We start from the raw sequence: 261,094 nt of genomic DNA on the forward strand, positions 1-261,094 counted from the left end.
GTACAATTAATGCAATATTTAATTATACAATCAGGATTTATTTATCCCTATCAGTGTTGGATCATTTTGGATCGATAAATTAGTTACTTAGCCACTAGGTAACTGTAGAAACGATTCAATTTGGTACCCGTATTGAATAATTATCCAAACTGGCCTTTTTATAAAATACTTCATACAAAAATAATGTATTAACATCCCGTCTTTCGAGAGTACGGGTTTTGTTGATTCACCGAAATGATTATCGTATCGAAAATCTTGCGCCGGGCCGCGCACGGGTCAAACCGTAATCAGGATTGAAAAAGTTAAAACACGGAAAATGTCCGGAATTACACGATTAGGTTAGGAAGAAGTTTTCGAAAGAGTTTCGGGTTGTAAAAATGTAAAAACGGTTGAAGTCGGACGATTCCCGGCTTTATAAAATAATTTTGTAATTATTCTAAAAATAATTAATAAATTCATAAATCAATATAAAATCTGATAATACTCCAAAAATTACCAAAAAAATACCTTAATTATCTATATTTTATTCTGGACATAATAAAATTAATATACTTATACTTTACCACATATCAACATCCACATAACAACACCAATCGTCAAATAATTCACCAAAAATCACATAATAATCATATAATAATCATTAATCGATAAAAATAATTACACGCTATGTCCCAGATATTACAAGTAGGGTATATGTATATCAAAAAATAGTGTATGCTAATTTCGTGTTATCAGATTAGTTATCATCACCATCGCATGCTATTGATAAAGGCATAAACATTGAATGAAGTATTTAATGAAGTTAGAATCCCATGTTTTATTCTCATATAAGTAATTCACTTTTAATCTCTTAGTTAATGAATGCTAGTATAATCTCTTAAGTAGTTAATCAAATCAAACTTGTTACTTGTCTTAGCTGTGAACGATAATCATAAATTATTGCATAAGTGCATAATCTGAACTTAACCTAAACCAATCTTTGTGGTAACGAACTTGACTTAAATCTTATACTACTTGTCATCATGTACGTTTGCGTGTATTTTCGTGTGTGTTTTAGTGTAAACACTAGAGTGTGATGTTGATTTTAGCAGTTTAGCTTTTAATTCTTGTAGTCTAGCTTCTATCTCCCCCTTAGTCTTGGTAGCAGGAAAGATTAGAGGACAAGGAATTTATGGCCTAACTGCTTCTGGTATGGCAGGGATGTTCAAAGCCCCCATAATAGCTCCCAGGGATACAGAATTTTGCTAATGAAGATTTTTATGGGAGTCTACTAGTGACTTGTTATCATTCTATTGACTCTCCCCCAAAGTTGTTAGTTGGGAAACTTGAGCTGTCAAAGGAGCATTTGAATATTGGAGGGATGCGATTTGATCTTGCAAATTTTGGATTTGTAGGGGTGTTGATGTAGACAAGGATTGTTGTAGGCCTGATGCTGCCAAAGAACCAACAGAATTTTGCACAACGTTCTTCACCTCCTCAATGACCAAAGCTGAAGGTTCAAACCTAGCTTGGTAAAGTTTATCCAGCTTGACCTTTGAGTCTCTAAGTTGAGTTATTTGCTTCTGAATAACTTCATGTAAAGCTATGAAAGATTTGTTGAGCTTGGACATATTTTCTTCTACAAGAGTGAGAGAGAGAGAGAGAGAGAGAGAGAGCTTGAAGTCTGTCTGTGACTCCATTGAACTTGGTCTTGATGTCTTGGAAAGTTGGCATCAGCTCATCAATCCTGTTATTCATCAATTTCTTTACTTCATTTTGAAGCTTGACCAGAGTGCTTTACATGGCTCTTCCAATATGATGAAAGGCCTTCAATTGAGCTTTATACACCTCTGTCACAGCACCATACACCTCCCGAGGAGTGAGAACCTTAGAATTAATACTCAAAATTGTGACACATTCCTCTCTGAATTTTGCTAAGGCCTCCTCCATTGTTATTGTGAAATCCTTAGAGAGCCATGCATCCATATTACCATCTGCTTCATCTGTAATTTTCTCATGTTGCTCCTCAACATCCTCCTTGTATGAAAGTAGTATAGCTCGATAGTCTTGGTTTCATATATTTGTAGTAAGTAGTTGTTCGGAAATATTGGCTAGGCCTGCAAGTTGCTCAGCCAAAAGATCATCAACTGTAGTATGTTGGACTTGAGCATCCTGCAGCCATTGAGCTAGAAGGTGAGAGGTTGTGGTGTAGTGTTTGAGGTGGATGGGATGTTTGTTTGGTTTGAGGTGAAGGGTGTGGAGGTAGTAGGTAACCCTGTGACTGGAGTCACAGTTGAACTCACAGTTGGAACTATGGTTGTGACAGTGTGTTGTTCACAAATTATAGGAACCTTCATTTGAATTGGAGGGAATTTGACCAGGTTACTGTCATGTACCATGGCCTCAAACCCTTTTTCTTCTTGCAAGGAACTGGCACTTGAATGTGCTATACTTGCCCCCCCCCAATAGTTGGATCAATGGAAATTTGGCTCCCAGCTTCTATTGACAATGCAATTTCATCTCGGGCTGTTCAAATTGATTTGCACATGAAGGTGCATTTGGTACTACCACAGGGTCTTTAGTGAAAACTAATGAAACCCTTGTGTTTTTGTTGGTGTCATCAAGGTCTACCCCAACATGTAGCCTCTCACCAACTAAATGTTGTTCCTGGATGGTGAGCATAGTTTCATGAACTGTGTTACTTGATTTTGGCAACACTTGAGAAGTGGATTCAGGTGTTTCACTATAAGAAGAAGAAATTTGAGATATAAGATTTGTGATATTTTGATTGAGTGTTAGAAACTCCCCCTGAGTGAAAGAGGGAGTTTCAAATGATGTGCCTTCAATGTGTGTGCCATTTATACTTCTTCTTTCACCAACTTGAGAGTGCTCAAGTTGGGGTGCAGACTCTTTACAAAGTGCACTAGGGAGAGTGCTTTGTTCAATAGAAATACCCTGTTGAGAGCATGCCTCTCGAGTCTGTTTAATTCCCTTTTTTTCAACTACATCCTTTTGGGAGGATACAGAGGTGGCTAATTGAGTGGGCAACTAAGCTTTCTTAGTCTTCTTTGGTTTTCTGACCACGTTAGACTCAGTTTCTGTTTGTTTCTCACCACTCTCAGTAACTACTGTTAAGGGTGCATTCTTTCTCTTCTTTTTACTCACTCCACGCTGTTGAGAGGATCAAATGGTTGGTTTCCTAGCTTTTAGTGGTAGAGAAGGAAGGGTCTCAGTTGTGGAAGGCCCCTGTTGGTGTTCATGTGTTTGTACTTCTACAGGAACATAAGACATAACTGTACTAGATGTTACATTAGACCTCATATCAGGCATAGGGTATGGGTAAGTCCTGAATCTTTCTAACATAAAGTTAGTGATTCTCATACTTACAAGTACTTTATTATTTATAATTAGTCAACCAAATAATATTTTGGACACTTGTTTACAGTTGCCTATTTTGGTTCTATCAATACCATTAAGTAAATGTATGTGTTAGGAAATTGTTGTATACTTGATGATAAGTTAAATAAAACACCTTAGTAAATTTAATTTAGTGATTTTGTAGCTCTCAACGGATGATCACTTTAACATCCGTTGAGAGAGTAGCTTATGTATCAATAAGTCTTGTAACACATTTCTACATTCTTCAATACCTTAAAGATCTAGAAGTTGTAAGATATTCAAAGTCATGTTGACTACTAGTTTGATATGCAAAATAGGTTGGCTAATTGTAAATATTAGATGCCTTGTAATTTTGCATAAGTGAAATAGAGTTAACTGTTATGGAAGACTTTTAATAGATGATTCTACAAGGTTTCGACGGATGACCTAAGTCACATTCAACGGATGATCGTATGAAGCTTCGATGGATGATTCAACACAGTTTCAACGGATGATCCAATAAATTTTCAACAGATGTTTAAATTCAAATTATAGGTTATAGTGACTTGATATTCACATGGGTTGATTAAATGCAAATGGAATGTGGCAGCCTATTTACAGGTTTTAGAGAACAAAGAAGCATTTCCATTTTCATGCCAACTTGAAGATATTCAAAGATGCTGGATAGAGAAATGAAGAAGCATGTGATTAGACTAAGAAACATTTTGTCTTATTTGTTTGTCTTTTTATCATGTAACTTGGTCATATATAAACCAAGTGTAGCAAGTAGAAAAATAGTGATTCAATCAAGTAAGCAAGCATTCAACAAGAGAAATAGATAAAGCAAAATCTGTAAAGAATTTCTCTGTAGTTTGTAGTTCTACTTGTAAGCAACTGTGTACAATCTTTGTATCATAGAGTTCTCGATTTAATATATATCTCTAGTGGAAAAGTTCAATCCACCAGAAATTTGTTAAATACTTGTGTTTAATCACTTTGTGTTTAATTTCTTCAATATTATCATTCCGCACTTTAGCCAAATCAAACACATTTATATATTTAAGAAAGAACCGTCCTTAAAATAAAAAAGAAACCAGAATTACATTCAACCCCCCTTCTGTAATTCTTTGTTAGATTTTTTTGGGAATAACAATTGTTACCAGAGCAAGCTCTTGAAGAACAAAGAGTTAAAGATCACAACAACTAACAAGATGAGCAGAAAAGATTTTGGAGTAAAAATTCCATTTCTGGACAAAGACAACTATCACCACTGGAAGGTGAAAATGCACCTTCATCTCATCTCTCAAGATGAAGAATATATGGACGGTATTGAGAAAGGTCCTCATGTCCCTATGAGAGCTGCTACAGGGAATGAGTAATCTATCCCAAAGCCTAGAGCAGAATGGTTTGATCCAGATATTGAGCAAGTTCATAAGGATAAGAAGGCCATGAACATTTTGTTTAATGGTGTTGATGGTGACATGTTTGACAACATCATCAATTTCAAAACTGCTAAGGATGTCTGGGATACAATTCAAGTTATATGTGATTGTTATGGATAAAAAGATAAGGTTACTACTTGCTGTATTTAATACTAAGATTCGGGAGCTCAAGGCCTTTAATGGCTGCTCTCGTACTTCGTAGCTTAATTCTGCCTTTACGAGATGCCTACGTATCTCTGTGAATTAGAGAATCAAGCCAAAAAATGTAGTTCTGATTTGTGGGGTGAGACCCCTTATATAGATGTTGGTGGTCCTTGAATTGGACTTAGTATAGGAGACTTGGTGGGCAAGTCTCATAATTAGAATGGACTTTGGAGTCCTAGATAGTAGGAAACTGATTCCTTATCCTTTTAGGTCCCCTTGAGGCTTATCTATAAGGATTTATATCCTTATCAGGACTCTTCTCAACAGCTGATTTTTCCCTTATTAATTAATTACGAAATTAATTAATAATCAGGGCTTTTGGGCCATTTTTATTCGACCAGACCTGATCTGATCCATCAGGCTTAACCTTTCTGGTCTGAATATCATACATTTTCTTATTGGGCCTAGCAGTCCATTAATTATAAAATCAGGACTTATTTATCCCTATCATTTGCCCCCCAACTTTTGGGAAACATTGATCAGGTTTCGCAGAAGTTAAATCTATTCGTTCCCTTTCAGGGTTTCGTTTTTGCGTAAAGTGTGGAGCGACCTACACATTTACAATGAATCTTCCTTTTATTCAGAAATTATCTTAATTTCCAGGAATTTTTCCCTTAATTTCTGGGATTTATCCCAATTTTCTGGGATTTTTCCCTAATTTCTGGATTTTTCCCTTAATTTCTGGGATTTATCCTAATTTTCTGGGATTTTTCCCTAATTTTCTGGATTTTTCCTTAATTTTCTGGGATTTATCCTAAATTTCTGGATTTTTCCCTAATTTTCTGGATTTTTCCTTAATTTCTGGATTTTTCCCTAATTTTCTGGATTTTTCCTTAATTTCTGTATTTTTCCCTAATTTTCTGGGATTTATCCTAAATTTTTTGGATTTTTCCCTTAATTTCTGGGATTTATCCTAATTTTCTGGATTTTTCCCTTAATTTCTGGGATTTATCCTAATTTTTCTGGATTTTTCCCTTAATTTCTGGGATTTATCCTAATTTTCTGGATTTATTCCTTATTTCTGAAAATATTTTTCAGAAATTATTTAAGGAATTTCCTTATTTTTTTTTTTTTTTTGTGATTTTCCAGGATTTTTCTTCCTTTTCTTTTTTTTTTTTTTCTATATAATTTTCGACCAGGAATCCATTCGACCAGGATCCTGGTCGAATTAACCCCCATATTGCCCTGGTCGACAGCTTTTCGAGCAGGAGTGTTTCGAGCAGAAGTCCTGGTCGAATTTCGGCCAGGATTTTTTCTCTTTTTTTTTTTTTTTTTTTTTTTGAACAGAAATCTTCGACTAGGATTTTCGGTCAGAATACATTTTTTGACCGATTTAGCCTTTCTTTTAAGCCCAGATCGACAAAAATTCGGGCAGGTTCTATTCGACCAGGTTTTTACCTTGCTTCCTGGTCGACAGGGTCAGGAAAAAAGGTCAGAAATCATTCAGGCATTCTGGTCGAATGAAACAAAATATTCTTTTCTTCCTTTTTCGATCAGGAATTTTTGGTCAGGATTCTTTTCTTGACCGAATTAACCTCCATATTGTGCCTTGATCGAAGCTTTTTTGAGCAGGATTGATTCGACCAGGGTTTTCATTTGATTTCTAGTCGAATGAGTAAGAAATGATCATTTTCATATCCTTTTATCTTGAAGTTGGGCCATATGTTTGGGCTGGACTCTCTCTTTTTTTATTTGGGCCTAGATTCTTTTGGGCCAACCATTCAGTGGGTTTTTCCTTTTTGGGCCTTTGATTTTCAACTATTTGGGCCCTTTTCTGGGCTGGTTTTATTGGGCTAATCTTTGGGCCCACTCAAAAAGATATTAGGGCCTCAAACAGGGCTTTTATACCTGGGCCTTAGCTCTGGGCCTTTTTAGCCCTACACACTTGGATTTTCCAAGATTCTTTTCCAAGATTCTTATAAAATTGGGCCTTATCTCTAAGTCCAAATTCCAGGTTCTTTCTTCTAAGGTTTTTCTGGATTCTTCTAGAATCTTTGAAAAATTAAAATTCTTTACTTGGTCTTTCCAGGAATTTCCAGGATTTTCCAGAACCTTCTCTTTGTTGGGCCCAAATGGGCTTTTTGAGGCCCAAACCACCTCTTCTTTGGCTATATAAAGGTGGGTGGGGGGAGTGTTCCTACTCACACTCTTCACTCCTCATTCCTTCCAACTTCCTACTCTCTCAACCTTCCTTCCCTAGCTTTCAGCCTCCTTCCTTCCACAGTTTCCAGGCTTTTCCCAGCTTTACTAATGGCTGACAAGAGTTCTGAGAGGGCGGCCAAGATAGCCTCGGCTTCAAAACGAGGTAAGGATATCGAGATCCGCTCTTCATATATGTCTTTAATTGATATGATTAACACTAGGGGGGATGAATATCCCTCCACTGCACATCTCGACTCTTTTAATCATTGTAATACTTGGCACAACATAGATTTCAATAAACTAAATGCTCGTTATAACGTTCTTCCTCCTCTTAGATTAGTTCCAGTCTCTGGTGGTGATCGTACTTGCCACTGGAGACCCGATACTCTCTTCATTTACACAGATGCCCTCAATGCTGGGCTTAGGTTTCCTTTTCACCCCTTCATTCCTCATCTTTTGGCTGATTTACAAATCAACCCGTGTCAGCTTCCTCCAAACGCCTGGAGGAACATTCTATGTTTTATGGTCTGCTGTCTTAGGGAGGGCTTTCCTCTTTCTGTAGCTGTTTTTAGGAAAGTCTTTCAGTGTTACAGTAGTTCTTCCAATAACTGCGGTTGGGTCTATGTCAAGCAAAGGCCCAAAAGCAAACATATTTTTAACAGTGCCTCTATTCCTGATAATAATCAAAATTGGAGGAATAGTTTTGTCGGGTTACGTTGGGAGAATGGTGACTGGGGCACACTTTTTCGATCTTCCTTTGGGAAGGTCAGTGATGGTAGCCTCAAATCCATTCACTTAACTCCTGAAGAAACTATTATTTATAATGGGCTTACTCAGGATGATGGCACGACCACCAGCTGGACTCTCTTAGAGGAGTTTTCCCTGATTCATGTGGGACTATCCTCTGTTTCTCAACAGGGTATTTTTCTTTCCTTCTCAATTTTACTTCATTTCATGCATTATTAACTTCACTTATTTTTTCCTTTGCTTTGTTTCAGCTGCTAAGGAGATTAACGAGGACAATGTTCCTTTGGTTGAGGAAACAGCTAGGATGAAGAAAGCTCGGCTCGCAGGCCTAGACACCCGGGGAAAGGCCACGGAGCCTATCTTTTTGAAGAAGCACAAAGATCCTATAGGGGAGGCCTCAACTGAAGGAGCTGGAGGCCATGGTACTCCTATCACTGCTGCTGCCCCTACTGCTGCTGCCACAGGTGCCTTTCAGCCTCTCTGGGGATTCCGCCGAGGGGACACCGTAGTTGGTTCCATGAAACATGCTTGGGATTGGTCTTACCATAGCGTGACCCCCAAGGATTTTACTGATGTGGTGGCCACCCCTGATCTTGAGAGGATCAAGCTCATGGGAGCTCAGTCTCTGGCTTCAGTATGCCTTCTCTTTTTTTGAACTTATTTTTCGTTCTTGTAGCATTGCCTTATACTTTGTTAATTGCTTTGTTTCAGTCTAACGCCTATTTTCAAGGCGCTGTGAGGCAAGCCGAATCATGGAAGCGGGCTTCTGATAAGGCCGATAATGCCCTCAGGAGGCAACAGAAGAAGTATGCTACCCTGGAGAAGAAGCTCAAGCGCAAGGAGGAAGAACTCGGAGAGTCTAACGCCGAGCTGGTGGTACTTCGGGCGGAGAAGGATAAAGCTATAGACAACTATCTGGACTCGGAGGAGTTTGCCCAATCCATGAGGATTAGGGATGATTCAGTCTTTCCCGAGTTTTTTAGGACTGGTTGGGACACGGCCCTTGGGACCGTGAACGAGGCTTGTCCTGATATTAACCCGGCGGACTACATCTGCCCTGATGACGAGGCTTTGCTACAGAGGTTTCGTACCCGAGTAGTTGTCTCGGACCATGTTCCTCAGGATCCACTCCTTCCTCCTCCCGAGTCTTCTTCCAGACCTGCTGAGGACGACAGCTCTTCCTCCTCCTCCGAGACGACAGAGACATCCAGCGAGAGTGGAGAGGACGATGATATGGATGCCGAGGGTACTTCAGCTCCTTAGAGCTTTTTCAGTCCTGCGTGGCTTTTTTTATTTTCGAGACTTTATTTATCAAACTTTTGTAACATCTATCAGATCTATTTCATTTATCACCTTTTATGCTTACATCCATGTATTTGATTTTTATTTGTTAGGCCACAAGCATACTTTGAAGAACTTATGAATTTCATAAAATTGTCTGGGATTCGTCCCTTACACAAGTCTTAATAAATTTCGTAATAAAGCTAAAACATATAAATCCTAAGCAAGCAAAGCTTCAAGGTGCTTTTCAACCTACTCGCCATCCTGACGAGTGAGAATCGTATCCGGCTTCCCTACACATAGTAAACCTTCAGGTTTTGTGCATGCCAAGTTCTCGGGACTTCAAAACCATCCATAGTCTCTAGCTTGTAGGTTCCTCTACCTTGAACACTCTTGACTCTGTACGGCCCTTCCCAATTCGGGGCAAGCTTCCCTTTTTGTCCTACACCAGATGCTTCTATCTTCCTCAAGATTAGATCGCCTTGTTTAAAAAACCTTTCTTTAACCCTTAGGTTGTAGTAGAATGAAGCTTTTTTCTGATATTCTACTATCTTTGCATGTGCTTTGTCTCGCACTTCATCAATTAAATCCAGGGCTAATCTCTGCCCTTCCTCATTTTCTTTCTCATCGAAAGCCTGAATCCTTGGAGAGGAATGTGATATCTCCACGGGAACTACTGCTTCCGCCCCATATGCCAACATAAAAGGAGTTGCATCTGTCGTGACTCTACAAGTAGTCCTGTAGGCCCATAATATTGGAAGTATCTCATCTACCCAATTATTTCTTGACTTCTCGATCCTCTTCTTTAGTCCATCCAGGATTATCCGATTTGCTACCTCTGCTTGTCCATTGGCTTGCGGGTGAGCCACAGAGGTGAATCGTAACTCGATTTCATTTTCTTCACAATACTTCTTGAATTCCTCATTGTTGAATTGTGTTCCATTGTCAGTGACAAGGATACGGGGAATTCCATATCGGCACATAATGTTTTCCCACAGGAATTGTGCAACCTGCTTAGTAGTGATTTTGGCCAAGGGTTTGGCTTCAATCCACTTGGTGAAATAATCAATGGCTACAATCAGAAATTTCCTTTGTGTCGTGGCCATAGGAAAAGGCCCTAGAATATCCATCCCCCACATGGCAAAGGGAATAGGCGAGTTGATAGAGGTCATCATCTCAGGGGGTTGTCTAACAATTGGTGCATGCTTCTGACAGCGGTCATACTTCTTTACATATTCTTTGGCATCAGCCATCATTTCTGGCCAATAGAAGCCTAAACGAGTTATCTTATGAGCCAAGGCCCTGCCCCCCAAGTGTTGCCCACAAATACCTCCATGCACTTCCTCAAGAGCTAAGCGTGCCTCATCGGGCCTGAGACACCTCAAGTAAGGAACCACGAAAGATCTTTTATATAGAATCCCATCTATCAAAGAGTACCTTAGTGCTCGAACAGTTAACTTCCGTGCCTCAATTGCATCGCTTGGCAACCAACCGGTCTGAATGTGAGCCTTGATGGGATCAATCCATGATGTCCCCAAGCCTACGGGAGCCACAAGCTTAACATCTATGCTTCGTGTCTTCAAAACACGGAAGTACACACTTCCTGAACTTTCTTCAATCTCAGATGAAGCAAACTTTGATAGCGCATCTGCTTTAGCATTTTCTTCCCTTGGAATGTGTTCAACATGGCATTCATTAAATTGGGTCATCACAGCCCTTACTAGGCGAACATACTTAGCCATCGTATCATCCCTTGCTTCAAATTCTCCCTTTACCTGGGATATGATCAACTTCGAGTCTCCACGGACCTTTAAGTTTTTGACTCTAAGTGTCCCAGCTAGACCAAGGCCAGCAATCAGGGCTTCATACTCTGCCTCATTGTTTGTGGTTGGGAAGTCTAGCTTCATGGCATACTCAATTAAGAATCCATCAGGGCTTTGCAAAACCAACCCTGCTCCACTGGAATTTGTTTTTGATGCTCCATCAAAATAGAGAACCCAATATTCTTTCTCCTTGTCCCTATTGTCGACTCCCTTGTCTTGAGGTATGGTATCTTCCTGCCCCCCGACTTCTTGGTTGGGTATGGTACATTCCACCACGAAGTCAGCTAGTGCCTGGGCTTTTATGGCCATACGTGGCTTATACTTGAGATCGAACTCTCCCAACTCTATTGCCCACTTAATCAGTCTCCCACTTGCCTTGGGACTGTGAATGATATTTCTCAGTGGCTGATTTGTTAGCACTTCAATTTGGTGAGCTTGAAAATAAGGACGCAGCTTTCTTGAAGCCATTACCAAGGCTAAAGCGAATTTCTCAATGGCTGAATAATTCAACTCAGCACCATGCAAAATTTTGCTGACATAGTATACGGGTTTCTGGACTTTCAGTTCCTCCTTAACCAACACCGCGCTCAAGGCGCTTTCTGAAACAGCCAAGTACAAGAATAAAACTTCACCCAGAACTGGCTTGGCCAACAACGGGGCCTGGCCCATATACTTCTTTAACTCTTCAAATGCCTTCTGATTTTCCTCACTCCATACAAAGTCTTTAATGTTCTTTAATGACTTGAAGAATGACAAGCACTTATCTCCTGACTTGGAGATGAATCGTCCTAGCGCAGCAATCCTTCCTGTGAGTTTCTGAACATCCTTGACAGTTTTTGGGGGTTCCATGTCCAGGATTGCCTTTATTTTATCGGGGTTAGCCTCAATTCCCCTCTTTGAGACCATCAATCCCAAGAATTTTCCAGATCCTACTCCGAAAGCACACTTCGTAGGATTCAACATCATCTTGTGGTACCTCAGGACCTCAAAAGCTTCCCTCAAATGGGTTATATGATCAGTCTTTACTAGACTCTTGACTAGCATGTCATCAACATAGACTTCCATAGTCTTCCCAATAAGATCCTTAAAAATTTTATTCACCAACCTTTGATAGGTGGCTCCTGCATTCTTGAGACCAAACGCCATAACAAGATAACAATAAACACCAAAGTCAGTGATAAATGATACCTTTAGAATGTCATCCTTATGCATTTTGATCTGGTTGTATCCGCTAAACCCATCCATGAAACTCAGCATTTCATGTACAGCGGTGGCATCAATCAAAGTATCAATTCTAGGCAGCGGAAAACAGTCTTTGGGGCATGCATCATTCAGATCGGTGAAGTCTATACACATCCTCCACTTTCCATTAGCCTTCTTCACCATTACAGGGTTTGCTAACCACTCCGGAAATTGAATCTCCTCAATGAAACCAGCCTCTAAGAGCTTTTCCACTTCCTACTTTATAGCCTCTTGTCTTTCCGGGGCAAAATTTCTTTTCTTTTGTTTCACTGTCTTCCGGCTTGGATCCACGTTTAACTTGTGAGTAATTAACTCCGGGTCTATGCCTGGCATATCAGCTGCTGACCATGCAAACACATCACTATTTTCTTGCAAAAATTTCACTAACTTCCCTCTAAGGGGCTCCTCTAATGTAGCTCCAATGAAAGTCATCCTCTCAGGATTCTTGGGATCTAAAGGAACCGAAACCAATTCTTCTGCTGGCCTTCCTCTATTCTCATCATTTTCTCGAACATCCATATCTTCAATAGGAAGAACCTGCCCCCCGACTCCATCTGCCCTCAAAGAGGCCACATAACAGCTTCTAGCCATTTTTTGATCCCCTCTCTCTTCTCCAATCCCGTTTCGGGTGGGAAACTTCATGACTGAATGGTAGGAAGAGGGGACTGCCTTGAAGGCATGTATCCCTGTTCTCCCCATGATAGCATTATAGGTTGAACTAGCCTTTACCACTACGAAATCCAGCATCTGCGTTGCTTGCCTTGGCTCCGTACCTATGGTGGTTGGCAACTTGATTATCCCTTCCACAGGACATTCTACTCCAGCAAATCCATATATCAGCATGTCGGTTGGTGTTAACTGGGAGTCGTTATACCCCATCCTTAGAAAGGTGTCGTGGAGCAAGATATCCACAGAAGCACCATTATCCACAAGGACCCTCTTAACCGGGCTATTTCCTATTATCGGCGTTATGACCAGCGGGTCGTCATGGGGAAACTTCACACCCTCTAGGTCGGAATCATCAAAAGCCAATGTTACTTCTGTCCTGGCCCTCTTCGGGGCTTCTCCAACAATATGCATAACCTCTCTAGTATATGCCTTTCTGGAATTTTTGGACAATCCAGCAGCAGTTGGACCTCCAAACATCGTGTTTATCACAGGCCCTCGAGGTCTCGGCCCTCCATAAATGGTGTTTATAACTGGTCCTCTAGGTTGGGGATTCCGCCCCTGATCATCTTGGTCCCTCCTACGATCTTCAAAGTTCTTCCTTCTATTATTATTTCTGTCTCCTCCATCTCCAGTATACTTGTTCAATCTTCCTTTTCGAATCAAAAACTCAATTTCATCTTTCAACTGTCTACACTCATCGGTGTCATGGCCAACATCTTTGTGAAACCTGCAATACTTGCCCTTATCTAGCTTGGCAGGATCAGCCTTCAAGGGCTTAGGCCAGCGAATATCTCTGTCTTTCTCAATCTCCATCAAAATCTGACTTCTGGGAGCATTCAGCTTAGCGTATTCAGTGAACTTTTGCCCAGGTCCTCCCTTCTTGGGGGTTGAATCAGGGTTTTGTTCAGTTCTAGGATATTTATCCTTAGCGATATACTCCAAATCAGTTTTTCGTTTCTTGCCTCCAGTGGGCTCATTACTTACTACGGTCTTCCTCATACTTTCTTCAACCTTGATATACTTCCCTGCCCTCTCTTGGAGCTGCAACATGCTCTCAGGGGGTCGTTTGGCCAAAGACATCTTGAAAAACTCATCCCTAGTTCCTTGTTGCAGTGCTATCATGGCTACCTTATCATCAAGGTCTGGGACTTTTAAAGCTTCCTTTGTAAAACGATTCAGGTAATCTCTTAAGGATTCCTTAGCTCCCTGCACAAGACTCATAAGAGATGCTGAACTTTTCTCATGGACTCTTCCACTGATGAATTGCTTAATAAAAGCCTGACTTAATTCTCTGAATGATCCAATAGAATTTGGGGGTAGGCGACTGTACCATCTTTGAGCCATACCCGACAGGGTTTGAGGGAAGGCCCGACATTTTATAGCATCATTCACGGGTTGTAGCAGCAGTGCATTAGAGAATGTCCTAACATGATTAGCGGGGTCTCCCATGCCATCATAGGCTTTGATAGTGGGCATCTTGAATTTTCTTGAGATATGGGCATTCATTATCTCTTCTGTGAAGGGTGGAGTTGGATCATCAGGATCTCCAAGGGGAAGGAGATTGCTTGGATCAGTTCTTGGGACAGCAGCCCTTCTTCTTACCGGACCATCCAGGTCTATGATAGGAGGAGGATTTCTCCCCCTAGGAGGTATGTGGGGTCTGGTGGCTTGGTGAGCCTCCAAATCATGCCTCAGCCTTTGGATTTCAGCCTCATGAGCCCTGATCTTTTCCTGCACTTCTTGGGGATTCGCCCCTGGGGTGCTTTGGGGGCGTTGCCTTCCATCGGCCATTGGCTCTTTTCCAGGACGCCTCCTTCTCGGGGCCACTTCATCATCCGAAGATTCGGAGTCTCTCTCAGTGTATGGACCAGAAAATTCCCGATCCTCAGGAATAGGATCCAAACCTCGTATATAGGGGGGCGACCGCCCTCGTGCTTCGCTTCGCCCAGCATATCCACTTCCTCCAACCTCAGGGTGAAGGGGCATCCCATAAGGGGGGTTAGTAGTAACAATAGTTGAATATTCATACCCGACGGGTCGAGAATTCACAGGTATATGTATTTGTTGAACTTGAGGATTCGTACCTTGAATAGTCGGGGGAGTTGTCCCTTGTGGCTGAGGATGAGTTGCCCCTGTCTGGGCTTCCCCCTGAGTAGATGCATAAGTTGAATGGGGAGGAACCTCCACGGTTGATGAAATCACCTGGGTTGTCCCTGATGGTGTTCCCTCCTCCAGAGTGCTGGTTGTTCTCCGTGTTCTCGCCATGGTTGTTGTTCCGTTTTCCCCACAGTCGGCGCCAAATGTTATGGATAAAAAGCTAAGGTTACTACTTGCTGTATTTAATACTAAGATTCGGGAGCTCAAGGCCTTTAATGGCTGCTCTCGTACTTCGTAGCTTAATTCTGCCTTTACGAGATGCCTACGTATCTCTGTGAATTACAGAATCAAGCCAAAAAACGTAGTTCTGATTTGTGGGGTGAGACCCCTTATATAGATGTTGGTGGTCCTTGAATTGGACTTAGTATAGGAGACTTGGTGGGCAAGTCTCATAATTAGAATGGACTTTGGAGTCCTAGATAGTATGAAACTGATTCCTTATCCTTTTAGGTCCCCTTGAGGCTTATCTATAAGGATTTATATCCTTATCAGGACTCTTCTCAACAGCTGATTTTTCCCTTATTAATTAATTACGAAATTAATTAATAATCAGGGCTTTTGGGCCATTTTTATTCGACCAGACCTGATCTGATCCATCAGGCTTAACCTTTCTGGTCTGAATATCATACATTTTCTTATTGGGCCTAGCAGTCCATTAATTATAAAATCAGGACTTATTTATCCCTATCAGTGATAGAACTGAGCTAGTAAGGGAAAATAATATGCAACTATTGATTCAACAATGTGAGCATTTTCATAGTGAAGAAAGTGAGGCACTCACTGACATTTTTAGTAGGTTTCAAAAACTGCTAAATGCTCTAAAGCTGCATGGAAGAGTCTATCAGACAAAGGACTCAAACCTCAAGTTCCTTAGATCTCTACCAAAGAAATGGAAGCCTGTGACAGTCTCTCTAAAAAACTCTCAAGATTACAAGGAATTTACCTTGGACAGACTGTATGGGATTCTAAAGACCTATGAGCTTGAAATAGAGCTAGTTGAAAAGATGGGGAAAGGAAGGAAGAAGGGAGGACCATTGCATTGGTTGCTGAGAAAGAGAAAGAGAAAGAGATAATGGTAGAAGCTATGGAATCTGCACCAAACCCTAGAGTTTGTGAAGGCAAAGAAAAAGGGCTAGTAGCTGAAAATGAAAACCATCTTAGTCAAGATGATATGGATGACATAGATGAGCATCTGGCTTTTCTATCCAGAAGATTTTCCAATCTCAAATTCAAGAAGAATTTTGGAGCATCCAAGCCAAACAGAAACATGGTTGACAAGTCAAAATTTAAATGTTTAAAGTGTGGCTTAAGTGGTCATTTTGAAAATGAATGCAGAAAGCCTGATTCTGATAGAAAGAAGTTTGAGCCTGTGGATTATAAAAGAAATATTTTGAGTTGCTCAAACAAAAGGAAAGGGCCTTTCTAACTCAGTAAAATTACTGGGCAACTAATGGATTAGAGGAGGATGAGGATACAAGCTATGCCAATCTAGCTTTTATGGCCAAATCAGATGAAACAGAGGTATGTTCATCGAGTAATCAGGTAATCACTACAAATCTAGCACACTTATCTAAAGTTGAGTGTAATGATGTTATAAATGACATGTCTACCTAATTATATCATTTGTGTGTTACACTCAAATCTCTCACTAAAATAAACATTAAAATTAAAGAGAACTATTTGTTTTTTAGTGAAAGAAATTGTGTGTTAGAAACTTAATTTGTTGAGTTTGAGAAACTGAAGATGGAGTACAAGATTGCAAAAGATGAACTGACTGAATCCTTAAAGAAAGAGGAGATTTTAAGAAAGTAACTTGAACGTGAACAGGAAGTAATTAAGGCTTGGAAATCATCTAGAGATGTCCATGCTCAAATTACTAAAGTTCAAGGTATAGAATCTTTCGGTGATGAATCCTGGAAAAGGGCAAGGAGAAACTGAATCCTAACTTGGAAGAAGGACTCTTAACAGATGTGGATTTGATGGATAATGAAGGTTATTCGTTGAATGATTAAATGAATTATCCATCGAAAGACAAGGAACCACATTCGTCGAGTGAAAGAATTCCAGTTAGCAAATCCCAGCTAGCTTAGTTAAATGAGAAATATGGATCAGTTTTCAAGAACTTTATTCCAGGAGAAACAAGTCAAGTGAAAAAGAACAAGAGAGTCAATATAGGGCATCTATCAATCAAGCAATTGAATGACAGATTGGAGAAAATTGAAGTTAAAGCAGAATCTAAAAGGAAAAACAATAGAAATGTGAAAGTAGGTATTAACAAACATAACAACTACACACCTGATAAATATGCACCTAGAAAAATATGTGTGAAGTGTGGTAGTGTTAATCATTTGTCTGTTAATTGTAAACTTTCTATACCCGCACCAATGTCTGCACCTCCTTCATTTCCTAACATGCCTATAATGCCTGTAAATGTTATGCCTGCACATAATTTATATGCATAATTTACTAATATGCCATTTGCAAAAAATCCTTACTATGCTGCATTTATTATGCCACAAATGCCATTTAGCAGGCCTTACTAGAATAACATGTTTGCACAGAATATGCCCTTCCATGTTAACCATCCTGTGCATGATAATTCTGTAATGATGAATGATTTTAAAGGTTCTACTCAAATGACTAAGGATGAATCTCAGATACCTAAGTTCAAATGAAGACAAGCCTAAAAAATCTAAGAAAAAGGCTAACAAAGTAGGAACCAAGGAAGCATGGGTACCAAAATCAACTTGATTTGAATTTGTTGTATGCAGGGGAATAGAAAGAATCTTTGGTATTTGGATAGTGGGTGCTCAAGGCACATGACTGGAGATTCTACCCTGCTCATTGAGTTCAAGGAGAGAGCGGGCCCAAGTATTACTTTTGGAGATGACAACAAGGGTTATACTATGGGATATGGCTTGATTTCTAATGACAATATCATCATTGAGGAAGTTGCCCTAGTGGATGGACTCAAGCATAATATGTTGAGTATCAGCCAACTTTATGACAAGGGCAACTCAGTTACATTCAACTCTGAAGCATGTGTTGTGACCAAGAAAAAAAATAATAAAGTGGTTCTCACTGGAGTGAGAAAACGAAATGTGTATTTAGCCGACTTCAACTCATCAAATGCAGAATCTGTCACTTGTCTCTTCAGCAAGGAAAGTCAAGATGATAGTTGGCTATGGCACAAGAAGCTGTCCCATATTAACTTTAAGACAATGAATAAACTAGTCAGGAAAGATTTGGTAAGAGGCATTCCTCAAGTGGAATTCTCAAAGGATGGATTGTGTGATGCCTGTCAGAAAGGAAAACAGATCAAGGCATCATTCAAAAAAAAGCTTGATTCAACAATTGAAGAAACTTTATAATTACTACACATGGATTTATTTGGACCATTCAATGTGTTGTCCATCTCAAGGAAAAGATATTGCCTAGTAATTGTGGATGATTTCTCAAAGTTCTCTTGGACATATTTTCTCAAATCCAAATATGAAGCTAGTGATATCATCATCAATCACATAAGGCAAGTCAACAATCATCCTGATCTCAAAGTTAGAAGAATCAGGAGTGACAATGGAACTGAGTTCAAGAATTCTGTGATGAGATTGTTTTGTGAAGAAAATGGGATCATGCATGATTTTTCAGCAGCAAGAACCCCACAACAAAATGGAGTGGTGGAAAGGAAGAACAGATATCTTATTAAAGCTGCAAGAACAATGCTAGAAGAATCAAAGTTACCAACATACTTTTGGGCAGAAGCTGTAAATACTGCATGCTACACTCAAATTATTTCTTTGGTTGATCAAGAAAAATGCATGACACCCTACCAATTGTTCAAGAATAGGAAGCCAACATTAAACTTTCTTCATGTCTTTGGATGTAAATGCTATATCTTAAGGAATTAAACAGATCATAATGGAAAATTTGATGCCAAAGCATATGAAGGCATTTTTGTTAGGTATGCGGTTGGAAAAGCATACAGAGTCTACAATCTCAAAACCAACATTGTTTTGAAATATGTACATGTTGTGTTTGATGATAAGATGATTGAAGGACTGCAAGATGGAGATTTCCATGAAAGCCTAAAATTTGACAATGTTGAGATGATTTGTGATGATAGTGACGATGAAAATGATCAAGAAACAATATCTAAGGATAATGCAGAAAAATCTACATCAAATGAAGCACATAATTCAACATCCGTCGAAAGACCAAGTGTACCATCCTTTAAGAGACAACCTGCATCATCCGTCGAGAGGAAAAGATCAACATCCGTTGAGCCATCAATTGGAGTTGAAAGCCAATACAAATCACAATCAGAAAGAACCTCATCTTCAATTCATAGATCCACAAACTCAGGGGGAGTTTCTTCTAATCAAAACTCAATCACACATCAAGACAACCATGAGGCCTCTTCATCTAGAGCTAATCTACCTCAACAGAGAAAATGGACTAGAGATCACCCATTTAGATTAATTATTGGTGATGCATCTTTAAGAGTGCAAACAAGGAAAATAACTCAAGAAGAATGTCTATATATCATCTTTCTGTCTAAGGAAGAGTATAAAAAGGTAGAAGAAGCTTTGCTGGATCCTGATTGGATTTTAGCTATGCAGGAGGAGCTAAACCAATTTGAAAGAAATAAAGTTTGGAAGCCAGTACCCAAGCCTAAAGGAAAGAATCATATTGACACCAAGTGGGTATTTAGAAACAAGATGGATAAAAATGGCACAGTAGTTAGGAACAAAGCTCGATTGGTTGCTAAGGGCTACTGTCAAGAAGAAGGAATAGATTTTGATGAGACCTTTGCTCCTGTTACAAGACTTGAAGCCATCAAAATCTTTCTAGTCTATGCAGCCCATGTCAATTTAAAAGTCTATCAAATGGATGTTAAAAGTGCATTTCTGAATGGAGATTTGGAGGAGGAGGTCTCTGTCAGTCAGCCTTCTGGTTTTGAAGACCCCAAATTTCCAGAATATGTCTATTATCTTTTGAAAGCACTTTATGGACTGAAGCAAGCACCTAGAGCCTTGTATGACAATTTGTCAAAGTTTTTCTTAGAAAATCATTTCACAAGAGGTACTGTTGGTAAAACTTTATTCTTTAGAAATGTTAATGGCTCTAGTATACTTGTTCAAATTTATGTAGATGATATTATATTTGGCTCTACAGATGAGAAACTTTGTAAAAAGTTTGCCAAATTAATGCAAATTAAATATGAAATGAGCATGACGGGAGAACTAACTTAATTTCTTGGTTTACAAGTTAAGCAAGTTAGTGATGGAATATTCATTAGTCAAACTTAATATATTTATGATCTTTTAAAGAAGTTTGACTTTATGGATTGCACATCTGCAAAACTCCCATGGCCACTGCCACTAAACTTGAATTAAACACTACTGAAAAGTCTGTGGATATTTCAAGCTATAGAGGCATGGTTGTCTTACTTTTATATTTAACAGCCAATAGGCCTGATATAATGTTTGTTACTTGTCTTTGAGCTAGATTTCAGGCTGATCCTAGAGGATCTCATTTAGTAGCTATTAAGAGAATTTTCAGATATCTCAAAGGAACACCAAAACTTGGCATTTGGTATCCTAGAGATTCTGGCTTTGATCTAACTGGTTATTTAGATACAGATTATGCAGGTTGTAAAATTCGTAGAAAAGGTACTACAGGAACCTGTCAATTTCTAAGAAATAAGCTAGTATCCTGGTTCAGTAAAAAGCAAAATCCAGTTTCTACTTCTACAACTGAGGCTGAATATATTGTTGCTGGTAGTTGTTGTGCACCAATTTTATGGATGAAAAATCAACTGTTGGACTATGGTCTACAGGTGGATAAGATTCATATTTTATGTGATAACACGAGATCCATTGCAATTACTGAAAATCCAGTACAACATTCAAGGACCAAGCATATTGACATAAAGTACCATTTCATTAAAGAACATGTCATGAATGGTACCGTGGAACTTCATTTTGTTCCAAGTGAGAAGCAACTTACAGACATCTTCACCAAATCACTTGATATAACGACTCGTGTATTTTTATTTTATTTCTAAGATTTGGAAGTGTAATAAAAGTTTAAGTAAATAAATAAAAGGTGTGTATTGATTTTGGCAGCGGTTACTGATTGTTATTTAATTATTTATGATTTGTTGATATGTGGGATTGAAATTATGTGATTTATTGGTGAGTTATATGATTTTATTTCGCTTGTAAAAGTGATTTTATTGTAATTTTAATTCCATAAATATTTGGGTTGTCTTTAAAATTGGTTTTCTAATTTTATAATTTCAATAATTATTTTTAGGACTTTATAAAATTGAGAAATCAATATTTCGTTAATTATTCATTTTTAAATGATTTTCTAAGTGTGTTAAATGCTAAAATCCATATTTAATTATGGGAATCTTTAAAAATTGTGAAACTTATATTTTATTAAGCTCATATTATTCTGAGAATTTTAAAATTACTTTGGGAATTTTCGGGAATCGTTTCAACCGCGCGTCGTCTCATTATTTGTTAAAAAAGCGGGTACAAACTGTATTTCAGAAATTGTTTTAAAATTACAAAAGTTACGTTTTTACGTACTCCGAGATATTTCTGACATTTTAAGATTAACATGGATTTATTTTGATATTTCTTAACCGCACCTTGTTTCGTTCGATCGCTAAGTCCGGGTATTTATTACATTTCAAAAATTCGATTTAAAATTTGGAAATTTATATTTTACTAAACTTGGGATGTTCATAATATTTTATGATTATTTTGACAATATTTTGATTAAAATTTATTCTTGAGTTATATCATTAGCGATAGATTAAAGCGGTGGGAAGGGCTTACAGTCGGTCGGAATAAAAATAAAATGACACGTATCCAATAAGTTGGACATGTGCCGTGTGGTTAAGTTGGGTGCTGCCTTTCTCTTTTACTTCTGATAAACATCAAATCTTTGGTCTCTCATCTCTCGGCCTCTCTCGAATTCTCTCTGTTTTTCCCTCATAAAAATCTTTTCCTGTCCTCTCTCCTTTACTCTCCTGTTCGTGTCTCTTTCCCTCTTCCTCTCGGTGCTTTCGGTCTCCGTCGTTCTTGTTTCTCCGGCTTGTTTCCTCCGGTGAGCCGCCGCTTATTTGGCTTGCCTGGTTCAATTTATATATGTATATCCATGTAAATATGTATATGATTATGTGTTGTGTGTGTGCGTTTGTTGTGTGAGTGTGTTGGCCGTGATGGTGGCGCTGTGCTTCTCTGTTCCGTTTGGTCTGTACTATTGGGCTCTTTGTGGTTTGGGCTTGCAGTTTGGGCAGAATTATTCGGGCCTTTACTGTTGGGCCTGTTTACGCAGTTGGGCTTGGTTATTATAAATTGATTTTTATTTAATTTTCTGCAGGGAAATAAATGAGTGATATTCGTGAAATAAAATTTTTCATTGCGGGGAAATAATATTAATCGGTATAATTTATTCAGGAACCCATATTATATCTGGCGCCAATAAATTGTGCCGCCGTTGACGATGAACTTCGGTGAGTCGACGGTGGACGGTGATGACGATGTTCTGAGTCCTAAATATTTTAATAAATAAAATTTTTATAAAGTATGTTCAGGACTAAAATTTAGTTATGTGACGATTCAAATTGATTTTGTTGGGATTTGACGTCGATTGATGTTTCGACGGGTAGACCTATAAACAGAGGAGTCACTGTCCAATTTTTCTAAAGAATTACCCTAAATTATAAATCGAGTACATATATCTCATTTAATACAAATTAAACTCTGATTATTATGTGCACCATTATTAAGTATATGTTATTGCTATTAATATACTTGCGAGTCGAAAAATTATAGCGTTGGGTAATTAGTTAGTGAGGAAAAGTCAAACATAATCGGTTGTCTAACCTAGGATGTTTCCCCTGAACTAATCTTTTACAGTTCAGTATATATGAATAGTTGTTTATTTAAAATATGTATTGGAACATAACGTTTTAAGTTACGTATTCCTTGTATTTAAATATGTTTTGTTAACTGAGGTTTTGGGGAAAAGTAACTTTTGAAAATGCCTATCTCTAGATTATGATTAAAATTAAAAAGGGATTTTAGAATGTGTGTTGTAATGGTTTAAAAAGAGATAGGTGTAAATGGTTTTGGAAACTGGATAAACATAAATCAGATATTGGATGGTCAGTTGGGGTAAGAGGTCCGTTATTAGGTAACGGCCCAGTGTGTTTGCGTAAGAGGCTAAGTCGGATGCGCGCACTAGTAGTCCGCTTAGTCCAGCATGACAGAGACCTAGCTAGTCTCTGAGTTCCGGAGTGAAATTTGTGGTGGGATAGACTGATCAGTTGTCCCTAGAATTCATCCTCTTTTATATATCTGATAAAGGTTGAATAGTTTATAGTCCCCGTAACGGGACCGGTGATTTATTGGTCCAGCAATGGACAGTGGTTTTGGAACGGAAATAGCATGCTAAAAATTGAACTCTGGTAATTTTACACAGCACACTACAAATGATGTTATTTTGCAAAGCATGCTAGTTTTGATATCCAGTTTATACCTATTTTACGGATTTCTCGTATATCAGTTTAATATTTGTTCCTATATTATTTTATACAACCTGTTGCTGGTTATTCATATAGAGGTACTGTAGAGCAATGGATTGCTCACCCTTGCAGTTTGTTTTGTATTTATTTGTTGCAGATGTCTAGAAGACTAGGTCAGCGTAGAGTGTCAGCCTCTGGTCCCGGCTCCTCTGAGGTAGTTTGTATCAGGCCCTGAGGTCTAATGAGTTGTTGTAATAAGTGAGAGTGTCTGGTTTTGAATAAGTTAGTGTGTGTGTGTTGTAACCTAAATAATACTTGAACCTGTTTCGGCTCCTGGTTGGGGTCGTATATTATAATAAAGTTTATTTAGCAGTTTTTATTATAATTTAGCATATTTTTTGGTGACGTCAGCCCCTGACCCCGGGGTTGAGGTCGTCACAGTAGACTGATCAGCTGTCCCTAGAATTCATCCTCTTTTATATATCTGATAAAGGTTGAATAGTTTATAGTCCCCGTAACGGGACCGGTGATTTATTGGTCCAGCAATGGACAGTGGTTTTCGAACGGAAATAGCATGCTAAAATTGAACTCTGGTATTTTTACACAGCACACTACAGATGATGTTATTTTGCAAAGCATGCTAGTTTTGATATCCAGTTTATACCTGTTTTACGGATTTCTCGTATATCAGTTTAATATATATTCCTATATTGTTTTATACAACCTGTTGCTGGTTATTCATATAGAGGTACTGTTGAGCAATGGATTACTCACCCTTGCAGTTTGTTTTGTATTTATTTATTGCAGATGTCTAGAAGACCAGGTCAACGTAGAGTGTCAGCCTCCGATCTCGGCTCCTCTGAGGTAGTTTGTATCAGGCCCTGAGGTCTGATGAGTTGCTGTAATAAGTGAGAGTGTCTAGTTTTGAATAAGTTAGTGTGTGTGTTGTAACCTAAATAATACTTGAACCTGTTTCGGCTCCTGGTTGGGGTCGTATATTATAATAAAGTTTGTTTAGCAGTTTTTGTTATAATTTAGCATATTTTTTGGTGACATCATCCTCTGACCCCGGGGTTGAGACCGTCACAGTTGGTATCAGAGCCACAGGTTCAAGTCCCTAATTTAGGTTAAGAGATGAGTTAGTAAGGTGTATGAAGTATGTCCTATAGTGTGAGTCAGCAACTCATGTCGAGGAGCAACCTTAAGTGTAAGTCGAGGGTTCCGACAGCGTTACCCTGGCATTTATTAATATTTTAATAGACTTACCCTAACCTTGTTTTGTCTTTCCTGTATATCGTTATGATTGACAGTGGCCTATAGTGATCTCCAGTTCTCCTTCTCGGGGAAACCCGTCAGACACAGATGATTCAGATTCTAAGCGGACCTTGGATGTTGTAGCCGAGGAGACTCCCATGCCTCCTCCACCTGTTCCTCCAGTTGTATCAGGAGGTGTGTCAGGACCTAGTATCCGTCCTCGCTGGATACGAAGGTCAGTGTCGGCTGTTAGGGATTTCCCTCCAGGATGTGGTCCTAGTTCTTCCACCTCGAGACCACCTATTCCTCCCTCTGTTCCTTCAGGTGCATCCTCCCCGATCCCTTACCATGTTCCCCGAGCGGTGAACCAGTCTTTGATCAGAGAGCAGAGCCCAAGGTTAGCAGCTCAGCTTGACCAGATTCCGGTCGGGCCTTTTCAGGGTATTCCTGCCCCTTCCCCAGTTGTGCAGGAGAGAGTTCGATCCTTGACTCATGCTACAGTAGAGAGACCTCGGACCATTGACCGTTTCATTAGCTCCGAGTTTAGAGCTGTTCTCTACCAGGATCTTGTGAACTGGTTGGTATTTGAGTTAGGATCCAGTGGTGGCAGTGGCAGTGGCTAGATTAGACTTACTGCAGTGAGATACAGAGCCCGGAGTTAGTTACAGGAGTTCTGTAGATGCTTTTCTTATGTATGTTTTCTTTGTATTGTAGTTTGTATTAGGCGGGGCTGTTATGACAACCAATTTTGTTGTGTACTTAGTATGCTATGAGTGTTGTACTGTAGTTATTAAATGGATTTGTACTGTTGTTGTATTATTATTTTTTGATGTTACGGTTGTCGGTTTTATATTATTGTACTTTTGTTATTGCTGTTATTGTTATTGTTGTAATTGTTGCTGGATTGTTAAATGTGGTTATGCATTATGGGTGGACCCCAAATAAACAGGGAAGGGGATATTTAATTGTGACCGCATTCTCCTGATGCATAAAACTGTTGCTACCCGGGGGCACAATTTTCATATAAAACCTTTTTGTTGTGTTTCAGGAGAATGCCTCCCAAGAAAAATTTCCCGTCCAATTCCTCCAGTAGGAACTCTGAAGGGGGGCCAGTCATGGATGGATTACTAGATTTGCTGCGCCAACAGTCTAATCAGATGGCTCAGCAGCAAGAACAATTCCAGCAGCAGCAACAGCAATTCCTACAATAGCAGCAACAACAGCAGCAATTTATACAACAACAACATCAACAAATCCAACAATAGTTACATCTTCAACATCAACCCCAGCCAAGAGAACCGAACCAGACTGTTAGTTTCAAGTCTTTTCAGTCAGTTAAACCCCCAGAGTTTAAGGGCGAGGTAGACCCGATTGCTGCTAGAATTTGGCTTAAAGAAATGGAGAAAGCCTTCACCCTTACTCAGGTGAGTGATGATTCTAAATCAGATTATGCTAGTTATTTTCTGATAGGTGAAACAAGTTTTTGGTGGGAATCTGCGTGTGCCTTAGAAGGAGAAGGCCCTGTTTCATGGGCTAGATTCACGGAGCTGTTCCTAGAAAAGTATTTTCCGGATTGTCTGCAAAGTCAGTTGGAAGTAGAGTTTTTGGAATTGAAGCAGGGAGAAAGGAGCGTGGCTGAGTATGAGGCCAAGTTTACGGAGTTGGCTCGACTAGCCCCTGGATATGTAAACACTGAGATTCAGAAAGTTAGGAGATTTCAGCAAGGACTAAAGCCGGAAATTCATAGCGGAGTGGTAGCCCTGCAACTTAAGACGTATACCTCTGTAGTTCAAGCCGCCCTGGTGATAGAGAGTGATCAGAAGTTGGCCTCCAAGGAAAGGGGTGATCGGAAAAGAAAGTTTGAAAGTGGTACAGCTAATGCAGACCAGGAGGAGTCTAGTCAGAAGTTCTCAAGGAATTTTGACCAAAATAAGAATCGGAGATTTAGAAGGCAAGGCATGGCTCAAACAAATTCCGGTGTTACTTCAGTTGCCTCCGCCCCAGTCCAGTCAACTAGACCAGTTATGGATTGTAAGTTATGTGATAAAAAGCATAATGGTCTGTGTCGGAAGGATGTCCAGCGTTTTAAATGCGATAAAAAGGGTCATTATGCGTCAGAATGTAACCCAGGAAATGTCGGAGTCACTTGCTTCAAGTATGGTAAGGTTGGGCACATCTCCAGAAACTGCAAGACGGCTACTCAGGGTAATGTAGGAGGTAATGAATCTCAAGGACCAGCAACTAGTACAGCGAGAGCCAGAACCTTTAAAATGACCAAGAAATCTAATGCTCAAGATTCAGATGTGGTTGCAGGTACGCTTTCTCTAAATTCAGTGCCTGTTAAGGTTTTATTTGATTTGGGAGCATCTAAGTCCTTTATATCTAAAGAATGTGTAAGTAAAATGAATTTGATGTTGGAAAATTTAGATGAGCCTTTATCGATAGAGGTAGCTAATCAGGATAAAGTCTCAGTAAACCAGTTTTGCCCTAGATGTCGAATAGAAATTTGCAGGCATCTCTTTTTGGTGGATCTAATACCTTTTCAGTTAGGAGAGTTCGATATAATTTTAGGAATGGATTGGTTGTCTCGGCATAAGGCAAATATTGATTGTAAGAAAAAGAAAGTTTTGTTATACTGAGAAGACAATAAAAGGATGGTTTATCAAGGACAAAAACAGGACAAGCAATTTCTTTCTATCTTGGAAGCGAAGAAGTTATTTAGACAAGGTTGTGAAACATACTTAGCCCATGTTGTGGACATTGAGAAGAGAATACCCGAATTGGAGAAGATTTCGGTAGTTAATGAATTTCCAGATGTGTTTCCAGACGAGTTACCAGGATTACCACCAGATCGGGAGATTGAGTTTTCTATTGATTTGATTTCGGGAGCAGAACCAGTTTCAAAGGCACCTTACCGTATGGCCCCAGTAGAAATGAAAGAACTAGCTAAACAACTTCAAGAACTTTTGGATAAAGGGGTTATCAGACCAAGTGTATCCCCGTGGGGTGCGCCAGTGTTGTTTGTGAAAAAGAAAGATGGAAGCATGAGATTGTGTATTGACTACCGAGAATTGAATAAGTTAACCATCAAGAATAAGTACCCCCTACCCAGGATTGATGATTTATTTGATCAACTGAAAGGAGCATGTTGTTTTTCCAAGATCGACTTAAGATCGGGCTATCATCAGTTGAAGATCAAGCCTGAAGATATACCAAAGACTGCTTTTCGAACCAAATATGGCCATTACGAGTTTCTAGTGATGTCATTCGGGTTGACTAATGCGCTAGCAGCTTTTATGGTTTAATGAACCGGGTGTATAGGGAGTACTTAGATAAGTTTGTTATTGTATTTATTGATGACATCCTCATCTATTCAAAGACCAAAGACGACCATGTCGGACATCTGAGGATTGCATTACAAAGGTTGAGAGAAAAACGATTATATGCTAAGTTCTCAAAGTGTGAATTTTGGTTGGAGGAAGTCTAGTTTTTAGGTCATATAGTTGGTAAGGATGGAATTAAGGTAGACCCTGCAAAGATTGAAGTGGTATCCAGATGGGAACAACCAAAGACCCCAACGGAAATTAGAAGTTTTCTTGGATTAGCAGGCTACTACCGAAGATTTGTGAAGGACTTTGCCAAGATCGCAACCTCGTTAACCAAGCTGACCCGGAAGATTGAGAGATTTGTTTGGACGGAGAAATGTGAAGAAAGTTTCCAAGAGTTAAAGAAGAGACTAGTGACCGCACCAATGTTAGCATTACCCGATGAAACCGGGAATTTTGTAATTTATAGTGATGTTTTTCTTAAAGGATTAGGCTGTGTGCTCATGCAACATGATAAGTTATTGCGTATGCGTCTAGGCAGTTAAAGCCCCACGAGCAGAAATATCCAGTTCATGATCTTGAGTTGGCGGCTATAGTGTTTGCTTTGAAGTTATGGCGTCATTACTTGTACGGAGAGAAATGTGATATCTACACGGATCATAAAAGTTTAAAGTATATATTCACCCAAAAGGACTTAAACATGAGACAAAGGAGATGGTTGGAGTTGATTAAGGACTATGACTGTTTAATTAACTATCACCCAGGTAAGGCTAACGTGGTAGCCGATGCCCTTAGTAGAAAAGAAAAATTTAACATGGCCCGTATCGCGAATGAATTAGCACAGGACTTGGGAAAGATGGAAATCGAAATTCGAGTATCAGGTGAAAACCGGGAATTGTTATACGAGATAGCTTTACCCCCACAATGGCAGCATATCCATAATGTATTTCATGTGTCTATGTTGAAGCCGTACATTCCTGCTTCGAATCAAGTAATTGAATATGAACTGATCGAGCTTCAATCGGATTTATCCTATGTGGAGCAGCCAATCCAGATATTAGATCGTAAGGAGCGTGTACTTAGAAATAATTCTATTCCTATAGTTAAAGTACTTTGGAGAAACCCTAGGGTAGAAGAGTCTACCTGGGAACTAGAATCAGATATGCTTGATAAATATCCTCACTTATTTAATTAGTAAAGATTCCGAGGGCAGAATCTTTTTAAGGGGGGAAGGATATAACGACTCGTGTATTTTTATTTTATTTCTAATATTTAGAAGTGTAATAAAAGTTTAAGTAAATAAATAAAAGGTGTGTATTGATTTTGGCAGCGGTTACTGATTGTTATTTAATTATTTGTGATTTGTTGATATATGAGATTGGAATTATGTGATTTATTGGTGAGTTATATGATTTTATTTCGCTTGTAAAAGTGATTTTATTTTAATTTTAATTCCAAAAATATTTGGGTTGTCTTTAAAATTGGTTTTCTAATTTTATAATTTCAATAATTATTTTTAGGACTTTATAAAATTGAGAAATCAATATTTCGTTAATTATTCATTTTAAAATGATTTTTTGAGTGTGTTAAATGCTAAAATCCATATTTAATTATGGGAATATTTAAAAATTGTGAAACTTATATTTTATTAAGCTCATATTATTCTGAGAATTTTAAAATTACTTTGGGAATTTTCGGGAATGGTTTCAACCGCGCGTCGTCTCGTTATTTGTTAAAAAAACGGGTACAAACTGTATTTCAGAAATTGTTTTAAAATTACGAAAGTTACGTTTTTACGTACTCCGGGATATTTCTGACATTTTAAGATTAACATGGATTTATTTTGATTTTTTTTAACCGCACATTATTTCGTTCGATCGCTAAGTCCGGGTATTTATTACATTTCAAAAATTCGTTTTAAAATATTGAAATTTATATTTTACTAAACTTGGGATGTTTACAATATTTTATGATTATTTTGACAATGTTTTGATTAAAATTTATTCTTGAGTTATATCATTAGCGATAGATTAAAGCGGTGGGAAGGGCTTATAGTCCGTCGGAATAAAAATAAAATGACACGTATCCAATAAGTTGGACACGTGCCGTGTGGTTAAGTTGGGTGTTGACTTTCTCTTTTACTCCTGATAAACATCAAATCTTTGGTTTCTCATCTCTCGGCCTCTCTCGAATTCTCTCTGTTTTTCCCTCATAAAATCTTTTCATGTCCTCTCTCCTCTACTCTCCTGTTCGTGTCTCTTTCCCTCTTCCTCTTGGTGCTTTCGGTCTCCGCCGTTCTTGTTTCTCCGGCTTGTTTCCTCCGGTGAGCCGCCGCTTATTTGGCCTTGGCTGGTTCAATTTATATTTGTATATGCATGTAAATGTGTATATGATTATGTGTTGTGTGTGTGCGTTTGTGTTGTGTGTGTGTGTCTGTGTTGTGTGTGTGTGTCTTTGTTGTGTATGTGTTGGCCGTGATGGTGGCACTGTGCTTCTCTGTTCCGTTTGGTCTGTGCTGTTGTGCTCTTTGTGGTTTGGGCTTGCAGTTTGGGCCGGATTATTTGGGCCTTTACTGTTGGGCCTGTTTACGTAGTTGTGCCTGGTTATTATAAATTGATTTTTATTTAATTTTCTGCAGGTAAATAAATGAGTGATATTCGTGAAATAAAATTTTTCATTGCGGGCAAATAATATTAATCGGTATAATTTATTCGGGAACCCGTATTATATCGGGCGCCAATAAATTGTGCCGCCGTTGACGATGAACTTCGGTGAGTCGACGGTGGACGGTGATGACGATGTTCTGAGTCCTAAATATTTTAATAAATAAAAGTTGTATAAAGTATGTTCAGGACTAAAATTTAGTTATGTGACGATTCAAATTGATTTTGTTGGGATTTGACGTCGATTGATGTTTCGACGGGTAGACCTATAAACAGAGGGGTCGCTGTCCAATTTTTCTAAAGAATTACCCTAAATTATAAATCGAGTACATATATCTCGTTTAATACAAATTAAACTCTTGTTATTATGTGCACCATTATTAAGTATATGTTATTGATATTAATATACTTGCGAGTCGAAAAATTATAGAGTTGGGTAATTAGTTAGTGAGGAAAAGTCAAACATAATCGGTTGTCTAACCTAGGATGTTTCAATTTTGTAGGTTCGAGTCAAAGGACCCGGTAGTTCAAGTCAATTAGAGTTAAGCCAAAGTTAGTGCAAAGCTTCGCAAGGCAAGTACCCCTGAACTAATCTTTTACAGTTCAGTATATATGAATAGTTGTTTATTTAAAATATGTATTGGAACAGAACGTTTTAAGTTACGTATTCCCCATATTTAAATATGTTTTGTTAACTGAGATTTTGGGGAAAAAGTAACTTCTGAAAATGCCTATCTTTAGATTATGATTAAAATTAAAAAGGGATTTTAGAATGTATGTTGTAATGGTTTAAAAAGAGATAGGTGTAAATGGTTTTGGAAACTGGATAAACATAAATCAGATATTGGATGGTCAGTTGGCGTAAGAGGTCCGTTATTAGGTAACTGCCCAACGTGTTTGCATAAGAGGCTAAGTCGGATGCGCGCACTGGTTGTCCGCTTAGTCCAGCATGACAGAGACCTAGCTAGTCTCTGAGTTTTGGAACGAAATTTATGGTGGGATAGACTGATCAGCTGTCCCTAGAATTCATCCTCTTTTATATATTTGATAAAGGTTTAGTATAGTTTATAGTCCCCGTAACGGGACCGGTGATTTATTGGTCCAGCAATGGACAGTGGTTTTGGAACGGAAATAGCATGCTAAAATTGAACTCTGGTATTTTACACAGCTCACTACAGATGATATTATTTTGCAAAGCATGCTAGTTTTGATATTCAGTTTACACCTCTTTTACGGATTTCTCGTATATCAGTTTAATATATGTTCCTATATTGTTTTATACAACCTGTTGCTGGTTATTCATATAGAGGTACTGTTGAGCAATGGATTGCTCACCCTTGCAGTTTGTTTTGTATTTATTTATTGCAGATATCTAGAAGACCAGGTCAGCGTATAGTGTCAGCCTCCGGTCCCGGCTCCTCTGAGGTAGTTTGTATCAGGCCCTGAGGTCTGATGAGTTGCTGTAATAAGTGAGAGTGTCTGGTTTTGAATAAGTTAGTGCGTGTGTTGTAACCTAAATAATACTTGAACCTGTTTCGGCTCCTGGTTGGGGTCGTATATTATAATAAAGTTTATTTAGCAGTTTTTGTTATAATTTAGCATATTTTTTGGTGACGTCAGCCCCTGACCCCCGGGTTGAGGCCGTCATAGTTGATGAATCAACCTTTACTAGGTTGGTAAGTGAGTTGGGTATGCTTAATTATTTTTAATTTGTTTTGATGTCTAAGCAATTTGAAATGCAGCCAGAATAAAATTTGATATTTCTCTTCAACAATGAAATTTTGGCCAAGTTAAAATCTCGACGGATGTTCATTATCCGTTGAAAATGAATATCCGTTGAATTTTATCATCCGTTGAAATATCAAATATTATTGTGGGTACTTTTATCTCGATGGATCATTGATTATTCCTTATCCGTCGAATTGCTCTCAATCTTAGCCGTTAACTCTAAGCATTATCCGTCGAATTTACTTACATCCTGTAAGTATATTTCGATGGATAATCATTAGAATTTTTACAGTTTACTTTATTTTTAAATGGCTATTTTGGGATAATTCTCATTGGTTACTTTATTTTAAAAAAAGCATTGCTTTTATTTTTAACCATTTATTTCTGAGAAAGTATAAAAGCCTATTTCATTTTCATTTTTACTTTTATCTTTCTCAAGCAATTTATCTAACTCTCTTCATCTCCAAATCAAAAACCTTCTTCTCTGCAATTACTTTCACTCACAGCAATGGCACCAGTAGTCAAGATTATGTCTCAAACTGGGTTTGTTTCTGAAAAGAATAACTTCGTCGCACTGGTGAATAAGGAGATTATTGCTTCTGAAGATTACCACAAAATGATGGATTTTATTCGAAGTTGCAAATTGAAATATGCTATGTTGGAGTCTCTGATCATCTACTGTGAAGTGGTTGAGGAGATATGGACTACCGCTGTTTACAACTCAAAGGACAAAACTATTACCTTCACTCTTAAAGGTAATAATTATTGCATAAACAGTGATATAATTCATACCTGTTTTCATTTGCCTGAGAATAATACACTAGTTCCACACACAGATACCGATGTAAGCTCTATGCTTATTTCCTATGGGTTATTCTCTTGACCCTGCCAAGCTAGGTAAGGTCAGGACAAAAGGGCTTAGAAAGAAATGGAGCTTTCTCTATGACTCTTTTATTAAAGTCTTTTCTGGAAAAATTAGCAATTTTGATGGTGTGACTTGCTCACTTGTTAAAATGTTGTACATGCTGCTTCATGATAAGTATAATAGTTTTAGTGAGTATGTCTTGTATGAGCTAGGTTACAAACTAGGAGATATTAAGAAAAGGTCTAAAAATATATATTATGTTAGATTCTTTATGTTGCTAGCTAATTTTGTTTTTGAAGATCTTACTATTGAGATCCCAACCAACAAGCTTGATTGTTGGGTTCAAGAAAGGAGAGTTATTGCTGACTTGAACAGGGCAGACAACCTCAGTGAGGTTCCTCTAGTCTATTTGCCAATCATGGAGGGGCCTCAGGTAAATGAGGTAAACACTTTTGTCTCTGCTATTTTTGTACCACAAGTTTCTTTGCAGACAACTGTGGCTATGGCATCTATGAGTTTGCCCCAACAGATGCCTACCCAAGCCACTAAAACCAAAGTTTCTAAATCCAAGTCTCAAAGACCCCACTCTAGTTCCTCTCAGAAGGCACTAGTTTCAAAAACTACTAAAACTAAATAGGGGAGTGTGAAGGGAAGTAAGCTTGGTGAGGGACAGGGTGAACATCAAAGAAACCCTAAGGATAAGGAGGGAGAGGTGTGTGTAACCTAGCCTATCCATACTGTAGTTTCCCAAAAAACTATAGTGATTAATAAGGAATCTAGATCATTAATAGTTGCATCCTCCCAAAAGGATGTGGCTATTGAACAAAGCTCTCAGCCAAGAGCACAGGCCAAAAGGGTTAGGGACACAGACTTACCTCAAACTTACACAAGAAAGAAGAATTCTAAAACACATGGGGATACACAGGGTGCACATACTGTGCAAACTGCAGTCAAAGACTCAGTTATAGCACCTTCTCAAAGTCAGATTGATGTGGCTCCAATAAATGTGGAGTCACAACCAAAATCTCTTTTAATAGAAGCACCTTACACACAAAACTCACCCACTAATTATCTGGATGTGGACATGATTCACACATCAATTCCTGATTCTCCATCTTTAAGTCTCATGGAGAAGCCAAAATCTCAAGCGAGCATCATCTTTTAGATGATTTGTTGGCTCACTTGCCATTTCTTTCTGATTATACTGAGAAATCCGTGTAAAATCTCAAATCAATCACCACAGATTCTACAGTAGTTTCCACTATAAACTCTATCATTTCTACTACCTCGACGGATATCCTTCATCCGTTGACTAGTGACTGTCTCTCGACGGATGTGCTTCATAGCAATCATCCGTTGAAACTCTCAACTACTATCTCGATGGATGTCTCTCATCCATTGAATATCACTATACCACTTGAAATTTCAACTATTGTTCCAAGTGCAGATGATCTAATAGTGGTACAATCACTCTTAGGATTGAGGGAAGGGAGTGAACAAAGTGAAGGCTGAGTTGCTCTCAGGCAAAAGGAGAGGAAATGAGTGAACAAATACAAGTTATTTCTTCCATCTTGGCAAAAGAGAGTGAGAGGAGTCCCACCTTGGAAGGTGAGGGTGAGGATGTGAGGGTGGGAAGCCAAGGGGAGCCCTGGATACAAGAACAGGGAGAACAAGAGAGAAAAGTAGGTACAGAAGATTGGGAAGAGCCCATTATTAGTGAGTTAAGGGATGTCAATGAGGTTGAAAAGAAACAGCTATTTCAGTAAGAATATCAAGTTGTCTTAGACTTTGTTTCTTATGATGCTGAGGCATTTACTCACCCTATTCTAGCTTATCAAACTTTGGATGAACAGGACAATGAGGCTGCTGAGAGAATACTAAACTTGGTGCACACAACAGCTTCAATGCTAAGGGCTAAGGATGCAATCAACTCACTTCCACCTGCAACTGGTGATGATTTTGAGTTAGATTCTAGTGGCACATTTGGGGATGCTTCTAATGATGAAGAGGATTTGACGGACATAGGGGGAGATGTAGGTCCTAGCTCATGCACAAACACTCCAGCATGGATATTTAGCAAAGACTGAAGTGAACATCACTTCAAATCAACTATATTCCACATTATCCATCAGACTTAGACAGCCCTTCAAGCTACTACATGTTGGTGAGACTGCGTAGCTGTATGAACAGTTACGTGATAACTCAACACGAGAACAACACTAGAATTGGACAGGTTAACAATACTACAACTACACAAGAAATCAGAAAGAAACGAAGATGAGGCAAATACAAAGAATCAAAAGATTAGAAGAAAGCTTGAAGTCTGTTTAAAGGTCACTGAAAGAAGGTCATTAATATGTTCATGCCCCAGTGAAGAATAAAGGTTAGAGACTTTTAGGGTTTCAGAAATGATGACGATTCAGTGTATAAGTGCTACCAGATGATTTTAGTGTATTGGCATTGATTGAAGATAAACAGTGTTCGAAGCATAGGAATCTGAAGAATTGAAGACATTGTATAGACAGAGGTTAGAGAAGACAACTACAGTCTTGAAGTTAGACTCACTGACAGGAGTTCATTTATATGTTCAAGCGTCGGTGAAGAACAGTGAATGAAGTATTCAAGATTGTAGTAGCAATAAAGACGTTGTCTAAAGTATTAGAAAGGATTCCAGTGAAAGTACAGTTGTTTATTGACAGTCAGTGTCTGAAGCGATAAAGTTGTTGCAAGCTTAACAATGTAATCAAGGCTATAATACGAAGACCTAAATCGAAGTTAGTCGTCTATGAACCAGACCAGTTGTACTAGGCGTCAATAGCTCGTGAAAGGAATATGGATATTATTTATAGAAGAATTGTTAAGTTGAGGAACGTACTTGGATTGAACGTTTATCTGTTAAAGTACGAGAAGAGGTGCACAGGGTATACAGCTAAAACAGCTAGAGGGATTGGCCAAGTTTAAAGTTTAATTATTAACGTAAATAAATTTATTTAAAGGACTTTAATATAATTTATTTAATAAACTTAAAATTATTTATTTTATAAACTTAAAATAAGTTTATTTTATAAATCTAAATTAGTTTATTTATATAAGTTATATTTAAGTTATTTTATAAATTAATTTAGTTACAATTTAAACTTAAATAAAAAGAAAAAGAAAACAAAATGAAAAAGAAAAAGAAAATAGAAAAAGAAAACAAAACAAAAAAAAGAGAAAACAAAAGAAAAAGAAAAAAATAAAATAAAGAAACCAAAACCAGGTTTTGGTCGCAGGTTACATTCATGCAAAAGAATACTAAGTACAAGTCCTTGTACTTGTTAAAGAAGGTCGTAGGTTAGTGTTCAGTAAAAAGAAACTAAAGTTTCCCCCTGTGGTCGCAGCTTGAGAGATGATAATAAAACTAAGTAAAAGGCACATCCCTCTGGTCGCAGGTTAAAAGAATACACCCTGGTCGCAGCTTACTCCTCAACCATAACTTTGTTGAACATTCAATTTATTTGTGTGGTTAATTTTCAGCCACATATTTCAATTGAATATAAAGTCTACACAAAGCAGCAGAAGCATTCAGCAGTTGTAGTTGTTCTATTTGTTACGTGCTGATTCTCAATGATCAGGAGGAGTTCAGGATCTGACTGTTTTAGATGTCATCAGGATTTGATGCTGTTAGTGTTTGTTCCCTAGAGACAACACTATGATATTTTAGTTTAAGAATTAGGATTATTAATGTTTATATTTTATCTATTATTCCCTTGATAATTTATTAATTCTTAATTTACCGCGATATAAATGTTAGATTAATAAATGTCCTTGGAATTTGATATACAATTCTATATCTCTAAGTACGTGACTTAGAAATGAGATTATGAGAATAATATCAATATTCCTAAAGGTCCCTAGTCGAGTATTATTATTAAAGGACAATAATAATGCATTAAGACTGGTGTGTTTATTGACTGATGATCATATCTCATTGATCATAGGTATGATGATACTAAAGTCAAAAACACAGGAAGATGTATATGTACATGGTGTTGGACAAACCCAATGTGAGATTCTACTTGTCTCTTGTGTCATCAGTAATTCTCACAGTGATAATGATGTAATGGTACTTAGACCTGAAGTCATTATATTTCTATACGAGAATTATTATACATTGATTCCATTAAAACTTATCTTTGACTGGGTAATGATAAAAGTGGACATTGGGTATATTATGAATCGTATGAGAAATATGAATGATCTAGATGGGATTTAACCCTCCTATTTTAGGAGTGATATTATTGGCCTCTTGTGTGAGCTAGACTATGAAATGCGTGGCCACGCTCAAATGTTCATTTGATATGATAGTCTACTCATTGATCAAGAAAACTTGGATTAAACTATGATGAGGATGACACATTACATGCCTCTAGTTTAATCTATAATATTTGGTTAAAGGGATTATATTACATTGTACATTATTCACGAAAGGTTTAATCGATCACCGATTCAATTATTATTACTTGGGTAGCAATGATGTATTAATAGATGCCGCTCATTGTTTATGATTATAAATTAGATTTAAAATTCGTTGCCAACGTAATAATAACCTATAGGGTCACACACTAAGAATGCTTGAAGGATTATTTAATTTAAATTGGATTTAAATTATATTAAAGTAATTCGAATTATTTATAATATTAATTAAGTATGACTTAATTAATTAGATAAATATTGATATTCGAATTTACTAATATTAATTATAAAATTCATTTGTTAGATAATTAAGTGTGACTTAATTATTATACAAATAGGAATTTCAAATTAATAATAACTCCTAATTAGTTAAGAGTCATAATTCTTATTATACTCTCTATATTATATCTCTTGTGTGGCTGATTTTGTATGCAAGACTTTAACTAAAACCCTAGCCACCAAGGGAGATGATGGAGAGAGCAAGAAGAAACGAGTTTGTGCTAGTACACATTCAATCCTTGCGTTCAAGCATTCGTGCGGATACCGATAGAGCGTAGATCGCGAGAGCGGGATGCGTGGTGATTGAACAAGTTTTGGATCTCCATTAGTCAACCAATTTGTAAAGCTTCTTGAGGTAAACAATCTGACCTATGAATTAAATATCTATTTAACGCATGGATCCTGCGGTGGGTATAAAAAATTCTAATTTTTCATGTTTTTAATTACTGTTTCCATTGCGTTTATGTGCTCGAAATCCTTTTGATGCATCATCAGTATTTGCATAACAACAGCATCTGAAGGGAGTCTGTTGTGAAGATTGATTTTGTTCCTTATTTTGAGTGATGGATATATGTTCGTTCTGAGTGATAGGACTTTGTATATTCAGTTAAAGATATGTATCATTTTCTGTTAGTAATTGATAATGCATATCCTAGACTGATTTGTAGCAGCTGCGTATTATATAAACACAGTTTATGTAATATCCCATATTTTCAGATATTATTATTATTATTATTTGAAGTTGTTTATGTGATTTTTATGTAAATTTTAGTGAATTATATGATAATTGGAGTTGATGTTTTGGATGTTTATATATGATATTCTTTGAGTATACTAATTTTTATATGTCGAGAATAAAATATAGATAATTATGATATTTTTCTGGTAATTTTTAGACTGTTATATAATTTTATAATGATTTATGGATTTATTAATTATTTTCTGAACAATTACAAAACTATTTTGTAAAGCCAGGAATCGTCCAACTTCAACCGTTTTTGCATTTTTATAAACCGAAACTCTTCGGAAAACTCCTTCCTAACCTAATCTGGATATTCTGAACATTTTCCGTGTTTTAACTTTTTCGATCCAGATTACGGTTTGACCCGTACGCGTCCCAGCACAAAATTTTTGATACGATAATTGTTTTGATAAAACAACAAAACCCGTATTATCGAAAAACGGGATATTATTACATTATCTTCGTATAAAGTGTTTTATAAGAAGCTCGACTTTGATAATTATCCAAATCTGATACTAAATTGTATCGTTTCTATGGTTACTTAGTGGCTAATTAATCTATTTTCGGATCCGATAGGATCCAATGAGATACTCGTTACATGTTTAAGATGCATTTATATGAATCGATCCATAATTTGAACGTGTGTTTATTAGCGTTTTTATCGAGGTACTCGTTTTATCTCGATTTATGTGCATTTGAATGCATTTTATGTGTTTTCGGGTTTTTCTGTTAATTTAAGAATCGTTTCGGTTTTCAAAAAAATCAACGGACCGGGACCCCACCGGGACGTCAAAGCCCACAAAATTCGTGTTTTTATTTTTATAGAATCATTCGCATTTCAAATATCTAGTATTTATTTTTGTATTTTTGAATTATTCGCAGTTTTTGGGGAATTTGATATAAATTTTATATTTTATAACTTTTAAAATTATTCTCCATAATTATTATTTTTTAGCCCAATTATTTTGGGGGTATAATTTTCTGATTAATATAAATAGCCGAATAATTTTTTAGTATTTTATTTTTATCAAAATTGTAGAAAATAGAAAAAGGGATTTTGGGGGTATAATTTGTTCTTGAACAAAGATTCATTGATTTTGGGAGTTCTAGGAATCGGTTGTTGATGCTCAAGTAACCAATTTGAAGCTTGAATCATCCTCTTTTTGTTGGTACGACTTTCACCAATTGAGGGTAATTATTTATAAAATTGAATTTTGTGTTCTTGAGCTTGAAATCGATTTGTGATTTCCATTGATTGTTGATTGTTTTTGAGATTGCAGATAGCTTTAGAATGATTTATAGAGTTGATTTGTATGTTTAGTTGATTTGTTTGAGTTCAGAATTAGAATGGGCGAGTTCTTATTTTACTTGATTTTTATTTCATTTTTATGAGTTATTTGTTGATGATTTAAAGTTATGGTGGATTGTATGGGATTGTAGATCACCTGAGCTTCGATTTGGTATGTGAATTGTTGATTTTGGTTTCGATTTGAGGGAAATAGGAATTCTCGCCGGAAATTGCGAGTTCTTGAGTGGGTAGAGATCGGAATCGGTACTAAACCGATTGTTGGTGTTTGTTGATGAAAGAAACAAGTTTCTGGTAGCGTTTAGAATTGTTTTGAACCAAAAAAAAGAGGGAATCGTGTTGTTTTGGTTGTTATCGGAGACCGCCGGAAAACGTCGAAGCTCGCCGGTTTCTGGTATGAACCCAGATTCCGTCCGAGGTCCGGCGGAAATCCAGCCACCCCCTGCCAGCCAACCCCGCCCTTTGATCCAGTGAAGAAGAAGACAGGAATGCAGAACTTGTTTCTGTATTTTTGTTTTCTTTTTAAATCAAAATTCTATTTTAAAAATTCCTAAAATCCTTTTTAAATTCCAAAAATATTTTGGTTAATTATTTAATAATTAATTGAATTACTTTAAATTCCAAAAAATTTGTTTCTTTTATTATTTTAAAAAATCTAATTTGATTTAATTATTTATAATTTATTTTAGTTAATTATTAATGGATTTAATTGATTGATTAATTTATTTAATCATTTTTATTTATAAATAGTTAAATAAAATATAATTATTTATAATTAATCCAAAAATCTCCTAAAAAAAATTATTTTTGAGCGTATAAAAAAATTATATTTTGGTATTCAAAAAAATCAATTAATATTATTATTAATTGATTTATTCTCATTTATTCTTATTTTATTCGTAATAAATAAACCGTTCGTCGGTTTAATACGAAACGAACGCGTATAGACTCAGAAAAACATTCTGCTTCCAATAAAAATACTTTTGAGACCTAATTATTTTTGCAATGAAAGGCCGTTTGATTTGTGAATCTTTCTGAGTCGGTATCTGATCGATAAATACTGTTATTGGCCCAATTTCAATTCAAAAAGCACCGAGTTCTATGTTTTGACGAACCAAGGCATGTGTTATATGAATTATGTGATATGTGAGTTATGTGTTTACGTGCTATGTGAATTACATGTGTACGTGGGTTAAGAGTCCTGTGTTTGACTGTCTTCTTTATGTATGGGCTATCGTATGGGTAGATGATAGCATTTTGATGCGCAGTTCATCGAGTAATTATCATTTAGAGGATTAAAATTATATTTTTTAATTATAGATGTGGATCGCTCAAATTGATCGGGATAAGACATTGAATAAAGAGTGAGATGGAATGGTATTGGATATCTGGATTCTAGCAATCGCAGGAGCTGAATATCAGTAAAGTGTTGAGAAGAAAGACGGTGATGTTTTGAGACAGAATGTCAGAATAGATGCGTCTTTGCGAGTGTGACTAAATGCTAAAAACCAAAGGCAAGTATTCCTATTATCACTTATTGTTCAAGTGATATTTATTTTGAATCCTATTATGCAAGTATTGCTTTCCCTATTATCAGTTCAGAATAGATAAATTTTTACATATCGCTGAATTCAATGCTTATTATGCAAGAACTCTCTACTATTCTATGTTCAGAATAGTTAAGTGTTTTTACTCATCCAAATATCGGATTTATGAATGTGTATACCTTGAGGAAAATGATTTGGTTGTGAATATTCCTGTCCAAGTGAATGGGGGAATAAAATTAATTCGAGTGTCGAGTATTATGACCCCTTTTCAATTAAAAGGTTTTAAGATTGGACTGGTAACTGGTTATAGCATAGGTGATCGAGATATCGGTCCAGCTGTAATATCTTACAAGGTGAATATATGCCTTTTCTGGCGCCCTATAGGTATTGTATGGTTGCGGGATACGGGTAGTACCTATATTTACGGTATGGCTGCGGAATATCGGTGCTGTTTCGTGGCTGATCATCAAGAACATCATGAAATATTATTGGTTCCAATCTAAATTGTTGTTTTCTAAATTATTTTGATAATCATAGAATAAATGAATTATCAATTGTTTATGTTTTGGATTAAAGATGAAATGAATTTTTGATTCAGTTTCTGATTTATGTTGATACTTACTTTGTTGTTAAATATCAAAGGTGGTATTAGTATAGATGATTGATGGCGACTTCAGTATGGGTTGTTGTGAGCATCAAAGTTCGTATTGATATCTAATGGCTGAAAAGGCACAAAAACAGTTACTAGATTCATTCTCTCAACAGGGTGCGTCTATTGAATTTTGCCTATCGGCCAAGGCATCCGATGTAGTGTCACCACTTCAAACATAAACAATTCTTGATGCACAAGGAAAGGTTACACACACAAAGGATGAGTTAACGGAAACAAGAGTTTCGACCATTTTAAGGTCAGATTCGATTGTTCAAGGTTCGTTAGTGGACCAATTGCCTTTACAGGTGTTAGGAGAGGATACTGATCCAAAATCCATATGTCAGTGGTTAGTATCTACCTCCCCAGGCTTAAATCCCCTGGATGCATCTGCGGATAGTGGATCTGACATAGGTGCAGATCGGCAACTTGTTGACAATGATTCAGATATTACCTGATGAGTCACAAGGAAATGTCTTCACAGACATTAGAAGGGAACTTTGATCTTTATGCTAAATTCGTTGGATCATTGTTTACCTTCCCAGAATTCAAATCTGGAACCCTAAAAGGGAAACTAGCAACTTGTAGATTATGACTCAGATTCATCTGACGAGTTTAACAAGGATGGGGATTTGTGAACTCCCATTGCACCACCTGTGACCTCCTTAAGGATGGCTAAGGTGATTTTCCTTGCAGGTACAACTGATTTTTAGAGCTATGAGTGGAGTGATACACTTGTGAGAATGAGTGTAAACACGAGTGGAGAGAAGAGTGAAACACATGTGAGGTACACTAAAACACAATCACACACTCACAGTGAGGATGAAAGAGAAACTACTTGTTATTTCTTTTCCAACCAAGTGAAATATGAGAACTCCTTCAGACGACGGCATACATTCCTTCTTTAAGGGGGAGATAAAAGCTTAAGTAATAGTTTGGAGGATTCCTCAACTAAGGGGGAGAAATAGCAGGGAGGAAGAAAAAGATCCTAAAAATGTACACTACACCACACCATTGTTATTTCTAACTACGGATCTTATTGTACAGGAGAGGTGGTAAACACAAGGTGATTTCCTAGTAAGGGAAGAAGCTGTTAGGGGAGTACCATTGGTTTTTATCTGCGGATCCTATTGTACGGGAGAGGTGGTAAACGAAGGTGATCTTCTTTAATCAGTTGATTCTCATAGGGGGAGAAGCAAGAGAAATAGGCTTCTCAACAGGAAATGTGGTTGTATAAATGAAGATGGAACTACTTGAAGATATGTTCAGTCTAGAGGAACATCTACTTGGAATCTGGAAAATGTTAAATCTAGTCCAGAACTTTTCTACTATTCACTTTGCATTTCTGTTTATATCTTTTTCTTATTTGTTAGTTGAGTTATCCTCTAGGTATTTGTGTGTTATTGTCTAACAAACAAATAGGGGGAGATTGTAAGTCATATGTCATAGGCCTATTTGTATATTCGAGGATTTAACTCAACTCAAATAAGAATATAATAAGTAAATAGTGGATCGACCGTCAGAGAGATCTCGCAAAGTAATATCTGTCAAAGGATTCAGAAACAAGGTTATCTACAGACTCGAGGAGTTAATTCATTGGAAGAAGTTCAAGAAGTTGATCATGCCTCAGTGATATAAATCAAGATCGTGGATTTAATCAAGTGACAGAGATCTCGCCAGGGTATCAATTAATTACAAGGATTTAATCTGAAGAAAATCAAAGTGTCAAAGTCAAGACATGAAGAAACGTCACGGAAGTTAGTCACTCATGAACCAGACAGTACATCGAGTGTCAACATTGAAGTGGTGGAATTGATTCATAATTTTCAGTGATTTTCAGAAGATCTGCAGAAGGATGGGTGCTGTTGAAGACTAGAATTAATTCTCTATTAATTAATTAAGTCATCTAATTTAATTAAGAAAATAAATTATATCTGCGAAGAATAATTTATTTATTAATTGAATTAATTGATTAATTAATTCTGAATTAATTTTAGGAATTTTCAGAATTTAAATTGGATTAAAATCTGCATTAAATCAGCAAGACAATTGAAAATGAACTAGCATGACAATCAGGATTGTCATACCGATTGTCATGCTAGGCCATTTTCAATAGTCTCACCGAAAGTTACACTAGGAGGATGATTGTCTTGCTAGTTCATTCTGATTGTCATGCTAGTTCATTCAGATTGTCTTGCTAGTTCAATCCATTGTCCTACCGAAAGTCTTGCCAGCTATAGGATTGTCATGCCAATTCAATTCTATTCGACTGTTGATTAAAAAGAAGCAGAGAAGCAGCAACTCAATAATCCAGAACACAGAAGTCAAGAAAAAAGCAGAAAAGAAAAACAAGAAAAAATATTTCATCTTTTCATCTGCATACTTCAAGATTAAATTTCTAGATTGTAAAGTTAAATCCAATCCACTAGAAATCTTTATCTTGCTCTTGTGTAACAATCTAGCGGATTAAAATCCCTAGAACTTAATCTCAAATCGCGTTTAGCATTTGATTCTAATTATTGCAAAAATAGAAAAAGTTCATGTCGAATTTATTCTAAATTTGTGATAATTAATTTGAGATTAATTCCTTGTAATCGATACAGTTGTTGTAACACCTTTCAAGTTTAATAATATTCTTATTTAACTTGAATTTTGTTTCACATTTTTTATTCCGCATTTAATTCGATTATTCGGTACTGTTTGTTTCAACCCCCTCTTCTACAAACACATTGGGACCTAACAATTGGTATCAGAGCCTTCTGATTAACGAACAAATCAAGATCCTAGACTTTTGTGATTTTTCAACTCCTTGAATTTTTATTTATTCAAAAATTCATAATGACTTCACATAAAGTTGGAACCGTTAAAATTCCACAATTTGATAAAGAGAATTATATCATGTGGAAGAAGAAGATGCTATTATTTTTACAAGTTGCAAATCCCAAATATTCAAACTTGTTAAAGAAGGGTATAAAAACTCCGATGGTTATTGAACCGGAGGTAATAATAGATGGTGTGGTGACTACTAAAGCTAGAACCTATCCAAAAGAGCCCGAAGATTTTACTCCTGCTGAGAAGGAAGAAGCCTCCTTGGATGCCAGCCTTCAATTAATATTAATTGATTCCCTTGATCCCTTGATGAAAAGACATGTGATGAACTGTAAAAATTCTAAACACATGTGGGAAACTATTGAGGTAATTAATGAAGGCACAGAGGAAGTTAGGGAGAACAAGTTGGAGATCCTAACCTCTGAGTATGAATATTTTAAATCAAATCCAGGAGAAGGAATTACTGAAGTGTTTGAGAGGTACAATGCGTTGATCAACAACCTGAACATCAATGGAAAGTATTATTCAATCAGGGAGGTCAACAAAGCTCATCTTGAACATAGAATCACTGCCATTAGAGAAGCTAGAGATCTGAGTGAGATTTCTTTGGACAGGCTCTATGGAGTGTTAAAAACTTATGAGTTGGAGCAGATTCAACAGAAGGAAGTCTACGGGAAGGATAGAATGGTCAGCACATCTAATGCACTTGTAGCTGAAGGTCAACAACAACAGCAATCTCAACAATTGGAAAGAATGGTACAGTGTTCCAACGCTGAGGAAAATATGTTAGTAGCAGAATATGATCCTCCTACTACAAATCAATCAAGTGATGATTTTTATTCCTTGGAAGAGCTGGAGCAATTGGAAGACGAGTCAATGGCCCAAATTGTCAAGAGATTCTCCCATGTTAGATTCAAGAGGAATCCCAAGCTTAAGTACAAGTCCAACTACAACAAATTTCAGAAAGGTGGATCTTCATCCTCTAACACCAGCAGTGGTGGATATAAAACAGGGATGGTTGATCGGAGCACCATCAGATGCTATAACTGCAATGAGTTGGGACACTTTGCCACAGAATGTAGAAAGCCAAAGCAAGTAAGAAAGAACTCTGAAAGGGCTTATCTGGCAAAGGGAAGAAGCTGGGATGATACTGACAGTGAAGATGAAGATGAAGGAAATCTTGCTCTTATGGCTATTGATGGAAAAGCTTCATCGTCAAGAATAGAGGTAAAACTTTCTGATGCTGAAATGGTTTATCATCTAAGAGGTAACTTAGATTGTGCACGTCGTGATAATGAACTGTTAAGTTTACAGATCACAGACCTTGAGAAAGAGGTCAATGAATTAAGACTTGTGCACATTAATCAAGACAAATTAAAAGAACAAGTATCTTTTCTAGAGAATAGAGTTGACTGTTATAGAAAACTCGAAACTATTCTCAAAGACAAGATCACCGGTCTTGAGACTAAGGTTAGAGCCTACTTCAATTCTTGTTTGAAGGCTAAAGAGTTCTACAATAAGCAATCTGTTAATCAAACATCTGGAATAGGTTATGATTACAATGTTGCTATTGGAGAATTAGGCATAAACTCCCCTCCTCATGTATGTGCTAAAGGGAGGGAAGTACCACATGTGCTTAAGGGTGTTGATGAACCCCTCTATAAAGCATCAATTGCTGAACCATTTGATGCGACCTCTTCTGTTATTCAAGAAGAAATACGTGCTGAAGATCTTGCTAATGAGAAGGTTGTTTCCAAGTCAAGTGTGTTGAAAGTTCCAGTCAAAGTTGTGAAAGCAACTGAGACTAACTCAGACACACATGAGTTGGATAACAATAATGCCATGTCTACCATGCATAAATTACCTGCTGTTAATCACTCTCATAAAGCATGTGGTGTTGCTAATTGTATGTCTTGTGCTTTTAATATGATGTATGCTTATTTTAATGGTAAGCATATTTCTAATAATAAGACTACTCCTCGTCAGCATGTGAATAACAAGAAGCATGATAGGTATAAGACTGCTAGTCCTTCTAAGGCTAGAAAGGAGACATTTGTGCCTAAGCTTAAACAGAAATTTGTTAAGGCTGTTTACAAGGTCAAATGTTCAGTCATTGAAAAAGTTGAGACAATTAAAATTAAAAATATTGTTTTGCCTGACAAAGGTCAGTTCTACAAGTATGTCGGGCCCAACCAAGTTTGGGTTCCGAAGAAGGGTTAATCCATTTGTGTTGCAGGGTATTAAAACAGGTGAAACCGGAAGTGTGGATTCTTGACAGTGGATCATCAAGACATATTACCGGAGATAGAGCCCTGCTATCAAATGTGGATTGAGAAAGCTACCCCCCTGGTTACCTTTGGAGATAACAGCAAAGGTTTATCTGAGGGATATGGCTGTTTGCAAGCCTGGAATGTTATCATTGAAAATTTTGTATAGTGTGCTAGGTTATTATCAGGAAGCATCATCTAACATATAGCACCAGTGACGAGACTTGAGAATATTATGACATATCAGGCACCTGCCGCACATTACACTTGGAATTGGACTCTAGTAAGATGTGTACAAGTGTACTCCTGGTTGGTGAGTCAAAAGAGGAAGTCAATGCACCACGGTTCATGGACTTTGCAGCTGCAGATCTATTGGACTATGCAATCTCTTCTTCACAATCTCACTTTAGGTTGGTATGAACTAGTATACTGCTCAAGCAATCGTCAAGGACATGGTATGGCACTCTAACAGAAGTTGTAATTTTATATGAACTAGTAGAGTCGTCATATTTATAACTATTTTATCACTAGACACAATCATATTGTTTTATATGTGCAGTGGTATATTGATTATGCAACATAATAATTAGTATCTAAAGTACTTGACAAGTATCGGTCAATGACATCTTGTTAACATTATGTTGCAGATATTTGTAAGCTTTTGACATGAATGAGAATTACTTAGACTTTACCCTAAGTGATCAATGTTTTATCAAAAACTCATTCATATTGAAAAACAAAATCAAACTTCTTTCTACATTAGTGATTTCTTATTTCATGTAAAATCTTTTCAAATCACTATTGTAAATCATTTTCTCTCTATTACCATATATTCTGTGTTACAGGTTCAGTCTCCAATGACTTTCTTTCATTGACAGTCATGAGGTTGAAAACCCACAACGTCTATCCCAGACTGTAAAGACAAACACAAAAACAGAACCAACCAACACTCTCTTACCACAAAATGTAGTATGAATGAGCGTGAGGAAGATAGTGCCTTAGTGCACCAAATAAGGAAGGTTCTGTAGTCAACACAGTAGCTCTGTCTCCTACATAGATGAGTAGTATTTAAACCGAGACAACTGCTAGCCCCCATACATCTTCTCAAAAAGATGTAATGGCTGAAAAGGCACAAAAATAGTTACTAGATTCATTCTCTCAACAGGGTGCGTCTATTGAATTTTGCCTATCGGCCAAGGCATCCGATGTAGTGTCACCACTTCAAACATAAACAATTCTTGATGCACAAGGAAAGGTTACACACACAAAGGATGAGTTAACGGAAACAAGAGTTTCGACCATTTTAAGGTCAGATTCGATTGTTCAAGGTTCGTTAGTGGACCAATTGCCTTTACAGGTGTTAGGAGAGGATACTGATCCAAAAGCCATATGTCAGTGGTTAGTATCTACCTCCCCAGGCTTAAATCCCCTGGATGCATCTGCGGATAGTGGATCTGACATAGGTGCAGATCGGCAACTTGTTGACAATGATTCAGATATTACCTGATGAGTCACAAGGAAATGTCTTCACAGACATTAGAAGGGAACTTTGATCTTTATGCTAAATTCGTTGGATCATTGTTTACCTTCCCAGAATTCAAATCTGGAACCCTAAAAGGGAAACTAGCAACTTGTAGATTATGACTCAGATTCATCTTATGAGTTTAACAAGGATGGGGATTTGTGAACTCCCATTGCACCACCTGTGACCTCCTTAAGGATGGCTAAGGTGATTTTCCTTGCAGGTACAACTGATTTTTGGAGCTATGAGTGGAGTGATACACTTGTGAGAATGAGTGTAAACACGAGTGGAGAGAAGAGTGAAACACATGTGAGGTACACTAAAACACAATCGCACACTCACAGTGATGAAGAAAGAGAAACTACTTGTTATTTCTTTTCCAACCAAGTGAAATATGAGAACTCCTTCAAACGACGGCATACATTCCTTCTTTAAGGGGGAGATAAAAGCTTAAGTAATAGTTTGGAGGATTCCTCAACTAAGGGGGAGAAATAGCAGGGAGGAAGAAAAAGATCCTAAAAATGTACACTACACCACACCATTGTTGTTTCTAACTACGGATCCTATTGTACGGGAGAGGTGGTAAACACAAGGTGATTTCCTAGTAAGGGAAGAAGCTGTTAGGGGAGTACCATTGGTTTTTATCTGCGGATCCTATTGTACGGGAGAGGTGGTAAACGAAGGTGATCTTCTTTAATCAGTTGATTCTCATAGGGGGAGAAGCAAGAGAAATAGGCTTCTCAACAGGAAATGTGGTTGTATAAATGAAGATGGAACTACTTGAATATATGTTCAGTCTAGAGGAACATCTACTTGGAATCTGGAAAATGTTAAATCTAGTCCAGAACTTTTCTACTATTCACTTTGCATTTCTGTTTATATCTTTTTCTTATTTGTTAGTTGAGTTATCCTCTAGGTATTTGTGTGTTATTGTCTAACAAACAAATAGGGGGAGACTGTAAGTCATATGTCATAGGCCTATTTGTATATTCGAGGATTCAACTCAACTCAAATAAGAATATAATAAGTAAATAGTGGATCGACCGTCAGAGAGATCTCGCAAAGTAATATCTGTCAAAGAATTCAGAAACAAGGTTCATCTACAGACTCGAGGAGTTAATTCACTGGAAGAAGTTCAAGAAGTTGATCATGCCTCAGTGATATAAATCAAGATCGTGGATTTAATCAAGTGACAGAGATCTCGCCAGGGTATCAATTAATTACAAGGATTTAATCTGAAGAAAATCAAAGTGTCAAAGTCAAGACATGAAGAAACGTCGCGGAAGTTAGTCACTCATGAACCAGACAGTACATCGAGTGTCAACATTGAAGTGGTGGAATTGATTCATAATTTTCAGTGATTTTCAGAAGATCTGCAGAAGGATGGGTGCTGTTGAAGACTAGAATTAATTCTCTATTAATTAATTAAGTCATCTAATTTAATTAAGAAAATAAATTATATCTGCGAAGAATAATTTATTTATTAATTGAATTAATTGATTAATTAATTCTGAATTAATTTTAGGAATTTTCAGAATTTAAATTGGATTAAAATCTGCATTAAATCAGCAAGACAATTGAAAATGAACTAGCATGACAATCAGGATTGTCATACCGATTGTCATGCTAGGCCATTTTCAATAGTCTCACCGAAAGTTACACTAGGAGGATGATTGTCTTGCTAGTTCATTCTGATTGTCATGCTAGTTCATTCAGATTGTCTTGCTAGTTCAATCCATTGTCCTACCGAAAGTCTTGCCAGCTATAGGATTGTCATGCCAATTCAATTCTATTCGACTGTTGATTAAAAAGAAGCAGAGAAGCAGCAACTCAATAATCCAGAACACAGAAGTCAAGAAAAAAGCAGAAAAGAAAAACAAGAAGAAATATTTCATCTTTTCATCTGCATACTTCAAGATTAAATTTCTAGATTGTAAAGTTAAATCCAATCCACTAGAAATCTTTATCTTGCTCTTGTGTAACAATCTAGCGGATTAAAATCCCTAGAACTTAATCTCAAATCGCGTTTAGCATTTGATTCTAATTATTGCAAAAATAGAAAAAGTTCATGTCGAATTTATTCTAAATTTGTGATAATTAATTTGAGATTAATTCCTTGTAATCGATACAGTTGTTGTAACACCTTTCAAGTTTAATAATATTCTTATTTAACTTGAATTTTGTTTCACATTTTTTATTCCGCTTTTAATTCGATTATTCGGTACTGTTTGTATTCAACCCCCCCTTCTACAAACACATTGGGACCTAACAAAAGTATTGCTGAAGTATTTCGCTCAAAAATATCAAAAGGATTTTGAATACTGAGGAGGAATCAATTCTGGGATTCCTTAACTAAATTTTCTGATTCAGCAATTATTATTTTTAAATGTTCTGCTCTGATGCAGATGTCAACTTTACATCAAAAGACCCTATATATGCTATAATGAACTTGCTGAGCATTTCTTCCGCTCATACTTGCCTGTTTTCTAATTTAACCTCCAATGAGGATTAGCTTGCGCTGTTTAGCTGCGTAATTCAAGGAAGCAAAGAAGAAACTGTTGGAAGGTGGTTGGTCCAGGGTTTGCGGGCTAGTGTAAGTTCTATTATGTAAAGTTATTTATATTATATTATATTATAATTGTGTATTGAATAATTGAGCCTAGTATACTTCCTTTCGAAGTTAAACTCGCGGGTTTAGTTTTGAGTTTTGAAAAGAGTTTTGAAAGAAAGAGAAAAATTATTTTTGGAATTTGGAATTCTTGTTTCTAGAACTGTAACCTGAAAATATCTTGGATTAGTTTGGGGTCGTAAATGCTAAATATCTTCCGCTGGCATTTGTCTATTGATTAAACAGGTTATTTTGAATTGAGGTTTCATAGTGACGACCAAATCCTCTGACCCCGGATTTGGGTACGTTACAGGTTGGTATCAGAGCTGAGGTTATAGTAAACTAGAAATGAGAGTGGGTAGGAGTGTGTATAGCTATTTAAGGATGCCTGAGCTCGTATTGAGTTCCTGTTGGACTATTGGATATAGTACCAATGATTAAGTTAAGATAAGGCGTATTCGGTTAAGTTGATTGTGCTGAGCTGTATAGAATTCCGAGAAACTGCAAACTTCTATTGAGGAATCTTATGAGGCTACTATAATTTGATGACGATGAAGATTATCAATATCCTCAAAACATAAAGAAGTGTCCAGAATCGGATGACGAGTCAACAGAAGAGTTCAAATAGAAGATAAGTACTAAGACCTTGGCAATACCTTTTCTTTCTATACCTTCTTTTGACTTCTCTCAAAAAGGGATATCTGTTAGAGGATATATTCTCTAACACTCGTTTAGTCATTTTATGCCAGAATCTTGTTTTCTGGATTTCATTTTTCTCCAAAAATATCAGCTTTGAAACTTTTTCAATTTTGATCCAAGGATTGCATTAACAAGTCATTTCTCAAAACCCCTTGATTATTCACTTGATTTTGAATTCCTTTCATATTTTTTACTCCGACTGAGATGAACAACCCTAACTATAGGGGACACAAGGTATACATGTCTGTGTGATAGGAGTTGGATGGGACGCCATCACTTGTGTGTGTTGTGACTACAAGAAGGTTAAAAACCTATAGTAGTGTCTTAATTTGGACACACAATAGCAAGTTCATTTGATCATATTGATCACTCAGTTATTCTTTTATTACAACAATATTTTTTCACAAATTCAGATTTTGGTCATGTTATGCTATAAAATTCTTTTCTCTTTGAAATTCTATGATTTTATCATCTGAAATATTCGAAGGTATGCCAATCAAGTTGGGCTGAGTTATCTTGGTCAAGCCAAAATAAGGCTATGTGATGGGATTACCACTAGCAACAGTGGATTGCAATGCAATTAGAATATCATTAGCGTACAACAAAGTCATTCTATTTTTTATTTCTCTCTCTATTTAACTCTACTCTCTTTCTTTTTCTTCCTCTCTATTCTTCTTTCTCACAATCAGTAAAAGTGATTCTATTGAGAAATTGGTCAAAGGATATGGATGGAACAATGTTGCAGAGTGAAGCTCCTGTGATAACTATGTGGTATAAGGAATTGCAGTGTTATTGAAAATTTTGAGAAAAGTTACATATGCAAGATTGGGAAGTTGGTAACAAGACCCTTAGTGCTTTCTTCTGCTTATTCCGAGGACGGAATCCTTATAAGAGGGGTAGATTGTAATATCCCATATTTTCAGATATTATTATTATTATTATTTGAAGTTATTTATGTGATTTTTATGTGAATTATATGATAATTGGAGTTGATGTTTTGGATGTTTATATATGATATTCTTTGAGTATACTAACTTTTATATGTCCAGAATAAAATATAGATAATTGTGATATTTTTCTGGTAATTTTTAGACTGTTATATGATTTTATAATGATTTATGGATTTATTAATTATTTTCTGAATAATTACAAAACTATTTGTAAAGCCGAGAATCGTCCAACTTCAACCATTTTTGCAATTTTATAACCCGAAACTCTTCGGAAAACTCCATCTTAACCTAATCTGGATATTCTGAATATTTTCCGTGTTTTAACTTTTTTAATCCGGATTACAGTTTGACCCGTACGCGTCCCGACGCAAAATTTTGGATACAATAATTGTTTTGATAAAACAACAAAACTCGTATTATCGAAAGAAGGGATTTTATTACATTATCTTCGTATAAAGTGTTTTATAAGAAGCCCGTCTTTGATAATTATCCAAATATAATACTAAATTGTATCGTTTCTATAGTTACTTAGCGGCTAAGTAATCTATTTTTGGATCCGGTAGGATCCAATGGGATACTCGTTACATGTTTAAGATGCATTTATATGAATCGATCCGTAATTTAGGCGCGTGTTTATTAGCGTCTTTATCGAGGTACTCGTTTTATCTCGATTTATGTGCGTTTGAATGCATTTTATGTATTTTCGGGTTTTTCTGTTAATTTAGGAATCGTTTCGGTTTTCAAAAAAATCAACGGACCGGGACCCCACCGGGACGTCAAAGCCCACAAAATTCGTGTTTTTATTTTTATAGAATCATTGGTATTTGAAATATCCAGTATATGTTTTTGTATGTTTGAATTATTCATAATTTTTGGAAATTTTGATATAAATTTTATTATTTATTACTTTTAAAATTATTCCCCATAATTATTATTTTTTAGCCCAATTATTTTAATAAGAGGATAAAAACACCCTTCATTAATTTTGGGGTTATAATTTTCTAATTAATATAAATAGCCAAATAATTGTTTAGTATTTTATTTTTATCAAAATTGTAGAAAATAGAAAAAGGGATTTTGGGGGTATAATTTGTTCTTAAACAAAGATTCATTGATTTTGGGAGTTATAGGAATCAGTTGTTGATGCTTAAGTAACCAATTTGAAGCTTGAATCATCCTCTTTCTATTGGTACCACTGTAATATCCCATATATTTTGAAATATTATTATTATTATTCAGAATTGTTTATGTGAATTTATGTGAATTTTGGTGAATTATCTAAAGTGGAATTGATGTCTGAATATTTATATGTGACATTATTTGAAAATTTAAATTTTTATATGTCCAAAATAAAATATAGATAATTGTGGTATTTTTCTGGTAATTTTTGGAGTGTTATATGATTTAATAATGATTTATGAATTATTAATTATTTTCAGAATAATTATAAAATTATTTTATAAAGCCGGGAATCTTCCAACTTCAACCGTTTTTGCGTTTTTGCAACCCGAAACTCTTCCGAAAACTCCTTTCTAACATAATCTGGTAATTCCGGACAATTTCCGTGTTTTGACTTTTTCGATCCGGATTACGGTTTGACCCGTGCGCGGCCCGGCGCAATATTTTTCAATACGATAATCATTTTGGTAATCAACAAAACCCGTATTCTTAAAAGACGGGATATTTTTACGTTATTTTCGTATATGGTGTTTTATAAAAAGCCCGGTTTTGATAATTATCCAATTCTGGTATTGAATTATATCGTTTTTACAGTTACTTAGCGGCTAAGCAACTAATTTAACGATCCAAAACGATCGAGAACGATCCAATATTTCATAAATATAAATAGTCTATTTCTTATTTCGTTTATTCCGTTTATTCATTTGCAACCACTTAAAATACCGTAAATATAGAGAAAAACCCGAGAAACCGATACGTTCCCTAGAATCAAACACACGAACGAAGGCGTTATCGAACTCCGATTCGGGCGTGCAGCATATCAAAACGAAGCTCTCGAAATCTTCTTTCTGAATCAATCATCAGTTTCTGCCCAGAAATCACGGTAATTTTCTTATTTAATTATTTATATTCGAATTATTTAATAATTAAATCATGAAAATTTGTTCTTGATGTTGTTTATGTGATTTGATGCTTCCATGTTATAGAACATGTTTTTCTGGTCAATTTGGTATATAATAAGTCAGATTTTGAGCTCTCCATCATGTAGAAAAGTTGGTTTGATTTTCGAGTTTGAGTGTTCTTGGTGTTCTTGAATGAACTCACCGGAAAACTTATGTTTTGGCCGGATTTTGGATTCATGAATTTTTGGGATATGTAGTATAGATCACTGTGTTCCTCTCATCACCAGGAATTGATTGGTGTAATCGAAATCACCACCAGATGTCGGAATTGGGCAGCACCGTCAATCGAAGTTCTCGCCGCCGACGAGTTTCTTCGCGATTTTCCAGCCAACCTACGATATCTTTGGCAATTTGGATTGCAGATCCGTGATCGTCTCATCTCAGGGAATAAAACTGGAGCCTCTGGTCGAGTTCTGGGCAGTCGACGGTGGCCGGCGACGGCGCCACCGTCATTTGCCGGAGAAGACGACCAGAGGTGGGGGAATTACATTTTAGCCCCTAAACTTTTTAGATTTCTCATATTTAGTATCGACGTTCAGTTTATTTACAAAAATGCCATTACAGATTAATTTGTTTTAAAATGGTATATTACTTATTTTAAAAATCAGAAAATTGTTTAGTTAATTATTTTAAAAATAGAAACATTATTTTAATTATTTATCTATTCAAAAATAAATCTGATTTATTTTATTAATTAATTTTAATTAGTTTTTAATTATTTTAATTAATTGATTAATTTAATATTAATTGATTAATTAACTTAATTAATTATTAATTAATTTTAATTGATTATTTAATTAGATTTAATTATTTATTTTTGATTTAAAAATTTTGAAAAATAGCTTCGAACTTTAAAATATTATTTTAAATTATTTTCCAGACTCGATAATTTTTATAAAATTATTTTCGAGTGTTCGAGCCCTATTATTTAATTATAAAATAATTCGGAGATCGTTTTAATTCCGAAAAATGATCAAAAATTCATAATAAATCAACCGTTTGTCCGTTTAATACGAAACGAACGCGTACAGACTCAGAAAAATGTTGCGCTTCCAATAAAAATACTTTTAAGACCTAATTTCTTTTGTATTGCAATGTCATTTGATTTATGAATCAGTTTGAGTCGGTATTTGATCGATAAATGCTAATATTGACCTGATTTTAATTCTGAACGCCTTAGAATGTATCTTTTAATGATCTGACTTATGTGTTACATGAAATATGTGATTATGTGTTATATGAATGCCATGACTAGGTGTTGAATGATATGCATGCTATCTGTTTACAGTTTTAAAATGCCATGCTAGTTATAAACGATCGGATAGATGTCCAGACGTATAGTTACGTCGATTGAGTTTGGTTCTGTCAATTAAGATAGTTCTTTTGTTTATAGAATCGAGTAGCAAGGAGTGCAGCCAAGTGTTAGACGGAGATAATAGCCAGCAGCTATAAGCAGAGTTATAGTAAGAGGTTATTGAGCATACCAGGCAAGTGCCCTTAACTTCACTTATTATTCAAGTGACGTTTATTTCGAATCATATTATGCAAGTACCTATATCTTTATTCATCATTCAATTGATATTGACTCTGAACTTTATTCTTTCAATTTCTATACTATTCTAAGTTCAGAATAGTTAAACGTTTTATATTTCGCTATAAATTACTCTATACAGTAGAACATTGAATTGAGATTAGCGAATAACTAATTGTTCTAGTTATTTCGCCATCGATTGTTGAGATAACTCTGGACCATGAGAAATGGAGAGTTATATGGTTAAGGATGTCCTTTGATTCGACTCCTTTGATCAAAATGTTTTATGGATTGGATGAATGCGTAAGTGACCGGGAAGGACGGTCCAGCGGAGGGCTATTTCTATGTGTTGTATGAAATATTATGACACCATTTTTGCCACAGGCAGGTATATTGCCTTTTTATTTGAGTACTCGTATTTTGGGGACATGTTTCTATGAATCATGACCTTGTGCTATCACACGGGCTGATCAGCATATGATAGTACGTCCGTCGGAGTTAGATTCCAATCTAAAAATTATCGTTTATTGTTGATAGCTTATGAAGCTTTTATTATTAATCAAATATTACTGATTTTATTCTGTTGTTCAATTATTATCAGAATGTGGTTTATCATTTCAAGTACATCTTATACTGCTTGCTGAGCATTTCTTTCGCTCATACTTGTTTATCAATCTAATCTTTCAGCTAAGCCAGAGCAGGCTTGAGATCCAGGTTTGGTCAGAAGTCGAGTGCTTGTAAATAGTGGTGTGTATTCCAGGTAGACTGTTTTGGGATGCTTGGATAGTCTAGAGGTTTGTAATAAAATTTGAATAATCTGTAAAACCAATTAGACTATGGTTTGTAATAACAGTTGGTTTGTATTAGTGCCTATTCCATACTATAACCTGTGATCGATCCAGTGCACGTAAAGGGGTCGTATTTATTATATTATTCCGCTGTGATTATTTTATTACAGTTTAGTGGCAAGTGACCCCCAAATCTAGACCCCGGGTTTGGAGGGTGTCTCAGGTTGGTATCAGAGCTATAGGTTATGGTCACTGAAACAGGCTTAGGATTGTCATAAATGAGTCATAGGAAGATTACATAAGATAGGCGCGTGTAGTTTAGCTTTTATAGGATTAAATTTAGGTTATTGGGTTAGGTTATAGTTAAGTTATCTAAGTTCCCTGTTATGCGTTTAGCTTTAGGACTTGTGTTATTGCCCTGTTATTTTGTTAGATTAGTTAAGATTTCAAGCAAGAATTTAAAAGGTTTGGATAATTCGGAGTAAATTTTCTTTGTGTTATTATTCTCGAGATAATAAGCAGGATTATGTGATAATTATGTCGCTTGTGTTAATATGGTAGCAAGTTTATAATATTTTGAAAGGAGATAATTTTTGAGAATTTTGATATGCTAAGGAATTGCTACATATTTGACACAATGCTTGACATATTATTATATATGTTGCTTGTTCTCTTACCAGAATAATGGCACCAAAGAGAAGGAATAATTCAGGAGAGAATAGTACCGAGAGCCGTACAGATCCAGCGATTATCCAGATGTTGGGACTGATGTAGCAGCAGATGTTACATCTTATGCAGCAGCAACAACAACAGCAACAGCAGCAGCAGCAAGCAGCAGCACCACCTACAGTGACTTTTAAGCAGTTTTAAGCTGTGAAGCCACTTGAGTTCAAGGGAAGTGCTGATCCTGTGGAAGCCAATGCATGGCTCAAGGAGATGGAAAAGGCTTTTGAATTAGTCGGAGCAGGAGCTGAGCAGAAGACCAAGTTTGCAAGCTACTTTATAAAGGGTGAGGCAAACTATTGGTGGGAATCTACGCGAGCATTGGAAGGAGGTGAGTTCATAACTTGGGAGCGATTCACAGAGCTGTTTCTGGAAAAATATTTCCCGAGGTATATGAAGAACCAAATGGAGATCAAATTTTTGAATCTGACCCAGGGTGATCTTACTGTGGCTGAGTACGAGGCTAAGTTTACTGAATTGGCAAGGTTTGTGCCAGACCAGGTTGATACAGATGAAAAGAAAGCAAGAAGGTTTGAGCAGGGATTGAAGTTTTGGATTCAGAACAGAGTGGCCATGTTTGAATTAACTTCATATGTGGCAGTGGTTCAGAAAGCAATGGTGATCGAAAGTAGGAGTGACATGTCTCAGAAAGGAAAGGATGGGAAGAAAAGGAAGATAGAAACCTCAGAAGGAGGTCAACAGCAAGGTAATTTTCAGGGCCGCTTCAACAAAAGGTCAGAATTTCAGGGTAATAGGAATGTGGGATTCAGAAGACCACAATCAAGAAATGGAGGACAAGGCAACCGTTTTCAGAATTCAAATCAGCAGAGGCCCAATCGTCCACCAATACCAGATTGCCAGTTTTGTGGTAGGAAGCACTTTGGGAATTATAATGCTAATGTGACGTGTTTCAAGTGCGGCAGGAAGGGACACTTTGCTAATATATGTCAGAATCAGACTCAAGGTCAAAATGTGGGAACTGGATGTTATAAGTGTGGAAAGCCAGGACATATCTCCAGGAATTGCCCAACACAAGGTACGACGAGCAACACCCCAAGGCTTACAGGTGCACCATCTCAGAATGTGCCAAGGATTGAAGGACCACTAGCAAAGGACCAGCCAAAGGCCAGGACATTCAACATGACTATGAAAGATGTTGTTCAAAGTTCAGACGTGGTTGCAGGTACGCTTCCAGTCAACTCCATAGATGCTAAAGTTTTATTTGATTCTGGAGCTACAAGATCATTTTTTTCTCAAGATTTTGCCAATAACTTGAATTGCAAAGTTAAGTTGTTATAACAAGCATTAATAATATAATTAGCTAACAAGGATCAAGTTTCCGTCGACCGAGTGTGCCCGAGGTGTGATATTGAGGTAGGAGGACATCATTTCTATGCCAACTTGATACCTTTTAAGTTGGGAGAATTTGATGTTATTTTAGGAATGGATTGGTTGTCAGAAAATAACGCTCAGATTGATTGTAAGAATAGGAAAGTAAGACTTCAGACCTTGGATAGTAAGAAGAAGGTGATATTTCGAGGAATAGGCAAGAGAAGAAGTTCTTAACAATAGCTCAAGTGAAAAAGTTATTGCGTCAGAATTGCGAAGCATATTTGGCCCATGTGGTAGACACCAGCAAAGAAGTTCCAGCACTAGAAGCGATTCCAGTTGTCAACGAATTTTCAGATGTCTTTCCAGAAGATCTACCAGGATTACCTCCCGATAGAGAAATTGAATTTGCAATTGATCTAGCACCCGGAACAGAACCAGTTTCTAAAGCTCCGTACCGAATGGCACCAGTGGAGATGAAGGAATTGGCAACTCAGCTGCAAGATCTTTTAGAGAAAGGAGTTATAAGACCCAGTGTATCTCCATGGGGCGCACCAGTACTGTTTGTCAAGAAAAAGGACGGGAGTATGCGACTGTGTATCGACTATCGAGAACTAAATAAGCTGACTAGTAAGAACAAGTATCCGTTGCCGAGGATCGATGATTTGTTTGACCAATTGCGAGGCGCTGTATGGTTTTCTAAAATAGATTTAAGATCCGGATATCATCAACTGAAGATCAAGCCTGAAGACATTCCGAAGACCGCATTTAGAACCAGATATGGGCATTATGAGTTTCTAGTAATGGCATTTGGATTAACCAACACACCAGCAGCTTTCATGGATCTGATGAATCGAGTATTTAAGAAGTATTTGGATAAATTCATGATCGTGTTCATAGACGATATTCTGATCTATTCTAAAACAGAAGAGGAGCATGCAGAGCATTTGAAGATAGTTTTGGAGATACTACGACAAGAGAAATTGTACGCAAAGTTTTCTAAGTGTGAATTTTGGTTAAAAGAAGTACGATTTCTTGGGCACGTGATTAGCAATAAAGGAGTGGAAGTGGATCCAGCAAAGATTGAAGCCATAATCAACTGGGAGAGGCCAAAAACACCAACGGAAGTAAGAAGTTTCATGGGATTGGCAGGTTACTACAGAAGATTTGTACAAGATTTTGCAAAGATAGCTACGCCATTGACAAAGCTTATCAGGAAGAACCAGAAATTTGAATGGGATGAGAAATGCGAAGAGAGTTTCCAGGAATTAAAGAATAGATTAGTATCTTCTCCAGTGTTAGTCTTGCCAGATGATCAAGGAAATTTTGTGATTTATAGTGACGCGTCGTACAAAGGATTGGGATGTGTTTTGATGCAGCATGACAAGGTGATAGCCTACGCTTCAAGACAGTTGAAACCACATGAAGAGAAGTATCCAACTCATGATCTTGAATTGGCAGCTATAGTGTTTGCATTGAAGATTTGGAGGCATTATCTTTATGGGGAAAAGTGCGAGATCTACACAGACCACAAGAGTTTGAAATATATTTTTACCCAGAAGGAATTAAACATGAGACAACGAAGATGGTTAGAACTAATCAAGGATTACGACTGTACTATTAACTATCATCCAGGTAAAGCAAATGTAGTGGCCGACGCTCTGAGCAGAAAAGAAAGGTTAAATATGATAACTTCATCAGAGGAGTTGATCAAGGAATTTGAGAAGCTAGAAATAGAGGTTAGTATCCCAAGTTTGTCTACAGAGGTATTGTGTGCAATGTCTTTTCAACCAGAATTATTGGAGAAGATAAGAAGATGTCAGGAGGAAGTAATGAGCCATGAACGAGACGGTTTGACAGGAGAAGAGATAGGGAGTCAAAAGGATGATAAAGGGATATTAAGATTTTCTTCCAGAATATGGATACCCAATGTAGCTGAGCTGAAAGATGAAATTCTTCGAGACGCTCACAATTCTAGATATTCAATTCATCCCGGGAGTACAAAGATGTATAGAGACTTAAGAGAAAATTTTTGGTGGCCAAGCATAAAGAAGGAAATTGCAGAATGGGTAAGTAAGTGTTACACTTGCCAGCGAGTCAAAGCGGAACATCAAAGGTCCAGTGGACTAATACAACCATTGGACATTCCAGAATGGAAGTGGGAACATATAGCGATGGATTTCGTAGTTGGATTACTGAGGACAAGGGCGAATCATGATGCTATTTGGGTTATTATCGACAGATTGATGAAGTCAGCGCATTTTCTTCCTATCAACGAAAGATTCTCAATGGATAAATTGGTACGGTTATATCTTAAAGAAATTGTGACACGACATGGAGTTCCAGTATCCATAGTTTCAGACAGAGATCCTCGATTTAATTCAAGATTTTGGAGAAGTTTCCAAGATTGTCTCGGAACGAAGCTAAACATGAGTACCGCGTATCATCCGCAGACAGACGGTCAAAGTGAAAGGACGATTCAGACTATTGAAGATATGTTAAGGGTATGTGCGCTAGATTTTGAAGGAAGTTGGGATGAGCATTTTCCATTAGTTGAATTCTCCTACAACAACAGTTATCATGCCAGTATTGGAATGCCGCCTTATGAAGCTTTGTACGGGAGAAGATGCAGATCTCCAATATGTTGGGAGGAAGTTGGTGAGAGAAAGATTTTGGGTCCAGAATTGATCCAGCAGATGAAGGAGAAGATAAAACTCATTCGGAAAAGATTAACAGCAGCTCAAGACCGTCAACGTAAATATGCAGATCCTACCAGAAAAGATATGGAATTTGAAATTGGAGAAGCAGTGTTATTGAAGGTTTTACCTTGGAAGGGTTTATCAAGATTTGGAAAGAAAGGAAAGCTGAGTCCGCGTTATGTTGGCCCTTTTGAGATTTTGAGGCATGTGGGAAAAGTTGCGTACGAATTAGCGTTACCACCTCACATGCAGCATATTCACAATGTGTTCTATGTATCAATGTTGAAGCGTTATTTGCCTGATTCGAACCATGTGATAGAATACGAGCCAATCGAGATCCAGCCAGATTTATCTTTTGTAGAGCAACCAGTGCAGATTTTAGATAAGAAAGAAAGAGTACTTAGGAATAAATCTGTATCTTTAGTACGAGTCTTGTGGAAGAATCCCAAGGTTGAAGAGTCGACCTGGGAGTTGGAAAGCGAAATGCGATCCAAGTATCCTCATTTATTTTCCTAGGCTGATTCTGAGGACAGAATCCTGTTAAGGGGGTAGATTGTAATATCCCATATATTTTAAAATATTATTATTATTATTCAGAATTGTTTATGTGAATTTATGTGAATTTTGGTGAATTATCTAAAGTGGAATTGATGTCTGAATGTTTATATGTGACATTATTTGAATATTTGAATTTTTATATGTCCAGAATAAAATATTGATAATTGTGGTATTTTTCTGGTAATTTTTGGAGTGTTATCTAATTTTATAATGATTTATGAATTATTAATTATTTTCAGAATAATTATAAAATTATTTTATAAAGCCCGGAATCTTCCAACATCAACCATTTTTGCGTTTTTGCAACCCGAAACTCTTCCAAAAACTCCTTTCTAACCTAATCTGGTAATTCCGGACAATTTCCGTGTTTTGACTTTTTCGATCCGGATTACGGTTTGACCCGTGCGCGGCCCGGCGCAATATTTTTCGATACGATAATCATTTTAATAATCAACAAAACCCGTATTCTTAAAAGACAGGATATTTTTACGTTATTTTCGTATATGGTGTTTTATAAAAAGCCCGGTTTTGATAATTATCCAATTCTGGTATTGAATTGTATCGTTTTTACAGTTACTTAGCGGCTAAGCAACTAATTTAACGATCCAAAATGATTGAGAACGATCCAATATTTCATAAATATAAATAGTCTATTTCTTATTTCGTTTATTCCGTTTATTCATTTGCAACCAGTTAAAATACCGTAAATTCAGAGAAAAACCCGAGAAACCGATACGTTCCCGAGAATCAAACACACGAACGAAGGCGTTATCGAACTCCGATTCGGGCGTGCAGCATATCAAAACGAAGCTCTCGAAATCTTCTTTCTGAATCAATCATCAGTTTCTGCCCAGAAATCACGGTATTTTTCTTATTTAATTATTTATATTCGAATTATTTAATAATTAAATCATGCAAATTTGTTCTTGATGTTGTTGATGTGATTTGATGCTTCCATGTTATAGAACATGTTTTTCTGGTCAATTTGGTATATAATATGTCAGATTTTGAGCTCTGCATCATGTAGAAAAGTTGGTTTGATTCTCGAGTTTGAGTGTTCTTGGTGTTCTTGAATGAACTCACCGGAAAACTTATGTTTTTGGCCGGATTTTGGATTCGTGAATTTTTGGGATATGTAGTATAGATCACTGTGTTCCTCTCATCACCAGGAATTGATTGGTGTAATCGAAATCACCATCAGATGCCGGAATTGGGCTGCACCGTCAATCGAAGTTCTCGCCGCCGGCGAGTTTCTTCGCGATTTTCCAGCCAACCTACGATATCTTTGGCAATTTGGATTGCAGATCCGTGATCGTCTCATCTCAGGGAATAAAACTGGAGTCTCTGGTCGAGTTCTGGGCAGTCGACGGTGGCCGGCGACGGCGCCGCCGTCATTTGCCGGAGAAGACGACCGGAGGTGGGGGAATTACATTTTAGCCCCTAAACTTTTTAGATTTCTCATATTTAGTATCGACGTTCAGTTTATTTACAAAAATGCCATTACAGTTTAATTTGTTTTAAAATGGTATATTACTTATTTTAAAAATCAGAAAATTGTTTAGTTAATTATTTTAAAAATAAAAACATTATTTTAATTATTTATCTATTCAAAAATAAATCTGATTTATTTTATTAATTAATTTTAATTAGTTTTAAATTATTTTAATTAATTGATTAATTTAATATTAATTGATTAATTAACTTAATTAATTATTAATTAATTTTAATTGATTATTTAATTAGATTTAATTATTTATTTTTGATTTAAAAATTTTGAAAAATAGCTTCGAACTTTAAAATATTATTTTAAATTATTTTCCAGACTCGATAATTTTTATAAAATTATTTTCGAGTGTTCGAGCCCTATTATTTAATTATAAAATAATTCGGAGATCGTTTTAATTCCGAAAATGATCAAAAATTCATAATAAATCAACCGTTTGTCCGTTTAATACGAAACGAACGCGTACAGACTCAGAAAAATGTTGCGCTTCCAATAAAAATACTTTTAAGACCTAATTTCTTTTATATTGCAATGTCATTTGATTTGTGCATCAGTTTGAGTCGGTATTTGATCGATAAATGCTAATATTGACCTGATTTTAATTCTGAACGCCTTAGAATGTATCTTTTAATGATCTGACTTTTGTTTATAGAATCGAGTAGCAAGGAGTGCAGTCAAGTGTTAGATGGAGATAATAGCCAGCAGCTATAAGCAGAGTTATAGTAAGAGGTTATTGAGCATACCAGGCAAGTACCCCTAACTTCACTTATTGTTCAAGTGACGTTTATTTCGAATCATATTATGCAAGTACCTATATCTTTATTCATCATTCAATTGATATTGACTCTGAACTTTATTCTTTCAATTTCTATACTATTCTAAGTTCAGAATAGTTAAACGTTTTATATTTCGCTATAAATTACTCTATACAGTAGAACATTGAATTGAGATTAGCGAATAACTAATTGTTCTAGTTATTTCGCCATCGATTATTGAGATAACTCTGGACCATGAGAAATGGAGAGTTATATGGTTAAGGATGTCCTTTGATTCGGCTCCTTTGATCAAAATGTTTTATGGATTGGATGAATGCGTAAGTGACCGGGAAGGACGGTCCAGCGGAGGGCTATTTCTATGTGTTGTATGAAATATTATGACACCATTTTTGCCACAGGCAGGTATATTGCCTTTTTATTTGAGTACTCGTATTTTGGGGACATGTTTCTATGAATCATGACCTTGTGCTATCACACGGGCTGATCAGCATATGATAGTACGTCCGTCGGAGTTAGATTCCAATCTAAAAATTATCGTTTATTGTTGATAGCTTATGAACCTTTTATTATTAATCAAATATTACTGATTTTATTCTGTTGTTCAATTATTATCAGAATGTGGTTTATCATTTCAAGTACATCTTATACTGCTTGCTGAGCATTTCTTTCGCTCATACTTGTTTATCAACATAATCTTTCAGCTAAGCCAGAGCAGGCTTGAGATCCAGGTTTGGTCAGAAGTCGAGTGCTTGTAAATAGTGGTGTGTATTCCAGGTAGACTGTTTTGGGACGCTTGGATAGTCTAGAGGTTTGTAATAAAATTTGAATAATCTGTAAAACCAATTAGACTATGGTTTGTAAAAACAGTTGGTTTGTATTAGTGCCTGTTCCATACTATAACCTGTGATCGATCCAGTGCCGGTAAAGGGGTCGTATTTATTATATTATTCCGCTGTAATTATTTTATTACAGTTTAGTGGCAAGTGACCCCCAAATCTAGACCCCGGGTTTGGAGGGCGTCTCAACCACTTTCATCAATTGAGGGTAATTATTTTAGAAAATCAAATTTTGTGTTCTTGAGCTTGAAATCGATTTGTGATTTCCATTGATTGTTGATTGTTTTTTAGATTGCAGATAGCTTTAGAATGATTTATAGAGTTGATTTGTATATTAGTTGATTTATTTGAGTTCAGAATTAGAATGGGCGAGTTCTTTTTTTACTTGATTTTTATTTCGTTTTTATGAGTTATTTGTTGATGATTTAAAGTTATTGTGGATTTTTATGGATTGTAGATCACCTGAGCTTCAATTTGGTATATGAATTGTTGATATTGGTTTCGATTTGAGGGAAATCGGAGTTCTCGCCGGAAATTGCGAGTTCTTGAGTGGGTTGTGATCGGAATCGGTACTAAACCGATTATTGGTGTTTGTTGATGAAAGAAAAAAGTTTCTGGTAGCGTTTAAAATAGTTTTGAACCAAAAAAGAGGGAATCGTGTTGTTTTGGCTGTTATCGGAGGCTACCGAAAAATGGCGAAGCTCGTCGGTTTTTGGGATGAACCCAGATTCCGGCCGAGGTCCGGCGGAAATCCGGCCACCCCCTGCCAGCCAACCCCGCCCTTTGATCCAGTGAAGAAGAAGATAGGAATGCAGAACTTGTTTCGGTATTTTTGTTTTCTTTTTAAATCAAAATTCTATTTTAAAAATTCCTAAAATCCTTTTTAAATTCCAAAAATATTTTGGTTAATTATTTAATAATTAACTGAATTACTTTAAATTCCAAAAATTTGTTTTTTTTTATTATTTTCAAAAATCCAATTTGATTTAATAATTATAATTTATTTTATTTAATTATTTATGGATTTAATTGATTGATTAATTCATTTAATCAATTAATTTTATTTATACTTAGTTAAATAAAATATAATTATTTATAATTAATCCAAAAAATTCCTAAAAAATTGTTTTTAAGCTTTAAAAAAAATTATATTTTGGTATTCAAAAAATCAATTAATATTATTATTAATTGATTTATTCCCATTTATTCTTATTTTATTTGTAATAAATAAACCGTTCGTCCGTTTAATACGAAACGAACGCATATAGACTCAGAAAAATATTCCACTTCTAATAAAAATACTTTTGAGACCTAATTTCTTTTGCATTGAAAGGCTGTTTGATTTGTGAATCTTTCTGAGTCGGTATCTGATCGATAAATACTGTTATTGGCCCAATTTCAATTCAAAAAACATTGAGCTATATGTTTTGACGAACCAACGCATGTGTTATATAAATTATGTGATATGTGAGTTATGTGTTTACGTGCTATATGAATTACATGTGTATGTGGGTCAAGAGTCATGTGTTTGACTGTCTTCTTTATGTATGGGCTATCGTATGGGCAGACGATAGGATTTTGACGCGCGGTTCGTCGAGTAATTATCATTTAGACGATTAAAATTGTATATTTTAATTATAGATGTGGATCGCTCGAATTGATAGGGACAAGACATTGGATAAAGAATGAGATGGAATGGTATTGGATATCTGGATTCTAGAAATCGCAGGAGCAGCATATCAGTAAAGTGTTGAGAAGAAAGACGGTGATGTTTTGAGACAGAATGACAGAATAGATGTTTCTTTGCGAGTGTAACTAACTGCTAAAAACCAAAGACAAGTATTTCTATTATCACTTATTGTTCAAGTGATAAAATTAATTCGGGTGTCGAGTATTATGACCCCTTTTCAATTAAAAAGTTTTAAGATTGGACTGGTTACTGGTTACAGCGTAGGTGATCGAGATGTCGGTCCAGCTGTAATATCTTACAAGGTGAATATATGCCTTTTCTGGAGCCTTATAGGTACCGTATGGTTGCGGGATACGGGTAGTACCTATATTTACGGTATGGCTGCGGGATGCCGATGTTGTTTCAAGACTGATCATCAGGAACATCATGAAATATTATTGGTTCCAATCTAAACTGTTGTTTTCTAAATTGTTTTGATAATCATAGAATAAATGATTTATCAACTGTTTATGTTTTGGATTATAGGTGAAATGCAGTTTTAATTCAGTTTCTGATTTATGCTGATACTTACTTTGTTGTTAAATATCAAAGGTTGTATTTGTATATATGATTGATGTTGACTTCATTATGGGATGTTGTGAGCATCAAAGTTCGTATTGATATTTAATTTGACATGACAACAAAATAAGTATTAATTTCAAAAGTTCAGTTTTGAATAAAGTTTATGATCCAGTCCATAATCATTGTTTCATGTTATTGTTGTTTACGATAATTCCGTAAACACAGTTTTACTAGTTTTATTCTTGTCAAGATTCAAAGTATTTCTGAAGCATTGCGCTAAAAAATATCAAAAGGATTTCGAATACTGAGGAGGAATCAATTCTGGGATTCCTTTACTAAATTTTCAGATTCAACAATTATGATTTTTAAATGTTCTGCTCTGATGCAGATGACGACTTTATATCAAAAGACCCTATATATGCTATAATGAACATGCTGAACATTTCTTCCGCTCATACTTGCGTGTTTTCAAATTTAACCTCTAGTGAGGATTATCTTACGCTGTTTAGCTGCGTAATTCAAGGAAGCAAAGAAGAAGCTTTTGAAAGGTGGTTGGTACAGGGTTTGCAGGCTAGTGTAAGTTCTATTGTGTAAAGTTATTTATATTATATTATATTATAATTGTGTATTGTATAATTGGGCCTAGTATACTTCCTTTCGAAGTTATACTAGCGGGTTTAGTTTTGAGTTTTGAAAAGAGTTTTAAAAGAAAGAGGAAAATTATTTGTGGAATTTGGAATTCTTGTTTCTAGAACTGTAACCTTTAAAGATCTTGGATTAGTTTGGGGTCACAGATGCTAAATATCTTCCGCTAGCATTTGTTTATTGATTAAACAGGTTATTTTGGATTGAGGTTTCATAGTGACGACCAAATCCTCTGACCCCAGATTTGGGTGCGTTACAGTTTCGGTCATCACATAGTGATTAACTCGAGCATTGTATGACCTAGCAGCTCTCAAGAACATCAGTCTTTCTTGAGAGAGTTTGTAACAGTTTTTATCAAAAATATAAAGAACTTTTATATTTTTATACTTGTTCGAAACGTTTATACAATTGTATCCAACCCCCCTTAAATAATTATATTATTACTGGGCAACAATTGGTATAAGAGCTAACTGATAAATTTACAATCAGAAGCGATCTAAACATGTCTCTGAACAAGTATGAAAGTATTAAAATCCCCATCCGGAAAAAGGCTGAATATCCTATATGGAAGGTGAACATGCTCATGCACCTGGAAGCTACAGAGCCAGACTATCTCGACGTAATCAATGATGGACCCTACATGCCAACAAAATTGGTGCCTGCAACTCCTACTGTTGCTGAACACTATCAGTTGAAGGAGAAGAGTGAGTGGACACCAGAAGAGAAAGTTGTTGTGCTGAAAGATGCAAAGGTAAGAAACATTTTGTATAACAGTCTTGATTCTATGATGTCAAACAGGGTTATAGCCTACAAGACTACCAAGGAGATCTGGGATGCTCTTGAAACTCAATGTCAAGGAACCATGGCTATCAAGAAGAACAGAATGGCTGTTCTTTCAAGAATATGAACATTTTGAGGCCAACCTTGATGAAAGTCTCATCGACATCTATGACAGGTTTCTCACCCTTCTCAACAATCTATATCCTTAGTGTGAAAAATGTATGATCGGGAGGATTCAAACACTAAGTTTCTGAGAGCCTTGAATGAGGAATGGGTAATAACCCCAAATTTTGGAATTTTTGAAACCCTTATGAATAGTGTTTTGCTGATTATGCTGAATAAGAAAACTTTTCATGCCACACTATGTAGGGGTTCTTTTATTGATCTTCTGGGATATTATTAGTACTCTATGTGTTATATAAGTGTATGTAAAGATCGTCAGAATCCAAATCCGAACACTTTGATTTTTCCCGAAAATCCACCAGATACCGAAGGAATTTAGTATAAGGTAACATGATAAAAAGGATTTAAATTCAAGGATTTTAAGAGAGGATCATAAAAGGAATATAATGTATTGAGAAAGGTTAAGGGAACCCAAGGAATAAGATCCCGGGTATGATCCCTCAAACGATAAACGAGAACGAAAGTTAAGCGAACCGTATAACAGATCAGCGGTCATTAGGCAAGCAATTAAAAGCTAATCAAAGAGATTAGTGGGGATGATGTCATCAAACCAATAAGAAGAGGACAAAGGTGTGAGGGTGACATCACATGGTGACATAAGCATGACCAAGCAAAGTGTGTTGTTGGTTGATTTAGAACCACACAAAAGTTACCATGGTAAAAGGTAATAAAACAAAACAAATCAAAAAACAACCAACCAAGCCAAAACATTTCATTCTCACCAAAAACACAAAATTATTTCACCTTCTTCATCCTAAAAGCTCTCGGCTTTATCTTCTTCTTCAAAGCAAGAAATTCAAAATCCTAGTTCCAAGCTTTGTTAATTAGCAAGGTAATTATCTAAGACTCCTTATGCATAGATATAGCTATCCTACAAGTTTGAGCTCCTAAATCATTCACAATCTCTTCCTAAAAATCATGGAAGAAGATGGTGAATAATGTTTTTCAAGAACTAAAATTTTTGTTCTTGAGTGTTTGTTTAGATTAAGCTTGGGTAAGGACTTTTAAGGGTGATTCCAAGCTAATTACTTGATTCTCCACTCTCCAAGTAATGTATAACCCCTACAAACCCTAACTTTATTTGAGTAATTAGATTTAGTTTTATTGTTATAATTCATGAGAGGCTTGTTTGTTGTGAATGTAGAGATTGGTTGGTTTTGTGAAGTTTTTGGAGTGGTAATTCTTGGATTGTTGATTAATGAACTTAAGTGTAGTTTAAATTCATGTTTAAGAATAGTATAAATTGATAATGTTGAGTTTTTTGGGCTGTTATGGTGAAGTATGGATGGAGTTTTGATGGGGTTGTGATTGTGGGTTGATTTAGAGTGGTTTAAATTTGGGTAATCGCGTAAACATAGCCGTCGTAATGTCCGATTTACTTTAGACTGTTTTTGTTCTTAACATTAGGACCCGTGAACTCACTGCTAGGTTTTGACCATTGCCATGATTAGATAGTTCATGTTACGAGCTTCGTTTTGATATATGGTTCGTTTGAATCCGATGTACGTTTAGGAGAAACGACCATTTTAAGTAACGGCATTTCGCGAACGAACCATTACACCTCGCCTTAATTTAAAACATAGATTAAAGACCTTAAAAGACTAATTGGAGTATGAAACATTTATGTAAAGTGTATTAGGCAGTTGGTAAGGCACTCGCGAAAAAATCGCCTTAAAACCCTTAATGGTTAATTTATTAAAAATGGTGGAGCCGAGGGTACTCGAGCGACTTAAGTGAATCGTTAAGCGCAAAAGCGAACGTTAGGGTCTAATTGGTCAAAGTATAGATTCATTAGCGACTTTGGTTTAATTCCAACTTATATGTTGTTTATAGGTTTCCAGACTCATCCCAAGCCATTTGTAACCCCCAGTCGCTCAGGCAAGTTTTCTATCCGTTATACTGTTGTTGTGATGTATACATTTGTACATGCATTATCTTGTGATAGATGCATAATGGTTATTTAGCAAATTCTTGCGATATATTGTAGCATGTGATATGGTATATATGCATGCCTGTTTCGTATTCTTGATACATATATCTGTTGATTCAGTTGATAATACCTATGCTAGAGATAAGCGGTAATTTGCATATACCCTTAGTATAGGGGACCCAAAGGTGAACATTTTTCTAAAACCGGGAGTCGATGCTTCCGAGTATAATATATATATATATATTTATATATATATATATATATATATATAGTTTTTAAAAACTATGAATCAAATAAGGTTTATTCAATAACCTCATTTTATTATTGAATATTATTTTGAATATTCATTCGAGGGCTTATGACTCCGCTTAATTTATTAATGAATATTATCAGTTGAATATTCATTCGAGGACTTATGACTCCTATTATTTACTAATTATTATTCTTAATTTTATTAAAGAATAATGTATCGATAATCAAACTCACTTTTGATTATTCAAATAAAGATAGTACTTTTGTATAAGTATATCTTTGGTCATTTAATATTCATTGCAAGTATAAGTTTTAAAACTTCTACTTCAATTATTTTTATAAAGATTATTCTTTATGAGAATATTATTTAAATAATAATATTCGGATATTTTCTAATAAAATGGGACTGATTTATTTCATTAAATCAGCACTACTCCAAACATTCTTAAAAATGTTTGTGAGCCTTCAAAATGATTTTAAAAGTTAGAGCGGACCCCAAAAATCATTTTTTATATATTTAAGATCTTCCTTTCAAAGGGGATTTAAATATTCGCTCAAAACCTGAGGGATCTGGCTCTGTGGTGTGTTTTATATTCACAACCAGGTTGCTATTTTGAGAAAAGAGTTTTGATTACTTACCCAATACTCGGGAAGTAAAATTCTTGGAACAAGTTAATCCATTAACAGGCATCGCCTGGAAAATATCGGTGAGTTTTCCTTTCCAACTAGATACGACTTCTTGTGGAGCCGTATCAACCAGTTTCTACTTGGGGAAAGTGGGGACGAGCTTTACATTTCAAAGTCATGGATTTCATCTGAACTAGGAGTGGCATAAGTGGTCGAGTGGCACCGGCCCAGCCTTATTATATTGGCCCAAATGGCCTGGAAGTTCCGCAAGATGGTACATTCCATAGGAGTCCAGTGTTCGGTTGACAAGTAAATCCGACAGGTTCTCCTCTACATGTAGAAAATGGTGGGGTTGTACTACTGCGACTGATCATCGTAAGTGGTCTTCCTGGCGCGGCAAACTCCCGTAATGAGTTCATCATCCAATTGGATATTTCTGCAATACTACCCAGAGCACTTCGATAGGAAGGCTACGGTTGGGCGATTGTTGAGTGTTGGCAGGGAACAGTTTTCAAAATGATGTTTGCATCAAATGAAGTATCTCGTAACTTCATTTTATTTTGATGATATTTTAAAGATTGATTCTATACAAGTTTTGTCTTGTAGCTTAATCTATGGGATGAACTATTTATACATTGAACGGTGGTAGTTCAAGTAGTATTCGGAAAAGATATAAGTATATTGGAGTATCTTGTAACTTCATCTTTTAAACTTATATCTAGTTAATGAATGTCTTATGAATGACAAAGGTTTCAGGAAAACGTTGAGACAAGGTCAGATATATTAGATCACCTTGCAACGATATTTTTATACAGTTATAAACTGGAACTCTGTGTATATTATACATGTCAGAGGATTTCAAAGATTGTGAAAAGTATATATGTATATATATACTGAATATTTTGTGACTTGGTCGCGTTAAGATATCAGCTTGGTTCATTTCTTCTTGACCAAGACTTTCATGAGTACTATGAGAATGCTCATATATTATTAATCATTATACATATTATTTTGGTGGGCTTGTTGCTCACCCTTGCTTTCTTCTTTCATCACACAACAACAGTTAGGAAAGATGGCCAGACTCAAGCAGACCCAGCGCAAGCACGTGGGAAGCGTCACGCGTCTTCCCGTTGATGTTGTAGCTGCTATAGCTGCAGAGGTAGATCTATTGGTAGATCAGACATTCTACTTTTGGGAACCAAATATTGTATAATTATAACTTGTGGCAGATAATGGCAATTAACTGTAAATTTATCAAGTAATCATTTTGGGTTGTAATAACTTTTAAATTGTGGATTCAAGGACTTGTACTTATTTCAATTTCATCTCTGAGACTATAATGGGTTGTGGTGTGTGTTAGTGTGGGGTCACAGCATAAGGTTATTTATTATTAATTAGGTGAAGTCATATTGTGGAAAGAAAGACCGTGACGACCCGGATCCCTGACCCGGATCTGGGGGTGTTACAGAATGGGAGACTCAGACTTTAATCATATGACATCAGTATGATTTGGAAATAATCACCCTGGATGAAGTCTATGGCATGTTGAGAACTCATGATCAGGAAGTTCAGCAAAGGACAGAGAGGAAAAGTAACAAGGGAAAATTAATTGCTTTGAAAGTGAATGCTAAAGCTTCAAAAGAAAGGTCTATTGAAGCTGCAAGGAAAAAGAACAATCTGCCAGAATCAGATACTGATGATTCATCATCAAATCCTGATGATGATACTGATTCTGAAACTGATGAGAACATGACAAATTCTGATGCCATGCAAATGGCTGCATTACTAGTTAAGGGCATCAAAAGAATTCAATTAAGGAAGTCTCAGAAGAATAGAAGTTTCAGAAAAAAGTTCACTGGAGGAGAAAGGAAGTCATCTGGAAGAAGAGAAGGGAAGGACTCTAAAGTTGGAAAAGTCGATAGGTCGAAAATTAAGTGCTATAACTGTAATGAACCTGGTCACTTTGCTATAAAGTGCAAAAAGACAAAACATGAAAAAGGGAAGAACAAAGCCTTGCTTACATCAAGCAAGGATTGGATGGACTCCACTGATTTTGAAAATGAAGAAACATGATATGCATTGATGGCTAGCTTTGATGTTCCTGCTTCCTCTGATTCTAAGGTATCAACTTCCTTCTTCTCTTTTGATATTGAAGATATATCTGAACTCAAATCTATTCTTAAGTCTCTTCATGGAAATTTTAAAAATAAGATTCTGGAGAATAATAGGCTGTTAACTGAAAATGAAATCTTAAAGTCTAGGAATGATCAGTTGGAGTCTAACTTAGTAAATCAGATTGAAATTCAGAAAGAATGTGAGAAAGCTAAACATACAGTAAAGATACTAGAAGCTAAGTATGATATGTTGAAGAATGAATTAGAAAATGAGAGTAAAACTCTTAAAGCCTGGACTGTTTCAGGCAAAAAGGTTCATGAGATGATCTCTAAGAAAAACTGGAAATAATGTCTTGGTTATGTAGATGGAATTAAGGATGTTGACACTGAAAATAAAACTACCCTTAAGACCCCTGTCAAGTTTATCTCTTCAGAAGCTAATGAACCCAAATCTATCTTTGAAAAGGGTTCAACATCAGCATCCTAAAAAAAGTCAATAAGTGATAAATCTCAAAGAAAGAAAAACAAGGAAACCATTAAGACTGTTAAGAAAGAAAAGAATATAGGACTTTTGTCTAAAAGACAATTGAAAAAGAAATTATATGAGGTTACTCACAAACCTCAAGTTAAAAGTCCTAAAAGAAACAGGAATGGTAAGAAAGGTATTTCTAAGGATTCTAATTATAAATTTATTCCCAATGCTCCTAGAAAAACTTGTTTTAACTGTGGTAATACTAATCATCTTTCTATTGATTGCAGGAGGAGTAAGAAAATGAAAACTTCTATTCTTGAGTCTGATGCTAGGGGTAGATCAGTATTTTATAAACCATAAAATCCTTGTTTTCATTGTGGTAGTAGTTGGCATTCAATGTACACTTGTAGTTCCTATCATAAGCTGTATCACAACTATTATAAACCTTTGCATGAATTCAATAAAACTGCTTATGTACTCAATTATTCCAGTTCTACTAAATCTACTTCTGATAAGACAAATCCTAATAAAGGAAAAACTGTCAGAAGTATTTCTGAATCACGAAGGCTTAAGTTATCCAAAAAGTGGGCCCAACAAGTGTGGGTCCTTAAAAATCCTTCTAATTAATTACTCTTCTGATTGCAGGGTAACAGGAAAAACATTCTTGTCTTGGATAGTGGATGTTCAGGACAAATGACTGGAAATAAATCCCTGCTGTCAGATTTTGAGAAGAAGGCTGACCCAGATGTATCTTATGGAGATGGAAATGTAGGACACACTCTGGGATATGGCAACTTGATAATTGAAAAGGTAGCAATAGAGAATGTAGCTCTAGTGGAAGGACTGAAGCATAATCTTCTAAGCATCAGTCAAATCACTGACAGAGGTTATCATGTGGTGTTCTATGACTCTCACTGTGAAGTGGTTCACAACAAGTCGAAGAAGATAGTCTTGATGGGATATAGATATGGCAATATGCATGAAGCAAGGCTACATGAAAGTCTTTAGCAAGAAGCTATTTGCCTTATCTAAAAGGCATCAGTAGATGAGAGCTAAAATTGGCACAACAAGCTCTCACATCTCAACTTCAATTCAATCAATGAACTTGCCAAGAAGGAGATAGTAAGCTAGTAAGAGGATTACCAAATATGCTATACTCATCTGATGGTCTTTTTGATGCTTGTCAAAAGTCTAAGCAAATAAGAGTATCTTTCAAAAGTAAAACAAAATTCTCTATTACTGAGCCATATCATATGTTACACTTGGATCTCTTTGGACCAGTAAACATAATCTCTATCAACAAAAAAAGGTACACACTTGTAATTGTTGATGATTTCACTAGATACACTTGGGTTTATTTTCTACACAGGAAGGATGAAACTCCAGAAATTCTTCTGGATCATATAAGGCAAATTGAGAATGGATCCACCCACAAGGTGAAATTACTGAGAAGTGATAATGGCACTGAGTTCAAGAACTCAAAAATGGAGGAAGTTTGCAAGTACAAATGCATATAACAATAATTCTCAGCTCTTGGCACACCCCAACAAAATGGTGTTGCTGTGCACAGATTTTGTGGATGAAAAATCAATTGCTAGATTATGGTTTGCAAGTTGAAAGGATTCCTATTTTCTGTGATAACACAAATGCAATTGCCATCACTGAAAATCCAGTGCAACATTCAAGGACAAAGCACATAGACATCAAGTACCATTTCATAAGGGAACATGTAATGAATGGTACTGTGGAGTTACATTTTGTTCCAAGTGAGAAGCAACTTGTAGATATCTTTACCAAGCCACTGGATGAATCCACCTTTTCAAGGTTGGTAAGTGAGTTACGTATGCTTAATTACTCTTAAATTTATCTGAGTTATTTTGCAAGTTGTAATGTAGCCAGAAATTTAGTTGATTTTTAAGTCTTGGATGAGATTTTGGCTAAGTCAAAATTTGCATCTCGATGGATGACCCTTATCCATCGAGTTTAGTCATCCGTCGATATACTACTTGCTAATAAAAGTCAATCACTTTTCTAGAATACTTTATGACTCGACGGATATCAGTTTATCCTCATCCATCGAATTGTCTAAATCTCAGCCGTTAATTCCCTGAACATTATCCATCGAGTATACTTACAGTTTGTAAGCATTACATGACGGATAATGGGTGGAATTTTTACAGTTTATTTTTTAAAGGACTATTTTGGGCAATTTCTATTGGTTAATGTACTCTTCTTTATTATTTTTATCCGTTGTTTTTGAGATAGTATAAAAGCTTATTTCATTCCAATTATTTTCTTTTATCATTCTCAAATTCAACTGTTTTTATTTCATTCTCTCTCAAGCAAATATTCTCTTTCTCTTCAAGCTTTCATTCTCTAACAATGGCACTTGTAGTAAAGATTATGTCTCATATTGGGTTCATTTATGAGAAGTACAATTTCACTGCATTGGTCAATAAGGGTATTCAGCAATCAGAGGACTATCACAAGATGATGGACTTTGTGAAGAACTGCAAGCTAAATTACGCCATGCTGGAATCACCCACAATCTTCTATAAAGTTGTTGAAGAGATGTGGACCACTGCAATCTACGACTCTACTGACAAGACCATCACTCTAACCATCAAAGGTAATGAATTCTGTATCAATAGTGATGTGATAAAAGCATATTTCAAAATTCCTGATAATAATGTGACTTCACCACACAATGACACTGATATTATCAATATGCTTAATTCCATGCATTATGCACTTCCTCCTACTAAACTAAATGATATTAGGAGATTGGGTCTTAGGAAGGAGTGAAGTTTCTTGTGTGATGTTGTGACTAAAGTTTTCTCTGGAAAAATTAGAAATTTTGATTCTGTGAACATTTCCATGCTATACATGCTAGTTACAGATAAATTTTATAACTTTAGTGACCTTGTCTTGATTGAGTTAGGCTTTAAACTAGATAAGTTAGCTAAAAGAGGAAAGAATGTGTATTATGCTAGATTTTTCATGCTATTGGCTAACCATCTTTGTCAAGAGATTGTGCTTGAGAAGCCAAACAACAAATTGGATTGTTGGGTTCAAGAGAGAAGACTCATTGCAGATTTGAACAGAGCTAACCATCATAGGGATGTGCCAATGTTCTACTTTCCTGTAATGCAGACACCTCAGGTAAGTGAGGTAAGTTCATCCATCCCTTCAACTATTCCAACCTCCTCAATTTCTTTGAGTTCAGGAGTAGCTATGGCAACTATGACAATGACCAAACAGTTGCCTACCAAAGCTGCCAAAACTACTGTTATTTCTAAATCCAAATCAAAGAAAACCCCCTCTGGTATTTCTCAAAAGGTACCAGTTGCAAAATCCACCAAAACTAAAGAGGGGAGTATGAAGGAGGGTCAGTTAGGTGAAGGAAGGGGTGAACATCAAAGAAACCCCAAGGATAAGGTTGGAGAGTTGAGTGAATTCCAGCCTAGCCACACTGCAGTTTCCCAACAAACTACAGTGCTTAAAAAGGACAAAAGCTCACTTCTAGCTGCATCCTCCCAAAAGGATGTAGTTATTGAACAAAGCTCACATCCAAGAGCACAGGCCAAAAGGGTTAGGGATACAAGCTCACCCCAAACTTACACAAGAAAGAAGAAATCCAAAACCTCTGGGGATGCACAGGGCACACAGGCAGTGCAAACTGGTGCTAAAGACACAGTCCCTGCACTTTCTCAAATTTAGTTTGATGTGGCTCCAATAAATATGGAGTCACAGCCAAAATCTCTAATAATAGAAGCATCTGAAACACCATACTCACCAACAAACTCTCTGGAAGTGGATATGATAAACACTTCAATTCCTGATTCTCCTTCTTTAACTCTGTTGGGGAAGCTAAAATCTAGTGCTAGTGAGCATCATCTTTTAGATGATTTGTTGGCTCACTTGCCAATTCTTTCATATACTATTATGACATCTGTGCCTCAAATAACTTCAATAAACACAGAGTCAACAATAGTTTCTCTTCCCACCTCATTCATTTCTACTCTCTCGATGGATATTGCTCATCCGTCGAGTAGTGATTGTATCCTGACGGATAAGCCTAACAGCAGTTATCCGTCGGATAGCATTACCACTCACTCGATGGATGTCACTTATCCGTCGAGTATCTCTGCACAACTTCAAACTTCAGTTATTTCAAGTGCAGAAGATTTAGTGGTTGTACAGTCACTCTTAGGACTGAGAGAGGAGAGTGTATTGAGGGACAGGTTGGGTTGCTCCCAGGCAAAAGGAGAGGAAAAGAGTGAAAATCAGCAATCCACTTATTCAGGATTGGAAAAAATGAGTGAGAGGAGTCTCACCGTAGTAGGTAAAGGTGAGGGTGCGACGGTGGGGAGCCAGGGTGAGACCCTGATGCAACAAAAGAGAGATTATGAGAGAAAGGCAGGTACAGGAGAAATAAGGGTGGATCCATCCATTGCTAGTGAGTCAATGATTGTGGATGATGTTGAAAAGGAAAGACAATTTCAGCAACATTACAAAGCTGTAATTGATAACATTTCCTTGGATGCTAACACTTTTACTCATCCTGTGTCAGCCTATCAATTGTTGGCTGCTTAGGGCAATGTGGAGGAAGAACAGACTTTGAACTCAGTACACACCTCAGAATCTCTTCAAAGAGATAAAGTTGCTGTCAGTAGGATGTCTTCTCAAGCTGGTGAGCCATCTGAAGAATTTGGAATAAATTCTAATGATGATGACTCTATTTCTTTGGATGGAAGCATGAACTTAGGGGGAGATGAAGGCCCAAGTTCTGTTTCAAATTTACCTGAATGGGCATGGACAAAGGAATCTACACCAGGGCAATTTGGTGTATCTTTGGTCAAGCAAATGATGGCTATACAAAAGGCCCTTCAGGAAACTTCAGATGCTGGTACCAAGGCTATTCTTCAAGCTCACCTAGACTCTCTACATCTCATGAAGATCCAGCAATTAAGACAGAATATGAGTGTGGATGAACTAAAAAGAGATATAGATGACTTGAAGACCTACAATTCTGCGAAGCTGGATTCTGTAATGCCATATGGTACCATGCAAGATCTATTACTAAGATTGAGGAGAGAATCAGATTCTGAAAAGAAGCTGGCCAAGCTGGAAGACAGAGTTCAAGTTATTGAGAATTCAGTGGCTATCCTTCTTCAAAATCAACAGACTCAGACAAATCTTCTTATGCAACTGGCTAAAGCACAAGGCCTAACTCCTCAACTTGATGATAACAAAAAGGGGGAGAGAGAATCAAGTAAGGGGGAGAAAGGACCAACTGAGGGGGAGAAACTTCAAGTACAAATCAGCAAAGTAATTATACCTTCAATTACTGTCTCCAAGCCAACAGTTGCAGATGGTAGAGATCTAATTGAAGCAGCAGCAGCAAATTTGAAAGTTGCTGAAAAAGGAAAGTTGAGTTTGATCAACTGGAATAAGATTGATGTGGAGATACAGAAAAAGTTTGAACTTGTTAAGGAGCCAGTTAAGTCATCCATACATCACTCTCAAGTCAAGCCAATCAGTGTGAATGAGATGAGCATGAATTATCTGGAAAGAGGACAATCTTCCTGCATCAAGTCTCCAAAGGCTGAAACAATTCTTAAACCAAGGGCAAATTATCCAAAATCATCTTTGAAGAACCCTTTGGACACTGCGTATGAGACACCCAAGCCTGTAACACCCCCAGATCCGGGGTCAGGGATCCGGGTCGTCACGGTCTTTCTTTCCACAATATCACTTCACTTAATTAATAATAAATAACCTTATGTTGTGACCCCACACTAACACACCACAACCCGTTATAGTCTCAGAGATGAAATTGAAATAAGTACAAGTCCTTGAATCCACAATTAAAAGTTATTACAACCCAAAATGATTACTTGATAAATTTACAGTTAATTGCCATTATCTGCCACAAGTTATAATTATACATAATTGATTCTCAAAAGTAGAATGCCGGATCTATCAATAGATCTACCTCTGCAGCTATAGCAGCTACAACATCAACGGGAAGACGCGGGACGCTTCCCACGCGCTTGCGCTGGGTCTGCTGGAGTCTGGCCATCTTTCCTAACTGTTGTTGTGTGATGAAGAAATAAAGCAAGAGTGAGCCTTACAGCTCGCAAGATAATATATAGTGGTAACAATAATACAAGTATCTAAATGGATACTTACTAGAATCTTTTATCATGTGTAAGGTAATTACTTACTGGGTATAAGTTTTAAAAGAAGATGAAGTTACCAATTACTTCGCTACACTTATACCATTTTAGAATCTACTAGAACTACTACTGTTCCAAGTATAATAAGATTCAAGAGGTCATCCCATAGATGAGACCACAAAAAAAACTTGAAAATATTTGATCTTTGAAATATTTTGAAAAGAAATGAAGTTACGAGATACTTCATTCAATGGATACACCAATAAAACTTTTTGACCCTGTCAATGCTTCGGCAACCACCCATTAGTAGCCTTTCGATCGAAATTCTATGGGTAGTGTTGCAGAATTATCCAAATGGATGATGAACTCATTACGGGAGTTTGCCGCGCCAGGAAGACCACTTACGATGATCAGTCGTAGTAGTACAACCCCACCATTTTCTACATGTAGAGGAGAACCTGTCGGATTTACTTGTCAACCGAACACTGAACTCCTAAGGAATGGACCGCCTTAGCGGAACTTCCAGGCCATTTGGGCCAATATAATAAGGCTGGGCCGGTGCTACTCGACCACTTACGCCACTCCTAGTTCAGATGAAATCCATGACTCTGAAACGTAAAGCTCGTCCCCACTTTCCCCAAGTAGAAACTTGTTGATACGGCTCCACCAAGAAGTCGTATCTAGTTGGAAAGGAAAACTCACCGATATTTCCCAGGCGATGCCTGTTAATGGATTAACTTGTTCCAAGAATTTTACTTCCCGAGTGTTGGGTAAGTAATCAAAAACTCTTTTATCAAGACAACAACCTTGTTGCGAATATAAAATACACCACAGAGCCGGATCCCTCCGGTTTTGAGCGAGTATTTAAATCCCCTTTTTAAAAGGAAGATCTTAAATATAAAAATGAGTTTTGGGATCCGCTCTAACTTTTGAAAATCATTTTAAAGACTTGAAAACACTTCAAAGAGTGTTTGGAATAATGCTGATTTAATAAAGTAAATTAGTCTCAATATAAAGAAATATCTGAATATTATTATTTAAATAATATTCCCATAAAGAGTAATTGAGGTAGAAGTTGGAAAACTTATACTTGAAATGAATAGTAAATAATCAAAGATATACTTATACGAAAGTAATATCTTTATTTGAATATCAAAAGTAAGTTTGATTATCGAACATTATTCTTTAATAAATAAAGAATATTAATAAATAATAAGCGGAGTCATAATATCTCGAATGAATATTATAAATAATATTCATTAAATAAAATAAAGGAGTCATACATCCTCAAATGAATATCCAAGTAATATTCAATAAATAATATAAAGGAGTCATAAGTCCTCGAATGAATATTCAAGATAATATTCATTAATAAAATAAAGTTATCGAATAAACCTTATTCGATTAATAGTTTTGAAAACTATTACCATATATATATAATATATATATATATATATATAAAATCTACTCGGGATCCTCGACTCCCGGTTTTAAAAAATGCTTTCACCTTTGGGTCCCTATACTAAGGGTATATGCAAATTACCGCTATTCTTTAGCATAGGTATTATCAACTGAACCAACAGATATATATGGCCAGAATACGAAACAGGCATGCATATGTACCATATCACATGCTACAATATATCGCAAGAATTTGCTAATATAACCATCATGCATCTATTACAAGATAATGCATATACAAGTGTATACATCACAACAACAGTATAACGGGTAGAAAACTTGCCTGAGCGATTGGGGGTGATAAAAGGCTCGGGACGAGTCTGGTAACCTATAAAAAACAAGTAAGTTGGAATTAAACCAAAGTCACTTGTAAATCTATACTTTAACTAACTTAGACTCTAACGCTTGTTTTGCGCTTACTGATTCTCTTAAGTCACTCGAGTACCCTCGGCTCCACCATTTTTAATAATTTAACCATTACGAGTTTTAAGGAGATTCCTTCGCGAGTGTCTTACCAACTGCCTAACACTCTTACCATAATTGTTTCATACACTAATTAACCCTTTTTGGTCTTTAACCTATGTTTCAAAGTAAGGCGAGGGGAAAAGTTTCGTTCGCGAAATGCCGTTACTTAAAACGGTCGTTTCTCCTAAACCGTACATCGGAATCAAACGAACTACATATCAAAACGAAGCTCGTAACATGAACTATATAAACATGGTAATGGTCATAATCTAGCAGGGAGTTCTCGGGTCCAAATGTTATGAACAAAAGCAGTCTAAAGTAAATCGGACATTACGACGGCTATGTTTACGCGATTTCCCAAATTTAAACCAATTCAAAACAACCACAATTCAACCCCAATTCACAATCCAATCAAAACTCCATCCATATTAATTTACAACAGCCCCAAATCAACTCATTATAATCAATTTAATTAATCCTAAAACTTGAATTTAAACTATACTACACTCTTTAATCAAATCATAAGATTTCAACATTCCAATCTCCACCATTCCAACCCAAACTATTAAACAAACAAGTTTCAAGCTACTCTTTACTCTAACAACCAAAATCAACCTAATATACAAATTAAAGCTAGGGTTTGGAGATGATATACCTTCCTTGAAGTGGTATGAGTAGCTAGGAAGCCTTAGGAAGCCTTGAGGAGTCTTAGGAAAGCTTGGATCTTAAAGGAAAAGCAAGAAAAATCAAGTTAAAAACCTTGAAATCACTATTCATTGTCTTCTTCATTGATTTATTGGAGAAGATAGAGAATGAATGGGATGCTTAAACTCATAATATAGCCATATCTATGCATAAGGAACACTAGGGAATTATCTTACCAATTTAGGAGGCTTGGATCTTGGATTTTGAAAATTCTTTCCTTTGAAATTGTAAAAAGCCGAGAGCAAGCTTTTGTTGAAGAGAAATAGATTTCTTTTGTTTTGATGAAATGATTTGTTTGGCTTGGTTGATGTAATTTTGTTTTTGTTTTGGTTAATTACCTTTTTAGCCTTAACTTTGTGTGGTTCTACTTCAACCACATCTCCTTCCTTCCCATGTCATGCTTATGTCATGCTATGATGTCATCTTCCCCTCCTTGTCCTCTTCTCATTGGTTGGGTGACATCATCCTCTCTAATCCCTTTGATTAACTTCCTAATTGTTTGCCTAATGACCGCTGATCTGTTATACGGTTCGCTTAACTTTCGTTTTCGTTTATCGTTTGAGGGATCATACCCGGGATCTTATTACTTAGGTTCCCTTAACCTTTCTCAATATATTATATTCCTTTTATGATCCTCTCTTATAATCCTTTAATTTAAATCTTTTTTATCCTGTTACCTTATACTCAATTCTTTCCGTATCTAATGGATTTCCGGGAAAAATCAAAGTGTTCGGTATTGGATTCTAACGATCTTTACATACACTTGTATACCATGTAGAGTACTAATAAAATCTCAAAATATCCATAACAGAACCCCTACATAGTGTGGCATGAAAAGTTTTCTCATTCAGCTAAAACAATATTCATAAGGGTTACAAAAAGTAGAAAATTTTGGGGGTTATTACAGTCTCCCCTCCTTAAAAGGATTCCGTCCCGGAATCAAAGGCCCAACCCAAATGACTAAGGAAGAATCTGAAATTCCTAAGTCAAATGAGTTAAGACCTAAGAAACAGAAGAAGAAAGCTAACAAGGCAGGACCCAAGGAAACTTGGGTACCAAAATCAACTTGATTTGATTTTGATGTGTGCAGGGAAACAGAAAGAATCTTTGGTACTTGGATAGTGGCTGCTCAAGACACATGACTGGTGATTCTACTCTGCTCACAGAGTTTAAGGAGAGAGCTGGCCCAAGTATTACTTTTAGAGATGACAACAAAGGTTATACTGTGGGATATGGCTTGATTTTAAAGGACAATGTCATCATTGAAGATGTTGCCTTAGTGGATGGTCTCAAACACAATCTGTTGAGTATCAGCCAGCTTTGTGACAAAGGCAACTCAGTAACCTTCAACAAAGAAGCATGTGTTGTGACTAACAATCAAAACAACAAAGTGGTTCTCACTTGTGTGAGAAGAGGAAATGTGTACCTAGCTGACTTCAACTCAACTAAAGCAGAATCTGTAACTTGTCTTCTCAGTAAAGCAAGTCAAGATGAAAGTTGGCTATGGCGTAAGAAGCTATCCCATTTAAACTTCAAGACCATGAATGAGCTGGTAAAGAAAGAACTAGTAAGAGGCATTCCTCTAGTGGAGTTTACAAAGGATGGACTGTGTGATGCCTGCCAAAAAGGGAAGCAGATCAAAGCATCATTCAGGAAGAAACTCGATTCAGCAATTGAAGAGCCTCTGCAACTGCTTCACATGGATTTGTTTGGACCAGTCAATGTATTGTCAATTTCAAAGAAAAGATTTTGCCTAATAATTGTAGATGATTTCTCAAAGTTCTCTTGGACATATTTCCTAAAGCCTAAAGATGAGGCTAGTGAAATCATCATCAATCACATAAGGCAAGTTAACAATCATCCTGATTTCAAAGTTAGAAGAATCAGGAGTGACAATGGAACTGAGTTCAAGAACTATGTCATGAGAGCATTTTGTGAGGAAAATGGGATCTTGCATGAGTTTTCAGCAGCAAGGACTCCACAACAGAATGGAGTAGTGGAAAGAAAGAACAGATCTCTTATTGAAGCTGCAAGGACAATGCTTGAAGAATCAAAATTACCAACATTTTTCTAGGCTGAAGCTGTAAACACTACATGCTACACTCAGAACATCTCTCTAATTAATCAAGCAAGATGGATGACTCCTTATCAATTGTTCAAGAACAAGAAACCAACTCTAAACTTTCTTCATGTCTTTGGCTGTAAATGCTATATTCTGAGAAATTAAACTGATCAAAATGGGAAGTTTGATGCTAAAGCAGATGAAAGAATTTTTGTTGGATATGCTGTTTGTAAAGCATATAAAGTCTACAATCTAAGAACCAACATTGTTGTAGAATCTATACATGTTGTGTATGATGATAAAAAGATTGAAGGACTGAAAGATGGAGATTACCATGAGAGCCTCAAATTCGACAATGTTGAGATGGTCAGTGATGGAAGTGATGATGAGAGTGATCAAGAAACAGTGTCTAAGGATAATGCAGACAAATCTACCACCAATGAAGCACAAAACTCAACATCCGTCGATCTGCAAAATGCTTCATCCGTCGGAAGGCAATCTGTGTTATCCGTCGGTAGAAAACCTGCCTCATCCGTCGGTACTCAAAATTCACCATCAGTCGGGTTATCAAAAGGAGTAGGAAGTCAAGGCAGATCACCCATAGAAAGTACACCTTTCTCAAATCAAAGATCCACAAACTCAGGGGGAGTTTCTAGCAATCAAAACTCAGGGGGAGTTTCTAGCAATCAAAATGCAATCACACATCAAGACAACATTGAGGTCTCTTCATCTAGAGCTAATCTACCTCAACCAAGGAAATGGACAAAAGATCACCCCTTTGAACTGATTATTGGTGATGTTTCTTCTAGAGTTCAAACAAGAAGAGCAACTCAGGAAGAATATCTATACATCATCTTTCTGTCAAAGGAAGAACCAAAGAAGGTAGAAGAAGCTTTGTTAGATCCTGATTGGATTTTAGCTATGCAGGAGGAGCTAAACCAATTTCAAAGGAATAAAGTATGGAAGCTGGTACCCAAGCCTAAAGGAAAGAATTCAATAGACACCAAATGGGTATTCAGAAACAAGATGGATGAAAATGGCATAATAGTAAGGAACAAAGCAAGATTGGTTACTAAAGGCTATTGCCAGCAAGAAGGAATAGATTTTGATGAAACATTTGCTCCTGTTGCAAGACTTGAAGCCATCAGAATCTTCTTAGCCTATGCAGCCCATGCCAATTTCAAGGTCTATCAAATGGATGTCAAAAGTGCCTTTCTGAATGGAGATTTGGAGAAAGAAGTGTATGTTAGTCAACCTCCTGGCTTTGAAGATCCAAATTTTCCAGAGTATGTCTACTATCTACTGAAAGCACTTTATGGACTGAAGCAAGCACCTAGAACCTGGTATGACACTTTATCAAAGTTCTTTTTGGAAAATCACTTCACAAGAGGTACTGTAGATAAAACTTTATTTTTCAGAAATTTTAATGGCTCTAGCATACTTGTTCAAATTTATGTAGATGATATTATTTTTGGCTCTACAGATGAGAGACTTTGTAAAAAGTTTGCCAAACTGATGCAAAGTAAGTATAAAACGAGTATGATGGGAGAACTAACTTACTTTCTTGGTTTACAAGTTAAGCAAGTTAGTGATGGAATATTCATTAGTCAAACTAAATATATTTTTGATCTTTTAAAGAAGTTTGATCTAATGGATTACACATCTGCAAAAACTCCCATGACCACTGCAACTAAGCTTGAACTAAACACTACTGAAAAGTCTGTGGATATTTCAAGCTATAGAGGCATGGTTGGCTCACTTCTGTACTTAACAGCTATTAGGCCAGATATAATGTTTGCTACATGTTTATGTGCTAGATTTCAGGCTGATCCTAGAGAGTCTCACTTGATAGCTATTAAGAGAATTTTTAGATATCTCAAGGGAACACCAAAACTTGGCATTTGGTATCCTAGAGATTCTGGTTTTGATCTAACTGGTTATTCAGATGCAGATTATGCAGGTTGCAGAATTGACAGAAAAAGCACAACAGGAACTTGTCAATTTCTAGGAAACAAGCTTGTGTCCTGGTTCAGTAAAAAGCAAAATTCAGTTTCCACTTCTACAGCTGAAGCTGAATATATTGCTGCTGGCAGTTGTTGTGCACAGATTTTATGGATGAAAAATCAATTGCTAGACTATGGTTTGCAAGTTGAGAGGATTCCAATTTTCTGTGATAACACAAGTGCAATTTCCATCACTGAAAATCCAGTGCAACATTCAAGGACAAAGCACATAGACATAAAGTACCATTTCATAAGGGAACATGTAATTAATGGTACTGTAGAGTTACATTTTGTTCCAAGTGAGAAGCAACTTGCAGATATCTTTACCAAGCCACTGGATAAATCCACCTTTTCAAGGTTGGTAAGTGAGTTAGGTATGCTTAATTACTCTTGAATTTATCTGAGTTATTTTGCAAGTAGAAATGTAGCCAGAAATTTAACTAATTTTTAGTCATGGATGAAATTTTTGTTGAATCGAAATTTGTATCTCGACGGATGACCATTATCCATCGAGTTGAGTCATCCGTCGATATACTATTTACAAATAAAAATCAATTATTTTTCTGGAATCTTTTGAAACTCGACGGATAACAGTTTATCCTCATCCGTCGAATTGTCTAAATCTTAACCGTTAATTCCCTGAACATTATCCATCGAGTATACTTACAGTTTGTAAGTATTACACGACGTATAATGGGTGGAATTTTTACAGTTTATTTTTAAACGGCTATTTTAGGCAATTTCTATTGGGTAATTTACTTTTCTTTATTATTTTCATCCGTTGTTTTTGAGATAGTATAAAAGCTTATTTCATTCCAATTATTTTCTTTTATCATTCTCAAATTCAACTACTTTTATTTTGTACTCTCTCAAGCAAATATCCTCTTTCTCTTCAAGCTTTCATTCTCTAACAATGGCACCTGTAGTAAAGATTATGTCTCAGACTGGGTTCATTTATGAGAAGAACAACTTCACTGCTTTGGTTAATAAGGGTATTCAGCAATCAGAAGTCTACCACAAGATGATGGACTTTGTGAAGAACTGCAAGTTAAGCCATGCCATACTTGAATCACCCACAATTTTCTGTGAAGTTGTTGAAGAGATGTGGACCACTGCAATCTACAACTCTACTGACAAAACCATCACTCTAACTATCAAAGGTAATGAGTTCTGTATCAATAGTGATGTGATAAAAGCATGTTTCAAAATTACTGATGATAATGTAACTTCACCACACAATGACACTGATATTATCTATATGCTTAACTCCATGCATTATGCACTTCCTACTACTAAGCTAAGTGATATTAGAAGATTAGGTCTTAGGAAGAAATGGAGTTTCATGTGTGATGTTGTGACTAAAGTTTTCTCTGGTAAAATCAGTAATTTTGATTCTGTGAACATTTCCATGCTTAACATGCTATACATGCTAGTTACAGATAAATTTTACAACTTCAGTGACTTTGTCTTGTATGAGTTAGGTTTTAAACTAGGTGAGTTAGCCAAAAGGGGAAAGAATGTATATTATGCTAGATTTTTTATGCTATTGGCTAACCATCTTTGTCAAGAGATTGTACTTGAGAACCCAAACAACAAATTAGCTTGTTGGGTTCAAGAGAGAAGAATCATTACAGATTTGAACAGAGCCCGCAATCATAGGGATGTACCAATGTTCTACTTCCCTGTAATGCAGACACCTCAGGTAAGTGAGGTAAGTTCATCCATACCCTCAACTATTCCAATCTCCTCAATTTCTTTGAGTTCAGGAGTATCTATGGCAACTGTGACAATGACCAAACAGTTGCCTACAAAAGCTTCCAAAACAACTGTAATTTCCAAATCCAAGTCAAAGAAAACCCCCTCTGGTATCTCTCAAAAGGTACCAGTTGAAAAATCTACCAAAGCCAAAGAGGGGAGTGTGAAGGAGGGTCAGTTAGGTGAGGGAAGGGGTGAACATCAAAGAAACCCCAAAAATAAGGTTGGAGAGTTGAGTGAATCCCAGCCTAGCCACACTGAAGTTTCCCAACAAACTGCAGTGCTTAAAAAGGACAAAAGCTCACTTCTAGTTGCATCCTCCCAAAAGGATGTGGCTATTGAACAAAGCTCTCAGCCAAGAACACAGGCCAAAAGGGTTAGGGACACAAGCTCACCCCAAACTTACACAAGAAAGAAGAAATCCAAAACAACTGGAGATGCGCAGGGCACACACACAGTGCAAACTGGTGCTAAAGACACAGTCCCTGCACCTTCTCAAATTCAGTTTGATGTGGCTCCAATAAATGTGGAGTCACAGCCAAAATCTCTTATAATAGAAGCCTCTGAAACACCATACTCACCAACAAACTCTCTGGAAGTGGATATGATAAACACTTCAATTCCTGATTCCCCTTCTTTAACTCTGTTGGGGAAGCCAAAATCTAGTACAAGTGAGCATCATCTTTTAGATGATTTGTTGGCTCACTTGCCAATTCTTTCAGATACTATTATGACACCTGTGCCTCAAATAACTTCAATCAACACAGAGTCAACAATAGTTTCTCTTCCCACCTCATTCATTTCTACTCTCTCGATGGATATTGCTCATCCATCGAGTAGTGATTGTATCCCGACGGATAAGCTTAACAGCAGTTATCCGTCGGATAGCTTTACCACTCACCCGATGGATATCACTTATCTGTCTAGTGACTCTGCACAACTTCAAACTTCAATTATTTCAAGTGCAGAAGATTTAGTGGTAATACAGTCACTCTTAGGACTGAGAGAGGAGAGTGCATTGAGTGAGAGGCTGGGTTGCTCCCAGGAAAAAGGAGAGAAAAAGAGTGAATCTCAGCAATCCATTTATTCAGGATTGGCAAAAGTGAGTGAGAGGAGTCCCACCTTAGTAGGTGAAGGTGAGGGTGTGAGGGTGGGGAGCCAGGGTGAGACCCTGATGCAATAAAAGAGAGATTATGAGAGAAAGGCAGGTACAGGAGAAATAAGGGTGGATCCAGCCATTGCTAGTGAGTCAATGATTGTGGATGATGCTGAAAAGGGAAGACAATTTCAGCAACATTACAAAGCTGAAATTGATAACATTTCCTTGGATGCTGACACTTTTACTCATCTGGTGTCAGCCTATCAATTGTTGGCTGCTCAGGGCAATGTGGAGGAAGAAAAGACTTTGAATTTAATACACACCTCGGAATCTCTTCAAAGAGATAAAGCTGCTGTCAATAGGATGCCTTCTCAAGCTGGTGAGCCATCTGAAGAATTTTGAGTAAATTCTAATGATGATGACTTTGTTTCTTTGGATGGAAGCATGAACTTAGGGGGAGATGAAGGCCCAAGTTCTGTTTTAAATTTACCTGGATGGGCATGGACAAAGGAATTTACACCAGGACAATTTGATGTGTCTTTGGTCAAGCAAGTGATGGCTATTCAAAAGGCCCTTCAGGAAACTTCAGATGCTGGTACCAAGGCTATTCATCAAGCTCACCTAGACTCTCTACATCTCATGAAGATCCAGCACTTAAGACAAAATATGAGTGTGGATGAACTAAAAAGAGATATAGCTGACTTGAAGACATACAATTCTGAGATGCTGGATTCAGTAATGCCATATAGTACCATGCAAGATCTATTACTAAGATTGAGGAGAGAATCAGATTCTGAAAAGAAGCTAGCCAAGCTGGAAAACAAAGTTCAAGTTATTGAGAATTCAGTGGCTATCCTTCTTCAAAATCAACAGACTCAGACAAATCTTCTCATGCAACTGGCTAAAGCACAAGGCCTAACTCCTCAACTTGATGATAACAAAAAGGGGGAGAGAGAATCAAGTAAGGGGGAGAAAGGACCAACTGAGGGGGAGAAACTTCAAGAACAAATCAGCAAAGTAATTGTACCTTCAATTACAGTCTCCAAGCCAACAGTTGCAGATAGTATAAATCTAATTAAAGCAGCAGCAGCAAATTTGAAAGTTGCTGAAAAAGGAAAGTTGAGTTTGATCAACTGGAATAAGATTGATGAGGAGATACAGAAAAAGTTTGAACTAGTCAAGGAGCCAGTTCAGTCAGCCATCAATCACTTTCATGTCAAGCCAATCAGTGTGAATGAGATGAGCATGAACTATCTGGAAAAAGGACAATCTTCCTGCATCAAGTCTACAAAAGCTGAAATAATTCTTAAACCAAGGGCAAATTATCCAAAATCATCTTGGAAGAACCCTATGGACACTATGTATGAGACACCCAAGCCTGATGAAAAGAAGCTTCTGTCAAGATCTATTGTCTTCTATAAAGATCCAGCTGATTCAGCTTCAAAAAGGAGAATTGCTAAGATACTCAGAAATGGAAAGGAAATTTGTGTGGTAGCTGGACATCCACAATTTGCTCAAGCAAAGAAAGAAGAAAAAGCCAGATTAAAGCAGGAAAAGAGGCAAGCTACTCTAGATGCAAAGAAGTCTAAACAAAAGAAAGAACAGATTGTTATCTTGGCCAAGCTACAGGCTGTAAACTCTTCTCAACAAATTCCCTCTCAACCATCAGAAGCTGCTGAATCAAGGAAGAAAATTGAAGAACAGAAGAAATCCCCAAGGAAGAAAGAATTGGCTAGAAGAACAAAAAAGAAACTGGATGTTGTTGACAAGGAATTGGAAGATCAATTTTCTAAGGAATCCACTCCAGCTACAACTCAAGCATCAAAGCCCTCTGTGGTATTTGAAGACATAAGGGTGGTGGATCCCTACAGGAACATACATGGTGAACCTATTGTGCCAAAGGATGAGCCAATAGAGTGGGATAAAATACCAATTCCTAACTTCAGCTTACCAATCCTTCGCAAGCCAAAAAGGACAAAGTTAAGGGCAGTCAAGAAAATGAAGTTGTCACCTCTCAAATCCAAGTCAGTAATTAAAGCTCAACCCAAGGTCAACAGGGGAGACTACTTGTACTTGTGTAACATTAAAGAATTTTCAGATCTAAATCTTTATCTGGATGAATTGGATGAAGTAAGGGCAATTGATGCATACAGAAACGTACCTGAAAGGTTGGTGTTCAAGTACAAAGGAGGAAGGGAGATTCAGTGGCCACTTCACAAGATTCTTCAAGAAATCCAAGCTGTGCTGATTAAAGTCTATTCATCCTTCAAGAAAAACTTTGGGTTCAATGTAACTGCAAGAAGACTAGTATTGAAGAAGATTGAAGAGCTGAGGAGTGTTAGAGCTAAAGATACACTCCCAAAGACTCTAATCATCCCATACACAGGGAGAAGAGTGCATCTAAGGCCCTACTGGCTGATGGAATTCATGGATGACAAGGGTGTAAGAAGATTCTTCAGATTAGAAGACCAATTGAGTATCTCTAGCAATGAGACTCTCTTGGAAATGCAAGAAAAGCTAGATCTCTCAGAATCTGATGAACTAGAATTCCACAGGCAGCTCCAGAATCAAATTGAAGAAAATAACAGAAAGCTTGTAAGAAGATCAAGACCTTCAAGGAACTAGAAAAATCTGTTCAGGCTAGAGGAGCATCTTGAATTGACTGTGAGCCAAACCTTGTTCATTTTAATTAACTGAAGCACTTTCAGTTTTATCTACTTATCTTTAAAGATATATGTTCATGATGTTTTATTATCATCAAGTATCTCTTAATTTATGGCTACAATTCCAATAGACATAAATTGGGGGAGATTGTTGTGCATATGTTATGTACTTGATGATTTCATAAACAAAACATCTAAGTAGATTTTACTTAGTGATATTATGTAGCACTCGATGGATAAAAATTATAGTCCCGACGGATAACTCATTATAGTCCCGACGGATGATTAACTTATTATCCATCGAGTGAGTAGCTTATGTAATAATAAGTTTGTAGCACAGTTATGTATGCACCTTTGTATAGAATCTGTTGTAGCACATAAGTCATGTTGACTTTAACTAGATATGCAGAATAGGTTGATTAATTGTACTTAAATGATGTCTTGTAATTCTGCATAAGTGATATAGAGTCAAGTGCCAAAATAGCTACCGACGGATGATTAACAAAGCCATCGACGGATGATCAAATGACTATCAACGAATTTTTAATATAACAGTCGATGGATGATAAATTAAATCATCAACGGATGTTCTGAAAGTCGACGGATGATCATATGAAGAATTCAAACAGCAGTTGAACAGTGAAAGCTGACACACAGCCGTCGAGATGTATACAAACACACCGTGGAAGCTCATTAACTGGTTAATAGAGGACGAAAAGCAGCAAAGCTTAAGACTGTTAGATTTTATATTTGTTCAGTCTTTTTGACTTTATAATTTTGGTATTATATAAACCAAGAGAGTAGCAAATAGAAAAATAACTGAGATAGCTGAGAAACACAAAAACAGAGAAATCTTTGTAAGCAGAATCCTTAGCATTTCCTGTATTCTCAGTAGTTCCATTTGTAAGTAGCTGTGAGCATTTCTGCACACAGAGTCCTCTCGATATATTATATATATCTCTAGTGGAATTGTTTAAATTCACCAGAAAGTTTTTAAAGACTCTTGTTTTTAATTACTTATGTTTTGATTCAATTAAGTTTACATTCCGCATTGTGCTAATGAAAACAAATATATCTATAATCGAGTTGAACATTTTTATTTCAAGAAAAAGGTTCAAGAATTCCATTCAACCCCCCTTCTGTAATTCTTGCTATATTGTTAAGGGACTAACAGAATCATCAGTTGCAATTCCTGATGACTTTGTCGACACAGCTGGAACTAAGGAGCCAACTACTGATGCTAGTGCTCTGATCAAAAAGTTTTCAATGAACAAAAAAACCGCTGAGCCCAAGAAAACTGACAAGAGCAAGTTGAAAAGAAAATATGATGATGTGGTTAGATACATCAGAAAGAAGAAAAAGGCTCAGTTCTCTGCTATGGATGTCAGTCCACAAGAACCTAAGTCTCAAAGGGATTTAGAAACTGCGACACATCCAGTTACACAAGAACCATCTTCTTAAAGTGAAGATGCATACAAAGAGGTTGCACAAATAATTTTTGATTTTGCTCAAGGTGATCTTCTTGCTGACTCTGAACAACTGCTACAAGAAAAGAAGGCTCATCAGGATGTATTGTCAAAGGTGGATGCAGTTATTAATGATCTGATGTTTGAGGAGAGTACACAAGAACCTTCACCGATTCTTGCTGAAGCAGCTCATATTCCTCAGGCCCCACAAGAACCATCAGTTCAAAGTACTGATGTTGGCCTAGTTCATCCTTCTGAAGAATCAAATCCTGATGCTACAATAAATCCTGATGTTGATCAACTATCCATTCAAGCAGCTTCTACAGTTGATTTTTTGCTGCTAACTAGCTTGTTAAAGCATCCTGATGTGTTGTTTGTTCCTCCACTATCATCACTTCCACTTGAGGATTCACCTTCAGGTATTGCTTATTTTTCTCTGTTGTTTTCCATGTTTGTATGATTATAAATAGTCTCTTGTTTGAGGTTACCTCTATTTATATCACAAGCATACTACTCCTCTCAGCCACCTCTTATTTCTTTACAATATGTGTGATTGTGCTTTTTTGTGAGACTGTGTGACATTATTATGCGAGAAAATTAAACCTTGAGTGGCAGTCTCCTGTACTGGAAAAAGGAGAGGTAGTTTTGAGAAAAGAATTTTATAAGTTTTTTCTTTGCTTATAAACTTTCTTCTGTGAGAAATATATTACTCTTAAAAGTAATATATTGTGTGAGAAGTGATGGGATCACTTGAAAAGATAAGAGAGATTTAGGTGTTACTTTGTTTTATATTTCAGGATCTCATCAGAAACAGACACTTATAGCTAAGGATCCTCTTAAAGGTAAAGCAATTCTGCCTAGCTCTGCGAACTCTTCTGAGGGCCTGTCTAGCTCTGATTCTGATGAAGATAGTGATCATGATGATTCTAACACAGCTCAGCTTAAAACTGCTATTGATGCATCTAAGAAGTCCAATGTTGGTTCTTCTTCACATTTCAATGCTGATCCTTCTTATTACAATGCTGATGCTTAGCATTTTCAAAAGACTGAATGAGATTTTGCATGGAGAGATGCACATACTTCTATCTCCTCAACTATTGGTATGCAACATGTTCACAGGGCCTATGATGGACTTCAAAACCCTGAACTTAAATTACATCTGAAGGCCTCTACGATCTCTGTAAAAGGAATTCTCTCTGAACTTGCTGATATGAAGACATCTCATGCTAGTTTACAAGACAAGATTGATGCATTTATGATTAATCCACGTACTTCAACTGAACTCATAAGTGTGAAAAAGGTTGTTAAAGCCGTGGTTCAATCTTAACAAAGCATGGATACTCAATTTTCTTCCTTGGAAGATAAAGTGTCTTTAATGGCTGATCAGCTGGATGCTATGTTTTCTCTTCTTTCAAATACTGATGCCAAAAAGGGGGAGAAGATAGCTGTCAAAAAAGTACACCTGGCTCTATTCAGTTGAAAGATAAAGATACTGATGATGATGGTGATGGTGATAAAAATCCGGTTCTAAATTTTCAAATTGCTCCTATTGCTCACCAACCTCAACATTCTAAAATATCTGGTTCTTCAGGACAAGGAAAGTCCATGGGTGCTCATGAAGTTAAGCACAAGACTAATGTTGATGCTCCTGAAACTGGTGATGTTACAATCTCTAACTTAGCATATGCTAAAGGGTAATTCTTTCCTTACAGACACAAGGAAATAGGTGAAGAGATTGCTATGTACTACAAAGATAAAAGGTTTGAGAAAAAGAATGCCATGAGTGCTCTTGGATTGAAAACTGAAGAATTTCCTGATCTAACAATTGAAGAAGCAGTTATGCAACAGAAAGAGTAAATGAATCAAATTGAAGCTGAAGCAAACACCTCTAAAGGAAGAGGAAAAAGTTGTGGAAGAGCTACAAGAGCTAGAGGAAAAAGAGGAAGAGGAAGAATTTCTAATTCAAGTCAAGGTTCTGCAATTGATTTAGCATTTCTGAATGTTCTATTCAGAGAAGGTTTTGTTCCTTAGAAAGGACATGATTTAAAAGAAGAAGCTGAGGATACTGAAGAGATGATTATCCTAAGGAAGAAGAAATCAACCGCTGACATTGCTCAAGTTGATATAACTAATGCAAATGTGTCTCTTGAAGCAGACATAAAACCTGAGGGAAAAGCAGATCCTGATGTTGTGAGTCTGATAGCTGATTTTGACACTAATGAAAAGGTGATCAAAGTATAGGATGAATCAATTTTTGATGAACAAGAAAGAATTGACAGATGGAGAGATGGTCAAGCATGCAGTGACTATGAGCAAAGAATTATAAATTCAAGAAGAGAGCTGTGGCAAAAAACAAGAGGGAAGATTCATGATGTATCCACTGGGTATGCTCCCCTCAGCAAAAAGGATAAAAGATGGAAAGATGTTTATTTATTTAGTTATCCTAAAGGATTCAAGCATATTGAATTTGTGTCAGCAGGACAAAGGGATTCTATTTCAGAACAGGAGAATATTGATAAGTCCATCAAGAAACCTTCTTGGGTGGAACATAATGAAAAGCTAAAGCTTATCAAAACTCATACTAGAGGAGGTATTGGTCATTCTGGAATGGAAACTCTGAGGTCTGATTTACTGGACACTTATATTCTGACTGACAATCTTGGTGAAAGAGTTACTCCACCACATCTTGAGAAGGTTGAAGATGTAAAGATTGTATATAGGAAAATAAATCTTGGTGATGTCATAGAAGAGATTATGTACTTCTTGAGAGATGGTAAAGTGAAAAGCTTTACATTGCAGCAACTCTTGATGAAGACTGTGACTGAGTTGAAATATATTCACTATCTTCTTAGAGTTGAGGACAATGTCACTAGAAACTGGTCTTCTATGATACTTGAGAGTATCATAAGAACATTCATGAACAAAGAAGACAAATATAATGGTGATTATGTTCCTATATACAGAACTTATACTGGTCAAGAAATGAAGATGGAAAAGGGAGCTGCAGTTGTGAAAGTTTTTCTCAACAATCCTCAGTTATCTTTCAGTTCTGATCGTGAAGATGTCAGCTTAAGCTTTATGTTGAATGGTGATCTTGAAATAACTAAGAGTTCGATTTCTAAATTAAGATCAACCATTTATCAGCTTGGAGAAGATACTGGAGAGAAGAAAGAGTTGAAGAAAAAGCTTGTCAAAGTCCTTCAAGACAAGGAGGAAGAAAGGTTGAACAAATTTCTAGAAACAACTGTCAGTTATCTTAGGATACTGAAGTAAGCCTTATTCCTTGTACATTTTGTAATTGATTTTGGCATCATTGAGAATGCAATTTGTGCTGCATAAATTAGGGGAGATTGTTACGTGTTGATTCTCAATGATCAGGAGGAGCTTAGGATCTGACTGTTTTAGATGTCATCAGGATTTGATGTTCCAACAGGATTTCATGCATCATCAGTATCTGCAGAACATTAACATCTGAAGGAAGTCTGTTGTAAAGATTGATTATGTTCCTTATTTTAAGGGATGGATATCTATTTGTTCTGAGTGATAGGACTTTGTATATTCAGTTAAAGATATGTATCATTTTCTGTTAGTAATTAATAACGCATATCCTAGACTAATTTGTAGCAGCTGTGTATTATATAAACACAGTTTAGATCATCACATAGTGATTAACTCGAGCATTGTACGACCTAAAAGCTCTCAAGAACATCAGTATTTCTTGAGAGAGTTTGTAACAGTTTTGATCATAAATATAAAGAACTGTTATATTTTTATACTTGTTCGAAATGTTTATACAATTGTATCCAATCCCCCTTATACAGTTGTATTATTACTGGGCAACACTATTCATCATCTTCTCCCACGAGAGCTGGTGAAATAAGCAGCAAAGAAAATACAGAGAATCTCAAGCTCCTTGAATATCCATTTAACTTCTCACCGGAGTAACGCTATAATGCCCGATTTAACTCTTGTATATTCATAGGGGCATTATAATCGTTATCCGGTAATTAAATCCTTGGAAAAACAAAAGCTAGATCATCGTATAGGATTTGATTTGTAAATCTTTGTAGAAGTTAGGAACTTTATTGTTCTTAGATTGTAGCCAGTTAATTTATTTACCGGAATGTAGCAACACCCCTCGCGGATTTATATATGAATATATATTTTTCCGAATATCTTGTGTTCCTCATTTTAATATTCCAAACACTATTCACCTCAAGAACACTGAACCACTAACCCAACACTAAATTTTATATCCTCAAAAGATTCGATTTTTTTAATTTAGTGAGTATCGTATTCAACCCCCCTTCTACGATACTTCGGGACCTAACACTACAGATGCCAACACCGAGAGTCTTCTCCAAGCACACCTTGAGTCTCTTCACTTGCACAAAATCCAATCTCTAATCAAAGTCAAGATGTGACTGAGATCAAGACAGAAATTGGACAAGTCAAGAAGGACATATATGACGCCCTCCAAACCTGAGTCAGAAGTTTGGGGTTCACAACACACACACACACACTCTCTCAATATATATACCTGCTTATGAAAGTAATATATGTAAAGACCCTACTTACTATAACCATGGATCACAAAAGGTTAAAGTATAAAAATAAGCCGCAACCTTAATTTTTATTACATCGTACCAAATCCCAACAAATTCCGCTTACAACTGATAATGATATCATTCTTACAATCTTACATAACTCATCTATATTATAAAGCTACTGCTAACTCAGTCCATCTTATCCTGGAATCTTAGCTTGCACACTGGACTGGGAATCCTTGTTACCAACAATTTCCTTTTCAACTGTAAAATAATATAAACAGATTTGCAAGAGTGAGCTAACTAGCTCAACAAGTCATAATAGCAATAACTAAGGTTCAACAATAATCAGTTGAAATGATTCAGAAGAATCAAGTTTCTGGATAAACAATGAATATAATTGGATATTCTTTTTTCATTTTTAAAAACCAAGATTAGTCTGCTGATCAGTCACGCACTAACCCCGAGCAAGACTCCCAGCTTTGCTCTATATACTGGATCCAAGGCACGCATTGGCTTAATATGACCACGAATCTGGTCTGACCACGAATCTGGTCTGACCACGAATCTGGTCCACATTTATAAAACCATCCAATTCTAAACAATTCAATATGATAACCATTACAATTCAATATGATAATCATTGCAATTCAATAAAAACAGAATCATGATTAACATTGATAAAGCATTTATCTCAGAGCATAAACATTTCACAGGTATCACCAGGGTGAATTAAGGTGTAAATATGAAGAACGGATTCAAGCCTGATGAAGAATCAAGTATCTGAAGAACAATGGTTCAATGATAATACAGGGATTGATCTTTGATGTGATAGGGTATTCCAGGTTGTATAAGTTTATGTATGCTCAAGAAATTATGTTGAAATACTTGGTTTATGGTGTGGATGTATTTGTGGAGTAGTATTGTATTTGTATAGTTTAATATCTGGGAAATCAACCGTTGGTGGTTTACAAGAAATAAAGCTTACAGCTCAAGTTCAATGATAAGATCAGGGTTCAAGGTTGAATAATTTAAAGTGCTTGCAATATAAAAAAAGATTTATTTTGAATACTAGCAACATGTTATGAGAAGTTCAGGAATATTTGCAATATATCTCGAAGAAAGATTCAGAAGTACTTGCCTTATCACAGATGATTTCCAACTTTAATTATACTCATCTAACAATTTTACTTTTCCAACTGAATGTTGTTCCTGAGTGGTGAGCATAGTTTCATGAACCATGTCACTTGATTTTGGCAACATTTTAGAAATGGATTGAAGTGTTTCATTTTTAAGAAGAAATTTGAGATATAAGATTTATGATATGTAGATTGAGTGTTGACAACTTCCATTGATAGAAAAATAGAGTTTCAAGAAATTCGCCCTATTCCATGTTATCATACTTTTGAAATATATATATGGTTAGACATTTTGATAGACAAGAACACTCAAATATCATAAGTCTCATGATATTAGAAACAAACCTTTCATCAATTTCTTCTGTGATATCAGTTGCTCCGTTATAATTTGTATATGTTCTTCCACTTGCAAACAGCTTCAAACATGTAATTATAATACTGATTAAAAGAATATTTAAATAAATTCAAAAATTATCATCATAATATAATAGTCAATCAGAGTCTGACCATTATCAGTATTTAATCAACAAATATCAGGATTTATCAGTCAACACAAGTTTGACCAATATCAGAATTGAACAACTATTGTCAGGATTTATCAATCAAAACAAGTTTGTCCAAAATCAGAATTTATACACATAATCAGAGTTAAACATGCAGCTACTTGATGAGATTAATAGAAGTTAATTGCATGCTTTCATGGCATCATAATTTAACATTATAATCAGTATTTAGTAAGTACTGATACATAATAAAAATATACCATACTCTAACTATCAGTAGTTATTCCTTAATTATCAGAGTTTGAGAAATGTCCTAATATCATTCCTAATTCATTCACCAATCTTGTGAAGGTGGCTTCACAGAGAGGCTTGGTGAATACATCTGCTAATTATTGATCTGTTGGAACAAAGACCAATTTCATTGTACCTTCTTACACATGCTCCATTATGAAATGGTACCTAATGCTGATGTGTTTGGTCATCGAATGTTGTACTGGATTTCCTGTCATTGCAATAGCACTTTGATTATCACAATATATAGGAATAGCATAATAGTCTAACCCATAATCCAGTAACTGATTCTTCATCCATATAATTTGAGCACAACAGCTTCCTGCAGCAATATATTTAGCTTCTGCAGTTGATGTGGAAATAGACTTTTGTTTCTTGCTAAACCAAGAAACCAATCTGCCACCAAGAAATTGGAAGCTTCCAGAAGTGCTTTCCCTGTCTATTTTGCATCCTGCAAAATCAACATCTGAATATCCAATTAGCTTAAAATCTAAATCTCTAGGATACCATAATCCAAGATTTATGGTGCCTTTGAGATATTTAAAAATTCTTTTAACGTCTAATAGATGAGGTTCCCTTGGATCAGCTTGGAACCTTGCACAGAGACAGGTAGCATACATGATATCAGGTCTACTAGCAGTCAAATATAGGAGTGACCCAATCATACCTCTGCAGTTAGTTATATCTACTGATGAACCAGTATTTAAATCTAACTTGGTTACAGTGGCCATGGGAGTTGATGCAGTTGAACTGTCTTGCATTCTAAATCTTTTGAGAAAATTCCTGGTGTATTTTGATTGATTTATGAAGATCCCTTCATTAGTCTGTTTTACTTGTAACCCCAAAAAGTAACTCAATTCTCCCATTATACTCGTTTGATATCTAGACTGCATTAACTTTGCAAATTTCTCACAAATTTTATTATTAGTAAAACTAAAAATGATATCATCTACATATATTTATACTAATAACAAGTCTTTACCATGGTATTTATAAAAGAGAGTTTTGTCAATTGTCCCTCATGTGAAACCACTTTCTAACAGAAATAGAGCAAGTGTTTCATACCAAGCCCTTGGAGCTTGTTTTAGTCAATAGAGTGATTTATCGAGTAAGTAGACATGATCTGGATATTTTGGATTATTGAACCCTGAAGGCTGTTCAACATAAACTTTCTCTTCGATTTCTCCTTAGAAATGCACTCTTTACATCCATTTGGAACACTTTAAACTTCTTGTGAGCAACATAGGCTAGAAAAATTCTGATTGCCTCAAGGCTTGCAACTGAAGCAAAAGTCTCATCATAATCAATGCCTTCTTGCTGTGAATAGCCCTTTGCAACCATTCTTGATTTATTTCTTGTAACAATGCCCTCACTATTAGTTTTGTTACTGAACACCCACTTTGTACTAACAACTGATCTGTTCTTTGGTCTTGGCACAAGAGTCCAGACTTTGTTCCTTTCAAATTCATTAAGCTCCTCTTGCATTGCTGTTATCCATTCAACATCTTGAAGAGCTTATTCCACTTTCTTGGGTTTAGTTTGAGATAGAAAATAATGGTAGAGACATTCATTTTGAGTGGTTTTCCTGGTTCTTACACCACTATCAGTATTTCCAATGATTAAGTCAGGCGTGTATGACTTAGACCATTTTCTTGCAGATGGAAGTTGACTTCTTGAAGAAGAACCTCCCCCTTGATCCATGAACTCTCTATTATTTCTTTGACTTATACCACTATCATGTCCTGATGCTCCCCCTGAATCAGTATTCCCACTGCTATCAGTATTTGACTCATCATAATTTGAGGAATGAGAGTTTGATGACTTATTTACTGATATTTCTTGAGTTGAATCACTTGTGGAAGACTCTGGATTTGAATCATGTTGCTCTCCCTCAACATATGCTTCAGTATTTGAAGATTTTCCACTATCATGTGGATCATCAGAGCTTTGAGTGATTTCAAGATTTACTGTATCAGGATTTGTTAGTGAATCAGGATTTAACTGTTTAACGTATGGTACTTCATTTTCAAATCTCAACTTATCATGGTCATCTGCATCTTCTAGACCTGTAATCTTCTTGTCATCAAAAGATACATGTATAGATTCCATGACTGTCCTTGTTCTCAGGTTGTAAACTCTGAAGGCTTTTCTTGACAATGGATATCCAACAAAAATGTCTTGATCAACTTTTAGATCAAATTTGGTAAGCTGTTCAGGATGAGTTTTGTGAACAAAACACTTGCAACCAAAATTGTGAAAGTACTTCAAATTTGGATTATTTCCCTTCACCAACTTAAATGATGTTTTTCCATGCATGTTGATCAAAGTTGCATTTTACGTGAAGCAAGCTGTTTGCACAGCCTCAGCCCAGAAGTAGGAAGGCAATCTTGCTTCCTCTAATATGGTTCTTGCAGCTTCCATGAGAGTTCTATTCTTTCTTTCAACAACTCCATTTTGTTGTGGAGTTCCAGGAGCAGAAAATTCTTGTTTTATTCCCTTGTATTTGCAGAACTCTTCCATAGAACTGTTCCTGAATTCAGTTCCATTATCACTTCTAATGATCTTCACTTTGTATGTTGATCCTTTTTCCAGCTTTAGCACATAATCAAGAAGAATGGATGGAGATTGATCCTTGGTGTGCAGAAACTACACCCATGTGTATCTTGTATATTCATAAACAATTAAAAGTGCATACCTCTTCTTGGAAATTGACATAACATTGACTGGACCAAAGAGATCAATATGAAGTAGATGATATGGTTCAAGAATGGCGGATTCAGTTTTACTCTTGAAAGGTGTTTTCCTTTTTTAGCTTTCTGGCATGAGTCACATAAGCCATCATGAGTAAATACTGCATTGGGCAATCCTCTCACAAGATCTTTTCTCACAAGTTCGTTGATATTGTTGAAATTGAGGTGAGAAAGTCTTTTATGCCAGTTCCGGCTGTCTTCCACAGATGCACTACTAAGTAGACAAACTTCTGAATCATCAGTATTTGTGGAAACCCTGATTTCATATAAACTACCATGTCTTATACCAGTCATTGCAATATTGCCATCAAACTTACTAACATGTTCATAATGTTCTTCATAGAAATTCACATGGTAACCTCTGTCATATATTTGACTCACACTGATCAAATTATGCTTGAGTCCTGTAACCAGAGTTACATTTTCAATAATGACATTCCCAATTTTGATTTTTCCATATCCCAAGATTTTTCCTAAGTTGCCATCTCCATAAGAAATAAATGGGCCATATTTCTCCTTAAGATCTGATAGCAGGGATTTATAACCAGTCATATATCCTGAGCATTCATTATCCAAGACTAGAGAATTTTTCCTATTACTCTGCAGTAAAATCAATTAGTGTTTTAAAGGACCCAGACTTGCTTGGATCCATTGGCCTTTTTAAGTTTGTTAACATATGCAGCAGAAGACTTCATATCATAGTTTATGTTAACATTCTTACTATCAGTATTTACACATGCAGAAACAGATTTTGCTTTATTTAAAGAGGGTTTCAGTTTATAATAATCATATTATAAACTGTGATACTCCTTACATGTATAAATAGAGTGCCACACACTACCACAATGAAAAAAAGGACTTTGTGGTTTATATCTAACTGTTCTATTCATAAACTCTGGTTTGGGAGGAACATTATTTATCTCTTTATTCTTCCTGCAAGAATTAGCAAGATGATTAGTATTACCACAGTTCAAGCATGTCTTTCTAGGTGCATTGGGAGTAGTTACATAACTACCATTCTTATTAACCCCTACCTTGCCATTCATGTTTTTCCTAGGATTTTTCTCCTTATTTTTCATGTGTAATTCCTTCAGCTTTTGCTTAAGCTGTTTCTGAGTCATTAAACCAATATTTACTGATTTTGTATGAACTTGTTCACTCTTATCAGTATTTAAGTTTGATCTAGGTGCTGAGGTTGAACCTACCTCGTTAACTGACTTAACAGCATCAACACTTGGATTAAACTTAATTGGCTTCAACTGAATCTTGTTCAGTTTGACCTTAGTATCAGTATTCACTGGTTTAGTTTTCTTAGTTTCTTTTCCAATTTTCTTATCAGAATTAGATCTATTAGCATATCCTAATCCTGATCCCAATAGCCAATCTCTAAAATTTCCTGAGTTGTTTTTCCTGAGTTAGTCCAAAGCTTAATAACCTCTCTTTCTTTAGCTAACTCCTTTTCTAGATAATCATGCTTTTCTAACATTTTTTCTTTAATATAAACAGCATTATCTTTTTCTTTCTAAATTTCTAGCATGGAAAGCAACTCAATTTCTAGGTGATTATTCATTTTCCTTAACTCAGAGTTTTCACTCTTGATTATATTATTCTCTAAGTTTTGGTCCTTATAACTAACATGCAAAGATTTAAGAAATAATCTTAACTCATGGATATCATCAGTATCAAAACCAAGGGTGGTCTGAGGTACCTTTAATTCAACATTGTCAGCCTCGGTATCAGCATTTGCCATGAGAGCATAGTTGACACCATCATCTGAATCTGATGAATCATCCTAGTTTTTCTTCTTTGTGATCAAGGCTTGTTTTTCATCGGCTTTTGGTTTTTTGCAGTTAGCTGCAAAATATCCAACTCCATCACAATTGTAGCATCTTTCCTTTGACTTGTCAGATTTTCCAAACTTTGATTCCTTCATATTAGTATTTTTTCTGTCATTCCTCTTATCAGAGTTTGAGGAACTGGAACCTATTCTGAAAAACCTATTCTTTATTGAAGTTCTTGTAGACCATCTTCTTGAAGATTTAACCAATAGAGCAACCATTTGTTCCATATTTTCTATTATCATGATCATTGTCAGTATCTGATTCATTATCAGTATTTGAGTCATCAACAGAGTTTGATGATTTAGTATCAGACTTTGCAATTATATATAGCTTTTCCTTTGGAGTAACCTTTTCTCCTAGCTTTCTCCTTTGATTTCTCTTCAACCTTAAGTGCAATTGGTATAGACTTGGATCATTTTCTCTTGCTTCTTTGCTTCATCTCTAGTTCATGAGTTTTCAGTATGCCATTGGTCTCATCTAGAGGTGTTTCATCAAGTTCATAATAATCCCTTATTTATGTGACTTTATAGTCCCATTTTTCAGGGAGTGCAAGTAGAAACTTCAAGTTTGAGTCATCTAAATCATATTCCTTGTCGACAAGAGATAAGGCATTCAGTAGCTTTTAAAATATGTCATAGATCTCAGTTAATGACTCATTATCTCTTGAGTCAAAGTGCTCACAAACCCGGGTCAGAAGTTTGGGGCTCGAAACACACACACACACACAATATATGAACCTGTACATAAAATATTATATGCATTGACCCTTCTTTTCACAACCATGGATCACAACAGGTTCAAGTATGAAAATAAGCCACAACCTTATCTTTTATTACATCGTACCAAATCCCAACTAGTTCAACTTACAACTGATAATGATATCGCTCTTACAATCTTGCATAACTCCTCTACAATATAAAGCTCCTGCTAGCTCGATCCGACTTAATCTGGAATCCTAGCTCGCATACTGGACTAGGAATCCTTGTTACCGACAATTTCCTTTTTAACTATTAAAAACATAACAAGATTTGCAAGAGTGAGCTAACTAGCTCAGCAAGTCATAATAGCAACAGCTGAGGTTAAACAATAACCAATTGAAATGATTCAGAAGAATCAAGTTTCTGAATAAGCAATGATTAGAAATGGATATTCACTTTTCATTTTAAAAACAACCAAGGTTAGGCTGCTGATCAGTCACACACTAACCCCGAGCAAGGCTCCCAGCTTCGCTCTATATACTGGATCCAAGGCACGCATTGGCCTATTATGACCACGAATCTGGTCCGCATTTATAAAACCATCCAATTATAACATAATTCAATATGATAGCCAAAGTAATTCAATAAGCTGAATCATAAACAACATTTATTTTGAAGCATAGAGTGTTTCACAATACTATGAAGGTATAACAATGAATTCAAAAAGATTGGCTTTCAATCAAGGAAAGAATCAGAAAGTAGAAGACCAAGGGTTCAAGGGTTCCAAGGATGGGTCTTCTGTTAATCAAGGAATAAAGGTTGATATGTCAAGCAAATCAATATCAGAAATCAGTATGTGGTATATATATATTTGTGGAGTAGTTTCGTATGTGTCTGGCTTGTATCAGGGAATTCAACAATCAATAGTTTGTGAAGAGTAAGGCTTATGGCTCAAGATCAACAAGAATCAGGGTTCAAGGTTAAATATTTTAAAGCGCTTGCAATATAAAACATGAGTTATTTTGAATAATAGCGACATGTCATGAGACAGTTCGAAAATATTTGCAATATATTTTGAAGACGGTTCAGAAGTACTTGCCTTATCACCGATGATTTCCACTTTACTTGTACTCATCTAACAGTTTTACTCAACAACCACTTTTCTTCTCTTTCTATGCCTTGCTTCTATTTATCAATCACTTGCCTTCTCTTTCTATGCTTCGATTCCGTTTATGGATCACCGGTTTCCTTTTCTATGCCTCGCTGACTCTGCTAGGCATCACAAGTATCTATCAATTATTCATGCTTATATTATTCTAATCGTCACATAGACGTCATAAGCTTTTATCTACCCCTCGTTTCACCCAAATCCGATATACGGATTGAAAGTTATGACTAAAACAGTCAAACCATAACCTCATAGGCATATAACGCATCAATCAGTTAGCATGTAGCACATAACACGTAAGGTATTCGATCAAAATAATTTTTCAAAGAAGATTCGGGGTTAAAATGATCTTCAAGGTATTTAATACGAATTTTTGAACATTTCGGAATTAAAATTGGACTCCGAATCATTTTATAATTAAATAATAGGGTTCGAATACCCGAATCCGACTTTAAAATAATTTTATAATAATTATCGAGCCTTGAAAGTAATTTAAAATAATATTATAAAGCTCAAAACTATTTTTCAAAATTTTTAAATCAGTTTTAAATAATTAAATATAATTATTAAATCAATTAAAATTAATTAATAATTAATTAAATTAATTAATCAATTAATTATAAATTAATCGATTAATTAAAATAATTAAAAACTAATTAAAATTAAATAATAAAATAATTTTGATTTATTTTTGAATAAATAAATAATTAAAATAATTTTCTGAATTTAAAATAATTAAATAAACATTTTTATGATTTTTTAAAAATAATAAACAAATCATTTTTAAAAATAATTTAAAAAGCAGGGGTCAATTTGCAAAATTTTAAAAATGAGATACTAAAAATGCAAAGTTTGCAAAGACTCGGGGCTAAACTATAATTGTTACAGCTGTCTTCCCCGGTCGCCGGAGAAGCCATGGCCGCCGTCCAGAAGATTTTCCGGCGATGACCACAAACTTCCAGAAATACACCAGTTTAACAGGGTGTGTTCTTCTTGCTGCCAGGAATCGTTCTGTAGAGTCCAAATAGTCGAAAAATTAACGAGTTGAACGGAATATTAATCTGAAAATTTTGCCGCCGCTTCAACCCGTTTTCCGATCATCCCCTTCCAGTAATCGTTTGTTTACCACATATATATCATTCGAATCATCTTTTGATGATCTACAACTCTGTGTAATCAATTTCATGTAATAACCCTTAATAAAGAAATACCCAAAATTCAATTAAGAACATTCAAAGCTATGAACCCTAGTTTTTAATTTCGAGAATTAAACTCAATTTTCTATATGTTACTGAACTCTATTTTTGACATATAATATACCAAATTGACCAGAAAAATATTATCTACACGATGGAATCATCAAATCATATCAACAATATCAAGAACAAAAATTCATATATTAATCCTTAATTAATTCGAATTAAAGTAAATAAATAAGAAGAAAACCTTGATTTCTGCACTTGAATAGATGGTGCATTCAGAAAGAGTATTTCGAGAGCTTCGTTTTGATATATTGCAAGCTCGAATCGGAGTTCGATAACGCCTTTGTTTGAGCGTTTGATTATGAAGAACACAACATTTTTAGGGTTTTTCTCTGTATTTTCTATATTTTTACTGATCGATTATGTTTATACGAATAAAATGAAACAATAAAAGGGCTATATATAATTTTTGGAATATTGGCTCGTTTTGGATCGTCTTGGATCGTTAAATTAGTTACTTAGCCGCTAAGGAACTGCAAAAATGATCTGATTCGATACCCGTATTGGATAATTATCCAAACCGGGATTCTTATAAAACACTATATATGAAAATAACGTAATAATATCCCGTCTTTCGAAAATACGGGTTTTGTTAGTTCACCGAAATGATTATCGTATCGAAAATTTTGCGCCGGGCCGCGCACGGGTCAAACCGTAATCCGGATTGAAAAAGTCAAAACACGGAAAATGTCCGGAATTACCAGATTAGGTTAGGAAGGAGTTTTTGGAAGAGTTTTGGGTTGTAAAAACGTAAAAACAATTGAAGTCGGACGATTCCCGGCTTTATAAAATAATTTTGTAATTATTCAAAAAATAATTAATAAATTAATAAATCAATATAAAATCATATAACAGCCCAAAAATTACCAGAAAAATATCTTAATTATCTATATTTTATTCTGATCATAATAAAATTAACATACTTATATTGTATCACATATAAGCATTCACATATTCACACCAATCATCAGATAATTCACCAAAAATCACATAATAATCATATAAAAATTATTTATTGATAAAAATAATTACACACGATATCCCAGATGTTACATCCTTCCCCCCTTAAAAGGATTTTGTCCTCAGAATCACTCTAAGGATCAGATAGTGATACATTCAAGTATCTCACTTTCATTTTCTCGGGTTGATCCCTCACCCTTACAACTCTTCATAAACTTTTACTCACCGCATCACTCATTGCTTAACAGCCTCTTGCTGACATCATATTCTATCAGTTGCTCATATAACTCAACTCAAGTCTCCATTTTATATATAATTGAGCTAACTTACTTTTCCTGAATATACACATATAAATACCCTACGAATCTGCTAAACGTGTGGCGGTGAAGCCAACTTACTTACACTTATCCTGACTATTTTACTGTCTGAAAAGGACCAGCATAATGCTTACTAATTATCTTTTCTTTGTAATTCTAGTAATTTGTGGCAAAGGTGCACTGCCTGCTATTCTCTTTCACTTCCAATCGCTTTCGAAGCACTTTAATCGTTCTTTTAATCTTCTCGTCCATCTACAATTGATATACTGGATCCATGGCGTATTCGATTTCTAACATTTTCGAGATTATTTCAGAGTTAAGAATTAACGAGAAAATTTTGACTGAATATGACTGACGCGCAAACTTATCACCAAATCTTATTTTCCTTTAATCACAATCGAGTATATTTATCGAGCGAAGATCTCTTACCATTTTGAAGAAAGTACATTAACCTGGAGGCATCACCGGTATATTTTTAACCCATATTATCATTTATTTTGATTCTAAGGAGTTCCCATACGAAACCGACTGCAATGCTTTCCTTGACATCTAATCACATATAACGTTTATTCTTTCTTTAAGCCATCTTATCAGAGTCTCTTCTTTGACATCTATGTCTCGTATCATTCCTTCGGAGGAAGTTGAATCTCTTGAGTTATCATCGTTCAACTAAATTTTATCTTTTTAGTTCCGCCTTACTTAATGCCCGTTCATCTAGGAGTGGTATATACCATTCTAGTTCGACATAATTCATCGTATTTTGAATACTCCTGTCAAATTTCAAATCACACAATATTGATCATCTACGATTAGTTTCTGAATCTGATGATGTACCACCATTTCTTCAAGCAAAAACTATTACACTTATGGGATAAGCCGTTTATTACTAAATGAGAATGATTAGGTTTAAATAACCTATCAATAATAATGTAATTAACGCTTTCCTCGCCTTTGGTTCTCAGGTGACCTCACCATGACGTTTCTTGGCGAAATATATCCATCTAGTCTTTGTTGTCACGCCTTAACTCCTTGATACATGTAACATTTGCTAATCTATCCCACCATTTCTTTCTTCATATCTGGTCACCAATAATTTTCCTCTAAATCTCTATATATATTAGTACTCCATGGATGGATTGCATATCTTGAGTTGTGAGCTTCTTGTAAAATTCCATTCTTCAATTCTTGTCATTGCTGGAATTCCAAATTCTGAAATAAAATCTGGGAATGCCTTGATCATCCTTTTGAGTATATATATATATCCTTTTCTTCTAACGATTAATATCTTGATCTATTATTTCCCCTTGACATTTATTTACCTTCTCTAGCAATTCTTACTGAAAAGTCATACTATACATCTTTGCATTGTTAGGTTTGCAAATTCTGGCTTCCAATTTCAACTTTTAAAATTCCTTGTATAATTCTTCTGACACTGTCAGCACGTTCGGTCTTCCCTTTCTGTTTAATGCATCTGTTACTACGTTTGCTTTTCCTGGCATCTTATGAAGTTTCTTTATCACCCTTTTGATTCCACTTCCTTTTCTATCTCTGTACTTCATTCTCATAGCTTATTCAAAACCGAACTCTTGACATTAATACTCATTTTATTGTCATATCAAATTAGATATTAATACGAACTTTGATGCTCACAACATCCCATTCTGAAGTAAACATCAATCATCTGTATTAATACCACCTTCGATATTTAACAACAACCTAAGTATCAACATCAATCGTAAACTGAATTAAGACTGTATCTCACACTTTATCCAAAACATAAATACTTGAAAAATCATTTATTGTATGATTATCACAACAATTTAGAAACAAGACGTCATTTGATAAAACTTTGTTGCAGATGATAATATTTCCTTGACTGCCTAATGAAATCCATATTAGTGTAGTTACTAATCTCTGCTTTATTCCATCTCCCTTCTTCCTTTCTTCTCGATGCTTCATCTTAAATCTTTAGCTCTTGAAAACATTCTTCTCACTTGTCCATACACATGACTTTTTATTTCTCTTGTCCATTATGAAGGGCATATTCATCCAAGTAAAAACTCACACATTTGCAACAATTTCTGAATTCTACTAGCGTCCTTACGCTTCCCCAATTCCTCATTGTTTTGATTTCGAATTTGAAAGTCACATCAAAATTCGACTTAATCTAATTGAAATTGATCTCCATGTAACTGACCATTAATTAGTAAAATTATCCAATTAACTCACTTAATTGATCAATTGCACCAAATGATGGTTAGCTAAATGAAATCAAAGACCAATTATATACAGTCGGATTGGTTGTAACAATCTCTTTCAAGAACCGAGATCATAATTATTTGGAGTATCAACATAAATAGTTATAACACACGGGAGTATACTTTCCATTTTTAAGAGTATGGTATTTTCCGAAAAATTTGGGCAGCGTCTCCTTTATATTATTGACTACCAGTCGGACTCAAGCCGACACTGACAATCAATCAAATAATCAACAATCAACCCTCAAATATACCAGTCCACTTTTACTTTCTAAACTCACCATTTCACCACCTCATGTAATATTAATTAGTATAGCCCATGTCTCTAATTCAACTTAAGATTATAGCGAACAATTCTTATTATACCATACCTTTTTCTCATATTCTCTGATTATAACAGAATATCACTACTAAGTACAATTACAAATTATTCTAAAATTCTTCTAGTTCATGTTTCAATTCAAGCTCTCTACTTAACAATTCGTCCATCCTTGGCAATATACACTTGTTCTTATTAATTAACTTGTTCACCTCTGGTGACCAACACCTGGTCCCAACCAACACTCTTAAAATCTTGCGAATGAGTTCATTTGGTTTTAAAGCTTCACATCTTAAAAATTGTTGCAGTCAAACCACCATACCTTCATTTCCCCTTATGTCTTTCCATATTGAACCTTCTTTGCCAACCCAGCTACAAGCATTAATTTTACCACAACTCACTTACTTGGGTGGGAAAGCCCAACCATCCCTAGATGAACACACTTAAAGTTTATTCGTAACTAGCATTTCTTCGATCTTGAATCTTCATGACGAATATCTCCCACATGATTGAGATATCATTTTCACAATGTTTTAATCGATTATCTGGTTATTATTAAGAATTTCTTCATTCTCCTTCATTGTCCAATCGATCATTTGCCTCATCTGATACATGCAGCTTGACTTTCTTATTCTCTAGTTAATTTATCTCATACAGTTTGCTAACTACTCCAATTCACGCCAAAATCTCAGACTCGAAGCGTATCATGTATGCAGATTTTCGCCTTTGATTTGATGCTCTCGTAACTATCCCGTTATCGGCATAATAGTTCTTCTCTGCACGTAAATGTCCACCATCCTTCGGCTTGCAATTATCCACACTTTTCACATAACTCCATCTACTACGCGGGTTCATTTCACTTCTTTTTAAGATATTCAAAGAATAGATCTTACACAAGAAGGAATTTGTGTATATGATTCTGATTGGAAACCTTTTGTAAGGAATAAGAGTATAAGGAAACAATCAGAGAAATTAATGAGTCGACAAATCAGGATTTAAGAAAAAAGAGTGAATAATGATTTGAATAGGAATGAGACAACCATATTAGTACTCAAGATGGTCAGTCTTTCATACCATATGGCACACAACACATGATTAGGTGGCGTCCCACCAGACTTCTTGTCATTTTGACAAATCGTCATACCATAACACTACTTGTCCCAATTAGAAAAAAATATTTTGAAGAAGGAATAATTTGAAAGGAATTCAACAAAATCCTTATAAAGTTGATCATAAAAGAAGTTTATAATTTACTCGAGGTTTATAATAATTATAGGAAATAATAATATCATTGGTCGTTATCCACATTACATCTGTTTACAGCTTCAACGCTTGCTCGATCAATAGATCCCATTCCAAGTCATATATTAACTTTAGAAAGTTCTCTGAATTGCTTTCTTAAATCGATCATTAAAATAAATTCCCATGTACTGAGTCTTGTATCTTTCGCGCTACGCTTTCATGTTTATAATTCAACTTTATTTGCAGTCTTACGAGATTTACACTCATAACTTCAAATTTTGCTTATGCTGCTGATCGTTCAACTTGTCTCCTCTTTTGCTAATAACGTTCTTCCTTTAGAAAGTCTAGAGTTTTCCTTAATCTTCTTTGCTCATACTCAGTTTCTCGTGAATCGACATATTCCTCGTACTCTAATTGCCTCAGAAATTGGATGAGCAATTTCTCTGTAATAGCGTTTCCACTTGGCATTCTAAACGAACCATACTAATTTTCTAAAACAAGCATTCGCCTGGATAATCTAAATCTTATAACAAACAAGAAACTCAAGTAGTAGTTTGACAACCAAGTTTTCAAAACTTGTTTTGTTCCAAGGAATTTTAGAAAATTTTTGTGAAGAAAATCTCTTTTGAAAACTATTTAAAATTTTGAAAATCATACACCTGGTTGTCATTATTATACGAGTTGGTTGTCATCCTTCTCAACAACTACAAGGTACTAGATTAGGGAAACAATCAGGTAAGTGCCCATTCATTTCCATATATCTTCTACCCTTCATTGGGTCCATTTTACCTTCATTGGTCAATAAAACTTCAGTTAATATTGTATATTATCTTATTCAATGCTTCTCTTCAAATCTTCCATACGGGTGACATTTCCATCATCATCTCTTACGATTACTCAGTATAACAAATCTCTCCAGTAATCATCAGATCTGTTTTATAACGCAAGGTCGCTTTATATCACATTAATTCTATACGCATCATGTTTGGTCGCATCATCATCATCTATTTCCAAGAAAATTCTCGATTTTAAATCTTTTTAAACTCCATTAGAATCCATTTAGCTCACTTCCCAAGATAATCATAGATAGCATACTTGCTAGTAGCTCCATATAACCTGGTAGTGGCTATTTTCCAGAACACACGCATCCTCACTATAGGTTCTTTCTCACATTTCTTAATACCTCGTGTACTCACCATATGTTATAGCTTTCAGATCCATCCTTTTGGGTGTTGTTACTCCATAAGACGAGTTTTAAATGGATGTTAGAGAAAAGGGTGTAGAGCGGTCAGAAAAGATGCACCCACAGTTGAGTATCCGGTAGAACCAGAATCAGCGTGTGGGGGATTCTCAAATAGATAGTCTCGCATCAGGAGGTGAAATAATAACGTGAAAAGGTGCAACCACCGTAACAGGATGTGACATGGCTAACACCGGTGAACGAGCAGGGCGTGAATCAGATGAGGGTCCTCCGCCTGAGGGCTCCGAATGATCAGACGATCCCGGGATAAAAGAATCTGCCATCGCCGCTATCTGGAAATCACGTCGCTAGATAAGAATCTCGAATCTCATCACGAATCATACTGAAACCTATTGTATAGTCACACCCAACCTCTCGACATTCTATCTTTCCATTTTCTAACCCTAATCTTAACCCTCTATCCATTTCTGACAATTTAGGCTTGTTTCAGTGACTTATAACCTGTAGCTCTAATACCAACCTGTGACGCCCTCCAAACCCGGGTCAGAAGTTTGGGGCTCACAACACACACACACACAATATATATACCTGCATATAAAATATTATATGCATTGACCCTTCTTTTCACAACCATGGATCACAACAGGTTCAAGTATGAAAACAAACCACAACCTTATCTTTTATTACATCATACCAAATCCCAACTAGTTCAACTTACAACTGATAATGATATCGCTCTTACAATCTTGCATAACTCATCTACAATATAAACCTCCTGCTAGCTCGATCCGACTTAACCTGGAATCCTAGCTCGCACACTGGACTAGGAATCCTTGTTACCGACAATTTCCTTTTCAACTGTTGAAAACATAAAAAGATTTGTAAGAGTGAGCTAACTAGCTCAGCAAGTCATAATAGCAACAACTGAGGCCAAACAATAACCAATTGAAATGATTCAGAAGAATCAAGTTTCTGAATAAGCAATGATTAGAATTGGATATTCACCTTTCATTTAAAAAAAAACCAAGGTTAGGCTGCTGATCAGTCACGCACTAACCCCGAGCAAGGCTCCCAGCTTCGCTCTATATACTGGATCCAAGGCACGCATTGGCCTATTATGATCACGAATCTGGTCCGACCACGAATCCGGTTCGCATTTATAAAACCATCCAATTCTAACACAATTCAATATGATAGCCAATGTAATTCAATAAGCTGAATCATAAACAACATTTATTTTGAAGCATAGAATGTTTCACAATACTATAAAGGTATAACAAGGAATTCAAAAAGATTGGCTTTCAATCAAGGAAATAATCCGAAAGTAGAAGACCAAGGGTTCAGAAAGTAGAAGACCAAGGGTTCAAGGGTTCCAAGGATTGGTCTTCTGTTAATCAAGGAATAAGGGTTGATATATCAAGCAAATCAATATCAAAAATCAGTATGTGGTATATATGTATTTGTGGAGTAGATTCGTATGTGTCTGGCTCGTATCTGGGAATTCAAAAATCAATGGTTTATGAAGAATAAGCCTTATGGCTCAAGATCAACAAGAATTAGGGTTCAAGGTTAAATAGTTTAAAGCACTCGCAATATAAAACATGAGTTATTTTGAATAATAGCGACATGTCATGAGACAGTTCAAAAATATTTGCAATATATCTTGAAGAAGGTTCAGAAGTACTTGTCTTATCACCGACGATTTCCACTTTACTTGTACTCATCTAACAGTTTTACTCATCAACCATTTTTCTTCTCTTTCTATGCCTTACTTCTATTTATCAATCACTTGCCTTCTCTTTCTACGCTTCGATTCTATTTATGGATCACTGGTTTCCTTTTCTATGCCTCGCTGACTCTGCTAGGCATCACAAGTATCTATCAATTATTCATACATATATTATTCTAATCGTCACATAGACGTCATAAGCTTTTATCTACCCTTCGTTTCACCCAAATCCAATTTACAGATTGAAAGTTATGGCTAAAACAGTCAAACCATAACCACATAGGCATATAACGCATCAATCAGTTAGCATGTAGCACATAACACGTAAGGTATTCGATCAAAATAATTTTTCAAAGAAGATTCAGGGTTAAAATGATCTTCCAGGTATTTAATACGAATTTTTGAACATTTTTCGGAATTAAAATTGAACTCTGAATCATTTTATAATTAAATAATGGGGTTCGGATACCCGAATCCGACTTTAAAATAATTTTATAATACTTATCGAGTCTTGAAAGTAATTTCAAATAACATTCTAAAGCACAAAACTAGGTTTTGAAATTTTTAAATCAATTTTAAATAATTAAATATAATTATTAAATCAATTAGAATTAATTTTTAATTAATTAAATTATTTAATCAATTAATTATAAATTAATCAATTAATTAAAATAATTAAAATCTAATTAAAATTAATTAATAAAATAATTTTGATTTATTTTTGAATAAATAATTAATTAAAATAATTTTCTGAATTTAAAATAATTAAATAAACATTTTTTTGATTTGTTAAAAATAATAAACAAATCATTTTTAAAAATAATTTAAACAGCAGGGGTTAATTTGTAAAATTTTAAAAATGAGATACTAAAAACGCAAAGTTTGCAAAGACTCGGGGCTAAACTGTAATTGTTACAACTGTCTTCCCCGGTCGCCGGAGAAGCCATGACCGCTGTCCAGAAGCTTTTCCGGCGATGACCACAATCTTCCAGAAATACACCAGTTTAACAGGGTGTGTTCTTCTTGCTGCTAGGAATCGTTCTGCAGAGTCCCAATAGTCGAAAAATCAACGAGTCGAACGGAATATTAATCTGAAAATTTTGCCGCCGCTTCGACCCGTTTTCCGATCATCCCCTTCCAGTAATCGTTTGTTTACCACATATATATCATTTGAATCATCTTTCGACGATCTACAACTCTGTTTAATCAATTTCATGTAATAACCCTTAATAAAGAAATACCCAAAATTTAATTATGAACATTCAAAGTTATAAACCCTAGTTTTTAATTTTGAGAATCAAACTCAATTTTCTATATGTTACTGAACTATATTTTTGACATATAATATACCAAATTGAAAATAAAAATATTATCTACACGATGGAATCATCAAATCATATCAACAATATCAAGAACAAAAATTCATATATTAATCCTTAATTAATTCGAATTAAAATAAATAAATAAGAAGAAAACCTTGATTTCAGCACTTGAATAGATGGTGGATTCAGAAAGAGTCTTTCGAGAGCTTCGTTTTGATATATTGCACGCTCGAATTGGAGTTCGATAACGCCTTTGTTTGAGCGTTTGATTATGTAGAACACAACGTTTTTAGGGTTTTTTTCTGTATTTTCTGTATTTTTACTGATCGATTATGATTATACGAATAAAATGAATAAAAGGGCTATATATAATTTTTGGAATATTGGTTGGATCGTCTTGGATCGTTAAATTAGTTACTTAGCCTCTAAGTAACTGCAAAAACGATCTGATTCGATACCCGTATTGGATAATTATCCAAACCGTGATTCTTATAAAACACTATATATGAAAATAACGTAATAATATCCCGTCTTTCGAAAATACGGATTTTGTGGGTTCACTGAAATGATTATCGTATCGAAAATCTTGCGCGGACCGCGCATGGGTCAAACCGTAATCCGGATCGAAAAAGTCAAAACACGGAAAATATCCGGAATTACCATATTAGGTTAGGAAGGAGTTTTCGGAAGAGTTCGGGTTGTAAAAACGTAAAAACAGTTGAAGTCGGACGATTCCCAGCTTTATAAAATAATTTTGTAATTATTCAGAAAATAATTAATATATTGATAAATCAATATAAAATCATATAACAGCCCAAAAATTACCAGAAATATACCGTAATTATCTATATTTTATTCTGGGCATAATAAAATTAATATACTTATATTGTATCACATATAAGCATTCACATATTCACACCAATCATCAGATAATTCACCAAAATCAAATAATAATCATATAAAAATTATTTATTGATAAAAATAACTACACGCGATATCCCGGATGTTACACTTGACACATTACTTTTAAAGCATCCCAAATTTCCTTTGTTGTTTTACATCCAATTACCCTATTGGACATATGTTGTGGATATGTTGTGAACTTGATGATTTCATTAACAAAATACCTTAGTAGATTTTACTTAGTGAAAAATGTAGCACTCGACGGATAAGAAATATAGTCCCGACGGATGACTCAATATCGTCCCAACGGATAATGATCAATTATCCATCGAGTGAGTAGCTTGTGTAATAATGAGTGTGTAGCACATTTCTGCATACACCTTGTTCAGATTCCGTAGTAGCACTCAAGTCATGTTGACTTTAATTAGATATGCAGAATAGGTTGATTAATTGTACATAGATGATGTCTTGTAATTTTGTATAAATGAAATGAAGTCAAGTGCCAGATAGCTACCCGACAGATAAACAACAATGCCACTCGACGGATGATCAACAAGGAAACCCGACGGATGATCATGTACCCGACGGATAATCAATTCAAACATCTGTTGATAGTGACAACACAGTCACATGCGTCGAGTATATGCAAAAGGAATGTGGAAGCCTATTCAACTGGGTTTTAGAGAACAAAGAAGCATTGTCATTTCCATGCTATTATGAAGATATTCAAAGATGCTAGAATAGAGTCATGAAGCAGCATAGTATTAGACTTGATAGGTTTTTTTTATTATCTTGTCTTATTACTTTGTAATCTTGGTGATATATAAACCAAGAAGTAGCAAATAGAACAAAAAGAACACAAAGCAAGAAAATTCTTAGAGAAACATTTGTAAGCTTTATTCTTAGCATTTCTCTGTAAACTTAGTTGTTCACGTTTGTAAGCAGCTGTGATCAAATCTTGCTACACAGAGTTCTCTTGAGATAATATATATATATCTCTGGTGGATACATTCAAATCCACCAGAAAGTTTTTAACGACTTGTGTTTTTAATTACTTGTGTTTTGATTTTACCAACTTCTTATTCCGCACTTTGCAAATCAAACACTTATATATTATTAAAATAGAACATTTTATAATTTGTGAAAAAGGTTCAAGAATTCCATTCAACCCCTCTTCTATAATTCTTGTTGCATTGAAAGGGACTAACAATTGGTATCAGAGCAAGCTCTTGATAAACAAAGAGTTTAAAGATCACAACAAAACAGCAAGATGAACAAGAAGGATGTTGGAGTCAAGATTCCTTTTCTGGAAAAAGATAATTACCATCACTGGAAGGTAAAGATGCATCTTTATTTACTTTCTCAAGATGAGGCCTATGTAGATCGCATAGAAAGAGGCCCTCATGTACCAATGAGAGCTGCAACTGGAAATGAGTCATCTGTCCCCAAACCAAGGCATGAATGGACTGATCCTGATATTGAACAAGTCAGGAAAGATAAGAAGGCCATGAATATCCAGCTCAATGGAGTTGATGGTGACATGTTTGACAACATCATCAATTGTAAAACTTCCAAGGAAGTTTGGGATACAATACAGATTATCTGTGATGGCACTGAACAAGTCAGAGAGAATAAGATGCAGCTGCTAATTCAGCAATATGAGCACTTTCATAGTGATGATAGTGAGTCTCTCACTGACATTTTTAGTAGATTTCAAAAACTACTAAATGCTCTGAAGTTGCATGGAAGGGTCTATCAGAGAAAAGACTCCAATCTTAAGTTCTATAGATCTCTTCCAAAGGAATGGAAACCTATGACAGTCTCATTGAGAAACTCTCAAGATTACAAGGAGGTTACTTTGGAGAGACTGTATGGCATCCTGAAAACTTATGAGATTGAAATAGAACAAGATGAGAGGATGGAAAGAGGAAAGAAGAAAGGAGGATCCATTGCACTAGTTGTTGAGTTAGAGAAAGAGAAGGAGATGAAGATGGAAGCTGTTGAATCAACTTCAAAGGTCCGTGAAAATAAGGGCAAGGGGCTGATAGCAGAAAATGAAGAGTCTTTGAGCCAAGATGACATGGAAGATATTGATGAACATCTAGCATTTCTTTCCAGAAGATTTGCCAAGCTCAAGTTCAAGAAGAACTTTGGAGCAGCTAAGCCAAATAGAAACATGGTGGATAAATCAAAATTCAAATGTTTGAAATGTGGCTTAGCAGGGCACTTTTCCTGTGAGTGTAGAAAGTCAGATTCCAACAAAAAGAAGTTTGAGCCTGTGGATTATAAACAGAAATACTTTGAGTTGCTCAAACAAAAGGAAAGGGTTTTCATTACACAAGAAAATGACTGGGCAGCAGATGGTCTGGATGAGGATGAGGATGTCACCTATGTCAATCTAGCCCTAATGGCCAAGTCTGATGAAACAGAGACAAGTTCTTCAAATAATCAGGTAATCACCACTAACCTTGCACATTTATAAAAAGCTGAGTGTAATAATGATGCAATAAATGACATGTCTACAGAATTATATCATTTGCGTGTTACTCTTAAGTCTCTTACTAAGGAAAATGCTAAAATCAAAGAAAACAATTTGTTTTTAAGTGAGAGGAATAATGTGCTAGAGTCTGAGTTCATTGAATTTGATAAATTAAGAATTGAGTGTAAAATTGCTAAGGATGAATTAACAGAGTCCTTGAAGAAAGAAGAGATCTTGAAGAAGCAGCTTGAACGAGAACATGAGGTGATTAAGGCATAGAAAACATCTAGAGATGTTCATGCTCAAATCACCAAAGTTCAAGGTATTGAGTCCTTTTGTGATGCAGCCTGGAAGAAGAACAAGGGGAGAGCTGGCCCAAGTATTAATTTTGGAGATGACAGCAAGGGTTATACTGTGGGATATGGCTTGATTTCAAAAGACAATATCATCATTGAGGAGGTTGCCCTAGTGGATGGTCTCAAGCATAATTTGTTGAGTATCGGCCAGCTTTGTGATAAAGGCAATTCAGTAACCTTCAACTCAGAAGCCTTTGTTGTGACTAACAAGAGGAGCAACAAAGTGGTTCTCACTGGTGTGAGAAAAGGAAATGTGTACCTAGCTGACTTCAACTCATCAAATGCAGAATCTGTTACTTGTCTTCTCAGCAAAGCAAGTCAGGATGAAAGTTGGTTATGGCACAAGAAGCTATCCCATCTAAACTTCAAGACAATGAATGAAGTAGTAAAGAAAGAACTGGTTAGAGGCATTCCTCAAGTGGAGTTTTCTAAGGATGGACTGTGTGATGCTTGCCAAAAGGGTAAGCAAATTAAAGCATCATTCAGAAAGAAACTTGATTCAACAATTGAAGAACCTTTGCAACTGCTTCACATGGATTTGTTTGGACCAGTCAATGTGTTGTCCATCTCAAGGAAAAGATTTTGCCTAGTAATTGTAGATGATTTCTCAAAGTTCTCTTGGACATATTTCCTAAAGTCTAAATATGAGGCTAGTGAAATCAGCATCAATCACATAAGGTAAATCAATAATCATCATGATTTCAAAGTTAGAAGAATCAGGAGTGACAATGGAACTGAGTTCAAGAATTCCGTCATCAGAGCATTCTGTGAAGAAAATGGGATTTTGCATGAGTTTTCAGCAGCAAGAACTCCATAACAAAATGGAGTAGTAGAAAGGAAGAACAAATAACTTATTGAAGCTACAAGGACAATGCTTGAAGAGTCTAAGTTACCAACATATTTCTGGGCTGAAGCTGTAAATACTGCATGCTACACTCAAAATATTTCTCTGATTAATCAAGCAAAATGCATGACTCCTTATCAATTGTTCAAGCACAAGAAGCCAACTCTAAATTTTCTTCATGTCTTTGGCTGTAAATGTTATATCTTGAGAAATCAAACTGATCAGAATGGGAAGTTTGATGTTAAAGCAGATGAAGGAATTTTTGTTGGATATGATGTTGGTAAAGCATATAGAGTCTACAATCTAAGAACCAACATTGTTGTGAAATCAATACATGTTGTGTTTGATGATAAAAAGATTGAAGGACTGCAAGATGGAGATTACCATGAGAGCCTCAAATTTGACAATGTGGAGATGGTTAGTGATGACACTGATGATGAAAGTGATCAAGAAACAGTATCAAAGGATAATGCAGAAAAATCCACTACCAATGAAGCACAAAATTCAACATCTGTCAAGTTGCATAATGCTTCATCTGTCGGGAGATAATCTGTTTTATCTGTCGGGAGACAACCAGCTTCATCCGTCGGTACTCAAAATTCACCATCCATCGGGTCATCAAAAGAAGCTAGAAGTCAGAATAGATCACTTACAGAAAGTTCCCCTTTCTCAAATCAAAGACCCATTAACTCAGGGGGAGCTTCTAACAATCAAAACTCAACCACACATCAAGACAACAATGAGGCCTCTTCATCTAGAGCTAATCTACCTCAACAAAGGAAATGGACAAAGTATCACCCCTTTGAGCTCATCATTGGTAATGTATCTTCTAGATTTTAAACAAGAAGAGCAACTCAAGAAGAATGTCTATACAGCAACTTTCTTTCTAAGGAAGAACCAAAGAAGGTAGAAGAAGCTTTGTTGGATCCTGATTGGATTTTAGCTATGCAGGAGGAGCTAAACCAATTTGAGAGGAATAAGGTATGGAAGCTGGAACCCAAGCCTAAAGGAAAGAATCCAATAGACACCAAATGGGTATTCAGAAATAAGATGGATGAAAATGGCATAGTAGTCAGGAACAAAGCTAGATTGGTTGCTAAGGGCTATTGTCAACAAGTAGGAATAGATTTTGATGAAACATTTGCTCCTGTTGCAAGACTTGAAGCCATCAGAATCTTCTTAGCCTATGCAGCCCATGCCAATTTCAAAGTCTGTCAAATGGATGTCAAAAGTGCCTTTCTGAATGGAGATTTGGAGGAGGAAGTCTATGTCAGTCAGCCTCCTGGTTTTGAAGATCCAAACTTTCCAGGATATGTTTACTATCTTTTGAAAGCACTTTATGGACTGAAGCAAGCACCTAGAGCCTGGTATGACACTTTGTCAAAGTTTCTTTTAGAGAATCGCTTCCCTAGAGGTACTGTAGACAAAACTCTTTTCTTTAGAAATGTTAATGGCCCTAGTATACTTGTTCAAATTTATGTAGATGACATTATGTTTGGCTCTATAGATGAAAAACTTTGCAAAAAGTTTGCCAAATTGATGCAAAGTAAGTATGAAATGAGTATGATGGGAGAACTAACTTACTTTCTTGGTTTTCAAGTTAAGCAAGTTAGTGATGGAATATTCATTAGTCAAACTAAATACATTTATGATCTTTTAAAGAAGTTTGATCTGATGGATTGCACATCTGTAAAAACTCCCATGGCCACTACAACTAAGCTTGAATTAAACACTACTGAAAAGTCTGTGGATATTTCAAGTTATAGGGGCATGGTTGGCTCACTTATGTACTTAACAGCTAGTAGGCCAGATATAATGTTTGCTACATGTTTGTGTGCTAGATTTCAGGCTGATCCTAGAGAATCTCACTTAGTAGCTATTAAGAGAATTTTCAGATATCTCAAGGGAACACCAAAACTTGGCATTTGGTACCCTAGAGATTCTGGTTTTGATCTAACTGGTTATTCAGATGCAGATTATGCAGGTTGTAGAATTGATAGAAAAAGTACAACATGAACCTGTCAATTTCTAGGAAACAAGCTTGTGTCCTGGTTTAGTAAACAGCAAAATTCAGTTTCTACTTCTACAGCTGAAGCTGAATATATTGTTGCTGGCAGTTGCTGTGAACAGATTTTGTGGATGAAAAACCAATTGCTAGACTATGGTTTGCAAGTTGAAAAGATTCCCATTTTCTGTGATAACACAAGTGCAATTGCCATCACTGAAAATCCAATACAGCATTCAAGGACAAAGCACATAAACATCAAGTACCACTTCATAAGGGAACATGTAATGAATGGTACTGAGAAACTACATTTTGTTCCAAGTGAAAAGCAGCTTGCAGATATATTTACCAAGCCACTGGATGAATCCACCTTTTCAAGGTTGGTAAGTGAGTTAGGTATGCTAAATTATTCTTAAATCTTTTCAGATAATTTGCAAGTTGTATTGGAGCCAGAAATTTAATTGGTTTTACAGTCTTGGATGAAATTTTGGCTAAGTCAAAATTTACATCTCGACGGATGATCATTATCCATCGAGTTTGATCATCCGTCAGTATATGTTTTGTTAATAAAATCAATTATTTTTCTGGAATATTTCATGACTCGACGGATAAATATTTATTCTCATCCATCGAATTGTCTGAATCCTAGCCGTTAATTCCCTGAACATCATCCATCGAGTATACTTACAGTTTATAAGTATAACACGGTGGATAATTGAAGGAATTTTTACAGTTTATTTTTTAAATGGCTATTTTGGGCAATTCTTATTGGTTACTTTATTTTACTTTATTATTTTTGACAGTTATTTTTGAGATAGTATAAAAGCTTAATTCATTTCCATTACTTTTCTTTTATCATTCTCAAATCATCTGCTCTAAATTCTCTCTTTCTCAAAAGCAATTATCATCTCTATCTCTGTAATTTCCACTCTCTAATAATGGCACCAGCCATCAAGATCATGTCACAAACTGGATTCATCTATGAGAAAAACAACTTCACAACTCTAGTAAACAAAGGGATTCAACAGTCTGGTGACTACCACAAAATGATGGATTTTGTGAAGAACTGCAAACTCAACTATGCCATGCTAGAATCACCCACTATCTTATGTGAGGTTGTGGAAGAAATGTGGTCAACTGCTGTGTACAACTCAACTGATAAGACCATCACACTCACTATTAAAGGTAAGGAATTCTGTATTAATAGTGATGTTGTTAAAGCATGTTTCAAAATTCCTGATAATATTGTAACTTCACCACACACAGACACTGATATTGTTAATATGCTTAAATCCATGAAGTATGCACCCTCTACTTCTAAGTTAAGTGAAATTAGGAGGTTGGGTCTTAGAAAAGAATGGAGTTATCTATGTGATGTAGTTACTAAGGTCTTTTCTGGTAAAATCAGTAATTTTGATTCTGTCAATCTCTCAATGCTTAACATGCTTTACATGCTTGTAACTGATAAGTTCTTTAACTTTAGTGATCTTGTTTTATTTGAGTTGGGGTTTAAACTAGGGGATTTAAATAAGAGGGGTAAAAATGTTTACTATGCTAGATTTTTTATGATGCTAGCTAACCACCTCTCTGAGGAAATTGTGCTTGAGAACCCAACCAACAAATTAGATTGTTAGGTTCAAAAGAGAAGATTTATTGTAGATTTGAACAGGGAAAACCATCATAGAGAGGTGCCACTCTTCTATTTTCCTGTAATGAAAGCACCTCAGGTAAGTGAGGTAAGTTCATCTGTCTCTACTATTCCAACTTCACAAATCTCTTTGCATTATAGTGTAGCTATGGCAACTGTATCAATGACCCAACAGTTGCCTACCCAAGCTACCAAACCATCAAAAATTTCTAAATCCAAGTCAAAGAAAGCCCTCTCTGGAATCTCTCAAAAGATGCCAGTTGCAAAATCCACCAAATCTAAAGAGGGGAGTGTGAAGGTGGGTAAGGTAGGTGAGGGACAGGGTGAACATAAAAGAAATCTTAAGGATAAGGTGGGAGAGGTGAGTGTTTCCCAGCCAAGCCACACTGCAGTTTCCCAACAGACTGCAGTGCTTAATAAGGACATAAGCTCATTGCTAGTTGCATCCTCCCAAAAGGATGTGACTATTGAACAAAGCTCTCAGCCAAGAGCACAGGCCAAAAGGGTAAGGGACACAAGCTCACCCCAAACCTATACTAGAAAGAAGAAACCAAAAACCTTTGGGGATGCACAGGGTTCACACACTGTGCAAACTGGTGCTAAAGACACAGTCACTGCACCTTTTCAAAGTCAGTTTGATGTGGCTCCAATAAATGTGGAGTCACGGCCAAAATCTTTAGTTATAGAAGCACCCCAAACACTAAATTCTCCCATAAACTCTCTGAATGTGGATATGATCAACACATCAATTCCTGATTCCCCTTCTTTAACTCTGTTGGGGAAGCCAAAATCTAGTGTAAGTGAGCATCATCTTTTGGATGATTTGTTGGCTCACTTGCCAATTCTTTCAGGAACTATTGAGACATCTGTGCCAAAATTCTCATCAATCTGCACAGAGTCCACAATAGTTTCCACTCCAAACTCATTTATTCCTACTCTCTCGATGGATATTGTTCATCCGTCGAGTAGTGATTGTATCCCGACGGATAAGCTTAACAGTAGTTATCCGTCGGATAGTCAAACTGCTAACCCGACGAATATCCCTTATCTGTTGAGTGTCTCTGTATAGCTTCCAATTTCATCAATTATCTGAAGTGCAGAAGACTTAGTGGTAGTACAATCACTCCTAGGATTGAGGGAAGGGAGTGAACTGAGTGAGAGTCTGGGTTGCTCCCAGGAAAAATGAGAGGAAAAGAGTGAAAATAAGCAATCCAGTTCTTCAGGATTGGCAAAAGAGAGTGTGTGGAATCCCACCTTAGATGGTGAAGGTGAGGGTGTGAGGGTGGGGAGCCAAGGTGAGACCTTGATGTAACAAAAGAGAGAAAATGAGAGAAAAGCAGGTACTGAAGATATAAGGGTGGATGTTATTGTAAGTGAGTTAATGAATGTCTAGGATGCAGACAGGGAGGGACTATCTCAGCAACCTCAAGCTGTTATAGATTTCACCTCCCTTGATGCTGAGGCATTTACTCACCCTGTTCCAGCATATCAAATTCTTGATGAACAGGGCAATGACAATGCAGAAAGGATGCTTCACTTGGTGCACACCACACAGTCAATGCTACGAGCTAAGGATGCCATCACAGCTTTGCCCTCTATAGTTGGTAATGTTGATTATGAGACTGGTGGTTCAGAAGATTTCTTTGGATGTGAAGGTGGAGATAGTGAAGAAGAGCCATTGGACATAGAGGGAGAAGTAGGCTCTAGTTCAAGATCAGGCATGCCATCTTGGGCATTTTCGAAGCACTGTGATGAACACTACTTCAAGAAAACCCTGATTCAACTCATAAATCAGACAAATTCTGCTCTTCAAACAACCACAAATGCCAACACCAAAAAGCTCCTTTCAAGCACATCTTGGTTCTCTACAACTTCAGCAAATTCAAGGTTTTCAACATGCTCGAGATGTCAACACTATCAAAGGTGATATTGATGAGATGAAAAAGGCCATTTCTGACAAAATGGACTCTAAACTTCCAGAAGCTACAATGCTTGACATCAAGAGACAACTCAAGAAAAAATTTTGATCTTGCCACAAAGATAGATGCCTTAGATAGAAGAATGTCATCAATGGAAGCATCTCTTACAGCAATTCATCTACACCAAGTTCAATAGACAGACTTGCTTCAGAAACTGGTGGCTGCACAGACCTCCTCTACTCAACTTGCTGATAAAAAAAAGGGGGAGAAAGAGAATTCTAGGAGTGAGGGGGTGCAAAAAGTGCTCAACATTGAAGTTAGCAAAGTAATTGTTCCTTCAATTACTTTCTCCAAGCCACCAGCCAAAGATAACATTGATCTGATAAATGAAGCAGCAGCCAATATAAGAGCAGCTGAAAAGGAGCAGTTGATTCCAATCAACTGGGAGAAAATTGATGAGGATATTCAAAAGAAGTTTGGGCTAGCAAAGAAGACAAAAAAGTCAGCCATTCATCACTCTCAAGTTAGGCAAATCTCTGTGAATGAAATGAGCATGAACTATCTGGAAAAAGGACAACCATCCTGCATCAAATCTCCAAAGGCTGCAGTACTTTTGAAGCCAAGGGTGAACTATCCAAAATCATCACTAAAGAACCCTTTGGATACAGTGTATGAGACACCAAAGCCTGATGAGAAGAAACTGTTGTCAAGGTCCATTGCCTTCTACAAGGATCCAGCTGATTCAGCTTTAAAAAGGAGAATTGCTAAATTTTTCAGGAATGGTAAAGAAATTTGTGTGGTGGCTGAACATCCTCAATTTGCTGAAGTAAAGAGAGAAGAAAAGGCAAGATTGAAGCAAAAAAAGAAGCAAATTGCTCTAGATGCTAAAAAGGCTAAACAAAAAAAAAGAGCAAGCTGCTATCTTGGCCAAGCTACAAGCTGTGAAACCAACACAACAAATTCCTACTCAGCCATCTGAAATCACTGAATCTCAAGATCCAAAGGAGCAAGTTGAACCACAACAGGAGAAATCTCAAAGATACAAGGAATTGGACAAAAGAACCAAAGGAAATTGAACTTTGCTGGTAAGGAATTGGAGGATCAGTTTTCCAAGGAATCCACTCCAACTACAACTCAAGCATCAAAACCCTCAGTGGTATTTGAAGACATTAAGGTGGTGGATCCTTACAGGAACATTCATGGTGAACCTATTGTGCCTAATGATGAACCAATAGACTAGGAAAGTCTACCAATTCTTGACTTCAACTTGCCAATCCTTAACAAGCCAAAGAGAACAGAGTCAAGAGCAGTCAAGAAAGTAAATCTGTCACCTCTCAAATCCAAATCTCTAACCAAGGCTCAATCCAAAGTCAACAAGGGAGATTACGTGTACTTATATGACATCAAGGAATTCTTTGATCTAAACCTCTATCTAGATGAACTGGAAGAAGTTAGAGGGATCGATGCCTATATAAATCTACCTGAAAGGTTAGTTTTCAAGTACAAGGGAGGAAAAGAGATTCAATGGCCACTTCACAGGATCCTTCAAGAAAGCCAATCTATTCTGATAAAGGTTTATTCATCATTCAAGAAGAACTTTGGATTCAATGTAACTGCAAGAAGACTGGTTATAAAGAAGATTGAAGATCTGAGGAGTGTTAGAGCTAAAGATGCACTCCCAAAGACTCTAACTATTCCCTACACAGGGAGAAGAGTGCATCTAAGGCCCTACTAGCTGATGGAGTTCATGGATGACAAAGGAGTTAGAAGATTTTTCAGATTAGAAGACCAATTGAGCATCTCTAGCAATGAGACTCTTTTGGAAATGCAAGAAAAACTAAATCTCTCAGAATCTGATGAACTGGAATTCCACGGACAGCTCCAAAATCAGATAGAAGAAAACAACCAAAAAGCTTGGAAAGAGATCCAAACCTTCAAGGAATTAGATTAATCTGCTCAGGCTAAAGGAGCACCTTGAAAATGACTGTGAGCTAATCTTTGTACATTTTGTTATTTGAAGTACTTTACAGTTTTATCTACTTACTTTTAAAGTTGTATTTTTAGGGTGTTTTGTTATCATCAAGTTTCTCTTAATTTATGGCTACAATTCCAGTAGACATAAAGTGGGGGAGATTGTTGTGGATATGTTGTGAACTTGATGATTTCATTAACAAAACACCTTAGTAGATTTTACTTAGTGAAAAATGTAGCACTCGACGGATAAGGAATATAGTCCCGACAGATGACTCAATATAGTCTCGAAGGATGATGATCAATTATCCATCGAGTGAGTAGCTTGTGTAATGATGAGTGTGTAGCACATTTCTGCATACACCTTGTTCAGATTCTGTAGTAGCACTCAAGTCATGTTGACTTTAATTAGATATGCAGAATAGGTTGATTAATTGTACATAGATGATGTCTTGTAATTCTGTATAAATGAAATGAAGTCAAGTGCCAGATAGCTACCCGACGGATAAACAACAATGCCACTCGATGGATGATCAACAAGGAAACCCGACGGATGATCATGTACCCAATGGATAATCAATTCAAATATCTGTTGACAGTGACAACACAGTCACATGCGTCGAGTGTATGCAAAAGGAATGTAGAAGCCTATTCAACTTGGTTTTAGAGAACACAGAAGCATTGCCATTTCCATGATATTATGAAGATATTCAAAAATGCTGGAATAGAGTAATGAAGCAACATAGTATTAGACTTGATAGGTTTTGTTTATTATCTTGTCTTATTACTTTGTAATCTTGGTGATATATAAACCAAGAAGTAGCAAATAGAACAAAAAGAACGCAAAGCAAGAAAATTCTTAAAGAAACATTTGTAAGCTGTATTCTTAGCATTTCTCTGTAAACTTAGTTGTTCACGTTTGTAAGCAGCTATGAGCAAATCTTGCTACACAGAGTTCTCTTGATATAATATATGTATTGTTGGTGGATACATTCAAATCCACCAGAAAGTTTTTAAAGACTTGTGTTTTTAATTACTTGTGTTTTGATTTTACCAACTTCTTATTCCGCAATTTGCAAATCAAACACTTATATATTATTAAGATAGAACAATTTATAATTTGTGAAAAAGGTTCAAAAATTCCATTCAACCCCCGTTCTGTAATTCTTGTTGCATTGTTAGGGACTAACAACATAACAGTATCAAGACTGCTATGCAAGATATGTCTGACTTTTGCATCCTTCATAATAGATGAAAGATCTTCAGGAGTATAGTCCTTCTTATCTTTATCAACCATCTTTTCTGCTTCTCCTGCAACAACAATAGCTACCTTCAATGGTCTATGAGGACCATCATAAAACCTGCTTAGGTATTCAGAATATGTTGCTTCCAAGCACATGGCCATCTAACTTTCCAGATTGGATATTCATGTATCTTCAGGATTGGAACCTTGATGGATTCAAACCTACTCATATTACTGATAATCTGTGAAGTGACTGGGGTGGTGGTGGATTCTGTTATCTGTTTCTAATTGAGGTTTGAGACTTCTTCCTTTTTTTCCACAATGCCATCTAGTGGATTATTAGCCCTTGCTTTAGAATTAGTTGAATCTCTTTAGAGTTAATTAGCATCAGAGTTGCTGTTAGACAAGTTAATTAAAATGACTTGCAAATAAAAGATGTATCCTTGTGAAATGAAGTGACCATGGTAATTCACTATACTTATTAATTCATTTTGCTTTGATAAGTCTACCACATTAGTTAGTATTGTTCCATAGCCAAGTGTACTTGTGTTGAATTTCTATCTTGACTTGAGCAGGGCACTTCACCAAAACAGCTTACACGGTCTCATTCCTAAGGAAATTGCTAAATGTTCTGAACTTCGAGCTCTGTGAGTATTTTCACATAACTCTATTCTTGCTCTTAAGTCACCTTATATTCTGATTACGTAGGTGCATAATGATTTAAGAGAAAGACAAGTGTAACGACCGAGAATTTTGCGTCGTAATTAAGAAAGTAAAGTATGTGTTATGTGATGAGATTAAGTGGTGATTATTTGTCTTATCTGTATACTAGAGTTAAGGATCGTGGATAAAAACATTCCAATTTAAAGAGTCAGCTTAGAAGTTAAGCTTGGTGTCGGACCGTCAGGTAGAACGGAACCCGTCCTAATATGGAATTAAATAATATAAAATGTGAATTATATGTGAAGTGAATGAATAAAGTATTTCGTTTTAAGAGACGTGTTGATTGGCAAAGATAATGAGAAGCGTAATCGAAACGCTGAGCGTCGGGCCGTCAGGCTGAACGTGACCCGGTACGCGTAAAAGATGATAAAGATTAAAGAGGGATAAATTCTATGATCAGACCTGAGTCGTTATGTGACTATATGTGTGTGATTGCTTGACTGTGTGCATGACTGTGTTCTGTGTCAATTTTGTGAATTTTAAAGGAATTACGTGATTTAAGTAAAGGTTTAATTAACCTTCGCGCATTTTTATAAAATCATCCGAGAAGGATAAAAATATGGGATTTGTTCTGTTATCCTCGTAAAGACCTTAGAGACTTTTTAAAAATAATAAGTGAATTTGATTGTGGATCTTTACATTTTTAAATTGATTTTATGTGGAAAATGTATTTATTAAAGCAAGTTTGCGAAATTCATATAAAATCAACCGTTCACTCAATTTCTTATTATGAGTAATGGATAAAAAGCTAATTTCGAGACCTACGTGTTAAAGATTTTTATTCAAGACAATTTCATCTTTCCGAGAGAGAAATATTTTTATCTTGAATTTCGTTGTATTTAAGTAAAAAGAGAAAGAAAGTGCAAGTCAAAAAGGAATTATTGAATTACTATTTTGCCCTTAATCTTGGTAGAGTATAAAATACTCCTTCCTCCCCCATTTTCTTCTTCTTTTCCGTGCACCCACTCTTTTCTCTCTTCTTTTTCTTTCCTCTCTCTCTCGAACACTCTCTCTCTCACTCCCTCTCGGCTCTCTCATCTCTCACCTCTCTCACTCGCATGCAACCATTAAAACACACTCAAACACCGAGATATTGCTTCCATTAGTTGTTATTCTTGGTATATACTTTGATTCTTACTTGCATGTAAGTGATTATAAAGGTTTTGTTGAAGTGATCACTATGGTTGTGTTTAAGAAAAACAATTTCTTGAAGCATAACTAAGAGAGTGAATTTAAGCGTGATTGGAGGTCATACACTCGAGAAGAGATCCGTTATGGACTCTCTCAAGTTCGACCACCACCGGCCATGATCCAAAGGAGAGCCGATGGATTTTCCATGATGTGAGCGTTGGATTTTAGTGTTGCATGCTATGATTTCTTGAAAATTTAGAAAATGATTTTGCTTCTTTGATGAAATTCAAGTGTGTGCTTGATTAAATGATTCCATTGATTGTGTTAGGAAGAAAAAGAATGTGTGCATGTGATTGTTGCTTAGAAAATCAAAAATTGAGAATTTGCTTGTGAGTTTTTGCTTCGGCTTTTTGCTAATTAAGAAGGAAAATTCGGTTTTGTGGGTTAATCTTGTTGAACACTAGGATTATGTGGCTTAAAAGTGATTACATGATAATTTTAAAGAAGATCAATTAGTGCATGTTATTGATTAGACCTTGAGTTGAAAATTATGTTCTTGTCGAATGAAAACAAGATAAAAAGGGGTTAAATATTGATTAAGCAAATGCATGTTGGTTGAATGAGTTAGGTGTTACATGATTTGGTGTTTAAGTGAATGGAATGACCTAGTTAAGAACTAAAATAAGTGGGAAATGTGATGTATTGCCTTGCATGTTAAAATCCATTCTTGTTTGTTGATTTATGGAAAAACCCGAATGGATTCTTAGGAAGCTCCGGCAATGATAGCTCTAACCATTCTTCCTCTAAAAAGGTGAATTAAGTGGATTGAATTGCTAAGTAAGAGTTGGATGCATGATAAAGATACAATGGGTTATTTGTCGGTTTCCATCCGAAATTGATATTGTTTATTTAATAGTATTTTGGGTTTGTAAGTTATATTTTATGATTGGTAGTTGTAATCTTGTCTCATACTTTATTCTGTTGATCCTGTTAGTAGTTAATCGGGGTTTATGCATATTTAATTATTAGAATAGAGGTGTGTGAGTCCTCATTTCCTAACCCCGAGATTGACTTGTTACATTTAATGATTAGGTATTTGGGGGTAATTATCTGCAAGGAAGCATTCCTACAGATCTTGGGAACCTTTCATCTCTTACGATTTTGTAAGTTATTTTGTCAATTAATGTTATTCAACATAAACTCTATTTATTGTACAACCTTTTTCCTTGCATTCCCACTCCACTCCAGGATATCAATTTTTCTTTGATATGTTTTTATAGAGACTTATCAAGCTATTCGCTTAATGCTGCAATACCTTCATCTCTTGGTCGTCTCACACGTCTTCGAAATCTGTAAGTCAAGTTTTTTATTTTTAGTTGAAACAGATTTGTGTTTCTTATGTAGTGCATAATAATGCAATCAATTTCAGGAATCTATCTACAAACTTCATTTCGGGTGAAATTCCAGATGTTGGAGTCCTGAGCAAGTTCAGAAACACGTCGTAAGCCCTAGACATGAATTAAACATCAACAATTTCATTTATTTACCTTTTTGGTTGTGGGGAATTATGGTAGTAGTTTAAATGCTAGTTGCGAAACAGTTAAGGTACTGCCATGTGGATCATATGGATGTCGTGACACCTTTATCAAAGCAGTTTTTGATTTCGATTTCTCAAGCTTATCTTAAAGGAGGTTTTGCTTATGCCTAGGTTTATTGGTAATCTAGATCTTTGTGGGAGACAAGTAAACAAGCCATGTCACACTTCACTGTGTTTTCCTGTGATATTTCCACATGCCAAGAGTGATGAAGTTGCTGCAGGTATCTTGTGTACCTCTATTCATGTTAATACCGGTAGAGGAGGATAATTATAGATTTATTTTCTAACACTATGCAATCACTTGACCTGTTGCAACCAAGGTACGATTTTCTAATTGCTTATTTTGTGTTCTTTGAATCTGAGCATATGCAGTTCCTAATAAGAGACCATCTCACTATGTCAAAGGAGCTCTCATTGGAGCAGTGTCTACAGTGTGTGTTGCTATTCTTCTTGTGCTTGCTATTTTTTTCTGGGTTCGATTGCAATCTAAGAAGGAGAGGGATGCCAAGAAATACAAAGAGGTTTATAAACAATCTCGCAAGGAGACAGGTATATCAAACCATCTTTATACCAGCTTACTCTTTACCTCGTAAAACATCGTTTGATACTAAGTCTCGTGATTTTCTAGGCACCAAGCTTATAACCTTCCATGGTGATCTTCCATATCCTTCTTGTGAGATTATAGAGAAAATTGAATCCCTTACAGAAGAAGATATTGTTGGCTCAGGAGGATATGGCACTGTCTATCGGATGGTCATGAATGATTGTGGGGTATTTGCTGTTAAAAAAATAGATCGAAGCCGTGAGGGCTGTGACCGTGTTTTTGAGAGGGAATTGGAGATCTTAGGTAGTGTTAAACACATAAATCTAGTGAATCTTAGAGGTTACTGTAGACTCCCTAGTGCAAATCTTCTTATCTATGACTACATGGCAATGGGGAGCTTAGATGAAATTTTGCATGGTATGCTTCACAAATTTCAGAATTATTTTATTTGTTTGTTCAATTCTTCACAGAAGATTTTATGAAAATTTTAATGACCCATTTTTGGTGTTTCTTTAACCTTAAAAGTCCAGACCCAACATTAGTTTTATAGATTAGAAGAAGCTTAATAATAACTGAATTTTTTGCCTCATATAGTCTTGGAACAAATATAGTTTAATTTAAAAACCAAGAATTACATATATTTTCTTAGTGTCAAGGTGATTATGGTATCACTAATTCATATAATAATCGAGGTTAACAGTTCGGTGAACGTTTTGTGATGGAGTATTATATAATGCATTTAGTGATATACTTGGATAATTTTACTTCTGACTGCGTCTCTCTTAAGATCCTAATACACTGCCATGTGTAAATCAATGTTGCATTACCTCGGCTTTTTTCAATAATAACCCCAAAAATCCTGTTATTTTTGTTAGAACATGGTGAAGATCGATCCTTGAATTGGAATGCTCGTTTGCATATAGCCCTTGGTTCTGCTTGAGGCTTGGCTTACTTGCACCATGATTGTTGTCCAAGAATAATCCATCGTGATATTAAGTCAAGTAACATACTCCTTGATGAAAATCTAGATCCCCGTGTTTCAGACTTTGGCCTTGCCAAACTTTTAGTGGATGATAGTTCTCATACTACTCCTGTGGTTGCCGGCACTTTTGGGTATTTGGCCCCAGGTATGTTGGCCCCAGGTATGTATAATGGTTCTTAAATGTTACTTTTAATATTAGGCTACTGAGTACTTAACAAGAATGAACATTCGACTGTACATTAGCAAATATGTTATTATTGTTCAGTTATGTTTAAAGTCCTTTTATGTAGTCAATCTGAATTTGAATCAGCTAGCCACATAAACTCATGTTTACCACAACCCTGAAAATTTCTGGTTGTGAGGTCTTGTTATTAGAGTTTTGGAAAATTTCTTGTGACTAAAATATTAAAATATGAAATAACCGAAAAGGAAACGGACCACAGAATAGTGTAGTACAGATTGAGAGCTCCGATTTCAGTACTTGAACTCCACAATCCGACACCAATAACATCAGCAAAAGGCATTTGATCTCCAAGAACACAAGAACCCTAATTTTAGAGTTTTTGTAATTTTCCAGAATTTTTATTGTAAATTCTGATTTTTTTATAAGATTTTTTATAATACTATTTTTTTCTTTAAAATTACATACTACAATTTATTACCCTTAAATATCACTTAAGTGTATTTTTTATTCCCTAATTTAAATAATTCATTTAAATTATAAATGCCAATTTCATTTGGCTATTGTACTAATACTTCCCAATGTATTTTTATTCCCTGATTTAGATAATTCGTTTAAATCATAAATGCCAATTTCATTAAGCTATTGTACTATGACTTCACAAGACAAAAGACATCTCTTGGATTTTAAGATTTCTATATCATAACCATTTACCTATAATCCTTTTTATGAGTAAACAATCTACTGTAGTTGATAACACCTTGGTTCGGTTACCCATTAAATAATGTGGAATTTCATGTATGTCTTCTATAGAATTATCAGTCTTCAAATTCATGTTAGTTTAATTATCTTGTAGAAGTAATGTGGAAAATATTTATCAAGAGTTAGGTCGATCCAGATCGCATAGCTTACTTAAATGTTGTATAAATTAGTCTGGATAATTATGTGGCAATATGCTATTTTCTCATCTCCTGCAAAATTAAATCAGTTTCTGACAGTACTTCAGCCAACACTACATACAGGTCACAAGGAACAGAATATCTATGTTGTAACTGGTACTAACATTTTGGCATTATTTGCTTTTGGGCAGAGTATCTGTAAAGTGGAATGGTGACCGAGAAGTCTGATGTTTATAGCTTTGGAGTTCTCTTGTTGGAGCTTGTAACTGGAAGGAGACCTACTGATCCTACATTTTTAAAGCAAGGCTTAAACGTTGTTGGATGGGTACGTCCATTCCATAATGTATTCATGCTCACACCACTGTCCTCCGAACGTAACATAAATTTTATTAGCAATTCTTTGTTATGCTTTGAATCATATTATTCTGCTCTGATTTATATCGAAAACCTTTCAGATGAATGTATTGGTAAGGGAAAATAGAGTAGAAGACATAGTAGACAAACAGTGCAGGGATGCAGATGTATTGATAAAGATGTATCCTTGTGCCTGACCATGGTAATTCACTATACTTGTTCAAATCAGCAGGGGTATCCTTGTGAAATGAAGTGTTTCTAATGAATGTTTATTTTACAGAATGAGTTGCACAATCAAGCATCAGAAGGTTCATGGACTCCACAAGGCCATGATGACTTATTAGCACGTGCACTTGGGAATAAAGAGCACGGGGGACGTGTTAGAGGCGTTGGTGGAGGCGTGAAAATAAAAGATGTATTTAAGTCAGGGCCAAGGAGACATAGTGGTCTTGTATCGACAGATGAATTGGCCACCATTACGGAAGAAATCAGATAAAAAGTTTAGAAAGAGTGCGAGGAAATGATGAATTCAAAATTGGAAGGCATCTTCAATTAGTTGAAGCAGATGGGTGTGTCACTCGAGGCTGATCAATTTGTAAATGATGTTGGTGCCCGAAAAGCTGATAATGCTCGAAGTAGTTGTCACTCGGTGGATCCGGAAGATTATTTCTCAAATATCAAGGTACTGTCAACATAATTTTGTGGTTATAATGTACTACAACAGTGTAGTTGAAATATGCTACTGTCACCTATAAGACCAACATAGAGACTCAAGTCGGCAGTGAATCAAACATATAGTACTTGCTATACGCCTGAATTATTTTATGCTCTCAAACGACATGCCTTGAACCTGATATAAAAATGCTCTTTCTAATGAAAAATTATTTTGAATATTGCAGGTTCCAACACTTTGTCGGCTATGTGTAGTACATCCAGAAAGAGGAAAAGTTGTTGCAGCTAGAGGGACTCTTTTCCCAACAAACAATCAGGGAGAGATGAACCATAATAACCCGATTGCCCCTCAGAATGTTAGAGTATCAGTTGATGATGTTATAACTGAATACCAACTTACTCCACTTCCTGTTCCATGTTACGAACACGAGACAATAGGAAATGCAGCTGGTAGCTTTGTTCAATGGCCGAAGGACCTTGTGATGTTGGGACAGGTATATCTTGTTTGGTTTAATTATGAAAAGTTTCCATTAAATGGTAATAACCCAATAAATATGTCTTTGATTAGGATCCTATATTGGAAAAGAAAAAACTCCATGAGATGACGCCAATTCAAAAGTCATCAAAGGTTGAAAGTAAAGGGTCGGTGACTCCTCTGAAGCAAAGCCCTCAAGTAGTTGGTGATGACATAAATTCAAGTGATCACTATGCAGGTTTAAGTTTCTTACTCAAAAAGAGGCCCCCTTATAAAAAATCTGATGCATTCATTTTTGAGGAAAATGGAGATGGTCCAATATATATCACACTCGAAGATGTCAATCAGTTTTTGAGAATGAGTTGGTTAAACATACCCATTGTGGAACTGTTTCTAAAGTAAGACTCGGTCTTTCTTCCTAATTCACTTTAGAATCTATTAGCACACACTTATATATTGTGATAAATAATATTTGTAGGTATATTAGCAAGTTGTGCAAACAACTGAAGGACAATAAGTTTGCATTCATGTTACCATCTAGACTAGCAATACCACATAATCATGAACCGCAAAAACGCAAGGAAGAAGCAACTTATTACATGGCAAGTTTTTTGGTTGCTAATAAGGATAAACGTTATATCCTAGCCCCTCACATCCAAGAGTAAGAATAAAATCATAGTAATTGTCATGCTATATATATATAATTATTTTCCGGCTAATATATTATATATGTTTTCATTGTAGAGATCATTGGATATTGCTACTTTTTTGTCTCAATGAAAGTGCTATATACGTGTTTGATTCGTTGAAAAAAGAAAGGAAGATACGGTTGACCACACCTGCATGAATGTATGTTAAAATTTCAAATTTCATGTTGTATAATTACTACATAGAACCTAGTCCTATAAGTGATGTGATGAAAATATACGTATTTTACAGGGCATTTAAATTATATGTATCTCAAGGTGGAATGAAGAATCACAGAAAAGAGTTTATTTGGCATCACATCGAGGTTCAGGTATAACTTACTTTGGTTTGTTTATTTCACTTATATTATATGATCCTCATTATTTATGAATCTTGTTTGTTTATGTGTAGTGTCCCCCACAAAAAGGAGGCACAAAATGTGTTTTTTTCGTGATGAGGTACATGTATGACATTCTCATGCTTTCTCAAAAAAATGCCAACATGAATTGGAAAGTGGTAAGGAAACTAAAACATCGTAAATATTGGTTTACAATTTTTAAAATCAAGTACTAATATTTGAAGTATGTTAAATTTTTGGTAGGGTCTTGGTTCTAGAAGCTATGGTAGAAAGGAAATTAGCGAGATACGAGAGATTTGGGCTTAATTTTTTACTCTTGAATGTCTATAGTCGGGTAATTTTTTTCAGGACATGTCATTAATTCATGTTCACAATAAATATTGCCATTAATTCATGTTTTGTCGAATAATTTATTCCATATATGATTTTATGTACTAATATAAACTTCTTTTTCAGGGCATGGTACTTTGAGATACAAGAAGAGAGTGCAGAACAATTACAAGGCGTCTAGATATCATCAATAATCGAGTTAGTGTGAGGGATTTGTCATGAAAACATTAGTTTTGGATGAATTTTTGTAATTATTGGGTTGTAAACTAAAATTTTGAACAATTCCAAATTTATTTTAATATAATTTGTGAACCTTTTTTAATTTTTGGGTGTACCTCTGTTTTTAATATGTGTAGTAAACAGGTTAAAAATGATCAGGAAAAAAAATTGATCAGGCAAAAAAAATGCAATTATAGACCTAAGGCGTTGGCATTTTAGGACCCGACACATTTGCTCTACAACTTTTAGCGTCGGCATTTTAGTGAGACCGACACAATTGGTTAGTTGAATTTAGCGTCGGCTTTTTAAGAAGACCGATGCAATTGATAAGCACAATAGTGTCGGCATTTTAAGAAGACCGACACAACAGGTCTAAGATTTAGCGTCAGTTGTTTAATTGATCGATGCTGTTTGTAAACCTATAGCGTCGGTTGTTTAATTGACCGACGCTGTTTGTAAACCTATAGCGACGGTTTTCTTGCCATCTGCGTGTGTTATCTAACCGACGCTAAACAGTTTTTTGCGTCGACCATTTAGCCGATGCTGTAGGTATGTACCTACCGCGTCCCCTGCATTTACTACGCTAAAAAACCGACGCCTTAGGCCTTTTTTGACCGACGCCTTAGGTCTTTTCTGTACTAGTGACTAATCAGATAAAACGAAATTAGTATATGCTATCTTTCGATATACGTATACCCTACTACAAAACATCCACAAATAAGATAAAAGTTGAGCAGACACCAATTATGCTTAAACCCTATATGTCTATAAGATTTGAAAACATAACGGTTTAATGAGCAAGTTATCTATTGAGATTACATAGGGCAGCGTAAGATGGTTAAGATTACACTACGAATCATGCATGACAACATACATAAACCTATGCTAGCATGACAAGTTCTAAATCTCTATATCCACTTTCTCTTCAATAAAGATTAACAAATGACTTAGATGTTAGCTACGCATCTAAGAAGAATAAGTACAACCATACTAGGAAATTATAAATCACCACACACTAACGATTTAGAACAATCAACTATTGAAATCCATAAATAAATCCGCTAGAACCCCATGATAACGATTAGTTCATGAGCGAACACATCATCACCATGGGTTCCAATGAAAACATAATAATAAATAAGTTCAAAATACTACGAGATAATATAAAAGTACTAGGGTTTAGAACAAATCAAAACAAGCATCCAAAAGTATGGCCTAAATCGAAGAATACAAAAGTGAAACTAAATATCTTCTCCTTAGCCGTCTTGTGTGCTTGATATGAGCGCGGGCGCGCTCTATGTCTGACAAATGGGGCACGGGCGTGCCTGCTCTCTGTAAAATTTCTGCAGCTATGTTCTTTTTACGCTCCGTCATTCGTAAAAACTTCCACGACTCCTTCCTTGATCTCTTATCAACATATAATCATTTAAAAGCTCATTTTCACCTCTGACTAGTGCCCCGCAACGACTTAACACAAAACTCATCAAAAACACCAAATACTTGAGTTCAAAACACCAACTTAAGCCGATATGAAGTGTTCCAAGTAGACCTGGAAATACTGGTATACGACACGTGAACACGATAGGAAACGACCCGAATAATTAGTGTTTGAGATCAAAAATTTGGTACACAAACACGGAAAAACATGAATATAATTAGTATCGGGTTTGGGTTTTCGATATAGGTACACGACACGGAACAAAAGTACACGAAATAAATAAATAATTATATTTTAAAAAATATATAATATACATATATATACTAAATACCAAATATGAATATTACCTATTCTAAATAACATATATATATTTGTAAATACTAAAGTATATTTTATTGTTCCTTGACTACGTGAGTAAGCACTTCACCATTTAATTATCTATTACATTTTTTAATAATTAATATTTTTTGTATATAATCTGTGTACTTTAATGTACTAAAATGGGTAAAAACGAATATATTAGTTCCAGGTTAGTTTCACCAAATTAGTACACGAATATAAATCCGGGTCGGATTCGGGTTTAAGATTTAATACACGAAAAGATGAAAGTACACGGAACGTTTGTACACGACACGGAACGTTGCCAGGTCTAGTTCCAAGTAGATATAAAATCTACTTATCACAGTGGCATCAAATATCAATATACAGTAAGTTTGTACCTGTAGCTCTTGTGAAGAAGTTGGTTGAAGAAACACATATATCAAATTAAATAAGAGGGTTTAAAATTGATGGCTTTTGAGTGCGTATAGAATTGTTCAAAAAATATGGCATTTAGGGAGTTAGTCTAGCTTAATCACTCTAGTCGATGTGATTTATGGGTGCGCTGAGCTTGTCTCCGATGATAGAGTCGTTGCTCTCTTTGCTGGAGACGCTGCCAATGAGCATAATCCTAGAGGTATTAGCCAATAAATGGAAGCGATGAGGCGCTTCCTCACCTTTACGAGCATTCTCGTATTTCTTCATATTAGTTTCTTTTGCAACAAGGAATTGTCAAGTGAGCTGCGGCTTTAGGTCGTTATTTTCAGAATCCACTAGCAATGGTTGCAAAACTCTGTGGACCAGTGAAAAAAATTATTTCTTGGAACCTTTGAATGATATTCTAAATTCTGATCAGAAGTCTGAGATGATTGAACGGATCATGGTAGATGTAACTAAATAAGTTGGGTGTTGGGTCAATCTCAAATATTGTCATCTGTTTTACATGTATTTATTAGCTGTAGTATTTGTTTGAATAATTCAGATGTTGTAATGTTAGTGTAACGTGATTTTAGGAGCATGGGTAGTGCTTCAGTTGGTATAAGAGTTTATCAAGTCGTGTCCTAGTTTGTAGATGTTAGTTTTAGCAAGTCTTTCATATATGTATTCTTCTGTCATTCTGAAATAATAACTAAAGTTTCAGCCATTTTGTTTTCTCAGTTTCATATACAAAATAGTTAGTATACGTATTCATATTAACAATATTTGGTATCAGAGCGGGAAGATCATGGCCGCAGTTGAAGTGCTTCAGGACTAGAGATGAACAAGGCGAAAGGTTTTATAGGATTGAGTTACCCAATGCTGACAAGAACGAATTATATAGCTTAGGTTCTCAAGATGAAAGTTTTCATGCAAGCGCATGGGGTTTGGATAGCCGTGGAATCAAACGATCCAGATGTAGCGATTGAGGAGAAATTAGATAAGGTGCTTATGGTCATGATATATCAAGGGATCCTTGAAGAAGTGTTGCTTTTCTTGGTAGAGAAAAAAGAGCTAAAGATGTATATGAGACGATTAAGACTCTAAATCAAGGAGCTGACCGTGTCAAGAAAGCTAAAATTAAAAGGCTTAGCGTGCCCGCGCTGTGTTAACGCGCGGCCGCACCGGATTGTTAGAAGTACAGCGCGCCGCACTTCGATAGCGCGCGACCGCGCTAGGTCGATTCCGAAGAATCCTGATTCAAGTAGAAGATTGATTTTTTGGACTTCTATTCTGAATGGGCTGCTATATAAAGACCTTTTAAAGACCTTTTTTATAACGGAGACTAAGGAGAAGACGGCGAGAAGACCTAGGAGCACAAATACAACAAAGGAGAAGAAAAGCTTGTTTTTACTTGTGATTCTTTGATTGAGTTGTAATCTTGGATGCTTGTTTTCTTGTTTGTCGAACCTATTACTCTTGATTACGTATTTGATTATTATTCAGTTTATAAAGAATTAGTTTATTATACCATGCTTTCATCGGAACCCACGATGATGATGAGTTCGCTTATGAACTAATCGTTATCGTGGGGTTCTAGCGGATTTACTTATGGGTTTCAATAGTTAATTTGTTTCCATATCTTAGTGTGTGGTGATTGTATGGTATCCTAGTATTGGTTGTGCTTATTCGTCTTATGAGCGTCGCGAACTTATAAGATAGCGTGTTAATCTTTAGTAAAGCAAAAATGAATATAGGGGTTTAGAACTTGCCATGCTAGCATAGGTTCATGTACTTGTTATACATGATTCGTAAGTAATTTTAACCATCTTACTTGCCCTATGTAATCACAATAGATAACTTGCACATTAAACCATTATATTGTCAAATTCTATAGACATATAGGGTCTCAATATAATTGGTGTTTATTCAGCTTCTATCTCTTTTGTGGATGTTTGGTAGTAGGGTATTCATGCAACGAAAGTTGGCGTTTACTAGTTTCGTGTTATCTGATTAGTTGTCATCACCATTGCATGCTAAGATTAAGAACAATGACTTTGAATGAAGTAGTAATGAAGTTAGAACCCATGTTTGTCTCATATAAGTAATTCAACCTAATTCTCTTAGTTAAAGTTAGTTAGCATAATTTCTTAGTTATAAACAATCTCAACTTGTTATCATCTTGGCATTGAATAATTACCATACCATTATTTCATAAGTGCATAGATTAAAGTTAACCTAAACCAGTCTCTGTAGGAACGAACTAGAAATAATTATATATTACTTGCGAACTCGTATACTTGCGTGTAAAATTAACGCGTGTTTTCGTCCTAACAAGTTTTTGGCACCGCTGCCGGGGACTCTGTGTTAATTTTTGTTTTATGTGCTTGACATCAGTGGTCGTTAAAGTTCACAGACTCGGATATTTTACTTGTTTGCTTGTTGCTTTTTCAGGTACTCTAGAGAGCGTTTATCCTAACGCGTTCTCGATCTCGAAAGAGAACACTGGATAAAGCGGAGGAAGAAGTTTTAGTAGAGGAAGAAGTTCTTGCAGAAGAGGAGAAAGTAGAAGAAGAAGCTCTAATTGCAATGGGAGAACCAGAAGCGAATCCGAAGGATTTGATGGATTACTCTCAACCGAAGATCAATGTTATTCAGTCTAGCATTGTCAAACCAGACATCGCGGCTAACACTTTTGAAATCAAGGCTAGCACGATTCAGATGGTTCAGAACTCAGTCCAGTTTGGGGGTTCTCCGACGGAAGATCCCAATATGCATATTAGAGATTTCATCGAGATCTACGACACTTTCAAATTCAATAATGTTTCTGAAGATGCTATAAAGCTAAGGCTTTTCCCATTCTCTCTAAGGGATAAAGCTAAGTTTGGCTGCATTCTCTACCACTAGGTTTTATCACCAAATGGGAAGATCTTGCTCAAAAATTTCTAACTAATTTCTTCCCTATGGCAAAGACAGCTGCAATCAGGAATGCTCTTACTCAATTTGCGCAACAATCTGGAGAATCTTTATGTGAAGCTTGGGATCGCTACAAGGAGACGCTTTCGAAGTGCCCTCATCATGGGATGCCAAAATGGATGATCATTAATTGTTTCTATAATGGGTTGGGTGCAACTTCTAGACCCATGCTTGATGTAGCATCAGGTGGAGCCTTATGGGCTAAGAGCTACGATAAAGCTTATGATTTGATTGAACTGATGGCTGCTAATGAATACCAGAACCCTTCTCAGAGACTAACTCAAGGCAAGGTAGCAGGTATTCTGGAGGGAGATGCAGCTACTGCTATAGCTGCTCAGCTTAAGGATTTGACGATGAATGTGGATTTTTTGGCAAATTATGGAGTTAATCAGATCACTAGTGTCTGTGAGCTTCGTGCTGGTGCGCATGAGATGGCGCAGTGTGTTATTTCTAGTGAATCAGCTCAGTTCATGAGCAACTTTTAGAGGTCGCAACAACTAGTTCCAGCCACCTATCATCCCAACAACCGCAATCATCCTAACTTCAGCTGGAGCAACTCTCGGAATATGGTGCAACAACCTTATTAGCAGTATGCATCAAAGCAATACAACCCTTCTGGTTTTTAACCGAAATATGTACCAAGAAAACAAATCCAACTGCAACAATCTTGTTAGTCCCTTAACAATATAACAAGAATTACATAAGGGGGGTTGAATGGAATTCTTGAAACTTTTTCTTGATTGAAATATTCTAACTCGAATATATATAAGTATGAATTGATTAGCACAATGCGGAATAATTACTTAAATAAATCAAAACACAAGTAATTAAAAATAAGAGTCTTTAAAAACTTTCTGGTGGATTTGAATGATTCCACCAGAGATATATATAATATATCGAGAGAACTCTGTGTGCAAAACGCCCACAGCTGCTTACAAATATTGAACTACTGAGAATACAGAGAAATGTTAAGAATTCTGCTTACAAATGTTTCTCTTGTTGTATCTCAGATCTCTTGTTTCTATTTGCTACTTCTTGTTTTATATATCACCAAGATTACAAAGTAATAAGACAAGATAATAAAACAAAAACTATCTAGTCTATTACAATGCTACTACATTACTCTATTCCAGCATCTTTGAATATCTTCACAATAGCATGAAAATGGCAATGTTACTTTGTTCTCAAAACCCAGTTGAATAGGCTACCACATTCCATTTGCATCCACTCGACGCATGTGACTGTGTTGTCACTGTCAACAGATGTTTGAATTCTTTATCCATCGGGTTCATGATCATCCATCGAGTTAATGATCATCCGTCGGGTTGTTGATCATCCATCGAGTGCATTGTTGTTTATCCCTCGGGTAGTAATCAGACATGTGACTTCATTTCACTTATGTAGAATTACAAGCCATCATCTATGTACAATTAATCAACCTATTCTGCATATCTAGTTAAAGTCAATCATGACTCAAATACTACTACAGATTCTAAACAATGTTTATGCAGAAATGTGCTACAGACTTATTGTTACATAAGCTACTCACTCGATGGATAATAAATCATCATCCGTCAGGACTATATTGAGTCATCCGTCGGGACTGTAATTCTTATCCGTCGAGTGCTACAAGTTTTCACCAAGTAAAATCTACCAAGGTGTTTTGTTCATGAAATCATCAAGTGCACAACATATACACAACAATCTCCCCCAATTTATGTCTACTGGAATTGTAGGCATAAATTAAGAGATACTTGATGATAACAAAACACCCTACAAATACAATTATGAAGAAAAGTAGATAATACTGAAAAGTGCTTCAAATAACAAAATGTACAAAGTTTAGCTCACAGTCGTTTTCAAGATGCTCCTCTAGCCTGAGCAGATTTATCTAGTTCCTTGAAGGTCTGGATCTCCTTCCAAGCTTTCTGTTATTTTCTTCAATCTGATTTTGGAACTGCCTGTGGAATTCTAGTTCATCAGATTCTGAGAGATTTAGCTTTTCTTACATTTCCAAAAGAGTCTCATTTATAGAGATACTCAATTGGTCTTCTAATCTGAAAAATCTTCTTACTCCTTTGTCATCCATGAACTCCATCATCCAGTAGGGCCTTAGATGCACTCTTTTCCCTGTGTAAGGGATAATTAGAGTCTTTGGGAGTGCATCTTTAGCTCTCACACCCCTTAGTTCTTCAATCCTCTTCAGTACCAGTCTTCTTGCAGTGACATTGAACCCAAAGTTCTTCTTGAAGGATGAATAAACTTTAATCAGTACAGCTTGGCTTTCTTGAAGGATCCTGTGAAGCGGCCACTGAATCTCCTTTCCTTCTTTGTACTTGAACACTAACCTTTCAGGTAGGTTTCTGTATGCATCAATTCCTCTCACTTCATCTAGTTAATCCAGATAGAGATTTAGATCAGAAAATTCTTTGATGTCACACAAGTAAATGTAGTCTCCCCTATTGACTTTGGACTGAGCTTTGACTACAGATTTAGATTTGAGAGGTGACAACTTCACTTTCTTGACTGCTATTGACTTTGTTCTTCTTGGCTTGCTAAGGATTGGTAAATTGAAGTCAGGAATTGGTAAGTTCTCCATTCTAGTGGCTCATCCTTGGGCACAATAGGTTTACCATGAATATTCATGTAGGGATCCACCACCCTGATATCTTCAAATACCACAGAGGGCTTTGATGCTTGAGTTGTAGATGGTGTGGATTCCTTAGGAAATTGATTTTCCAATTCCTTATCAACAATATCCAGTTTCCTTTTAGTTCTTTTGGCCAATTCCTTGATTCTTGGAGATTTCTTCTGTTGTTCAACTTACTTCTTTGATTTAGTAATTTCAGATGGCTGAACAGGAATTTGTTGTGATGAATTTATAGCATGTAGCTTGGCTAAGATAACAATTTGCTCTTTCTTTTGTTTAGCCTTTTTAGCATCTAGAGCAACTTGCTTTTTTCCTGCTTCAATCTAACCTTTTCTTCTCTCTTTACTTGAGCAAATTGAGGATGTCCAGCCACCACAGAAATTTCTTTCCCATTCCTGAAAATCTTAGTAATTCTCCTTTTAGAATCTAAATCAGCTGGATCTTTGTAGAAGGCAATTGATCTTGACAGAAGCTTCTTTTCATCAGGCTTAGGTGTCTCATACACAGTATGCAAGGGGTTCTTCAATGATGATTTTGAGTAGTTCATCCTTGGTTTAAGAATTATTTCAGTCTTTGGAGACTTGATACAGGATGGCTATCCCCTTTCCAGATAATTCATGCTCATCTCATTCACAGAAATCTTCCTGACTTGAGAGTGATGGATGGCTGACTTGACTGGCTCCTTAACTAGCCCAAATTTTTCCTGAATTTCCTCATCAATCTTCTCCCAGTTGACTAAATTCAACTTCTTCTTATCAGCTGCTCTTAGGTTGGCTGCTGCTGCATTTATCAGATCTATGATGTCCGTAACTGGTGGTTTTGAGATAGTAGTTGAAAGCACAATTACTTTACTGATTTGAATCTGAAGCTTCTCCCCCTTACTTGGTCCTTTCTCCCCCTTTTTGTTATCATCAAGTTGAGTTGTGGAGGGGGTTTGAGCAGCCACCAGTTTTTGAAGTAGATCTGTCTGTTGGGCTTGATGAAGATGAATGGCTATCAAAGATGCGTCCATAGCTAACACTCTTGTATCCAGGGCATCTATCTTGGTTGCAAGATCAGATTTTCCTTAATTGCCTCTTGATATCAAGCATTGTAGTTTCTGGAAGCTTAGAATCCATTTTGTCTGAAATGGCCTTCTTCATCTCCTCAATATCACCCTTGATTATGTTCACATCCCTAACATGCTGGAAGTCTTGAATTTGTTGAAGTTGTAGGGAGTCTAGATGTGCCTGAAGGAGCTTCTTGGTGCAGGCATTAGTAGTGGTTTGAAGAGCAGTATTTGTCTGATTGATTAGTTGGATCCGGGTTGTCTTGAAGTAGTGCTCATCACAGTGCTTTGAAAATGACCATGATGGCTTGAACTTGAACCTACTTCTCCCCCTATGTCCATTGCCTCATCTTCACTATCCCCACTTTCATCACCAAAAAATCAGCTAAACCACCAGTCTCATAGTCCACATCATCAGCTGTAGAAGGCAAAGCTGTGATGGCATCCTTAGCCCTTAGCATAGACTGAGTGGTATGCACCAGATTGAGCATCCTTTCTGCATTGTCATTGCCCTGTTCAGCTAGAAGTTGATAAGCTGGAACAGGGTGAGTAAATACCTCAGCATCAATGGAGGTGGAATCTATAACAACTTGAGGATGCTGAGATAGTCCCTCCCTGTCTGCATCCTGGACATTCATTGACTCACTAGCAATGGCATCCATCCTTATAGCTCCAATACCTGCATTTCTCTCGTTTTCTCTCTTTTGTTGCATTAGGGTCTCACCCTGGCTCCCCACCCTCACACCCTCACCTTTACCTACTAAGGTGGGACTCCACTCACTTTCTTTTGCCAATCCTGAAGAAATGGATTGCATAGTTTCACTCATTTCCTCTCCTTTTTCCTGGGAGTAACCCAGACTCTCACTCAAAACACTCTTCTCTCTCAATCCTAAGAGTGACTGTACAACCACTAAATCTTCTGCACTTGAAATAAATGAAGTTTGAAGTTGTGCAGAGATACTCGACGGATGAGTGATATCCATCGGGTGAGTGGTTTTCCTATCCGACGGATGACTGTTGTTAAGCTTATCCATCGGGATACAATCACTACTTGACGGATGAAAAATATCCACCGAGAGAGTAGAAATGAATGAACTGGGAAAAGAAACTATTGTGGACTTTATGCTGATTGATGATATTTTGGGCACACATGACTCAATAGTTCCTGAAAGAATTGGCAAGTGAGCCAACAAATCATCTAAAAGATGATGCTCACTTGCACTAGATTTTGGCTTCCCCAATAAAGTTAAAGAAGGGGAATCAGGAATTGATGTGTTTATCATATCCACATCCAGTGAGTTTGTGGGTGAGTTAGGTGTTTGAGGTGCTTCTATGACTAGAGATTTTGGCTGTGACTCCACATTTATTGGAGCCACATCAAACTGAATTTGTGAAGGTGCAGTGACTGTGTCTTTTGCACCAGTTTGCACAGTGTGTGTACCCTGTGCATCCCCAAGGGCTTTAGACTTTTTCTTTCTGGCATAAGTTTGGGGTGAGCTTGTGTCCCTAACCCTCTTGGCATGTGCTCTTGGTTGAGAGCTTTGTTCAATAACTACATCCTTTTGGGAGGATGCAGCTAAAATTGAGCTTATATCCTTTTTAAGCACTGCAGTTTGTTGGGAAACTGCAGTGTGGTTGGACTGGGATCCACTCAACTCTCCATCCTTATCCTTATGGTTTCTTTTATGTTCATCGCTTCCCTCACCTATCTTTCCCTCCTTCACACTCCCCTCTTTGGATTTAGTGGATTTTGTAACTAGCATCTTTTGAGAGATACCAGAGGGGGTTTTCTTTGATTTGGGTTTGAAAATATTTACAGTTTTGGTGGCTTGGGTAGGCAACTGTTGGGTCATTGACACAGTTTCCATAGCCACACTTGAACTCAAAGAAATTTGTGAGGTTGGAAAAGTGGTAGGGATAGATGAACTTACCTCACTTACCTGAGGTGCTGCCATTACAGGAAAGTAGAACAATGGCACATCCTTGTGATGATTGGCCCTGTTCAAATCTGCAATGAGCCTTCTCTCTTAAACCCAACAATCTAGTTTGTTGTTAGGGTTCTCAAGCACAATCTCTTCACAGAGGTGGTTAGCTAACATCATAAAGAATCTAGCATAATACACATTTTTACCTCTTTTATATAACTCTCCTAGTTTAAAACCTAACTCAAACAAAACAAGGTCATTAAAATTAAAATACTTATCTGTAACTAGCATGTAGAGCATATTAAGCATGGAAATATTCACTGAATCAAAATTACTGATCTTTCCTGAGAAAACCTTTGTAACTACATCACACATAAAACTCCATTCTTTCGTAAGACCCATTCTCCTAATATCACTCAGTTTAGAAGTAGGAAGTGCATAGTTCATGGAATTAAGCATATTGATTATATCAGTGTCAGTGTGTGATGAAGTCACATTGTTATCAGGAATTTTGGAACATGCTTTTATCACATCACTATTGATACATAATTCTTTACCTTTAATGGTTAGAGTGATGGTCTTATCTGTTGAGTTGTAGGTAGCAGTGGTCCACATCTCTTCAACAACTTCACAGAAGATTGTGGGTGATTCTAGCATGGCATAGTTGAGCTTGCAATTCTTCACAAAGTCCATCATCTTGTGATAGTCACCGGAATGCTGAATCCCCCTGTTCACTAGTGCGGTGAAATTGTTCTTCTCATAAATGAACCCAGTTTGAGACATAATCTTTACAACAGGTGCCATTGATAGAGAATAAGAGCTTGAAGAGAGAGAGATAATAAGTGCTTTGAGAATGAGAGAAGCTTGAGCAGTTGAATTGAGAATGACAAAAGAAAAAGCTATTGAAATGAAATAAGCTTTTATATTATCTCAAAAATAACTGTTAAAAATAATAAAGTAAAATAAAGTAACCAATAGAAATGACCTAAAATAGCCGTTTAAAAATAAACTATAAAAATTCCACCCATTATCCGTCGTGTTATGCTTACAAACTGTAAGTATACTCGATGGATGATGTTCAGGAAATTAACGGCTTAGATTAAGACAATTCGACGGATGAGGATAAACTGTTATCCGTCGTGTCATAAAATATTCCAGAAAAATAATTGATTTTTATTAGCAAATAGTATTCTGACGGATGATCAAACTCGATTGATAAAGGTCATCCGTCGAGATGTAAATTTTGACTTAGCCAAAATTTCAACCAAGACTGAAAAATTAATTAAATTTCTGGCTGCATTCCAACTTGCAAATAATCTCATAAAGATTCACAAATAATTAAGCATACCTAACTCACTTACCAACCTTGAAAAGGTGGATTCATCAAGTGGCTTGGTAAAGATATCTGCAAGCTGCTTCTCACTTGGAACAAAATGTAGTTCTACAGTACCATTCATTACATGTTCCCTTATGAAGTGGTACTTGATATCTATGTGCTTTGTCCTTGAATATTGTACTGGATTTTCAGTGATGGCAATTCCACTTGTGTTATCACAGAAAATAGGAATCCTTTTAACTTGCAAACCATAGTCTAGCAATTGATTTCTCATCCATAAATTCCGTGCACAGCAACTGCCAACAGCAATATATTCAGCTTCAGCTATAGAAGTAGAAACTGAATTTTGCTTTTTACTGAACCAGGACACAAGCTTGTTTCCTAGAAATTGACAGGTTCTTGTTGTACTTTTTCTATCAATTCTACAACCTGCATAATCTGCATCTGAATAACCAGTTAGATCAAAACCAGAATCTCTAAGGTACCAAATGCCAAGTTTTGGTTTTCCCTTGAGATATCTAAAAATTCTTTTAATAGCTATTAAGTGAGTTTCTCTAGGATCAGCCTGAAATCTAGCACATAAATATGTAGCAAACATTATATCTGGCCTACTAGCTGTTAAGTACACAAGTGAGCCAACCATGCCCCTATAACTTGAAATATCCACAGAATTTTCAGTAGTGGTTAATTCAAGCTTAGTTGCAGTGGCCATGTGAGTTTTTGCAGATGTGCAATCCATTAGATCAAACTTCTTTAAAAGATAAAAAATATATTTAGTTTGACTAATGAATATTCCATCACTAACTTACTAGACTTGTAAACCAAGAAAGTAAGTTAGTTCTCCCATCATACTCATTTCATACTTGCTTTGCATCAGTTTGGCAAACTTTTTGTAAAGTTTCTCATCTGTAGAGCCAAAAATAATATCATTTACATAAATTTGAACAAGTATACTAGAGCCATTAACATTTCTGAAAAATAAGGTTTTATATACAGTATCTCTTGTGAAATGATTTTCCAAAAGGAACTTTGATAAAGTGTCATATCAGGCTCTAGGTGCTTGCTTCAGTCCATAAAGTGCTTTCAAAAGATAATAGACATGTTCTGGAAAATTTGGATCTTCAAAACCAGGAGGTTGACTGACATAGACTTCCTCCTCCAAATCTCCATTCAGAAAGGCACTTTTGACATCCATTTGATAGACCTTGAAATTGGCATGGGTTGCATAGGCTAAGAAGATTATGATGGCTTCAAGTCTTGCAACAGAACAAATGTTTCATCAAAATCTATTCCTTCTTGTTGACAGTAGCCTTTGGCAACCAATCTAGCTTTGTTCCTGATAACTATGTCATTTTCATCCATCTTGTTTCTGAATACCCACTTGGTGTCTATTGTATTCTTTCCTTTAGGCTTGGGCACCAGCTTCAATACATTATTCCTTTCAAATTGGTTTAGCTCCTCCTGCATAGCTAAAATCCAATCAGGATCCAACAAATCTTCTTCTACCTTCTTTGGTTCTTCCTTGGAAAGAAAGCTGCTGTATAGACATTCTTCTTGAGTTTCTCTCCTTGTTTGAACTCTAGAAGATACATCACCAATTATGAGTTCAAAGGGGTTATCTTTTGTCCATTTTCTTTGTTGAGGTAGATTGGCTCTAGATGAAGAGGCCTCATTGTTTTCTTGATATGTGATTGAGTTTTGATTATTCGAAACTCCCCCTAAGTTTGTGGATCTTTGATTTGAGAAAGGGGAACTTTCTATAGGTGATCTGTCTTAATTTCCAGCTTCTCTTGATAACCCGACGGATGGTGAATTTTGAGTACCGACGGAATAAGTTGGTTGTCTCCCGACGGATAACGCAGATTACCTCCCGACGGATGAAGCATTTTGCAACTCGACAGATGTTGAGTTTTATGCTTCATTGGTAGTAGATTTTTCTGCATTATCCTTTGACACTATTTCTTGATCACTTTCATCATCACTGTCATCACTAACCATCTCCACATTATCAAATTTGAGGCTCTCATGGTAATCTCCATTTTGAAATCCTTCAATCTTTTTATCATCAAACACAACATGTATTGATTCCACAACAATGATGGTTCTTAGATTGTAGACTCTATATGCTTTACCTACAACATATCCAACAAAAATTCCTTCATCTGCTTTAGCATCAAACTTTCCATTTTGATCAGTTTGATTTCTCAGAATATAGCACTTACAACCAAAGACATGAAGAAAATTTAGAGTTGGCTTCTTATTCTTGAACAATTGATAGGGAGTCATGCATCTTTCTTGATTAGTCAGGGAAATATTCTGAGTGTAGCATGCAGTATTTATAGCTTCAGCCCAGAAATATGTTGGCAGTTTAGATCCTTCAAGCATTGTCCTGGCAGCTTCAATGAGTGATCTGTTCTTCCTTTCCACTACTCCATTTTGTTGTGGAGTTCTTGCTGCTGAAAACTCATGCAGAATCCCATTTTCTTCATAAAATGCTCTCATGACAGAATTCATGAACTCAGTTCCATTGTCACTCCTGATTCTTCTAACCTTGAAATCAGGATGATTATTGACTTTCCTTATGTGATTGATGATGATTTCACTAGCCTCATCTTTAGACTTTAAGAAATATGTCCAAGAGAACTTTGAGAAATCATCTACAATTACTAGGTAAAATCTTTTCCTTGAGATGGACAACACATTGACTGGTCCAAACAAATCCATGTGTAACAATTGCAAAGGTTCTTCAATTGTTGAATCAAGTTTCTTCCTGAATGATGCTTTAATCTGCTTTCCTTTTTGACAGGCATCACACAGTCCATCCTTAGAAAACTCCACTAGAGGAATGCCTCTACCCAGTTTTTTCTTTACTAACTCATTCATGGTCTTGAAGTTTAAATGGGATAGCTTTTTGTGCCTAGCCAACTTTCATCCTGACTTGCTTTACTGAGAAGACAAGTAACAGATTCTGCATTAGATGAGTTGAAATAAGCTAGGTACATATTTCCTTTTCTCACACCAGTGAGAACCACTTTGTTGCTTCTTTTATTAGTCACAACACAGGCTTCTGAGTTGAAGGTTACTGAATTGACTTTGAAACCATTCATTGCAACAGAATTATCATGCATATTATGATTAACAGGAAATGGCATGCTATTAGTAAACATGTTATTCCAGTATGGCATGCTAAATAGCATTTGAGCCATACTATATGCAGAATAATAGGGATTAGGTGCAAATGACATATTAGCAAATTGTGCATTCATATTCTGTGTAGACATAACAATTATAGGCATGGGAGGCATGGCATTCATGTTAGGAAAGTGAGGTGGCACAGACATGGAAGTAGGCATGGCAGATTTGCAATTAACAGACCAATGATTTACACTACCACACTTGACATAGATTTTTCTAGGAGCATATTTATCAGGTGTGTAGTTATTGTGTTTGTTAATCTCTACTTTACCATTTCTATTATTTTTCTTTTTAGTCTCTGTTTTTACCTCAATCTTTTCAAGTCTGTCACTTAACTATTTAACAGTCATGTGACCAACATTAGCCTTTTTCCCTTTCTTAACTTGACTCGATTCTCCTGAAACAAAGTTCTTGGAAGCAGATCCATACTTCTCATTCAGCTTAACAAGTTTGGCTTTACTGATAGGCTTGCTCACAGCCGACGGATGAGGATTTTCATCATTCGACGGATAACCCTTTTTGTTATCCGACGGATGATCCTCATCATCCGTCGAGTCTATATCTGTTAGCACTCCATCTACCAAATTTGGTTCTAGTTTCTCTTTGTTCTTTTTCCAGGCTGCATCACAAAAGGACTCGATTCCTTGAACTTTGGTGATTTAAGCATGAACATCTCTAGATATTTTCCATGCCTTAATCACCTCCTATTCACCCTCGAGCTACTTCTTCAAAATTTCTTCTTTCTTCAAGGACTCAGTTAATTCCTCCTTGGCAATCTTACACTCAATTCTTAACTTTTCAAAATCAATGAACTGAAACTCAAGCACATTATTCCTCTCACTTAAAAACAAATTGTTTTCTTTGATTTTAGCATTTTCTTTAGTAAGAGACCTAAGTGTAACACGCAAATGATATAACTCTGTAGACATGTCATTTATGGCATCATTACACTCAACTTTAGATAAATGTGCAATGTTTGTAGTAATTACCTGATTACTTGAAGAACTTGTTTCTATTTCATCAGACTTGGCCATTAGGGCTAGATTGACATAGCTGACATCTTCATCTTCATCCAGACCATCTGCTGCTCAGTTATTTTCTTGTGTAATAAAACCCCTTTCCTTTTGTTTGAGCAGTTCAAAGTATTTTTGCTTATAATCCACAGGCTCAAACTTTTTCTTGCTGGAATCTGACTTTCTACACTCACTGGAAAAATGCCCTGCCAAGCCACACTTGAAACATTTGAATTTTGATTTATCCACCATGTTTCTATTTGGCTTGGCTGCTCCAAAGTTCTTCTTGAAGTTGAGATTGACAAATCTTCTGGAAAGAAATGCTAGGTGTTCATCAATGTCCTCCATGTTATCTTGGCTCAAAGAATCTTCATTTTCAGCTACCAGCCCCTTGCCCTTGCTTTCACAGACCCTTGAAGTTGACTCAACAGCTTCCATCTTCACATCCTTCTCCTTTTCCAACTCAGCAACTAGTGCAATGGACCCTCCTTTCTTCTTTCCTCTCTCCATCCTCTCATCTTGCTATATTTCAAGCTCATAAGTTTTTATGATGCCATACAGTCTCTCCAAAGTAAACTCCTTATAATCTTGTGAGTTTCTTAATGAGACTGTCATTGGTTTCCATTCCTTTGGAAGAGATCTAAGGAATTTCAGATTGGAGTCTTTTGTCTGATAGACCCTTTTATGCAACTTTAAAGCATTTAGCAGTTTTTGAAACCTACTAAAAATGTCAGTGAGAGACTCACTTTCTTCACTATGAAAATGCTAATATTGCTGAATCAGAAGCTGCATCTTGTTTTCTCTGACTTGCTCAGTGCCATCACAGATAATCTGTATAGTGTCCCAAACTTCTTTGGCAATTTTACAATTGATGATGTTGTCAAACATATCACCATTAACTCCATTGAACATAATATTCATGGCCTTTTTATCCTTCCTGACTTGTTCAATGTCAGGATCAGACCATTCATGCCTTGGCTTGGGGACAGATGGCTCATTCCCAGTTGCAGCTCTCATTGGTACATGAGGGCCTCTTTCTATGTAGTCCACATAGGCCTCATCTTGAGAAAGCAGATGAAGATGCATCTTTACCTTCCAATGATGGTAATTATCTTTATCCAGAAAAGGAATCTTGACTCCAACATCCTTCTTGTTCATCTTTCTACCTTGTTTTGATCTTTAAACTCTTTGTAAGTTAAGAGCTTGCTCTGATACCAATTGTTAGTCCCTTAACAATATAACAAGAATTACAGAAGGGGGGTCGAATGGAATTCTTGAAACTTTTTCTTGATTGAAAATGTTCTAACTCGAATATATATATATATATATATATATATATATATATAAGTATGAATTGATTAGCACGATGTGGAATAATTACTTAAATAAATCAAAATACAAGTAATTAAAAACAAGAGTCTTTAAAAACTTTCTGGTGGATTTGAATGATTCTACCAGAGATATATATAATATATCGAGAGAACTCTGTGTGCAAAACGCCCACAGCTGCTTACAAATATTGAACTACTGAGAATACAGAGAAATGCTAAGAATTCTGCTTACAAATGTTTCTCTTGTTGTATCTCAGATCTCTTGTTTCTATTTGCTACTTCTTGGTTTATATACCACCAAGATTACAAAGTAATAAGAAAAGATAATAAAACAAAAACTATCTAGTCTATTACAATGCTACTACATTACTCTATTCCAGTATCTTTGAATATCTTCACAATAGCATGGAAAAGGCAATGTTACTTTGTTCTCAAAAACCCACTTAAATAGGCTACCACATTCCATTTGCATCCACTCGACGCAGTGATTATGTTGTCACTGTCAATAGATGTTTGAATTCTTTATCCTTCGGGTTCATGATCATCCATCGAGTTAATGATCATCCGTCGGGTTGTTGATCATCCATCGAGTGCATTGTTGTTTATCCGTCGGGTAGCAATCAGGCACTTGACTTCATTTCACTTATGCAGAATTACAAGACATCATCTATGTACAATTAATCAACCTATTCTGCATATCTAGTTAAAGTCAATCATGACTCAAATACTACTACAGATTCTAAACAATGTTTATGCAGAAATGTGCTACAGACTTATTGTTACATAAGCTACTCACTCGATGGATAATAAATCATCATCCGTCGGGACTATATTGAGTCATCCATCGGGACTGTAATTCTTATCCGTCGAGTGCTACAAGTTTTCACCAAGTAAAATCTACCAAGGTGTTTTGTTCATGAAATCATCAAGTGCACAACATATACACAACAAATCTAATGAAAAATCTGAATTGGAGGAGTTAAGGCTCATGTGCAAGAGCCAATTGGTTTCTATCAAGACCTTGGATAATCAAATTGGGCAGATTGCGAATGCCTTGCTGAATCGACAACCTAGTACACTCCCTAGTAACAAAGAAGTTCCAGGTAAGAAGGAAGCACAGGAGCAGGTTAAGGCAATTATATTGAAGTCTGGGAAGGTTGCAAGCCAAGAAAAAGCTCAAGTTCCAGAATCTGAAGATGTGGTTGAAGAAGAAGTACAGAAGTAAGCAGAAGTAGAAACAAGGAAGAAAACTTTGGAACACACTCCTCCTGAGGGTAATACAGGGGAGAAACAGGTCTATCCTCCACCTCCTTTTTCTAAGAGGCTGCAGAAGCAAACGTTGGATAAGCAGTTTGCTAATTTTTGGAGGTGTTCAAGAAACTTCATTTCAACATATCTTTCGATGAAGCTCTTGAACAGATGTCTAGCTATGCGAAATTTATGAAAGGTATTCTCTCTCAGAAAGTGAAGCTCGATGACTTAGAGACCGTTGCTCTCACGGAGGAATGCAGTGTTGTGCTGCAACAGAAGTTGCCTCCAAAGCCTAAAGATCCCAGAAGCTTCAGTATTTCTTGCACTATCGGAAACTTGTCCTTCGATAAGTGTTTATATGATTTGGGAGCTAGCATCACTCTGATGCCTTTGTCTGTCTTCAAGAAGTTGGATTTACCTGATCCAAAGCCTACTTATATGTCCTTGTAATTGGCCGATCGCTCTATTACATATCCACGGGGCATTGTGGAGGATGTCTTGGTCAAGGTGGACAAACTCATCTTTCCTGCTGACTTTGTAATTCTTGATTTCGAGGAGGACAAAAAGATTCCCATAATCTTGGGAAGACCATTCCTGGCTACTAGTCGAATCATGATTGATGTGCAGAAGGGTGAGCTCACTATGCGAGTATTAGATCATGATGTGACTTAATGTTTCTAATGCCATGAAATTCCCAACTGATAATGAGGAGTGCTTAAAAGTGGAATTGGTCAATTCTGTGGTTACTTCAGAACTTGATCAAATGCTAAGGTCCGACGCCTTAGAGAAGGCCTTGTTGGGGAATTCAGATAGTGAAGATGATGAAGGTGATGAACAGTTACAGTATTTGAATGTTTCTCCTTGGAAGTGAAGGTTGGATATGTCTTTTGAATCTCTTGGATTGGAAGAGCTGAAAAATTTTCCAAAGCGCCTCAAGCCATCTATTAAGGAAGCTCCTACACTCGAGCTTAAACCATTTCCTGAACACTTAAATGATGAGGAAAAGCTCTTGAGAATTTTGAGAGAATTCAAATCGGCAATTGGATGGACTATAGAAGATATCAAGGGAATCAACCCTTCTTATTGCATGCATAAAATTCTGCTAGAGGAAGGAAGCAAGCCAACTATTGAGCAACAGAGAACGCTTAATCCAATAATGAAAGAGGTTGTGGAGAAGGAAATTCTCAAGTGGCTAGATGCAGGGATCATCTATCTTATTTCTGACAGTTCTAGGGTGATGCCAGTTTAGTGTGTGCCGAAGAAAGGAGGTATCTCTCTGGTCACTAATGAGAAGAATGAGCTCATTCCTACTCGAACAGTCATGGGGTGGAAAGTTTGCATGGATTATAAGAAGCTAAATAAGGCCATGAGGAAGGATCACTTCCCTCTTCCTTTCATTGATCAGATGCTTGACAGGTTGGTTGGGCATGAATACTGTTGTCTTCTAGATGGCTATTTGTGTTATAATCATATTTGCATCGCTCTAGAAGATCAGAAAAGACTACCTTCACATGTCTGTTTGGTACTTTTGCCTTTAGAAGAGTTTCTTTTGGGTTGTGTGGTGCACCCGCCATATTTCAGAGATGCATGATTGCTATCTTCTCTGACATGATTGGTCAGAATGTGAAGGTGTTCATGGATATTTTTCTGTGTTCGGGGATTCCTTCGACGAGTGCTTGCAGAATCTTGGCGCAGTTCTTAAAAGGTGTGTTGAGACCAATCTGGTTCTCAACTGGGAGAAATGTCATTTTATGGTACAACAGGGCATCATTCTTGGGCACAAGGTCTCTAGTAAAGGTCTTGAGGTGGACAAAGCCAAGGTGGGGGTCATTGGAAACCTTCCTTCACCAATTTCTGTTAAGGGGATTCGCAGTTTTCTTGGTCACGCGGGTTTCTATAGGCGGTTCATCAAGGACTTCTCTAAAATCTCTAAACCCTTGTGCAATCTTTTGGAGAAAGATGTCCCTTTCAAGTTTGACGATGAGTGTCTAGCTACTTTTGAGAGCTTAAAGAAGAGTTTGATTATGGCACCTATCATAACTGCACCTAATTGGAATGAACCTTTTGACATGATGTGCGATGCAAGTGACTATGCAGTTGGAGCAGTTCTTGGGCAAAGGAAGAACAATATACTTCATGTGGTCTACTATGCTAGTAAGACCCTCAATGGTGCTCAGCTGAACTATACTACTACTGAGAAGGAACTCTTAGCCATTGTCTATGATTTTGAGAAGTTTTGTTCTTAATTGTTTGGGACGAAAGTGACAGTTTTCACTGATCATGCAGTTATTCGCTATCGCGTCTCGAAGAAGGACTCGAATCCTAGATTGATTCAGTGGGTTCTTCTGCTTCAGGAGTTTGAGTTGGAGATCAAGGATAGAAAAGGTACTGAGAATCAAGTCGCTGATCATCTCTCTCGGTTAGAAGATCTAAGTACGACTTCACAGGATAAGACAATGATAAATGAGTCTTTTCCCGATGAGCAACTGTTTGGGGTGCAAGAGCAAGAACCGTGGTTCACAGACATTGTGAACTACCTTGTGAGCAATATTATGCCTCCTGACTTGTCTTCTCCTCAAAGGAAGAAGTTTCTTCATGAGGTGAAGTGGTACATGTGGGATGAGCCGTTCTTCTTTCGGCAAGGAGCTAACCAAATCATCAGGAGATGTATTCCGTACAGCGAGACGAAGGGTATCTTGCGAGACTTCCATTCTACTATTTATGGAGGCCACTATGGTGGAGAAAAGATAACATCTCATATTCTTCAAGCAGGATTCTTTTGGCATACATTGTTTATGGATACGCATCAGTTCATTTTGAAGTGTGATCGCTGCCAGCATGTTGGTAATATGTCTATGAGGGATGAAATGCCTCTTAATATGCTACTTGAGGTTGAGGTCTTCGATGTTTGGGGAATTGACTTCATGGGGCCATTTGTATCATCTTACAATAATCGGTATATCTTGTTGGCGGTGGATTATGTCTCGAAATAGGTGAAAGTCAAGGCTTTGCCGACGAATGATGCGAAGGTAGTGCTTAATTTTCTTCACAAGCAGATATTCACAAGATTTGGGACCCCAAGAGTCATAATCAGTGATGAGGGATCGCATTTCCACAATCGCAAGTTCACTGCTATGATGCAAAGATATAATGTGAATCATCGCATTGCTACAGCCTACCATCCTCAGACTAATGGTCAAGATGAGGTATCTAACAGAGAAATTAAGCGTATTTTAGAGAAGTTTGTATGTCCATCGAGGAAGGATTGGTCTTTGAAGCTGAATAAAGCTGTTTGGGTGTATCGGACAGCATACAAGACTCTGGTAAGCATGTCACCGTTTTAATTGGTTTATGGTAAAGGATATCATTTGCCTGTGGAGCTAGAGCACAAGGCATAATGGGCTTTGAAAAATTGAACCTTGATATTGATGCAACTGGTAAGAAAAGGATGCTTCAATTAAATGAACTCAATGAGTTTCGACTTCAAGCGTATGAGAACAATAAAATGTATAATGAGAAAGTCAAGAGGTGGCACGATAGGGGTCTAGTGCTCAAATCATTTGTGTCGGGGCAACAAATTCTTTTGTTCAACTCTCATCTTCTTTTTTTTCCTGGAAAATTGAAGTCGGGGTGGTCAGGGCCGTTTGTTATCAAAACTGTATTTCCACATGGAGCGGCGGAACTTTTTGAGAATGATCCATGCCAAGCGTTCAAGGTAATGGACAACGTCTGAAGCATTACTATGGAAATACGGCAAACCGTGAGGTGGTTAGTGCCATTTTATTTTCCACTTGATCTCAGGATTCTACGTCAAGCTAGCGACATAAACCAAGCACTTCTTGGGAGGCAAACCAAGATTGTTGTACATTAGTAGAAGATAGAAGGAAGAAAAAGCAGAAGAAAAGACAAAAAAAATCAAGAGGCAAGAGGCAAATATGTCCATGATCGACGATGATGAGCCAGCACTATTGTTGGCTAAACACGAAAGAAAAAGCCAGGACTCGTGTTCGATGAAAATAAGGTTAATTGTTCTTTGTTTGCAAGGAGTGACAAGAAAAGTAGCGAATCAAACATTTAGTATCTCGGTAATGTGGCATCTAATCACATGACTGGGTGCGAAATAAAGTATGTTGAATTAGATGAACATATCACTGGACAAGTACGCTTTGGGGATGGCTCTACTCTGGAGATTAAAGGAAAAGGAACAGTATATTGATGTGCAAGAATGGTGAACTAAAGGCTATGCATGATGTGTATTATAACCCACATCTATGAAATAACACAATAAGTGTAACATCCCCAAATCCGGGGTCAGGAATCTGGGTCCTCACGCCATCCTTCACTCATGTGTAACCTAGTATTGATTCAATAATCCAACAGACCCCAATCTCATACTCACACACACAAGTTATAGCCTTAGAAACGCCGTACAAAATAATATCTTCTTTTATTAAACTCAAAGGTACTTTACAGGATCTCAAACAATTATTTATAACCTCTACATGAAGTTACAATAATTACGACTGATATCTTATATCTATCTGATACTCTAGCAAACTTGAGACAAAGCTGCCAGGGATCCTCCCCATGACTGCAAGCGACTAAGTTCGACACCGGCATACTGGTTATCTGTTGTGTTGTGTCATTTAAAAGAAAGCAAGAGTGAGCTATAATTCCCAACATAATAAGGTATAATATGAAAATGACTGTATGATAACTCACGTAAAACATCATATATGATAATTACGTTTTATACAAAAATAGTTTTCCTTGGTGATACACATGTTCTTATGAAAACAATCCTTTAGTGGATCTTATTATCCTGCGAATACCTTAATAGTAAACCCAGCACCTAGGCTTGGGTTACGGTATTGCATCACAATTCCAATTGGAAAAATAGGACATTCGTTGGAGCCATCGCATATGATGATCAGTCGTACTATGATAAAAGTAACTTTTTTTACTAGTAGAGGGACGACACCTTCACATTTTGGTTATCACCCTTGCCACATACGGGCTATGTGTCCTCATTTCGGGTATACACACACTTCGCAGGTCCATAGGTACATATTGTACCGTCTCCTACGGTACCAGTAGTCTATCCAATACACGAAGTACTTGGATCCTACCCCTCCCTTGTCGATTAGGAAATCCTATCATATCTCGAGAACTTGAACCACATCGAAGTTCCTCCAAGAGTTTTGCTTGTTGATAGGCATAGCTTTACTGTATATATATATGTACTTCCGAAAGTATTTGGAGGAAGTACTAAGGATGTGAGTTGACCGTTGTCAACAGATAAATAAATAAGGGGGAAAAGTTTCTCCTTGAAACTATATTCAAAATATTAAATACGTCGGGATAATGTTCTCCAATGATATGAAATTATTCGAATGATATTTCGATATCAGAAAGTATGTTTTAAATCAGGATCTATGATTTTTAAATCAATAATAAACCCTTTCATAAATAATAAATAATTAAATGATGATCGATAAATAATTAAACCTCGAATGAGTTTACTCTTTAAAAGAATATTTAAAAATAATATTCCTCAACTAGTTTGTGTCTACGTAATTATTAATCTTTAATGATTAATCAGGTTTTAAATAAATAATTATTGGGGTATACTACTTCCATGATAAGGAATAGGTACTTAATATTTATTATTCGAACAATATAATATAGTTGAGGGAATATGATCGTTGAGAAATCATTTTAATAAAAGTTCGAGGTATTTTAATGTTTCGTAAGTGGACATTGAGTCCCTTTAAAACGTATCATTATGGACTTTTAATCGTCCAAAACATCTCCAGGATGATTCCCGTGTTTATACTTTATAAAAAAAAACTGACCGACTCTCGGTATTACGATTATACGTCACGCTCTACTGTAGCGTTAATATTCTTAATTAAAACACCACCGGAATACTTCCTGGTTTTTATCATTTTTTACTGACCGAACCTCGGTCTAAAATATATACACGCCACGTTACTCTCTAGAGTTAACGTTCTCAATTATAAACTCCTCCAGGATACCTCTGGGTTTTTATATGCATACACCGACCGACTCTCGGTCTAAATATAACATTTTGAACTCGATATGAAAATATACTAGAAATTATCAACAATTGAGTAATGTAATACATCTCAAACTTCGTAAAACAGTTTAAAACAATCTCATGCATATATCACAGTTTTGAAAACTATTCATAACACAACAGTTCTTAAAAGGTAGGGTTTGAAAACTTGCCTGGGTATCTCGAGGTAAAGGATGCTCTAGGTTCCGCTTGGAAATCTATAACCATAAACATAATTCGTTAGTTCCCGTTCTATTTTACGGTGACTCGCACTCACGCGCTACTTATTATGTACCCTCTCAACTTATACTACCCTTATTATTCCTTTAAGTCCTTATTAACATCATGGTCGCTTCGTTTTTCTAAGTATCTTAGGTTCATTCTCATTATCGCTGTCGGCACCGCTTATGGATTCTTATGGTTTCTACTCGCGCGATCTCGGCTCCGATATTTTTATAAACTTGAAATATAATTATTTTCACTTGAAATTTTTATGGAAGTTAGGAAACTAAATATGTTACTTTATGTAAAAATTTCATGATTTATGAACACTTTTAAGTCGATCCTTTATATTTTCAAAGTTCGTAATTTGTAGCAGTTTTTGTCGCGTAAATCACTTTTAGTAAAACGGCCATAACTTTTGATTCGTAAATCGGAATCAAGCGATTCAAGCATCTAAATGATATTTATAACATTTTCTATCCTAAAAAAGGGTAATTTTTCAAGAATCTACAGTTTAAAACTTCGGGACTTTCTGCAGAAACTTAAAGTTACGATTTGTTGGTTTTAACGGAGTCACGTTTACGATCGGGGTTTCGTTTACGCCCTAACTCTTAACACAACCACCAACAATCATCATTTCATCATCAACACACAAATTACTCTCAAGAACATCATGTTCTTGAGGCAACACCAAGCAACCTTAAATCTACTTAACTTAAACACCAAGATTTCATCAATACCACTCATTGAACTAAGTTTACTACCGCATACTAAATGGATCTTAAAATGAATCTTAAATAAATTTGGGCCAAAGATTTTTACCTTTATTGAAAGCTTGAGATGTGTTCTTGAGGATGGTGGAGGCTTGGAAGTGCTTGGTATGATTTTTAGAACCTAAAACCACCATTGAAATCAAGAAACCAAAGAGAGGTTACTATTCATACTATTCACTAGTGAGTTTCTTGATTTTATTTCACCCATCAAAACTTGATAAAAAGAGATGAAAGAATTTTATTACCTTATTTTAATTTCTAGGAGGCTTTAGAATTAATGGGATGATTTTACCATGGATAGATTTTGAGTTTTGAAATTGAATTCCTCCTTTTTTTCTTCAAGGGCCGAATGGAAGCTTAATGGGGTGGGGGGTATTTATACTTGCTTCCCTTGGTTGCCTCATTTTGTTGCTTTGCTAGGTTGCTTCTAGGAAATGGGGTGGAAGATCTTGCACTTGATTTTTATTCTCCTAGGTTGAATCCTAGGTTTATTCTTGTTGCAAATCTTGGGGACAAATCTTTGTAGCTTGCTAGGTTACAAGCTAAACTACATGGGTTAGCTTCCTTAGCACACTATTTTGATAGCTAGCTTGATCATCCTATGGTTAGCTCACTATTTTCTGAAGTAACCATGGTTACTTCCTTACCATGATTTAGTTAGTGCGTTACGTTTATTTAATCATTTACGCGTTCGCTCGGTCGCTTAAACGTTTTCGTAATACTTATTCGTAAATGGTTCGCGACGTAATTCCTTTAGTATTTATTCCTTATATTTTTAATTATCATACTTGAATATAAATCCGCAGGGTTTTAATCTCGTAATTATATCATGATTCCTGTAATCCTCGATGAGTCCTAAATACGGTCATTTTTCAAAGTTCGTTTTCTTTGAAAACTAATAGCGTTTACATACACTCATTTGGTACATATATTCGTAATATCAACTCCGAAACTCAGTTTCTCATGCACTACATAGGGTGGGCTCAAAAGTTTTTTCCCATCCGTCAGGGTTACTAGTCATTAAACATTTTACAAGGTCTCCAAAAATTCAAGTTATTATATTACCATTCATAAAGGTCTTTTACCGATGTCAAAAATTTGGGTTCTTACAGTCTTCCCCCTTTAAAAGGATTCCGTCCCGGAATCAGTTCAGAAACAGGTAGGGATATGCTTCTCGCATGACAACCTCGAGTTCTCACGTTGACCTTGCAGTATTTGATCTCTTCATAAAATTTCCACTCATCCATCCAATATATTTCCGGGTAGTCGTCCTTGTAGTCTTATGACCTCTACACGTTACGCGATATACGCTAAGTCTGGCTACGAGTTTATTAGCTCATTTTCAATCGTATGTTTAGTTTTGACGGTTAAATTTGCTAACCTCGATTCATGGTACTCGTTATAAACTTGGTGATCGTTCGATGATGGTGCTAATTTATAAGTCAACCTTCTTAGTCCTTTAATCCTTCAACTGGTCCAATAAATCTTGGGTTCAACATTTCTTTCCCTTTCGAATCTCATCACTCCCTCCTCGGGAGGTACTCTCAACAATACTTGGTCTGCTACTTCGTACTTTCTGTCTTTATAGTCCTAGTCCGCATATCTCTATTATTCGTCCTGGGCTGCCACTAGCCGGGTTCTGATAATTCTAGGAATTCCTTGGTCTGTGGACTCAACTATGGTCCAGTATCCTCCGCTTACCAATTTCTTCCCAACCTAAGAGAGAACAATTCTTTCTTCCGTACAAGCTTTGTAGCCGTTCCAATGCACGCATGATAACTCGTTATTGTCGATAATTCGATTAACGTCAACTGGCCACTTCATTTCCCTTAAAAACTGATAACATGGACGATAAGCGCATCTTCTAGTGTTTGGAATCATCCTTCAACTTATTCGTTCCCCCCTACATCGCTCCTAATAGTGCTAGAGTTTCATTTCTTAACGTTTTCCCATTTTGGGTGCATCATCTCTGTCGATTATTCTATGTAAGAAGTTCTCGTCGCATTTCTACACGCTCGTCTCATGCTACACGCTTAGCGCCAGATTTAACATTTCTTCCTGTAGTAACGTAAAGCACGTCATCGTCCTGTTGCCATCTTGAAGGAAACACCATTCCATACGCAATTTATTGACGCGTTTTAGGATTGTGGAACGTTCAGCTTCCGTCATCGGTCGGACTTCTTTAATCATTCCCTGTATAATTTCTATAGTACTACGATACCTTCTGGGTCATACTTGTTATTCTCGCTAGCACCTTAGACGTATTCACGTTTATTGATATCTACTACCAGTGGCCTTTATAGGGCGTGTACGATCTTCTTCGCATCCTATCAGCTCTGACAATAACATCCTTCATTCTTTCACGTTGCCCTTTGTAAGGGATACTGGCGACTATTTTTTGTATGCTAGCATGGTAAGTACATCTACACGAATTATCTGTCAACAATAGACGATTCCCCAAACCTTTCCAAATAAAAGGTAAGCCGCTAGACGTATCTTCAATGATCAGGATAGTCCTCTCGTTCTACTTGTCGATTTGAGAACTCTAAGTCGTGCCTATGTCCATCCTTTTTTATAAAATATCTTGGGAAATAGTCTCGTTGTGAAATTAAATCTTGGGTCCTTGTGCGGCACAGTCGTCACAGAGTCTCTCTATCCCAATTATCTCTTCTACGTTCATAACAATATTGTAGAGCGGACATCTATCGTTTGCATAATAAAGTAAGCGGTCTTATTTAATCTATCACTCAAAATCCTCAAATAGCACGATGGTTAACTTGGTTTTTTTTACCTCCTTCAAAATTTATTATAATTAACTCTAACTCCTATTTGGGTCATCTACAAGTCGAAATTGCCAAAATTTTAACCTTCGTCTTTCCGTTTTCATTTTCAACCATGTCGAATACTTACTTACCTACTCAATGACATCCCTTTTTATATTCTGTCATGACTAATATCCGTTTATATTTTTAGGCACCTTTAAGTCTTCTTGTTAAGTAATATAGCGTTCTTTTCATGTGATCCTTCTCATCAGTTATTCTGAGACTTGTCATCCCCCATATATCTTTTCCTACTTAAAGTATCGGCCACCACATTGGCCTTTCCTTGATGATAATAGATTCCTCAATCATGGCCTTTGATCAATTTGACTATATCCTCTATCTCGTGTTCAGTGTAAAAAAAAATTCCAAAATTTTCTCATAAGTAAACTCCTTGTCCCTTTCAGTACGAACCTTATCGCAATTATTCTAGATTATTATTAGAAAGCCTTATGTCACGGTCCTTAAGCTGCGTAGACATATCATTAGACTTCACGCAACATCCTATTTTTATCATCGAGTATTTCTAGCACGGGATTGCTACTAACCTTACCTTCAATTCTTGAAAATCTTATTCCTCAAATTCATACATGCTTGGTTTTCCCCGAATTTATTAGCACCTCTCCTGATAATGTTTCATAGAAGTGTACCTTACTAATCACGTCGTATCCCTATTTTCGTTCTTCTATAAACATATTAAAGATACTTATGATAATAACTAAACATGGTATTCTTCTCTTTAAAACAACTTACTCTTCACGATGCTCCGATTGCCCCATCATAGCACTGACCTTTCAGTCTCATATTACAACAATCGATTCTCAACTATACCTCTCTTTGTTGGGAAGGCAATTAGCTTTGGAAAAAAATGATTTTCACGATATCGATGAAATTTAGACAATCTTAACAAGATTTCCAAATCTAACATCTGAACAAATAATGAGCTCTGAATAAAAGAGTCGCAATACTAAGAAGATTAATAACTTGGAAGGAAGAATATAACAAGGATTATCATTCCATGTCCTTGAAAGTCTATATTGTGATATTATGGAGAATATCCATTGAAAGCAATGATTGCTGAATAATAACATCATACAAATGATACTTGTAAGATTTTCCCTTTGAAAGAATACTTTTCTTCTCGAATAATGAAAGAAATATCGAATAACATCCTCAACCAAAGGTTAACCATTGAAAGTAATGATTGCTGAATAATAACATCATATAAATGATACTTGTAAGATTTTACATAGTGCTATTTTAAAAGAAGGAATTTTACTCAATGATTAACAAATAAGGAAGTATATTGTTCTTCAATCACTTTAAGATTTTAATTGGATATTCGTTATATAAACGAAAGAATAAAATATTTCATGAATAAAATATTTCATAAAATTGAATATGAATTCTCTTTTGAGTGGGCGATCTAGTTAGGTCTTAATTAAATCAATCTTTGAAAATTTCATCAATAATTAAATTTTTGCATATATAATGCACTATGTAAAAAAAAATTGATTGGAAGTGGATCTTTGAAAATAATAACTAGTCCATATTAAGCAATATTATAAACCGACTAAGAAAATGGCCAACACAATTGGTTTGACCCATAACAACTAGCTAGGACGATTAGCTAGGCTTTCGTCGTATTAATTAAAATTTTGACTAGTTAGGACAATTAACTAGTCATTTATGAGAACATATACAACTAGGAATATTTCCATTTGTTTGAAAAAAAATCTCAATATCGTAACCATTGAAGAAATTTGTGGCTACCCGGATGATAAAAATAAAGGGTTTTTAAATTTGGGTCGAGAAAGACAATTATAACTCTGAATCGAGTGGTCTTGGTATCAGAACAATCGATAGCCTCTTATCAAATATTTCTTTCCAAATAAAGGGTACACTCATAGGTGCCCTAGTTCACATACTTTATCAGATTTTTAAATAGAATTAAATCGGAATACCAATATCAAATTGATACCCTTACTATGATTTCAAAGTTCAATATATAATTTCGTCCCGATTAGAGGAAAAGGATTCCCGATGAATATATGGATATTAGGTCATCCATTTTTTTAACAATTTATTGGATATTTACAATCTCGACTGAGAAGAGTAAGTATGAAAGAAGAATCAAATGAGGATAGTCATTATGAATATTCATCGATGAATTGAGGGAAAATTTATATATATATATATATAAAAATTATTGGATAATTGAAATGAAGTATAAATATCTCTGAGTTGAACAAGAAGATCATAATCTATGAATGAAAATTCATGGATTAACTAAAAGAATTGAACACGTCCTGATACGGAGAAAGACTATTAAATATGGTCACATAAGAAGTTCAAAGTAGGGAATGAAAAGGATTTCCTGATATGACTTATCAAGGTGATACGAATGATCAACAATTTGGAGGGAGTAACATGACAGTGAGTAGGTGCCAAAATATTTCACTGATTATCCCAACTCTCTTTATTATCCGCCTGAGGATGATCCCACCTCTTCTTTTTCGTAATTCCATGTTTCAAATAGTTTCTCTTTCATATCATTTTAAAATCGCTTACTAGTCTTGACTTTCACACTTATATCTGTCATTCTGGTTCTTTACCTCAAAGACTTTACTCGGAAATATTCCAAAAGCATCTATTAAGCTGATAGGGGCCTGCTACATGCATTCGTTACTAACTACAAGTGGCCAGTTCCCCTTGGGATCAGATCAAAGAGATCTCTTAGGGATCTCAATGCAGTCCATAAGTTCAGTGGCATGTGTGTGTAATTGAACATACGTTACCGAATATATTAGAGATCTACGTGTATATATATGTAGCCTCTGACATCATATCTACCGAAGAATTCCGCATTAGACTTACTGGTCTATCCTTTTTAAAAAGGTTCTAAGATCGAACTATCGCTCATTATAATCATACGCCATTCAATTGTAGTCATGCCATCAACTCTCGATCCTTGAGCTAAACCATCATAACCCTTCATGTTAAGCGTACTAATAATATCATATAGTGTACTCGTCCTATGATGACATTCTTTTATTACATTCAAATATTCCGTAATAGAATTAGAATCCTCAAGGGTATATTGGACACTATCTCTGGTGAGTTTGTGATTAATACGACATTCCCATCCTCATTGGTAAAATGACACTGTCAACTAGTTTGGCCAATAACCTCAAATGTATACTAATAATTAGACTTCATGATCCTCACATGTGATGCCCCTTCACGGGAAACCTATAAAGAACTACGAGTAACAAGGCTCGTGTTATCAAAATTTATATATGGTGTTGGTAATATCATGTTTACCCCAAATGCTCTAGAGACTCATCTCCAAGTTCTACATCCACATCCTTGCCAAATCAAATATGATTCTAATTTTTCTCCTCATCATTCTGATAATCTCCAATGGTCCTATTAGTCATGCTTTAATACCTTAAATATACATTTATCCTCACCTACCCATTGGGCTACATCCGGTAGTCCAATGATGAACTCTATATGAGCTCTTACGAAATCTCGCATCTAGACAGACTTCTAACACTCTCGTTTCTGAGTACTATAACTTAATGCTCTGATACAATTTCTGTAATACCCCCAAATCTGGGCTCAGGAATCTGGGTTGTCACGCCATCCTTCACTCATGTGTAACCTGGTATTGATTCAATAATCCAACAGACCCCAATCTCATACTCACACACATAAGTTATAGCCTTAGAAACGACGTACAAAATAATATCTTCTTTTATTACACTCAAAGGTACTTTACAGGATCTCAAACAATTATTTATAACCTCTACATGAAGTTACAATAATTACGACTGATATCTTATATCTATCTGATACTCTAGCACACCTGAGACAAAGCTGCCAGGGATCCTCCCCATGACTGCAAGCGACTAAGTCCCACACTGGCATACTGGTTATCTGTTATGTTGTGTCATTTAAAAGAAAGCAAGAGTGAGCTATAATGCCCAGCATAATAAGGTACAGTATGAAAATGACTGTATGATAACTCACATAAAACATCATATATGATAATTACGTTTTATTCAAAAATAGTTTTCCTTGGTGATACACACATTCTTATGAAAACAATCCTTTAGTGGATCTTATTATCCTGCGAATACCTTAATAGTAAACTCAGCACCTAGGCTTGGGTTACGGTATTGCATCACAATTCCAATTAGAAGAATAGGACATTCGTTGGAGCCACCGCATACGATGATCAGTCTTACTACGATAAAAGTAACCTTTTCTACTAGTAGAGGGACGACACCTTCACATCTTGGTTATAACCCTTGCCGCATACGGGCTATGTGTCCTCATTTCGGTATACACACACTTCGCAGGTCCATAGGTACATATTGTACCGTCTCCTACGGTACGAGTAGTCTATCCAATACACGAAGTACTTGGATCTTACCCCTCCCTTATCCATTAGGAAATCCTATCATATCTCAAGAACTCTAACCACATCGAAGTTCCTCCAAGCGTTTTGCTTGTTGATAGGCATAACTTTACTGTATATATATATATATGTACTTCCAAAAGTTTTCGGAGGAAGTACTAAGGATGTGAGTTGACTGTTGTCAACAGATAATTAAATAAGGGGGAAAAGTTTCTCCTTGAAACTATATTCAAAATATTAAATAAGTCGGGATAATGTTCTCCGATGATATAAAATTATTCGAATGATATTCCGAAATCAGAAAGTATGTTTTAAATCAGGATCTATGATTTTTAAATCAATAATAAACCCTTTCATAAATAATAAATAATTAAATGATGATTCGATAAATAATTAAACCTCGAATGAGTTTACTCTTTAAAAGAATATTTAAAAATAATATTCCTCAACTAGTTTGTGTCTACGTAATTATTAATCTTTAATGATTAATCAGGTTTGAAATAAATAATTATTGGGGTATACTATTCCCATGATAAAGGAATAGGTACTTAATATTTATTATTCGAACAATAAAATATAGTTGAGGGAATATGATCGTTGGGAAATCGTTTTAATAAAAGTTCGAGGTATTTTAATATTTCGTAAGTGGACGTTGAGTCCCTTTAAAACGTATCATTATGGACTTTTAATCGTCCAAAACATCTTCGGGATGATTCCCGGGTTTATACTTTATAAAAAAAAATTGACCAACTCTCGGTCTTCCGAGTTATACGTCACGCTCTACTGTAGCGTTAATATTTTTAATTAAAACACCTCCGGAATACTTCCGGGTTTTCATCAGTTTTTACTGACCGAACTTCGGTCTAAAATATATACACGCCACGTTAACGTTCTCAATTATAAACTCCTCCGGGATACCTCCGGGTTTTTATAAGCTTACACCGACCGAGTCTCGGTCTAAATATAACATTTCAAACTCGGTATGAACATATACTAGAAATTATCAATAATTGAGTAATGTAATACATCTCAAACTTCGTAGAACAGCTTAAAACAATCTCATGCATATATCACAGTTTTGAAAAATATTCACAACACAACAGTTCCTAAAAGGTAGGGTTTGAAAACTTGCCTGGGTATCTCGAGGTGGAGGATGCTCTAGGTTCCGCTTGAAAATCTATAACCATAACCACAATTCGTTAGGTCCCGTTCTATTTTACGGCGACTTGCACTCACACGCTACTTATTATGCACCCTCTCAACTTATACTACCCTTATTATTCCTTAAAGTCCTTATTCACATCATAGTCGCTTCGTTTTTCTAAGTATCTTAGGTTCATTCTCATTATCGCTATCGGCTCCGCTTATGGATTCTTACGGTTTCTACTCGCGCGATCTCGGCTCCGATATTTTTATAAAATTGAAAAATAATTATTTTCACTTGAAATTTTTATGGCAGTTAGGAAACTCAATATTTTACTTTCTGTAAAATTTCATGATTTATGACCACTTTTAAGTCGATCCTTTATATTTTCAAAGTTCGTGATTTGTAGCAGTTTTCGTCGCGTAAATCACTTTTAGTAGAACGACCATAATTTTTGATCCGTAAATCGGAATCAAGCGATTCAAGTGCCAAAACAATCCTTATAACATTTTATATCCTAAAAAAGGGTTAGTTTTCAAGAAACTACAGTTTACAACTTCGTGAATTTCTGCAAAAACTTAAAGTTACGATTTGTTGGTTTTAACGGAGTTACGTTTACGATCGGGATTTTGTTTACGCCCCAACTCTTAACACAACCACCAAAAATTATCATTTCATCATCAACACATAAATTCCTCTCAAGAAAATCATTTTATTGAGGCAATAACAATCAACCTTAAATCTACTTAACTTAAACACCAAGATTTCATCAATACCACTCATTGAACTAAGTTTACTACCACATACTAAATGGATCTTAAAATGAATCTTAAATAAAGTTGGGCCAAAGATTTTTACCTTTATTGAAAGCTTTAGATGTGTTCTTGAGTATGGTGGAGGCTTGGAAGTGCTTGGTATGATTTTTAGAACCTAAAACCACCATTGAAATCAAGAAACCAAAGAGAGGTTACTATTCATACTATTCACTAGTGAGTTTCTTGATTTTATTTCACCCATCAAACCTTGATAAAAAGAGATGAAAGAATTTTCTTACCTTAGTTTAATTTCTAGGAGGCTTTAGAATTAATGGAATGATTTTACCATGGATAGATTTTGAGTTTTGAAATTGAATTCCTCCTTTTTTTCTTCAAGGGCCGAATGGAAGCTTGATGGGGTGGGGGGTATTTATACTTGCTTCCCTTGGTTGCTTCTGTTGGTTTCTTTGCTAGGTTGCTTCTAAAAAATGGGGTGGAAGATCTTGCACTTGATTTTTATTCTCCTAGGTTGAATCCTAGGTTTATTCTTGTTGCAAATCTTGGGGACAAATCTTTGTAGCTTGCTAGGTTACAAGCTAAACTACATGGGTTAGCTTCCTTATCACACTATTTTACAAGCTAGCTTGATCATCCTATGGTTAGCTCACTATTTGATGAAGTAACCATGGTTACTTCCTTATCATAGTTTAGTTAGTGCATTACGTTTATTTAATCGTTTACGCGTTCGCTCGGTCGCTTAAACATTTTCGTAATACTTATTCGTAAATGGTTCGCGACGTAATTACTTTAGTATATATTCCTTATATTTTTAATTATCATACTTGAATATAAATCTGTAGGGTTTTAATCTCGTAATTATATCGTGATTCCCGTAATCCTCGATGAGTCGTAAATACGGTCATTTTTCAAAGTTCGTTTTCTTCGAAAACTAATAGCGTTTACATACACTCATTTGGCACGTATAATCGTAATATCAACTCCGAAACTCAGTTTCTCATGCACTACATAGTGTGGGCTCAAAAGTTTTTTTCTGTCCGTCAGGGTTACTATTCATTAAACGTTTTACAAGGTCTCCAAAAATTCAAGTTATTATATTACCATTTATAAAGGTCTTTTACCGATGTCAAAAATTTGGGTTCTTACAATAAGTTTGGGTCAGATGTCAGAAAATGGCAACATGGTAGTAATGAGGGGAGAGTTTCTGTGGATTTACGAAGAACGGGGGAGATTATTGATGAAGGTTAAGCATTCCTCGAACAGACTTTACTAGGGGAGATTATTGATGTAACGCCCTCAAATTCGGGGTCTAGATTTGGGAGTTACTATACGATAAATAATACTAAAATATGCACAGCAGAATAAAATAATAAATATGACCCCTTGCATGCAACCGGGTCGATCACAGGTTATAGTATGAAATAGGCACTACTACAAACTAAATATTATTACAACCCATAAGTGTATTTAGTTTTACAAGTATTCGGATTTTATTACAAACCTCAACACTAATCAAGCGTCCCAAAATAGTCTACCTGGAAAATACACCAAACTATTCACAAGCACACAACTCCTGGTGAAACCTGGAACTCAGTCCTGCTCTGACTTAGCTGAAAGATCAGAATAATGAACAAGTATGAGCGAAAGAAATGCTCAACAAGCTGTATATAGCTTATAATCGAACAACAATAACAATATCTGAGTAAAACCAGAAGCTCATATAAGCTTTAATATTTAAATGACATTTTCAATAAAAAACATAATTATGCACTATGCTATCCCCGATGATCAGTCATGAAACACCACCGGTATCCCGCAACCATACCGTAAATATAGGTATCGGTATCCCGCAGCCATACCGTACCTACAGGATATCCATAAAAAGGCATATATTCGCCTTGCAAGATATTACACTTTCGTATAATAGCTCACGCTGGACCGGTGCCTCGGCCTCTTACGCTAACCAGTAACCAATTCACAAAATAATTTTTATTAAAGAAGTCGTATCAATGACATCCTTATCAATTTAACTCCACATTTACATGGTCCGGAGTAATCACATCAACTGATGGCGAAATAACCAGAACAATTAGTTATTTTCTAATCTCATCTCAAAGTTTCACTGTATAGAGTATATCTGGATAGCATAGTTATTCACTACTTATCAAATCAAAAAATTTATTCTAGCAGAATAATTACTAGAATAAAAGAATTATAATAATCCAATGATTGTTGGTATCTAATGCACTACAAGAATATTTATATACAGTTGTAATATTTTGAATATGTAAAATAATAAACTATTATGAAATTACAATAGATAAGGAATACTTGCCTGGTATAAGAATAAATAAAGCAATAACAATTCACTATTCTGAATTTAGAATAGGGGAGAAAACTTGCCTAGTATGCTCAATAACCTTTCACTATAACCTCGGCTTATACTGCTGGCTAACAACTCCGTCTAACACTTGACTGCACTCCTTGCTACTCGATTCTACAAACAAAAGGACTATCTCAATTAACGGAACCAAACTCAATCGATGTAATGACGTAACTATACGTCTTGACATCTACCCGATCATTTATAACTAATCATGACATTTTAATACTGTAAATAGATAGCATGCATATCACATAACACGTAATCATATTGCTCATATAACACGTAATCACATATTTCATGTAGCACATATATCAGATCATCAAAAGATAGGACTCAGTGCTTTTAGAATTGAAATCGGGTTAATAACGGTATTTATCGAAGAGATACCGACTCAGAATGACTCACAAATCAAACGATCTTTCAATACAAAAGAAATTAGGTCTCAAAAGTATTTTTTATTGAAAAGAGATTTTTTTTTGAGTCTATACGCGTTCGTTTCGTATTAAATGGACGAACGGTCTATTTATTACGAATAAAATAAGAATAAAATAGGAATAAATCAATTAATAATAATATTAATTGATTTTTATATACCTAAATATAAATTTTAAAAGCTCAAAAATAATTTTTAGGAATAATTTAATTAATTATAAATAATTATATTTTATTTAACTATTTATAAATAAATTAAATTGATTAAATGAATTAATCAATTAAATAAATCATAAATAAATAATTAAAATAAATTATAAATAATTAAAACAAATCTGGATTTTTAATATAATAATAGAAAATAAAATTTTGGAATTAAAAAAATTCAATTAATTATTAAATAATTAACCAAATTAATTTTGGAATTTAAAAAATGATTTTAGGAATTAGAATATAATTTTTGGATTTATTTTTAAAAATAAATCTCAGAAACAAAAATTAGGATTTGGGTTTGGGGCTTTTAAGATCAAAGGTGGGTCATAAGGCGGGTCGAAACCGGGTTAATGGGTTAACCCAGAACTCTACCGGAATCACCAAGAAGGTGGTCGGTTTCTGGGAACATCCCCAGTTTCCGGCGAACCTCCGGTGACCCCTGCAGATTCCGGCGAGCCTGAACGAGGCCAATAACTAACTTATCTTGACGAGTTTTTAACATCCAAATCCATCCCTGTCAAACCAGCAATCCAGAACTACCAATAATTGTAATATCCGGGATATAGTGTGTAATTATTTTTATCAATAAATAATTATTATGTGATTATTATGTGAATTTTGGTAAATTATCTGATGATTGATATTGATATTTAGATGATTATATGTTATAAAATGTGAATATGTTAATTTCAATATGTCCAGAATAAAATATAGATAATTTTGATATCTTTCTGGTAATTTTTGGGTTGCTATATGATTTTATAATGATTTAAGGATTTAATAATTATTTTCTGTATAATTACAAAACTATTTTATAAAATCGGGAATCGTCCAACTTCAACCGTTTTTGCATTTTTACAACCCGAAACTGTTAGGAATATGTTGTGTACTTGATGATAAGCTAAACAAAACACCTTAGTAGATTTAACTTAGTGAATTTTGTAGCACCCGACAGATGATCAATTATAGTCCCGACGGATGATTCAATATAGTCCCAACGGATGACTAATTCATATCGATCGGGTGAGTAGCTTATGTAACAATCAGTACTGTAGCACATTTTTGCAAATAACTTTGTATAGATTCTGTAGTAGCTTATAAATCATGTAGACTGCTAGTAGATGTGCAGAATATGTTGATTAAATGTAAATATAAGATGTCTTGTAGTTATGCACAAATGAAATGGAGTCAAGTGATAAATGGCTACCCGACGGATGATCAACAAAGCTACCTGACGGATGATCAACAAGGCTACCCGACTAGAAACAAGCATGTGCCCGACGGATGATCAATTCAAATATCTGTTGACAGTGATAACATAGTCACATACATCGAGTGTTTGCAAAAGGAATGTGGAAGCCTATTTAGCAGGGTTTTGAGAACAAAGAAGCATTACCATTTCCATGCTATTATGAAGATATTCAAAGATGTTGGAATAGAGTAGTGAAGCAGTATGGTATTAGACTTGATAGGTTTTGTTTTATTATCTTGTCTTATTACTATGTAAACTTGGTGATATATAAACCAAGTGTAGCAAGTAGAACAACAACAACAACGAACAAGTAAGCAAACACATTTTTTAGCAGAGAAATATTTGTAAGCTGTATTTTGTAGAATTTCTCTATAGTTTGTTTGTTCACTTGTAAAGCAGCTGTGAGCTATTCAAGCTTCACAGGGTTCTCTTGATATATATATATATATATATATATATATATATATATATCTGGTGGATACATTCAAATCCACCAGAAAGTTTTAAAGACTTGTATTTTTACTACTTGTGTTTTGATTTATCTAATTCTTCATTCCGCACTTTGCAAATCAAACACTTATATATTATTAAGTTAGAAAATTTTAAAAATCTCAAAAAGTAGCCAGAATTACATTCAACCCCCAATTCTGTTATTCTTGTTGTATTGTTAGGGAATAACAATTAGTATCAGAGCAAACTCTTAAAGTACAAAGAGTTTAAAGATTACAACAAAACAGCAAGATGAACAAGAAGGATGTTGGAGTGAAGATCCCATTTCTGGACAAAGATAATTATCACCACTGGAAGGTGAAGATGCACCTACATCTTCTTTCTCAGGATGAGGCCTATGTGGATTGCATAGAAAGAGGTCCTCATGTACCAATGAGAGCTGGAACTGGCAATGAGCCATATGTTCACAAGCCTAGGCATGAATGGTCAGAACCTGATATTGAGCAAGTCAGGAAAGACAAGAAGACCATGAATATATTTTTCAATGGAGTTGATGGTGACATGTTTGATAACATCATTAATTGTAAAACAGCCAAGGAGGTTTGGGACACAATTCAGATTATCTGTGATGGTACTGAGCAAGTAAGGGAGAATAAGATGCAGCTTCTAATTCAGCAATATGAACACTTTCATTGTGAAGATAGTGAGTCTCTCACTGACATTTTTAGTAGATTTAAAAAGCTACTAAATGCTCTAAAGTTTCATGGAAGAGTCTATCAGACAAAAGACTCCAATCTCAAGTTCCTCAGATCTCTTCCAAAGGAGTGGAAACCAATGACAGTCTCACTGAGAAATTCTCAGGATTACAAGGAGTTTATCTTGGAGAGACTGTATGGAATCCTGAAAACTTATGAGGTTGAAATAGAGCAAGATGAGAGGATGGAGAAAGGAAGGAAGAAAGGAGGGTCCATAGCACTGGTTGCTGAGTTGGAAAAGGAGAAGGAAGTGAAGGTAGAAGCTATTGAGTCTACTACAAAGGTTTGTGAAAACAAGGGCAAGGTGCTGGTAGCTGAAAATGAAGATTCTTTGGGCCAAGATGATATGGATGATATTGATGAACATCTTGCATTTCTTTCCAGAATATTTGCCAAGCTCAAGTTCAAGAAGAACTTTGGAGTAGCTAAGCCAAGTAGAAACATGGTGGATAAATCAAAATTCAAATGTTTCAAATGTGGCTTGACAGGGCATTTTGCCAGTGAGTGTAGAAAGTCAGATTCCAGCAAAAAGAAGTTTGAGCCTGTTGACTACAAACATAAATATTTTGAGTTGCTCAAGAAAAAGGAAAGGGCTTTCATTACACAGGAAAATGACTGGGCAGCTGATGGATTGGATGAAGATGAAGATGTAAGTTATGTCAATCTAGCCCTGATGGCCAAGTATGATAAAATAGAAACAAGTTCTTCAAGTAATCAGGTAATCACCACTAACCTAGCACATTTATCTAAAGCTGAGTGTAATGATGCTATCAATGACATGTCTACAGAATTATATCACTTCCGTGTTACACTTAAGTCCCTCACTAAGGAAAATGCTAAAATTAAAGAAAATAATTTGTTTTTAAGTGAAAGGAATAATGTGCTAGAGTCTCAGTTTATTGAATTTGAAAAATTGAGAATTGAATGTAAGATTGCTAAGGATGAATTAACTGAGTCCTTGAAGAAAGAGGAGATTTTGAAGAAGCAGCTTGAACGAGAACATGAGGTGATTAAGGCATGGAAATCATCTAGAGATGTTCATGCTCAAATTACCAAAGTTCAAGGTATTGAGTCCTTTTGTGATACAGCCTGGAAAAAGAGTAAGGAGAAGCTGGAATCCAATTTGGTTGAAGGATTGCTAACAGATGTAGACTCGATGGATGATGAGAGTCATCCGTCGGATTACCAAAAGGATTATCCGTCGAGTGACATAAATCCTCATCCGTCGATTGTGAGCAAACCTGTGAGCAAAGCCAAACTTGCCAAGCTAAATGAGAAATATGGATCAGTTTCCAAAAACTTTGTTCCAGGAGAATCAAGTCAAGTGAAGAAGGAGAAGAAAGTGAATGTTGGTCATCTGTCCATCAAGCAATTGAATGACAGATTAGAAAAGATAGAGGTTAAAATAGAAATTAAAAAGAAAAACAATAGAAATGGGAAAGTAGGGATTAACAAACATAACAACTACACACCTGATAAGTATGCTCCAAGAAAAATTTGTGTTAAGTGTGGTAGTGTTAATCATTTATCTATTAATTGCAAACTTGTCATGCCTACTCCTATATCTGTACCCTCTTCTTTTCCCAACATAAATGCCATGCCTTCTATGCCTATGAATGCTATGTCTGCACAGAATATGAATGCATAATTTGGTAATATGCCATTTGAACCTAAATCTTATTATGTTGCATTTAGTATGCCTCACATGCCATTTAGCATGCCTTACTGGAATAACATGTTTGCAAACAACATGCCTTTTCCTGTTAATCAAAATGTGCATGATAATTTTGTTTTAATGACTGGTTTCAAGGTCCAACTCAGATGACCAAGGATGAATCAGATATCCCCAAGTCAACTGAGATCAAACCTAAGGAACTAAAGAAGAAAGCTAACAAGGCAGGACCCAAGGAAACTTGGGTACCAAAATCAACTTGATTTGGTTTTGATGTATGCAGGGAAACATAAAGAATCTTTGGTACCTGGATAGTGGTTGTTCAAGGCACATGACTGGAGATTCTACCCTGCTCACAGAGTTTAAGGAGAGAGCTGGCCCAAGTATTACTTTAGGAGATGATAGCAAGGGTTATACTGTGGGATATGGCTTGATTTCTAAAGACAATGTCATCATTGAGGAGGTTGCCTTAGTGGTTGGTCTCAAGCACAATTTGTTGAGTATCAGCTAGCTTTGTGATAAAGGCAATTCCGTAACCTTCAATTCAGAAGCCTGTGTTGTGACAAACAAAATGAGCAACAAAGTGGTTCTCAGTGGAGTGAGAAAATGAAATGTGTACCTAGCTAACTTCAACTCATCAAATGCAAAATCTGTCACTTATCTTCTCAGTAAAGCAAGTCAAGATGAAAGTTGGTTGTGGCACAAGAAGCTGTCCCATCTAAACTTCAAGACCATGAATAAGCTTGTCAAGAAAGAACTGGTTAGAGGTATCCCTCAAGTGGAGTTTTCTAAAGATGGACTGTGTGATGCCTGCCAGAAATGAAAGCATATAAAAGCATCATTCAGGAAGAAGCTTGATTCAACAATTGAAGAACCTCTGTAATTGCTACATATGGATTTGTTTGGACCAATCAATATGTTGTCCATCTCAAGGAAAAGATTTTTCCTAGTAATTGTTGATGATTTCTCAAAGTTCTCTTGGACATATTTCCTAAAGTCTAAAGATGAGGCTAGTGAAATCATCATCAATCACATAAGGCAAATCAAGAATCATCCTGATTTCAAATTTAGAAGAATCAGGAGTGACAATGGAACTGAGTTCAAGAATTCTGTTATGAGAGCATTTTGTGAAGAGAATGGGATTATGCATGAGTTTTCAGCAGCAAGAACTCCACAACAAAATGGAGTAGTGGAAAGAAAGAATAGATCACTTATTGAAGCTGCAAGGACAATGCTTGAAGAGTCAAAGTTACCAACTTATTTCTAGGCTGAAGCTATAAATACTTCCTGCTACACTTAGAATATTTCTTTGGTTAATCAAGCAAAGTGCATGACACCATATCAATTATTCAAGAACAAGAAGCCAACTCTAAATTTTCTTCATGTCTTTGGCTGCAAATGTTATATCTTGTGAAATCAAACTGATCAAAATGGAAAGTTTGATGCTAAAGCAGATAAAGGAATTTTTGTTGGATATGCCGTTGGTAAAGCATACAGAGTCTACAATATAAGAACCAACATTGTTATGGAATCAATACATGTTGTGTTTGATGATAAGAAGATTGAAGGACTGCAAGATGGAGATTACCATGAGAGCCTCAAATTTGATAATGTGGAGATGATTAGTGATGACAGTGATGATGAAAGTGATCAAGAAACAGTATCAAAGGATAATGCAGAAAAATCTACTACCAATGAAGCATAAAATTCAAAATCTGTCAAGTTACAAAATGCTTCATCCGTCGGGAGACAATCTACTTTATCCGTCGGGAGACAATCAGCTTCATCCGTCGAAACTCAAAATGCACCATCCGTCGGGTCATTAAAAGAAGCTGAAAGTCATAATTGATCACTTACGGAAAGTTCCCCTTTCTCAAATCAAAGATCCATAAACTCAGGGGGAGTTTCTAATAATCAAAACTCAGTTACACATCAAGACCACAATGAGGCCTCTTCATCTAGAGCTAATCTACCTCAATAAAGAAAATGGACAAAAGATCACCCTTTGAGCTCATCAGTAGTGATGTATCTTCTAGAGTTCAAACAAGGAGAGCAACTCAAGAAGAATTTCTATATAATAGCTTCCTATATAAGGAAGAACCAAAAAAGATAGAAGAAGCTTTGTTGGATCCTAATTGGATTTCAGCTATGCAGGAGGAGCTAAACCAATTTGAAAGGAATAAAGTATGAAAGCTAGTACCCAAGCCTAAAGGAAAGAATCCAATTGACACTAAATGGGTATTCAGAAACAAGATGGATGAAAATGGCATAGTGGTCAGCAATAAAGCTAGATTGGTTGCTAAGGGCTATTGTCAACAAGAAGGAATAGATTTTGATGAAACTTTTGCTCTTCTTGCAAGACTTGAAGCCATCAGAATTTTCTTAGCCTATGCAGCCCATGCCAATTTTAAGGTCTATCAAATGGATGTCAAGAGTGCCTTTCTAAATGGAGATTTGGAGGAGGAAGTCTATGTCAGTCAGTCTCCTGGTTTTGAAGATCCAAATTTCCCAAATCATGTCTACTATCTTTTGAAAACACTCTATGGACTGAAGCAAGCACATAGAGCCTGGTATGACACTTTATCAAAGTTCCTTTTGGAAAATCACATCACAAGAGGTAATGTGGATAAAACTTTATTCTTTAGAAATGTTAATGGCTCTAGTATACTTGTTCAAATTTATGTAGATGATATTATATTTGATTCTACAGATGAAAAACTTTGCAAAAATTTTGCCAAATTGATGCAAAGTAAGTATGAAATGAGCATGATGGGAGAACTAACTTACTTTCTTGGTTTGCAACTTAAGTAAGTTAGTGATGGAATATTCATTTGTCAAACTAAATACATTCATGATCTTTTAAAGAAGTTTGATCTAATGGATTGCACATCTGCAAAAACTCCCATGGCCACTGCAATTAAGATTGAATTAAACACTACTAAAAAGTCTGTGGATATTTCAAGTTATAGGGGCATGGTTGGTTCACTTCTGTACTTAACAGCTAGTAGGCTAGATATAATGTTTGCTACTTGTCTTTGTGCTAGATTTCAGGATGATCCTAGAGAATCTCATTTAGTAGCTATTAAGAGAATTTTCAGATATCTCAAGGGAACACCAATACTTGGCATTTGGTACCCTAAAGATTCTGGTTTTGATCTAACTGGTTATTCAGATGCAGATTATGCAGGTTGTAAAATAAATAGAAAAAGTACAACAGGAACCAGTCAATTTCTAGGGAACAAGCTTGTGTCCTGGTTCAGTAAAAAGTAAAATTCAGTCTCTACTTCTACAGCTAAAGCTGAATATATTGCTGCTGGCAGTTGCTGTACACAAATTTTGTGGATGAAAAACCAATTGTTGGGCTATGGTCTACAAGTGGATAGGATCTCCATTTTCTGTGATAACACAAGTGCAATTTCCATCACTGAAAATCCAGTACAGCACTCAAGAACAAAGCACATAGACATCAAGTACCACTTCATAAGAAAACATGTGATGAATGGTACTGTGGAACTGCATTTTGTTCCAAGTGAAAAGTAGCTTGCAGATATATTTACCAAACCACTTGATGAATCCACCTTTTCAAGGTTGGTAAGTGAATTAGGTATGCTTAATTTCTCTTGAATTATTTCAGATATTTTTGCAAGTGGTTATGTAGCCAAAAATTTAATTAATTTTTCTGTTTTGGATGAAATTTTGGCCAAGTCAAAAGTTACATCTCGACGGATGATCATTATCCATCGAGTTTGATCATCCGTCAGAATACAATTTATCAATAAAATTTATTACTTTTCTGGAATATTTTATAACTCGACGGATAACTGATTTATCCTCATCCGTCGAATTATCTAAATCCTAGCCATTAAAACTCTGAACATTATCCATCGAGTATACTTACAGTTTCTAAGCATGACACGAGGCATAAGTGACAGAATTTTTACAGTTTATCTATTTTTGAACGGCTATTTTGGGCAATTATTATTGATCACTTTATTTTACTTTATTATTTTGTTAGTTTATATCTGAGATAGTATAAAATCAAATTCACTTTTAATCATTTCTTTTATCATTCTTAAGATTCAATTGCTCTAATTTCTTTCTTCTCAAAATCAAACTCTCTCTCTGCAAATTCCAAATCTCTAACAATGGCACCTGTAGTGAAAATCATGTCTCAAACCGGTTATATCTATGAGAAAAACAACTTCTCAGCTTTGGTGAACAAGGAGATTCAACAGTCTGGTGACTATCACAAAATGATGAATTTTGTGAAGAACTGCAAACTCAACTATGCCATGCTGGAATCACCCACCATTTACTGTGAGGTTGTTAAAGAGATATGGACAACTGCAGTGTACAACTCGACAGACAAGACCATCACATTCACCCTGAAAGGTAAGCAGTTTTGCATAAATAGTGATATTATTAAAGCATGCTTCAAGATTCCTGATAATACTGTAACTGCTCCACACACAGACACTGACATTATTAATATGCTTAATTCCATGGGCTATGCACTCACTAGTTCTAAATTATTTCTTCTATCCCGATAGATATTTATCATCTGTCGAGCAGTAATTGTATCCCGACGGATAAGCTTAACAACAGTCATCCGTCAAATAGTCAAACTGTTAACCCGATGGATACTCCTCATCCGTCGGGTGTTTATGCACAACTTCAAATTTCATCAATTCTTACAAGTGCAGAGGAATTAGTAGTAGTCAAATCACTCTTAGGACTGAGGGAAGGGAGTGAAATGAGTGAGAGGCTAGGTTGCTCCCACGCAAAAGGAGAGAATAAGAGTGAACAAATGCAGTTCATTTCTTCAGGACTGGAAAAAGTGAGTGAGCGGAGTCCCACCTTAGATGGTGAATGTGAGGGTGGCAAGCCAAGGGGAGCCCTTGATGCAAAAGGAGATAGAAAATGAGAAAAATGCAGGTACATGAGAAATAAGGGTGGGATCCATTACAAGTGAGTCAATAAATGCCAATGATGCAGACTTAGAGAAACTATCTCAGCACAATCAAGCTGTTATAAGTTCATTATCTTTGGATGCTGAGGAATTTACTCATCCTGTCCCAGGATATCAAATTTTGGCTGGCCAGGGCAATGAGAATGTAGAAAAGATGCTGAACTTGGTGCACACCACTCAGTCAATGCAAAGAGCTAAGGATGCTACTGCTACGCCACCTAAAGGTGATGATGTTGACTATGGCACAGGTGAATCTGCTGATTTCTCTGGAGATGATAGTGCAAGTGAGGAACTCATGAACATAGGGGGAGAAGTAGGCACCAGCTCTAGATCTGGCCTTCCCTCATGGGCATTCTCCAAGTGATCTTCAACATTTTAAGGTCACTCTCATTCATCAAATCCAGGAAATACATCATATTATTCAATCCACAACAGATGAAGGCACCAAGCAACTTCTACAAGCACATCTTAATTCTCTTCATCTGTATCAAATCCAAGGCTTCCAACACAATCAGGATATCACTTCTATCAAAAGAGAGATCACTCAAGTGAAGAATGATATAGCTGATAGATTAGATACAAAACTTCCACAAGCTACAATGTTTGATATTAAAAGACAATTTAGGAAGAATACTGATCTTGCCACCAAGGTGGATTCCTTGGAGAAAAGAATGACAGTAATGGAAGCCTCTCTAACAGCTATACATCTACATCAGGCAAAACTAACAGACTTACTTCAAAGGCTAGTGGCAGCACAAACCCCTTCTTCTACTCAACTTGCTGATAACAAAAAGATGGAGAAAGAAACCTCTTCCAAGGGGGAGAAAGCAAGCTCAATTGTATTATTCAGTCAAGGGGAATCAAGAAGTGAGGGGGAGCAAAAATTGCTAAACATACAAGTCAGCAAAGTGATTGTGCCAACAATTGCTTTCACAAAGCCACCAGTGTTGGATAACATTGATCTAATCCAAAGAGCAGCTGAAAAGCATGAGTTGACATCAAATTCTAAGATGATTGATATTACAGCTTTAGAGAAGGAAATAAAAGAAAAATGGAGAAAGATAGATACATATATTCAACAAAAGTTTGGTCCAATTCAGAAGCAAGACAAAGTCTTCAGTCATCACTCTCAAGTCATGAAAATCTCCGTGAATGACATAAGTATGAACTATCTGGAAAGGGGTCAAACTTCCTGCATCAAATCTCCAAAGAAAGATCTCATTATGAAGGCCAAAAAGAACTACTCTAAGTTTTTAGACAAGAATCCTATGGATACAGTGTTTAAAACACCTAGGCCAGATGAGAAGAAGCTGCTGGCTAGGTCTATTGCATTCTACAAGGATCCAACTGATTCAGTGCTTAAAAGGAGAATTGCTAAAATTTACAGAAATGGTAAGGAGATATGTGTGGTGGTTGGACACCCACTATTTGTTGAAGCTAAGAAGGAAGAGAAAGAAAGAATCAGGCTAGAAAAGGAGCAAGCTGCTTTGGATGCTAAGAAGCAAAAGCAAAAGAAAGAACAAGTTGCTATCTTGGCCAAGCTTCAAGCTGTAAAAACCACAACATAACTCCCTGTACAACCAACTGTAATTACTGAACCTAAGGATCTGAAAATGCAAGAAGAATCACATCAGAAAAGAATATTCAGATATAAACTCCATTCCAAGAGGAAAATGAACTTTAATGATGAGGAATTGGAAGACCAATTTCCCAAAAAGCCTACAACTATAACTCAGACATCAAAACCCTCAGTGGTATTTGAAGAATTCAAAGTGGTTGATCCAACAAGAAATATTCATGGTGAACCAATTGTTCCTAAGGATGAGCCAGTAGACTGGGATAGTTTACCAATTCCTGAGCTAAATTTACCCATCTTCAAGACAAAGAAGACAAATACTAGACCTAACAAGAAAGTGAAGCTTGTATCTCTCAGATCCAAAGCTCTAACCAAATCCCAACCCACAGTAAACAAGGGAGACATGTTGTACATCTGTGACATCAAGGAGTTTTTTGACATCAACCTTTACTTAGATGAATTGGAAGAAGTTAGAGGAATTGATGCTTACAGACGTCTTCCTGAAAGACTGGTATTCAAATACAAGGGAGGAAGAGAGTTCACATGGCCACTTCATAGGATTCTCCTAGAAAGCCAATCTGTGCTGATAAAGGTCTACTCATCATTCAAAAAGAACTTTGGTTACAATGTGACTGCAAGAAGATAAGTTCTAAAGAAGATTGAGGAGCTGAGGAGTATTAGAGCCAAAGATGCACTTCCAAAAACTCTATCTATTCCCTTTACAGGAAAGAGAGTGCATCTGAGGCCCTATTGGTGATGGAATTCAAGGATGAAAAAGGGGTTAGAAGATTCTTCATATTGGAGGACCAATTGAGTATCTCTAGAAATGAGACTCTATTAGAAATGCAAGAAATGCTAGATCTCTCAGAAGCTGATGAACTTGAATTCCACGGACAACTTTAGAATCAAATTGAAGAAAACAACATAAGGCTTGGAAAGAAATCCAGACAATCAAGGAAATAGATCTATCTACTCAGACTAGAGGAGCATCTTGATAACAGTTGTGAGCAATTTCTTTGTATACTTTGCATTGTTCAACTTTCAGCAATTTGAAGCATTTATCAGTTTTATCTACTATTTTTCATTCTATATCTTTAGGATGTTTTGTTATCATCAAGTTTCTCTTAATTTATGGCTACAATTCCAGTAGACATAAATTGGGGGAGATTGTTAGGAATATGTTGTGTACTTGATGATAAGCTAAACAAAACACCTTAGTAGATTTAACTTAGTGAATTTTGTAGCACCCGATGGATGATCAAATATAGTCCCCACGGATGATTCAATATAGTCCCGACGGATGACTAATTGATATCCACCGCGTGAGTAGCTTATGTAACAATAAGTATTGTAGCACATTTCTGTAAACAACTTTGTATAGATTCTGTAGTAGCTTATGAATCATGTAGACTGCTAGTAGATGTACAGAATAGGTTGATTAAATGTAAATATAAGATGTCTTGTAATTCTGCATAAATGAAATAGTGTCAAGTGATAAATGGCTACCTGACGGATGATCAACAAAGCTACCCGACGGATGATCAACAAGGCTACCCGACGGATAACAAGCATGTACCCGATGGATGATCAATTCAAATATCTGTTGACAGTGACAACACAGTCACATGCGTCGAGTGTTTGCAATAGGAATTTTGGCAACCTGTTTAGCAGGGTTTTGAGAACAAAGAAGCATTACCATTTTCATGCTATTATGAAGATATTTAAAGATGCTGGAATAGAGTAGTGAAGTAGCATAGTATTAGACTTGATAGGTTTTGTTTTATTATCTTGTCTTATTACTATGTAAACTTGGTGATATATAAACCAACTGTAGCAAGTAGAACAACAACAACAAACAACTAAGCAAACACAGTTTTTAGCAGAGAAACATTTGTAAGCTGTATTCTGTAGAATTTCTCTATAGTTTGTTTGTTCACTTGTAAAGCAGCTGTGAGCTATTCAAGCTTCACAGGGTTCTCTTGATATATATATATATATATATAAATCTGGTGGATATATTCAAATCCACCAGAAAGTTTTAAAGACTTGTGTTTTTACTACTTGTGTTTTGATTTATCTAATTCTTCATTCCGCATTTTGCAGATCAAACACTTATATATTATTAAGTTAAAACAGTTTTAAAAATCTCAAAAAGTAGCCAGAATTACATTCAACCCCCCCCCCTTCTGTAATTCTTGTTGTATTGTTAGGGAATAACAATTGGTATCAGAGCAAGCTCTTGAAGTACAAAGAGTTTAAAGATCACAACAAAACAGTACCTGGTGTTTTGACTTTTTCAATCCGGAGTATGGTTTGACCCATACGAGTCCCGACACAAAATTTTCGATAAGATAATTATTTTTATAGATCAATAAAACCCATATTCTCGAAAGATGGGATATTATTACATTATTTTCGTATAAATTATTTTATAAGAAATCCAGTTTTGATAATTATCCAATAAAGGTATCAAATCAGATCGTTTTTTGCAGTTACTTAGCGACTAAGTTACTTATTTTTCGATCCAAAATGATCCAACAGGTATTAGTATTCTATAAATATAAATAGCCTTTTTCTTATTTCATTTTATTCGTGTTATCATAATCGAACAGTAGAAGTCGATATATTACAGAGAAAAGCCCGTAAAATCGTCGCGTTCTTGAGAATCGAACTTAAAAATGAAGCGTTATCGAACTCGGAATCAAGCGTGCCATATACCGAAACAAACTCTTGAAAAGTTCTATCAGAATCAATTATCCATTTCAGTGTAGAAATCAAGGTTATATTCTTATTTATTTATTTTAATTCGAATTAATTAAAGATTAATTTATGAAATTTTGATTCTGATGTTGATATGATTTGATGCTTGGATCTTATAGCTAATCTTATCCTGGTCATTTTGGTATATTATATGATGAATTTGGAGTTCAATAACATGTAGAAAATTGTGTTTGATTCTCGAAATTAGAAATTATGATTTATTATTGATTTGAATGTTTTGAATTGAATTTGAGCGTTTCTTTGTTAGGGGTTATCATTTACAATTGATTGTACCATCTTGTAGATCGTCCAAATACAATTTGAATGGTATATACGTAATGAACAAACGATAACTAGAACGACCTGGCCGGAAAAAGAAAGGTCGGCGAAGTTCCTGAATTCTCGACCAAAAATCCGGACAATCCAGTGTTTATTTGCAGAAATACATTGTTGAAATCGATTGTGGAGGTCATAAACCTGTGATCTGCACCTTTTGGAGCCATTCTGGGAGCGTATGAAGGTACCCGACGAGCTCAGATGCGGCATTAATGGCCGCCGCCACTGGAGCTGCCGTGTGGGGAGGAAGATGGTGACAAATTACCATTTAATCCCTGCAGTTACAAAAATTTGTAAATTCCTTATTTTAATTTTAAAATTAACAAAAAATGGATTCCTGTTTTAATAATTTTCAGAAATCATATTTTTCTATTTTATTTATTTTTAGAAAAAGAGTTTTAATTATTTTAAATTCCAAAATTTATTATTTTTATTTCTGAAAATTATTTTTAATTTAAAAATAAATCTAATTATTTAATTAATTAATTTTAGTAGATAATTAATTATTTAATTAGTCAAATAATTTAAATATTAATTGATTAAATATTTTAATTAGTTATTATTTAATTTTAATTGATTATTTAATTATATTTAATTATTTATTTGGATTTAAAAATTCTAAAAAATTGTTTCAAGCTTTAAAATATTATATAAAATTATTTTCAAGGCTCGATAATTATTATTAAACTATTTTAGAGTTAGATTCAGGTGTTCGAACCTTATTATTTAATTATAAAATGATTCGGAGACCCGTTTTAATTTCGAAAAATGTTCAAAAATTCGTATTAAATACTTGGAAAATTATTTTAACCCCAAATCTTCTTTGGAAAATTATTTTGATTGAATATCTTACGTGTTATGTGCTAGATGTGATTAGATTGATGTGTAATATGCATGTATGTGCATTTTTTGACAATTTTATTCGTAACTTTTGATCCGTAAGTGTAACACCCCCAAATCCGGGGTCGGGGATCCGGGTCGTCACGAGTTCCGTTTCCCTTAATAACACTCAATCTTACTAAACAACCAACTACTGCATACTATGACCCCACAGTATACACACACACCACAAGTTATAGTCTCAGAGATGAATACCAAAAATAACACAAGTCATTTTATTCCACAATTATAAACCATTACACCTTAAAAGGGTTTCTGAATAAATTTACATTTTTCCTTGCCATTATTACAGTTCATAAATATACATCAATCTGGTACATCAAAATTTGAAAACCTAGCCTATTGGTAGTTCCTACCTCAGCTACATCGTCATCCACGCCTACAGGAAACTGCGGAACATTTCCTATCCGCTTGCGAATTGGGAGCTTAGTCATGTTCATTTTGTCTATCTGTTATTGTTTGATGAAAGAAGAAAGCATGGGTGAGCAACAAGCCCACCAAAATAATATATATAATGATTAACAATATATGAGCATTCCTATCATAATACTCATGAAAGTATTGGTCAAGCAGATATGAACCAAGTTTGATATTTTAACGCGACCAAGTCGCAAAATATTCAGTATATATGTATATATACTTTTCAAAATCTTGGAAGTCCTCTTCCATGCATAATATACACAGAGTTCCAGTTTATAACTGTATAAAAATATCGTTGCAAGGTGATCTCATATATCTAACCTTGTCTCAACATTTTTCTGAAAATCTTTGTCATGCATAAGATAATAATTAACCAAATATAAGTTGAAAAGATGAAGTTACAAAATACTCCAATATACTTATATCTTTTCCCAATACTACTTGAACTACCTCCGTTCAAGGTATAATCAGTTTCAAAAGTTCGTCACATAGATGAGACTACAAGGTAAGACTTTAATAGATTCAATTTTTGAAATATTATTTGAAAGAATAAAGTTACGAGATACTTCATTAGTCCCGATATATATATACACCTATATATATATTTCATACACCTTTCTGCTACGGAAGTATAACCAGAGTTGTAATTCCTAAGAATTTGGGAAAGAAGAAACTTTGGCATAAACCTGATATCTTGCTGATCAGGCAAATATACCAATTAAGTCACCTTTCCTACTAGTAGATGGATGAATTCCCCACTGGTCATTATCCTGGCCGCATTAGGACCTTATGTTGGACTGCTACTCAGCCACTTACGATTAGATGGACTGCCACTCAGCCACTTACACTTTGATGGACTCCCACTGAGCCCATGTTGCTTATGCCGACGCATTCCGATTGGGCTTACTTCACGAATGTTGGGCAAGTAATCAAACTCTTTTATCAAGTTAGCAACTTCGTTGCTCCAAAAATACACCACTCAGCCAGATTCCTTAGGTTTTGAGCGAGTATTTAAATCCCCTTTGAAAGGCAGATCTGAAATCTGAAAATGAGTTTTGGGATCCGCTCTAACTTTAAAAGTCATTTTGAAGAATCGAAAACATTTTTAAGAATGTTTGGAGTAATGATGATTTAATAAAATAATTCAGTCCTGATATGTTAGAAAATATCTGAATATTATTATTTAAATAATATTCCCATAAGGATAATCTTTATAAAAATAATTGAAGTAGAAGTTTAAAAACTCGTACTTGAAACGAATAATAAATAACAAAAGATATACTTATACGAAAGTACGATCTTTATTTGAATAATCGAAAATAAGTTTGATTATTATTCAGAACTATCGAATATACCTTATTCAATTAATAGTTAGAGAAAACTATATATATATATATATATATTATACTCAGCAACATCGACTCCCAGTTTAGAAAAATGTTCACCTTCAGGTCCCCTATACTAAGGGTATACGCAACTACTGCTTATCTCTAGCATATGTATTATGCAGTTTATAAGCATTTGAATCAACCATGATATATCAAGATTACGAAACAGGCATGCATATATATATATATCATATCCACATGCTCCAATATATCTAATAACAACCATGCACTTATCTCAAGATAATGCATAAATATATTTATATCGCAACAACAGTATACAAGTAGAAAACTTGCCTGAGGGACTGGGGGTGGTAAAAGGCCTAAGGCGAGTCTGGTAACCTATAAACAACATATAAGTTGGAATTAAACCACGGTCGCTTAAGAAACTAGTCTTTAACCAATTAGACCCTAACGATTCATATAAGTCGCCCCGGTACCCTCGGCTCCACTATTTTTAATAAATTAACCGTTACGAATTTTAAGGAGACGCTTTCGCGTATACTCTACCAACTGACCTTTTGACCTTACATAATTGTTTCTTACTCCAAATAGTCATTTAAGGACCTTAACCAAAGTTTCAAAGTAAGGCGAGAGGAAATGGTTCGTTCGCAAAACGCCGTTACTTAAAACGGTCGTTTCTCCTAAACCGTACATCGGATTCTAGCAAACCACATATCAAAATGAAGCTTACGACACAGTCTAGCTAAACATGGCAAAGTCACAGATTCAACAGTTAACTCTCTGTCCCGAACACTAAGAACAAGCAGTTGTATGAAAATGGGCATTACGACGGCTATATTTACGCGATTACCAAGTTTTAAACCACTCCAAACAACCACAATTTAACTCACAACCACCAATACAACCAACCCTCATCCAAAACTTATTACATCAGTCCCAAACCTCAAGATTTTCCAATTCATTCAACCCCAAACATGAACTACTCACTATACTTAAGTTTCATTAACTATAAACAAGGTTCCAACATCCAAATCACTACAAATCCAATCCAAACTTTAAACACACAAGCATCATACTTCTCATTTACTATAACAATCAAAACCATTCCTATTACTCAAAGTAAATGTAGGTTTTGAAGTTTTATACCTTCTTGGAGTGATTAGAGTAGCTAGGAAGCCTTAAGAAGCCTTGAGATAGCCTAGGAATGCTTGGATCTTAAAGGAAAAACAAGGAAAACAAAGTTAATAACTTGAAAACATTATTCATCATCTTCTTCCTTGATTTATTAGAAGATATTCATGAAGAATTGGAAGCTTAAACTCTTAGGATATGCTTATCTAATCATCAAGAAGCTAAGGGATTTACCTTGGATTTGTTTATGAAGTGAAGCTTCAATTCTTGAAAATTTTCTTCCTTGGGATGAAGAAAACCGAGAGCAATGTTCTTGGGATGGGTTTTTCTTTTTAATTGTGTTTGTGGTGGAAAATGGAAGTTGAATGAGATATTTGGGTGGTTAATTGGATGATTAAAGTGAGTGGAGTGTTACTAAGAATGACATCACCTTGGTGACTTCATCATTTGCCACTTGTCATTACTTGGTGGTGGAAGCATCTTTTATGCTAATCCTTGCTTAATTGCTTGATCATCATACTTAATCCTTGCACTAATCTCTCTTGCATTACTTGTCATTTAATTTTTTTGCGACTCGTTTATCGTTTGAGGGATCATATCCGGGATCTTATTACTTGGGTTCCCCAAAACCTTTCTCAATATTTTATATTCTTTTTATGATCCTCTCTTATAATCCTTGAATTTAAATCATTTTAATCATGTTACCTTATACTCAATTCTTTCGGTATCTGGTGGATTTTCAGGAAAATCAAAGTATTTGAATTTGGATTTTGGAGATCTTTACATACACTTATATACCATATAGAGTACTAATAAGATCTCAGAATATCAATAAAAGAACCCCTACATAGTGTGACATGAAAAGTTTTTCTTAATCAGCATAATCAGTAAAATTACTATTCATAAAGGTTTCAAAAAAGTCCAAAATATTTGGGGTTATTATAGTCTCCCCTCCTTAAAAGGATTCCGTCCCAGAATCATATAGAAAGCACAAGGGGGGTACGTTTCTAGCATTGCGCTCTCTATTTCCCAAGTTGACTCCTCCATATTATGATTCTGCCATAACACTCTGACTAGCTTGATCACCTTGTTCCGAAGCACTTGCTCCTTTTTATCCATAATCTTCACTGGTTGCTCCACATGAGTCAGGTCTGGTTGCATGTCCACATGCTCGTATTCCACTATGTGCCTGGCATCCCGATGATACTTCCTTAGCATTGACACATGGAACACATTATGAACTTGTTGTAGGTTCAGGGGTAGGGCTAGCTCATAAGCTAACTTCCCAATCCGTCTTAGTATCTCAAAAGGTCCAATGTATCTTGGGCTTAGTTTTCCTTTCTTCCCAATCCTCATCAATCCTTTCCAAGGCTTTCCAAGGGGATACCTTTAACAACACTAGGTCCCCTACTTCATACTCTTTGTCCTTTCGTTATCAATTCAGCATACTTCTTATGTCCATCTTGGGCTACTACCGGCCGTTTTCTGATTAGATCTATTATATCCTTGGTCCTTTGGACCACTGCTGGTTCGATCATCTTGCGCTCTACAATTTCATCCTAACATAATGGAGATCGACATTGTCTTCCCTCAAGGATCTCATAAGGCGGCATCTCGATACTGACATATAATCTATCATCGTAAGAAAACTCAATCCGCGTTAAGTGATCATTCCAAATTCTTTCGAGTCTATTGCACAGACTCTCATTATAGCTTCTAGCATTATAGCTTTTGCTTCTCAATACCCACTCTTTTCTAGTTCGTAATCGTTACTATCTTCCGTACCTAATATTATACTGGTAACACTTTTGCTCGTTAGCATTTTATAACCTTTTAATAACCGCGTCAACCTTAGTATTATGAACGCGTTAGATTCGGAATACCACCGTACTAATACCACTTCAACTCTAGCTGCTTCTATCTTCCAAAGTTTGATCAATCATATAGAAGTAAAGAATTTATTGAGAGATCACTATGATCATGAACACTTGTTCTATTGCATAGTTAGTACGAAAGGTGGCCAACCTTTAGTACTTGACAAGCAATTAAATAACATGTGTTATCCTACTAGGCTTCTATCACACAGATAGATAGTCATTCGGCAATACCTCCCCTTCTGAAAGGGTTGTTCTTCTCAGTTTATGCGAAAATGAAAAGAAGAGCAAAGAAAGAATTCAAGAGAATTATATAAAAAATATTGCCACAAAACATCTGGCTTGGAGTCTACCCCTGAACTATAGAAGTTTATCACAGGAGAACAAAACATATATATGTATATATCTCAACATTAAGTATTATAGCATCGCAATTCATGTTCCTGAATCTTTCCCTATTCTGTCCATCATTCTATGGACCCATGCTCTTGCTCGAGCTTATACACAATCACCTTTGAACTCCCTCAACATCGAAAATCGAATCTTGGATTTCTTTATAGATAATATCGTTACTAGAATTCTATGCTTGCACCGCAACCTTCCTCTTATAGTAATACGACTCTCTATTGATAAGAAGGAATAAATATTCATTAGGTAGATAATCGACTTAATTAGTCTATCAATGATAACTTATACATCACCACAACCCGATTAGTGGTACCCAATCTCAATATCCATTACAATAAAACTCTCACGGTTGTAATCGGCTCATTATTCAAAGAATCGTTGATGCATTACTATAGTCCACCACGGACCTACTATAGTCATTCCTCTTCCATGAAATATTAATATCTAACTATACAAAGTCCATAGCTATCGTATCGAATTCTTCTAAGGAGGCAACATGATCACCGTTCATGATTCATGAAGAACACTCCTGAACTTGATGTACATATGTCATGAAGTAGATAAAATTATAGAAGAGTTTCAATGAAAGCAACGATAGCAGGTTAATACCATTATTAACCATATGTCTTTATTAGGAGACATGAAGCTCAAAGGTTCATTTAGTCCTTTCGTAATATGGTCCTGGCTTATTCTCTAGATAGGACCTTCTAAGATAGATAGCCCGCTCACGGCAATTATATGAATTATATCTTTACCAAACTACTATTACGGTTGTGTATCGTACAATCATCAGAAGGAATTTCAATCGTTCACACCATAATACAACCTTCACGGCTTTAACCATCACCACTGTATTCTTCTGGCACAAGCGCCTGTAATTGCTCTCTTACACTTCGAGTATCGGCCATCTCATTGGCCTTTCCTGATAGTAATAGTTCCTTATAATCAATGTCTTTTAATCGATCTCCAACTAAATTTTCTACCGAATTTCCAATCACTGATTGTGTGAAAATGCTCTTCCTTACGCTTTGATGAGAAAAAAATATCACCATTTTTCCATAAGTTATTGCCTTGGTCTTTAGAGGTTAACATTGTCACGACTAACTCTCGATCATACTTAGGACGTCTCTTATCTTGGGTCCTTCTTGTTTTCACCAATCTGATCTTTATTGGGTCGATCTATACTTTCTTATGGTTCAACACATGCCTACTTGGCATTATTATAATTATGTCATATTTCCTTTATCAAAATTTCTATTCTTCAGAACTTTGAATATTACCTTTCTCCATGTAAGACCTCTAAGGTTATCCTTGAATCGTTCCTCCTGTATTCCCTTGATACAGGGCATATCAAAATACCATTTACTAATACTAGGACCATTGTCTATATACTTCTAAAAATTTCTTCACTGATCCTTAAAGGTTGTTGTTACCTTAATCCTTTCCAATTCATACTGTCAAAACTCATACTATCCCTATTAAGGGTGAAATGCCAACCTTTATGCATTCCCCTAAGATTTATCTCAAGTTATCGAGGTTCTATCCTTAATTCCACCTTTAAAAAGGTACATGCATCCTTCCATGGATAAATCAAGTCATATATCCTTGATAGATTATCTTATTCAATCATTCCCACCTCGATAGTCTATACCAAATTTCACAATAGCATCCTTATTCGAGCTGAGGTCAATCCATATGGCCTCCAAAAGATAACAATGGTTATCCTCTTTTCTTTCCTGATTTGGTAATGATAACAAGGATGTTTTGGAAGATATTGGTCGTGTTCAACGTTAATTTCTTTTTACTAAAATATTCCTGAAGGTCACTTCCCTCATCCCATTTCTTAATTTCTTGCTTTCATGTCTCCTCGGTCCATCCGTGTTCCCTTATTAATCCATCGATCTATCTCGAAGTTTCATCGAATACTCCCAACTTAAAGGGGATAATATATATATATATATATATATCATTTATGCCTTCAACCATCAACTTTAACTCATGGTGAATCACCCTCATCCAGATGATCACATAATTTTCTATTTCTATTACTATGAGTCTTTAGAGTTTCTTCATACCCAACTCCCTTATTATTCCTCAAACTCTATTGCCTTTATATTCCTTTCCACTTCACTTTCTTTTTATTTTCCTTTCTATTACAATCATTTCATGAACCCTCTAATCATTGACTTCAAACATCACGTCGTTATGGGATTTGTGTCCTCAGGACGAATCTCGCCAACTTTTACAACTTATAATTCATCATACTCGTCCGCCTTTGTTCTGGCTCTAAAGATTTTACCCTATCTCTATAACCTTGGGAAGTACTTTCCCGAAAATAATTGACTGAACTTTAATCGGTTTATTATAACCTCTGGCCACGTGTCTTTCTTGGCCTTTCACCAGCGGGTGGCCTATCTCTTAGGAGGGTAGGTGACAAAAATAGTCTTTTACGCTTCGTCAATCATTTAAAATATCAAATGATTCCTATGTTTCCTTTAGCCAGGCTCTTGCCTCGACGGGGTCAACCTGTTCCTTGGAACTCTGAGAGCTTAGCGACTTAAAGGTCATGAAAGAATTTCACACCATATTGTTTCCTCAGGGTGGTGTTTGGGGGTAAAAGCATTAGTTTTGTTTAGGCAAGTCCATGAATTGCCTCATAGGAGTACCGTCTTGGTGCTCCCTTCCTTTCCCGAGTTCTATTTTCTCAGTCTAAATATTTCTTCCTACTCCCCATAATCGGGGTCATCTTATATTTTAAAATCCCCATTTTCCACTTCATTATGTTTTGGGTTCCTTATATCTTGATTGCAACCTCCCTGATTATCACATTCAGGGTTTGCCCCAAATCTTATTCCTCGTGGGGGCACAATGCTTGGAAATTTTTTGAGAATCTCTTAATATTTGTCTTACTTACTTTGCTTAAGTCTTTCCCTCATTCAGTCCTTACATGATTGTAATTTATGAATTCTCAAGTTCTATAAACTTCATGACACTCTTAATTGTTAATAGTGCAATTAACAATATGAACATATCACAAACAAACTGATCTGAACTGAAAGGAACGAATATATACATAACCATTTGTTCGAGGGTACAACAACTGAACACATTCAAGAGGATTACATCATTTGATCTGATTGCTTCTATCCCAAAAGTACTACCACGGATAATCATCTAGTTATTAAAACTAATCATTCATAACTTAGGCTAATCCTCCAAAAGCGGTGCTACATGAAATCCTGGTCTGATCGCTCTGACTCTACACACTATTGTGGATCAAGAAATGCGGGCACGCACAACATCCCTAACTTGCTCCATTAAAGCGGTGATGAGGCCTAAGATAGTCGCAAGTAGAGTTGGATCAATCTGGCCCTCAAGATGGCCTCTAGTTTTAATTCGGGTGGTAGCCTCAATCCTATCCATGCTATAAGCTAATCCTGCCGGAAGTACCCCACCTTCAATCCTTGGTGCAGAAAGTCGATCCAATAGATCACTTCTAACATTACGGGCCTCAGGCATGCCACCCAAAGTCATATAATAATTAGCGATAAGAGAAGCCTGAACGGTAGCATCTAGCATTCCATGGGGTGCAGGAGATGCAGATCCAGGAGATACAAATGGATAACCAAGAACGATATCAGGTGACAATGGTGCAGGAGATAAAGATGGCATTTCCTCAATAGGTGTTGGGCTTTGTATAGGGGAGGGAACAGGAATTGGTGGAACCTCATGGATGTCTACAGAAACCTCCTGGAGAGGTTCGGATACTGGTATAACTGGTGCCATGGAAGGCTCCGCTCCATCTGCCCTCACTATTTATTGTGCCCTTGGTAACTCCCCATCCTCTCGTGCCGCCATTGCGACCATCCTAGCTCTGGTAGTTTCCCTGACTACGGTCCTCAATTCCTTAACGATCATCTCTTCAGTCTTATCAGGATCCTCCACGAGATCCTTCTCAGCAACAATCCGCTCTGGGATAACATCCTCAACCGCAACATTTTCAATATGAATCTCATCCGATCCCTCGTTAGGATATTCTATCGGATTCACAATCTGATCCCCAACATGTAGTAACATATCCTCATGCTGATGCTCCTGAACCTCAGGGTTCGGTGGCCCGCTGCCCTATGCGATAACGAACTATGTTACTATCATGGTATTTATAAGGGTTCCCATAAGGGTTTTAATTGTCAGTACTACATTAGATAGCCTGACTATGAACTTGGCAAGAGTTCTTATTATCTTAGTGAGCTTATCATTTTAACGACGCATCATCTCTGAGGTTTATAACTCTTAGCTCTGATACCATTTCTGTAACACCCCCAAATCCGGGTCATCACGAGTTCCGTTTCCCTTAATAACACTCAATCTTATTAAAAAAACCAACTACTGTGTACTATGACTCCATAATACACACACACACACACCACAAGTTATAGTCTCAAAGATGAATACCAAAAATAACATAAGTCATTTTATTCCACAATTATAAACCATTACACCTTAAAAGGGTTTCTGAATAAATTTACATTTTTCCTTGCCATTATTACAGTTCATAAATATACATCAATCAGGTACATCAAAATTTGAAAACCTAGCCTATTGGTAGTTCCTACCTCAGCTACATCGTCATCCACGCCTACAGGAAACTGCGGAACATTTCCTATCCGCTTGCAAATTGGGAGCTTAGTCATGTTCATTTTGTCTATCTGTTGTTGTGTGATGAAAGAAGAAAGCAAGGGTGAGCAACAAGCCCACTAAAATAATATATATAAAGATTAACAATATATGAGCATTCCTATCATAATACTCATGAAAGTATTGGTCAAGCAGATATGAACCAAGTTTGATATCTTAACGCGACCAAGTCGCAAAATATTCAGTATATATGTATATATACTTTTCAAAATCTTGGAAGTCCTCTTCCATGCATAATATACACAGAGTTCCAGTTTATAACTGTATAAAGATATCGTTGCAAGGTGATCTCATATATCTAACCTTGTCTCAATGTTTTTCTGAAAATCTTTGTCATGCATAAGATAATCATTAACCAGATATAAGTTGAAAAGATGAAGTTACAAGATACTCCAATATACTTATATCTTTTCCGAATACTACTTGAACTACCACCGTTCAAGGTATAATAAGTTTCAAAAGTTCATCACATAGATGAGACTACAAGGTAAGACTTGAATATATTCAATCTTTGAAATATCATTTGAAAGAATGAAGTTACGAGATACTTCAATAGTCCCGATATATATATATATACACCAATATATATATATACATTTCATACACCCTTCTGGCTATGGAAGTATAAGCAGAGTTGTCATTCCCAAGAATTTTGGAAAGAAGAAACTTTGGCATAAAGCTGATATCTTGCTGATCAGGCAAAGATACCAATTGAGTCACCTATTCTACTAGTAGATGGATGAATTCCCCACTAGTCATCACCCTGGCCGCATTAGGACCTTATGTTGAACTGCCACTTAGCCACTTAAGCTTAGATGGACTGCCACTCCGCCACTTACACTTTGATGGACTCCCACTGAGTCCATGTTGCTTATGCCAATGCATTCCGATTGGGCTTACTTCCCGAATATTGGGCAAGTAATCAAACTCTTTTATCAAGTTAGCAACTTCGTTGCTCCAAAAATATACCACTGAGCCGGATCCCTTAGGTTTTGAGCGAGTATTTAAATCCCCTTCGAAAGGAAGATCTGAAATCTGAAAATGAGTTTTGGGATCCGGTCTAACTTTAAAAGTCATTTTGAAGACTCGAAAACATTTTTAAGAATGTTTGGAGTAATGATGATTTAATAAAATAATTCAGTCCCGATATGTTAGAAAATATCTGAATATTATTATTTAAATAATATTCCCATAAGGATAATCTTTATAAAAATAATTGAAGTAAAAGTTTTAAAACTCTTACTTGAAACGAATAATAAATAACAAAAGATATACTTAGACGAAAGTACGGTCTTTATTTGAATAATCGAAAATAAGTTTGTTTATTATTCAAAACTATCGAATATACCTTATTCAATTAATAGTTATAGAAATATATATATATATAATATTATACTCGGGAACATCGACTCCCGGTTTAGAAAAATGTTCACCTTCGGGTCCCCTATACTAAGGGTATACGCAACTACTGCTTATCTCTAGCATAAGTATTATGCAGTTTATAAGCATTTGAATCAACAATGAGATATCAAGATTATGAAACAGGCTTGCATATATATATATATATACATATCATATGCACATGCTCCAATATATCGCAATACTTGCTAATAACAACCATGCACTTATCTCAAGATAATACATAAATATATTTACATCGCAACAACAGTATACGGGTAGAAAACTTGTCTGAGCGACTGGGGATGGTAAAAGGCCTGGGGTGAGTCTGGTAACTTATAAACAACATATAAGTTGAAATTAAACGATGGTCGCTTAAGAAACTAGTCTTTAACCAATTAGACCCTAACATTCGATTTTGCGCTAAATGATTCACATAAGTCGCCCGGGTACCCTCGGCTCCACCATTTTTAATAAATTAACTGTTACGAATTTTAAGGCGACGCTTTCGAGAATACTCTACCAACTGACCCTTTAACCTTACATAATTGTTTCTTACTCCAAATAGTCATTTAAGGACCTTAACCAAGGTTTCAAAGTAAGGCGAGGGGAAATGGTTCGTTCGCGAAACGCTGTTACTTAAAATGGTCGTTTCTCCTAAACCGTACATTGGATTCAAGAGAACCGCATATCAAAACGAAGCTTACGACACAATCTAGATAGACATGGCAAATTCAAAGATTCAATAGTTAACTCTCTGTCCAGAACACTAAGAACAAGCAGTTGTATGAAAATGGGAATTACGACGGCTATATTTACGCGATTACTAAGTTTTAAACCACTCCTAACAACCACAATTCAACTCACAACGACCAATACAACCAACCCTCATCCAAAACTTACTACATCAGTCCCAAAACTAAAGATTTTCCAATTCATTCAACCCCAAACATGAACTACTTACTATACTTAAGTTTTATTAACTATAAACAAGGTTCCAACATCCAAATCACTACAAATCCAATCCAAACTTTATACACAGAAGCATAATGCTTCTCATTTACTATAACAATCAAAACCATTCCTAATACTCAAAGTAAAGTTAGGGTTTGAAGTTTTATACCTTCTTGGAGTGATTAGAGTAGCTAGGAAGCCTTAAAAAACCTTGGGATAGCTTAGGAATGCTTGGATCTTAAAGGAAAAACAAGGAAAACAAAGTTAGTAACTTGAAAAAACTATTCATCATCTTCTTCCTTGATTTATTGGAAGAGATTCATGAAGAATTGGAAGCTTAAACTCCTAGGATATGCTTATCTAATCATCAAGAAGCTAAGGGATTTACCTTGGATTTGTTTATGAAGTGAAGCTTGAATTCTTGAAAATTTTCTTCCTTGGGATGAAGAAAGCCGAGAGCAATGTTCTTGGGAGGGGTTTTTCTTTGTTAATTGTGTTTGTGGTGGAAAATGGAAGTTGAATGAGATATTTGGGTGGTTAATTGGATGATTAAAATGAGTGGAGTGTGCATGACATCACCTTGGTGACTTCATCATTTGCCACTTGCCATTACTTGGTGGTGGAAGCATCTTTTATGCTAATCCTTGGTTAATTGCTTGATCATCATCCTTAATCCTTGCACTAATCTCTCTTGAATTACTTGTCGTTTAATTATTTTACGACTCGTTTATCGTTTGAGGGATCATATCCGGGATCTTATTACTTGGGTTCCCCAAAACCTTTCTCAATATTTTATATTACTTTTATGATCCTCTCTTATAATACTTGAATTTAAATCCTTTTAATCATGTTACCTTATACTCAATTCTTTCGGTATATGGTGGATTTTCAAGAAAAATCAAAGTGTTCGAATTTGGATTCTGGCGATCTTTACATACACTTATATAGCATATAGAGTACTAATAAGATCTCAGAATATCAATAGAAGAACCCCTGCATAGTGTGACATGAAAAGTTTTTCTTAATCAGCATAATCAGCAAAATCACAATTCATAAGGGTTTCAAAAAAAGTCCAAATTTTTTGGGGTTATTACAGTAAGTCGGAATTTGGTAGAACGAAAGGTGGATAAAAGCTTATGACGTCTATGTGATGATTAGAATAATATGAGATTGAATATTGATAGATACTTATGATGCCTAGTAGAGTAAGAGAGGCATAGAAAAAGAAAGCCAATGATCAGTAAATAGAACTGAAGTGTAGAACCAGAAAGCAAGTGATCGATGAATAGAAGCAAGGCATAAAAAAGAAGCAAAGTGATTGATGAGTAGAAGTGTTATATGAGTACAAGTAAAGTGGGAAATCATCTATGATAAGGCCAGTACTTCTGAACCTTTCTTGAGATAAATTGCAAATATTTCTGAACTTTCTCATAACATGTTGCTAGTATTCTAAATAAGTCCTATTTTATATTGCAAGCGCTTTAAACTATTCAACCTTAAACCCTGATCATATCATTGAACTTGAGCTATAAGCTTTATTTCTTGTAAACCACCAACGATTTATTTCCCAGATATTAAACCATATAAATACAATACTACTCCATAAATACATACACACCATAAACCAAATACTGAAACAGAACTACTTGAGCATACAGAAACTTATATACCCTGTAATACCCAATGACATTAAAGATTTGTACCTTGTTTTATCATTAAACCATTGTTCATCAGATACCTCATTCCTCAACAGACTTGAAGCCGTTCTTCATATATATACCTTGATATACCCTGGTGATACTTTTGAAATATCTTATGCTCCGAGATAAATGTTTTATCAATGTTAAATATGATTTTTTTATTAAATCGTTTTAAAATTGGATGGTTTTATAAATATGGACCAGATTCGTCGTTAGACCAGATTCGTGGTCATATTAGGCCAATGCGTGCCTTGGATCCAGTATAGAGAGCAGAGTTGTGTGCCCTGCTCGGGGTTAGTACGTGACTAATCAGTAGCCTAACCTTGGTTTTTAAAAAATGAAAAGTAAATATCCAATTCTAATCACTGCTTATCCAGAAACTTGATTCTTCTGAATCATTTCAATTGATCATTGTTTAACCTCAGTTATTGCTATTATAACTTGTCGAGCTAGTTAGCTTACTCTTGCAAATCTATTTATGTCATTCTACAGTTAAAAAGGAAATGGTTGGTAACAAGGATTCCCAGTCCCGTGTGCGAGCTAGGATTCCAGGTTTAGTTGGATCGAGATAGCAGGAACTTTATGTTTAGTTTTGAGTCATATAAGCTTGTAAGAATGCTTTCACTTTCAGTTGTAAGTTGAACTAGTTGGGATTTGGTACGATGTAATAAAAGTTAAGATGGTGGCTTGTTTTCATACTTTAACCTATTGCAATCCATGGTTATGGTAAGTAGGGTCTTTACATATATTACTTTCATAAACAGGTTTATAAATTGGGTGTGTGTGTTGTGAACCCCAAACTTCTGGCCCGGGTTTGGAGGGCTTCACAGGTTTTGGTATCAGAGCTATAGGTTGTAAGTCACTGAAACAAGCCTAGATTATCTAGAATGGATAAAAGGTTAGGATTAGGATTAAGAAAGAGAAAGATAGGACGTCGAGATTTTGAGTGCGACTATATAATAGGTTTTGGTATAAATTGTGTTGGGATTCGAGATTCTTATCTAGTGATATGATTTTCAGATAGCAGCGATGGATGATTCTTTTATTCCGATATCATCTGATCATTCGGAGCCTTCAGTCGGAGGACCATCATCTTTAAACTATTCAACCTTGAACATTGATCATATCATTGAACTTGAGCTATAAGCTTTATTTCTTGTAAACCACCAACATTTTATTTCCCAGATATTAAACCATACAAATACAATACTACTCCATAAATATATAGACACCATAAACCAAATACTGAAATAGAATTACTTGAGCATACAGAAACTTATATACCCTGTAATAACCTATGACATTAAAGATTTGTACCCTGTTTTATCATTGAACCATTGTTCATCAGATACCTGATTCCTCAACAGACTTGAAGCCGTTCTTCATATATATACCTTGATATACCCTGGTGATACTTATGAAATATCTTATGCTCTGAGATAAATGTTTTATCAATGTTAAATATGATTCTGTTTTATTGAATCATTTTAGAATTGGATGGTTTTATAAATATGGACTAGATTCGTCGTTAGACCAGATTTGTGGTCATATTAGGCCAATGCGTGCCTTGGATCCAGTATAGAGAGCGGAGTTGTGTGCCCTGCTCGGGGTTAGTACGTGACTGATCAATTGCCTAACCTTGGTTTTTAAAAAATGAAAAGTGAATATTTAATTCTAATCACTGCTTATCCGAAAACTTGACTCTTCTGAATCATTTCAATTGATCATTGTTTAACCTCAGTTATTGCTATTATGACTTGCCGAGCTAGTTGGCTCACTCTTGCAAATCTATTTATGTCATTCTACAGTTAAAAAGGAAATGGTTGGTAACAAGGATTTCTAGTCCAGTGTGCGAGCTAGGATTCTAGGTTAAGTTGGATCGAGATAGCAGGAGCTTTATGTTTAGTTTTGAGTCATGTAAGCTTGTAAGAATGCTTTCACTTTCAGTTGTAAGTTGAACTAGTTGGGATTTGGTACGATGTAATAAAAGTTAAGATGGTGGCTTGTTTTTATACTTTAACCTATTGCAATCCATGTTTATGGTAAGTAGGGTCTTTACATATATTACTTTCATAAACAGGTTTATATATTGGGTGTGTGTGTGTGTTGTGAACCCCAAACTTCTGGCCCGGGTTTGGAGGGCGTCACAGGTTTTGGTATCAGAGCTACATGTTATATGTCACTGAAACAAGCCTCGATTGTCGGAAATGGATAGAAGGTTAGGATTAGGATTAAGAAAGAGAAATATAGGATGTCGAGATTTTGAGTGCGACTATAAAATAGGTTTTGGTATAAATTGTGTTGGGATTCGAGATTCTTATCTAGTGATACGATTTTCAGATAGCAGCGATGGAAGATTCTTTTATTCTGATATCATCTAATTATTCAGAGCCTTCAGTGGGAGGACCATCATCTTTAAACTATTCAACCTTGAACACTTATCATATCATTGAACTTGAGCTATAAGTTTTATTTCTTGTAAACCAACAACGGTTTATTTCCCAGATATTAAACCATACAAATACAATACTACTCCACAAATACATACACACCGTAAACTAAATACTGAAATAGAATTACTTGAGCATACAGAAACTTATACACCATGTAATAACCTATGACATTAAAGATTTGTACCCTGTTTTATCATTGAACCATTGTTCATCAGATACCTAATTCCTCAACAGACTTGAAGCCGTTCTTCATATATATACCTTGATATACCCTGGTGATACTTATGAAATATCTTATACTCCGAGGTAAATGTTTTATCAATGTTAAATATGATTCTGTTTTATTGAATCATTTTAGAATTGGATGGTTTTATAAATATGGACCAGATTCGTCGTAGACCAGATTCATGGTCATATTAGGCCAATGCGTGCCTTGGATCCAGTATAGAGAGCAGAGTTGTGTGCCCTGCTCGGGGTTAGTACGTGACTGATCAATAGCCTAACCTTGGTTTAAAAAAAATGAAAAGTGAATATCCAATTCTAATCACTACTTATCCAGAAACTTGATTCTTCTGAATCATTTCAGTTGATCATTGTTTAAGCTCAGTTATTGCTATTATGACTTGCCGAGCTAGTTAGCTCACTCTTGCAAATCTATTTATATCATTCTACAGTTAAAAAGGAAATGGTTGGTAACAAGGATTCCCAGTCCAGTGTTCGAGCTAGGATTCCAGGTTAAGTTGGATCGAGATAGCAAGAACTTTATGTTTAGTTTTAACTTATGTAAGCTTGTAAGAATGCTTTCACTTTCAGTTATAAGTTGAACTAGTTGAGATTTGGTATAATGTAATAAAAGTTAAGATGGTGGCTTGTTTTCATACTTTAACCTATTGCAATCCATGGTTATGGTAAGTAGGGTCTTTACATATATTACTTTCATAAACAGGTTTATATATTGGGTGTGTGTGTGTTGTGAACCCCAAACTTCTGGCCCGGGTTTGGAGGGCGTCACAGGTTTTGGGATCAGAGCTACAGGTTAGAAGTCACTGAAACAAGCCTAGATTGTCGGGAATGGATAGAAGGTTAGGATTATGATTAAGAAAGAGAAAGATAGGACGTCGAGATTTTGAGTGCGACTATATAATAGTTTTTGGTATAAATTGTGTTGGGATTCGAGATTCTTATCTAGTGATACGATTTTCAGATAGCAGCGATGAAAGATTCTTTTATTCCAATATCATCTGATCATTCGGAGCCTTCATTCGGAGGACCATCATCTGATCTAGGCCCTGCTCTTCCACCAGTATTAGCCATATTACCTCATGTTGTGACGGTTGCACCTCTTCAAGCTATTATTCCATCCCCTGATGTGAGACTACGTATTCGAGGATCCCCACATGCTAATTCTAGTTCTACCGGACATTTAGCTATGAGTGCATCTTTTTAGTTTACCCTACACCTTGTTCAATACCATTAGTTTAAGACCCTTCTTATGGTGCAACAACACCTATGGGGATGGATACGAGAGTTACAATATATGATGAATACACGAGATATTAAGAAAGGTGAGAAGGAACCTAGAGTGAGGATACGTGTGTTCCAGAGGATAGCTGCTGCCAGGTTATATGGAGCCACTAGTAAGTAGGCCACCCATGATTATCTTGTGGAGTGAGCTAGATGGGTTTTAAAGGAGTTTGAAAAGATTAGAGACCCAGAGCTTTCTAGGAATCAGATGATGATATTATAACAAACGTGGCATGTATAGTAGCGATGCGATGTGATATTAGCAGACTTTGTTTTATAGAATAGATTTGTTGGCTATTTGATAGACCTGATGTACTTAGCAATCGCAAAAATGATGATGGGAGTATTACTAGGATAGAAGCCTTGAAGTGAAGTTATGAATGAGATAATATGCAAGAGTGACTGAAGTTTTCATCGACTAATAAAGACAAAATGGACCCAATAGGGGTAGAGGATATATGGAAATGAATGGGCTCTTATCTGATTGTTTCCCTATTTTGATATTTTGTAGTAGTTGAGAAGGATAACAACCAACTCATATAGTAATGACGACCAGGTGTATGATTTTCAAAATTTTAAACCAGTTTTCAAAAGAGATTTTCTTAACAAATTTTTTCTAAAAGACCTTGAAACAAAACAACTTTTAAAACTTGGTTGTCAAATTACTACTGGATTTTCTTGTTTGTTATAAGATTCAGATTATCCAGAAGAATACTTGTTCTAGAATTAGTATTGTTAATTCAAAAGGTCAAGTAGACCCGCTATTACAAAGAAGTTTCGATTATTCTCAATAGAGCAATGCAAGTTTTGTTTGATAATGTTAATAATAGACTCAGCGTGCGAAAACACTATTTAATTTCTGAGATGATTAGAGTTTAAAGAGTTCGTGATTGAAAAGAAGCCCGAGTACGATCAAAGAAGATTGAGAAAATTTCCGGACTTTTCTAAAGGAAGAATATTTTTAGCAAAAGGGTCGATATGTTGGATGATTAGTAGCATAAGCGAAATTTAAAGTTATGATTGTAAATCTCGTAAGGGTGCAAATAGGGTCGAATTATAAAAATATTGAACATGGAAGCACGACGCTAAAGATGCAAGACCTAATAAATAGGAATTTATTCTAATGATCGATTTAAGAAGGCATTTCAGAGAACTTTATGAAGTTAATGTATGACTCGGAATGGGATCTATTGATCGAACAAGTGCTGAAAATGTACATAAGTGAAATGTGAATGGAGACCAATGATATTATTATTTTCTACAATATTATAGTGTATAATCTTCTGATTCCCGAATAAAGTATAAACCTTTTTCATTATAAGTTCTATGAGCTGATAAGGAAAAGAAATTTTTTGAATCCTTTTCAAATCATTCTTCCTTTAAAATATTGCTTTTTGATTGAGACAGGCAGTGTTATGGTGTGACGCTTTGTCGAAATGACGAAGAGTCTGATGGGACGCCACCTAATCATGTGATGTATGCCATATAGTATGAAAGACTGGCCATCTTGAGTACAAATATGGTTGTCTCACTCATATCTAAATCATTATTCATTCTTTCTTCTTCAATTATGATTTATTGATTTATGGATCCTTCTGATTGTTTCCCTGCACTGTTATTCTTTACAAAAGGTTTCCAGTCAGAATCATATACACAAATTCCCTTCTTGTGTAAGGTCTATTCTTTGAGTGTTTTAAAAGAAGTGAAATGATCCCGTGTAGCAGATGGAGTTACATGTTGAGTACGGATGATTGCAAGACAATAAATGGTGGACATTTACGTGCAAAGAAGAATCATTATGCCAATAACGTGGTTATTATGAGGACATCAAATCAGAGGCAGAAATCTATATACATGATACATTTCAAGTCTGAGATTTTAGCGTGAATTGGAGTAGTTAGCGAACCGTATGAGGTAAATTAACCATAGAAATAAGAAAGTAAAGTTGCGTTTACCGGATATGGCAAATGATAGATTGGACAACAGAAGTGAATGAAGAAATTCTTAATAATAACCATACAATCGATTAATACATTGTGAAGGTGAAGCATACCTCAATCATATGGGAGATACTTGTCATGAAGGTTCAAGATCAAAGAAATTCTAGTTATGAATAAAATTCGAGTGTGTTCTTTAAGGAATATTTGGGCTTTCCCACTCCAGTGAGTTATGGTAAATTTGATGCTCATAACTGAGCCAGTGAAGAAGGTTTAGTATGGAAAGACATAAGTGGAGATGAAGATATGGTGATTCAACTGCGAAATCGTTTAAGAAGTAATGTTTTAAAACCAATTGAATTCTTTCACAATATTATGATAGTGTTGGTTGAGACCATGTGTTGGTTATCAGAAGTTGAACAAGTTAACTAATAAGAACAAGTGTATATTGTTAAGGATAGATGAATTGTTAATTAGAGAAATTGAATTGAAACATAAACTAGAAGAATTCTAGAATAATTTGTAATTATATTCATTAATGATATTCTGTTATAATCAGAAGAAATGAGAAAAGGTATGGTATAATAAGAATTGTTTGCTATAATCTTAAGTTGAACTAAAAATATGGGTTGTACTGGTTAGTATTATATATGGTGGTGAAATGGTGAGTTTAGAAGGTGGCAGTTGATTGGTATACTTGTGGGTTGATTGTTGGTGTCGACTTGAGTCCGACTAGTAGTCAATAATATAAAGGAGATGATGCCCAAATTTTCAGAAAATACACTACTTTTAAAGATAGAAAGTATACTTTCATGTGTTAACGTTATTCCTGTTGATACTCCAAATAATTGTGATCTCGGTTCTTGAAAGAGGTTGTTACAACTAATCTGACTATATATAATTGATCTTTGATTTCATTTAGCTAGTCATCACTTGGTGCAATTGATAAATTTAGTGAGTTAATTGGTTAATTATACCAATTAATTGTCAGTTAGATGGAAATCGATTCCAATTAGATTAATTCAAATTTTGATGTGATTTTCAAATTCAAAATCAAAGCAATGAGGAATTTGGGGAAAGTAAGGACACCAGTAGAATGCAGAAATTGCTGCAAGTGTGTGAGGCTTTACTTAGAGGAATATGCCCTTTGTAATAGATAAGAGAAATAAAAAGTTATTTGTATAGACAAGTGAGAAGAATGTTTTCAGGAAATAAAGATTCAAGATAGAGCAAAGAGAAGGAAGGAAGGAAGGAAAGGAAAAAAGGGAGGTGAAATAAAGAATATATTAGTAACTAAACCAATATGGATTTTGTTAGACAATCAAAGAGATTTTATCATCTGCAACAAGGTTTTATTAAAGGACTTGAAGGTATACCAACATAGAACGACGATGTAATGAGAATTACTCCAAAATACCGGAAAACTCACGAATACAAGTATCCGACGTATGGTAGAAATAATAATGATAGTAACATATATGAATTGAAAGATTTCGATCCAGAGTTAGCCACAAGAATGGTTTATTTGATGAAAAACCGAACAATACTATTGGAAGTCTCACTTATGTTAAGAAGAAATAATGAACTATGAGAATGAATAACTTAAATAGGAAAGAAAGTGGAATCAAAAGGATGATAAAGAAACATTATAAGATGCCATGATATAGGTAAAATATGGGTATTATGTGGAATAGGAGTAAAGTGAAGAATTGATGAAACATTTGTAAATTGAGATATGGAATGCATCCCAGGAATACGATTAAGTACCGAGGGCTAAAAGAAAATATATAATGAGCAGTCATGAAGAGGAAATGGGAGAAAGCATTAATTGAATCATTATTGATATGTTATCCCAAACCTAGTCATTCTCTTTTATTAATAAATATTTTATTCAATAAGTGGGTTAGTTGCTGCTTGAAGAAATGGTGGTACGTCATCAGATCCAGGAATTGATTGTAAATTATCAATACTATTTGATTGGAGATTGGACATAAATATTTAGAATATGATGAATTATGTCGAACCAGAATAGTATTTACCACTCCTAGATGAACGAACATTAAGTAAGGAAAAACTAAAAGATAGGAATTTGGCTCAACATCAATAACTCAAGGGATTCAAATTACTCCGGGAATATGATAAAAGACATAGATGTCAAAGAAGACTTTCTGATATATAGTATAAAGAAAGAATAAACGTTATATGTGACTAGATATCAAGGAAGAGCATTGCAGTCAGTTTTGTATGAGAACCCCTAGAACCCAAAATAAATGATAATATGGGTTAGAATATGCGGGTGATACCTCCAGGTTAGTATATTTTCTTCTAAATAGTAAGCTATTTTTGCTTGCAAAATATACTTGATTGTGATTCAAGGAAATTAAGGTATGATGATAAGTTTGTGTGTCAATCATATCCAGTCGAGATTTTCTCGTTAATTTTTAATTCTGGATTAATTTCGAGAACATTAGAAATCGAATACGCCATGATTTTCGCAGATGGACAAGAAGATTAAGGGAATGATTAAAGAGCCTCGAATGCGATTGGAAGCGATTACAAACTAGGTTAATTAAACAAAGAAACATGTGGGAATGAGGTTCAACAACTAGTAACTATTGGAAACGTTCATGAGCACGAATTACTAGAATTAAAAAAAAAGATAATTAATATGCATTACGCTGGTCCTTTTGAGACAATAAAATTGGTAGGATAATTGTAAGTGAGTTGGCTTTACCGCCACATGTTTAGTAGGTTCATAAGGTGTTTATATGTCTATACTCAGGAAGAGTAATTTCGCTCCATTACATATAAAATGGAGACTTGAGTTGAGTTATATGAGCAACTAATAGAATATGATGTTAGCAAGCGGCTGTTGAGTAATGATTGATGTTGTGAGTTAAAGTTTATGAAAAGTTGTAAGGTTGAGGGATCAACCTGAGAAAATGGAAGTGAGATACTTGAATGTATCATTATCTGATCCTTAGTGTGATTCTGAGGACATAATCTTTTTAAGGGGGAAGGATGTAATATCCAGGATATAATGTGTAATTATTTTTATCAATAAATAATTATTATGTGATTATTATGTGAATTTTGATAAATTATCTGATGATTGATATTGATATTTAGATGTTTATATATGATGAAATGTGAATATGTTAATTTTAATATGTCTAGAATAAAATATAGATAATTTTGATATCTTTCTAGTAATTTTTAGGTTACTATATGATTTAATAATGATTTACGGATTTAATTATTATTTTTTGTATAATTACAAAACTATTTTATAAAACCGGGCGTTTTTGCGTTTTTACAACCCGAAACTCTTCGGAAAACTTCCTTCTAACCTAATCTGATTATTTCGGACATTTTCGATACGATAATTATTTTTATAGATCAATAAAACCAGTATTATCGAAAGAAGGAATATTATTACATTATTTTCGTATAAAGTGTTTTATAAGAAGTCCGGTTTTGGTAATTATCCAATACGGGTATCAAATCGGATCATTTTTGCAGTTACTTACGGCTAAGTAACTTATTTTTCGATCCTATACGATCCAACGTGGTATTAATATTCTATAAATATAAATAGCCTTTTTCTTATTTTCGTTTATTCGTGTTATCATAATCGAATAGTAGAAACCGATATATTACAGAGAAAAACCCGTAAAATCATCGCGCTCTTGAGAATCGAACTTAAAATGAAGCGTTATCGAACTCGGAATCAAGCGTGCCATATACCGAAATGAAGCTCTTGAAAAGTTCTATCAGAATCAACTATCCATTTTAGTGCAGAAATCAAGGTTATTTTCCTATTTATTTATTTTAATTCGAATTAATTAAAGACTAATTTATGAAATTTTGATTTTGATGGTGTTAATATGATTTGATGCTTGGATCTTATAGCTAATTTTATCCTGGTCATTTTGGTATATTATATGATGAACTTGAGTTCAATAACATGTAGAAAATTGTGTTTGATTCTCGAAATTAGAAATTAGGGTTTATTATTGATTTGGATATTTTCAATTGAATTTGAGTGTTTCTTTGTTAGGGGTTATCAGTTACAATTGATTGTACCATCTTGTAGATCGTCCAAATACAATTTGAATGGTATATACGTAATGAACAAACGATAACTGGAACGACCTGGCCAGAAAAAGAAAGGCCGGCGGAGTTCTTGAATTCTCGACTAAAAATCCGGACAATCCGGTGATTATTTGCAGAAATATATTGTTGAAATCGATTGTGGAGGTCATAAACCTGTGATCTACACCTTTTGGAGTCATTCTGGGAGTGTATGAAGGTTTCCGACGAGCTCAGAGGCAGCGTTAATGGCCACCACCACTGGAGCTGCCGTGTGGGGATGAAGACGGTGGCAAATTACCATTTAATCCCTGTAGTTACAAAAATTTATAAATTCCTTATTTTAATTTTAAAAATTTACAAAAAATGGATTTCTGTTTTAATTATGTTCAGAAATCATATTTCTATTTAATTTATTTTCAGAAAAATAGTTTTAATTATTTTAATTCCAAAATTTATTATTTTTATTTCTGAAAATTATTTTTAATTCAAAAATAAATCTAATTATTTAATTAATTAATTTTAGTTGATAATTAATTATTTAATTAGGGAAATAATTTAAATATTAATTTATTGTTATAAACCTTTGTTATAAACCTTGACTGAAAATATTAGTTATGTTTAATGTAGAGGAAGTATAGGAGAATAGAAGATGGAGAGAAAGTCGTTTTTCATTTCATTAGCTAAATGAGCTATTTATAGTAGTTAGTTTACAAGGCTTACTAAGTAAGCTATTCAAATCTTCTTCATTAAGTATTACAAAACTTCCTCAATAAGCTTTACAAGTCTTCCTCGATAAGATTTACAAGTCTTCCTCGATAAGCTTTACAAGTCTTCCTCGGTAAGATTTGAGAGACTTCCTCGATACGCTTTGACAATCACTTTATTTTTTATTCAAATATTTTACCACTCCCCCTTGATTGTCAAATGCGAGTTATTGCAAAGATTGACTGACTCGTTAAAACCTTGCAAGGAAAAACCCAGTGGGATAAAAACCTTGACGAAGGAAAAAGAGTACAGCCTCCCCCTGAATAAAATGTCTCACATTTTGACATTTTGATGTAGCAAACTTTTTAACCTCCGCATACCCATATTATTTCTCAGCTTCTCAAATGTTGATGTAGGTAGTGACTTTGTAAGTATATCCGCCAGATTATCGCATGAGCGAACTTATTGAACATCAATATCACCATTTTCTTGAAGTTCATGAGTGTAGAAGAATTTTTGCAATATGTGTTTTGTTCGATCCCCTTTAATATATCCTTCCTTAAGTTGTTTGATGCAGGCCGAGTTATCCTCGAATAAAACTGTAGGATTGTCTGAAATACTTGATAATCCACATGATTCTCGAATATGTTGAATGACCAACCTTAGCCAAATACATTCTCTGCTTGCTTCATGAATTGCTAGTAACTCTACGTGGTTTGATGAAGTTGCAGCCATAGTCTATTTTATAGACTTCCAAGAGATAAAAGTATCACAATATATAAATAGGTAACCTGTTTGTGATCGCCCAAAATGAGGATCTGACATGTATCCAGCATCTGCATATCCAACTAGCCGTGATCTTGAATTGTTTGGGAAGAATAGTCCAAGATCGATTGTCCCTCGAAGATATTTGAATATATGTTCTATTCCATCCTAATGCCTTTTAGTAGGGTCAGAACTAAATCTTGCCAACAGGTTCACTGCAAATGCAATATCAGGCCGTGTGTTGTTTGCAAGATACATGAGAGCGCCAATTGCACTGAGATATCGAACTTCAGGTCCAAGAGTCTCTTCATCTTGTTTTCTAGGATGGAAAAGATCCTTTTCAACCTCGAGTGATCGAACAACCACTGGTGTGGTTAGTGGATGAGCTTTGTCCATGTAGAACCGATCAAGAATCTTATCAGTGTAGTTCGATAGATGAACAAATATACCTGAAGATAAGTGCTCCACCTGTATACCTAAACAAATTTTGTCCTTCCAAGATCTTTCATTTCAAAATCATTTTTCAAATAGTTAGCAGCATTAATAATATCTTCAGTAGTACCGATAATATTCAAATCATCCACATATACAGCAATAATAACAAAACCAGTTGATGATCCTTTAATAAAAATGCAAGGACACACTTGATTAATAATATATCCATCATTCAATAAGTATTCATTAAGCTTGTTGTACCACATATGACCAGATTATTTCAAACCATACAATGATCATTGTAATTTAATAGAATAGAAATGTTGAGGCTTAGTGTCCTCAATATTTAACCCTTTAGGAATTTTCATATAAATATCACTATCAAGTGATCCATATAGGTATACTGTCATAACGTCCATCAAACGTGTTTCCAGTTTTTCCATACAAGCCATACCCATTAGAAAACGAAAAGTAACTCCATCCATCACAGGAGAGTATGTTTCCTAGTAATCAAAACCAGGTCTTTGAGAGAATCTCTGGGCTAGTAGCCGGGCCTTATATCTCACAATTTCATTTCTCTCATTTTGTTTTCATACAAATACCCATCTATTCTTGACAGGGACTACACCAGCTGGTGTTTGGACTGTAGGTCCAAATATATTTCTCTTGCGCAAGGATTGTAATTCTTCTTAAATCGTAATTTTCCATTTTGGCCAATCATCTCGGTGTTGACACTCTTCCACACTTTGTGGTTCAGGATCAGAGTTCATAATAATATCAGATGCCATAGAAAAAGCATATACACCATCAACCTCAATACTCCCACGATCCAGTAATTTCGCGTTATGGACATAATTCATTGAGATCTCATAATTTTCAGGTACCTTTGCTTCTGTGGAAGAATTTGCCACTTCTGGGGCAACATTTTCTTCTGGAGGCAATCCCATGTCTGGGAGTTTTGTTACAACCACTTCAGGGGCTTGAACCTCTTCAGGAGGAAATACCACTTCTGGGGTATTTTTTGAAACTTTTGCCACTTCTGGGGCAATTCCAATTAATTTCCAATTTCGTGGTACAATATCTTTTACACCAAGAGGTCTACCACGCTTCTGGTGTGGCTTTGATTTACCAATCAATTCTTAAGGAATTGATTTCTTAGTAGGGATTTCAACTCGTGTCGGATCATTAACAACATGTATATGTGACCTTATAATATGTCTAAAGTCACTAAAGGCATCCGGTATTTGATTAGCAATATTTTGCATATGAATAATTCTTTGAACTTCAGATTCACATTGATTAGTACGTGAATCAATAGAATTTAATCCTGTTGTATTCCATGATATTTTGGAATTTAATTTATGCAAATCATTATCTCCCCCTAATTTAGGGAACATGGATTCATCAAAATGACAATCAGCATAGCGAGCAGTAAAAACATCACCAGTTAATGGTTCCAGATATCTTATAATAGATGGAGAATCAAAACCAACATATATACCAATTCTTCTTTGAGGTCCCATTTTATTTCTTTGTGGTGGTGATATAGGAACATACACAGCACAACCAAATACTTTTAAATGAGATATATTAGGTACTTGACCAAGAACTAATTCTTGAGGGGATTGTTCATGGTAAGAAGAAGGCCTTATTCTAATTATATTTTCCGTATGAAGTATTGCATGACCCCAAACAGATATAGGTAACTTTGCCCTTAGGAGTAAGTGACGGACACTAAGTTGAAGTCTTTTAATTAAGGATTCTGCTAAACCATTTTGTGTATGTACGTGAGCCACCGGGTGTTTGACTGAGATTCCTACTGACATACAATATTCATTAAAAGTTGCAGATGTAAATTCAGCAGCATTATCTAGTCGGATTGATTTAATGGGATGGCCAGGAAATTGAGCTCGGAGTTTAATTATTTGGGCAAGTAATTTGGCAAAGGCTGTATTTCGGGTTGTAAGTAGACATACACGAGACCATCGAGTTGACGCATCAATTAAAACCATAAATACCTAAATGGGCCAGAAGATGGATGAATAGGACCACAAATGTCACCTTGAATTCTTTCTAAGAATTTTGGGGACTCGGTTTGAAGCTTAACTGGGGATGGTCGGGCAATCAGTTTTCCTAAGGAACATGATGAACAATGAAGTTCATCTTGGGATATTATCTTTTGAGTTTTAAGAGGATGTCCCACAGAATTTTCAACGATACGATGCATCATAGATACTCCTGGATGACCGAGTCTTTCATGCCAAAGGGAAAGTAGTTTTGGGTTTATGACTTTGGGGATGTTGACACTATGAGATTCAAGAACTCGTATACTCATAACATATAATTCTAAAGAAACCGAGTGGAATTTTTCTAGGACCCTTTTATTGTCAACGGTGTTTGAGGTGATGAAAAGGTATTCTTTTCATTCTCATTAGTAGTTTCAACGTGAAACCCGTTAAGATGGATATCTTTAAAACTTAGTAGGTTTCTAGTTGACTTGCTAGAGTATAGAGCCTCTTGTATGTGTATGTGTGTCTTATTTGGTAGAAGAAAACTAGCTTTCCCAAAACCTTCTATTATATTTGATGTACCCGATACCGTCCAGACATGTGAGTTGGTTTTAGTCAACTATGAGAAATATTTCTTACACTGTAAAATAGTGTGTGTGGTTGCGCAGTCAACAATGCATATATCTTCCATCTCTATACATATATAAACGAAAAATATCTTTATTAAAAACACACCGAGTACATAGAACAACAACATGAAACAAGTACATAAAATGAGTACATAAGTAAAACACAAAGAAAATAAGTAAAGCAAGACAATACATATGAAGTCTAGTCATCTAAACCATAATAAAGATTAGTACCAGTGTCTATTTCATTTGAGGCCTTATTGACTGGTTCATTAACTAGATTATAATTAGCGAAATTGGTTTCTACCCTCTTTCCATTATTCCTTTTGGATGACTCGTAGAGATCAACAAGATGTTTGGGTGTGCGACAAGTATGTTGCCAGTGCCCCTCAGATCCGCACCTATATACCTCGGTTCTCTCCTTCTTGGGGTGCCTTTCTTTTATTTGGCAGTTCACGTTGCCATTTCTGGTGGCCAGAGTTGTAACCATCACGTTTTCACTTCAGGTGGCCAGAATGATATTGATTGTGAAACCGACCATAAAAATTTTCACGTCCACGGTTTCGTCCATAACCCCGTCCTCCTCTATGCCCTTTCCCACGTTCATTCTTCAGGAATGACGTGTTATGTACTTCAGGTAACTGGCCAGAGCCTGTGGGACGTATCTGATGATTTTTCAGTAGCAACTCATTATTCTTCTCAGCCACAAGAAGGGGAGATATCAGCTCACCATATTTCTGAAAATTACGCTCCCTATATTGTTGAGCCAGGATCATAGTGTTGGGGTGAAAGGTTAAGAGGGTCTTTTCAATCATTACCACATAAAATTAATTTTGAGCTTATCTTGAAAAGAGCAGAATTGTATTTAGCTACAGATTTGAAATCTTGTAACCTCAAATTAATCCAGTCATATCGGGCAGATGGCAAGTGAACAAGTTTCTGGTGATCAAATCTATCCTTGAAATTATTCCAAAGGGTGAGTGGATTTTTGTTGTGCATATGTTGTGTACTTGATGATTTCATGAACAAAACACCTTGGTAGATTTTACTTAGTGAAATTATGTAGCACTCGACGGATAAGATTTATAGTCCCGACGGATAACTCATTATAGTCCCGATGGATGATAATTTATTATCCATCGAGTGAGTAGCTTATGTAATAATGAGTCTGTAGCACATTTCTGCATTCACCATTGTATAGATTCTGTAAGTAGTATTCAAGTCATGTTGACTTTAACTAGATACGCAGAATAGGTTGATTAATTGTACATAGATGATGTCTTGTAATCCTGCATAAATGAAATGAAGTCAAGTGCCAGTTTGCTACCCGACGGATAACCTACAATGAAGTTGACGGATGATCAAATAGACAACCCGACGGATGATCTTGAACCCGACGGATGAAGAATTCAAATATCTGTTGACAGTGACAACACAGTCACATGCGTCAAGTGGATGCAAATGGAATGTGGTAGCCTATTCAACTGGGTTTTCGAGAACAAAGAAACATTGCCATTTCCATGCTACTATGAAGATATTCTAGGATGGTGGAATAGAGTAATGAAGTAGCATTATGATAGACTATATAGTTTTTATTTTATTATCCTATCTTATTACTTTGTAATCTTGGTGATATATATAAACCAAGACGTAGCAAATAGAAAAAAGATCTGAGAAACAATATGAGAAACATTTGTAAGCAGAATTATCAGCATTTCTCTGTATTCTCAGCAGTTCATATTTGTAAGCAGCTGTGAGCATTCTTGCACACAGAGTTCTCTCGATATAATATATATCTCTGGTGGAATTGTTTAAATCCACCAGAAAGTTTTTAAAGACTCTCATTTTTAATTACTTGTATTTTGATTCACTTAAGTTTTTATTCCGCATTGTGCTAATCAATACACTTATATATATATTTGAGTTTGAACATTTTTATTTCAAGAAAAAGGTTCAAGAATTCCATTCAACCCCCCTTCTGTAATTCTTGCTACATTGTTAAGGGACTAACAATTGGTATCAGAGCAAGCTCTTAACTTACAAAGAGTTTAAAGATCAAAATAATACAGCAAGATGAACAAGAAAGATGTTGGAGTCAAGATTCCTTTTCTGGATAAAGATAATTACCACCATTGGAAGGTAAAGATGCATCTTCATATGCTTTCTCAAGATGAGGCCTATATGGACTGCATAGAAAGAGGCCCTCATGTTCCAATGAGAGCTGCAATAGGAAACGAGCCATCAGTCCCCAAGCCAAGGCATGAATGGTCTGATCCTGATATTGAACAAGTCAGGAAGGATAAAAAGGCCATGAATATTCTGTTTAATGGAGTTGATGCAGACATGTTTGACAACATTATCAACTGTAAAACTGCCAAGGAAGTTTGGGATACTATACAAATAATCTGTGATGGCACTGAGTAAGTTAGAGAAAATAAGATGCAGCTCTTGATCCAGCAATATGAGTATTTTCACAATGAAGAAAGTGAGTCACTCACTGACATTTTTAGTAGATTTCAAAAACTACTAAATGCTCTCAAGTTGCATGGAAGGGTCTATCAGACAAAAGACTCCAATCTGAAATTCCTTAGATCTCTTTCAAAGAAATGGAAACCAATGACAGTCTCATTAAGAAACTCACAAGATTACAAGGAGTTTACTTTTGGAGAGACTGTATGGCATCCTGAAAACCTATGAGCTTGAAATAGAGCAGGATGAAAGGATGGAGAGAGGAAAGAAGAAAGGAGGATCCATTGCACTAGTTGCTGAGTTGGAAAAGGAGAAGGAAGTGAAGATGGAAGCTGTTGAATCAACTTCAAAGGTCTGTGAAAACAAGGGTAAGGGACTTGCAGCAGAAAATGAAGATTCATTGAGCCAAGATGACATGGAGGACATTGATGAGCACCTAGCATTTCTTTCCAGGAGATTTGCCAAGCTCAAGTTCAAAAAGAACGTTGGAGCATCCAAGCCAAATAGAAACATGGTGGATAAGTCAAAATTCAAATGTTTCAAATGTGGCTTGGCAGGGCATTTTGCAAGTGAGTGTAGAAAGTCAGATTCCAGTAAGAAAAAGTTTGAGTCTGTGGATTATAAGCAAAAATACTTTGATCTACTCAAGCAGAAGGAAAGGGCTTTTATTACACAAGAAAATGACTGGGCAGCAAATGGTCTGGATGAAGATGAAGATGTCAATTTTGTCAATCTAGCCCTTATGGCCAAGTCTGATGAGACAGAGACAAGTTCCTCAAGCAATCAGGTAATTACTACAAACCTTGCACATTTATCTAAAGCTGAGTGTAATGATGCTATAAATGACATGTCCACAGAGCTATATCACTTGCGTGTTACACTTAAGTCTCTTACTAAAGAAAATGCTAAAATCAAAGAAAACAATTTATTTTTAAGTGAGAGGAATAATGTGCTTGAGTCTCAGTTCATTGATTTTGAGAAACTAAGAATTGAGTGTAAAATTTCCAAGGAGGAATTAACTGAGTCCTTAAAGAAGGAAGAAATTTTGAAGAAGCAGCTCGAGCGTGAACAAGAAGTGATTAAAGCATGGAAAACATCCAGGGATGTTCATGCTCAAATCACTAAAGTTCAAGGAATTGAGTGTTTCTGTGATGAAGCCTGGAAAAAAAACAAAGAGAAACTAGAACCTAATTTGGTAGATGGACTGCTAACAGATGTGGACTCGACGGATGATGAGGATCATCCGTCAGATAACAAAAAGTGTTATCCATCGAATGATGAAAATCCTCATCCGTCGGCTGTGAGCAAGCCCATTAGTAAAGCCAAACTAATTAAGCTGAATGAGAAATATGGGTCTGTTTCCAAGAACTTTGTTTCAGGAGAGTCAAGTCAAGTTAAGAGAGGGAAAAAGGCTAATGTTGGTCACATGACTGTCAAACAGTTAAGTGATAGACTTGAGAAAATTGAGGTAAAAATAGAGACTAAAAAGAAAAGCAATAGGAATGGTAAAGTAGGGATTAACAAACACAATAACTACACACCTGATAAATATGCTCCTAGAAAAATCTGTGTCAAGTGTGGTAGTGTAAATCATTTATCTGTTAATTGCAAATCTGCCATGCCTACTTCCATATCTGTTCAGCCTCAACTTCCTAACATGAATGTCATGCCTCCCATGCCTATTAATGCCATGCCTACACAGAACATGAATGCACAGTTTGCTAATATGCCATTTGCACCTAATCCTTATTATGCTGCATATAGTATGCCACAAATGCCATTTAGCATGCCTTACTGGAATAACATGTTTACATCAAGCATGCCATTTCCTGTTAGTCATAATATGCATGATAATTCGGTTACAATGAATAGTTTCAAAGGTCCAACTCAAATGACTAAGGATGATTCTGAAATTCCTAAGTCAAATGAGATAAGACCTAAGAAGCAGAAAAAGAAAGCTAACAAGGCAGGACCCAAGGAAACTTGGGTACCAAAATTAACTTGATTTGATTTTGATGTGTGCAGGGAAACAGAAAGAATCTTTGGTACTTGAATAGTGGTTGTTCAAGACACATGACTGGTGATTCTACCCTGCTCACAGAGTTTAAGGAGAGAGCTGGCCCAAGTATTACTTTTGGAGATGACAGCAAGGGTTATACTGTGGGATATGGCTTGATTTCAAAGAATAATGTCATCATTGAGAAGGTTGCCTTAGTGGATGGTCTCAAACACAATCTGTTGAGTATTGGCCAACTTTGTGATAAAGGCAATTCAGTTACCTTCAATTCAGAAGCCTGTGTTGTGACTAATAAAACAAGCAACAAAGTGGTTCTTACTGGTGTAAGAAAAGGAAATGTGTACCTAGCTGATTTCAACTCATCCAATGCAGAGTCTGTAACTTGTCTTCTCAGTAAAGCAAGTCAGGATGAAAGTTGGCTATGGCACAAGAATGTTAAAACCGACATTTTCGTGTAATATTATTTGTAAATTTGGTGCAATTTTAAAGCCGAATGCCAATATATTCAACTATTGTATGCTTGTGTGAATGAAAATTTCTGCGTCCTAAATTTGCTTTATGTGGTATATGATTTTTCAAAGCAAAAGTTTATTTATTTATTTTATTTTTGATTTATAAGAAATATTTTAAACCTTGAATAAATTTCTTTTTAAAAGTCATTTTGTTCACAAATTTCAAAAGTGGTTTTATAAAATTTCTAAAAATCCAAGTTATTTTATGGTATAAATTTTATAATTTTTAAACTTGTATTTTATTTTATAAAAATAAATCTTTATAAATTTTAGTTGTCATAATTAGCAAATTACAAGGAAGCCATTGCATGCAAACCACCCTTTCATTCTTTTCAAGGACAAAGAGGACAATTCCAAACCCACTAACTAATGAACTAGTAGCCAAATTACCTCCTCGACCTTTCATGCAAGTTAGCTTAATTCTAGCTAGAAGGATACCCTTGTCATTTCTCAAACCCACTCACAATATAGTCAAATCAAGACATAAAAATAACTCAAGGAAGTGATCACCACATCACTTCACCCCACCACTTCACTCTCATCTCCTTCCTCCCCCTCCCTCTCGGCTTTTCCCCCTCCCCTCTCGGCAATTCCCAAAAACCGAGCCCCCATCCCCTTCTTTCTTCATTTCTCACTCAAACAATCATCCTATTATCAAGTAATCCTACTCCCTACATGTTGTTCTTCTATATCTTAAGAGTTTAGAGTAGAAAAACTTATGTGTTGACCTTGCATGGTGGTGTTTTGTTAAAACTTCAAGTGAATATCCTTGATTCTTCTGAATTCAAGGCTTTCACCATGAGTTATAGTAGCAAAGGTTTGAGAATGGCTAGACATGAGTATGCTACACTCATGCAATTATTGTTTTCACCCTAATCCATTCGGCCATGACTTGATAGGAGCCGAATGGATGGTGTTTTGGTTGTCATGTTCCACTTTGTGTGTTTTTGTGATGATAACATGAAAATCTTAGTGAAGTCTTGATAAAACCCTTTGCATGCTAAGTTATCATCTAGATATAGCTTATTCTAGGCTTGCATGTCAATTTCATGTTAAAATATATTTAGAAAACATGTTGCTTTGATTGGTAAAACTCGAAGACATGCATGCATGTAAATTTCTCTTGGAATGTTGGAAGATTTTGATCATTTGGAAATATTTTGTTAGTAAGCTTTAATTTCAGTAGGAATAAGGTGTTAATATTGATTAGTGCTCCTTGATGTATGGTAATAATTCGTGTATATATTATAAAAATACATAACTTGTTGTTTCAAAAACTTGATGACTTGTAAATTGTGTAATGTGATTTCCTTTTTTTTTGCCATGATTGTACCTTAGGTAAGGATGATCTCCACCAAGATTATTTTGAGTGTAAGGGAGTTAATTCAGTAGATCACCATGTTTAAGTCTTGATTTGGGTATTGGGTTATTGGTCGTTGAGTTTGTCAAGTAAAAACCTTGGAGAAAGAAGAGTCTTAGTTTCTCCAGAAAATCAGTTTAGTACCCTGAGGTTTAGAGTGAGTTTTGACCATGTCATTGATGTGCACTTTGAGGCCCAAGCCACCAGAAGTTAGTATTAGGAGTATATAAAAGGTTTTAGGAGTTGGTTGGAGGTTTGCATGTCGTTTGGTTAGGTGCACAAGTAGAATAACAAAATCTGTCCAGCAGGGGACAGTTTTGTTGCAACTTAGAAATAGGGAGATTTGACCATGTCATGGGTAGGCCCTCATTAGGCCCTGTTGGGCCTTCTTAGAGGGAGTATCAGAGAAGTGTTTCCAACCATATTTCATAGGATATGAGTTAGAACCATGTGTCACAAGTTAATTCAAGCCAGGGCATTTTCTGCCCAGGAAAACAGGGGAACCTTGGACTTTAAGCTTAGGCCCAAGAAGACCCAAGCCAGGCCCTTGAGCCATATCAAGTTTGGGAGATGCCCTAAGGTCATGAGAGTCTTGTGTGAAAGTTTTGAAGGAAAACTTATAGTTTAAGGGTGTCTAATGCACTCAAGAAACCATAGATGTCATTCTAAAATTTACACCAGTGAGCACTTTCACTTATCACCTAGTTTTAGAACACTTAGGAGTGAGATCTAGGTTGACCACCATAGTTGTAAGATAGTGTAAGGTCAGTAGAGAAAAAGGCCCAAGTGAGGGTCAATAGATCTTGGATAGTTTAGTAAAGGCACATTGAGTTAGGAAGCCAAAATTTGAAGACTTTGTCTAGTTTAGCGAACAAGTGACTTAAGTTGTGAGTCGAGATCATCCAAGCCTAGTGTTGCATTATGGTGTATGTGGTATTATTTGGTATTAAAATATGATATGTGAGTATATGTGGCTATGTGTTCAATTATATTTTTAAGGTGAATATAAATTAAGTGCATATAGGCCTAAGTGTCATCCGTGTTTAAATTCGGGTTGTAAATAGGTTAAGTTGGTGAGAATATATTATAATGAGGATTATTATTTATGCAGGATCTCGAGACGAGGGTAAACTTGCCATAAAGGTCGAGTGAAGCTTCCAGTTGCTCCTACCAGTCAGACCAGACCAGCCTTCCTCAAGGCAAGTGATTCAACTTGTCTTTCGTATTCACTGCAAATAGCTCATATATATTGATGCAACTATCCTGAGTCATTTTGATATATTTAAATCAAGCGTATCTTATGTTTATCTTTGAATCATATAGAAATGCCATGAACCCTCGAGTACGTATTGCAAGTAGTTCAAAAGTCTTATCATGATAGTATATTAAAGTAATTTGAATGCCATGATAAAATAAGGAGTTGTTATAGCACTTGGTTGATCCTCTTGATTACCATGCTAATGATTCCTAAGTATTGATATCTCATCCTGATACTTGAACCCCTATAGAACCTTACCTTGATACCTGAAGCCAGATATTTATCAAAGTTGTTCCTCATTGATTAATACCCCTCTTTCTTATCCTAAAGCTTGACAATTCTGATATATCCTGAGTTAAAGATCTTTTCTTCATACCTTAACACCCTTAGTATTCATGATGCTTATCTTCTTGATGATCTAACACTTGCACTTTGACGAGAATGAAAGGAATATGTCCTAAGTCCAATCATGAATTAGGATTTAGGAATAACTATTTATGTAATCTGTTTTGATTTCATTGATATTAATAAAAGACTTGTTTTGTTTTTATTACGGGCTCTATCTATTTAAGTGTTTAAATAAGATATACCATAGTTTAGAGTAAAGCTTTTATGGATTATGATGAGATCATAATAGTGAGACCTAAAAAATGATAACTCTAAACTTAAATAGTTCCTGGTCATAGGATTACTAACTGGTAATTAATAATCCGCAAAGATCGGTACATACTATGCTTGCTTCATTTTGAAGGATGTCTGTTCTCATAGATATTTGTGTGGTGACACTATAGCTAGTATGTAGGTGCTTATTATAGAATAAGTTCACTGAACATGACTCGCACAGCTGAACAACTGATGGAGTTCACTCACGTGTCAGCAGTTGTTCACATAGTGATAGTTGTACAAGTATCCTTAAACTTAAGGTCATCATAGTCATCTTGTGTACACTGAACTATGCTTTGGTTTAGTTCTTAGTCTCCAGGGACAATTATTAGGGCTCTACTGGGTATAGGAATTTGTACACGAAGATAGTGTATGATCAATAAAGGATCTACCCCTTCCAGTGAAGGAAGCGAATGTTCAAGGATGATCCACTTATGCTAGTTCAGGAATCTCTGGCCAGAGTGAATGAAATTAGAAAGGAGTTTCTAATTTACATAGAACTAAGCATAGTAAATGGTAAGCAAGTGATTAAATTAGATAGGCTTGACACGAGATCCATGCCTTATATTTAATCAGGACATTGTAGGGTAGAAGGAGTTTATTGTACGGTAACTATTCACTGAATAGGTTCTTGGTATTCTAAGCAGTGAATTCGTATTATCCGGATAGTCGCGATATGCTGAGAAGTATCCCTCACGATGTAGAATAAATATGATTAATTAATTAATCATATTTAATAAATTAGAGAATTTATATAAATAATGATAAAATAGTTTTATTATTATTTATTTCTACTACCGGCTTAATATTGAACCTACATGGTCACACCATAAAAAGAGAATGATTTAATGGTGGAGGAACTAATTAATAATGGCTGATAATTATTTATTTATGAAATAAATAATTAATTGGCAAATTTAATAATTGATTAAATGAGATTTAATTGATTATAAATTAATTAAGAAAAGTTCTTAATATTATTAATTAAGAATTTAATTTTTGGAAATTAAATCAAGAGAGAGAATTATTTCTAAAGTGTTTAAAAAAAGGATTAATAATTAAAAGGTATTTTAATTATTAATGAGAATAATAAATGGGTTAATAATAATAATATTTTATGGGAAAATTTCAGCTGAAAATTTTGCCTATAAATATACTATTATAAACCCTATTTTTATTCTAACCCGAAACCCAAATTTTTTAGAAAAACCTAATTCTCTCCACCTCCTCCTCCTCCTCCTTAACGTCGTTTTCTTGGTGGATACCGGTGGAGTGCTTCACGTTTGAGGAGCAGCTGCTAAGGATCTCCGATCGTTGCTTTTGGATCGCTATTAAAGGTTAGTAATCGATTCATATATTTTAATAACGATTTATATGCTTTTATTTGGATTTTATATGTGTAAAAGTATTTTACCATGCCTCCGCTGCGATAAAAATCCATCAGAGAAACCATTGCTTTAAGCCCAGTTTGGCATTACCCCTTCATAATATCCAATAGCCTCACTAAATTTCCTTGTCCAAGTTTTGATATATGAAAACCTTTCAGTACCCTAATAGAGTAAAGTTTAGTGGATCATGGCCCTGAGATTTAGTACCATATTTCCCGTGTTTCGAGTTGATCTATAATCCCTTGATAAAAATGTTTACGGTCAAAAGAGATTTTGTCATAAATAGGCATCGATTTTTGAAAATGATTAAAATGTGGATATTCAGTCCAAAGGGGGATAAATGTTTTCTCTGAATAGTGGATCTAGGACTGAGACGCGAGTCCTTTCCACACTTATATTAGGCTTAAAAGTTGCCTAAGGATCCCATTAGTGTTTTAGAACCCAGCGAGGTTCGGGATTACTTCGCGGCTGATCACCAGCTGTAATCCGTAGCGTCATAAAATGATTTTGATTAAGATATGATTTTGAAATTATTTTGATACAAGCAAAATAATGCCATTACCCAAAGTTTTATCTCTCGTTATCATTGGTTATGTCTTCCCATTATCATTCTTTAATGTATATCTCGATTTATGTTTTGTATCGTACTGTTTAGCACTTGTTGAGCATTTGGCTCACTCCTTGCTTTACCCTGATATTACAACTAGCAGTTATGATTAGATTCAAGCAGACCGCCCGTAAGACCTGTGATGCTGATGCTTATGTTCGAGCTCAGGTAGAATAAGAGATAGTAGTTTGTGTGAGGACTCGATATTAAAATCAGGTGTAATAGATGGTAGTGTTGGGCTGTTCCAAACCCTAAATTGTAAGATCTTGGATTTGGTTATGTTTACTTCTTTTAAAATTTTGTAATAGTTATATTTAAATTATTGGTAAAGTTGGGGTGTGACAGGTTTTGGTATCAGAGCTACGGTTTAGAGTCCCTGGACAGCCGAAATAGGTTATAGGGTATATGTATAGGTTATAGATAATATGCGAGAGAGTAGGTTAAGTAAATTAATAATTAATACTCCTCTTATTGGTTGTCAGCAAAGGGCGCATTCCTCGTCATCCTCTGGGTCAGACGACACTATTGCTTTCTCCATGTATGCTGAGTTGAGGCGCGAGTTTGACATGCTTCAGGGCAAGTACGACCGACTGATAGACCGACTGAAGAACTTGTACCCAGACAACCAAAACTATGAAGGGAAGCCCAAGGAGCAGATGACTGCGAGACTTGAGACCTTGGTTCAGTACGTCAACACTAAGCTTGAGGAGATGCCAGCGCACCGGGACCGCACCAGCCAGTATGTCATTCAGATGGTGGCGGATGAGCTCCAGAGCATTGTGAAGATGCTTCGAGAGGAAAAGACTACCAAGCCCCGTTCAGATGGAGTGGAGCCTTAGTTCTTTCCACTTACCTTTTCATGTTGTTGTACTATTAGACTCCGTAGAATTCCCAGTTGTTTCCGTTATTTCCTTTAAATAAGCCTGTTGTTCCTAGAATCAGACTTTGTCCTAATCCTGATATATTGTGACCTTTAAATTTCAATAATCATGAACTATTGTTCCATTTGCTCTCAACTGTTATTTTACGCTTTTATATGCATCGCCATATCTGCTTAATTTGAAACTTAACCTCATAAGTAAACCAGAATGCCATGCGATACCCTCAAATTATTTTATCATATCTGTTTTGACATAACTCTTATTTCAGGATCATGCCTCCCAAAAAGAAGAACCCAACAACCACATCTACCACATACCCAAATATTCTTCGATTACTGGAAGCTTTGCAACAACAAACCAATGTATAGCTCAACAACAACTAACTCTTCAACAACGAATTGAAAACCAAGATAACCGTGAACCACACCAACCACCTGAACCACCAGTACCACCTAGACAAGTTGTCACTTTCAAGGCATTTCAGAATGTGAATCCACCTGCATTTCATAATACCACTGATCCAGTAATAGCTAACACATGGATTAAGGAAATGGAAAGGGCTTTTGAGTTGGTACAGTTAGGAGACGATCAGAAGACGTCATATGCTACTTACTTCTTGAAGGGCGAAGTCATCTATTGGTGGGAATCAGTAAAAGCTATGGAAGCAACTCAGCAGGTTTCTTGGGAGAGATTTAAGAAGTTATTTCTGGAAAAGTATTACCCTAAGTACATGCAGAATCAGATGGAGCTTAAATTTTTGGAGTTGAAGCAAAGGAACTTGACTGTACTGGAGTATGAGAAGAAGTTCACTGAGTTGTCAAGGTTTGTGACAAAGTATACCAGCACTGAGGAGGAAAAAGCAAAGAAATTTCTGCAAGGATTGGAGCCTTGGATCAGAGATAGAGTGGCTATGTTTGAACTTGAAACCTATGCGGGAGTAGTACAGAAAGCTGCTCTGATTGAGAATAATGGGACACAGTCAAGGAAGGAAAGGGATAACAAGAAGAGGAAGGTTCCATTTTATGGGGAAAAGTCTGAAGCCGGAAGTTCACAAGATCGGAATGTAAAGAGGATTGGATTCCATAAGGGCGGAAATTTTTAAAAGAAGGGAAATTTGGGAAAAAGGCAAGAATCAAAGGGGAACAACCAGGCAAGCCAAGGCCAAGTTGGAGAAAATAGGTTCCAGAGACCAGAATACAAGCACTGTGGAAGAATGCACCCTGGAGTGTGCAATAAACTGAGCATGACCTGCTATAGGTGTAACCAGAAGGGGCATTTGGCGAATGAGTGCAAGATGCCGAAGCCAGGAGTTACGTGTTACAAGTGTGGGAAGACTGGACACATAGCTAGGGAGTGCAAGGCAACCGGACCACTCAGAGCTCTAATGAACGTGGCAAGTACCAGTGCGAGCGTGCCAGCTGAGGTATTGGCATTACCTCCACCACCTACACCAACCCCGCAAGCAACAGCAAGGACATTTGATCTGAAGATGAAGGACGCTGTTCAGAATTCTGAGGTGATAGCAGGTACACTTTTACTCAATAATGTCAAAGCTAAAGTATTGATTGATTCGGGAGCAACAAGATCTTTTATATCAGAAACTTTTGTTGATAAGCTTCAATTTGATAAAATGATTTTAAGCGAGGTAGTAAATGTGGTAATTGCGAACCAAGAGAAGATTCCTGTGAATCAATTCTGTCCGAAGGGTGAGATTGATATTTCAGGGTATAAGTTTTCAGCCAACTTGATACTCTTCAAGTTGGGGAAGTTTGATATAATTTTAGGAATGGATTGGTTAGGAGAGAATAACGCTCAGATTAATTGTAAGACCAAGAAAGTGTATTTAAAGACGAAGAGTGGGGAGAAGGTAGTATTTAAGGGGCAGAGGCAAGAACAACTATTTCTTACAATCGTTCAGGCTAAGAAGCTACTTAGAAAAGGTTGTGAGTCGTTCCTAGCTTATGTAGTGGATTCAGAAAAAGGGAGTCCCAGCATAGAAGATATACCTGTTGTAACACCCCCAAATCCGGGGTCGGGGATCCGGGTTGTCACGAGTTACATTTCCCTTAATAACACCCAATCTTAATACACAATCAACTACTCTGTACTGTGACCCCACAATAAACACACACACCACCAGTTATAGTCTCAGAGATGAATATCCAAAAATAATCACAAGTCATTTTATTCCACAATTATATGTCAATACACCGTAAAAAGGTTTCTGAATAGATTTACATTTCTTTGCCATTATTACAATTGATAAAGATACATAAGTCTGGTACATCAAAAGTTGAAAGCCTAGCCTATTGGTAGCTCCTACCTCAGCTACAGCGACATCAACGCCTATAGGAAACCGCGGAACGTTTCCTAATCGCTTGCGAATCGGGAGCTTGGTCCTATTCATCTTTTCTATCTGTTGTTGTGTGATGAAAGAAGAAAGCAAGGGTGAGCAGCAAGCCCACCAAAATAATATGTATAATGATTAACAATATATGAGCCTTCTCATAGTACTCATGAAAGTCTTGGTCAAAAGAAATGAACCAAGTTGATATCTTAATGCGATGAAGTCGCAAAATATTTAGTATATATACATATATACTTTTCAAAATCTTGGAAGTCCTCTTCCATACATAATATACACAGAGTTCCAGTTTATAACTGTATAAAAATATCGTTGCAAGGTGATCTCATATATCTAACCTTGTCTCAACGTTTTTATGATAAATCTTTGTCATGCATAAGATAATCATTTACTAGATATAAGTTTAAAAGATGAAGTTACAAGATACTCCAATATACTTATATCTTTTCCAAATATTACTCGAACTACCACCGTTCAAGTTATAATCAGTTTCAAAAGTTCATCACATAGATGAGACTACAAGACAAGATTTGAATAGATTCAATCTTTGAATATCATTATAAATAATGAAGTTACGAGATACTTCATTAAGTCCCGACATATATATACAACTATATATATATACATTTCATACACTCCTTGAAAACCTCTGTTATGAAAATTATAAACAGAGTTGCAATATCCAATGAATTTGGAAAGGAGAAAACCTTGGCATAAACCTGATATCTTGCTGATCAGGCAAAGATACCAATAAGTAACCTTTTCTACTAGTAGATGGACGAATTCCCCACTGGTCATCACCCTGGTCGCAATAGGACCTTATGCTGGACTGCCACTCAGCCACTTACGCATTTGATGGACTCCCACTGAGCCACTTACACTATCATGGACGCCCACTGAGCCCATGTTGCTTATGCCGACTCGATAGATGGACTTACTTCCCGAACGTTGGGTAAGTAATCAATTCATTTACCAAAATAGCAACCTCGTTGCGAATATAAAATACACCACAGAGCCGGATCCCTCAGGTTTTGAGCGAGTATTTAAATCCCCTTTAAAAGGAAGATCTTAAATATAAAAATGAGTTTTGGGATCCGCTCTAACTTTTAAAAATCATTTTGAAGACTCGAAAACACTTTAAAGAGTGTTTGGAGTAATGCTGATTTAATGAAGTAAATCAGTCCCAATATATTTAGAAAATGTCTGAATATTATTATTTAAATAATATTCCCATAAAGAATAATCTTTATAAAAATAATTGAAGTAGAAGTTTTAAAACTTATACTTGAAATGAGTATTAAATAACCAAAGATATACTTATACGAAAGTACTATCTTTATTTGAATAATCAAAGATAAGTTTGATTATCGACACCTTATTTTTTAATAAAATAAAGAACAAATCTCAGCAAATAATCGGAGTCATAGATCCTCAAATGAATATTCAAATAATATTCATTAAATAATATAAACTGAGTCATAAGCCCTCGAATGAATATTCAATAAATAATATTAAAGAGTCATAAGCCCTCGAATGAATATTCAAATAATATTCAAATAATAAAATAAAAGGAGTCATAAGTCCTCGAATGAATATTCAAAATAATATTCATTTAATAAAATAAAGAAGTCATAAGCCCTCGAATGAATATTCAAAATAATATTCATTTAATAAAATAAAGAAGTCATAAGCCCTCGAATGAATATTCGTAATAATATTCATTAAATAAAATAAAAGTTAAAGTTATTGAATAAACCTTATTCGATTAATAGTTTTGAAAACTATAACCATATATATATAAAAATATATATATATAATATACTCGGGAACATCGACTCCCGATTTAGAAATATGTTCACCCTGGGTCCCCTATACTAAGGGTATACGCAACTACTGCTTATTTCTAGCATATGTATTATGCAACTATAAGCATTGAACCAACATATATATATAAATCAAGAATATGAAATAGGCATGCATATATACCATATCACATGCTACAATATATCGTAAGAATTTGCTAATAACAAATATGCATTTATCACAAGATCATGCATATACACATATACATCACAACAACAGTTATACGGGTAGAAAACTTGCCTGAGCGACTGGGGGTTACGAATGGCTCGGGACGAGTCTGGTAACCTATAAGCAACAAGTAAGTTGGAATTAAACCAAAGTCACTTGTAAATCTATACTTTAACTAACTTAGACTCTAACGCTTGTTTTGCGCTTACTGATTCTCTTAAGTCACTCGAGTACCCTCGGCTCCACCATTTTTAATAATTTAACCTTTACGAGTTTTAAGGCGATTCCTTCGCGAGTGTCTTCCCAACTGCCTAACACACTTACCATAAATGTTTCATACATTAATTAACCCTTTTTGGTCTTTAACCTATGTTTCAAAGTAAGGTGAGGGGAAAAGTTTCGTTCGCGAAACGCCGTTACTTGAAACGGTCGTTTCTCCTAAACCGTGCATCGGAATCGAATGAACTACATATCAAAACGAAGCTCGTAACACGAGCTATCTAGACATGGCAATGGTAAGAATCTAGCAGGGGGTTCTCTGTTTCTAATGTTATGCACAAAAACAGTCTAAAGAAAATCGGACGTTATGACGGCTATGTTTACGCGATTTCCCAATTTAAAACCATTCAAAACCAACCCAATTCAACCTCAAATCCAACATAGAACCAACATCCATCCTTATCACATCATAACAACCCCAAACAATTCAATTTTAACATTCATACTTATGCCTAAGCTTTAATTTAACTTATACTACATTCTTTTAACCAAAACAACAAGATTTACCAATCCGATTCAATACCATTTCAATCCCAAACTCTAAATCACAAACATCAAGCTACAATATCACCCTACTAATCAAAATCATCTTATAATACATAGGAATCTAGGGTTTGGAGATGATATACCTTCCTTGAAGTGGTGGGAGGAGCTAGGAAGCCTTAAAAAGCTTTGAGAAGTCTTAGGAATGCTTGGATCTTCAAGGAAAACAAGAAAAATTTCAAGTTAAAAACTTGAAAACACTATTCATAGTCTTCTTCTTTGATTAAATGAAGAAGATTGAGAAGGAATTGATGGTTTAAACTCATGATATAGCCCTAACTAAGCATAAGGATGATTAGGGAATTATCTTACCAATTTAGGAGGCTTGGATCTTGAGTTTTGAATTCTTGCCCATTTGTAATAGTAAAAAGCCGAGAGCATGAAGAACAATGCCTTGGTATCTTTTTGATTTTGATGAAAAATGATTTGCTTGGCTTGTTTGGTTTGATTTTTGTGTTTGTTTTAGTAAATTACCTAGTTGCCCTTGATTTTGTGTGGTTAAAAAGTCACCACATCTCCTTCCTTCCCATGTCATGCTTGTGTCATCCTCATGATGTCATCCTCCCCTCCTTGTCCTCTTCTCATTGGTTGGGTGACATCATCCTCTCTAATCCCTTTGATTAACTTCCTAATTGTTTTCCTAATGACCGCTGATCTGTTATACGGTTCGCTTAACTTTCGTTTTCGTTTATCGTTTGAGGGATCATACCCGGGATCTTATTACTTAGGTTCCCTTAACCTTTCTCAATATATTATATTCCTTTTATGATCCTCTCCTATAATCCTTTAATTTAAATCCTTTTTATCCTGTTACCTTTTTCTCAATTCTTTCCGTATCTAGTGGATTTCCGGGAAAAATCAAAGTGTTCGGAAATTGGATTCTGATGATCTTTACATACACTTATATACCACATACAGTACTAATAATATCCCAGAAGATCAATAACAGAACCCCTACATAGTGTGGCATGAAAAGTTTTCTCATTCAGCATAATCTGCAAAATCACTATTCATAAGGGTTTCAAAAATTTCCAAAAATTGGGGTTATTACAGTCTCCTCTCCTTAAAAGGATTCCGTCCCGGAATCAGATAGAAAATGAATAGGGATACTCTCTTAGCATTGCACTTTCTAACTCTCGAGTAAATTTTCCCACATTGTGGTTCTTCCATCAAACTCTGACTAGTTTGATAACCCTTCTCCTAAGCACTTGTTCCTTTTCGGTCTATAACCCTTTCTGGTTGCTCCCTATAGGTTATGTCTGGTCGCATGCCTATGCGCTTGATGATGTGGTAAACATGGCACTCCCAGTATTGTTTTTGAAGTGGGTGATTCATCTTATGTAGTCACTCCTGGTACAATACGCAAAGCTCTACATCTCCCAGAAAATTGTACTTTTTCAACTCCAGAGGAATCAGCACTTCAGGAGTTAATGGCTGATTTGGGATATGAAAAGAGTTTGGCAAAGCTTGGGCAGTTAAAAAGGGCTAATATCAGAAGAGAATGGGGTTTCTTCTTTGACTGCATCACCAAAGCTTTTGGGAACAAATGTTCGAATTTTGATGCTATCCCAATTCTGAGTCAGCACATAGGGTATGCTATTATTCATCAAACTCATTTTGATTTGCAACTGGTATAATTGGTTTTATTGGGGATAGGATGACAGAATAGAAATATTGTCTATTTTGCTAGATTCTGTCAACTTCTATATACTTTTTGTACTGAGGAACCTCAATTAGTCAGTTCCTCAACCCCACCTTTTAGAGTTGCAAAACGATATTTTAATGATCTGGTAAATGCTGATACTAAGAAAAAGTGGTTAGACCATTACAGATTCCTCAGTCTGTAAAACAAGATTCCTAGTAAATTGCTGATCCTGATACTTATAGATCTGTTTACTTTGATGTCCAATCAACCACAAACACCCAAAAACATCATCCTCAGCACCTACCACTCATGTCTACTCAACCTACCCTCAGAACTTATCTCAAATCCTATCTCTCCACTTCACAGACTGCTCAACCTTCTTCTTCAGCACCTACTGTGAAGCCTACATCCTCTAAGCCAAAGAGAACAAAGACTGTTCCTCAAACACCTCAAAAGAGGAGGAGAATTACTTTGAGAGATGAATCAGATTCTGAGGATCAGATTCCTTCTTCAGAACCTGTGGTAAATGAAGCTCAGACAGCAACTTCTCAGAAGGATTCTGAAATTGGGAGTTCTAGGCTTCTCAAGAGGCTTAGACGAATGGTAGTTCCTGAAACTCCCAAGGAATCCAAATCAACAAGGAAGTACAAGAAACAGAGGGCACAAAGGCCAGTTTCAGATGATGAGGAGGAAGCAGCTAAGGAAGGGGATCAGGAATCTCTGATCTCACAAGACAAGGAATTTGCTCCAGTCACTTCTTCTCCATCAACTCCATCTCAGGAAGCTGTATCTGACAAGGCTAACTCACCATCTGTGTCTCTTGTTGATCCGACACAAGTGCTGAAATTGATATTCAGAACTTGGTTGTGCCTGAAATACTTTTCTTAGAAGCTCCAACAGCAAATAATCCTTCCACAACACCTGTTACTGCTGCTGTTTAAACTCCAGAGTTATCAACAACACCTTCTCTGCATCAAGATGCTGATGATCAGATTTTAGGTGAGCATCAGGATATGGCTGTTGATCAGAACTTAGTATCAGATCAGCAATTAGAGGATGCTGAAGCCTCCATTGCTACTCACACTATTGTCTTATCAGAAGATACTGATTCTTTAAGTTCTGATGCTGCAAATGTTGGAGATACTGGTGAAGCTGCTCCAACTGTCGATGCTGATGAAGCAGGTCCTTCAGGACATACTCCACCACCGACTCTTCCTAAGTCTGAACTGGTAAAGGAGTTTGTTATCAGGGATGTACCAGTGCCTTGGAGTGAAACTCCTGCAGGTCAGGAGTGGACTAAGGAATGGAACTCAGTTTCATGTGTTCCAAATGCTTTACATCTTGCTGAGCACTTGACTAAAGCCGATGAAATGTTAAATTCTGATGATTTTAAAACCCATCTTAGAGTCACTGCATTGAGTACTAAACATCTACAAGGTCTTCATTCAACGACTCATGCAGAGCTACACAAGATTCAGGAGAACTTTATCAAACAAGAACAAGTTTGGAAAATTGATAAGAAAAAGTTCTTTCAACCTACCATTGATAGGATTGCTTATATTGAGAAAACTCAAGAGAAACAACAAGCTCAGATTGATCAAATTCTGACAAATCAAGCTTCTCAGCAATCGCAACTTACTGAAATCCAGACCTCAGTGGAACTACTTATCTCTCTTTACTACCTGCTGATGCCAAAAAGGGGGGAGAAGGTAATTAAGTCCAAATTCAAACCCAACAAGACACTGCAAGGAAAGGATGATGGAAAAGATGACCAAGGAAACTCTGGAATGGGTAGCGGTCATAGTCAAGGTAGAAGGTTTACATCAGACAAGCTAGTCACAGAACAAGTTCTGATACTGGGAAAAGAATAAGTTCTGCTGCTGGTAAAAGGATAAGTTCTGATGAACTTCTAGATCTTGATGAGGAAATGTCAAGACAGTTATTTCTTCAAGAAAATCCAGGAATGGACTTGGAAAGTTTAAAGGAAGAAGAAGCCAGACTTAAATCAGAGAAAGTCACATCTAAATCTGAAGCTTCTGGTAAAAAGTCACTTCCAAAACTTAAAGGCATTGTGATCAAAGAAAGGACACATACTGAAACAATATTGGCTAGATCACAACCACAGATAGATCCAAGATCCAAGGGTAAAGAAAAGGTTGGTGAACCTATCAAGGGTTATGTACCTCCTGAGGAAGAAGAAATTGCTGATGAAAAAGATGATCTTGCTCTGACTTCAAGAAAAGTTCTTAAAACAACCTCTGACATGGCTCAAGTTGTTCAGAGTCAAGAAATTATAAGTTCTGATATTCAGAAGAAGCAAGTAACCTCTGACAGAGCTCAAGTTAACTTGATATCAGAAAATAAATCAAAAACACTCCTACCAGGATTCACTAAAGCAAAACAGACTCAATCTTTGAAGACTACTGCAAGTGGTTTGAAGCAAGAGTAGTTACTGGAAAGGAAGCTAGAGATAAAACTGGATTGGGAAGTGCTGATGAAAGAAGAGTACACAACACTACCAATGATCCAACTTCCTTGAGTGAACCAGGTATTGGAGCAACTCCTGAGAGATTGAATCAACTGGAATCTGTACAGATGGTTTACCATACCTACTTGAAAGAATACATCATATTGTATTTCATGACAGATGGTAGGGTTTATCATATAAGACAAAATGCCATTCCTTTGAAGTATTTTGAAGAATTGGAGCATGTACTTTTCTTACTTCAAGTGGATGACAGAATAACAGAGACTGCTGCAAACTACTTAAAAGAACAGATTCAGAGACAGAAAAGGCTTTATTCTGTTAAGTCTGACAGCATATATGTTCCAAAGTACAGAGATCACAATGGTGATATTGTTGATATGAAGCCTAATACTGCACAGATTAGAACGTATCTTGGTATTAAGGGACTTGAATTCAATCTTGAGTCTGACAAAGCTTATGTCATAAGACTAGATCAGGAGTTGAGAAAAGCAAAGATTAATGATCTCAGAGCTGCAATCTTTCAAACTGGTGAAGATACTGCATAGCTTAAAGATGTTAAAAGGAGAATGATTGATGAACTAAGATATGCTGAGAAATGTTTGTTGAAGAACTATCTCAGAACAACTCCTGACATCAGAGAGATCAGAAAATGAAGAAGCCAAGTCGAAGATCTACAACTGCTTAAATTCTGATATTTATACAGATTGAAGTTGTTATCAGAAGTTGAAATTGGTAAAAACTTTAAGGACTGTAAGTTGTAGTTATCTAGTCTATTTCTCATGCATTTGTACTTAATGTTTTTGACATCATCAAATATCTGTTAAACTTGTATATTTTGTTAATTTACAAGTTGGGGGAGATTGTTAGATATATTTGATAATGTCATGGCTAATATGTTTTATGTTTAGCTTTCAGAATCTTACGTGAACTGGATAAATCAGTACTTAACTGTTGATCAGTACTTATACTGGAAGTCAGGACTTAAGGATATCAGTACTTATATTATCAGGAGATAATCATCAGAAGATAGATATCAGAACTTAAGTGCTGAAGGACAATCAGATAAGGACAGTAGCTGATTAAAGGAAAGAAGATCGAGATAAACATAAGAAGAGATATGCATGAAGAAGGAATTTCGTGAAGAATGGAATACTTGGAAGAAAAGATATCTGATTGATATATTTTAGGAAGCAAAATTATATTCCATATCAATTAGCGATTATCTTGTAACTGTGTATATATAAACACAGACATAGGGTTTACACTATAAGTGTTATCATTATTAGAAAAGATTATTAATTGTAACCCTTGCAGCTCTCGTGATATTTGTTCATCACTGAGAGGTAACAGTTCCATACTGTAACAGAGTTTATTGTTTCAATAAAGTTTGTTTTCTGTTACTTAAGTTCTTAAAGTTCGATTTGAGTGTACTATACACTGTATTCACCCCCTCTACAGTGTGTCTGTGACCTAACATAGATCTTCCAAACAAGCTCGATAAATTAACTTCCAATCATCCGGTTATTTCCATAGAAGTGACAATCGTCTTCTTTAGTAACACCATTAATAGGCTTCAAAAGCCCCCTTGGGATTGGACTCTGGTTTAGCATTAAATAAAATCAAATCTTAACCTTGCATATCCACTTTCCTTTCCTATTTGCATTCCACGTGTACACCATCAATATGGACATATTTTATGCATTTACCGTATTATTTCAGCAGTTCTAAACATGCCTTACAACTCAATGGGTGTTATGTCTATCTCATTCCTTTTGTTCTTAATAAACTGAGAATAGAATTTGTTCAAAGACTGTTTGATCAAATCAAGATGAGTCTCTAGACCATTATTGAAACCCAAAATATCAAGGTACGTATACCTATCATCTTAGAACATTTGGTCCAACCGGATCTCATTTTCCCATTAATGCAAATTTGTAGTGCCTTATTATTGTCAAATTTTTCTTGACGAGCCTATCATTCAAATATCCTTTAATGGTGCTCAATCATATCATAAGCATCAATATGCTCTTGTTGCTTCTAAAGCTCAACACTCATAATTGCAAGCATGAGACATGAAATATCAGTTGTATAATCAATTTGCTTCTTGTAAGCATTTTGTTCAACACATGTTTTATTCTTAGCTAGAAGAAATAAGGGAGGGGTTTGGGTGACATCCTTGAACCTGAGGACAATCCTCAAGTTCCCATGTCAGTCGAGGAAATTATTTCATGTCAGCTTGTCCTTCTCAAGGACTATTACATATAGAAGTTATTTATGTTATTTATCATTTGATATCTATAATATTAAAGTGCATAAAAAGATTTATTCTACAAATAATCATTAAATTATGTTCAGGTGATTATTCAAATATATTCACAATATATATCTCCCACTATTTTTATCAAATCAATAGCCCTAACTATTAGTTCGGAAATAATATCTTATATATCCTTTCTAGTGAACCAAAATCCATATTTCACCATGGGTTAGGTCAGCTTTGGATTTTCTTCTAAAACGTGATTATTTAGGTAGACAACATTTGTCAATTATATCAACTATATAACTCTTGGATAGCTTGGTGGAACAACAATTGTTCATATTTCTCTAATAAATCTCGCCAAACTCTATGCCTCTAAGTTCACAATCATATTGTGGTAACTTAGTTAAGTCAAACCTAATAGTCAAAAAGTATCAATATACTTTAACACATCTCCCACGATAGATTGGAGTACTTCATTTTGGCTAACCCACTTCTTATCAATCTAGGGGTTAACGCATTGGACTCATTGGAAGGCATCTGATCAACTTAATATTAACTTTAGGGTTTTATTAATTTTAAAATGATCATGATCCAATCATAAAGAGATTCCCAATTTTTTCTTGAATAAAATACTTCAAATCAATATTCGTCAATGGTTTGTTTTTCAGGTAGTGAGGGAGTCACAACGGTCTCGCTTAAAACCCACAACCTTACATTTTCAATGAACTCGCTTTTGATAAAATCGCCCCATGTCGGAAATAAAAAAGATTAGTATTTTATTCCGTGTTTCATAAACACAAGAATCTCATAATCGTTTGTTCATTTTAGAATCTTGAATCGTTATATATTTTATCTTATTTAGCAAGCTCGGCATAGGTGTCGTATCTAATACATACATTATTAATATAATTAAGCATGCATCATTAAACTACTCTACACGTACATTCATCATATGAGCATATATTTGTAAAGTGCAATAAAGTAAAAGTGGTTGGCTATGGCTTCATCCTATATGATCTTCATTAAGCTAGTGACAAAGATCTAGGTCAATCTAAGGTGGAAAATAAATATAAGCTAACTATTATATGTCTTCTTTCTTGAGTTGTCTCTTCCTTGTATTGCTCTCTTGGATGGCCTCCATGTGAGATTACCCTTCCTTAATATTGAATCTTCATATCTTCATGTACATTATAAGAATGAAATATAAAAACTAATTTGATAAAATTAGAAGAAGAACTTGAGTTACATTCGAAATTTATAATTACAAGATCAAATGACATGCAAAACGTATTTAAAAAACCAAAACAATTATCCTAATGTCATAAGTCATAACCATCCATCATACTCAATTAACACATAAGAATATGTTAGAACACATAATATGATCTTAACATATATACCCATCACGATCTAATCATAAAAACAAAATATGGAAAAAATCAGAATCAAATTCTGAAAATAATAAATCGTTGTTTACAGGCAGTAAATGACGTCAAACGCCTTACAGACGAGTCGATGATAGCTTCAACTATCAGTTTTGTTCAGACACTCGATTACCTATCGAATAAGGTATTCGTTCACGAAAATTAGACACCAGACCCAAATTTCAGAAAATCTGCAACACCTGATTCAAAATCCGTATCAAATACGATTCTCATAATAAGAACAAATATAAATCATGTATATATCAGTATACATGCAGATTATATAATCATCATATGATTATACAACTCACATGAATATCCTATATTCAAACCATACATATTGTATCAACATCAAATCATGGAAAATCATGTAAATGCTTGTATATCAAAAATGGTTAAACACATAAATAAATTAAACACTTTCGCAAGTAGCTTTGATGCCGTTGAAGGGTTTCGAGGCATAAATACAAAGGAAATAATGTAAAATTAAATTAAAACCAGAATAAAATTGAAACCTTCCATGCGAAAATAGATATTTAATTTATAGTAAGAATCTTTACCTCAAATAAGCTTTAAGAGTTCATTAATGGAGGATTATTGGAGTTCCAAACTTTGTTGAATCACCACGTATCCCGCTCTCGCGATCTACGCTCTACGGTATCCACACGAACGCTTTTCTTGAAGAATTGATGTGTACTAGCACCCAAAAACTCCATCTCTACCTCTTTCTCCTTGAACGGCTAGGGTTTTGTAAACCATGTATCCTTATATATAAATCAGCCCTCAAAGAGTTTATATCTATAGAAGAATGAGTTTTCTCATTATAATCTAATATAATTAATACTAATCCGAAATCCCAATTTATTATTTAATTAAGTCACACTTAATTAATTAATAACTTATTTCAGAATTTGTTTAAGTAATTTCTCTATTTTATTTATTTAATTAATTAAGTCATACTTAATTAATATCATAAATATATTACTTATTTAATTTAAATTATTTATCCTTCAAGTATTCTTTGTGTGTGACTCTATAAGTTATTATTACGTTGACAATAAATTTAATATCTCGTATTAAAATTATAAATTATGAGCGACATCTAGTAATATGTGATATCCCGTAATTTTAGTAATTAATATTATTAATATCTTGATGATTTTATGTGATTGTTTAAAATTGGGAGAGAATAAAGTTGTGGATATTTTATTCCTCTCGGATGAATTCGTATTTTTAAATGATTAATGTGTTAATTGATAATTGTAGTATCGATCCCTGTCATTAATGTGAGAGTATTTAATTACTTATACTATTTTCAAAAAAAACATATTCAGTTTTATCTAGATTCTTCCTCGTAGCGGGTGAATTGTGAAAATATTCAAAAATAATATATAATGACTATTTTGGTACATGTTAAGTGAAGAATATTATATGAGTTATTTGAATTTTATGATATTTATATGAATTAGTGAGTAAATATTTTAAAATAAATTATTCCGGTTTGGCGAGTCGTTATAAGGTTTGAAGTGTGATCAATGATTATACAAAAGGAATTGTAAATAAAGAATTAAATATAAAATTGGTGAGTATGAGATTTTATTATTTGAGAGATGTGATTATGTGTTATTTGATTTATAAATGAGTGACTTTGTGGTCAAAATATTTTTTATATACATATTTTAATGATATATTGTGTGAAAAATGGGGTTTAATGGATTTTTAAATATTTTTATTAAATCATCGGTATATGATTGAATCATAAAACTTATTTTATTACCTCTAAAATACCCTTAGAGACAAATAGTTGGATTTATTTTGAGGTGTGAGTATTTTAAAATAATTAAATGAGCTTTATTTCTATTTTTGTGCATTATCTTGTAAAATTCGTATAAAATGAACCGTACGCTCAAAATTAATTTAAAAATATGGGAAGAAAGGTAATTTTATATTCTATATTTTTAAAAATAAAATTTGAACAATTTTGAAATATTTCGGAGCAGGTTTATTTTTTCAAGTTCGTTTTCAGGATTTTCAGCATTTAAATTAAATAAGTAAAAATTCAGTTTTTAATTGCCAAAGGACAAAACTGCCCCTGTGCTTTATAATCAAAAATCAGCAGGCCCTGTTCTTTTTTATTTTCACGATGAATCTCTCGGATCCTCCTTGTCTTCTCTCTCTTCTCTCTCTTGCGTTAGAATACAATCATCATCGAATCTTGCTACTTTCTTCGATTTTAGGTTCGATTTGTGTCTCTCTCTTCTCTCTGAGGCGTGTTCTCTGTTTGATTGTGTATATATATATGTGTGTGTTTTCATCTGCTGCGTGTATATATGTGCTTGGTTGATATTTGAATTTGTTTTACAATTACTACGTTAACTTGTAGTATAATTAGATGAGTTGTGTACTTGTATTAACAAGAGTATATGATCGGATATTAAATCTTTGAATTAAGAATATGTGTACGAGTGTGATGATTGTGTATATATTTTAGAATGGTATTTTAAGAGTGAAAGTAGCAGATTAAATATTTAGAATTATACAAAATCAAGCTGAAATTTCAGATTCCTGCTAGTCTATTTTTGTAGCACAGTTCTGGGCTCATTGAGTCAAATTATATGATTAATATTTCTATAATAATGTGCTCCTTGAACTCTAGATCAACTACGAAAAAGAATTTCAAAGTTTCATTTAACGAGCTAAAAGATATATATGTTTTTAGTGCAAGATGCGCAGAAAATTCTGGGCAGGTTGTGTCGTATTAGAGGCCCTGTTTTGCTACATTAAACTCGAGCTTTGCTTCTGATATTTTTACTGGAGTTAGATGTTAGGATCTGGAATATGTCATTAAAATTTTATACAAATAGACCAATATTTCTATTTATTAAAAATCTTAGCGTGGGGCTGGTTCTACGGGACAGATTCAGATTCCTGACTTGCAGACCACGTTTTACTGCCTTAAACATGGAATTTGCTTTTAAAATTTTTATAATAGATTTGAATAATGTTTAGGAGTGTCTCATAAAAGTTTCATATGAAACAAATAAAATTAATTTTATTAAAAATCATGGAGTGAGGATTGTTTGAACTATTTGTTCTGGTTTTCTTTCGTTATTAGGGCATAATATGTGTTTATATTTGGTTGATTGTATATAATTTATAGATAATGATTAAACGAGGAATTGAGAAATTTAAGTTTTAGTTAAATTAGATGTATACATATAATTTGACTTTTCGAATATTTTCAATCCATATATACTGAAAATTTCTATTCGTTATGAGTATAAAGATGCAGTATGATTTTAGTGAAATATAATGGTGTTTTAATTGATGTTCGATTATATTTGCTGAGTACTGAGTTTGGATTAAGGATTTAGAAATGGCAGTCATGTTTATGTATGCTTGGGTTTTCAATAAGTCATAAGTGCTAAATGTCTGCTAGTTGAACTATTACGTAAGTCAATGTGTTTTGCTTTAATATTATACAGTGACTTACTTTGGTATTGCTTTTAGAATGTGGCAAGGTGATCGTAAAGTTTATATAGTAGTATTATACTACTATAATTTAGTATTGTGATAGAAACGATATGTTTTATGGAAATATATGTTAGTATATGCCTATTTGAGATTGAGTTTCGTTGCGAATTATTAGAGTGTGATTTGAATATGTGTATAGTTACTATTCTATGTGATATATGTGCAAGGTGATTTATTTAAGTGTTTACTCAAGTTGAATTGGTGCTGCTAAATTATTATAACGTAAGTTCAAATATTATAATTATTAAGTATACTAAATTGTTTAGGTGCCGCAAGTCTGGGCGGGTAATTTTCCTTAATTGTTTAGGTGTCCGCAAGTCTGGGCGGGTAATTTTCCTTAATTATTAGGGTTGCCGCAAGTCTGGGCGGGTAATTTTCCTTAATATTTAGGTGCCGCAAGTCTGGGCGGATACTTTTCTTACGTGTTTACTTTTATGTTGCTGCAAGTTGAGACAGCTTTATTTTTGTATGGTTATAATATTAAATTATGGAATTGAAAAACAGGTGGATAGTCCTAATACGAATACTTCATGCCAAAATTTTCTAAAATTCCCCTGTATCTAAATCTATTTGACTTATTTGATTTCAATGATTTGGAAAGCATGTTATGATGTGAGCGGTAACCATGTATAGGATATGTCTGGATAAGAACATTGAAATGACTTGTAGGTTGTATTTTGTGGTGTGGTTATTAGGGTATTGTACATATTACGAATTGGTCATGCCGAATTTCGTAGAAATATGATCATAAGTTACGCGGTTCTCGTGTTAAATAATATTCTGAGGTTGGTAGTAAGTTTTAAACATAATGTGTGCTACTTGTTATGTGCTATATAATGTGCCCAATATGTATATATATATATCGCGAAAGGTAGAAATAGATAATAGTTTCAGAAGGATACTAAAGTAGTATCTTTTTGCTTATGGTAGGATCGGGCATTAAGGGCGTGGGACCAATCAAAAGAAAAGAAAAAGGGAGAGGTTGCATAGTGGTTCAGTCGTTACGGATGGTTCGAGACGAACATAACCAGACGTTGGGGATCAAGACTGAAGTTGGATAAGATTTCGTATCAAACCGCAGTAACCGCCATAGCGACATATCAAAGAATTAAGAATAGGAAATGGTGAGTCTTGAGAAAGCTCATCAGGTATTTGTGTTATGGCGAGTGTATTGATTGCTAAGGACCAAAGGAAAGTATCCCTATCATCACTTATTGTTCAAGTGATATTTATTTTGAATCCTATTATGTAAATAGTGTTTTCCCTATTCTCAGTTCAGAATAGATAAATGTTTTATATATTGCTGAATTAAATGATTCTGTTTATGCAAGTACCCTCTGTTATTCTATGTTCAGAATAGTTAAATGTTTTACTTATCAAATTACTGATTATAATATTTGGATTTTGAGAAAGATGATTTTGTTGCGAGAATTCCTGCCCAAGTGAATGGGGAATAAAAATTATTTAGGATGTCGAGTTGATTCGGCTCCTTTTTCAATAAAAGGGTTTTTAAGATTGGAAGGGTTACTGGTTACAGCGTAGGTGATCGAGGATATCGGTCCCGCTGTAATATCTTTCAAGGCGAGTCTATGCATTTTCTGGCGCCCTATAGGTACCATATGGCTGCGGATACGTGTAGTACCTATATTTACGGTATGGCTGCGGGATACCGGTGTTGTTTGTGACTGATCATTAGGAACATCATGAAATATAATTGGTTCCAATCTAAACTGTTGTTTCTAAATTTTTTTGATATTCATAGAATAAATGATTTATCAACTATTTCTGTTTTGGACTAATGGTGAAAAGTAATTTTGATTCGTTTTTTTTGATTCAGTTTTTTTGATTCATACTGATACTTATTTTGTTATTAAATATCAAAGGGGTATTTGTATAGATGATTGATGTTGACTTCAGTATGGGATGTTATGAGCATCAAAGTTCGTATTAATATCTAATTTGATATGACAACAAAATGAGTATTAATTTCCAATGTTGTTTTGAGTGGAGTTTATGATTCATTCCATAATCATTGTTTCATGTTATTGTGGTTTACGATATTTCCGTAAACACTGTTTTACAATTTTTATTCTCGTCAAGATTCAAAGTATTGCTGAAGCATTTCACTCAAAAATATCAAAATGGTTTTGAATACATTAAGGAATCAATTATGGGGTTCCTCAAATAAAATTTTATGATTCAGCGATTATATTTTAAATGTTCTGTGCTATTGCAGACGTAGGTTTTATATCAAAACGACCTATATATATTACAATGATCTTGCTGAACATTTCTTCCGCTCATACTTGTCTGTTTTCAAATTTAACCTATAGTGAGAATTAACTTGCGCTAATTAGCCGCGTAATTCGAGAAAGCAAAGAAGAAGCTTTTGGAAGGTGGTTGATCCAGAATTTGCGCACTAGTGTAAGTTTTTTTGTAAAGTTGTTTATATTATATTATATTATAGTTGTGTATTTTAGTTGGGCTAGTATACTTATTTCGAAGTTATACTAGCGGGTTAGTTTTGAGATTGAGAATTGTTGTAAAGAGTTTTAAAAGAAAGTGAAAAATTTATTGTGGAATTTGGATTTTTTTTCTAGAACTGTAACCTTAAAAGATCTTGGATTAGTTGGGGTCATAGATGCTAAATATCTTCCGCTGGATTTATTATTGATTAAACAGGTTGATTTGGATTGAGGTTTCATGTGACGACCAAATCTCTGACCCCGGATTTGGGGGCGTTACAGGTTGGTATCAGAGCTGAGGTTATAGTAAAAGAAACAGAGTGTGTAGGAGTGTGTATAGCTATGTGAGGACGTTTGAGCTTATATCGAGTTCCTGTTGGACTATTGGATATAGTACCAACGAATAAGTTAAGATAGACACATTCGTTTGAGATGGTTGTGTTTAGCTGGATAAAACTCCGGGCGCTTGCAAACTTCTATTGTGGAATCTTCCGAGGCTACTACAATTTGACGATGATGAAGATTATCGATATCGTGGAACATGAAGAAGTGTCTAGAATCAGATGGCGAGTTAACAGAAGAGTTTAAATTAAGATAAGTATTAAGACTTTGGCAACCTTCTCTTTCTATAATTTCTTTTACATCTTTGAAAAAGAGGTATCAGTTAGAGGATATATTCCCTAACACTCGTTTAATCATTTTGTGCCAGAATCTTGTTTTCGGATTTCATTTTTTCTCCAGAAATATCAGCTTTGAAATCTTTTCAGTTTTATTCATTTGAGTTTAAATCCTTTAATATTCTTTTATTCTGACTGAGATGAACAACCCTAACTATAGGGTACACAAGGTATACCTGTCTGTGTGATAGGAGTTGGATGGGACACCATCACTTGTGTGTGGTGTGACTACAAGAAGGTTAACAACCTTTAGCGTGCCTTAATTTGGGCACACAACACCAAGTTCGTTTGATCATATTGATCTCTTGGTTATTCTTTCATTTCAACAATACTTTCTCAAAAATTCAGATTTTGTAACCAATTGGGACACCCATTATGATATGGAAATCTTTTCTTTCCAAAGTTCCATTATTTTATTATTCAAAATAATTAAAGGTATGCCAACCAAGTATGAACAAGCCACTCTAGTCAATGTAAAGTACGACCTCGTGTTAGAGATACCCTGAACGGAAGTGGATTGCAATGCGAATAAAATTTTAGTGCTATGTAGCAAAATCAGTCGGTTTCTCTATTTCTCTCTCCATCTCTCTTTCTTTCTCTTCTCTTTATCTCCCTATTTTCTTTCTCTCTATCGGTGAAACTGATTATACTGAAAAGTTGGTCAAATTCTAAAAGGAAGAAATAGAAGTGTGAAGTGCGGCACTCATGATAATTATGTCATACAAGGAATGTAGGGTGCTAATTGATATTTCAGAGAAGTAATTATTAGGAATTGAAAAGTTGGCAAGAAGATCCTTAGTGATTTCTTCTGCTGATTCCGAGGACGAATCCTTATAGGGGGGTAGATTGTGATATCCCGTAATTTTAGGAATTAATTTATTAATATCTTGATGATTTTATGTGATTGTTTAAAATTGGGAGAGAATAAAGTTGTGGATATTTTATTCCTCTCTGATGAATTCGTGTTTTTAAATGATTAATGTGTTAATTGATAATTGTAGTATCGATCCTGTCATTATTGTGAGAGTATTTAATTACTTATACTATTTAAAAAAAAAACATATTCGGTTTTATCTAGATTCTTCCTTGTAGCGGGTAAATTGTAAAATATTCAAAAATAGTATATAATGACTATTTTGGTACATGTTAAGTGAATAATATTATATGAGTTATTTGAATTTTATGATATTTATGTGAATTAGTGAGTAAATATTTAAAATAAATTATTCCGGTTTGGCGAGTCAGTATAAGGTTTGAAGTGTGATCAATGATTATACAAAAGGAATTGTAAATAAAGGATTAAATATAAAATTGGTGAGTATGAGATTTTATTATTTGAGAGATGTGATTATGTGTTATTTGATTCATAAATGAGTGACTTTGTGGTCAAAATATTTTTTATATATATTTTAATGATTTATTGTGTAAAAATGGGGTTTAATGGATTTTTAAATATTTTTATTAAATCATCGGTATATGATTGAATCATGAAACTTATTTTATTACCTCTAAAATACCCTTAGAGACATTTTAAAAATGATAGTTGGATTTATTTTGAGGTGGGAGTATTTTAAAATAATTTAATGAGCATTATTTCTATTTTTGTGCATTATCTTGTAAAATTCGTATCAAATGAACCGTTCGCTCAAAAATTATTTTAAAAATATGGGAAAAAGGTAATTTTATATTATATTTTTAAAAATAAAATTTGAACAATTATGAAATATTTCGGAGCAGGTTTATATTTTTCAAGTTCGTTTTCATGATTTTCAGCATTTAAATTATATAAGTAAAATTCAGTTTTTAATTGCCAAAGGACAAAAATGCCCCTGTGCTTTATAATCAAAAACCAGCAGGCCCTGTTCTTTTTTATTTTCACGATCAATCTCTCTCGGATACTCCTTGTCTCTCTCGGGTTCTCTCTCTTCTCTCTTGCGTTGGAACACAATCACCATCGAATCTTGCTACTTTCTTCGATTTTAGGTTCGATTTGTGTCTCTCTCTTCTCCCTGAGGCGTGTTCTGTTTAGGCGTGTTCTCTGTTTGATTGCGTATACATACGTGTGTTTTCATCTTCTGCGTGTATATACAATATGTGTATACTGGTTTGTATATATGTGCTTGGTTGATATTTAATTTTTTTACAATTACTACGTTAACTTGTAGTATAATTAGATGAGTTGTGTACTTGTATTAAGAAGAGTATATGATCGGATATTAAATCTTTTGAATAAGAATATGTGTACGAGTGTGATGATTGTGTATATGTTTTTAGAATGGTATTTTAAGAGTGAAAGTAGCAGATTAAATATTTAGAATTATACAAAATCAAGCTGAAATTTCAGATTCCTGCTGGTCTATTTTTGTAGCACAGTTCTTGGCTCATTGAGTCAAATTATCTGATTAATATTTCTGTAATAATGTGCTCCTTGAACTCTAGATCAAGTACGAAAAAGAATTTCAAAGTTTCATTTAACGAGCTAAAAGATATATATGTTTTAGTGCAAGATGCGCAGAAAATTCTGGGCAGGTTGTGTCATATTAGAGGCCCTGTTTTGCTACCTTAAACTCGAGCTTTGCTTCTGATATTTTTACTGGAGTTAGATGTTAGGATCTGGAATATGTCATTAAAATTTTATACAAACAGACCATTTTTCTATTTATTAAAAATCTTAGCGTGGGGCTGGTTCTACGGGACAGATTCAGATTCCTGACTTGCAGACCATGTTTTACTGCCTTAAACATGGAATTTACTTTTAAAAATTTTCGTAGATTTGAATAATGTTTAGGAGTGTCTCATAAAAGTTTCATATGAAACAAAATAAAAATTCATTTTATTAAAAATCATGGAGTGAGGATTGTTTGAACTATTTGTTCTGGTTTTCTTTCGTTATTAAGGCATAATATGAGTTTATATTTTGTTGATTATATATTTATAGATAATGATTAAACGAGGATTGAGAAAATTTAAGTTTTGGTTAGATTAGATGTATACATATAATTTGACTTTTCGAATATTTTCTATCCATATATACTAAAAATTTCTATTCGTTATGAGTATAAAGATGCAGTATGATTTAGTGAAATATAACGGTGTTTTAATTGATGTTGGATTAATATTGCTGAGTACTGAGTTTGGATTAAACATTTAGAAATGGCAGTCATGTTTATGTATGCTTGGGTTTTCAATAAAGTCATAAGTGCAAAATGTCTGCTAGTTGAACTATTACGTAAGTCAATGTGTTTTGCTTTAATATTATACAGTGACTTACTTTGGTATTGCTTTTAGAATGTGGCAAGTGGTCGTAAAGTTTATATAGTAGTATTATACTACTAATTTAGTATTTTGATAGAAACGATGTGTTTTATGGAAATACATGTTAGTATATGCCTATTTGAGATTGAGTTTCGTTGCGAATTATTAGAGTATGATTTGAATATGTGTATAGTTACTAGTCTATGTGATATATGTGCAAGGTGATTTATTTAAGTGTTTACTCAAGTTGAATTGGTGATGCTAAATTATATAACTGTAAGTTCAAATATTATAAATTATTAAGTATACTTAATTGTTTAGGTGCCGCAAGTCTGGGCGGGTAATTTTCCTTAAATGTTTAGGTGCCGCAAGTCTGGGCGGGTAATTTTCCTTAATTATTTAGGTGCCGCAAGTCTGGGCGGATACTTTTCTTACTTGTTTACTTTTATGTTGCTGCAAGTTGAGGCAACTTTATTTTTGTATGATTATAATATTAAATTGTGGAATTGAAAAACAGGTGGATAGTCCTAATTACGAATACTTCTTGCCAAAATTTTCTAAAATTCTCCTGTATCTAACTCTATTTGACTTATTTGATTTCAATGATTTGAAAGCATTTTATGATTGTTAGCTGTAACATGTATAGGATATGTCTGGGTAAGAATATTGAAATGACTTGTAGGTTGTATTTGTGGTGTGGTTATTCAGGGTATTGTACATATTACGAATTGGTCATGCCGAATTTTCCGTAGAAATATTCATAAGTTACGCGTTCTCGTGTTAAATAATATTCTGAGTTGGTAGTAAGTTTTAAACTATAATGTGTGCTACTTGTTATGTGCTATATAATGTGCCATATGTATGTATATATATCGCGAAAGGGTAGAAATAAGATAATCGTTTCAGAAGGATACTAAAGTAGTATCTTTTTGCTTATGTTAGGATCGGGCTTTAAGGGCGTGAGACCAATCAAAAGAAAAGAAAAAGGGAGACTTGCATAGTGGTTCAGTAGTTACGGATGGTTCGAGATGAACAGAACCAGACGTTGGGGATCAAGACTGAAGTTGGATAAGATTTCGTATCAGACCGCAGTAACCGCATTAGCGACATATCAAAGAATTAAGAATAGGAAATGATGACGTATTGAGAAAGCATCATGAGATATTTGTGTTATTGCGAGTGTGTATGATTGCTAAGGACCAAAGGCAAGTATCCCTATCATTACTTATTGTTCAATTGATATTTATTTTGAATCCTATTATGCAAATATTGTTTTCCCTATTCTCAGTTCAGAATAGATAAATGTTTTACATATTGCTAAATTAAATGATTTTTGTTTATGCAAGTACCCTCTGCTATTCTATGTTCAGAATAGTTAAATGTTTTACTTATCAAATTACTGGATTTATAAATATTTTGGATTTTGAGAAAGATAATTTTGTTGCGAGAATTCCTGCTCAAGTGAATGGGGGAATAAAAATTATTTAGGATGTCGATTGATTCAGCTCCTTTTTCAATAAAAAGGTTTTTAAGATTGGATTGGTTACTGGTTGCTGGTTACAGCGTAGGTGATCGAGATATCGGTCCCGCTGTAATATCTTTCAAGGCGAGTATATGCCTTTTCTGGCGCCCTATAGGTACCATATGGCTGCAGGATACGTGTAGTACCTATATTTACGGTATGGCTGCGGGATACCGGTGTTGTTTCGTGACTGATCATCAGGAACATCATGAAATATAATTGATTCTAATCTAAATTGTTGTTTCTAAATTGTTTTTGATATTCATAGAATAAATGATTTATCAGCTGTTTCTGTTTTAAACTAATGGTGAAAAGCAGTTTTTTCAGTTTTTTTGATTCATACTGATACTTATTTTGTTATTAAATATCAAATGTGGTATTAGTATAGATGATTGATGTTGACTTCAGTATGGATGTTGTGAGCATCAAAGTTCGTATTAATATCTAATTTGATATGACAACAAAATGAGTATTAATTTCCAATGTTCGGTTTTGAATGAAGTTTATGATTCATTCCATAATCATTGTTTCATATTATTGTGGTTTACGATATTTCCGTAAATACTATTTTACAAGTTTTATTCTCGTCAAGATTCAAAGTATTGCTGAAGCATTTCGCTCAAAAATATCAAAATGGTTTTGAATACGATTAAGGAATCAATTATGGGGTTCCTCAAATAAAATTTTATGATTCAGCGATTATGATTTTAAATGTTCTGCGCTATTGCACACGTAGGTTTTATCAAAACGACCCTATATATATTACAATGATCTTGCTGAGCATTTCTTCACCTCATACTTGTCTGTTTTCAAATTTAACCTCCAGTGAGGATTAACTTGCGCTAATTAGTCGCGTAATTCGAGGAAGCAAAGAAGAAGCTTTTAGAAGGTGGTTGGTCCAGGGTTTGCGCACTAGTGTAAGTTTTATTGTGTAAAGTTATCTATATTGTATTATATTATATTATAGTTGTGTATTTTATAGTTGGGCCTAGTATACTTCTTTTCGAAGTTATACTAGCGGGTTAAGTTTTGAGATTGAGAGTTGTTGCAAGAGTTTTAAAAGAAAGTGAAAAATTTCTTTTTGAAATTTGGATTTCTTGTTTCTAGAACTGTAACCTTAAAAGATCTTGGATTAGTTGGGGTCATAGATGCTAAATATCTTCCGCTGAATTTTTTTTATTGATTAAACAGGTTGATTTGGATTGAGATTTCATGGTGACGACCAAATCCCTTGACCCCGGATTTGGGGGCGTTACATAATACATCATAGCTACCCTAGTAATAATAATTAAATCGGTGATTCGATTAAACCTTTTATGATAATACAGAATATAATATAATCCCTTTAACCAAATATTATATATTAAACTAGAGGCGTGTAATGTGTCATCCTCATCATAATTTAATCCAAGTTTCCTTGATCAATGAGTAGACTATCATATCAAATCAACATTTAAGCGTGGCCACATATTTCATAGTCTTGTTCATACAAGAGGCCAATAATATCACTTCTAAAATAGGAGGATTAAATCCCATCTAGATCATTCATATTTCTTATACCCGATTCATATTATACTCAATGTCCACTTTTATCATTACCCGGTCAATGATAACTTTTAATGAAATTAAAGTATATTAATTCATATAGAAATATAATGACTTCAGTTCTAAGGACCATTACATCATTATCACCGTGAGAATAACTTATGACACCATAAACATGTAGTATCTCACAATGGGTCAATCCAACACCATGTATCTAATACATATGCCCGTGTTTTAACTTTAGTATCACCATACTTATGATCAATGAGATGTGATCATCAGTCAACAAACACTAGTCTTAATCCATTATTACTGTCCCCTATAATACTCGACCAGGGACCTTTAGGAATATTGATACTATTCTCTTAATCTCATTTCTAAGTCACGTACTTAGAGATATATAATTGCATATCATATTCAAAGGAAATTTATTAATCTAATATTTATATCGCAGTAAATTAAGAATTAATAAATTATAAAAAGAATAATCGATAGAACATAAATATTAATAATCCAAATGTCTTAAGCTAAAACATCATAGTGTTGTCTATAGGGCACAAACACTAACAACTTCGTGTGCAAGAAGATTCAACAACATACCTATCGTCGCATCAGTGATGCTTATGCTCAACAACTTCTCACTAACTATTATAGTACCTCTAAAGGATGCTTTGTTATTTTTGTTATGGAGTAGCATTATTTTGAAAGCCCCATTGTCTAATGAGCGATGCGAACAAACAATCCATAAATTAGACCTCAGTCGCCAACTTATATTTGCAATAACAGTCACCTTTTCTTTGTTTGTCGTGTACAATTTTTTTCTTACTAGAAATACTGGGTTCTTAATAACGTATCCGCTCGCCTTCATGCCTTTAACAATTTATGGTTAATAGCATTCTTCTTTCCAATATCAATAGCTTAAAAGTATTCAAAATTTATAAAATTTTAAAAAATCAAGTGATATTTAATGAGAATAAGAGATAACTGTGCTACTACATTGTAAAAGGTAAAAAAAATATAAAGCAGAACGTTATGTAATACGGCATTCTGACCAAAACGCTTCGTCTCACGTTTTATCCCCAAAACGACACATCATTCTGCGTTTTACCTATAACGTTCAGTCGTGTAGCATTTTATAAGGTTTTTATAAAAAATAAAGAGCATATAATGGTATTTCGTGTTCTGTTTTTCATGTTTTTATAATTTTATTAATAGGAAATAA

General features: G+C 35.6%; 1 protein-coding gene, 1 non-coding gene and 1 pseudogene across 2 annotated transcripts; 2 read left to right on the plus strand and 1 right to left on the minus strand.

The window, feature by feature from the left end:
• The first annotated feature begins 26,821 nt into the window (after window positions 1–26,821).
• On the plus strand, window positions 26,822–139,176 carry LOC141689798 (uncharacterized; annotated as a pseudogene).
• Window positions 139,177–139,189: 13 nt separating this feature from the next.
• Window positions 139,190–141,122, plus strand: LOC141689805 (uncharacterized). Its single transcript, XM_074494209.1, has 7 exons — window positions 139,190–139,306; window positions 139,524–139,790; window positions 139,865–140,169; window positions 140,250–140,432; window positions 140,711–140,789; window positions 140,870–140,974; window positions 141,060–141,122. The coding sequence occupies exons 1-7, from the start codon at window positions 139,190–139,192 to the stop codon at window positions 141,120–141,122; spliced, it is 1,119 nt and encodes a 372-aa protein (XP_074350310.1).
• Window positions 141,123–146,516: 5,394 nt separating this feature from the next.
• On the minus strand, window positions 146,517–146,623 carry LOC141710260 (small nucleolar RNA R71). Its single transcript, XR_012570789.1, has one exon. It is a non-coding gene; the product is annotated as a small nucleolar RNA R71 (small nucleolar RNA).
• Window positions 146,624–261,094: the final 114,471 nt, after the last annotated feature.

Source organism: Apium graveolens, chromosome 2 (genome assembly GCF_009905375.1).
Source record: "Apium graveolens cultivar Ventura chromosome 2, ASM990537v1, whole genome shotgun sequence".
In the NCBI taxonomy this organism is placed as follows: Eukaryota; Viridiplantae; Streptophyta; class Magnoliopsida; order Apiales; family Apiaceae; genus Apium; species Apium graveolens.

Excerpts from the sequence above, each read along its gene's own strand:
- LOC141689805 (XM_074494209.1), top strand. The coding sequence starts at position 139,190 with ATGGGTGTGTCACTCGAGGCTGATCAATTTGTAAATGATGTTGGTGCC. Across the intron at positions 139,791-139,864 it reads ACCTTGTGATGTTGGGACAG|GATCCTATATTGGAAAAGAA; the intron begins GTATATCTTGTT and ends GTCTTTGATTAG. Across the intron at positions 140,170-140,249 it reads ATTGTGGAACTGTTTCTAAA|GTATATTAGCAAGTTGTGCA; the intron begins GTAAGACTCGGT and ends TAATATTTGTAG.